The sequence below is a fragment of the Oryctolagus cuniculus genome, chromosome 10 (assembly GCF_964237555.1).
Source record: "Oryctolagus cuniculus chromosome 10, mOryCun1.1, whole genome shotgun sequence".
Classification (NCBI taxonomy): Eukaryota; Metazoa; Chordata; class Mammalia; order Lagomorpha; family Leporidae; genus Oryctolagus; species Oryctolagus cuniculus.
This window is the reverse complement of record NC_091441.1, coordinates 4,500,640-4,788,997: the sequence shown is the minus strand read 5'-3', so window position 1 is coordinate 4,788,997 and position 288,358 is coordinate 4,500,640. Positions and strand designations below refer to the sequence as shown.

At 47.6% G+C, this 288,358-nt stretch overlaps 2 protein-coding genes, 1 non-coding gene and 1 pseudogene across 5 annotated transcripts; 2 read left to right on the top strand and 2 right to left on the bottom strand.

Moving 5' to 3' along the window:
* Positions 1-13,814: 13,814 nt before the first annotated feature.
* LOC127492570 (small nucleolar RNA U13) lies at positions 13,815-13,921 on the bottom strand. Its single transcript, XR_007922080.2, has one exon. It is a non-coding gene; the product is annotated as a small nucleolar RNA U13 (small nucleolar RNA).
* A 92,133-nt stretch (positions 13,922-106,054) lies between these two features.
* FBXO15 (F-box protein 15) lies at positions 106,055-212,869 on the bottom strand. 3 transcript variants are annotated; one of them, XR_007921407.2, is made up of 11 exons: positions 212,553-212,869; positions 208,132-208,239; positions 202,769-202,873; positions 196,634-196,876; positions 195,878-196,087; positions 191,570-191,696; positions 190,029-190,111; positions 189,124-189,266; positions 160,971-161,095; positions 152,858-153,130; positions 106,055-107,774 (listed from the first exon to the last, which is right to left on the bottom strand). XR_007921407.2 is itself a non-coding variant. In XM_051851102.2 (10 exons), the coding sequence occupies exons 1-10, from the start codon at positions 212,867-212,869 to the stop codon at positions 153,119-153,121; spliced, it is 1,473 nt and encodes a 490-aa protein (XP_051707062.2). In that variant the 3' UTR covers positions 152,346-153,118. The 3 variants fall into 3 exon arrangements, 2 of the variants coding, with proteins under 2 accessions (XP_051707062.2, XP_051707061.2); XM_051851102.2 differs by lacking the exon at positions 106,055-107,774 and having other exon boundaries at positions 152,346-153,130; XM_051851101.2 differs by lacking the exons at positions 106,055-107,774; positions 152,858-153,130 and adding an exon at positions 153,708-154,082.
* A 453-nt stretch (positions 212,870-213,322) lies between these two features.
* On the top strand, positions 213,323-225,673 carry TIMM21 (translocase of inner mitochondrial membrane 21). Its single transcript, XM_002713650.5, has 6 exons — positions 213,323-213,839; positions 220,758-220,820; positions 220,916-221,013; positions 224,861-224,934; positions 225,021-225,126; positions 225,233-225,673. The coding sequence occupies exons 1-6, from the start codon at positions 213,539-213,541 to the stop codon at positions 225,335-225,337; spliced, it is 747 nt and encodes a 248-aa protein (XP_002713696.2). The 5' UTR covers positions 213,323-213,538; the 3' UTR covers positions 225,338-225,673.
* A 55,777-nt stretch (positions 225,674-281,450) lies between these two features.
* On the top strand, positions 281,451-282,561 carry LOC100345422 (tropomyosin alpha-3 chain pseudogene; annotated as a pseudogene).
* Positions 282,562-288,358: the final 5,797 nt, after the last annotated feature.

Here is a 288,358-nt window from a genome sequence, read left to right as displayed (position 1 = left end):
CCTTGCAGTTAGAATGAGTTAGATGAAGCCATACCAATTAGAGTGGGCACCAAGCCCAGTGATTACCATCTATAAGGGAAAGGAGAGTGACCTGCAGGGGAGAAGACCCAGTGAAGGGGGAGGCAGCCACATACCAAGGGATGCCTGGTGCTGTCCATGCCACCTGCAGAAGCCAGGAGAAGGCAAGGAGGGTTGTTCCTTGAAAACTTAGGGGGAGTGTCGCCCTTTCACCATCTTGAAATCAGACTTCTGGTCTCTTGAGCTGTGGAAAAAATAGATTTATTTTTTAAAAAAATATTGTTTCCTGGGGCCAGTGTTGTAGCACAATGTGTTAAGGCATGGCTTCTGATCCAGCGCCCTGCTAAAGCACCTAGGAAAGCAGTGGGAAATGGCCCAAGTGCTGGGCCCCTGCCACCCACATGGGAGGCCCAGATGGAGCCCCAGGCTCCTGACTTCAGCCTGGCCCAGGCCTGGCTGTTGTGGCCAGCAGATGAAGCATCTGTGTGTGTATGTGGCTACATTTTGAATAAATCAAATAAAACTTCATTTGAAATTGCCATCTGCCATTCCATTATATACCCAGTGCTCAACTCCCTGCCCCCTCCAATGCATGGCCATCTTCAATTGGCCAGGGTGCTCACTGCTACCAAGAAGCCATAAATAAATCCTTAAGACCCTTTCCAATAATTTGGGGTGTCATCAGTTCAAGCCTAAACGATTGGATGGAGAAGATTGTTTCCATGAAGAACTACTTTCAAAACCCCACAAGTCATCCTAGGAAACACCGAGTTTATGATATACAACGCCAGATCCCCTGTGTCATCTTGAATATGAAAAATGGAGATGGTTATTTCAGGATTTAGAGTATGATTTTGATCTGAAACACGTGCCAGTCACTTCATAGACTGGTAATTTCAAGCAATCCCAAGTTATAATTAAGTGTCTGCACTTCCAGTTCCCGGGGAGAAAAACACATGAGGTTTGGCTTTTGTGGTGGAAGCCAGGGAAACGAAACTCTGGCTTGCAGAAGGCGCTGATCTCCATGCTGCAAGGACAGGAACCCACTCTGGTTCCGCCTCTGTAGCCCCCTGGTCACGAACAGGCCGCTCACCCACTAGTGGCTGAGTTTTCTTGGGTGTAGAAAGGACTATTTTGAGGCCTGCATGTTAAAGAGTGCAGGTGAATGTTTGACCGTAAGGATGGAAGCAGGAAGCAGTGTCATCAATGCCTCATTCTGACTCAGGAAACGAGTTTACGCAACATCTGCAGAGATAACACTGCATCCAATCTTAGCAACCACCAGGGCAGCCCCACCCGTTTCACTTCCCCAGAGAACACAAAAGCTTGGACAAATCGCATCACTTGCCAGAGCCAAACACGCAGTAAGTGGAAGGGAAATCCCAAGTCTAAGTGTGCTGGATTCACAGTTTTCTGACCCCAGTATGCTTTTCATCCCACCAGGCATGCGTCTTGTTCCTTTTGCTAGTCCAGGGAGAGGGCGGCCAGTGCCATGGAGCCGCTGGCCACAGCAGGCGTTCTCCACTGCCAGGCCACAGCTCCGACTCTGTGAACATCACCCTCCAGGACACCAGGTCTGAGCCATCACTGATGAATGTATTGGAAAATTGCCAGGTTAATGGTAACTGATGTGAAATAAGCACTCACCCTGGGAACATGGTGTGGGGACACAGCAGTGACAACCTCACAGGTCCTGACTATCTCAGGGGTCAGCAAGGATTTGTATGACTGAAAACGGTCCAGCTGGCCCCCGTGGCAGCAGCAACCCTCAGATCTCACAGCTCCTTTGGTCTAATTTCCTGCTCGTCACAACCTTCAGATCTGTAATTTGGTCTCTTGAGTGAATTCTGGAAGGGGCCTTGCAAACGTCTGGTCATTTTATCCCTGACTGAAGGCTTCAGCACACCCCCTCTGCCCGGCCCGCCGGGGTGCAGCCCTCTCATGCGGCATTCACAGCTGCTGTGGTGAAGTCCTGCCCTGCTCTGACCCTGGAAATCGGTGCTGTGCACAAGCACTCGCCTTCGCACCACTCTGCACCCCAGGCCCTCACTCTCATTCTTCCCTCTGCCGGGAATCCCTTCCCCACTCTCCTTCCCAACAACTGCCCTCGACTGGAACTCATCTCAATTCCCCCCAAAACTCCTCTGACTGTCCACTCCCCAGGTAGAGGCAAGGTCCTGATGCAGGTTCCTGTGGTGCCAAGATTAACTCTGTCAATCACTCGTATCTCTGTTGATTTGTCCCGCTCGCATCAGGGTATAAGAAACTCAAGGGCAGCGAGGTTGTATTTATCATCCTGTCGATTGCTAACATGGTTTGTCCCATGATGCATGGCAGATACTCTGCAAGTATTTGGTAATGAATGAAGGAAAAGTTCCAGGACCTAAGCCAGACACCACCCCTCTGTTATGAAACAGTCTGAATGCCCAGGTCCCCATCTCTGGTATGATCCAATGTCTGACTTTGCTTAATGTAATGACTGCAATGATTCAATGACTTGAGAGCCTTTTGTAACCTGGCAAGGCTACCATGGCTGAGTGCGTAAGTAAAACTATTGCAACAAGAAGAAAGCAAAAGCACGGAACTCACAGGTATCGGAAGCCACTGGGACCACAGCAGCAAGATCAGATCCAATGTAAAAGAAAAACACTCCAGGGGTGCAGGGAAGTGACCCTAGAATGGACTCACAGCAGTGAGTGGAAGGGGTATTTCACAGGCAATGGCTCCGGCTGCCTTTCTGTGGTCCCATGGTGCCAACATCAGTTTGCCTCTGTGAGAGTCCAGGGGCCCTGTGCTCAGTGAATCCATTGCTGGCTCTCCAGTCTGGGTCTCCTGGAAGAGTGAAAGCAGCCCAGCACTTCAGCATAACTCAGTTCTCGGATTCACAGCACCTTTGGAAGTAATTGCAACATCCTCTACTGAGAAGATTTTTAGAGATGTCAGTAATGGAATAACTGTTTCTTTCTCTATAAGTTGCATTTTTAGGTTGAAACTTTGCTTAATTTAAAAATCTACTACAGCTGAGTTTTTTGCTCAAGTGGCCCCACAAAGGAGGGGAAAAACATAAAACAAGAACTTTCTTATTACTTGCTGCTAATTACTTACTAAAAACTTCCTGAGAAGGGTCATAGCAATTTTGCAGGAGGAAGATGGTAGCAACACTATTAATGCATCCAGTTGCTTACCCTGCTCTAGCACTTGGCAAGGTGCCCTTCAGACTCCTCAAGGACACGGCTTCGTGAGCACCAGGATAACTCCACCTCCAAATGAAGACATAAAATCTGGGGAGGGTAGCCTCTCCCCTCAAGGTCCCAGAGCTGGTGCCCTCTGCTGGCTCTCACCCACGACGTCATGCCAAGGGCCTGCTGAATATGATGGGATCTGCACAGAGGATCTCCTGTCCCCATTTTACCCACGAGGGAGCGGACAGTCCAGGGCTCAGGGGACCTGTGGATGCTCCAGGACCAGCAGGTGGCTGAGGTTGAGCCCCTCAGGACCTTCTCATGCAAAGCTGCAGGATCTTAGTCCACCCGAACAAGAATGGACTGGGTCTGAGGAGAGGTAAGCACGCCGCTCGCCCATTCCCCAGCCTTCGGATCCTTCCGATCCCGGAGACAATCAGACTCAGCGGGGAGTCAAGTCAAGCAAGAACTCATTTATTGCACATGTACCAAAGCCTTTTAAAGCACAAAACTGCAGAGTCATTGGAGCAGGGCATAAGGACCAGCCAATCACTTAAAAGGTCATTTTACGGGGCGATTTTTCATAGGACTAGCCATATGTCTGTACACTCGTCATTAGCTGTTGTCACTTCCCCTGATGCTGTGCGTCCAATCAGCTTTGGTGGTAAACAACTTGGAGTTCGCCCACCTTCCTTCCTCTGGGCGCCATCTCCTGTGCCCCTCTCGCAGGGCCCACTGGAGAAGAGGCCACCGGCATCATCGTCAGCAGCCTGGTCCCTCTCCATCTGGTTCCCAATGGTCCGCTTGCTGGGGGGCTGTGATGGCCACGCGAGCGCTCCAGGATCCACTCCCCCTCCTTGCACACAGCAGTTTGCTCATGGCCAGCTCTGAGAACAGCTGCACCATGGCGGCAGTGCACACGCTCTAGCCCACAGCCCCGCTCCTCCAGCGCCTGCAGGTTGTAGATGAAGTCCTCCTGCAGGCGCTGCAGCCGGCCCTGTGCCTCCTAGAGCCAGGCGTGCTTCATGTTGACCCCTCCCTGGCGCCGCACGGGGCCCCTGTGGTCCGCACCGCCCGGGCCCTTACCAGCGGCCCCAGGGTGGCTCTGGAAGCAGACGCGGGGCCCTAGGCCGCCGCTGCCCGCCATGGCTGCAGCCAGGGCCACGTGCATGTGCGCCAGGCCCCTCCCTGTGGCCCACCTTCTGGCTCCGGGCCGCTGGCTCGGGTTAGTTTGCAGGCTTGGCTCCGCATGGCTGGGGCGGCGGCAGGGGCACCCGGGGGCAGCTGTGCTTGCGGAGCCCCAGGGCCTGGCCTGGCCGTGCCATGGCCGCGCTCAAGCCCCGCACAAAGCCCTCTGGCATCAACAACACTACGCACCCTTGAGCTCTCTGCTCACACACTTTCTAAAGCCTGAAGCCGCCATTCACTCTCCTCCTCCTGCTCTTGGCATCCTGTGCCCATAGAGGCTCAGCCGGGTATCCAGGACGCACAGCTGACTACAGGCAGGTAGCTCTGCCTTCCCCGTGCCCTCCTCCTGCCTCAGAGCAGTGCCTGCGTGGCCTTCACATCAGTCACTCACCCAGAACAAAAGGTCCCACGTCCCTTTCTCATCACCTTGTTCTCTGCAAGGGTATACATAGGCATCCATGTGCGCTTGTGTTTGTGTGGGCGTGACTGTGTGTGCATGTGTGTAACATCTTGTTTAACATGTTGTTATTATTATTTTATAATAGATTTGTAATTCTTATAAATCTATGCACATTTAATTTAATACAGTGTATATATAAATATATACCATTCTAAATTGTTAAATATTGGGTATACTTTAATGAAACTGAGAAATGTAAGTGTATATATATAATTTTATATGATATTTTAGGTTATTTTCATAAAGTGCAGGCCGGAACACAGCACGGAGGGAATCTAGTCCTACTCTGAGCATCTCAAGTTCTGGAAGCCACTTCTCAAGAGGTTCAGGGGGAGCACATACAAACAGGAATACCCACAACTGGCCATCAAGAAGCCGTGTGTCCATAAATTATTAAAAACATGATTGGCCATAGGGGCGATTTGAGGAAATTGGATGTATAGATTCATGAGAAACAAAAGTGTGTTAATGAAAGTTTACCAAATTATCAAAAATTAAGTCTGCTGCAAATAATTTTGAAAAAAACTTCCTGTTTTGAAGGCTTTCCTTCCAACAGGGGCTAATCTGATATAAGACCTTTAAAAAACAGTAACTTCCTGGAATGTTCTGTGTCCAAGTTGTTCTTTGAGGCTAGGACAGCAAAACCATTGATATAAACAACAGACCCACAAAATTACTCACCCCCAAAAGTGCCAGTGCCATACAGAGTGCCTTCAGCTCAAGAACGTGTGTGGGCAACCCAGATGGTGCACAGGAACCCATTAAAAACAAGTAGCTTCCACAAGGACATTTTTTTTTTTTTGACAGGCAGAGTGGATAGTGAGAGAGAGACAGAGAGAAAGGTCTTCCATTTTGCTGTTGGTTCACCCTCCAATGGCCGCCACGGCTGGCGTGCTGCGGCCAGTGCACCACGCCAATCTGAAGGCAGGAGTCAGGTGCCTCTCCTGGTCTCCCACGGGGTGCACCTGGGCCATCCTCCACTGCACTCCCTGGCCACAGCAGAGAGCTGGCCTGGAAGAGGAGCAACCGGGACAGAATCCAGCGTCCCGACCAGGACTAGAACCCTGTGTGCCGGCGCCGCTGGGTGGAGGATTAGCCTATTGAACTGCGGCGCTGGCCTAAGGACATGTCCTTGAGACTATTTGCAGAATTGGAATTAGGATATGACTTGCTTCTTCCCAAACAAGAGTTTTATGGGGTGGAGGCATGTGAGAGAGAGAGACGGACAAAGATGGTGGCAGAGAGCCAGAGACAGAGGGAAAGAGAAACAGAAACAGAATGTCCATAAGGATGATCTGAATCTACCATGTCTTCCTCAAAGACCACTTCCATTCTGTTTTCCATTTCCTGATGAGAAATCTCACCATCTCCTTAATTTTCCTAATCATAAGTCAATGATCATCCTTGGCTATTGACTGTTGGTTATATTGAGGCAGCTTTTTCTTGTCCTCTGAATAAAATGCTGTTGAGAGCTGCTCACCACATCTTCCCTTGCCATTGTTTGAATTCACATTTCTACTCCAAACTTCCCAACCTTGCAGTCCCCTTCACAGGCCAGTTGTTCCTCCCCATTCATTTCTACAACCACAGCACTGCGTCCCCCACATTCACTGCCTCCACATGAGGTCAACAAGTGGCATTGGGGGATTTTTTTCCCATTAGGGGGAGTCACCGTTGGACCCTCTGGTAGGACCTGGAGTGAGCTAAGGCAAAGCACAAATGTCCTATTTTTCTGAACTTGGAATTGCCAACAGTATGTGTCGTGCTTTGCCACCATGGACTTGCTGCGGATCCCCAGCACTGATGGTGCAAGACACACGGCCTGGCTGGACAGCCCCTCACGTGTGTTGTGGAGCTGTGTCTTCCCAAGTCCTCCTTTGGCAGGGCCCTGTGGTTGAGGGTCCTCCCTTCTCTCAACACACATTTTCCCTTTGCTTGTACCTTGCTTCTATCACTCCAATTCCATCCTGGACCACTCCTCATCATCCCTGAAGTGGAGTCCAGGGTCTCGGTCTCAGAACCTGAAGCCTGTTGTCTCCTCTGCTCACCACTGCCCCCGCCTCCCTGCTCACTGTATCCTGAGGTCTGTCTCCCCCTCCTCACCCATCCCTCACATGTCTGTCACCCTTCATGCTTTTTCTCTGGCTTTGTGCTTCCAGATTCTTCTGGCAAGACCCCCTCCCTGGTGTCCCTGGAGAGATTTTCAGCCATGCCACAGCACGACTATTATCCCAGGCTCCCTTCTCCTCCCACAAGATAAATGGTCCCCGCCGGGTGACATCAGGAACTTGAAACCCAGTTTACTTTCACAGATTTTAGATTGAACTCTCAGGGGTTTGTTCTAGAGGTGCCACCAAACTCGCCTGTGGAAACCAGTGTCTCTAAAAACTGCTTTAAATTCAGAGTTTTCTCCAGATTGTTGTTTATTGCCTCAAACTATGTTTCAGCAAAAGCATTTTTCTTACATGAATAAAAATCTCAAACACTTTAATGGCCACATTAAATCTGGCTTCTGGGAGCACAACTCTTTTCTGGCCTTTTCACAAACAACTTGTTTATAGAAATCTGTGAAATAAAAGGGTGTCTTCCCTGCATCATGTGCCTGAGGATGATTTATATTTAATGATTTTGATTCAAGCGGAAAGCATATGAAATTCAGGAATCACTCAAATTTCTCTATCTGTTGTCAGTGTGAATAACACCTGCAAATTTTACTGAAAGCAGCTCTGTAGAGGAGGGGAAGTTCATTAAAATATCATGATTTTTGTATTCTTTCTTTCCTTTGGTTGTGCTTTTAGAGAGTAAAGATTATACTCATTTCCTAGTGGAGTAAAGAGTTCATCATTTTTGCTTTAGAATTTACACTATGCCAAAAATACGAATAGCAATTAATTTAAAGTACTAATAACATCACCTCTGATTCAGGATTAAGAAATAGTCACAGTTACTGGAAGGAAAAATAAAGTCTCCTGGATTTCTTGTGAGAACAGGAAGGATAGGAGGGTTTCCTAAAAGCCCAACCACCCAGTGCTGTGACAAACAAAATAGGTCACACGTCCTCCACTCAGAATCACGAAAGGCAAACTTGGGATCAGGGGGCCATTTAGAAAGCAGCAAGCAAAACTTGGCACAGGCGTCCCAGCTCCCACTTCAGCCTCCTTCAGAATTCCCATTTACACTCCGTTTTCGCCCTCCCTCTCAATCCACCTTTGCCCACCGCTTGCATCTGCTTGATTTCTGCTTCCTCTCCCTGCAGCCAGGACCCCATTGTCTCTGGAGTATGATCTACGGGAGACACAGCCCCGTGTGCAGTCACTGACAATAGTGCCGATGTGGAAGCGCCCCCAGAACATGGACCCTGAACCTACACCTCCAGAACTACAGTCTCAGCAGACCTCAGCAGGTGCTGTGGGCAGATCTTCTGCCATTCGACAGAGAACCAATCACGGAATCGCCACGACGACATTAACTTGGGCCACTGCCTTTTTGATGACCCATGTAAAAATAGTGGGGCTACACTTTTCTACACCATTACATTTAGAGCTGTAAAAGTGGTGAACACATTTTCCTCTCTTCTCCTCTCTTTCTTTGCCATCTCAACATGATGGTTGAAGTAAACCTGTCCACTAAATCTTGATGTGAGGAAAGAATAAATGTGTGTGACTTTTACAGCTGTCAGAATTTAATGCTGCTTGGAAAATGCAGTCTGGGTTTTCAGGTACAGTAGTGACTACAGACAGCCTTAAGATTGTTCCCCCCATTTCCTTTGACAATTGCCACCTCTGTCAGATCTGGTCTTCTTTCTCTGCACCCTGTCTTAGAGCCAGCTATGCAAATGCACACAAGTAAATGAAAGTTTCCATGGTGCCCTGCCAAAAACAATAGTACAGAAGTGCTGCCTCCCCAAACCTGATAATTGTGTGATCCCAGTTGGAGGACAACCTACAAAAAACAAACGCCTGAGCATGGTTATACAGCAAGTCAATAGATGGCAATCATCCTTGCTAAGGAAATTCTTGGAGATTCACTGATTGCCAGGAAAAAGATGCAGGCAGATTATGTCAACATGGGACCCTAATATCTTTTAAATAGGCATTATATCGACATCAGATCCAATACCATCATACTCCATGGCAGATATCGGTGGAGGTTGTTTAATTGATTCTTCATATGCAGTTGTCATGGTTGGCAGTTTTGGGTGACTTGTTCTTGATGTTTGCTGTGACAGAAGAGCCTTATTACTTTCCAGGAGAGCTAAGTCAGTTGTCATGGGGAGAAAGTCAGTACTGATGCTTCTTGCTGTTAAAACCGGTTCCTGGGTGTCAGTTTCACTTTCCCCCAGGAAAGACTGAACCATAAACGTTCCTCACTTCGGGGACCATTTCTTCTGCCCCCTGTAAACTCTCCTTAGGATAAAGTATGCTCCCCCATCTGCAGGGAGCACTTGACAGATGTCATTGACTCAGTTGTGGGCTGCAAGATGACAGCAGGTGGAGATGAAAAAAATGAGGGTAAGGAATACAAAAAGCAGTGGAGTGAGGTGAGCAGAGATGAGGTTTCGAGGCCCCCATTTCCTGGCTCGCTGTTAAATACCATTTTATAAATACCATTTTATAAAGGGCCAGCACTGTGGTACAGTGGGTTAAGCATCTGCCTGCAGTACCAGCATCCCGTGTGGGTGACAGCTCGAGTCCTGGCTGCTCCACTTCTGTTCCAGCTCCCTGCTGATGGCCTGGGAAATCAGTAGATAATGGCCCAAGTGCTTGGGTTCCTGCACCCATGTGGGAGAAGCTGCTGGCTCCTGGCTTCAGAGCAGCCCAGCTCTGACCATTGTGGCCATTTGGGGAGTGAACCAGTGGATGGAAGACCTCTCTGTCTCCCCCTCCCCCCCATAACTCTGCTTCTCAAGCAAATTAATATTTTTTAAATAAATAAATATCATTTTATGGATCACAGCACCACTTGGAGTTGTCTCTCAGACATCTCCTGATTTGTTAATTGTGTAACTTTATTCTGAGGCACATGTGTGTATTATTCCTTGGGAGCTCAGTGTTTAACACTGAGTGTGGAATGTAATTCTTTCTTTCCTGATTCATAGCGTGCAACTGGCAAGTACTTTGTTGCAGGTAACCTTGAGATGTGCAGCCAGAAGATACAAATTCAAGTTCCAGTTGCCCTCTTAGAAACTAAATGACTTTGGACAGTCATAAGCCCTCTCAATGTCTCTTGCTTTTTTGTATAGATGAGCCAGATCCTAATTATCCTAAATCATACCAAAATATTATTATGAGGGCTAAAGTGCACATTTAAATTTGGATACCACAGAACCCAGAATGCTATGACATGTGCAACTTGTTGCAACACTTGCTTTATGCACACACACACATAAGCACACTCAGGCTGCTGGTAATAGAAGTCTGGTGTCACACAGGGGGCATCAACTGAGGCTGAGTCAGGGAGGGAGTCACTGGGAGAGAGGACCGAGCAAAGCCTGTGGTTGGCCTCCGGAATGTGAGCAGGCACATCAGAGTTTCAGGAATGAGCACGTGAAGTTGCAGCCATGGTGGGGAGTGAACTTCAGAATTGTAGATATTTTCGGTACTTCCAAATAGAGGCTGAGATAGTGGCAAATCAGGTGGATGAGGAAAGAAAAACTGATGTAACAAGGAAGACAATATCATCCAGGGCAGGTATGAAAGAAGGAAATAAGAACAGAATGAAGAAGAAGAGGAAGAAGGCGGGATGAAGGGCAAACAATGTTCAATGAGGTCCCCAGAGACAAGAGTAGAGCCTGGAATCCACCAAGATGGTCTCAAGCACCAGGGAAAGATTGAGAGAGAGAGAACTAAAAATCAATTTTAAACACATTGCAGAATGTAGAAAGGACAGCAAAACAAGCACATTGTATATTTTCATTCTTCTGCATAGATTTTGAACGAGTTTTCAATCCGTCATGGATGGAGTCAGCTTTGTCACATCATTGCTCTGATTCTATACAATTTTTTGGAAGCCCACAGGGGACAGGGTGACTTGCTCAAGGTCACATGTCTCCCATGGCCAGCCCAGAGCTTCTTGGAGTCCACAGTGTACTTTATTGCCCACCAACAGTGTTTGGACACAAGGAAAACAGGAGATAAAATATGTTGGCCTTTATCCTGCCCTTTTTTCCAAAACACTTAACTAAAACTTCCAACCACTGCAGGAAAATTGCATTCTTTCTATAACTGAATAAAATTGACACAAGGAGGTAAACATTGAAGGAAAGGGTAAAAAAAAAAAAAAGAGTTACTGCATGAATTTTTGTGTTCATAATGTTTATGCAGTTACGTTTATTTGGAATGATGAATATTATCAACTGTTGGTAAAGCACATTAAATATGCTAAGGGCTTGCAAATGCCTAATAGCTCCAAGTGCTCTGCCAGGTCTCAGACGAGATGTTGAGTAATGATGGCACATCACGCCATGGACCGTCGCTGAAAATAAATCACCGTGCACCGTCTTAATCAGAGGAATGTCATACAAGGCTCGGATAAAACAGTGTTAACTCTCATAATTTGGACGCCATAAATAAACTCACGGCAACACGTCAAAGGTAAGTGCTCATCAACTGAAGATGAGTAGGAAGGTATTTTACATTTCCGTAGGGTTCGCAAAATACATCCATCATATGCTCACCTCTGACTTTTAACCAGCATCGTGGAGTTTTCCCAAAGGGTGAGGGAACAGGGAGTTTGCCTCAGAAAAGAAGCGAGACATTCTGTATAGCTTCCAGAGGCTAAAATGTCTCCCGGTAAGAGAAAACCCATCACTGAGTGCATGCACTATGGTTTTGTGTGTGTGCTTGATCACAGACTTCTCAAGGGTGTCTTCATGAGAACCACGGTGCACGACACTCAGTCGGCCTCAAGTCTTGCATTTTATCCCCAGAGCAAGGTTGCTGGACCAACCTCTATGTGTTACTTACTCTTACTCAAAACGTTAGCCTTAGTGCACAAAGACTAAACAGAAGTGTACTGGTTTGGATTTACAAATACAGTTTCCAAATAAAATCAAGTATTTGTTGCACTACAGGTGACGCTAAAATGAAAGATTCATCTCTGTCCCCAGGACTCCTTGGCTTGTTGAAAGGACATTTAGCTGATAGAAGGTTAAACTATAATACAAGAGTCAAAGAAAAAACGAAATAGGGTGAGAAAAGATAAAGCCATACTGGTAGTAACTGCAATTAGTATGCAGTGGTTATTTTTAGCTTTCCTCTCTCTCTCTTTTCTGCTCTTAGGAATGGCTTCTGAGAGCTACAAGGGTGCAGCATCTGCCACAGGTCTTGCCCACCACAGGCCCTCCTTGAGCAGCAGGCATTTTCAGTAGTACTGTCTTCTTGTTCTAATCCTGGTAATAGCAACTTCTGGCTGGGAGTTGTAAGAACAGCCTCTATATTCTCTCAATTCTAATTTTTGGAGGACACGGATTACTGAAGCACAGGTCTAAAATCTAATTAGATTGCCTTCCACATATCCACAAAGCCATATTCCCTGTGCTCTGGGTCTATGTTATGGACCATCCTTTCCATCTCAGATTATACGTCTTAACCCAGTAGCCAAACACCACTGGGGAAGGTACACACTTACACGAACATCTTGTAAACTGCATTGCCCTTCAAATGTGAGGGATCGTTGTGCTGTGATTACAGAAAATTAACCTGGCACAGCTGGGGTCCCAGGTCTTCCCTGAATGAGCTGTGTGAAAAGGGGAGAAAGACCCCTCTAAGGTCTTCCATTTGCTCATGTATAAAACTGGCCTGATACAGCAGTTGCAAGGATTAAACAGCACAATGTTTGCAAATCATTTAGCATAATGTCTGGCATAAAGTAGATTGCATCTTTTATTTTTTCTCTCCTCTTACAAGCCCCCAGGGTTTAGCTTATTTAGTGTCGATTGTGGCTCTCCAGGATGCACATCATCCTCTCTAACTGTGGCTCTTCTTAAGCTAAATACGGGGACATGTGTGTTCTGCCTTCCTTGGTGTTCAGGCACCCATCCAGTGTGGAAGCTAGAGGCTTCTCTCTCACATTTGACAGGTGGAATTTGCTTACCTGCCTTATCCTGCTCTCTGAATGCTGAATTCTGAGAGTGTACATGAGGACTTGTTAGGTAGCAAGTAGGAAATTGAGCCTGTGTGTGTGTGAGAAGGGCCTGAAGACCAGCACCTACTGTGGAAGCTCCAGAAGCCCAGCATCTTGCACTTCAAAGTCCTGCTCAGACCCTGATAGCTTTCCAGGTGGTCCAGCCCTAACCCCAAGGAAAGCTCCCCCGAGAATTCTCTCTCCTCAGGACCAAAGGGGCTACCTGATAACATGGAGCAATAAAGCCTTCCCTAAGGTTTCTCCCAACAAACCCTTCTGCCAGGACTCTCCATCCTTTGTCCTGGGGAGAAGGGGAGGTGGGTAAACAGACTCCCATACTAACCAAGGGAGTCCAAACAGACTGCGCTCAGCCCTCTGCCTCTCTGCTGAGCCACCCGCCTGGCCTGCCAAGGTGTGTTCTCTGCACTCAGCCATGTAACCTCACTCTCCCCCAGTCCGAGCGACTGGGCATTTCCTCTATGTCCCTTCCATTCTGACAGATGCGCTGTCCCCAATAAAGCCTTAGCACTCTGCCCTCTGTCTCTCTCTTGAATTCTCTCTTGCGTGAAGACAAGAACCCCACAGCTTCCACGGTCTTCCCTCCAGTAATGGATTTACGTGGACATCCATCAGGAGACATCCATCAGGAGAGCCTGTGATGGTCTAGGACCTTCCACTGCATTCCCCGAATGTACTCACCACAACATGCCAAGCGCGCGGAGGAAGAAGACGAAAGTCTCAGATTGTGATCCCCGATGTGAAGCCTCAGAAGTCCCCTCTTCTTAGAACCTGTGTTGGCAAAGGGTGGAGGGGAGGGACTTTAAAAGGTTACAAAAAGAAATAGTGACATGGAAAACCATACCCATTTGTAACAAGGTTTCGAGGGTGGCACATCTCACGCAACTGCGTGAACAACCCAATCATCATGCTTATGAACCACGAAAAGGCTCAGCCATACCCATTTGTATTAACAGCAAGACCATTTGGCCAGTTGAGTGGATGTGAGAGACAGTAGCTCTTCTTTGGGTGATGTAATCAATTAAGAATAGTCCCTAGAGCTCCGAACTCCATCCTGATCTCCATGAACCTGTTGTTATCCCACAACACAGAGCAGCCATGGCTCTGCAGCCTGCCAGCACAGGGGGAAAATTAGACGTTGGTCATCAGTGTGCCAGTAGCCTGAGTGTCCACAGAGGGAAAGGCAGGCTGTCACTCAGGGCTCTGCCCCTCTAACAGAGACTGTCAGTAGGTGTGCTGGTGCTGAGTCGGAGACCTAAAAGATTTTGAAGGGCAATCAAAGATGGCCGGGGAGGATCTGGCACCATCCCTAATTCCTACTTCCCAGATGCAGAAACCTGGCCTTAACTTAATTGGGAAACTTCACTCCTAATTACACACTAAATCAGCTCATCCACTAGAATGTCCAAGTGGTTCACGAAAACACGCATGTCTTGGAAATGTCACACACATTATCGTATGGAATTCAAGATCATACATCTTTATGGACAAGTGCACATTGTGACTACAGAACTGTAGCCTCAAAAAAAGAAACCCAAAATCCTGTTCTGGGAATAAATTCCCTGGGAGTAATTTGCTTGAGGTATAAAATTTTCACCCAGTGTTTAATTTTGTGTTTTGTAATCATGTAACACCCATTTCTCTCTGGATAATTACGACTTCGTTTGTCTCTTATCATCACCAGCAAATTTCTCTTTCTTTAATTGGATATTAGACACATAGTCACAGTCTGTAGAATGCAGAAATGTTTTTCAAAATGCCGGTCAGCTGGAGCCCCAGCATATTAATTTCTGGCACAGCAATTCAGGTTTGATTGAAACTGTAGAGACATTTGTACTTGGTAAATTTGAGGGATTTGCAGGATTGAGGACATTCGAAGTTTGCCTTCAGAAGAGAGCCTTCAGCTCCTTTTCTGAGACAGAAACAGCTACATGTCCTGCTACAGGGACAGTCTGCAGCCCGTCTCAACAATGCAATGCTGTAATTTCTTTCTATGCAAACCAACACTGTGAAAATAGAAGAAAGAAGTAGAACTTGATTTAGAAAAATAAACTTGGACATTCTGTACAATAGCGATAGTAAGTTTATTCTCCAACCTGATTGGAATGTGCTCAGAGAAAGATGCAGATGTGTATGCATGAAGTGGGTATGGGGAGTAACTCTGAGATGGCACTCCTATGAACCAGAAGGAAATTAAACCATTCCTAATTGCCAGGGAGCTCGGCGGATGGTGGAATTCAATGAAGCAAAACCAGCCCCACAGAATTAATGAGGCAGAATGTATCATTTCACAACACAGAGGTCTTCTCACCATGTCAGTCTCCACAGGGACCCAGGAGTGAGATGCACTAGCAAAAATTGCCTCTGGTTGGTACCAGACTGGTGAGATGCGTTGCCCAGAGGAGTCCCAGGGTGATGTAAAAAGCCCTCCCAAGGTGGTGCTAAGAATGAGCTGAGAGAGTGGGAGACAGGAAACACGGTCTGTCTGATTTACTCCTTGTCTCACATGGGGTGCTAGGACTTCTCACATTGCTCACTCTCTGGAAGGCTCTGATTTACTTTTGCACATCTCAAGCCGTGGCTGGACGTATTCTAATGAGAACACACCGGTTGGCTAGGAGCGCATCAGCTTGAAGCCCTGTGGCACTGAGCGCAAGTCCTGCGGGATGATTTCTGTTACTCAGGAATGGACGCTAAGGTTCCATGACCAAAGTTTACGCAAGCAAAGACCTTTTCTGTCTTTCTCACAGCTGCATCCCTAGGTCTGGAAAACTTAACAGATCCTCAATTAAATATCTGTGGAATTAATTATTTAAACTATTAATGAACAAATGCAGAACATGACCAAACAAGTTTCTGTATTTTCCCAGAGCCTATAAATCATCACAGTGTGTGGAAACTCTTCAAGGGGTAAGCCAGAGGGCATATTTCCCAAATGTAATATATGAAACTTTTCTCTCGGATCATCTGATGGAGCTAGTGCTAAACAGAGAACGATACACTAACAGTGTTTAAACTCTGTACGAGGACCTCTCTACCTAAGTGATAGACTCACGCCATCTGTAATTATAACTTCCGCAGTGATGACCAGTTCTAAGACTACATGTTCCTGAAAGCGTATCCTAGAATCATTGCAAGATGCACATCTATGTACATAACCACTACGTTCCAGCACTATATGTGTGTATGTGGACGGACACACACACACACACACACACACAAAACGTATATACACAGAGAGACAGAACTATAAGGGACTCTGTGTGGGTTTATTCACAAACAATCGCTTACATGCACACACATATACAAATACAGTTATCGTGGCCGGCGCTGTGGCTCACTTGGCTAATCCTCCCCCTGTGGCACCGGCACCCTGGGTTCTATTCCCAATTGGGGCACCAGGTACTAGTCCCGGTTGCTCCTCTTCCAGGCCAGCTCTCTGCTGTGGCCCAGGAGGGCAGTGGAGGATGGCCCAGGTGCTTGGGCGCCTGTACCCTCATGGGAGACCGGGAGGAAGCACCTGGCTCCTGGCTTCGGATTGGCGCAGTGCCGGCCGTGGCGGCCATTTGGGGAGTGAACCAACGGAAGGAAGGCCTTTCTCTCTGTCTCTCTCACTGTCTATAACTCTACCTGTCAAATAAAAAAATACTTATTAGAATCAAGGACCTCCAGCCAGAGCGGTGTGGAGGGGGACTTCCAAGAGAGGAAAACCCAAAGGGGACTGGTGGCAGTCGGCTTTAAGTACAGTTTCCAAGGAAAAAAACCTTGACAGTTACCAGGCAGGGACAAAAACCATCAAGGAGCTCATTTACAATTCCCCATCCTGCTGGCCTGCTGAGGCTGGGATAGGTACCTTGCTTCCACAGTAAGCTGTGAGCTCTGGAGGGGCTCCCTTGCTCTTCTCATGGTAAATGTGGAGATTCCCAAGGAAGGAGGGCGGCCTGTGTTCTTGGCTTGGAGAAGGAAGAAAATATTTTACACCCAGATTCCACTGGGACCCCTGACTATCTATTAACTCATCTGACTCCCCACAGAAGGACACCCCAAAAGATCACAGGATGAGGCGCCGTTACCACAGGTGCATGAGCTACATGGTAACAAGCAAGGCTGCAGGAGGAAAACTCAGCAGAGTAGACCCTTAAGTAGCTGCACCAACACCTGAGGTCTGGCGCTTTCTCTCCATAAATAGAAAAAAACCTGTAGCAGCACAACACACTCGTCATAGCAGGTCGGTCTTGCTCACGCTGGGCTCCTCCCGTCCTCTGCCAAGCCACCGGGCTGGACACCCAGTGCTCTGCTGCTGCTGGTGGTCCACTTCTGTCTGCAGCAGGACCCCCGCTGCTCCTAACGCCAGCCAGCCACTGCTCTGTCCACCCGTCTGTCCCCAGCCACTGGACCCTACCTCCTTCTCTCCCCAGACCCTCCCCAGTACCCACTGCTAAACACTATCAAATCTCTCTCCTCAAAGGAGGCAACCCCCAAACAAGCTCAGCACACAACGAGGAGGGGTCAGACACCCATACAAGTCATTAGGAATGTGTATTAGCAACTTCTCTGAAAGAAATAAGCAGTTTGTTGTTTAGGAATTCAAACTTTCTGTGTTAGTGTTCCCAGAACCAAGATCATTTTGAGTAATGTGGCCCGAGGTGGCTTTTAGGAAAGATAGGATTGGTGAGTGGAAAACGCCTTAAAAACTAAAAACCACTGCTACTCCTACTATATTATTATACTACAATATATCCATGATATCATCATTAATGTAGAAAGAATTTCTGGCTTCTTTGTCATCATTTTATCTCATTTCTACATTATAAATGGTGGTAGAGATCAAATGCAAGGCCATAAAATGCAAATTACTAATAAACAAAACTAAATAAATGCAAATTAGAATGAGATGGCATTTTTTAATCAGAATGTGATGAAAAATACATGCCCATACAGAATGTATGTGTTGGTAAAATCATTTTGAAAAGTATAGAGCAACTTGTATCAATGATCTAAAAAGTATTTATCTCCTTTAAAAAACCATTAATTCCATTTTTAGGAATCCTTCTTAAAAGTCAAAGATTATTATTCATAAAATTGAACATTAAAATATATAAACAATTCAAATGGTATGCACAAGAAAATGCTTAAGCAAATTACAGGATAGATTATTATTCTGTAAGTAAAACTTTCTTCGAAGAAAATTTAGATGTCTATAAAATTTTTATAGAACATATAATATGTTCCTAATTATACTCAAATATATACACAGATGAAATATGTTGAGAAGTAAGCTGAAGGAAATACAGTCAAATGTTTTGTGCTTGGTAGGATTTTGAGTGAATTTTTAATCTTTATCTTTGCTTTCTAAGTTTTTCATGAACAGCACAGGTTATCTTAAAAAGCAGAGAAGAATTAATCTCTAAAACCCTCTCTTGATTTCCACTTTTCCTTTCCTTCAAGTGAGAAAACATTTTAAAGATTGCTTCTCTCACATCATTGAAAATGTCTTCATCCAAGGACGGTTGCCAGATTTAGCAAATAAACGACAGAACTACCACTTCAATCTGAATTTCAGATGACGAACAACTTGTTTTTTTGGTTTTTTTTGTTTGTTTGTTTGTTTGTTTTTTAGTGTGTGCTCTATCCATGCAACATTTGGGAGACACTGACCTAAATGCACACACACACCTTCATTGTGCCTCTTAAATTCAAGTTGCGATGGGCATGATGACATTTTACACCCAGCTCACCTGAGACCCCCGCAGCCCAGCCCATGCAATCTGTCCTGTTGGGTGCTCACGCCTCTGCAGGCCAGCGGCTGGGCCCTGGCAGTGGGGCCATCACTGGTCTGCAGGGTGCCCTCCTGCCTTGCGCCCCCTCTCCCTCCCTGGCCTTGCTGAGTCACTGCACACTGCACCCTTCCTCCTCCACTGCTCAGCAGGGTTCTTCAGCTCTCGGCCCTCAAACCCCTATTCATCTACCTGGGATTCTCTCTTGAGAGTTCACTTTGAACATGAGAGCAGCAGTTTGTTTTAATGACTTCAACTTTCTTGTGGCTTCTGTTGATTTCCAAATTCAAATCCACAGCCCCGTTGCCCTGGGTTGAGGCATTTGCAGGGAAATGGAGAGAAGAGGGGAGATTGGTGAGAAAGCAGCAGGTAGAACTAATACAACTTACAGAGATGAGGCTGGGCGCAGGATTCACGTTGGCACTGGCCGGGCTGGCCTGTGGTGCTGTGTGTGCAGGGGGCCAGCCAGGGTGAGGACGCTGGTGCTGTGGGGAGAACTTGAAAAGTTCGAGGTGGCTGAGAGTTATCCCAGGGAAGATGCTAATCAAGAAGCTTATGTGGGGCTTCGAGTTGGCCTGTGTTCTTCTGTTCTTCCTCTCGCTGCTGTCCTCAACACCCTTCCTGCCACCACCATCTCCTTCAACCTCGTCACCACTCCAGGGCTCAGAGCAATGCCACCTGCTGTGGGAAACCTTCTTTAACTCCTCGCCTATCCCTGCTATTTATGTGCCATCCTCTGTGTCCCACAGGGACCTTCCCACCACCGTGCACTGCAGTGCCCTGGCCCCTGTGTGTGCCACACCAGCCCCTGAGATGCCTGCAGCAGGCGGCCCAGCTGATCCAATCACACCCCCAGCGGCTAGGAGCTCACAGCAGTCTATTGAACTGTGTGCAAGCCTGTTGCGTGTAGTTCATGATGCTAAGCTCTGGCTTTGGTGGCGGTGTGCAGCAGAAAGTGCACAGTCTGACCTCCACAAGAGATTCAGAGAGGCTGTGGGACTAGCAGACCTGAGCACGTACTGCCATTTATTTCCTTCTCATAGTCATTCTTAAGAAAACACAAGCTGGCCTGATGCTGGCAGATCCTATGAAAAGTCAATAAGTACAAATTCAGCCTTTTCGTATTGAGAAAAGACTGGCAAACCAGCCTTGGAGGACACATACCTATAATTTGCTGCAATTTTCACTGTGTCAAGCAAGTTCTGATGATGTAGTCAGCACATTTCTCTCGACACCAAACTGAATGGAGCAACCAGAGAAGGATAGCATCCACAAGTTAAAATAATTCCTGGGGGGCCGGCGCTGTGGCTCGCTTGGTTAATCCTCTGCCTGAGGTGCCGGGTTCTAGTCCCAGCTGCTCCTCTTCCAGTGGAGCTCTCTGCTCTGGCCCTGGAGGGCAGTGGAGGATGGCCCAAGTGCTTGGGCCCCTGCACCCGTGTGGGAGACCAGGAGGAAGCACCTGGCTTCCTGGCTTCGGATCTGGGTAGTTCCAGCTGTAGTGGCCACTTGGGGGGTGAACCAACAGAAGGAAGACCTTTCTCTCTGTCTCTCTCTCTCTCACTGTCTAACTCTATCTGTCAAATAAAAAAAAAATAATTCCTGGGGATTCACTTACAAAGATGGGGAGAAGTGACAGTAAACCACAAGGGATCCTACAGGAAGCTGGGACTGCAGAGCTGGGGCTCCCGGGTGAGAGCAAGGCTGACGTCCCAGCAGAGTAAAGCCCCTGGGGGCTGAGATTGACCTGAGCTCACCCAGCAGCTCTCCAAACTCTCAGTCTTAGAGCTCCCTCTGTATTCATAAAAATCACTGAGAATGCCAGTGAGCTTAATTTACCAAACTTAGACCTTTGCCTGCCATATTTACTGTGTTAGAAATCAAGACAGTTCTTAAAATAGCAATAAGCCCCATCCTTGTTAACCATAACCAACATACTTTAGGAATTCAAACTCTTTTCGTAAACATTAGTGCAGAAAGTGTTTGACAGTCTGCAAATCTTTCACGGATGAGCACTGGGCTCTGGACATTCTTCCTCCTGGATGCCCCCTGCACAGCCTTGAGTTAGGGCCAGGGTCAACTATGAACCCCAGGAAATCAGCTGTGACCTTCCAGACCCACCGGAGGGGTCTCAGGACAATGAGGCAATGACCATGGCTAGTGGAGTTGAAGACCTCTGGCAGGGACTGTGTCCAATCCACCTCAGCGCCCCCGGGCCCATGAGGCCCCACAGCAACATCCGAAAATACTTGCTGAATAAATGGGTGGATGACGGCTTAGTAGTTAAAAGAAGTTTGTACAAAAACACGCAAAAGATAGTTTCATCAACTCTTCAAAAATTAGCAGAAAATCGTAACCACAGACTGAAATAGGGATCTTGGGGTGGCTGGTTCATGCCATTGTCCCTAATGAGCCAACCACAAAGTAAGACGTGCCTACTGACGAGGAGCAGGTGGGACTTCAGGATGTCCACTTGTCAGACAGGACCACAGGGTGGGTGCCTGGCGCTGGACCCCAGCCCAGCCCTGCTACAAACCACTGTGTGGTCAGAGACAGCCTCACGCACTGATGTCATTGCCCCATCTGTAAAATGAAGCAGCTGCCCTCCGTGGTGCTGTGGCCCACCCGACCCCCAGCATGCTCCTGTTCTGATCGCCACATGCCATCAAATGGCCTCCTCTGTGGTCAGCTGATGGCCGCCCCCACCACCCTCTGAAGCACCTGCTCTCAGCCACACAATGGATCCGACTCACAGTGAGATTTCCCCTGAACAGAACCCTCGCCTGAGAGAAAAACCTTTGTCTCATTTTCAAGTGACTGCTTGATCTCCTCCAAAAGCATCTATCTGGAGAGAAAAGAGAAACATTTCCTTGTTAGAAAAGATGAATTTCCCAATGCACTGCTATCTCAACAGGACCCTATTTAGGGACCTGGGCAGTATCGGGCTCCTTGCCTGCCATGTTGAAGAGGGAGAAAAGATTACCAACCGAGTTATGAAAGCCTTTTTCTTTTTTGTTACTCATTAAAAGCCACTGGTAAAAAAATTCGGAATACTTTCAGTTCATTCAAATTTACGGTATGTACAATGCTCATATTTAAAATAACAAACTCCAATCACTTTCTATACTTATATTGGTCATTTCACAGACTTACAACGACATCAAAATCAGCTGTGGGAGTCACAGCTGGAGCGCTGGGAGGCTGTGTGGGCCGAGGCATCAGCCCTGGGCACCTGGGTGCCCCTGCCCGCCTGGCTCCAGCCAACCCCTACACGCAGCTTCAAGGCCATTGGCAGAAACGCCCAGGGTTCCATGTAGTCCCAGACTCACACTGCCCATCCCCCACTTGCTCGTGCTCTGCCCTTCTGTGTCTGGCTTTGACCTTGGTGTATGTCTTAATCTGCTTTCTGTAGCTGTAACAGAACACCTGAGACAGGCAATTTATAAAGAGCAGAAGTTGCTTTGGTTCACAGTTCTGGAGGCTTGTGGCGAGCCTTCTGGCAGCATGGTGATACGGGGGAAGCTATCCCGTGGTGCCAGAGGAAGCGTGCTAACTCGGTCTCTCTTCCTCTCATGAAGTCTGCACTGCTGTGGTGCCAGCAGTCTCATGACCTCACCTAACTCCAGTGACCTCTCCAAGGCCCCACCTCCAAATTCCATCAGCTCACGACTGGGGATTGTTTCCAACACGTGAACTCTAGGGGCACACATCCCCATGGGAATCCACCCCTCCACACACAGCGAGACAGACTGCCCTGGCTTCTCCCTCTGCTTTCAGTGCCCTGCCCTGAAGTGTCCAACCTCCAGCCCTAGCTGCAGAGCCAGGGCCCAGCCAGGGCAGCCCTGCTTAATCTCCAGAGGTCAGAAAAGATAAGTTTTCTACCGTCTTCTATCAACCAGCCTGTGATAATCTCTCTGGGCCTTGTGTCACCTGCAAAGTGGGACTAATAATACACACGCTGCAAAGACTAAAATGGTTTATTGCTAAGGTTACTTGCAGTTTGCAGTGCACTATGCGAACTTCAGTTGTTATTTTGTTCATTTGTTCAAAATTACACCCAAAACATAGCTTTCCTCAAACAGCTTGGAAACAGGGTCTTCCACTTGGCTACCCAGCGGTGTGGGTGCTTTCCCTCCTAACCCAGGCCGATGCAAGGACAGAGAACAGCCGGTGCGACTTTGAACGTCAGTACCAGCAGCCTTGGGGAACTGGCATTACAGGTCACCCGAGGCCTTGCACAGAGCCTTCTGGTGAGCAGGGACCCGATGACTGATAAGCTCCCACTCGGGCACGTCGCCGGAGCCGTAGAGGACAAGGCCTGGTAATGAGCCCTTCCTCTCAGCAAAAACCCTGCCAAGTGCCAAGATCAGGCAGCCTGGGAACCGCAGAACCCGAAAGTCCTCAGCCATCAAGAGCTGTGCCCTTGCCTGCGGCCTGCCTGGCTGATTAAGAGGTAGACAATTTTCTCTGCATACGAGAAAGACTGCTTTTCAGTGTAGGAGGAAAATTCCCGGGGAGCCAACAGCTTCCCAATTCCTGCCACTGTTGAGGGCATTTAGAAGCCCCTAATTCTATTTGTCCATACTTCTGGCTGTTGGTTGTCTCTGTGAGATGCAGAAAATTAACCCTTGCCCTGAGTTTTATGGAAAGAGAAAAAGTGGCTCAGTTACATTAAAGGACTGGGACTGTGGCTCTTTAAGTGTCAGAGCCGGTGAGCTCCCACTTGAACGTTGGTGCCCTCAAGGCATTTCTCCTGTGTGCACCGCCTCGTTTTAAGAGACCCCCGTAAGGCAGGTGCCCCACAGTCTTCAAGGCTCTACAAACTCAGATGGCTGAAGTAAGGCCCAATCCTGAAAACAGTCCTCCCTTTGGCCCAGAGGAACCAGCTACTAGAGTTGTGAGAACTGGGAGATGTGCCCTTCTTTGGGGAGGAGGTTACAAGGCCCAAGCGTACAGCATGGTAGCGTCGTTCTCCTTCAAACTTCCCCAAGTCATTTCAATAAAGCTCTAAGACCCAGAAAGCATGAGAAACTACTGTTCTCGTGGCTTTGAATTCTGTGGAGCACCACAGAGCTGACGTCAGCCTGCATGTTCATCATGACCCATGCATTACCAGCTGCTTACGGTTGCCTTTATTCTTCCCTCCTGTAAAACCTACAGTAAGATAGGAGCTCGTTTTGCTCAGTTTGCCAAGGCTTTAATGAATCATCCCCTGGTGAAGTTGCAGAAGATACAGTGAAATGATGAAGGGCTGGTTGCCTACGTTCATACAGTATGGTGACCAATCCTAGAAATGAGTGGTGAAGACAATACGACTGTTACTGTAGCTTGCAGACTACCAAAAATCCATTGGGAGAATGCAACTGGAAGAAGCGGACATTTAGCCAATGGTTAAGACGCCCACATCAGAGCACCTGTGTTCAGCTCCTGGCTCTGGCTCCTGACTCCAGCCTCCTGCTAATGCAGACCCCAGGAGGCAGCAGTGACATTTCAAGGCGTTGAGTTCCTACCACACATACGGGAGACATGGATTGCATTCCTGGGTCCTGGCTCTCATCCCAGCCCAGCCCCAGTCACTGCAGGCCTGTGAGCAGTGAAGTAGCAAAAAAGAGTCTCTCTCCCTCTCCCTCTCTCCCTCCCTGTCTCTCTCTCTCTCCCTCCCTCGCTCCCTCTCTCTCTCTCCCTCCCTCCCTCCCTCTCTCTTTCGCTTTCTCCCTTACTCCCTCCCTCCCTACCTCTCAAGTAAAATGAGGAAAATCTAAAAGGATAAAGCTGAAGTCAAATGTAGAGTTTCCATAGAGGAATGATATCAAGTTAAGCATTATCTATTGTATCATTGCAGCTAATTAAGACAATCTCGTTAACCACGGTGTCACTTGAAGAAAATAGGGGAGGTTTCAGTGTGGACAGCAGAGCCCTAAGTGAGGTTGTAAGTGCTCCCTGTACGTGTTTGCTGTCAACATCCACTCCAACTAAGCGGTCTCGTTGGCACTCTGGGAAACCAAAGCCAGGCCTTCATAGAACACTTGCCCATGTCAGGGCACAGGACTCCGTACTCTAGGGAGTCCAGTGATGGCCAAGACTCAAGCTGTCCCTCAAAGGCATTCTAGACGAGGTAAAGATAGAGAGGGAGGAAGGAAGCAAAGAGCCCATGCACCAGCACTGCATTCTGGGATTCAAGAAATGATTGACTAAATCTGACTCCATTGTGGCCACAAGTTGTTTCAAACAAGGACAGACTTTGCAACAGGCCTCTTAAGGGAGGAAGGAACAACAGAGAGGAATGAAGGGTGCCGTGGCACTCGTGAGAAAGTGGGTGGTGTGTTCAGGAGCTCACATCGCCAACTCGGCTGGCGGAGGGAGGACCGAGCTGAGCCCAGCTTGAACAGGCAAACGGGTTTCTGCAGAATCCTCGGGACCAACGGACTCAGACAAACCCCTGCTGCGTGGACTCTCCTGCTCTTCTGTCTCAATCCCTTTGTCTGTGTCTACTGCTCTGGGGATCAGCCAGCAGTGCACAGTTACGAAGAGGAAAAACATGAACAAGGCAGCGACCAGGTGTGCACAGTAGGAAGCTGCCTGGGCAGCTCCTATTCAGGAAAGCACTCCTCCACCGGGGGTGAGCACATGCCAGGGCTGGGTGGCTTCAGAGGAAACCCCACCGGCCTGTATGCTGTGTGCTGTGTATGACCCTGCTTCTTCTCCCCAGCCCTACACGGCAACAAAAAAGACTCCCAGCAAGCGGTCCCTGTAGCAGTGAAGGAGTGGTCACCAGTCCTCCTCTTGGGATTAGCTGTGTTGGTGGTGATGGGCCAGCACTGTCACTAAGGGCCATCCCCGCTCTGCCTGGACTCGCCTTCTGGGGGCGCCCCTGGGTCAGCCCTGAGCATGAGTCCCGGCTGTCCCACGCTCCAAGGGCAGGGAGGACTCTGGGTTTATGGCCACCAGGGAAGCCTCCCTGCTCTCAGCACTGAAGCACCTTACGCTGGTATTGCTTTTCTTTGATCTTTTCTGGTCTTTTTCTAGGAGAAAGAGGAGGGTTTTACTGTCTGCTCTCATCCACCTGCTGTCGGCAGAAAACAGGCTTCCTATCGCGTAGTTTGATTCTGACCCCAGCCCCAAGCCTCGCGTCCGAGGATTTAGTCAGTGATTTCAGCTGATGGATTGCAAATATTCGGTCCCAAGGGGTTTCTGGCCAGCAGGGCTCCGGATGCTGCCCTCTGAGACTCACCTCGCCTGCATGTGTTGCTGACACGTCAGACGCGGGGCTCCAAAAAGCACCTGAGTTAGTCTCGTAACTGAGACGTGGACGTTCGCTGTCCACACCTGGACATGCCTCACTTAGGGAGAAACCTGGGCAAGAAACCCCACAGCAGCTCAAAGCTCAGGGGGGAAGGCTCAGAGCAAGCCATCGCCTCCCAGCACTCTCTCACAGACACCTGAAAATAAATGCTGACTAATGGCGGGGGGGGGGGGGAGGTATCCTAGGACTGTGAGAGCAAAGGACTCTGTGCAAATAATTCTATGATTTTACCCCAAGATACAAGAAAAGCAAATATTTGTTTTCAGACCTTACAAGGCACTAGGGTATTCAGGAGTTGTCAAAGTGCACGCTGATCCTTCTGCGTGAACCCAGCCGGGAAGAGCAACCTGCCTGTGCCCACAGGAATTCCTCTGCACAGCTTTCCAAGAATAACACACCTTGAGCGCCATAAACCGTGATCTATGGAACCAGCGTGAAACCAGCTCAGCCGCAAACAGGGCTTCTGGAAAAACCACACTTATACTTCAACGGACAACATCAAGAGATTCCTGAATTCTCTGCTTCTCGATTCATAAATGCCGTCTATTCCCCAGCAGATGACCCCTTGGCTGAAATACCCTTCCTAACCAGGCCATCTGATAGCTCTCTTACTGTTTCCTGTTTCAAGGGGAGAATGTCAGGCTCCAGGGCGTCGGCAACGTACAAACCGTGGTGCAGAATACGCAGGTCCATTTACCACGCTGGTCTTCAGTTTTTCCAACACATGGAAGGGAAAGCTAAAAGGAAGTAGATGAGATGGGAATTCAGAAAGAATCCATAAGGCGTGGGTGTAAATTAAGTTGGAAGTAAAGTAGATTAGGTGTACGGCAACATGTCCGGGCAAAAGAATCAATTCTGATTATTAATTTATTTGAAGTTAATCCAAGAGACAAATTTGCTGAAATTCAGGTTCCTAGAACAAGGCTGAGAGGAAGTTAAGAACAAAGACTGTGGAGTTCAGGGAAGAGACTGCAAGACAAGATGGGGAAGCAGGCCCAGGCTCACGGCAGGAGGAGCCCTGAGCTGGGGCGCAGGCTGTGCCCTGCTCTGGTCCTGCTCTTCAGGGGCAGAAGAGAGTCTCCTAATGAGGAAACTTCCAGCTGCTACCTGCGTCCCTCAGTCTTCAGGAAACACGCTGAGCTTGTGCCCAGTCCAATGGGGGAGGCAGCTCCATTGTCGCCACCTTACCAGGCACACAGAGAACCCACTACTGTCACCGGCTTGGAGACCACAAACATCATTACTCTGTAAAACTTCGCTAGCATTTATGTCTAAGTTTTAAAAACTAACTTTTTTAAAGTGATGCACCATGGGATATTATTAGGCACAGCGTGGATGCACCTGGGGACATTAAATGAAATCAGCCAGGCCCTGAAGCACTAACCCTGTGTGCTTCCCCTTGACAGAGGCTCCAAGAGTTGACCGACTCAGAATCCAAGCAGCAGGATGTGGTTGTCAGGGCTGGTGTGAGGTGGGACAGGTACCTGCTCCTCAATGCAGGAGATCTGTTGTACAGTCTTGTCCCTGCACTCAAAAGTAATGTACACATAAAATTACGTTAAGAAGATTCCGTGTCAGGTATCCTTACTGCAAAAAACACAGTGAAAATGCAAAGTGCCAGGTGATACTACATTAGGAAATGAGTTAGCAGAAACTTTGTGGCCAGTGGAGCCTGCAGCCTTACAGCCCTGAGCCTGACAGCAGTCACCCGTCTGCCAGCCGTGCCCTCGTGTGCAGCAGAACACGATCGCTAGTGGTCACCTCTCTAACACTGTTAAGAGCTGGCTCCCTAAGAAGCTAAGTCAGACATAGTTTGCTGACACCGTCCACAGGCTGAAGCGATGCCCACCCCTCCCCTTCCAGGCACAGAGCAGTTAGATCTCCCAGCCGCGTCTCTACGGTTCCCCAGCACTCAGCAAGGTGGTGGGAACAGGGAGGCTGCACAGGTGGGTGACTTGGCTCCAGATACCACATGGCTCTTTTGCATTGTTTGTTCCCTCTTCACTGTTCTTTGTTCTAAATGAATTACCTCTCTGATGGTAAATCATTCAGACTTCTCGAATTCTCCAGCTTTTCCAAGTCACTTTCCATCTCACTGCCCAGAACAGGGCCAGACACACAATGATCAGGCAGTTTACCAATGCAGAGACCGATGGCTTCCACCAGGAAGCACACTTTCCACGGTGGACCGAGCCAGGGTTTTCGTGGGGGAATTTTTACTGTGTGAACAGGAAGTCGGGAAACGGGGAGCCCAGATGGTACAAAGCAGTGCTGCAGATGGAGACACCCAGTTCAGAATGTGTAAATTTCCAAAAAGGAAAAAAAAAAAAAACTGTGCTGAGAATACACCTCATAAAAAAGATGCAAGCCGGGGCTCTCAGGGCGGCATAGTGAGTAAAGCTGCCGCCTGCAACACCGGCATCCCATATTGGTGCCAGTTGGAGTCCTGGCTGCTCCACTTCTGATCCAGCTCGTTGCTAATGCACCTAGGAAAGCAGCAGAAGATGGCACAATGCTTGGGGCCCTACACCTGCGTGGGAGACCCGGAAGAAGCCCCTGTCTCATGGTTTAGGTCTGGCCCAGCTTCAGCTGTTGAGGCCATTTGGGGAGTGAACCATAGGATGGAGGATGTCTCTCCCTCTCTTTCTCTGTAATTATCAGATAAAAAAATAAATAAATCCTTAAAAATGCATCCCCACGTTGACAACTGTGCCTGGACAAATGAATAAATGGCTACACGTTTGTCTGCTTCTACACTGCAGTCTCCGTCAATGACAGTCATTTCATGGTCATCTCCACAATGTCCCGAGTTAGTCTCCTGTGGCCTCTGTTGCAGCCATTTTTGTGAACACAGATTCTCTTGAGCTTCTGGTACATGGAGCACATGTAGTAAACAGGGCCTCTCTAAGCAAGTTGGAACATAAAATGACAAATCTTCTGTAGCCAAAAGCTGCTCATAGTAATCTCTTATAATCATTTTCTAAGATTTATTTATTTATTTGAAATGCAGAGTTACAGAGAGGCAAGGCAGAGAGAGAGAAAAAAATCTTCCATCCGCTGGTTCACTCCCCAAATGGTTGCAACAGCCAGAGTTGGGCCAATCCAAAGCCAGGAGCCAGGAGCTTCTTCTGAGTCTCCCACATGGGTGCAGGGGCCCAAGGACTTGGGCCATCTCCTACTGCTATCCCAGGCCATAGCAGAGAGCTGGATCAGAAGTGGAATAGCCGAGACTCGAACCAGAGCCCATGTAGGATGCCGGCACCACAGGTGGCGGCTTTACCTGCTATGCCAGAGTGCCAGCCCCTCTTATAATTATTTACATTTCTTCTGTTTTTCCTTTCTTTTTATTAAGCTTGTAAAATTTTCATCTTTCTCTTTGGAAGTCTCATGTATTTTATTAGATTTTCAAAAAATGAGACTTTTGTCATTTATATTTAGCACATTTTTTTTCTTATCAATTTCAACTTTCATTTTTATTCATTCTACTTTCCAACATTGTTTGCTAACTGTCCTGTTACAGTTCATGACACAGCAGGAGTATATTGTTCTTCAGTGTGTCCTCTTTATGAATCTGTTATTTAGAATTAATACTTTCACTGCACACTGGACATTTTTGTATGACATCTCTCCTTTTCATTATTTCCTGGATTAATGCATTGACTTCATGTTACATAAGGGTTTCATATTTTTATTATTATTTCACTTCATCATTATCAGTGAATGACTCCTGTTGGTAAAGTATCTCAATTACTTTGATAAGGATTTTCTGTGATCAGTATATGGCCAATTTTTTAATGTTTCCCTATATATGGAAGATAAAACCTTTATTCTAAATCCAAAGATTAAACTGTATGCTCAAAATTATTGTTTAGATTATTTGATGTCTCTCTCTCTCTCTGCCTTATGTCTTACCTACTAAAATTTACACAAATATACACTAAAATCTCCTATGTTACTCAAATTTTCATTGCATTTCTATAAGTTTTCTGCTTATTATTTAATTTTATGTGGACTGGTTTGTATAAATTTATGAAATTACTTTTTTTTAGATACAGGTACTTTTTCACTGTACTATGCTTCCCTTGGTTATATTTCACGCTTTTGTCAATAAAGATCACCTTGTGTAATAATATTGTCACTCCTGCTCTGTTTCTATTGCTTGTCTAGGATTATTTTTTATTTCTAATTTTTTGTTTTATTTTTTCCAATTTATGTCTATTTTACTTTCTAGTTTTCTCTTTTTCCTTTCCTTCTTTTGTTTGGTCAATTAAATATTCTTATTCTAATTCTCTTTTATTAATTTTTAAAGTTCTCCTATCTTTTGCTACTTTCCTATAAGTTATCTCTCCTAAAACTTACCATCAAGTACACACCCTTTAGTATAATATGGAAACCAAACACTAAATATTTCCCTCCACTGAACAGCCAAGCCTCCCTCTTTTTCTTCCCCTTCCCCTGCTGTAGATAAGATACAATCTTTGGAGTATTTTACTTCCTTCTCTCCAAAATGAGAACTTTGAAATACTTTTTATTTCTGCTATCTCATTCGTTCTAATACCATCTTAAGTTTTGGTGATGCAAGTTAGTATGTTAATTTTTTAACTTCATATGTTTAATGCTTTCATTTCTGGACTATGATTAGGTGTTCATTAGAGTGTCCTGCATTCCGGAATCCTCATTTTGCACACTGAGACCCATTAAGATTTTGGCTGGCGCCATGGCTCACTAGGTTAATCCTCCATCTGCAGCGCCGGCACCCCAGGTTCTGGTCCTGGCCAGATTCTGTCTTGGTTGCTCCTCTTCCAGTCCAGCTCTCTGCTGTGGCCCAGGAAGGCAGTGGAGGATGGCCCAAGTGTTTGGGCGCTGCACCCGCATGGGAGACCAGGAGGAAGCACCTGGCTGCTGGCTTTGGATCGGCGCAGCACCAGCCATAGCGGCCATTTGGGGGGTAAAGCAACAGAAGGAAGACCTTTCTCTCTGTCTCTCTCCCTCACTGTCTAACTCTGCCTGTCCAAAAAAAAAAAAAAAAGAAGATTTCAATGACCAGAGGCCACTGCTGCAGATTGCGACTGCCTCTGCTGCTTTGTGTCCTCTTGATCTCCCCCCTTGCTGGGATCTCTGGAGTGACTTAGTTAATGTTCAGAGTCTACTTTTGAGCATTATCTGCAGATGGCGTCTATGACTTATACAACCTCTGAATCCCAAAAGTTAGTAAATTCACTTTTGCTGTTGATATCTTGGCTACGTGGGGGATTCTTGAAACAAGAACTTTTTCTCAGAAATCTACGCATATCATCTGATGAGCTTCCAGAGCTGTAGATGAGCAGTTTCTAGCCTTTCATTTTTCCTTTGTAAAGTAGGCTGTTTATTATGTCTGAAAGTATGAATGCTTTCTCTTTATCCTTGGGCATCAGAAATTTAACTGGAGTATTGCCAGGTTTATGTGCTTTTAGTCTCAGCTGGATCTCAGTAAGGCATTTTACTGTGCAAACTCAAATTATAGCCCAGTTCAGAGAAATAAGCGCTCTGCCATTATGTGTTGAATTATTCCATTGCCTCCGAAAGATACGTCCATAACTAACAGTATCTGTGTGCTATGTTTTCAGACCAGTTCCCTTCAGATCTCTTCATATATCTTCTGTACCCTGAGATATTTCTTCCTGTTAATCATCCCAACAGTAACTCTGTCTTCAACAATGGTTTTCTTTTCAATATCATGTTTTTAGTTCTTTATGTCTTTGGTACTATAACAAATATCCTTATATGCTCTAATTATTTTTGTAATTTCACTTGTCATCTATTATTCTTTTCTCTGCTACTGCTCATTTGTTAGTTTATTTGTTTTTTATTACCTAACGTTAAGATGAGGATGCTAAGTGGAATTAAATAAGAGCAATTACTCCTGTAATCATGTGTGTGTGTGTGTGCGTGTGTGTGTGTAAATCTGCCTGCCCAGTCAGCCTGCAGTGCACCAGCAGGTAAATCTCACGCCCTTGTCTATGGCACCAGCAGGAAGCCCGTCTCCTCTCTGGCCTCCTTCCCAATCTCCAGTCTTGACAAGGTGGGCAGAAGAGGCCCACTGCAGGAACACTGCTACTCTTTCTAGGGATTCTCACACGTGACCACCCCTGACCAGCGGTCTCAGGATCTGCAGATTCTCAGACCGGGGTTTTCTATCTTCCTGCAAGCCTCATTCCACATGGGAATGTCTGGTCCTGATAGAGGCTGAGACTCACTCGTATCTTTTAGGTCACCCCTTATTATGACTCTGGCTCCTCCTCGACTTGGAAAAAGTAGTGGGGCCAGCACTGTGGCACAGCAGGTAAAGCTGCCACCTGCAGTGCTGGCATTCCATATGAGTGCTGGGTTTGAGTCCTGGCTACTCTGCTTCCGATCCAGCTCTCTGCTATGGCCTGGGAAAAGAGTGGAAGATGGCCCAAGTCCTTGGGCCCCTGCACCCACACGGGGGACCCAGAAAAACCTCCTGGCTCCTGGCTTCAGATGGGCCCAGCTTTGGCCGTTGTGGTCATCTGGGGACTGAACCAGTGGATGGAAGACTCTCTCTGTCTCTCTCTCTCTCTCTCTCCCCTCTTTCTCTTCCCCTCTGCCTCTCTGTAACTCTGCCTTTCAAATAAATAAATCTTAAAAAAAAGAAAGAGAATTAGTAAAGTGTGAATGGCTATGAAAGGAAGGCATTAGGGATACATTCAAATCGACATCCGCCAGAATCCTATAGGTATCTGCCAAAGCGTGGTACTCTGCATTTAGAGAAAGGAAGAAGATTTATAGCAAACGCACAATGGGTGGCATACTTTACCAAATAAATGTACTTTTTATTTTAGGTTATTTATTTATTTATTTATTTTAGAGAGATAATTACAGGTAGAAAGAGGGAGATACAAAGAGAAAAGTCTTCCATCCGCTGGTCCACTCCCCAAATGGTTGCAACGGCTGCTGAGCCAATCCAAAGCCAGGAGCCTGGAGCTTCTTCTGGGTCTCCGACATGAGTGCAGGGGCCCAAGCACTTGGGCCAACTTCCACTGCTTTCCCAGGCCATAGCAGAGAGCTAGGTCTGGAAAGGAGCAGCTTGGACTCAAGCCAGAGCCCATATGGTATGCCAGCTCCATAAGTGGAGACTTAGCCTACTATGCCACAGCGCTGGCCCCCACCAAATAAATGTTCAACTGAAGAAGGAATGGTAAAGACAGTAAGGAAAATGATATGCCTTTGTAATTTACACAAATAATCAGGAAAAACATTAAAAATAAATTCTATAGTCTACATTGTTGTCACATTCATTCATTTAGATCTCAATAATTCACTTATGAGTTCTAAATAATAGAGGTAGTTCTTGTATATCATATTTTATTTAGTGCTTCATTCTGTTACAAGTGGTTTCTAATTTAGGCCCACAAGGTCACTTTATTTCATTCAAAACTAAAATTTGTCCTCCAATCTGTAATACAACATTTCTAAATTACCTATTAAGAAGATGGAAAAATAATCATTATCTGAATGCTTGTTTTTGCTGGGAGCCCTCATTTTATCATTTATCTGGAACTGTCTAACACTGTTTGCTTCTCATCAGACTTGAAACAGAAGTCATTTGTCATGAGGAATATTTAGAAATTTAAGTTATTTGAAAATTGTCAGTTTTTTTTTTTTTAATGTTTGAATTGACACTCCTGTGCACCTATGGGGAAAAAATCCTACAGATACACTGCTTGCAAATGATATCTATGACTGTGAATTTATAAAGTTGAGAGGACAATAGGTTGCTAAGTTGGCCTGTCCCCAATAGGTGACAAAAGTGTTCTGTTCCCCATATCCCTTATTATGGTAAAGACTTGGGGAGCTGCCTTTCAGCCCAAGCAATCAAAGGGACAGAAAAGTTTTCTTAGACACTCATTTAAATTTGAAAAAGCTGAGAATATTTTGTTTCCAAAAGAACAGAGGTCCCTTTGGTTAGAAAAGAACTTTATAGGCATTCAGTGGAGAGTGAGGCAGGACAATGCAGGTTCCTGAAGTCCTACTGCAGCCAGTCAGTTGGAGAAGAAAGCGCAGTCAGTCAAGTAAGGAGCTGAGGAGGATGAGGTGGTCACTGTCTCAAAATATCAGTCACTTGACCAGTGTGATGGTCCTGAGCAAGAGGACTTGCAGCACGGACAGGAGCTAAAGTCCAAGAAGGAATGAGAGACTCGGTGCTGGCTGAGTTAGCACCACGGACAGCTCCACCAGGGCTTCCCCTTAGCCTCTCAGGAGGGAGCGAGCGGTGGTTGACAATGATGGCCCTGCTCCTCTTAGAGGGGTCAGTAGACAGTTTGAGTGGCCCGAAGATGATGTCCTCGTCACCCCCGTGTCAGTGCCAGCCATCTCCAAGTCTCAGAGCCTGGATAGGACCCCGTCATGGTCCCCTGCTCTCTGCCCTTGATTTAAACAGCAAAGATGATGGTACAATGAATACACAAGAAATTCTAAGCCAAGAAGGTTTAGAAAATTGACAAAGAACAAAATCATAACAGTACCCAAGAGACAGAAGAAAAAAACATATCAAGTGTGTTTTCTCCTTTAGAACAAGGTCTCTGAGGTCTTGTCATGCCTTACAATCCAGGACCCTCTTCAATATCACATTTTGGTGCACAGAAGCAGCAGGTCTGCAAACTCTGGGAGGGAAGAGGGCATTAGGAAACTGGGGAGGCTGTCAGACGTTGTTTTCCCCATCCTGATCTGCTGACATCTCAAGGCCCTAGAGGCTTTGCTGCATCTAGCACAAGAGACAACACATGAACAAACCCAGAAATACTTAGGAACCTGTCACAAGCCTGCCATTCCTGCCTTAGCCCTTTATTCTGTGTGCTTCCTGAGCATTTATTAGTCCCCAGGTGTTGCCACCATACAAGCGTTCAAAGCCATTACTTCTGTTTCTAAGCTTACCTGGCTGACATTAGCCACTTCCTCCAGGAAGGCTGCCTTGGTAGGTGCCTCTCCTCTATATTCTGTGTTTGAACATAGGATAGTACTTATTAAATACAGTGTACAGATGCTGTTTTAATTGTCAGTCTCCCTCACTAGGTTATAAACCCCTTGGAAGTAAGAATTATGCCTCATTCACTGCTTTTTCCCAAGCACCTTTCATTGTACCTGGCCAATAGTTATTCACATATATTGGAGGAATGGATGGTTCTGTCCAACAGGTGTGGTCTTCACGTGTAATATAATCAGCATTCAGTGATCTTTCATATACCTCCAGTAGTCCACAGAGAGAAAATGCCAATGAATTGTGCTTAAAATTACAGTCAATATGAAGTCTTTAGGAGGAACTTGCTGCTGTTGGATGCCGTTCTAAGCAGGCTTTCTCCCACGACAGCATTTTCTATCGCTGTGAAAATTCTATCCCCAATCCATTTCTTCAGATCACCTTGACCCCCTGGAAGTTTCTCACAAGGTCTTTGGAACTATTGTGTGTTATCTTCAGAAAGCCAGGAAAGCCTTAATAAATTTCTAGATGTAATGGGTCAGTGAGCACACACTGACTTACAAAAGATGAAGTTTTGTTTACTTTTTTTAATTTAAGAAATCCCTTTCTTTTTTGACTTCTTGTTACACAAATTATAGCCCTCAATTGCAGGGCATTTTTTTAACCTGAAGCAGTTACATTGAATGTTTCTGTGACTTTCTCCGTGATGCACTGCACCAGCTCATTCATCCCAGGATTTATTTCTATCTTTAACTCACCTTTAAGTGTCACTAACACTTTTTTGAGAAACTTTGTGGTGCACACATCACAAATCCCCAGTTCATTTGTTATTTGTGTCTTCATCCTCAACGCCATCCTCAGAGTCCAACAAAGTCTCTGGGATTTGTCAACACACAGTTGTTAAACAGAGGAAACCAAATGGCACATTGTGCTTCACTTAACTCTTTACTTCCAAAGTGAAGACACCTAAAATAAAATGAAGAATCAAGACTAGAGTGAAGACACCTTGCCAGTTGTTTTATGCATATTAAATTGACTGAATGGAGATTGTTGCGGACATTACAGGCTTAGGTCAGAGTTAACATCACCATAAAATACAGTAGAAATTGAAGGAATAGTGAAGTTTAACTCATGCTCATATAACCTTGATACTGAAATTTATAAAGCATAAACCACATGGCCCTTTTTCCTCCAATTCTCTGTGAAAAATATTTCATATGAGAGTGCATTTACTGTCTGCAAATGAACTATTTTTATTTATTTGAAAAGTAGAATTAGAGAGAGAGAGAGAGAGAGAGAGAGAGTGAGAGTGATGGGGTGGGGGAGGAGAGAAAGAGAGAATGAATCTTCCATTCACTGGTTCACTTCCGAAATGGCTACAATGATGGGCTGGGCCAGGCTGAAGCCAGCTGCCTGGAGCTTCATCCAGATCTCCTTCATGGGTCCAGGGGCCCAAGCACTGGAGCCATCCTCTGTTGCTTTCCCGGGGACATTAGTAGAGAGCTGGATTGGAACTAGAGAAGCCAAAACTTGAACTGTGCCCACAGGGGAAGCCGGTGTTCTAGGAGACAGCTTAACCCACTACACTGCAATGCTGGCCCCTAAACTGTTTCACTTAAAACAATCATCATCAACTCTTTGATGTTCCTGTAACTTTGAGTCTCATTAAGTAATTACCCCTAGTCTTATCTGAGTCTCCCTATATTCTGCTACTGTTAGACACAAGGGAGAAAAAGAAAAGTGAGGAGGAGGGAGCTACTTTGAATGCACCTTAAATTTCTGGTTTATAAATAACCTTTTAGTGGCTTAAGAATAAAAACCATTTTATTTCTTTTCTCCTAGACTTTTTATCTCTAACTTTTCTTCACATTCAGAGGTGAGACAAAGAAGGTCTCTGGGCCATGACTTGAAGTCACCCCGCCACAGGCTGTGTCAGCCCAGACTGAAAGTGAGAGCATCAGTCAGAAACCAAGGTGGGGAGAGCTGTTTGCAAAGGAGCCATAGACCCTGGGGCCTGCATATGAAATCAAATGTTTTGGCCTGTGTTGGTGTGAGCTGGAGTTTATTGGGACCTTCAAATTTAGCAGACCAGCCTATTGGGAGGCAAAGGCATTGTAACAGAATGCCTTCAGGAAATTTATACTGGAGAGCAGACATCTAAAACAAGTACAGACCAAGTGAAAAAGAATCTGGGAGATGCAAACTCTCCTCAAAGTTGTATTCACTGGAAAGTTCATTCTGTATGGATCCTGTCTGAAGTGCTGACATCAAATGATGCAGGTGCAACACCTAGCCCCACGACGGGTGCACTGTTTGAGAAAGAAAGACACTAATAAGGGGGTGTTTGAGAGGTTGGGGAAACACCCACTCCCCTCCGTGCATGCCCATACATCCACACACACACACACACACACACACACACACACAAGAGCACCCAGGAAATGATCCTGTACAGTCAATGCCAGCAGAAATTCAAGAAAAGCTAAAACCATTGCCTTGCTCGAGTCTAGCTTCTGTTGGTACTTGGGAAGAAGCTGTGCCGTGTTATCTGGAGCCAATTCATCCTGTACAGTGTCAGAGAAACAATGACCAAGCCATACCTCAGAGGGGTCTAAATTCATCGACTGAGGGTCCAGTGTTGTGGCATTAACAGATTAAGCCAATGCCTGTGACAGCAGCATCCTATATGGGTGACAATCCCTGTCCTGACTGCACCACTTTGATCCAGCTCCCTGCTAACGTGCCTGAGAAAGCAGTGGAAGGTGGCCTAGGTGCTCGGGCCCCTAACACCCATGTGGGAGACCAAGATGAAGCTCTTGGGTCCTGGCTTCAGCCTGGCCCAGCCCAGGCCATTACGGTCATTTGGGGAATGAACCAGCAGTTGGAATATCTTGCTCTCTCTCTCTCTTTCTCTCTCTCTGCCTTTCAAATAAATAAATAAATCTTTAAATATATATATATTTAAAATAAATTGGCCAATTGAGCATTGTAGTTGTAGTTGACGATCTGCCTGAGTTGAGAAAAGAACTCAGACTCACTATAGCAAGGCAGGAACGTTTTAAGAGACAGAATTTCTGTAGTCTGTGTAGATAAATAAACAGCCAACAAATACTGAAAATTTGTCATGTGTCATACACTATTCTAAAACTTTTTATAAAATATTTATGCATTTCATTGTATTTATTTGAAAGGCAGATAGCCAGAGAGAAAGAGAGACAGACAGAAAGAGCTCACATATGCTGGTTCACTCACCAAATGCCTCTAATGATCCCAGGCTATGAGCCAAAGCCAAGAGCCAAGAACTCAGTCCAGGCCTCCCACATAGCTGGTATAAATCAAGCCACTTGAGCAATCACCTGCTGTCTCCCAGGGTGTACAATAGCAGGAATCTAGAATTGGGAATGGAGCCAGGACTCAAACCCAGGAATTCTGATATGGGAAGCAGATGTCAACTGCTAGGCCAAACACCTGCCAGTGTTCTAAGAAATTTTGTGCACTAATTTGTTTTCATCACAATAATTCTATATGCTATAAGCTATTTTGTATTAATGTTTATTGGTGAGGAAATTGATTCTACATTATGAATCACTATACCATACATATCACCTCTATGGCTTTCAGAGATGGCTACAAATTGGGTAAGAGCAGTCAATAACCCTGATTGGGAGATTGATCAACAAGGCACAAAAACATCACCTCAAGGTAGAGAAAGAGTTTGGAGAGCCTAGTAGGGGCTGTGGCCAGACTGGTATTGGCTCACTGGGATGACATATTAGGGGATAATTTGTTTCTTAAAGCAGAGCTTCCGGCCGGCACCGCGGCTCACTAGGCTAATCCTCCACCTTGCGGCGCCAGCACACCGGGTTCTAGTCTCGGTCGGGGCGCCAGATTCTGTCCCGGTTGCCCCTCTTCCAGGCCAGCTTTCTGCTGTGGCCAGGGAGTGCAGTGGAGGATGGCCCAGGTGCTTGGGCCCTGCACCCCATGGGAGACCAGGAGAAGCACCTGGCTCCTGCCATCGGATCAGCGCGGTGCGCCGGCCGCGGCGGCCATTGGAGGGTGAACCAACAGCAAAGGAAGACTTTTCTCTCTGTCTCTCTCTCTCACTGTCCATTCTGCCTGTCAAATAAATAAATAAATAAATAAAATAAAAAAAATAAAGCAGAGCTTCCAGGATCCAGAAGGAAAGGCACTTCTCTTCTTCGCTAAGAAGTGCTGAAGACCCACAGGGTGCCCGTGGAGGCCCCATTGCTCATCTTCTATTGATACAGCCATTACAGAAGAAAAGTAGCTTCTCCTGACTTTGTAGAAGATCCAAAGAGGCAGCCCTCTGAGAGGACTGGTCATCTGTACTGACCGTTAACAGGTGCAACAGTCATCAGTTATACTCAGAGTCCAAGCGTCACTGAATACCACACCAGCATGTACTTGTGAGCGTGTAAATCAAGGCAGCTGCCCTCATTCATAGAAATCATCTTGTGGAAGGAGCATCCTACTGCCAGCCTATAGGAAAGTCACTATTTTACTTCCAAATATTGGACACACCCAAATCAGGGGCAGGTATTAGCATACCAGAAAGATGCCCAAGACCAGCACCAGAGTGCCTAGCTCCTGGTCTTGACTCCAGCTTCGTGCCAGTGAAGACCCTCGGAGGCAGCAGATCATGGTCGAAGTAGTTGGGTTCCTAGATTGGGTTCCTATTCCCATCCTTTGTTCTATCCCAGTCCCAGATGTTTCAGGCCTTTGAGGAGTGGACTAGAAGATGCGAGCTCACTTACACGTGCGCTCTTCCTCTTTCTCTGCCCCCCCAACCCAGTCAAATAAATTTTAAAAAAATAATAAAACAGGGGTGACATATGGGATCTGTTTGAGAAGCAGTCTTGCAAAAGTTAATGATAGCCAAAAATGTAAACAAAAGATGCATGAGTAACATCACAGATGGTAGCAACAAGAGAAAACCTAGGCAACAAATTGGGAAATGAAGTTGCACACTGAGAACTCAAAGGTCAGAGCAGGACACCAGAAATAATCTTTTTACCAAACGTGCAAAGAGTTTCCAGAACAAATAATTCTTACCCATAAAATTACATACTGTGTATATACATTTTGTAAGTACAAATTTTATATAGGTATACTTATGCACATTATATAAATTATGTGAATAAACACGTAATTAATTAGATAATAATGCTATGCAACAGTACTTGGCAAATGAGAAATTAATAGTTAAAATCACAGGATAAGTTAGAGTAAGCTGCATTTGAAATAGTGTCACTACAAAAAAGCAGAATGTTTATCATAGCCAAATACACATACACCTATGATCAATAATCAGGGGTTGTTGGGTGGGGGATTCTCTACCACAAGGAGGTATGCAATTCCACATTTACTTGGTTGTTTAATAGTTAGGCAAAGTAGGTAGTGAGTCACTACAACGCACAAATAAGTGAATTTAAATTGTTAGCTGAGCAGTTTTCTCTAGAAGCCCATGTAAATAAAACTTTCAACAATGAAGAATCATAAATAAAATCTTATCATAGCCCTGGACTGTTATCTGAACTCATGTTGGTGTCATTCATTTTTCTCCTAGGTTTTCAGATTATTGTTGAGCGCAATAACTTGTCTTTGGCCATTGAAACTGTCCCTTAAGTGCTTAGAATTCCTGGAAGGAAAAGTTCCCGTCGGAGGCGTCAGTAGGCTTGTCTCATCAATCCAGGCTTGGAATAAAGGACTTCTGAGCAGGGCTTGGGTTGCTTAGGGCAGCACTCACTGCCTCCTCAGCCACTGCCTTTGTCACTACCCTACCGTTCTCTCTGCACACAAGGGACCGTACAAGGAGGGGAATAAACACAGGAGCTGGTGGTGACTATGAGCATCCTAACTCTTGGGCCTCGAGGTAACACGTGGCCTCAGTGCGCCACACCCTCATTCACACCGGATTGTGGGTGAGTTGGGTGCTGTGTCTTCTTTTTTAATGATTTACAAATTTAAAGACCACATGCCTTCTTCCATGCCTTCTTTCATCTTCTTCATGATGAAATTTACCAACAAATAAAAGCTCTGAAAAGTTCTGGAAATTTTCCTCAGGCATGGAGCAAGTAGAAAATATGTGTTCAAGAAACTGACTAAACACCACTAAGAGCCCGAGCCTGCATTTGAGCTACAGCCCAGATCAGCTCGATGCAAACTCTACTCCTGAAGGTGTGGCCATGACCTGAGGCTCCCTCTGACCCCAGCTCCTGGCTGAGGCTACAGTGGGGGGGCCAGGAAAGGGGGTCCCAAAATTCATGAAGCAAAACATGGCAGAATTGGAGAGAGCACTAGAAAATCCAATAGTAGTTGGAGACTTCAACACCCCACCTTGAATCTCAGCAGACCCATAGAATGGCAGATGTCCTAACGGCACTCTGGCCTCAGAATCAGCCCTTAAGGCACGTGGATCTGGCTGAAAAGCCCATGAGAGTATTACAGGCATGGAAAGCCAAAACACTCTGGCAAAAAAAAAAAAAAAAAAAAAAAAAACAAAAAAAAAAACAAAAAAAAAAAAACACCTACATGAAAGATCTCCGCGAGTGAGTTGCCAGTGAAAAGAACAGGTCATCAAAGAAGGAGGTACCTTTCTCTGAAGGGAGGAGAGAACTTCCACTTTGACTATGACCTTGTCTAAATATGATCAGAGTTGGTGAACTCAAAAGGCTTCCATAGCCTTGGCAACTCATGACAAGAGCCTAGGGTGATTACTGATGCCATAAACAAGAGTGTCAATTTGTAAAGTCAACAACAGGAGTCACTGTGCACTTACCCCTAATGTAGGATCTCTGTCCTTAATGTGCTGTACATTGAGATTTAATGCTATAACTAGTGCTCGAACAGTATTTTTCACTTTGTGTTTCTGTGTGGGTGCAAACTGTTGAAATCTTTACTTAATATATGCTAAACTGACCTTCTGTATATAAAGAGAATTGAAAATGAATCTTGATGTGAATGGAAGGGGAGAGGGAGAGGGAAAGGGGAGGGTTGCGGGTGGGAGGGACGTTATGGGGGGGAAGCCATTGTAATCTATAAGCTGTACTTTGGAAATTTATATTCATTAAATAAAAGTTAAAAAAAAAGAATAAAGAATTGACCTAGAATGGCACCATAACCAGCTGGACTTGACTATAAAAGACTCCAGCCAACAGCAGCAGCTCTGGCTTGTCCCACAGACACACGAGCATAAGACTGACATCACACAAACTGTGTTCTCTGACTGTGATGAAATTAGGAATGCATTTTTCAAAATGGGAAATTCATAAGTGTGTGAAAATTACACACTCTGAGGTGATGAAGACATTCAAAAACAAATTGTGATTGTTGTATAATCCTGTGAGGGTGCTAAACTGTACACTTTAAGTGGACTCATTGTGTAATATGTGAACATTACCTGAAAAAACTTGTTTATAATAAAGAATGTTACTTTAAGGTCCACACACACACACCATGTCTAGTGCAATTTAAGTAAAAATGTGAAAAGGGAAATTTTCTAAACTAAAATTTAGAAACATTTATCTATTTAAAAATATTTTTTAAAGATTTTCTTATTTGAAAGTTTACAGAGAGCGAAAGAGAGAGATCTTCCATCCACTGGTTCACTCCCCAAATGTTCACAACAGCTGGAGCTGGGCTGATCCAAAGCCAGGAGTGAGGAGCTTCTTCTGGGTCTCCCATGTGGGTGCAGGGGCCCAAGGGCTTGGTCCATCTTCTACTACTTTCCCAGGCCATAGCAGAGAGCTGGAAAGGAAAAGGAGCAGCTGGGACACGAACCAGCACCCATATAGGATGCTGGCACCACAGGCAGAGGCTTAACCTACTACGTCACAGTGCCTACCCCTCAAAATATTATTTTAGTTATTAGTTATTAGTGTTTATTATTTTTTACTCAGAATGATTCTATTCACATAGTATTTTAGAGAATTTTTCTTACTGTGCACCTGGAACCTTCCAAGACATTGAAATAATATAAAAGCAATTTTGAATAAGATTCTTTTTCCTTTGAGTCAATTCTATTTACCCTCGCAATGACCTCATCTGACAGCAAGGTAACAACAACAACAGAAATACCTGTAGACTTATGTGCAGTTCCGCTGAGGCGCCCCAGTAACTGGGAAAGAATGAAGCTGTTTGTTAAGGTGCACAAGGCGAGACTTTCTGTGTCTGAGAAACTGTTCATCTGTGATCCTGCTACTACCGGTTATGGTAGTACAGCACAGCAGATGAAAGCACCATTTTGCATTTTCTCTGATCAGTGTTTTTAAGATTATAAAAATTTAAGCAGAAATCTATGCAGAAATAAAATCTAAGCGGCAACGTCTAATCACTTGCAGCGAAAGGCTCGATATATACCAAGCTGTTTCCATTTAAAATACCCGTCTCAACAGACAGAACGCTTACAACCACACTAATGCAACAGCTGCTATTTATGAACACGTTCTGCTGGCCCGGCACTGGCTCAGCACTTTTCTTACATTATCTCATTTAATCCTCAGGGCAACTTTACAAAGTATGCATTGCAAACATGCTTTCCAGCTGAAGGTACTCAAAGTCAGCAAGGTAAACCAATTTCTCCAAAGCCAATACTCTAGTCAAGGTCAAACCCAAGTCTTTCTGCAAGACAAGCAGCCAATATTCGCACAGTCACACCAGTTATTAAAATACAGGCATGCTTTGTGCTGGTTGGCCAGAAGCCACTTCCCAGCCCTCCCCAGTGCTCTGTCTCCATAATCTCCCCTCCCCCCTGCACCCACCACCCTGGGCACCTCCCCGCAACCCAGAACTCAGAACTTGAACCCTGCTCACTTCTGCATTCTGACTGGCTGTGCTGTGTTCCTCCCTTACTGGTTCCTAAATAGTGTCATGTCAGCCCCAGTTATTGGCCTCCAAACTGTGTGCACCTGTCCACACTGTCAGCATAGATCTTGGAAAGATACAGTTGGCAACTGAGCCAAGACTGCTATCCAAGTCTGCCATCTCTGGGTATGGTCTTCCTCACTGGTCCCCTGCTTAACTGTCATCATGGCAGGATCCAGGATCTCACTACTGCTCAGCACAACTCAGTGTGCTGTTTGGTACAGTCGCAGCCCTGCACTTGCCCGGGATGAGACAAGACTGGAGACGTCAGAATCAGGGCTTCAGAAAAGTCACTCTGCCTTCTCTAGCTATTGTCACCAGCCAATTACCGCTCTTCCCAGGCCCTTAGAAAGCACCTGACCTACCACAGAGCACAGCACTCAGATGAAATAGATTAACTCACTGTAAAAAAGTGAAAGGCCTGAGTACTGGGCAGGGTGAGGAGCATTTCCACAGCCCTGCGGAAAATCCGAAGACACTTCTCCCGAGAGCACTGTTCAGTTGGGAGATCCCTCTACACTTCTGATTTGGCTCCATCAGGTCATGAAAATATTTGGAAATACTTTGGCTTGATGCAAACCATGAGAGAAGTGGGGAGAATTTCATTTGGCTGATTTAGTTATAATAGTTCTATTGTCTCCGTTACTGTCTCCTAATTAATACATCAAGTGGTATCCAATAAAGACAACTGGGCAGAGTCAGCCTTCCACACCTCTCCTGGGTTCTTTCCACTACACTGCACGGTGTCCTTCTCTTCTGACTTTGGGTTTAAACTCTAAACACCAAGGGTGGATATTTCAGACTCCACAGAGTGTGCCGAGAAACCAGGGTTGACCTCAGTGTTGGCTTCGGGCCCCTCCTCTCCACTGCTCTTGCTTCCCACCTCCCAGGACAGAGGGCCATACACCAGAGCTCTGCGTCTGCCCTGCCATGACACAACGGTCGCCCAGTGTCTGATGTCACTGCTCTACACCACCTGATTCGGGAAGCAGGCAGTGTAGACCGTGCGTGTTGGACCACTGAGGGGGTTTGCGCATTCTGAGTTTATGCAGCAGAGGGGCCAAGGAAGACGTGTTGTCAGCCTTGGTTCTTCATCTCCAAAGGTGTGGGAATGCTAATGCAAACATCTAAGGCAGATACGCAAGTCCAGTAATTTCCAACTTCTGCCCACGACTGTGATTTTTGTAAAGACTGCATCAATCATTTCAACTGACTTCATGTCTGAGATTAACTGGCCTGCCCCTACTCAAATTCTTCAAATCTCTGTTAAAAAAACAAAAACAAAAAAACCCTCTAAGCTGTTTAAACCTTTAAATCAGCGCCGGCTTTTAAATACCTAAAGCTAGAGTAAGCTCCAAGAATTTAGAAAAACCTCTAGCAGCACATAGCTTAGGCTTAGTTTTCATTGAATCTTCTAAGTTTTTCATTAAATTACCAACTTCCTTTCTCTCCAGAGACTTTGTAATACATTTCTGGATAAAAGCCTCAATCTTAAACTCAGATTTATTGAAGCTTGCACACAAATCTCCGACAAGACAGATACACACACAAACACACACAGAAGTCCACAATCATGTTCAATTTCTTACACTGTGGTTTTAATGAAAAATGCTTCAACTGTAGTTACAGACACACATTATGTTGCCCTTAAATGTATGTACAGTAGGATGCACATTCAAGCATGAGCAAAAATATTGCTTTAACTTTTTATTTTATCATCATAATCAAAACACGACTACGAAATAACTTCCAAGAATTTAATTTTTCATTCCTCGATTAATCTCTGGCATACTAGATTGTTTAATGTTATATTTTAATCTTCTTTTATTCCTAGAGATCTGGGTTACAATATTTCTTTGATAACATTGAAATTATCTCATTGTCCTGTGCTCAAAAGCAATACTGCTTTAAGCTTCTTTCTTTATCCAAATGCCTAAAACAGTGCCTGGATTAGAGTAATTGTCCAATAAATAAATGTTTGAAAAATAAGTAAACAATTTTTAAGGAATGGTCATTTTTTGATAAAATGAGCCCTTTAACCAAACCTATATAATATAGCTTCAGTTCACTTTTCTGATGTATGCGATAACTATATCTTCTTAAAAATAAATTTTATTGTGCATATGCATTTTTGAGGCTTACAACATAAGGTTATGGAGTACATTTAGATAATAAGATGGTTACTTTTTAAAGCAGATTAACATAAACTATATATTTTTAAAAATATTTACTTACTGCTGGCAATGCGGCACCGGCACACCGGGTTCTAGTCCCGGTCGGGGCACTGGATTCTGTCCCAGTTGCCCCTCTTCCAGGCCAGCTGTCTGCTGTGGCCAGGGAGTGCAGTGGAGGATGGCCCAAGTACTTGGGCCCTGCACCCCATGGGAGACCAGGATAAGCACCTGGCTCCTGCCATCAGATCAGCGCAGTGCGCCGGCCGCAGCGCGCCAGCCACGGCGGCCATTGGAGGGTGAACCAACGGCAAAGGAAGACCTTTCTCTCTGTCTCTCTCTCTCACTGTCCATTCTGCCTGTCAAAAAAATGTATTTATTTATTTATTTATTTATTTATTTTGAAAAAGTAACAGAGATAGAGGGAGAGACAAGGAGAGAAAGAGAGATCTTCCATCCACTGGTTCACTCTCCGGGTGGCTGCAACAGCCAGTGTTGGGCAAAGCCGAAGCCAGGGTCCAGGAGCTTCCTCCAGGTCTGCTACATGGATGGCAAGGGCCCAAACACTTGGGCATCCTCTGCTGCTTTTCCCAGGCCATTAGCAGGGAGCTGGATCAGAAGTGGAGCAGCAGGGACACAAACCAGTACCCGGTGGGATGCCAGCATTGCAAGTGGCAGCTTTATCTGCTGTGCCAGAACACCGGCCCCGAAACTACATGTTTAATAGAAAAGATGTAGATATGAGACACCTGCCTACTTATCTAGTTTCATACTTTGGTCAATAAGTCTCTGCCTTTAACTTTTCAAACTTTCAAAAAGCTAAAAATACTAAGTAGAGAATAAAAATTTGGAAGCATGTACATGTATTGACTTTGCAGAGTTAGTGAATTTGTGGTAAGGGAAAAGGGGGCTGGATTTTCAGGAATGAAGCTGAATTCCCCAGAAAAGCAATAACATTGCTGACTTTTTCAAAGTAAGGGGCATCTGTACACCATTGGCTTCAGCATTTTAGCTTTTACCCAGTCATAGAGAATTTGCCCACCCTGACGGCTTTTCTTCTGGCCTGGCAAAGTCACACTGGTCTCCTCTATCAGTGGAGACAGACACGGGACTTTGGGGGATGCGGGCCCTGACGCTGACCTCCTTGATGTGACCTTGCTGGAATGAGCAAGTGCACCCTGGAAGCCATGGCACAAATGTGCACTCTGTGGCCCTTAGTTCTGGGTCGCAGGGGGTGAGTGTGCCTTGCAGGATTATTTTCAAAAATGCTATTGACTGCCAATTACGGCATGAAATTGCCGCAGAGCATCTAATTTATCCATTTAAATGTGTGGCTGCTCGATTATCGCCTCCCTTGCCCATCACTGAGCTCAGGCCCTGTAAGGAGTTCTCATTTCACTCTTGAATGATTTCCTGGGCGAGTCGAGAAAGGACAGCAGGCTCCAGAAGGGAGGGCAGCTGGTCCTCTCCAGGACCTCGGCCGGCTAAGTCCACACAGGGCTTCCAGGACTCCACACGCCTGAAGATGCCCCGGCGGTGTGAGACCTAAAGCCCGGATCAAGGTGCAACTATTTTAAATTAGGCCTCCATCTTGTAACTTGGGCCTGACCAGGCCCTGAACCCTGAGCCAGAAGCTCCTAAAAGTAAATAAATGAACTCCCCTTGCGATAAACTCTCCTAGCAACAGCCGATTAGCAGACAACAGAAATACCTAGAGTTCCTGGTGTCTTCTCAGGGCAGATAAGGTGATTGATAGCTTCCCGAGACCCTGCAGTTCAGCACGCACACCCCAGCAGCTCAGACCCTATGCTTTGGCCAATCAATTTAAAAGGCATCAACCCCAAAGCCACCCAACCACCTTTACTAGGTCCGTTCCCGCCGCTGGATGCACTGATCAGTTCTAAGAGATGTCCTTTGAATTTCCCCTGGGATGAGATGATTTGCTAAATGGTACCATGATGTATAGAATGTCTCTGAAAACCCTATAAAAACCCTGTTAACTGAAGGGTCGGGGCTCTCAATTCAGACCCGCTGCGTCGGTGTTGAGAGTCCAGGCCCGGACCTGCAATAAAACTCTCGTGCACTTTACAGCGGTGTAGGCTCCTCGGTGGTCTTTGGGGACAACTGAACTGGGCATAACAGCGGGTCTCCAAGCAGCCTCCCAGTCCTCCACACCTCGAGAAGATACGGAAACAAGCAGATTGTTGAACAACTGCCACACCACTACCCCTCACCGATCCCAGCCACAGCCGTCAGCCTCAGAGCCAGGCGGCCACACCAAGCAGCCAGGCCAGCCCCATGGAAGTCAGCCCTGGCCCCACCTGCTGTCTTACACATGCAGACGGCTACTCAGACCCTGCAGCGTGGTCCCCACAACATGGGACAGGTATGAGCTCTCCACACAGCACCTCCTGTGAAACACTCTCTCTCTCTCTCTCTCTCTCTCTCTCTCTCTCTCTCTCTCTCGCCAAGTGGCACTTGCTCTTCAGCCTTCTACTTCTGATCATCAAGACAAACACTGTATTTGCATTTAAGAAAGTGCATTTCTCCAGTCTTTGAGACACATGCTGACGCTGGTGCTATGCCAGGGAGCAGAGCTGAGGTGCTGACCCCGCAGCCAGAGGAGGAGTGTGGTTGGGTGCGGCCACAGCCAGCAGCGCTCCTCTCTCCTTGGGATCCGAAATCACTCCTGAGAGGCAGACCCGAGGCCGCGGGGTCCTGGGACCCACAGGGGAGCACAGCCACCCTGGAAGATGCAAGGGGTCTCCAGGAAACGGGCAGGAGTTTCTCGCCGTTGCTCTGCACGGTGTCCTGCCCCCGAAGCCCGCCACTCCCCATCAGGGACCCCGAGCTGAGCTGCCCCCGACAGGTCTCTCACGTGACAGCATCTCCCATGTACGGAGCTGCTGGTTCTGTTGCTGGAAATCAGCCCCCTTGGTGATTCAGGCTTGACTCAAAGGCTCTTACAGCTCTGCAAGGAAGGAACTGGCTTACTTTGCCCCGCAGAGCCGTTCCCAGCGGCTCTCACAGTGCCCTTTCAAGCCCCAGCATCCCTCAGAGCTCCTTCAGGAAATGTCTGCACGTGCTATGGTTAGAGCGCTTGGGCTCTTGGGTGGGGACAACTGCTCCCTAAAAGTGAGCGTCCCCCTCAATCCCGAACGTAGGCACCTCACCAAAGTGAGCAGCTCTGTTGCTTGTTGCCGGGAGAAATCAGTCTTACTTTCATTTTATACTGTGATTGTCGCAAAGCTCTCTACATCATCACTACCTGTAAATGACCTTAGTTATTGATGTGTGACCAGATGTTGACATTTAATTAATAAAGCACATGTTGCTGTATCACAACTAATAAACATTTAATTGATGAATGAAAATAGTAATAAATTTATATAAACATTTATTTAATAAAATATTAATAAATTTATATAAAATGTAATTGATTAATAAAGCACATGTTGATATCTCACAACTAATAAACATTTAATTGATTAATGAACATAGTAATACATTTATATGAACATTTAATTAATAAAACATTTAATTTAATTGATATGAACATTTAATTGATTAATATATTAATAAATTCATATAAATTGATTAATAAAGCACATGTTGATATATCACCACTAATCTTTTAAGGCGTACATAGCTACATTTGAATGTAATTGATTTCCTTTGCAAACTTAGTGTTTCATGTACTCGGAAATATTATTCTAACAAGGGGTCCATGGAATTCATCCACAGCCAAAGAAATCAAGCGTCTCTGTGTGACTTCCCTCTGAAGAGCTGGTTTGGCAGGCCAGGTTGATCCTAAAATACTATATTCTTAGCAGTCCAAAGGCTTTGCAGAAGGTGCTCATGGGACATGTAGGTGTGAGTCACTGCACAGAGCTGGGGGCGCCCCATGAGGGAGGCAGCAGGCTGCCACCAGGAGAAGGCCAAGGGACTGCACAGTTCCCATCCCCTGCACTGCCGGGAGCACCCAGCAGCCCCTGCGGCCCAGCAGCAACGGCTGCCGTAGCTACACAGGACAGACAAAGTGCAGAGCAGAGAGAGACAGGAGCCATCCTGAGTGTGCATTTTCTATATGGCTAATTCTGGGTTTAAAAGGACAGTGAAACTCACAGGGCCCACCTGAGAGCAAATGTTGGAAATCCACGATGCATGGTGACACCTGGGAACCTGTGCAATGGCCGAGGCTGCTGGCTGACAGCAAGTGGTGCCCTCTGCGTGTGGGGCAGTGCCAATGCCTGGCATGAGCACAGTCAGATTCCAGTCCCCCTATAGCACTGGCAGAGCTAAGCCTCAGGCTGACTTTCTCACTGACAACGATATTGTCACGAATGAGACCACAAACAGGAAGGAAAGTCAGCAAATGCCATGCTACCACGCAAGCAGGAACAACTGTTGAGACGCAATTATATGCAAATCTTAGGGTGTGCCAGACAGCCTGGGACCCAGCAATAATGCAGTGATTGTTTTAGATTTACTCACCAGGAGAAAGAGCAAAACTGCCTCAGCCCAAAGGAATGCTGACGTTCCTTTTCAAAAACAAAACAAAACCCCAATGTCTAGGGGCCAACACAGAGCAGGTGGACTGGAGTCTCCAGAGGCCAGACTCTGGCTCTTTTGTAGCTTCTGAGGTGATGCTGATGGGCAGCCAGCATCGGGAGTCACATGCGGGATGCACTGTGAACGCGGCCCTCCAACTGTCTCATGAGGACCGGGAAGCCAAATCCCTGCACTGGCACCTCGGTTTAGGTGTTAGCATTTAACACGAAGGACACCTTCCCCAGCAACAGTATCTAAGTCCACGTTTCCCGTCAGAGCCGACCTGCACTTTCTGAACGCCCAGCGACAAGCTGCCGGCCACACTGTTCCCCACCCACTACGCTGTGTGGGCTGGAAACAAGGAAAAGTTCCCCTCGAAGGGGCTTGGAGAGGGAGAGGGCAGGAACCCTGGGGGTCTTGGGGTCCAGGAAGACAAGATCTAAAGTCTGGATTTATTCAGTGCTGAAATGCTTAACTTTTTAGGCACTCTGCTCTTGTATAAACCAGAGATGATGAAAACTACAGTATTGGATATGAGGCTCAGGCGAAAGAATGTGCATAAACTACTGATGTGTGTTACACAAGCGAGTGACGGGGAGCAGGTTCTAGAAGAAGCCCTGCCCCAGCTGTTTTCTTGTCCATTGTAAGTGAAGCCTATTACAATGTGGTAGATACTTGCTGCAACTGGGAAGCTCTCCACCCAAGGCTTTTTAATCATAACATCAGAGACCAACTCCACTACTGCCCAGGAAAAGACACTGAGATTCAGAGAAGGTGTTTAAGACTCACAGCCAGGTTATGGTCCTTAATTCAGCATCACTCATGGGACAGTCCTACATGGACTTCCATCCTGAATACCATTTTTCTAAGTCATCACGGAACTTGAAATATAATATGGCATAGTGCCACACATAACCTCTCATTAAGAAGGGAAAATAGAAATGTTAGTGGCATTTGAAACACCATAATGTTACACTTTGTTTTGTAATGTGTTTCATTTTTCCCTAATTATTTTCACTTACTGACATAGAGCAAAATAATTCCCTTTACAGTCCTTTTCCCCTAATTATCTGTATGCAATGAGAGCAGAAGAGAAACAAACTTCCTCTTCCAATTTATTCTATTATTATCAAGTGCTAATTGATAAAGATATAATTAGCATATTTTAGAAGACGGTTAAACGATTAACTGCTAACTAATGATTATCTACTTTTAAATTTAAAAGCTAAGTAGTGTTAGTAGAAAGGAGAGAGCACAGACTAATCTTTTATTTCTTGTTGTCAGCAAAATAGTTGATGATAAACGAAAGAATAACATGAAGATCACACTTCAGAAACAGGAATGAAAATAGAGCGACAAAGGGTTCCTAAAGTTGGCATGCCCACAGAAGCAAAGACGTTCATGGAAACTATGCCAGTGACTATGCCAGTCAATGAAAGGTGCACAGTACATGATCAATGGCTTGATTGCTTTACCACCAAAGAGAAGTTTGCTCCAGTTGCCTACTGCTGACTGTACACCTTCAGGAAACTTGAGAATTTAAAATAACTACTTATTTTAGTCACCATTCTGTGAATCAGGAATTACGGCAGTGCTCATCTGGGCTGCTCATCTCTGACCCCGTGCTCCACATGGGGGCAATGGAGTGGATGGTCCATTTCCAAGATGGTGCCCAAAGTGTTCCACGCACCTTGCTCTTCCACAGCATGGCAGCCTCAGGGCAATCTCATTTCTTCTTCAGTGGCCATAGCTGAGTACTAGCTCAAGTCCTAGGTACTCCACTTCCAATTCAGCTTCCTGCTAATACACCTGGGAAAGCAGCAGACCATGGCCCTGGTATTTGGGTCCTGGCCATCCATAAGGAAGATTAGCATGGACCTTGACTCCTGGTTTCAGCCTGGTCCAGACCTGGTCCAGACCTGACTGTTGGGGAGTGAACCAGTGAATGGAGATTCCCACTCTCTCTCTCTCTCTTGCTCTCACTCTCACTCTGTCTCTCTTTCTCTGACACCTTACCTAAACTAGTACAGCCATTATGGAAGACAGTATGGAGATTCCTCAGAAATTGGATAATAGATGTGTCCAGCCATCCCACTCAGGAGAATTTACCCAAACAAAATGAAATTAGCATATGAAAGAATTATCTGTACCCCATGTTTATTACAGTTCAATTTACAATAGCTAAGATGTGGAATCAACCCAGATGTCCATCAACTGATGACTGGATAAAGAAAACGTGGTATTCAGCCACAAAAAAATGAAGTCCTGTCTTTCACAACAAAATAGATGCAACTGGAACCATCATGCTTAGTGAAATAAGCCATTCCCAAAAAGACAAACATCATATGTTTTCTCTGATATGTGGCAAGTAACATATAATACAACAATGTATAGGAATAAAGTGGACATCTTGTGATGTGAGTGTTGTTTTAGCCTTTGTTTATGCCCTGAGCTGTGGTCCTCCTACCTTTCACTTGTTGAATACTATTGTTAGGTGCCTCAAACCTGTGTATATGGAGGGGATTGCAATTATGTCTGAAAAAAAGGGAAGGAGGGGGGGGAGTTGAGTAGAGGAGAAAAGGAGGAAGGGATGTATGGTTAGTTTCTTAGCACTGTACCTAAGAAATCTCTTTATACTAATAAAAATAAAAAGTAATAAAAAAGATAATGGGCTTTGGTAAGTAATGAGTTGTATCTACAGTGCATCATTGCTATGACTGCTGAAAATTCTGTAGCAATCAGAAAAAATCTTAAAAAGAAAATGAAGAAAAATTCCTAATTACCGTGTATGGGTTCCGCAGATGCTTTTATGGCGATCAGTGCAGCGAAGCTAAAACATACAATTGGGATTTTCATGGCTCCTTCAACAAGCCAAAATCAAGGCCCACTGCAAGACGTCCATGGATATCCAAGATGCCAATGTCAAGTTGAGTGCTCCACCACAAAAAGATTTTATTGCAAATAAATGTTCATGTTTAGAATTTTAACATCACTAAAGCTAAAGCCACTTTTCTGAGTATTCACTTTCGACCATCTATGGCATAAGTTGATCTCAATGTTTGAGTTATGCATACAAAAAATATCTAATTATTATCTCTAAGGGCATTCTAAAACCACAGGAAAGCAATAGGAACTTCTGTATTTTGTCTTCAAAGAGTATTTGGTCAATTGCTTTTTTTAATTTGAAAAATTCTGCTGCAATTTATTTGTTATGATTTACAGCATCATCTTGAAAATTCAATAGATGTCATGTTGACCCCTTTTCCTTTGCAAAGAGCTTAATAAAAACTAAGTAAAATTCGTATTTTAATGGCAGAATTATCTTAACTTCAGAAAATCATTGTCATTCCAAGTCTGCAAATAATCCATCTGGGTATTTTGGGGCTTTTATTTCTAATTAGATAATATTTGAGAGCCTATTTATCCACTGCCTCAAGAAATCTCAAGCCTTTGTGAAATAATGAAAATGAGTTGTGTGTTGCGTGACTTGGGCCTCCTCTCTGAGTGCCGTGTGGCCTGACAGGCTGTCGGGTGCGGGTGGGGAAATAGGGCTCCGCCATGGCATCCAGTGCTGCCTTCTCCAGGTTCTCGCCCCCTTTCTAGCCTTGTGTCTATTCAGTCTGAAAAATGCAAAAACAATTTCCACCTCCTCCCCGCCTCCTCAGCGTCAACTGGCTACGCAGTCAACAGCAGGAATGGAAACATCTGAACGATGTAGAACTGTCTTTCCATACATGCTCAGTGAACAAATCTGGTTCAAAGAACAATCTCATGTTTACAGAAGGCTTGAGCCCTCGTCAAAGTTGTCCAGGATGTTCGGATTGGGAAAATCAGCATATGAGTCTTTTTAGGCTTAAAGCCACGCCTAAAAACAGGTCATGTTGTCTTGTTTTTTAAGATTTATCTTATTTATTTGAAGGTAAAGGACAGAGAGAGAGAAGGAGAGAGAGAGAGAGAGATTGATCTTCCGTCAGCTGGTTCACTCCCTAGATGGCAGCAGTGGCTTGGACCAGGCCAGGCCAAAACCAGGAGCCAGGAACTCCATCTGGGTCTCCCGGGTGGGTGGCGTCACAGGTGGTGGCTTAACCCACTCTACCACAACATCAGCCCCCATGTCCTCTTTTTTAAATACTATTTGCCCATTGCTCATGACCTTGTGAATGCCGGGGACCCCAACCACACTTCTGAAACCAGGGGACATTACAATGATAGTCCAAAGAGAGCCAAGGAAAATGGCTAAGAAAAAAGCTAAGTTCCTGCAACTGGCAATGAAAGTACCTGTTAAACTGCTAGCAGTAGCTTAAGTTCTAATTCCTCATCTCAAGGAGTTTCCAGTCTTGCCAAACTTATGTAGCTGTACCTGGCGAGGGGAGGAGGGGGGGCAGGATTTACAGTATCTAAACCAGATGGAGCAACACTGCCCATCATTTTCTCACGAGCTCTCCCAGATCCACCAAAATACAAAGAAACCAGATTGATGGCTCTGACAGGCCAAATGGAAGTACCGTAGTCCGACATACATTACCATTTTTGTAAGGAACAATTTTCTGCCAACACACTTTGCTCAACCACATTGAAGAGTAGGTGGGATTGGAACACATACCTTCAGTACTCAGAAGTCAGAAGAGAAACACAAGCTATTTGAGTTTTGATTTACTTTCTTTGTTTACTTTAACATTTTATTATTGCTAAATGCAAATACTGGAAAGAGAGGCTCTCAGAAGAGGACACATTTAGCTCAGAAAACTCGGACTTCAATCCATCATTTGTTGCACCTGAGCAACAAGGAAAAAAACACCTAAACCATTTGAATTCTAATACGCTTTTATGGTCTCTTTATAATCCTCCGAAAGTGCCTTCATACTTCGATAATATAATAAAGTACCCACCTGATTCAAATTCTTTCATTGCCTAGTTAGAGGTGGAATTTGAGCTAGCAGACAAGCTGGCTAGAATAATAGCAGCTGCTATAAATTCAAATGCATTTTTATAAGAAAAGATGCAACCCTCACACTGGTGGTTTATAGCCTGTTTATTGCACTCCTGGGGCCTGGCTTCATTGCCGCCCCTCCTCCCCGGGTCTGAAACAGCCCCAAATGGCCATGAATCAATCTGTGTGCAGGAGACACTTAATTTGTATTTCAGTTGGGGGAGGTTCAGGTATTTGCAAAATTAGTTCAATTCAAATAATGAGCTGAAAGGTTGGCTGAAACAGAGCCATTTCTGAATCAAGCAGAAGCAGTCCCCCTAAAGCAACATAGTTGAAAGTGCTTTGCTTTTCCCACACCACCTGGGAAGCCGTGGTGAGGCAGAGAGGCTGAGTGTGGGAGGCCCACTGAAATCGCCAGAGCTAAACCCAAATGCTAAGTGCAAAAGCTGTGCTTGCTCCGACGATGGAAAGAGTGTTGGAGCGTTTCTTACAGGGATCACAGAAGCACTTCCTGAAAACAATGGAGAGTGATTCTTACGCTTTTCAAGATTATTGTAAGATGTGTTGAAAGCTACAGGTGTGTCCGCTGCGGTTCAAGGACGCTGAAGGCAGCCATGAACCACAGGTTGAACTTCCGCACAAAAAGAAGACGGTCCCCTGTGAGAGAGCTGTGAATGCCCTGTGTCCACCATGTTACAGCTTGCAGTGCAGAGACCCTCGTAAAGGTGGCTACGATGGCCCAGACACGCGTCCTGTATCTTCTGAACCATCCCCACAATAGCGGCAATCACCGCTCTATGCCCAGCTCAGAAGCTGGGGCTGACAGGCTGGTTCCAGGTGTGTCCAGGGACAGGCCCCTGGGGAGGGTAGAAACACCTTCCAGCCCAGCCCTCATGGGCGCAGTACTCACTCCTCCTCATGGGCGCAGTACTCACACTCTGGTTTACGCAGCGAAGGAACATGACTTCTGTGTCGGCAGCGGACACAACAATGGGCCTACACGCAGGGGAGCCCTGGGTCTCTGTGGCTGAGACCGCATTCATGTACAAGCGAGTCAGGTCTTCTCCCAGGAGAACCCACTCAGGTCCTGCACGGCCAATTGGAATGCAATACCACCTGCCAGACCTCATCCACAGCCAACAGTTTGCAGCCTGATTTAGGACCTGTCCTCTGTCTCTGGGGCATGCATTCTATATGGGGGCGGGGTGGGGGAAGGCTTTTGGTGCAGCCGTTAAGACCCTGCTTGGGACACCCGCATTCCAATTCTGAGTTTCTGGGTTCCAGTCCCTGCTCTACTTCCAACCCCAAAATAGAGAACCCGGGTTTAACACCCAGATCCAGCTTCTGACTCCAGCTTCCTGCTAATGCCGACCCTGGAGGGCAGCAGTGATGGCTCAAGGAAATGAGTACCCACCACCCACGTGGGAGACCTGGGCTATGTGTCAGGTTCCCAGCGTCAGCTGCAGCTGGGCATTTGGTGACCCAGCAAACAGGAGCTTTCGCTGCCTCTCTCTTCTCCCTCTCAATTAGTATTTTTTAATATTTAAAATTACAATTTTAAGTGAGGCACACACACACACACACACACTTCACCGCAGTCCAAGAGAGGGAGCGTGGAAGATGGGAGACATCACACAAGTGATCGCTCTTGGATGGCCTGGCGGCTAGACCCAGTGACTCTCTTGCCCGCCTCTGTGCAGCTCATCCTGCTGACCCCTGGCCCTGTCGTCCCACACTGCCCACTGTGGTCACTTGCCTGACTCCCAGAAGCCACACCCCCAACAGGTGGCTGCAGCCACCGCCAGACTTCTCCGTGAGCCCTGGGGTGGCTGCACTATAGCTCCTCCATCCCCAAGGTGCCCTGTGGGTGCCAAGCGGGGGCTCTGCTGTGTCCCAGCTCCCCACCACGAGGCCTGCCCCGTGCCCCAGGCAGTGCTGGTGAGTGAGAGTTTCCCCGCACCTCCCAGGACTTTCTGCCCAGGCTCTGCCCATGCAGGCGTGCTGCAGGCCCTGTTTAATTCTACATTTCCCAGAGCTCTTGCACGGGCTCTTCCCCTCCCAGGGAGAAGTGCACGCTTGGCCCCACAGGAAGCTACGCTCTGTGAGGGACAGCATGGTTCTCCCAGAGCCAGGAAGTCTGCACAGGAAGCCTTGGCCACTGTCTCCATGACATTGAACTGTCCACACATCCTTCCATCCACAGCTGACTGGGCTGTGCCATTGTTGAGCGTCAGGGAAACCAAGACTATGAAGAGCGAAGCACTAAGCACCCTCACTTTCCCAGGACTGTAAGCGCTCATTTATCTCAGGACATGGGGCCACTGCTCTGGGTAACCAGAAAGCCCCTGGCTGGCAGAGTGAAGGTCTCCACTTGTGTGGCTCCTGTTTACCCCAAACCTCGCTCTCTCGGGCCCTCCTGGCATTTGGCATAAGCAGCAGCCCCCACCCAGGAAGCATCATCCTGTAGCTGTTACCCCATTAGTGCTCTCCAATTTGTCTTTCACTGTTGCTATTGATTTTCAGATCCACCCATCACAGAGCCTCTGGGCCCACGCCCAAGACAGACACCTGCTTAATTAGACTCCAAGCAGCCTCGCTCGCCTTCCCACATGCCGTGTCCCTGGGCAATAAATCAGACAAGTGGCAGGACGCTCAGATGGCCCCAGAGCTGTGTGCAGTGAAAGTGACCAAATTCCAACAGGTGCCCCCAACTGTAAAAGTTCCAGTGCCAGTCGTGCCCCTCTGTTGCTTCCAGCACCACAGCAATAAGAGAGCCCACCCCCACTCGCCAGACCGGCAGAGACCCTCCCTCTGGAGCATGTGTGTTCATGCTCTGTGTATTAGCCCCACCCCCAAGGTGCCCTGTGGGTGCCAAGCGGGGGCTCTGCTGTGTCCCAGGTCCCCACGAGGCTATGTTCAGAACCCCCAGGCTGTAGCAGGGGCTCCAGAATCAGTGCTCATCCAGCTCCTCGTGCACCTGCTGACCAAGCCCATCTTCCCACCATGGCACCAGCGCAGGACATCTGTCCACTGCTTCCACGGGTGTGACACCCACTAGCACTTTTGACGAGAGTCCTGGCTCTTGGCTGAGAGACCCTCTGCTCCCCTCAGGAGACACTTGGGCTGTCGCAGCTCAGAGAGGGTGCATCTGGCGGTGAGTGAGAAGCCCCGGGAAGCTTCTGAGGGTCCCGCAGTGCTCAGGACAGCGCCACACCAGAGAGTTCTCCAGCTCAAAATGTCCATACAGCAGCTCGAGGAACCCTGGACTAGAGCATTCTAACCCATGGAAACTTCTAAAGATGACAACAACACACTTCACACATCTCAAGATGACCATTTTAGCCTCTACCTTCAGAGCAATCAGCTTGTCAAGAGAATTAGACTTTCTCTTATCTTTAGGATGTTGAGTCTTGGGGCCAGCAGGTAAAACCACTGCCTGCAATGCCAGCATCCCATGTGGGTGCTGGTTCAAGTCCTGGCTGCTCCACTTCCAATCCAGCCACCTGTTAATGAGTCCCTGCCACCCATGTGGGAGACCCAGATGAAGCTCCAGGCTCCTGGCTTTGCCTGGCAACCATCTGGGGAGTGAAACAGCAGAAGGGAGATCTCTCTCTCTCTCTCTTGCTCCCTCTCTCTCTCTCTCTCTTGCTCTCTCTCGCTCTCTCTTGCTTTATCTTCCTATCCCTATCTCTGACTTTCAAATAAATAAATCTTCAAAAAAGTATGTTGAGTCTCCATTTGCATGCATCCTTTCCCACTTATGTCAGTCTTTGATTAGCATTTGAGCATATGGTCTGTTTACTATTGTACAGAGGTGCAGCCCCAGAGAGTGTGAGGGAGACAGATGTACTTTATGTCCCCACTCAGAGGACAGCCAATCCCGGCCTTAGGAGCATGGAAGCTCACTGGATGTGGAAAATGACAGCTATGGGAGGGCACCTGCACTCAGACACTGCCGATGGTAGGTGCTGTGAGCACCTAGAACCTCTACAGGGTGCAGTGGTCTCAGGTGACTTCCACAGGGGTCAGGCCTGATCTAGCCTTCAAGGAGAAGTTGAGGTTGGAAGGCCGCAGAAGAACAGTGCTGAGACTTCTGCGAGAGCCGAGGCTCCACTAAGTGTGCAGAACGCTGTACCCCGAGCAAGATGAGCCAGGAGCTGGATCGACGTTGGGGAGCCCAGCAACGCAATCTGGAGTTGGCTGAGAATCAGGTGAGGACTTGTGGTGAATGCCAGGTTTAAGCCACAGAAGGTTTTTGAGCGACAGATTTCTCACATCAAAGCAGCATTTCCATAAACCAAATCTGATACTTTGAAGAAACGAGATTAGAGTCTGGGAGGGCAGTTAGGAGACGATGAAATAGCTTAGGAGCCATGAAAAGCATCTTGATTGGACTGAGATTTTGAACTTGAGTGGTGAAACTGTAGTTGTTCTTGTTGCCGTTATAAAAAAATTACAGTTCCCCAATGTGGGCAAGGGAGCAAAGGAGGGGAGGAGTTATTTCAGTTCCCTGGGGGAGGAAGAAGTAGAGAATGTTACCACCGATTTTTTGATCTTCGATAATTTCTCAATGCTATAACATCTGCTTCTTCCAAAACTGCTCCTAGTGTAGAAGTCACAGTAAACTCATAAATTAGCCAGACTAGTTGGCTATTTTGCAACTATTATCTTCCTTGATTGCTCTATGGATTTCTGAGTACTTGATTTTTCATATTTTTAATGCGCATTGTGTAATTGTGTTAAGGCAAATATTCTTAAACGCATTCAGGCAGTGTGCTATGCACAAGTGATCAAACGAACCTCCTCCTTTCCCCTGATAAACTGACAGTCTAGTAGGGAACGGCCGTTGGACTAGTAATTGTGCATAAATGCCTTCTATGCATACCATCTCGCAGAGACATGGAGAAGAGTGAGTGCTCTGAGACGTCGTCTTATGGGCACCTCTCTCCTCGGAGGATAAAGAATAAAACCCCCTGCAGACATGACACTCCTGCCGGGACCTGAAGGTGGAGTAGGGAGGTGGGTGTGATGTGCCCAGAGGCCAAGTGCAAACATGGGGACCAGAGGGGCTTGGCAATTAGAGGAGCTGGAGGAGTTCGGATGTGGCTCCATCCCAGTAGATGAGAGGCCCGGGGTGCGCGGTGGAGGGCAGGGGAAGGGGCTCATTGGCTGGCACACTGCCCCTTCTCCCTGGTGAGGATCCTAAACTGTATCCAGATCAGAACAGGCCACTGAGAGCTGTAAGCAGGAGACAGCACACTTGGCTTTAAAACCATCACTGGGGTGTGTGCTGCAGTGCAACGATTAAGATGTCCACATCCCAAATCAGAGTGCCTGGGTTCAAGTCCCAGCTGCTTCGTTTCCAGCCCCAGCTTCCTGGGAGGCATCAAGTGATGGCTCAAGTGCTTGGGCCCCTGCCACCCACGTAGGAGAGAGACCCAGATGGACCAGGGTCCTGCAGTCGGTGAGGGCTGATGGGAGGAGGCTGTGAGGAAGCCGTGCTGAAGCTGCTGCAGTGTGCGAAGGCAGGGACCCAGGAGTGGGGTTTAGAGCAGGAGGGGGAGCTTCCATCAGTAACGGGGGAGACCTCCAGGTGTCTGCCCTGCATCTCAGCAGGGGACCCTAGGAGGGATGCACAGGGAGAGAGGGAAGCCCGAGAGCTCAGCCTGGATGTGGGAGCTCTGAGCTGCCGGCGACAGCAGCTACCTGCAGACGTGGGAGGATGTGGGTCTCACTCAGGGACTTAGCCTGGGCTAGGAACTGGGGTTCGCTGGCCCTCTGCCGGGTCCTTCCTCCTGCTCCTCTGCCCCGGCTGGCCCCTTCCTCTCTGGGATAACCCGGTGCTGCATCGCACCCCGACACTGACAGCTCCTAAATCTTCTGCGTCCTCAGGAGCCCCCAGCAGTCCAGACCCGCCTCCCACCGCATGGCACTGCTGCCCTGCTGTGCTGAACAAATCCAAACGTGAGCTTAGTGCCTTCCCGAAGAAGGAGAAAGAAAGGCACCTGCTGCTCCATCTCCAAGCTCTGTCAATGGTGTCACCCCCAACCCAGATGCCACGCCCCCACGTGGGATTGCCTGCTTCCCCCCCACCCCGCAGCCCCATCATTTGGGAAGATATACAGACTCCAGCGCAGAACAAGGCCCCTCTCCATCCTGTCTCCTCCCCTGCCCTAGCCCAAGCCCCCCTCCCCACTGTGGCTTCCACCTCCTCTTCCTCTTGCCAGCCTTTCTACCTCCACATAGGTGAGGCGTATTCCTTCGGCAAGTGGTGCTACCACGCTGCCACCCAGCCCCTGTTGCCTAGGGACAAGTGCTGAGTTTGGCACAGGAGCCCTGCACAGCCTGGCCTGTCCTGCTCTGTGCCTGTCCTCTCAACAGGCAACCCCCTTGTCTCACGGAAGCCCCTGCCACTCCCCAAACACAGGCTGACTAGTAACGGTGCCATCACACCTGCTGCTGCCGAACCTAACTACCTCTCTGCTACAAAGTCTGCACCCTAGGCAAATGCCACATCTCCTGGGAGCCCGCCTGCCTCCTCCAGGTGAGCTGGGTGTTTTGCCGCTGGTCTGGTTGCCTACATTAACACAAGTCCCTCCTGCCTTTCTGGACTCCTTTGACACTTGGAATCCTGAGAGCAAGAGATGCCATGATTGAGATGTATTTCATTTTACCTCTCCTAAATCCTGGGTGCCCATCAGAGCCACCTGGGCAGCGTTGAGAGCACTCCCCTGCATGGGCACAGTCAGCAGATTCTGCTTCATTTGGTGGGGAAAGTGTGGTTATGCAGGATCTGATAATGTGGAGCCCTGGCCGAGAGTCGGAGTAGATGGAGAGAACATCACCGGCAGAGCTTCCTATGCTGACAGGTGTGAGAGAGGGAAGAGAGCAGGAAGAGGCGCCCACGGCACGCACGTTGGGGCAACTACCACAGCCCAGGTGACTTGGCAGTGCCACGAGGCAAGCGAAGCGGAGCAGTGTCTGAACGGCCGGGACTCGCCTGCGTATGCCCAGACCAGCTGGAGAAGCTGAGGTGAGCGTCTCTAGCCTGGGGTAGGAGAGGAAAATGAAATATCCTCATTCTCTTTACACTTAACCCTGTCTCCCAGGACCCACGGACAGGAAGGGACAGTGTGCACCCCGCATGCCTGAGCCCAGAACACAGGAGGGAGTGGAGCCCCTCGTGTCTGCCCTCACGGCCTTGCAGGAGAAGCCTGGGCCTGGCAGAGGGAAGGGTGGTTGCAGCATAAACGCCTCTCACCTGCAAGGCTGGCACTAGGCTCCTCTTCTGCAGCCTGAAGAACCTGTGCCGGGCCACGCACCCTCGTTTCCCTCCCTGTCCTGGGAATTGGTTCCTGTGGACTCCTCCCATCTGTGTTTCTAACCAAGCATCACTCATCCTTGTGTGTGCCAACAGCTCACCTGACTTCATGGGATGGAAATGGCTGTGAGCTTCAGTGGAGCCCCCTTGTGGTAGACCCTGACCTACAGGCTGGGGCGCCCCTTCTGGGCCTGGCGGTCCCCAGAGAAGCCAGCCACGGGGACACTGAAATCCTTGCCTGGGGTGGGGGAAACCGTGTGTGTGAGCAGAGGATGGCATTTGGGGAAGAAAAAATAGCACACCATGTAGGAAGTGGTGATCCACTCCCGAAAGCTGGCGGAGCTGCAGACCATCCAGAAAGGGAAAGCGGATGTGAGTGACGGTGACAGCGCTGTCAGGAGCTGGCCCAGCAGGTGCACTGACAGCCTGGTAAGTGAGTGGATAATGGAATCTTCCTGCGAAAATGAGCATGTTGCATAAAAAAAGATCAAATTGGATTTCTTTCCCCAAGTCATAGAACACCTCCTGTTTATGCCCCTTGCAGTCAAATAAACAATTCCATAATCAGCAGAACCCAGCTCTTCTCTTCCGAGACTCACAGTAGACACCTCCTTCTATTCCACCCATCAGATTCCATCTCAACAAACTCCAGGTGGGATGGGCTGCACCTAATTTTTCTTTGAGTGCTGAAATAATGCTACACCTGAAACCAGATGATGCAAAATAAATTCTTTTGTCAACAGCAGATATAGTGAGTGGCCTTCCTTCTCCAACACTGGCTGTCAGGTAGTGAGCCGCTTCTGCCGGCGGAAGCACACCCCAGCCCAGCCCGCCTCGTTTATAAGTGGCACAGCCCCAGGGGAATGAAGAGCATTTGGAGCCGACCACTGTGTAAGGAGTGACCCAGGGCTGCTCATGGGCCTACTGAGTGGGGAGGTGGCCTGGGCAAGTGAGGTGCCGGGGTGCACCTGTCACGTCCTGTGGGTGATGGGCAGGCAGGGATGTGGACACACACACGCTAACCGACTGCCGGCTGCAGGAGCAAGACTCGCCTCCCCATCTTCACCACTTTATAACACAAATCTCTTTCCAAAACCAAAATAGCACTTGTCTCAGCACCCCCACAACAAACAGAGAAGTGCTGTGTCAATAAAATACACAAAAATTATTTGTGACCAGGAGCATGATTTGAAAATCATCAGATTGAAAATAAGAAAATGCTGGAATCAGGGTTTCTAGATCTGTGAAGCCAAGCGTGGCTGCCAGGAGCGCCCTCACTGTGACAGCACTAGACAGCGCGTGCACCACGGGCGGTGGCAGCCTCAACACTTAGGAGGTCATCTCATTTGTGCCGCACGTCTCCGGCTGACAGATGAGTGGCATGTGGTTCATGGAGGTCCCAACACCCAGGCACTAACCACACAGGAGTGGAAGGGGCAGTTCCCACAGTTCCCACAGCCCCTGGCCTGACAGTCACTCCCCTGGTCCCAGTCGCCCAACACCTTCTCCACGAGTCTGAAATTCTCTCCTTCTGGGGACATGTGCACCTCTAAGGAGCCATGATCTTGCATACGTGTATGCACAGACATTGACACACTCACACACATGCACACCTATGTGCAGGGCATGCACAGGCTGACCCTTTCCCACCTCAGAAAGTTTGCTTCTCCCTCCTGAGAAGAGAACATAAAATCTGGGCTTGTCAGGCACGGCTGCTCCGGCAAAGGGCAGACACCATGGGGAGAGAGAGGCCTTTCCTTCTGCTGAGCGCCCTGCACAGCAGTGGTCCGGGGTTGCGGGTAGCTCGGCTTTTTCCTACAAAGGGAAGGATAACGGTTGGACTCTGTGAAAAGACCAAGGGGCCGAGGAGGGCTGGTGGGATGGTGGGTTCTCTCCACTGACTTCCCAACGTCAGCCCCATCCCACGTGTGTCTGCTGTGTGTTGGAGTCTTTGTCACTGTGCTGTGTCACAGCAGCCCTCAGGGGACATCAGGAAGCTGGGGCAGTTGTGGCTCCCTGGACCCTCACAGATGTGGGGTGGGGGGAGCTACAGAGCTAGTGAGCATTTCATCTTCAGGGGAGGGAACCCGCTTGGCTTCTCAGGAAATGCCCACAAGCAGCTGCGAGGCTTTAGGAAGAAGATAAGAATACAAGGGCTCCGACTACAGGCTGAAGAGAACAGGCTGCAGGAGAAGCAGACCCGCACCCGACGCCTTTTCTGCCAGTCTCTGGGGCTCCGGAAGCTTTTGATTCTTCTTCCTCCAGGTCCAGTCCCCACAAAGTATCAGCAGGTGTTAGATATTAAATGTATCCTTTCACCAATAACCGCATCACCAAGCAACACTCCCAACCTAGAAGAGGCCACCCACAGCCAAGGCATCCCTTCAAGGTGGGGGTGGCCCCTCTGGTGCTGCACACACAAGCATGGGAGGTGCTTTGCCTTGGAGACCAGCGGACTGCACTAGCTGAGTCTCCTGCCTCCCCCCACAGTGCCCCCCACCAGTGCTTCTTGTCCAGGCCGGCTTGGAGATCTTGCTAGAGGGCAAAGCCAGCTTTGCTTACAAACCCACGTGGCCCCTTCCCTGTGAGTGAGACTCTGACCTTACAACTTAGTCTCCAGCCCCATCTGTCCACCTGACATTTACCACCACCACCCCAACACACCACAAAGCCCCCCAGTGAGCCCCTCTTCTGCTGGGAGCCCTGCAGAATAGGTTCTTGCTGTCCCTTTAGTGCCCTTTGCCTGTTGCTTCTTTCCTTCAGGTCCAGATGTGGACTCCTCTCCCACGTGTCTCAAAGATCCTTGTGTACTGCCTCTGTCTGCCAGATGGCTGTGATAACGTGATCAGCCTTCTCTCGTACCCCTAACTTGAGTCTGAACGCATGTGCAGACGGATGGATCAATACATGTTGATTAGCATACATTAATAAATGTGTGTCCTCCTCTGGAGAGGAGTTATACCCTCTCCTCAGTCCAACAAGGTGTTGGGCAGTGTCTGGGAAGAGTGGCTCGGCCATGGAGGGTGCAGCACCACAGCTGTCCTCTGCAAAGTGCAGACACAAACAGCGAGGATGAGAGTCTGGGAGGAGCTTTCCTGTCCTTTCCAGGCTGCCCCACCCTGACCGAGAACACAGGTTAGGAGCATGGACCCCCCCTGGGCTGAAACGCTGTCCCACACTTAATGCTGCTGCCCCAGCCTCAGTTTCCTCATCGGAACCATGGGGGCTTCAGCAGCTGCACCCCGCTAGGGTTGTTAGGAGGGTCCAGCAAGCTGGTGCCTGTGTGGCCGTGAGGACAGTGAGCAGCCAGTGCACTATACAGTCCCTGCGACATCACTGACCCTCCCTGCCTGGTGTTTTAGGAATCTGACTTCTCCCCAGGGATTATTTTGACTCCTACTGCAAGCTTGTGAACACTGAGGTCGCTCAGTCCCTCAGAAGGAAGGAAGATAAAAGCCAGAGTCTCTTAAAGGAAGAGAGGTCCTTGGTTTACTTCCCTTCTAAGTCACTGTCCTGGGGAAATGGGAAAAGGGGACAGAGCTGGACTAAGATAGCATTGGCAAGATTGAGCTGCTCAATGCTGCTCTTGACCTTGGTCCTTGCCGTTAACCCCGAGAGTAGCCAATTTGAGAATAGGGATGTTCATCTATTCTAGCAAGTTCATTGAATACAAACTCCACTCACACAATCAGGAGGTACTCCACACCACGCTGTGAACTAGGGCATGAGTGCAGTGTGCACCACGCTATGTTCCAGGCTCTGAGTAACTAGGACAGGCTGTGCTGTGGACCAAACTACATGCACAGACTACACCAGGCCATGAGCACGGAGTGTACACTTGGCCGTCAGCCAAGCCACAGGCAACTACTCTACATCAGGCTGTGCTCCTGGCCAAAGACAAAACTCTGCACCGTGCTGTGGACCAGGCGACGAGCACATGGTGTGTACCATGCTGTGTACCAAGCCGCGAGTAAATAGTCTACACCATGCTGAGAACCAGGCCACGAGCACCTAGTCCACGCTATGCTGAGTACCAACTGGTGTGCTAAGCTTGGAGATACAAAGATAAACCAGATGGCACTGCTGACCTTTAAAAGCTTAGTTGGCTGAGGCACAAAAACCTTCACATTTGTTGTATTAAATTCATAGGAAACGCTCAGAGTAGCGTAAGAGTCTATAGCAGGTTGAGTTAGCCTAGGCTGGAGTCAGAGTTTCCTGCAGACTTGAGAGTGGAGATGCAGTTAGCTACAGCAGGAGGGGAACGAGCTTTCGCTGCAGGGATCAGAGGTAGCACAGGGACTGGAGGTCAGAGAACTCACATGTGAGGCTTGGCCAGTGTGAAGGAAGCAACACACCACAGGCCATGAGGAGCGTTTTCCTAATCCTAAGAACGATGAGACACGACTGGTTTAAGCCAAGCTGTGTCTGTTTCCCTGCACTGAGCAGAAGAAATGGAGGGAAAACTTCCCTTTGTGGCCCCATGGGGAAATGAAGACCAAACTGGAGGCACGTGTTCAACAATGGTGGCCCCCAGAAAGCGGAACCGTTGCATGGGTCACACGGGCAGTGGGAGGCGGCCTAACGAAAGAGCACACTGTCAGGCTCATTGCCCTCTTGGGTTCCCAGGACTCTCTGAAGGTCAGTGTCCCCCGTGATGAGCTGCACTGTGTCCAGTCGAGTCTGACTGCTGTGAGGGACCATTTTTTTCTCCTGGGAGCTTCTCGGTTCAGTTATCACACTCAAATATATCATCACTCACTCACTTCGGAGGCACGCGCTCTCCCTCTGCCAGAATGTCATTAATTACCACTCGCAGAATGTGCGTGAATAGCGCGCACGATGCTGATCATCCTTCACTCAGACACACGATGTCACCATGTTGCTCTGCCTCCTCACGCCGCTGCCTGCTCTCCTGTGAATTAAAGATGATGGCCACCTGCTTATTTGTTTTCTCCATTAGCCACTGGGGAGTAGGCTGAAGGGTGGATGAGCAGAAAAGAAAAACACCGTGTGCACCACTGGGTTTCCATTCTTCTGCCATTTTCCTATCCTCCCTTCACTCATCATGGATTCTGTCTTTCAAAAAGCCCAGGTGTGTTGACGCCACCAGAGAAACCCCCTCAAAACTGCTGTGCATCTCCTAAGACTCCCTCCCCAACACCTACTCTGAAATTACACACCACAAGGCAACCTCCTCTACAGACATTTTCAGAACAAATGAACACACACAGCCTCCTTTTTTTTTTTTTTTTGCATAGATAGAACACAGACCCCTAAATAGAAGTAAGAAAATATATTCACTAAAGAACACTGAAACCAAGACACATGACTTATATGGGGAAACTGGTCACTAAGCTGAGAAGTAATTTTACCATAAGCAGAAATGATGCATATCTCTTCCAATGGAAAGCCCCTGACAGACAGGCTATAAAAATACCATTACTGTTGTTCCATATTTACGCAACCAGAAAAGCATCGATAGATACACATGCAAGAGGCCATATATCATGTACATATGGAGACCATATGTCTCAGGTTTTCTGGGAAAGAAATATTATGTCCTGTGTACCCATATGTACAGTCATCCCAAATGGGCCATGTGTCCCAAATTTTGGTTGAGAAAATATGGCCACTATAGCTTCCATAAACAGTGGCTGAGAAATGCAAGCAATGCAACCAGAGATGTGAGTGGCCGCCATTGCTACTGCAGATGGTTGCAGAGAGAAGCCGTACCAGAAGCAGCTCTGGGTACAGGAACAGAGTCTCCCATAGTTGTTACAGGATGTGAAGAGCAAATGCATCAAACAGTGTAGGAAAGAAACAATTAAAAGCACTGTAGGCATCTTGCAGAAAAATGTTTTGTAGCAAGCATTTGCAGAAACATTTACATTAGAGGAAAGTGTCACCTGGCAATGTAGAATTAGCAATTAAGGAATACAAATAGCTGGAGCATTATAAACAAAGTCAACGCAGATTTCAAAGGCCGAATGCTGAGCGATTGCAGGTCTAGGCAGCCTGGAATCACTCTGATGAACATAGCACACAGCCTGACAATTCTGATGGTCTGTGAAGTGGAGAGTTCTGATCTCAGCCAATCCAACAAGACAAGAATGAGTGTTTCCTGACTACTTCCAGGGGGATGCTGTAGGTTTACCTTCTTGATGGCATGTGTGCTGTGTCTAAATTGACCATTTAGTCAATGTAGATCATTCCTTTGCATTAATACCCATGTGAGAAATCATGGATACCAGTTTAACTGTAAGGTCTAGCACACCTGAAACTCCACATTCTATATGGGCACCAGTTCATGTCTCGGCTGCTCCACTTTCAATACTCCATACTAACAACTTGGGAAAATCAGCTGAAGGTGGGTTGAGTGTTTGGGCCCCAGTAACCCATGTGGGAGATCTGGATGAAGCTCCAGTCTCGGGCTTTCAGCCTGGCCCAGCCCTGGCTATTGAGGTCATCTTGAGAATGAACCAACATATTGAAAATTGATTTCTCTCTCTCTCTCTCTCTCTCTCTCTGTGTGTGTGTGTGTGTGTGTGTGCTGTGTGTGTGCATGAGTGCACCTCCCTCTCTCTAACTTTCACTTTCAAAATAAATAAACAAATCCAAATCTTTTAAAAAGGAGCCATGATAGCAAGGACTGCTAAGGCCTGAAACTCTCCCTGGCTGACATCCTAGTATATTGCAAAAGGACGTGAGCCTGAGAAAATCGTCAGCTCTCTGAGAAGATCTGGGCCCCAGGTCCCCACACCACAGGGCTGAGAGCAATGGAAACAGGTGTCAAAGTGGGTCACTGAGGTGGTGGCATCAGAGATTTGGTGGCTACCCTACAAAAGGCAAGACAAAAGTTTGCTGAGACTGTGAACCATCATGTAGGAATGGAGAGGAAGCTGTAAGGAGACAGAGCTCAAAACACTGAAGCTCCTGCCGAGGAGGGCAGGACGTCTCACTGGACACAGAAAGCATGTGATAGAACACAACATCCTCTTATGATAAAAAGTAAACTTCAAATGTGGGTATAGAAGGAACGTACCTCAACACCATCATGGCAACATACGAGAAGCCGCAGCCATCATAGTATTAAGTGGAGGAAAGCTGGAGGCATTGCCACAAGATCCCTAATCAGAACATGCCCACTCTCACCCTTATTGTTCAATAGAGTTCTGGAACGCTTAGCCGGAGCCATTAGGCGAGAAAAAGAAATCAGAGGGATACAAACTGGAAAGGAGGAAGGCAAATTGCCCATTGGCAGATGACAGGATCCTATATGTGGGGAACCAAAATACTCCACCACCAAGAGACGACTAGGACTCATAAGAGAATTTGGCAAAATTGCAAGATACAAAATCAACATACAAAATCAATAGTGGAGAGGTAGCAAGATGGCAGAATAGGGAGGGAGCTTAGTGCACTAGTCTAGGGGAAGATCAATCTAAAAAGGTGGAGAGGGGTCGGAACTATGGTGTAGTGAGTAAAGCCACCACCTGTAGTACTGGAATCCCCTACGGGCGCCAGTTTGAGTCCCAGCTGTTCCATGTCTGATCCAGCTCTCTGCTATGGCCTGGGAAAGCAGGCCCCTTGGGCCCCTGCAGCCACATGGAAGACCCAGAAGAAGCTCCTGCATCTGGCTTCGGATCAGCTCAGCTCCAGCCACTATGGCCATTCGGGGAGTGAACCAGGGGATGGAAGACTTCTCTCACTCTGTTTCTGCCTCTGCCCCTCCGTAACTCTGTCTTTCAAATAAATAAACAAATCTCTCTAAAAATGGGGGAGGGGGCAGTACTGTGGCGCAGTAGATCAATCTTCCACCTGTCGCACCAGCGTTCCATATGGACGCCGGTTCTATTCCCAGCTGCCCCTCTTCAATCCAATCCTCTGCTATAGCCTGGGAAAGCAGCAGAAGATGGCCCAAGTGCTTGGGCCCCTGCACCCACGTGGGAGACCAGGAAGAAGCACCTGACTCCTGGCTTCGGATCAGCGCAGCTCTGGCTGTTGCAGTCATCCGGGGAGTGAACCAACGGAAGGAAGACCTTTCTCTCTGTCTCTCCCTCTCACTGTCTGTAACTCTACCTCTCAAATAAATAAATAAAATCTTTTAAAAAAAGGTGGAAAGAGTGCAATCTTAGGGAAGAGTCAGGGAGAAAACAGCAGAGGAAGCTCCACACAAATCAGAGGGACACTGTGGATCTACCTGGAGGCTGTGGACGCCCACAACTCAGGACCCAGCAGGCGAGAGCCTCAGCACCAGCTCTGGGGAGTGAGGCGAGACCAGACTGCAACAGCCCAAGCCATTGGCGATAAAGCTGTGGGGAGAGCTTAGCATGAGTCTGGGTGGGAGCCCCGTGTGGGACAGTGTACCTGTCAACCTAGAGGGCAGAAAGAGGGGCACGTTTCTCTCTCCCCGACCACCTGACACCGTCATCCTGTAACAAGCTGAGAGCAGCAAGCTCTTTTGGACATAAGTAACAGCTGTGCCTGCTCACGTCTGCGCGCCCAGCAATCCAGTTGAGAGGAGGTGCCTGAGTCCGGCTGGGAGAATCAGCAGGGGGCTGGGGGCTCATGACTGTGGGAGCCTTGTGTGCTGGGCCTGTGAAAGCACTGTGGCTGTGTGTGAGGGTGCATGGTGGGGCTGGGTCCCTGGGCAGTCACTGTGGGCAGCTCTACACACTCGGGGTTTCCGGCTTCCCCAGTGAGGGTCAGAAGTTGGTAACTCCCAAGATGGAAATTAAACAGGCACGGAGAGCCGGCTGCGTGAGGCAAGGCCACCACGTAGACAGGATGAAGTGCCTGGCCCAGCAGGGGCCCTGCGTAAAGTGGAGAGCCTTCCCTTCCTTCCAACCCTAAAGCAAAGTCATGTAAGACTTTTGAAATCGGCGTTTCTGCATGTTTTGGTACTTCAGGGTCAGTGCTTGGAGTCTCAGTTCCCATTGGGCAGTAGGTACGCAGCGTTACAGGTCAATCAGACGTCTCTAGTTGACGCGTATCTGAATAACAAGTAGTCTCCTTCCTTCCTTCATCCACTTACTCCACAAACAGCACGAGAACCACTGACGTGAGCAACTCCGATTCAGTCCCTGCTGTGGGAGTTTCCCATCGCTGCCGAGACAATCCTCCCAGGTCTGGCAGCTTACAGCACACACACTTGTTACCCTACACTCTGAAGGTTCAGAGTCCAGTGCAGGTCTACTGCGTGACAATGACATGGCTGGCAAAGCGGCTCCCCTTTCTGCAGGCTCTGGAGAGAGCCCAGGGCCCTGTCCTTTCCAGCTCCCGAGGCTGCCAGCCCCCCTGGGCCGGAGCCTCTTCCTCCCTCTTCAAGGCCAGCCATTGCAGGAGGCGCCTTCCCCCAGCGCATCACTGAGTTCCATTTCTGCCTCACGTCCCTGTTTGTCCCAACCCTGGCAGCTACACTGCATTTCCCGAACTGAGGCAGGCAAAACCTCTCACTGGAGATCCTTAACCTAACCCCACACAAAACCCTTTTCTTTTGCTGTGTAAAGCATCCTACTCACAGAGAGGAGGGAGTAGGACCTGGCCATCTCTGAAGGGACCTCATTCTGCCCACCTGCCCTGGTCTTAGAGAGCTTCAGGCAGGAGGGGAATCTGCTACCCGGTACCTGCAGGCCGACAGCACCCAGCCAGGGCCCCTTCAACCCGCAGCTGCAGGGAGAGGCTCCCGCCTTTGTCTTGCTCTGCTTCTGTCACAGAGCTGGGGGAACACTTTGCTTCCTCCCAGGAACCGAAGGGAGAGCAGAGCTGCTTATTTAGCTGATGGAAGCAGCCTCACGTTGATGGTGGAAGAGATGCTGGTAAATTAAACTACAAACCTGCCTCATTACTCTTTATCTACTTGATTCCCCAGCATAAACTGAATTCCATAACCCCAGGATTCTAATGAACATTTATGAATGAACCTCGTGTGGTTAATCCATTACATAAAATATTTACTCCTGGAGGTTCTCTTGTTACTTTAATTGTCATCATGTATAAATTATGTTATTACAGATTTATTAGGAAATCACTCATAGTTCTACAGGTTGAGCCAAAGCAACTGCTGTCAACCTACTCTGTGGCCCCATAGTTACCCACTGAAGTAGTTATTTTGTACAGTGCTTGACTTTCACAGCCAGATCAGATTTCACAATTAACAGGTGAAGTTCTCAGAAGGAAAACAATCATTATTTAACCCCAAATTCAGTAATTGGAATTAGCTTAAAATTTTAATTTTGATTGAAATTCTGCAACCAGAATCAGGAGGAAGACTGAGACAGTAGGTCTCAGCTAAGGCAGAACCCTAGCGGGCTGGAAGAGCTAGGAGCCGCCTTCATTCCTCCGCAGCCCTGGCTACCCCAGTCACAGCCCCTGGTTTATGAAGAACCCAGCTGGCAAGAGCGCAGGAGCTGGGTTTAGAAACCAGAGGTCTGCGCAGCAAGACCTGGGCCTGGGGGAGGAGGGGTGGCACTGCTCTCCCCTTGATTGTCACCTCCTAACACTGACAAGGAACCTGCTCAGTCTCTTCATTCACAAGATAAAGGGGCAGGTTTGGAAGGGCTGTCCAGCTGTCTCTGATCCGGGAGAGGTTGTTTTTCTGTCTCCATCCTCTGCAAGGGGTCCTCACAATCCTGGAGACTGTACCCAAAGGCTCCCTTGGCCAAAGGGTGTGCTAGCTGCCCTCGCTCACTCTGCCCCTTCCATCTCTCCTGTTCTTAGGCCCCAAGATCCAATTTACATCTGAGGAGAGTCCCAGGAAAACCCAGGATTCCATAGCGTCCCCGGATAAATGGAGCCAATTATGTTCTCACAGATTCACTGTGTGTTCTTGCATTTAAACTTCTCTTCCCCTGCACCTTCCGTGATGTCTGAGCCCTCTACTCATCAACCTTCCATTTCTCACCTAAGTTGTTGGCCTGTGAATCTGCTAAGTTTAAATTTTCTTCTTCTCACATGGTTAATCATTTCTTCTTTCTCCAAATCTATTCTTCTTTTTATTTGCAAACAACTCCATTTTCCACACTGACTTCCCAGCATCTTCCAATAGTATTTTACAAAGAAATAAACTTCATTTCCACCTTACTGACTGTACACCCAGAAAAACAAAGCAGGATTCACCAGGCATGTCACTTGGGGAAAACCTGTGGGGGTAGCTTCTAAATGTGTCAGAAGACGCTAGACTCTGCATCAGTGACAGATAAGCCCCAGATCTCAGATATACAACAGAAGTGAGTTTCTCCCTGCACCGAGGACCTCCAGAGCGTCTCTCATGTGGCAGTCTCAACATGTGATTCCCCAGGGCTGCTCCGACAGGGAGCAAGAACTCGGAAAACTCACAGGAGCTCGGAAGCGCCTCGGACCAGAAGTCCTGCCGTGCATGTCTCTTATGTTTCCTTGGCTGGAATTGGCCCCTGGCCCTGCCTGGCCCTGCCTGGCCCTGCCTGGCTGCAGGAGACTAGGAAATGGCATCTTGTCTGGCTAAGGCAATAGAGCAAAGCCGGACCTAGGAGAGCACTGGCCACTACCACCATCATGGTCAAGAAGAAAACTGCTTTTGCTCAGCTAGCAGAGCGTCTTCATTTTTCTCTGTATTTTTTAAGATTTATTTTGAAAGTCAGTGTTACAGAGAGGAAGAGACAGAGAGAGGGGCCCTCACACAGCCAGCTCAGGCCTGGCCCAAGCCAGGAACCAGGAGCTCCATCCAGGTCCCACATAAGTGACAGGGGCCCAAACACTAGGGCTGTCTTCTGCTGCCTTTCCCAGGCCATCAGCAGGGGTCTGGATCAGACGTGGAACAGCCAGGATGCAAATCAGAGCCCATATGAGATGTTGGTGTCATAGGCGGTGGCCTTAGCTGCTTTGCCACAATGGTGATCCCCCCTTCTTCATCCTCATTTTCCCCCAATAACTCACTCCCAAGTGCTTTTGTGGTCATCAGGGGGAGTCTCAAAGCCCAGGACCAAGTTTAGAACACAAGAGCCTGCCAAGGACTCCGAGCAGTGGAAGGGCTGTCGGTGGGCTGGCAGTGACCCCGAGAAGGGGGAGCCGAGGACGCGAGGCAGCAGAGAGGTGACTAGCAGGACAGTAAGACCCTCCACTCCCCCATCACTCTGGGTGGAGAGCACATGCAAACCCCACATCAGGAGAAAGGAGAGTGTTCAGCTTCCTAATACCACCTACTGACTCAACCCTCGCGTTGATCTTGCTCACTCTAACTCTTCGGTAAGCCTGTGAGAATGCCCTGCGTTGCAGTTCCCGGATTCCCTAAGGTGCTGGAAATGGAAGTGCCACACAGGTAAGAACGTGCTTGCTCCAGACCTCGGCCATCAGACCTTGGTGCAGTCTGACCATGACTCTGCTGAGCATCCCAGCAGGGCCCTGGGGAGGCTGCACTGCCCACTGCTTACACAGAGCAAGTGGACACCTTGCCAGTACATGGGAGGCCCGCCCTTCACAGGGTCTCCCTACCCACAAGACGCCCACACTGAGCACACCTCTGGTCTTCTGCCCCAAGAGAGTCTTGCCAGAGGGTGGGGAGGACCTTATTAAGACGGCCAGGGAACAGAGAAGGTCAGAGCAGAGGAGTTCCAAGCAAACACACCACATGGAACTACCCAGCTGTGTCGAAAGCCAGGAGTCCACTGTCTACCCAGGTGTGGAGTAAGTTCGGTTTTCCCATCGGCCACATGGAACTCATGCTTGTAGCACAGCGGCAGGGCCTGAGGGCAGCTGTCTGCACCGTACTGCCTGGCTTGGGTGCCTGAGGATTAGACCACCCGTAGGGCAGGCTTGGCAAACCACAGCAGGGTGCTGGGCACACTTAGGCCAGCCCAGAGATGCTGTCTTGTGGCTCACACAGCTGCCCTGAGGCAAACAGCTGTGTCCACAAGAACAGCTGGGTTTGTCCATGAAACGAAGCAATAACTACAAAAAAAGCAACAAAAAGAAATTGAAGAAATCGGTAGCGACTAAAAACATCATCAGTACGGTGGCTTTGAAGCTCAAGTGCTCAGCTGTGGTCTGCCCATCAGACAGAGAATCCGGAAGTGCACAGAGCAAGGTGCCCTGGAAGGGCAGAGTCCCTGCCCCCGGGGGTTGTGCATCCCTGACTTTGTCAGTGGATCGTTTCCCACTTGTGAGTGAGATGAAATGGTTACAATTCACATCCATCCACCTTACCAAGTGGTAGATCTGCCAACCATCTCCATCTGTGTCAGAAGACATCAAAGTTGTAATTAGTCTCCGGGACTATTTCTCGGAGTCTGTCCTAAGAAAGGATATAGTGCCATTTCTGCTCTTGCTACCTCAACACCCCTCCCTACTCTGTGCACCCATTCTCCAAGGCTGGGATGCATTTCCAACTGTTCCATGACACCCATGCAGACCACCTGAGGGTCTCTTTCTCTGAACTCTAGTAGCACAGACTACTGGGTAATTTACTGGCTACTTTTTCATGTGATTGTACCTTTCCATGCCTACCGGAGTATAAAATCCATAATGGCAAAAAGTGTCCAGTATATCCACCCATATTACCTAGTATATTTTGCCAATTTTGTTCAAAAACTGTTGATTGAACTAAGTCATTGATTTTATTAATTTAGGACCTTTTAGCTACTGTGTGTGATAGTTAGCAGTAATAGGAAAGAGCTGCAGAGACCCAAGTTCAGCCTTAGCCATGGAACTAAACAGCAGAGTGACCTTTGGCAGCTTCCCCCTCCCAACCTCAGCTTCCCTCTCTATCCAAGGGAAATAACGTCTACAAAAATGGTAACGGGTCTATGAAAAGGCATTTAAAGAGCGCACAGACTCTTCCACCTCGAAGATGCCATGATGATTGATGAACCGCTCGGTGTTTATTCTGCCCTTTCTTAACAGCAACATCACAACTCCACCCAGCCTCACGAGATGCTCAGTGAAAGATTCCCACTCGCACTCACCCTGCTGAGGAATAAGCAGAGCCCGCAAACATTCCTGAGTTTGACTTTCATGAAGCCAATGCTTCTTTGTTCCTCTTCCTCCTTGTCCCCTCCCCTCTCTCTTCTCCTTCTTCTGCCTTTTACCCTCATCTTCTTTGTCCTTGTCTTCATCCTCATCTGCTTCCTTTTCCTGCCTGCAATGTGGGAGAGAGAGAGAAGCAGTGCCACCTTTCATGGCAGGGACAGGACAATTACCACTAATTCCACAAACATTACTGAGAACCCATAAGATACCAGGCTTCGCTCTCGGTGTCTTGGGGAACAAAAAGGCAAATACCAGTCGGGAGAGGTAGCAATAGGTGACTTTTTAGATGTTAGGTCCTGATATATACTTGTGGGATTCATAAACAATATAGTAGGTAGACCTCATCAAGAAGGCGGTTTTAGGGCAAAGGCTTGAAGGCGATAAGGAATGTTCTAGAGATGAGCATGTCTCCTTAAGGTACTTGGCCAAGGCTATGTTTCCAGGAAAATCAAGGAGCCCAATGTGGTTAGGGGAGAGGGGAAGGCAATGGGCCTGGAGGAGCCAAGGACTGGCTCTGGTACAGGGCTGGTCCATTGAAATAACATGGGCTTTTGTGCAAAGTGAGCTGAGAAGCCATTGGAGATTCTGAGCAAAACGAGAGTTCCAATTCGTGTTTCTGAAGCTCTGTCCCCTGCCAGGGGGAAGCACAAACACACGAAGAAGCTTCTGCACTATCCAGGAGAAATAACAGTTCCCTGGACTGGGGGAGGCAGTGGAGGAAAGAAGGAGTTCAACACTGCGTGTTTTTCGAAAGTGAAGTCAACAGGATTTCCCGGAGATTGGATGTGGGCTGTGACAGACGGAGGGACATCAGGAATGGTTCTTCCACAGTGACGCCCACAAAGCCACACAGATAGGCAAACTAGGGGAAGCATGTTTTGGTGGGAAATAGCAAAAGTTTTGTTCTAGAAACACTGAGACTTAGTTTCAATTGGAGGGTCCAAGGCACTTAAGTGATGATGGGAATACCATCCAGGGAGTGATTCTGAACAGAAGACCTTGGGGGAAGATGTTGGGGGAAAGAGAGCGGGGAGGCAGAGGAGAGGAACTCCCAGTCCTGCAGCAGAGGAAAACCAGGTGCAGTGCTGGGAATGTGGCAACGTCGGGGTGAGCAACTGTGTTGGTCGTCACCAGGGTGTCAAGCAAGATGAACCTGGGACTTGATCTCTGGACATAGCAATGTAGAGGTCAGCCTTGCTCTTGGAGGAACAGTTCAAGTGGAGTTGTTAGGGGGCAGGTTAGGAGAGAATGGGAGCAGAGGGATTGGCAGCAGTGGGTACAGACAGCTCTTTCAAGATTTTGTTACCAGAGGGTCTTGTAATGGGTCTTCTACCGGTTGGTGAGAAAAGTTGAGTGGCTGCTTGTTACTCTGAGAATGAGAAATAGCATTGTGCTCGTGTGTTGATGGCAACGACCAAATACAAAATGGGAATTTGCCAGTGTCAGAGGACAGAGAGGATATCCGGAGTTCTGCCTTCAGGTAAAGGGAGGGAGGGAACTTCCAGGGGAGGGGGCATGGGCTAAGCTAAGAGCACGATCATACAATCATACATCCATGGAACAGGTGCTCTCCTAGAGTGGAATCACCTGCTGGGCCTGCAGAAACACAGCTTGCTGGCCCCATTTGGAGCTCCTGATTTGTTGGTGCTAGGCCAGGAACTAAAACATCTGGAGAACCTGCATCTGTACACATTTCTAAGTGACGGTGCTGCCGCTGGTCCAGGGACGGCACCTTGTGGAGTCCTGAAGGTGAGAGGTGCGCGGGCAGAGTGCAGGGGTGTGCCCAGACAGACAAGGAAGAGGAAGGATGTGGAGATGATTCTCAAGGCTCCTCACTTTTCCAAGTGAAGAAGAAGCTAAGAGTGAGTAGGGGGTGTGTGTCAGAAGTTTGAGGAGAAAGTAGGAGGTGTGAGAGAAGCCACAGCCACATGCTAAAAACAGCAGCGCAGTCAGGGGACTTGGACGAGATCACAGAGCCTCCACAGCAACATTTAATTGTCACTTCCAGACTTGGAGTTCATGTGAGAAAAGCAAACCCTTCTGTGGTTAAGCCACTCCGTTTTCCACCGCACAGAACCCAACAAAATGCCTACTTTACATTACCGTTAAAGCTGTCGGTTGAGTGATCGTACTTACACACCTAGGACAGGAAGAGCTCAACCAATGTTGTGCCATGGTGGCCTTTAATACTGTTCAGCTCCACTGCCACAGAAACGCAACCTTATAATGGCTCTAACCAAAGGCAAGTTACATCACAAAAATATGAAGGTTCTGAGATTGTACCCTACTTAGAAGCCATCAGTTGACCTGTCACTATGTCATGGGTGATGGTAAGATTCACAAGACTTGAGTCAGAGACAAAAGGCTTCATCACTCAGGCTGGTATCAATAGACAGTTTCATGCTCTCAGTTTTCCCCATGACCCTGGGTCCCAATGGCTGCCTGTAGAGGGTGTGAACTACATACAGGAATGAAGCCCAGGGCCCTGCACTTTCTGAACTAGCAATCCACAGTGTGAAAAGCAACTAACAAACCAGAGACAGCAGTGCGCTGTCTCACCACCCTCCCATGTGTCTGGCTTGAGAAATGTGTCAGGTCAGCCCTGCAGCACACTTAGTGAGAGTGTACAGCAACCTTGGGGATCCAGGGCTGACTGCCACCCTCAACACCTTCTCAAATGTAAATTATTGTAATATTATCACATTATGCATTCTACAAAACTCTTGATAATAGGGCATATCCAGCCAAAACGCAATGCTGGGATTTGTTTGTGGAAATTCAGATGTGCACCGATGCTAAGATATTGGCTAAAGATTTACACATCTTCAAGAGGCTGTCAGAGTTATCGCCAATTATCTTGCTGTTCACTGAAGCTGAGGACCCAACTCTATTCCTGCCTGAATTATCTGTACTGTTCCCCAACTTGTATCCCAGCCAAATGCTTGCCTTTTAGAAAAGGCCAAGGCACTTCTGCTGAGTCAAGACATACTCAATGTGTCATTAGATGCTCATGAGGTTCAACTTGTTCCTGGTTGTTTATTAAGAGTTCTGAGAAAAGTATACAATGCTATAGGATATTACAGCTGGAATAAAATGCCACGAAGGTTTAGAAATAAAACACATAGTCAGCTTTAAGACTTAGATCCAAGCCCAATAGAGCCCATAGTTCAGAATCATAAGAGAAATCCTATGAATATTTCTAATATTTGCCCCACTAAAATATATGGTATTTTGAGAAATATTTTCAAAACCATCTGGAAAATGAAGCATTGTCTGCTATTCTTGAACACATTTGGAACATGAAAATTAAGTTATTTTATAATGAAGACATAATTAATTTATATATAATTTATTTTATAAATTTTACATAAATATGTAAAAGCTTATGGTGACACATGAGATGACAAGAAATAGCATTCAGAGCAAGATTTAAAGAAATACTATCATGGGTGTGCGAGTCAGGGTTTTACTAGAGGATAAAGATCAGTAGGGTAAACATGTATCCATTACACATGAGGCATACGTACACCCTCAGCAAATAGCAGCCCAGCAGTGTGGACTGGCTAGGAATTCACAGGACAGGCAGTCAGGAAGGAAGGACCACACACAGGAGGACCCCTGAGCATGAAATGAAGCCTGCAGTCCTTGGGTGAGTGGTGAGCAGGGACTTCCAGTGCAGGCTGGGACCCCACAGCCCATGTCTGTGATCTCTGGCTGCAGCTGGATCTCTTGTTGAGAGCTTCCACCCTACTAGGCCGGGCCCATCCCGGGCAATCTCCACTTTGATGAAGTCACAACTAACAGAGGAAAGACTTCACCGACATTGGTAAAATCCACTTATAGCAATGGCCAGAACGGAGGTGAAGAAGGTACACGTGTGTGTGTGTGTGCTACAAACACTGCTGTCCCCGTGTTGCCCACACTAATTGGAAACATACTAGAGAGGGGCTCAGCCCAGCCGCATTTGGACACTCATGGCCTCACCACTGCGTGGAGACCAAGGTTCAGATTCCGGCTCTGTGCTGCCTGTGTGAATATAGGAGATACTTGGGTCCTGTCGGTTCATCTGTAAACTGGGAACTGTGTGAGGATTAAAAGTATTCACGTAAAGTACTTAGTATGGTGGCACAGGGAGTGCTCCAGGAGGCATCCCCAATACTCTGTACATGTGTGTATCAGTATGGGCACATCAATGTGTGTGTGTGTTTCCTTTTTTAACTATTTCTCTTTATTTATTTCAGAGGCATCGAGACAGATGACAAAGCACCCATCCACTGACTGACTCCTCCAAATGTCTGCTGCAGCTGAGTCTGGGAAGAAACTAAAGCAAGGAGCCAGGGCCCAACGCAGCTCTCCCACAGGTCTCCCACAGGGATGGCAGAGACCTGATTCCTCCAGCCATCACCTGCTATCTCCCAGGGTGTGCCTCAGCAAGAAGCTGCATCCAGGAACTGAAATCAGAATCCAACCCAGGCACTCCAGTGTGGGCTGTGGGTGTCTTAACTGCTGGCCCAAACACCTGTCCCTGTGTTTCCGAACAAGCATCCTCCTTTTCTCGCCTCTCCCTTGGCTTGCCCAGAGCACATTTTAAAGATACTTGAACATAAACAGGAGCAGTCTTCCCTGATACATGGCCAGCATTTTAGTTAGCTTGTGTTACTCTCTAGTCGCAACCTGACCCTCTGCATAGAGTTCCCTTCTCTTAGCTTTGCTGAAACTTTTCCCTCTATTCAGCCACTCCAAAGAGAAATTTGGCTTTTGTAGCCTTCTGATTACATGTTCCAGGTAGAAAATTACAGGCAAATCACTGAGTCCTTCTAAGATTCATCTTCCAATCAAAATATGTTTATCTGAGTAAATGACTTCCTATAACATGATGTCTCCACTCACCACTTCCTTTGCAGCTTTTCTGAAAAACGATTCTCAACACATGTGCCATATAGTTACAGAAATTGTATTTTCTGAACAAAAATCTACATCCATAATTGGACAAGAATTTGTTATTCTTTTTGTACTTATTTGTCAAGTATATATAATTAAATCATGAGTACTTGAAAATACAATAAAACGAAATCAGTAACTTAAAACCTTAGTACTTCACAGCCTCTCTAAGATATTTAATACTTGAGAAGCAGAGAGAGAGGCAGAGACAGACAGACAGTCACAGAGCTCACATCAGATGGCTCACTCCCCAAAACACCCACAGCAGCCAGGACTGAGGAAGACCAAAGCCAGGGAGCAAGAATTCAATCCAAGTCTTCCATGTGGGTGTCGGGGAACCAAGTACTCAAGCCATCCCCTGCTGCCTCTGAGGGTGCACCTAGCAGGAAGCTGGAATTGGGAATGGAGCGAGGACTGGCACACAGGCACTCCTGGGAGTGGATGTCAACCAGCACATCAACTTCCAGGCCAAAGGCCCGCCCACATGGGCCGGTTTCCCCAGAGCGTTCTACATGTATTTAGATGGAAATTGGTTTGTAGCTTGAATACACAAATTATATGAAGTATGACAAAGAAGGGAATCCAGTGACTATTTATAAAAATCCAATGTGCTACAGAAAACTACAGGACATAATCTTGAACGTCAAGGGAATTAATATGATACACATACACATAAAACAGTTAAGTTACTAGAGAACTGGTCACAATGTGGGTTGAGTCACCCCAGTTCCAGAACTTTCTCTCCCTGTTCTTTGGAAATCCTTTCTCACAAGAGAGTTTATAAGGACAACAGAAATTTTAGCAAAGAGAAAAATGTCACCATAGAATTAATAACACTACTTGCTAGTGGTTGGCTTTAGCCCAAACACACACAGCAAAGCAGGACAAATGTATAACCCTGGAGGTCAGCGCGACCTGGATTGACTATTAGCCCTGCCTCGCTGTGTGATGTAGCCCTTCTAAATCTCAACAGAGCATACTCATAAACCTACCCCACCGCGTGGCTGGTGGTTTCACCGCAACGCTGCAGTGAGTCCAAGTGCACTTAGCAGGTGAGCGGCCGCTCCAGGGGCCGGGGGAGCAGGAGCAGCACGGGAGTGAGGAGAGCCATCCTTCCTGCAGCAGGGTGGAAGCCACACAGACTCAGTGTTATTCTCGAGCTTCCTGGAGCCACAGCGCTGTGGAAGACAGAACCAGCTGGTGGGAGCGCCTCCAGAACGGCCCTAGTGAGGCTTGGAGAATCTGCTGAGGTCTTCAGTCCCTGCTCCCTGACCTCCGGCTGTAGCCCTGCTGGCCTACGTCCCCCAAGTCTTCCCACGCGTGTGCGAAACAGGCTCCTGGGTTAAAGGCATGTATGATAGCAGGCTCCGTTCTCAGACTGACGTGGCATGCATTTGCAGGACGAAAGCCCACCACCCCTCCACCCTGCCTTTCTGCGGAGTGTCGGCCAAGCTCTCTGCCAAGAACTGCGAGGATCGGATCTGCCCCAGCCTTCCTCTGGTCGTCTGCTTCACCGTTTTATCAGGCACCGGTCTGTCGCCTCAGTTTTCCAAGCTGCCCCGTGTGTGTCCATCCCAGGTCGTTGCTGGAAGCAGGGTGTTCGTTGTAGCAAGGTGTCCCTTGGGAATCGCTCTGAGTGTGCCACTTTCACTGCACGCCTCCTCCATCAGTTGACTAAGATCACTCCCGTGGGTCCTCCTGCTCTGCACTATATCAGTCTTTTCTCCTGGTCGCTTTTAGTATAAATGCTTGCAGTGCAGGAAGTGGAGGAGAAAGCTTGGAAAATATTTCTCAAGAGTGGCTCCGTGCATTTTCCCTTAGGTTATCTTAGTAAACTCGTGTCAACCTGTGAAATGGGTATTTCTGCTCCACTTCACAGGTGAGAAAATGGAAACACCAGGAGGCTAAGTGACTCACCAATGACAGTGCGAGGATGTGAGCCCATTCCTCCTCCTGACAGCGTGGAGTCCAGCGGAGCTTCCACAGCATGCAGGATGCTGGACTTGTTACTAGAATGGGTCTGCAACTAAGGGCTACTCCCTCGGTATCAGCCTGGGAAAGAGAAAAGCACATAAATAAATGGGTCCATCTGATGGATTTCAGCTGTTCCCTGGTAGGAAGCACTTTGGGCAATGCAAGAGGATACAGAAGCTAATGCCTCAGTCCTTAGGACCTGCTAACCTCAACATCAGACACAGACCAAGTCAGGGCCGAGGGAAACCCTCCATGAAGCAGGTGCACTGTTGGTTCTGACTGGCAAGGCCCACGGCTGCCCTAAGAAAATAAATCAAGCTTTCTCTGCGCTAAAAGCACAAGACGGCATCCCCTGGGTAGAACTTGGTGAAGTTGCTTGGTGAAGACATGACAGGGAAACCCAAACACACCAAAAGGAATGATCTTGAGAGTATAAAAAGGTACATATGTAAAGTTTTATCAGAGGAAATTGAAATTTCTATTGCCAAAAACAAGCACACACACACACACACACACACCCCTTGGCATCCAGGCAGAAGGGCCCATAAACAGAAACGATAAGCGTAGAATCTTGCACACAATGAGTGGCACAGGCAGCATTGCAAGGAAACCCGGGCTTCCCAGGAATATTATAAAGGATAATCAACTCATTACTTTAAGGGGAAAAAGATTTGCCAGCAAAATGCCCTCTCTGGAGCGGGTCAGAGAAGAAGTCACGTCCACCTACGTGTGCGCCGGCCAAGGTGACCTTCCTATCACAGCAGACGCTCCAGGCACGTGGGTTACATCCCCCATCTTCACTAAGGCTTGGATATCTTTTGGTTTTGTTTTGTGATTTTTTCTGATGGCCATTCAAGAGAACTCCTGTCACACAAAAGAAAAGACTTTACTTCATAAAAGTCTGATTCTTCAGTGTTTCTTTGATCAAAAATACCTTGTTGTGTTTTTGTTTTGTTTTGTTTTGTTTTTTGCCTTTTTCAAGGAGAAGGAGAGGAGCACAGTATGCCTTCAGGGTCATGTGCACGTGGACATCGGCGGCTCGGGGACTTCTCGGGGGAAGCCAGCAGCCCTGCCTAGCCGCTCCTCGCAGCTGAGCACCCAGGCTGCACCTCCCTGCGCCTCCTTCCTCGCTCTGTGGGGACCTCACCAGCAAGCCGGCCCCCTCCAGAGGTGAGCCCTTGCACCAGCCCTCCAGGAGAAGGCTGTTTCGGCTCCACCACCCAGCAATGTCACAGACACCTCGTGATGGAGAAGACATTTCATGTTTCTCAACGAACTTCCCCGTGTGTAGCTTCTCTTTCTCATGGGTCCTTGGTGTTCCATAAAACGAGGCAGGAGTCGTGAGCAGCCTTATCTTCCCGCAAACCCATCCCTACCCAAAGCATGGGTAGCACCTACATTGTAGCATTTATGTGACTGCCTTTCTGCTATTTCTCAGATGGTGACACTTAGCTGTGTTTTTTTTAAATGTTGTATCCAACATAAAAACTAAAAATGTAAAGCCTTCAGAGCAGAGGAGAGTATCTTTGTAATCTCAGGACCGGCAAAGAGTTCTTCAGACCCAAAAAGCACTGACGGCAGAAGAAAAAAAAAGTGATTAAGTGACTTAATTAAAGCTTTTAAATTCCACTGTTCAAAAGACATCCCTAAGAAAACTAAATGGACAAGACCCAGAATGGGATAAATATTTGCCACACACAGAGGTGGGAAAGGGTTTCTATTGCAAAAAAACTGCAACAGCCTGTAGCACCAGCATCCCATATGGTTGCCGGTTCGTGTCCCGGCTGCTCCACTTCTGATCCAGCTCTCTGCTATGGCCTGGGAAAGCAGCGGATGACGTCCCGAGTCCTTGGGCCCCTGAACCCATCTGGGAGACCCAGAAGATAACTCTTGGCTCCTGGCTTCAGATTGGCCCAGTTCTGTTCACTGCAGCCATTTGGGGAGTGAACCAATGGATAGAAAACCTTTCTCTATCTTTAACTCTATCTGTTTGTAACTAAATATACCTCTCAAATAAGTAAATATAAATAAAATTTTTAAAAAACACTGCAATAGTTCAATTAGAAAAGAAAAACAATCCCAATTTTTTTAACTTTTATTTAGTAAATATAAATTTCCAAAGTACAGTTCATGGATTACAATGGCTTTTCCCCCCCATAACTTCCCTCCCACCCACAACCCTCCCATCTCCCGCTCCCTCTCCTATTCCATTCACATCAAGATTCATTTTCAATTATCTTTATATACAGAAGATCAATTTAGTAAACATTAAGTAAGGATTTCATCAGTTTGCACCCACACAGAACATAAAGTGTAAAATACTGTTTCAGTATTAGTTATAGCATTAATTCACATTGGACAACACATTAAGGACAGATCCCACATGAGAGATAAGTACACAGTGACTCCTGTTGTTGACTTAACAATTTGACACTCTTGTTTATGGTGTCAGTAATCTTCCTAGGCTCTAGTCATGAGTTGCCAAGGCTATGGAAGCCTTTTGGGTTCACCAACTTCAATCTTATTCCGACAGTGTCATAGTCAAAGTGGAAGTTCTCTCCTCCCTTCAGAGAAAGGTACCTCCTTCTTTGATGGCCCCATTCTTTCCACTGGGATCTCACTCGCAGAGAGCATTTATTTAGGTCTTCTTTTTTTTTTCTCCCAGAGTGTCTTGGCTTTCCATGCCTAAAATACTCTCATGGGTGCTTCAGCCAGATCTGAATGCCTTAAGGGCTGATTCTGAGGCCAGAGTGCTGTTTAGGGCATCTGCCACTCTATGAGTCTGCTGTGTATCCCACTTCCCATGTTGGATCGTTCTCTCCCTTTTTTATTCTACCAGTTAGTATTAGCAGACACTAGTGTTGTTTGTGTGATCCCTTTAACTCTTAGACCTATCAGTGTGATCAATTGTGACCTGAAATTGATCACTTGGACTAGTGAGATGGCATTGGTACATGCCACCTTGATGGGATTGTATTGGAATCCCCTGGCAGATTTCTTTTTTTTATCTTTTATTTAATGAATATAAATTTCCAAAGTACGACTCATGGGTTACAATGGCTTCCCCCCCCCATACCGTCCCTCCCACCCACAACCCTCCCCTTTCCCACTCCCTCTCCCCTTCCATTCACATCAAGATTCATTTTCGATTATCTTAATATACAGAAGATCAGCTTAGTATACCTTAAGTAGGGATTTCAACAGTTTGCTCCCACACAGAAACATAAAGTGAAAAATAATAGATGATTTTTTTTAAATGATGATGAAATCAGATCAGACCTATTGTCATGTTTAATCCCAGTGAGAGTCAAGTTGGGAATTGATAATTTCTTTTTTTTTTTTAACAGAAGATCAGTTTAGTGTACATTAAGTAAAGATTTCAATCGTTTGCACCCCCATAGAAACAAAAGTGAAATATACTGTTTGAGTACTCGTTATAGCATTAAGCCTCAATGTACAGCACATTAAGGACAGAGATCCTACATGAGGAGTAAGTGCACAGTGACTCCTGTTGTTGACTTTACAAATTGACACTCCTGTTTATGGCATCAGTAATCTCCCTATGCACCAGTCATGAGTTTCCAAGGCTATGGAAGCCCCTTGAGTTCTCCGACTCTTATCTTGTTTAGACACGGTCATAGTCAAAGTGGAGGTTCTCTCCTCCCTTCAGAGAAAGGCACCTCCCTCTTTGAAGACCTGTTCTTTCCACTGGGATCTCACTCACAGAGATCTTTTTGCCAGAGTGTCTTGGCTTTCCATGCCTGAAATACTCTCATGGGCTTTTCAGCCAGATCCGAGTGCCTTTAGGGCTGATTCTGAGGCCAGAGTGCTATTTAGGACATCCGCCATTCTATGAGTCTGCTGAGTATCTCACTTCCCATGTTGGATCACTCTCCCCTTTATTTATTCTATTTGGGGAAAGTCCGATTGAGCATGTCCCAAATTGTACATCTCCTCCCTCTTTTATTCCACTCTTATATTTAACAGGGATCACTTTTCCATTAAAATTTAAACACCTAAGAATAATTGTGTGTTAATCACAGAGTTCAACCAATAGTACTAGAACAAAAAAAAATGCTAAAAGGGATAAAGTATTACATTTTATACCAACAGTCAGAACAAGGGTTGATCAAGTCACTGTTTCTCATACTGTCCATTTCACTTCAACAGGTTTCCCCTTTGGTGCTCAGTTACTTGTCGCTGATCAGGGAGAACATATGATATTTGTCCCTTTGGGACTGGCTTAATTCACTCAGCATATGTTTTCCAGATTCCTCCATCTTGTTGCAAATGACCGGATTTCATTGTTTTTTAATGCTGTATAGTATTCTATAGAGTACATGTCCCATAATTTCTTTATCAAGTCTACTGTTGATGGGCATTTGGGTTGGTTCCAGGTCTTAGCTATTGTGAATTGAGCTGCAATAAACATTAATGTGCAGACAGCTTTTTTGTTTGCCAATTTAATTTCCTTTGGGTAAATTCCAAGGAGTGGGATGGCTGGGTTGAATGGTAGGGTTATATTCAGGTTTCTGAGGAATCTCTAGACTGACTTCCATAGTGGCTTTACCAGTTTGCATTCCCACCAACAGTGGGTTAGTATCCCTTTTTCCCCACATCCTCGCCAGCATCTGTTGTTGGTAAATTTCTGAATGTGAGCCATTCTAACTGGGGTGAGGTGAAACCTCATTGTGGTTTTGATTTGCATTTCCCTGACTGCTAGTGATCTTGAACATTTTTTCATGTTTCTGTTGGCCATTTGGATTTCCTCTTTTGAAAAATGTCTATTGAGGTCCTTGGCCCATCTCTTAAATGGGTTGTTTGTTTTGATATTGTGGAGTTTCTTGATTTCTTTGTAGATTCTGGTTATCAACCATTTATCTGTTGCATAGTTTGCAAATATTTTTTCCCATTCTGTCGGTTGCCTCTTCACTTTCCTGACTGTTTCTTTTGAAGTACAGAAACTTCTCAATTTGATGCAGTCCCAAATGTTAATTTTGGCTTCTATTGCCTGTGCTTCTGGGGTCTTTTCCAAGTACAAGTCTTTGCCGGTACCTATATCTTGCAGGGTTTCTCCAATGTTCTCTAATATGAACATTATGATGGTGTTGGGTCGTAGATTTAAGTCTTTAATCCATGTTGAGTGAATTTTTGTGTAAGGTGTAAGGTAGGGGTCTTGCTTCATGCTTCTGCACGTGGAAATCCAATTTTCCCAGCACCATTTATTGAATAGACTGTCCTTACTCCAGGAATTGGTTTTGGATCCTTCATCAAATATAAGTTGTCTGTAGATGTTTGGATTGATTTCTGGTGTTTCAATTCTGTTCCATTGGTCTGTCCATCTGTTTCTGTACCAGTACCATGCTGTTTTGATTACAACTGCCCTGTAGTATGTCCTGAAAACTGGTATTGTGATGCCTTTGGCTTTGTTTTTGTTGTACAAGATTGCTTTAGCTATTTGAGGTCTCCTGTGTCTCCATTTAAATTTCAGCATCATTTTTTCCCAGATCTGAGAAGAATATCTTCGGTATTTTGATTGGTATAGCATTGAATCTATAAATTGCTTTTGGGAGAATGAACATTTTGATGATATTGATTCTTCCAATCCATGAGCATGGAAGATTTTTCCATTTTTTGGTATCCTCTTCTATTTCTTTCTTTAAGGTTTTGTAATTTTCATCGTAGAGATCTTTAACGTCCTTGGTTAAGTTTATTCCAAGGTATTTGATTGTTTTTGTAGCTATTGTGAATGGCATTGATCTTAGAAGTTCTTCCTCAGCCGTGGCATTGCCTGTGTATACAAAGGCTGTTGATTTTTGTGCATTGATTTTATATCCTTCTACTTTGCCAAACTCTTCTATGAGTTCCAATAGTCTCTTAGTAGAGTTCTTTGGATCCCCTAAATAAAGAATCATATCATCTGCAAAGAGGGATAGTTTGAGTTCTTCCTTCCCAATTTGTATCCCTTTAATTTCTTTTTCTTACCTAATGGCTCTGGCTAAAACTTCCAGAACTATATTGAATAGCAGTGGTGAGAGTGGACATCCCTGTCTGGTACCAGATCTCAGTGGAAAGGCTTCCAACTTTTCCCCATTCAATAGGATGCTGGCCATGGTTTTTTCATAAATTGCTTTGATTATATTGAGGAATGTTCCTTCCATACCCAGTTTGCTTAGAGTTTTCATCATGAAAGGGTGTTGAATTTTATCAAATGCTTTCTCAGCGTCTATTGAGATAATCATATGTGTTTTCTTCTGCAGTCTGTTAATGTGGTGTATCACATTGATTGTTTTGCACACATTGAACCATCCCTGAATACCAGGGATAAATCCCACTTGGTCTGGGTGGATGATCTTTCTGATGTGTTGTTGCATTCTATTGGCCAGAATTTTATTGAGGATTTTTGCATCTATGTTCATCAAGGATATTGGTCTGTAATTCTCTTTCAATGCTGCATCTTTTTCAGGCTTAGGAATTAAGGTGATGCTGGCTTCACAAAAAGAATTTGGGAGGAATCCCTCTTTTTCGATTGTTCTGAATAGTTTGAGAAGAATTGGAGTTAGTTCTTCTTTAAATGTCTGGTAGAATTCAGTAGTGAATCCATCTGGTCCTGGGCTTTTCTTAGTCGGGTGGGCCTTTATTACTGTTTCAATTTCTGTCTCAGTTATGGGTCTGTTTAGGTTTTCTATTTCTTCCTGGTTCAATTTATGTAGGCTGCATGTGTCCGGAATCTATCCATTTCTGATAGATTTCCCTGTTTGCTGGCATACAAGTCCTTGTAGTAATTTCTGATGATTCTTCTTATTTCTGTGGTGTCTGTTGTTGCGTTTCCTTTTTCATCTCTGATTTTTATTGATTTGGGTCTTTTCTCTTCTTTTTTTAGTTAGTTGGGCCAATGGGGTGCCAAATTTGTTTATTTTTTCAAAAAACCAGCTCCTCATTTGACTGATTTTTTGTAATATTTTTTTGGATTCAATCCTGTTGATTTCTTCTCTGATTTTAATTATTTCTCTTCTTCTACTAGATTTGGGTCTGGTTTGCTGCAGATTTTCTAGATCTTTGAGATGAATTGAAAGCTCATCTATTTGGTGCCTTTCCAATTTCTTGATGTAGGCACCTATTGATATAAATTTCCTCTTAACACTGCTTTTGCTGTATCCTGTAAGTTTTGGTATGTTGTGCTGTTATCCTCATTTACTTCCAGAAAATTTTTGATTTCTCTTTTAATTTCTTCTATGACCCAGTGTTCATTCAGGAGCATGTTGTTCAGTCTCCATGTGTTTGCATATGCTCTAGGGATTCATGAGTTGCTAATTTCCAACTTGATTCCACTGAGGTCTGAGAAGCTGCATCGTATGATTCTAATTCTTTTGAATTTGCTGAGACTTGCTTTATGGCCTAGTATGTGGTCAATCCTAGAGAAGATTCCATGTACTGCTGAGAAAAATGTAAATTCTTTATGTGTAGGATGAAAAGTTCTGTAGATATCTGTTAGATCTATTTGGGCTATAGTGTCATTTAAATCTACTGTCTCCTTGTTGATCTTCTGTCCTGTTGATTTGTCTATTTCTGAGAGTGGAGTATTGAAGTCCCCCAGTACTACTGTATTGGAGTCTCAGTTTCCCTTTAAGTCCCTTACAAATCATTTAAATAAACCGGTGCCCTATAATTAAGTGCATATACATTTATAATAGTTACATCTTCCTGTTGAATTGAACCCTTAATCATTATATAGTGCCCCTCTTTGTCTCTCTTAACAGTTTTTGTGTTGAAGTTTATGTTGTCCGATATTAAGATGGCAACACCTGCTCTTTTTTCATTTCTGTTGGCATGGTATATCTTTTTCCAGCCTTTCACTTTTAGTCTGTATGCATCTTTGTTGGAAAGATGTGTTTCTTGTTAGCAGCAAATAGATGGGTTTTGTTCCTTAACCCAACCAGCCAATCTGTGTCTTTTAACTGGACAGTTAAGGACATTAACGTTCAATGTGACTATTGATAAGTAGTAACTTTGCCCTGCCATTTGCCAAAGATATCTTCTAATATATGCTCTGAACTTCCTGTGATCTTTTGCTGTGAGGTTTCCTTCCTTTACCTTCTTTCATATTGATGTCCATGTTTCTGTGTTTCTGTAACACATCTTTAAGCATATTTTGCAGGGCTGGACGAGTGTCGACAAATTCTTTCAATTTCTGTTTGCTATGAAAGGTCTTTATTTCACCTTCATTCACAAATGATAGCTTTGCAAGATATAATATTCTGGGCTGGCAATTTTTCTCTCTTAGCACCTGGGCTATGTCTCGCCATTCCCTTCTAGCTTGTAGGGTTTCTGTTGAGAATTCTGCTGTGAGTCTAATTGGAGATCCTCTGAGAGTCATCTGACATTTCTCTCTTGCACATTTTAGACTATTTTCTCTCTGTTTCACTGTGGTGAGTTTGATTACAATGTGTCGTGGCGAGGATCTCTTTTGGTCATGTTTACTAGGGGTTCTATGAGCTTCCTGTACTAGGATGTCTCTGTCCTTCTCCAAACCCGGGAAGTTCTCTGCAAGTATCTCACTAAAAAGGCCTTCTAATCCTTTCTCTCTCTCCACACCTTCAGGAACTCTTAGAACCCGAATGTTGGGTTTTTTAATAGTGTCCTGTAGATTCCCAACAATATTTTTTAGATTTCTAATTTCCTCTTCTTTTCTTTGGTTTGACTGTATACTTTCCTGTGCTCTGTCTTCTAAGTCAGATATTCTCTCTTCTGTTTCACTGACTCTGTTTTTAAGGCTCTCTAATGTGTTTGTCATTTGATCTATTGAGTTCTTCATTTCATTTTGATTTCTCTTCACTATCACACTTTCATGTTCTACTAGTTTCTGCATTTCATTTTGATTCCTCCTTAAGATTTCATTTTCTCAAAGGAGATTTTCTATCCTGTCCAGTAAGCATTGCTGCAGCTCAAGCATTTGTTTTTGAAAACTTCTGATTGTTCTTATCATAAATTTTTTTTAAATCGGTATCTTGCATTTCTTCCATCTCATCATCTTCATAATCTTGGCTTTGGGTGTCTTGTTCATTTGGGGTGTCATAATGTCTTCCTTGTTCTTGTTTCCTCAGTTTCTGTGTTTCTTGCTTGGCATTGTGGAGATATGCTTTGGATTCATCTTTCCTCACTGGGGTGTTTTTTCTTGTTATACTATGACTCTAGATTAAGTGGACTGTCTGCTTTTGATGGAGCCTTAGAGGCTTGAGATGGCTGTGGCCTGAGAGCTCTGTTTGGTTCCTCAGGGTTAAGGGTGTGCCAAAGGTGACACTCCCAGGTTAGGTGTGGTAAAACTCTCTCTCTCTCTCTCTCTCTCTCTCTCTCTCTCTCTTTTTGATTCAAAAGGGAAGTAATTCCACACAGCTGAGCAGAATTGAAGGTAGTTAGCAGGCAAATGATATACCCACAGGAGCCAGAGATCGGAAGCTCTTTCCCAAGGACCACACAGGGAATCTGTTCTGCCCTCAGTGTGGGGCAAATTCTCCTGCAGTCTCCCACTGGGTTGCCAAGGTTACCAAATTGTAGCATCTCTGGAGAGTACTCACGTGAATTCCGTGAGTTCTCTCCCCTACCGTCTCTTTTTTCACAGCCTTAGTTCATTAGCACCACACATTCACTAGGTCCTAATCTCCTGTTATTTCACTCACCCAGAGTCAGGTTTTTCTGCCTGGCTGAGGGCGGGTGCAGACCTGAATTCGCCCGGCTTATGACGTATGTCCAAAATGGCATCTGCTCTTTGTCTTGATCGCCTTTGAGAGGTGAGCGGAGAGAGAAAAACTCGTGTCTGTATCGGTAACTTTTTTTTTCTCCTCTCTCTTCTAGTTAGCCTGGTGAACTTTTCCCCACAGGGTTTCAAGCCTCGTTCCCTCTAGTCTCCTCTTTCCGCTTGGCTGCCAGTGTCTCGAGCTATTGAGGTTCGGCTCACCTCATGTTCCAGCGCTGGTGTGTTGATTCTGCTGCTGGTGTCCCGAACCGTGGTCTCCCATGCCCTCCACGAATGTCCACTGTGAATCACTAGTTCTTGAAGAGTTTTCTTTGCTGTTTCTTCCCCTACTCTTCCTTGAACCTGCAGTATCTCCACTTTTATTAAACTGTCCCTTCCCGGACAATCAGTATGCTCCCTTCTTATTCCTCCATCTTGCTGCTCTCTTGACTTAACAATTTGACACTCTTGTTTATGGTGTCAGTAATCTCCCCAGGCTCTAGTCATGAGTTGCCAAGGCTATGGAAGCCTTTTGGGTTCGCCGACTTCAATCTTATTCCGACAGGGTCACAGTCAAAGTGGAAGTTTGCTCCTCCCTTCAGAGAAAGGTACCTCCTTCTTTGATGGCCCCGTTCTTTCCACTGGGATCTCACTCACAGAGATCTTTCATTTAAGTTGGTTTTTTGTTTTTGTGTTTTTGTTTTTGTTTTTGTTTTTGCCAGAGTGTCTTGGCTTTCCATTCCTAAAATACTCTCATGGGCACTTCAGCCAGATCTGAATGCCTTAAAGGCTGATTCTGAGGCCAGAGTGCTGTTTAGGACATCTGCCATTCTATGCGTCTGCTGTGTATCCCACTTCCCATGTTGGATCGTTCTCTCCCTTTTTTATTCTACCAGTTAGTATTAGCAGACACTAGTGTTGTTTGTGTGATCCCTTTAACTCTTAGACCTATCAGTGTGATCAATTGTGACCTGAAATTGATCACTTGGACTAGTGAGGTGGCATTGGTACATGCCACCTTGATGGGATTGAATTGGATTCCCCTGGCACATTTCTAACTCTACCATTTGGGGAAGTCCGATTGAGCATGTCCCAAATTGTACATCTCCTCCCTCTCTTATTCCCACTCTTATATTTAACAGACATCACTTTTCAGTTAAACACCTAAGAATAATTGTGTGCTAATTACAGAATTCAACCAATAGTATTAAGTAGAACAAAAAAAAATACTGAAAGAGATAAAGTATTAAGTTGTACATCAACAGTCAGGCAAGGGCTGATCAAGTCACTGTTGCTCATAGTGTCCATTTCACTTCACCAGGTTTCCTTTTGGGTGCTCAGTTAGTTGTCACTGATCGGGGAGAACATAGGATATTTGTCCCTTTGGGACTGGCTTAATTCACTCAGCATGATGCTTTCCAGATTCCTCCATTTTGTTGCAAATGACCGGATTTCATTGTTTTTTACTGCTGTATAATATTCTTTTTTAAATATTTTTTATTTATTTAGTAAATATAAATTTCCAAAGTACAGTTTATGGATTACAATGACTGACTTCGATAGTGGCTTAACCAGTTTGCATTTCCACCAACAGTGGGTTAGTGTACCTTTTTCCCCACATCCTCCCCAGTATCTGTTGTTGGTAGATTTCTGAATGTTAGCCATTCTTATCGGGGTGATGTGAAACCTCATTGTGGTTTTGATTTGCATTTCCCTGATGGCTAGTGATCCTGAAAATCTTTTCATGTGTCTGGAGGATACCAAAAAATGGAAAATCTTCCATGCTCATGGATTGGAAGAATCAATATCATCAAAATGTTCATTCTCCCAAAAGCAATTTATAGATTCAATGCTATACCAATCAAAATACCGAAGATATTCTTCTCAGATCTGGGAAAAAATGATGCTGAAATTCATATGGAGACACAGGAGACCTCAAATAGCTAAAGCAATCTTGTACAACAAAAACAAAGCCAAAGGCATCACAATACCAGTTTTCAGGACATACTACAGGGCAGTTGTAATCAAAACAGCATGGTACTGGTACAGAAACAGATGGACAGACCAATGGAACAGAATTGAAACACCAGAAATCAATCCAAACATCTACAGACAACTTATATTTGATGAAGGATCCAAAACCAATTCCTGGAGTAAGGACAGTCTATTCAATAAATGGTGCTGGGAAAATTGGATTTCCACGTGCAGAAGCATGAAGCAAGACCCCTACCTTACACCTTACACAAAAATCCACTCAACATGGATTAAAGACCTAAATCTACAACCCGACTCCATCAAATTATTAGAGAACATTGGAGAAACCCTGCAAGATATAGGTACTGGCAAAGACTTCTTGGAAAAGACCCCAGAAGCATAGGCAATAGAAGCCAAAATTAACATTTGGGACTGCATCAAATTGAGAAGTTTCTGTACTGCAAAAGAAACAGGAAAGTGAAGAGGCAACCAACAGAATGGCAAAAAAATATTTGCAAACTATACAACAGATAAAGGGTTAATAACCAGAATCTACCAAGAGATCAAGAAACTCCACAACAACAAAACAAACAACCCATTTTAGAGATTGGCCAAGGACCTCAATAGACATTTTTCAAAAGAGGAAATCCAAATGGCCAACAGACACATGAAAAAATGTTCAGGATCACTAGCAATCAGGGAAATGCAAATCAATTTTTTAAATGGTGAAGACTTAACAGACATTCTACCAAAAAAATGAAGTGATCTGAACAGCCAAGATACGAAAAAACATCCAGTCATTATCCAGGAGGTGCGAAGTAAAAGCATGACAAGATGTCCCTGCTATATACGGTAATAAACAAAATGTTAAAGACTGGCATTGGCAAGTGCTGGCCCTGAGCAGAGCAGACCTCCTCCCTTGCCCTGTTGGTGGCGTAGACAACAGTGCAACCACTTTGGAAAACCACTTGCTGGTTTCTTCAACGCACATTCCCCACATGGACCCAGCAATCCCACTTCCAAGTATTTACTCGGAAGAAAGGAAAAGCATGTGTCCACACAAGACAGGTGTATGATTGTTCAGAGCAAGCCCAAATACCCCCCAACCAGAGAACAGATAAACACATGGTATTTTCACATAATGGCATTTGACCGTGATCAACGGGAAGAATAGGTTACTAACACAGAAGACAGCGCGGAGGAAAATCGCAGACATGTTGACCAAGTCATACACAAAAGAGTACAAACTACATGATTCCACTTATATGAAGCTCTAAAATTAGATGATGAAGCCATGATCATAAAAATCTAAGCATGCCTTGGGGTGGGACATAAATTGGCTGGGCGTCAGAGGTGTTATGGTTGGCCTGGGTGCTCCCCCCAAAAGCTCCAAGTTTTATGTGAATAGTTAATAGATTAAGGATGGAGCTCACCCAACTGTGGTGTCTCAAGGGAGAGCCTTTGGGATCAACAGCCTGGGGTGCAGCCCTAGTGACCAAGTCACGGCGGCTTCATAAATACAGACACAAGGACCTGTAGGACAGGTTCACCCCTGTCACTCCGCCTCTCAGCTCCCCATGTGATTCTCCCTGCACACACATTCCACCACGCACCCCTGGGCAGATGCCAGGCTGATGGGGCTGCCCCCTCTGGAACTGTGAACCTCCAAACCGTGAGTGGAGATGAGCCTTCTTCCCTCCCGAGTGGCTCTGCACAGGCGCTCATTATAGTGACAAAAAGCTGATTAATACAGGAGGGACACAGCTTGTATGTTTATTAGGTGCTGTCGCAGCTCCTCAAACCTACGCTTAGCATCTGCTCAATTTATTACATACAAAGGATACTTTTAGTAGAAATAAAAAATGCCGTGTCTTTCTTAGATTTTGAATGGTTGGTTAATGATCTTTAACTTGCCCTTAACTTAGAAATTAAAAATCACACAGAAAATATTCACAAGCCCACAAATAATGACCTTATTGATATTTATAGATTCCTTTCTCATCCTGCTAATGGCATTATTTTTTTGCTCTGGCTGCTATTCACAGAAGTAGGAAAATTTATTAATGTCAAATTATATGGAGCCTGAGTCTATATTAATATGGTGCATCAATTATTTATAGAGCATGTACTATATACAGTGTGGTGATATAAAATTTCTTCTAATAAATTGATGATGCTATTAACCCACTGTCCACAGGACATGCTGCCTAGATCATAACTTGAATTATTTCCTTTAATTTATGTAAAGTTGTGAGTGGACAATCACACTGCATGCATAGCAATAAGATCACAGTCCACACAGCACACAACACAGGTGACAATGCACTGACTCTTCCTTCAGCCAGGGAGGAATGATTTAATCAATAATAAATTCAGTGATGATGTACATTCGTGCCTATGTAGTTACGTTCTTACTCTTACGCTTTTAGTTTCTCAGAATATAATTTGCATCTACAGAACCTATTTTTACCAACAACTGTGTCTCTCGGATGTGCACACAAAGATGAACATGTCACTCACACACATGGGAAGGCTTCAAACCTCACCCACACACATCAGTAGATTCCTTTGCACTTGCTAAATGCCAGTAAGTGGAAGACAATTGTATTTTTTCTACACCTATTCGTATTAATGTGTTGCATTCACACTGGGTACTCGGGATAGTGTATTATTTCAAGGTGCGTTGTATTTGCTCATCGCTCGTCTTAGAATCGCGTACTTGTTTGGGAAACACAGAACTCTCCGCATCTGGAATGACTCAGCCCCAACCTTCACTCTACAAGATGAAAGATGACCAGACTCTAGCAAGACCTCTGGCAGCACAGAGCCATGTCCCTGGCATGACCCAGGCACCCTTAGGAACACAGCCTGAGACAACGCGTAGTTGTTGTAGTGAGGTGGATGGCTTGCTCCAGCCAACACCTGAGCATAGGCCCGACCTCCCTCACTTAGAGCATTTGCTGAGGAGAGCTTACGATTGTGAACATGTGTCTCCTGTAGCCGAGAAGTGCCTCTTTCAAGGACCCGAGAGCCCTTGCACTGTCACTGTCGTGAAGCGTGGTGCCTGTCCCCAGGCTGTGTGAGCAGAGAATGCGAGCTGAGGTGGCATCTCCGTGGCATTGTCACCAGCGCTTTGCAGCTTCTCAGGTCTCTGTTCTCTGAGCCCCTGCTCCCTTCTCCAGTAATGGCTCCAAGTCCCCACCGCGCAAGCTCTTTCCCCTACAGCGAATCTTTACTGCGTAAAATCTGTCTTCACTGCTTTAGCCGCTGTCTGGCTGTCTCACTTGCACAGTTTCTAACGTCTGTTTCCTTTAGTGAGGTGCTAGGAGCGGTGGTTTGGTGCAGTGGGTAAGACACTGCTCGAGGGCCCACGTTCCGTGTCGGAGTGCCGGGATTTGAGTTCTGGCTCTGCGTCTGATTCCAGCCTCCTGCTCACGCACACTCTGAGAGGCAGCAGACGATGACTGAAGCAGCTGGGTCCCTGCTCCCCAGAGGGAAGCTTGCATTGGTTCCAGACTCCCGGCTCCAGCCTGGCCCAGCCCTGGCTATGGTGGGCATTTGGGGAGTGAGCCGGTGGGTGGAAGATCTCTCTGTCTCTATCTCTATATCTCTCTGCCTTTCAAGTAAACAAAAACAAATAAATAACAATTTATTTATTTAAAATAAATAAAAAAAATTTCTCAGTGTTTTTCCTGATTATGCTTCAAGGCTTCGATTCTAAGACCCCTGAATTGCCCCAAGCCTCCTCCTCCGAGGGTAACCGTCAGCAGTATCCTAATGGATGTTGGACCATTGGCTCTATCAACACAGTGGTGCCCCCTGGATCTGCCTGGTGTTTCTGGGGACGCTCAGCAGAGCTCTTGACAGCTCTCTGCTCAGGGGGCCTCATGAGGATGACCCCGGGAAGCCCGCTTTGGGGGGCCTTGGAGGAAGAGTGCAGTTGAAAGCGGCTGAAGCTCTGAGCTCCAAAGAGGCAGGAAGCGCCCGCCTGCCGCACTGAAGAGCTGAGGCTGGGGAAGGAACGCGGCCGCCTGGAAGCCCCAAAGCCAGACGCGAGGTCCCCTGACGGGGCCACAGCCTCTGCACGCTGCCTTAAATGCACCACAGAAGGAAACGTTCACCCGGGGCCTCTAGGAATCCTGGCGCCTTGATGCCAAGGCTGCGTGACAGGCTCTACCACCGTCTGTCCTGCTTTGCTCCCACCAGGTGCCTTGTCATTCTACAGGGAGCCCAGGGCTACGTCAGCCATCGGACTTGCTCTGTCTCGTTCCTTCCTGTTGTGGGCATGTGGGCATCCTGCACACCGGGCAGGGAACCTACAATAGTTAACATTACAAAGTTCATCAGTTTATATGAGTCTCGGTGAAGCATTTAATAATGTGAATTCTCAAATATCCCTCAATTTTTATTTGTTTGTGGTATCAGACAAATAAACCACAGACTAGCAAAACATCAATGGATGCACCAGGAAGCACCATCCATGGGAGGATTTGGGGACCAGCACACGGCCCTCATGCGTCTTCTCTACACTCACTTCTCCAGGGACAAGTGGTCCCTTCCTCCCACTCCACCCTGCAGTCTGTACCACTACCATCGTTCTGACATGCTCTGGCCACATCCACGGCTTCTGATCCTGCCGGGCTTCTCCGCTTGGGGGCAGCTCCTGTGTCTGAACGCTATCTGTGGGACATTTGCCGTCCATGTTTCCTCTCACAGCATGGCCTCAAAATACCAAGTGCAGTCCTTGCATCCCCCAAACAGGAAAGACTTTTGTCACCATCTCAACCAGTAGAGCAAAGAAAAGTCACAGCGTGACTTCCCAGAAGAGAGGTGGCCCTGGACAGGGCCACACAGGCCTCTCTCTCTGCAAGACAAAAAGGACTGCTCAGGTCTAGGGCACGGCAAGGAGGCAGGCAGAGGGCAAGGGGGCAGATGGTACCTCTGGACTCTGTCCTTTTTCCTGCCATGTCCACAACTGCTCCACAAGCCACACAGCAAGGTGTGTAATGCCACTGTGGGTTCAACAACACTGAGTGTCTCATGAATGGACGTGGCCTGCACCCTCAGAGCCAGGGGAGGGGGAGAGCGTGTCACCCAATGCTTCTGCTTTCACTGAGTGAGAGTGCCAGGTCCCCGAGGCCACGACCACGGGTGACGAAAAGAGCAGGCTGGGGGTGGCGACTAAGATGGAGGAATTGAACTGGAGATTTTTCTATCATTCTATTGGGGACAACCAAGCAGGAACTGAACATAAAGGCTCAAGTAAGCAGTCTGGGAGAAAGGAGGCACAGTAACAGGGTGACCATACAGCAGGATGGCAAAACAGGAGGGCGACAGTGCACCGTGGTGACACTGCGCTGCAGCAACACCATAGCATGGTGACAGAACAGTGTGGCGACAGCATAGTGACAGCCAGCGTGCTGACACTACACCATGAGAGTCAGTGTGTGGCTACCAGCACGGTAGCAGCACGGTGTAGCTGCCGGAGAGGCTGGTGACAGTAGAGTGCGTTGGCTAAGCGTCCACACACTGGGGTCAGACTGAACTGAGTTCAGATTTACCTCTCTTGTCTTAGAGTCCTCATCTATAAAATGAGGATTATTACAGAAACGACCTCAAATAGTTTCTGCACGAATAAAATAATAGTGGGCGCTGTTTTCTTCTGGAGCAAGGCATGCTGTTTATCATTATTTATGTGATGATTTCAAAACAGTCTCCAGGTTTAGCTTCCGTGTCTCCCTTACCTTGGGCACCCCTCATCCCTAAGCGGGTTGCATCATCTAACCTGCTCCACTTCCTGTTGGCTGCTGGGAGGGTGAGTTAGCTCAGCTCTCAGTCCGGGTAAGCAGACACAGCACATTACACGGGTACTGTCACGCTCCCTCTATTTTCCATTTCACCTTAATCTATTTTGAGGAGTTACCTGAAACATCACTTTGTACCAATTGCCTCCGATTCTTTAGTGGAAGAAAATGCCATATGAATACGAAGCAGGAAAGTAACTTTGTGATCTTTATAAAATATACAAAGGGTTTCTGCAGTGCCCGTGTGAACCCAAACCGAGCCCGTCCTCTGAAAGCAGCACTCCAGCTGCCGGCACAGGGGCGCTGCTCCCAGCTCCCAAGTGCACACCCCCTGCCCCTTCCCTCACAGGCTCCCCTGTCTCCCACCTCCGGAAGCTTCCCTTGCTCTTCTCTATCTAAATGCGCTTCCTCGTGACATCATCCTGTCCCATGGCTTTAAATACCATTTGCACGATCGGGAAACTCAAATCTGAGTCACCAAGCTCCCTCTCTGACATCCAGATTCTTACTTCCGTCTGCATCCTTGACATCTCCACTTGAGCAGATAGTAATTATTTAAACTCACTGTGGCTGAAACGGAACTACCGGTTCCCACCTTGCTGCCGCCCACTACCCCATCACACTTGCCCCTTCCTCCCACCCCACCTTCCACAGCCTGCTTGGGCTGCTGTCAGCTCTTCCCCGGATGACAGCCCCAGGATCCTGCTGAACACCAGGCTCAGAGCACGCCCTGCTAAGTGCTCTTCTCCCAGATAACGCAGCATCTAAACCTGTGACGGTTTTCACCATAACCAGGCAAAGTCTAAGCCTCTTGGTCCGGTTCACATAGAGACCCCAGCCCCTCCTCCTTCCTTACACTCCACCAGCTTTCCCTCCTGGGTCTCCTCCTCTCCCAGGCGGCTCTTTCTGGACATTTCGGTTGGAAATGTGATGATCTCAAAATGATCTCCAGGTTTAGCTTCTGTGTCTCCCTCACCTTGGGCACCCCTCATCCCAGAAACTGGTTGCAGCGAGCTCACCTTTCCATCTCCTCTCTGTCACTTGGATCTCAGCTCAAAGTTTACCCACTCACTCAGAGAGGCCCCCCATGGCCCACCAAGCCCCTGCCAGTGACTGCCATCCCTAGCAGCCCAGGCTCCAAACACAGAGCCTCTGGAGGCTGAGGGCCCGGGGAAGGAAGCATTCTGTCTCCTGCCCACCGGGAGCTGGAGCATCAGCAGGTGCCTGAGGCATAGCCAGTGCTGCCTTCCAGGATCCCAGCTCCCAAGGGGCAGCCCCCAAATTCCAGGTCAGGAGGCCATGGGGCCAGATGGAGAGAGTGGCACCAGGCTCCCAGCCCCTGCGGTGGTGCTACAGCGGGCACCTTGGATGCTCCCGCAGCATGCCTCTCCCTGCCCCTGACTAAGTCTCACCAGCTTCCAAAACTCCGCACTGTCTAACCGGGCTGGAGCTCCAGGGTGCGCTGTTTGCTAGTCAGGCCTCCAGCGGGCTCCCACACACCGCTATCAGAGACCATCGTACGCGTGCATTTATTTACTATCTTTTCTAATAGGTCAGCTTCTTGGGGACAGAAAATCCATCTCACCATGTAATGCGGTAAATGTAGGTTCTTAATCTATACTGGCACACTGATGGGGTAAAATGAGTGAACGGCCACTACAAAGAGAAATACCTTTCATTTTCAGTACCCTCTCCCAGCACATAAAATGGTTATGTCAAATTTTTTAAAGGCACCAATTTATATTTAAATTCTGAAGAAAAAAAAAACTTTTGAGATGGTAAAGAAACTCATGCCAAGACCTAAAGCTATATATCTCTGATTCATGCATTTGAATTCCGGCCAGAAGTACCTGAAGTGAACTCCGAATCTGGTGGCTGGGAGTTATCTAATGTTTTGCCAGCACCCACCTCTCAGCAGTCACGTTCCTGTGACACGCTCTGCAAGGCTTCCAGGTCAAGGCGCTGCCTGCAGCGCTCACAGCTGCATCAAAGAGCGAATCCCATTATAGCGAGCCTCCCGTGGACTCTCGCTCCCTGTTGCTGTCACACAGCGAGTGGCGTCCCCTTCCTTCCCAGGGACAAGGGCGGGCGTGGGAGTGAGCGTGAGGCCCCCAGGAGTCTGTTGGTGGACGGGCCCAAGCCCAAGGACAGCTGGGCTCCTCCCTGCAGGTCTCCAGTGGTTGTTATGCTGGGCTCCCCCAGAGGACGGCCGATTTGGACCTGCACCCTTGTCTGTGATGCACTAACTGGTCAGGGGAGCCATGGTTCCCGGATCTGACATAATACCCTACTCATCTACCAGAAAATCCAGTCCACCCAACACAGGGTCAGTGCTTGACAGAAAGTGCCCTTGAACACAAGAGGGAAAGACTGGAGCTTGCCTGCCTCTCCCTGCGTGGGGGTGGCCTGAAGTTTAGAAAACTGCTGGCGCCGCGGCTCACTAGGCTAATCCTCCACCTTGCAGCGCCGGCACACCGGGTTCTAGTCCCGGTCGGGGCGCCAGATTCTGTCCCGGTTGCCCCTCTTCCAGGCCAGCTCTCTGCTGGCAGCGCGCTGGCCGCGGTGGCCATTGGAGGGTGAACCAACGGCAGAGGAAGACCTTTCTCTCTGTCTCTCTCTCTCTCACTCTCCACTCTGCCTGTCAAAAAAAAAAAGAAAGAAAACTCCTGAGAATGTCCAGTTATTTGGCTTCTATCTATAGTGATAAATACTCTCTTCACTAAATTATACCCTTCTTGTCATGAATCCTATGTTATGTGATATTAATATCCCTGTTTTCAAGAAAAATAGTATATATTTGCATGTATATAATATCTACATATGAAGTGAATATGGCAAGATGTTAAAAATTGTTAAATCTGGGGCTGGTATTGTGGCATAATGGGGTAAGCCGCCACCTGCAATGCCAGCATCCCATATGGGCACTGGTTCAAGTCCCAGCTGATCCACTTCTAATCCAGCTCCCTGCTAATGCTCCTGGGAGAGCAATGCAAGATGGTCCAAGTGTGTGGCCCCTTGCCACCCAGGTAGGAGCTCTGGAAGAAACTCCTGGTTTCTGGCTTCAGCCTGGCCCAGCCCTGGCCATTGCAGCAATTTGAGGAATGAACCAGTAGATGGGAGATCTCTGTATCTCTACCTCTCTCTCTTTCTCTCTCTCTCTGCCTTTAAAATAAATAATTTTTTTAAAAAGTTGTTAAACCTTAAAATGAGTTTCTAAAATGCTTCTACAAGCACAATGAAAAAAATAAATGTCACACTGTACATAACTATGTGTAATTATCATTAAAATATTTTTAATTAAAATAAAGAAAGTGGCTAAAGTCATGAGATCCTCTGAGGGCACAAGTGAATGCCCTTCCTCTGAGACGTGCATGGCTGGGAACATCCACGACTCTGTCACTCACCCAGGTGCTGTCTGGTACGTCTGAAGCCAATTCCTAAGACCCTTCAGCCCACTTTTTGGAAGAAAGCGCAGGAGGAAGCAGTGGAGGAGGGGTGGGTGTGAAGCAGGTGTGCTAGGCACTGATGACCAACCAGTTTGAGTCCAGGGAATCCAAACAGCCACACACACAGCAGGTCATGGGGGTTTGTACCTGTGGACAAGCAGCAAGGGACAAGACTCCTGAGCTCATCTCCAGCTGGTCCCAGACTCGGGAAAGCGGCAAGGGTGCGTGGAGCCTCATCCGCATGTGCCCCACTGGTACTGCCCTGGTGCTGCCTATCCTGAGTCCCTGGGCTAACACACTGAAGGACTTCCTGCCCTGGGGGCACCGACACAGGGCCCAGGTTGTGCTGGACGGTCTGTCACAGCCTCCAATGCTGCACTCCCAACACACTGTACATTTGTCCTTGAGAACCAGGAGCAGGAAGTGGAGTGGATGGGGTGTCCTGGGACAGGACCGTCCACAGCCTGGGAAGTGAAGTAGCAAGAACCCAAGTGGCATCACCTCCAGTGTGACCAGGCACCGGCCACTTTGACTTTTGAGAGAAACTGGTCGTTGACACATGGATGGATGGTTCTAAGACTCCTTCCAGCCCTGAAATTCAATGACATTCTACTCGCAAAGTCTTCATCAAAACTTTTCCCTTGTCAACTCATTATCAAGCTGACAAAGTTCTCTAGGAACAACAACAAAAAAAAAGTTGCTAAAGTCTTTCACCCTTTAGGGAAAAAAATAACATTTCCAAAAATAAGAGGTTCCCCCAGATAGTTATCTGGCTCGGAACGTGGCTGGGCTGTGAGAGAGCCAATCAGGAGGCTTTCTCGGACTCCCACGCCCCTGCCTCCCACCAGCCTGTGAAGCGCTCGCGATGGCAGTGAGCAGGGACGTCAGAGTCTGCGCAGCAAAGGCAGAGCCGCCAATGTGCTCAGCAATCTAACAACAAGTCCTGGCCTAAAGGATCCCACCTTGCCGGCGCCGGGGCTCACTAGGCTAATCCTCCACCTTGCAGCGCCAGCACACCAGGTTCTAGTCCCGGTCGGGGCGCCAGATTCTGTCCCGGTTGCCCCTCTTCCAGGCCAGCTCTCTGCTGTGGCCCGGGAGTGCAGTGGAGGATGGCCCAGGTGCTTGGGCCCTGCACCCCATGGGAGACCAGGAGAAGCACCTGGCTCCTGCCATCAGATCAGTGCGGTGCGCCGGCCGCAGCATGCTGGCAGTGGTGGCCATTGGAGGGTGAACCAACAGCAAAAAGGAAGACCTTTCTCTCTGTCTCTCTCTCTCACTGTCCACTCTGCCTGTCAAAAAATTTTTAAAAAATTTAAAAAAAGGATCCCACCTTGCTTTAGAAATTACACCTAAGCTGACACACGAAGTTCATGGGAAGGGCGCAAGGGCTCAGGTCCCACACTGACAAGGTCCAGGGAACACCAGCGCTGACTCACACTTGTGGTTTCCGCCTATCCCGGGGGACGAGTGTCCCACGGTTATCGGTACCCACGGACATGTCCACAGTGTTGGCTTCAGGCAGTGAGAGCTGAGTGGTTGGTTGCTCCGTTCCATAATATAGATTCAGCAGCCAGGACTCAGCCTGTGCTGGGACTCAAACCTCGGAAACAAACTCCCTGCTTCACCCTGGTGGAAAGATCTAGATGATGGAGGCACGAGCAAATCGAGGAGCGAGATGCCATCAGCTACTGAGCAGAGGAACCAAGTGGAAGGACCGTCGCCGTGTCTCAGGTGGGTGGAGGGCGTGGAATTGTCTCTTCTGAGGGCCCAGGCCCCAGCCCCACAGACCAGCTGTTAGTGCCAGGATGCAGAAGTCAGCCAGATGCTCACGCGTCTCTCACCTCCACTCCCCGAAATACAGCCTGGAGAAGCAGGGGTGAATGAGTGCCGCCTCAAACCACACCCACCCTGCCCTTGGCCTCAGGAGCAGAGGGGCCTGGCTCAGGCTTGTTGTCTCAGGGCCATGTTTACACGGCTCCCGCCGACACCACCAGCCTCACGACAGGCAGATTGGCGTGGTAATGGTCGCTCTGCCCCTTCCTCTCATCTCCGTCTGCCTCCAGGATGTTGCCTGAGAAGGGATTTCACAGCCCACTCACACAAGGTCTCGCCGCCATGCTAACCACCCCAGATAGCCACCTAGCAGAGGGAGGGGTGGCTTTTGCCCCAGGGCTGAGGAGGGATTCTCCCACAGTGCCTCGTCAGGACTGCACTGGGCGTGCAGCGTCCGGGTGCTCCTCACCACTCCCCGCGAGGGCACGTCTTCTGCCGGAAGCTCAGGCTCACTGGTTGGAGATTTGTCCCTGCTCAGAGACGACTCCACGCGGATGGCTTCTTAGAGGGAAGTTGTTTGAAGCTCAGTTCACAATATTTATCGACTGCTCACTCTGATGTAGACTCCAGGAGGCAGTTTTTGACATGTGGAGCAAGTATGGCATCCACCAGACTTCATTATTCCGAAGTACAGTGAGACTCCACAAAGCACCCAGGTTCTGCGAGTGAAACGTGCTCCAGACAACGAAAAGCACCCAAATAACTTATTTCTCGTTCTCCTATGAGCAATTAAGAGGAAGCAACACAAGTTAGAAAGCGGAGGCCGTGAATCCAGAGGTAATTTATTCAGACTTCCTACTCTCCAAGGATAATAAAAAGTAGTAAATCCTGAACTAAACAGAGTCAGCAGCAGGCAGCCTTTCCAAATGTATTCTGTTCTGGGCTAGCGATGATTAAATCAGACAGTGATTCACTTTAAACTACAATGATGTTCGGTGCTGCATATGTTTAAAACATTAGCCTTCTCTGCAGCTTGATACAAAGGCTATGATTCCTTCATGTTTTTCCTGCAATAATTCTTAGATTTTTTTTTCTTCTTCACAGCCGAGAGGGAGTTTTCACAACCAGATCCCTAGCATGAGTCAGTTCCTGTTGATGAGAACACACATGATTTTGCAAAACAGGAACCTTCCACTCATTGAACAAGGGCACTGTTTCTTAGAGTCTCCTGCAAATGGAAAATGGAGAGACCAGTTAATAAATCTGGGGAAAACGGAAGAGGCTTTGTAACCCTTGCCTCCACATCCCCAAATCAATGGCTTCCATTTTCAGGAATCATAATCCATGATAAGAAATACATTTTACCCTGGTGGCATGTATACGTCTTACTGGGTGCCAAGCACACAAACACACAAATGCACACATGTTAAGTTTTTACTGAAACCATTCTTCATTCTCTAAGAGATGCTCTCTGATAGTTTTAATTCTATGTCATTAATTCTATGTGCTGGTCGTGATAGAAGCATTGTCCTCATGACCCATCAATGAGTCACAATTTAAGAACCTGCTGTTCCCCAGGTAAGAGTGAGCAGCCAAGAGGAGAACTCAGGCGCACAGAGGTAAGTGCACAAGGCAAACAAGCTCGCATCACACAGTGCATGTCCACAGAGGAGCAGTGTGCACTGGCTGCCCTCATGCAGCCCTGAGTTAAAGCATAGCCACCGCTTTTGCAAGCATCCAACCTGACGGTTTTGAAAAGAAGCCCTAAACAGCCCGTCAGGTAGAAGCTCAAATGTCCAGGATTCATATTTCCATAATTTAGGGATTTTTTAAAAAATGTATTTATTTATTTGAAATTCAGAGTTACACAGCGAGAGAAGGAGAGGCAGAGAGAGAGAGAGGTCTTCCATCCACTGGTTCACTCCCCTAGTTGGCCCCAACGGCCAGAGCTGGGCCGATCTGAAGTCAGGAGCCAGGAGCTTCTTCCAGGTCTCCCACACGGGTACAGGGGCCCAAGAACTTGGACCATCTTCTACTGCTTTCCTAGGCCATAGCAGAGAGCTGGATCGAAGTGGAGCAGCCGGGACTCGAACCAGCGCACACATGAGATGCTGGCATGGCAGGCGGTGGCTTTACCTTCTATGCCACAGCACTGGCCCCAAAGATTTTTTTTTTAAATAGTGGGATAAGACTTATAATCCATTAATTGGAAGTGAAAATGTACCACTTTCTCTTTAGTTCTCTCTTTCTGACCTAAACAGCTGATCTCTGAAATTCCTTGCACGGCAAGGGATAAAGTTTGGAGCAATGTCCTGATATCAGTGTAGACAGCCTGGGACAGAGACGATCCCACCCAAACTCCCCGTCTCCCCTGCCTGTCCTGGAGCTGTGTCGCGGACGAGGCTGCCGGATGGGCCCACTGCCCTCTGTCGTCACAGCCTCCAGTGCAGGAGTTTATCCAAGTGCTGGTCACCGAAATGCGAGGGGGAGAAACCTGCCACTCCTAGACCTGCGCTGGCAGAAGTCCACTCCCTCCTCCTGTGCAGGCTGGAAGCAGAGCTCTCGGGGAAGTGGGGAGGAACCTGGACCCACATGGACAAACGATGACCAGCAGCACGCACACGGGCTTACAGGGAGACCAGGAAATAAAGGCCTGTGGTGTTCACTGTCTGACATGGGAGTGTTGATTTGGTACAGTTTCTAGTACCACATGAACCATCTCGGCACCTCAAACCTCGCTGGTATGTATAGTGCACCTGCTTCCGGCTCATCCTAGTCTTAGGTGAAAACTCTCAGCTTTCAGGTTTTCTCCATCCTCCTCCTTCTCCTGGTAGTTTTCCCATGGTAAGGGGTGTCTGTTGTCAGCGAGACAGAAGCCCACCTCCACCAGACCTCCACCGGCCTCTCTGGGGAACTAGCTCACCCCACCTGACCCTGGGCACTGCACTGACTTCTAAGCTGGAAAACTCAAGGGCTGCCGGTTCACAGTCATTGGGAAGACCCTGATGAAGCCCCGTTGTCCTCCAGTGGCACCACCAATGTGCTGATTCCTGCAGAACCAAGCACCAGCCATGGCTGGTGGGGGGATCTCTACTCTCTGCCCCCTAACTGTTCCCCCAGGGAGGATGCAGGCGTTCTGGGTGCATTCACAGGACATGTAGACCAAGGGAGAGGTCAGCGCAATCTCCAGCCCCCTCCTCACTTTCCCAGCCGTCTGTACCTCTGCAGCCACCCCACGTGGTATGGTGCATCTCAGGGGGCCCTATGTCCAGTGGGAATAGTCAAAAGCCACTCTGCTTCTAGTTTCCAGGTCTCTGTCTTGTTTTTCTGTCTTTTTGCCTTTATTTCCTGTATTGGTGGCGCTAAGCTCAAAAAAGCAGGAACAGGAGGACTCATTTCTCTACCCCCCACCTCACCCCCTCCCTAAATTATTCTTTGCTCCCAAGGACACACACAGTTCTCCTTTGCGAGCCCATGGGGACTCTTGGTCCGTTGTTATCTTGCTCCTTTCTGACCCTACAGACTGTCCTGTTGTGAGCAATCCCTGGCCTCTTTTTCTGCACTTAACCTTAACGGCAGACGGAGCAAGCGGAGAAGCTGGCTTCCGCACGCCTCAGCAGGCACCTGAAATCGATTTCTGTGATGCACTCGACCTGGTGCATGCAGAGCTGGGGGGCAGGGGCGCGGGAGACGAGTTGGCGCGAGCTTCTGATGTCCAGCAGAGGCGGACGCACAGCGGCAGTTCAGGTCTTGCGATAGGTGCTACCCCCCAGCACACGACACGGGCTCTCGGGGAGAGGCGTTGCTATGGAAACCAAGCTGGTGGAACTGGAATTAGCCACTGTGACACAGTACCCATCCCAGCCTCCTCTTTTGTCAAGGATGAGAATCCCCATGACATACACAGCCCAGTGATAGACACCTGTCTCCACACCTTGCTCACCACAGCATACCTGCTCTGCCTCTAAAACAGTATCCCAACTATTTTTTGAGATTATATTTAAAAAATATATATATATATATATATATATATATATCTAAAACTGATTCTGTGGCCCAAGGATTGCATCCCCAAAGGCTGCCGGCTGTGGGGACATTTACTGTCACTAGGTAGAGCCTGTGTTCAGCATCTTGCCCAGGCATGGGCAGTGTCTGAGTGATGGGGACAGCGGATGCAGCCAGACGGGAGCAGCACTGCCTTCACCCTCTGGTTAAGCAGTCTCATTACATCATTAATGAGCTGGAAATGAAGTTTATATAAGAATCCCATGAAATCGTGATAGCATTTTTAATATGTTTAAATTAATAGAGCATACGTTATAGATATTTCTTATTCCAGATTGAGTTTAGTCATTCCCGATAACCTTTCCTGTCCTCTTTCCTCTAAAGTCCTACTGTAAAATCCCAGTCTCCGTGCTGCTGGCTTGCAGGTGCCTGAGCCACAGGCACCTCCCGGGCCATGATGGTGCAGACTCACTCAGCAGGGTTTTCCCTCGGGGTTGCCTCTTATTGTGGCTGCAAACTGTGGCTCTGAAGACACAGCCTTGCAAGGGGAATTTGGGAAGAAGTTTGTGGACCTTATAATTTCCCTCACTTTGCCTGAAACATTTCTGGTGTCCAGAAGCACGCAGTAAAGCAAGCATGCTAGGTCTACCAGAAGGGACATCTTGTGGGAAGTTGGGCAATTATGTGTCTAAAGTGGTTTAAACACAATCATTCTTCAAGACAGGAAGGTGAACTCAATGAGGTCGTAAAAATAACTGCCCAGGCCGGTGCCGCGGCTCACAAGGCTAATCCTCCGCCTAGCGGCGCCGGCACACCGGGTTCTAGTCACGGTCGGGGCGCCGGATTCTGTCCCTGTTGCCCCTCTTCCAGGCCAGCTCTCTGCTGTGGCCAGGGAGTGCAGTGGAGGATGGCCCAGGTGCTTGGGCCCTGCACCCCATGGGAGACCAGGAAAAGCACCTGGCTCCTGCCATCGGATCAGCGCGGTGCGTCGGCCGCAGCAGCCATTGGAGGGTGAACCAATGGCAAAGGAAGACCTTTCTCTCTGTCTCTCTCTCTCTCACTGTCCACTCTGCCTGTCAAAAAAAAAAAAAAATAACTGCCCACAGTAGCATACATACACCACTCCAGGCAGGAGTGCCCTGTGTTGTCAACACCCTATAAGCAAGAGGCTACACGCCCCCTTACAAGCTGCTGCACATTTAACCACTCTTCTTTCCACCCACCAGGGAACCTGAGCCCTTCCAGAGGTCACAGGTGATGCTGGGAATCGCCACGGACACCCTCCCAGGCAAGGCGGACTGGTGCGCACACACATACATTTTGATTAAAGAAGTACAAATCAATGTTCACAGTAGCTTCATTATGAAATATTGAGAAGGAATGACGGTGGTGGGTTGAATTGTGCCCCCCATAATTCCTATGTTGAAGTCCTGTCCCTCACAGTGTGACCTTATTTGGAAATGGGGTCAATGCAGATGTCATTAGCTAAGTAAAGCTGAGGTCACAGAGGAGGCGAGGGGGCCTCTGACCTAACCTGACTGCTGTTGTTACGGGAAGGGAACATATGGAGACAGACATGCAGGAAGGAGAAGCCAGAAGACAAAGTGGAGACCGGGGTGATATGTTTAAAAGCCGAGGGTTGTCAGAAACTTCAAGCACCCACTGGAAGCTGGGAGAGAGACCTGGACTGGATTCTACCTCCAGCCTGAGAAAATTCAACAGCATGGTTCAGACTCCCAGCCTGCAGAGCTTCGAGGCAACACACTCCTGTTGACACTGCCTGGTTTGTGGCCGCTTGTCAGGGGAGCCTCAGCGAACAAACACAACAGTTGTGTGAGGGTCCTGGGGTTGATCTATAACCCAACAGCTCATCGCCACTGTTACCGAATTCACCAAAACTCACTTGTCCATTCTGCTGCTGGCGGGTTGTTCCCTAGCTCTGCAGCACGGCCTGCAGCTGCCGCTGGGTTGCAGATACACCTGCCTCCTGATACATCCGTGCCGAGTCCCCTCCAGTGCCCAGCACTTGAGCTGCTGGAAAAAAATGCATGTTTATTCCATGCAAATTGTTTAAAAAGTGGATCTACCAGTTTATATGGCCACCATACAAACAGTTCTCATGTCCCTCACACTTGCCAAAGCTTGGTGTCAGCAGAATTTTTTTTTTACCACTCTGCTTGATATAAAAGTTTATCTTGGCCAGCACTGTGGCATAGTGAGTAAAGCCGCTGCCTGCAATGCCAGCATTCCATGTGGGCACCAGTTCAAGTCCCAGCTGCTCCACTTCCAATCCAGCTCTCTGCTATGGCCTGGGATAGCAGTAGAAGATGGCCCAAGTCCTTGGGCCCCTGCACTCACGTGGGAGACCCTGAAGAAGCTCCTGGACCCTGGCTTCAGATCAGCACAGCTCTGGCCGTTGTGGCCATCTGGAGAGTGAACCATCGGACGGAAGACCTCTTTCTCTGCCTCTCCTCTCTCTGTGTAACTCTGACTTTCAAATAAATAAATAAATCTTTAAAAAATGTATATCTCATTAGATCGCAGAGATAGATTCATTGATTGACTTCTATTTGATATTAACATCATTATGTATGTCTTTTTATTGATTGATTTTTCAACTTCTAATTTAAAAACATTTTAAATGCAGGCAACATGACTTGATGTCCGAACTCAAAAGGCTTCCATAGCCTTGGCAACTCATGACTAGAGCCTAGGGAGAATACTGATGCCATAAACAAGAGTCTCAAATTGTTAAGTCAACAACAGGAGTCACTGTGTACTCACTCCTCATGTGGGATCTGTCCTTAGTGTGTTGTCCAATGTGAAGTAATGCTATAACTAGTACTGAAACAGTATTTTACACTTTGTGTTTCTGTGTGGGTGCAAACTGATGAAATCTTTACCTAATATATACTGAATTGATCTTCTGTATATAAAGATCATTGAAAATGAATCTTGATGTGAATGGAATGGGAGAGGGAGCGGGAGATGGGAGGGGTGTGAGTGGGAGGGAAATTATGGGGGGGGGAGCCATTGCAATCCATTAATTGTACTTTGAAAATTTATATTTACTAAATAAATAATTAAAAAAATCTTCTCTCTCAGAAGTCGTCAGCTTACGGAAAGGGCAGAGATGCTGATCAGAGGACTTGTCAGCAGCCTTCCCAGCACCGTCTACTCCCAATAACCCACAGACTGTGTCTGTGCACAACCGTACACTCAGAGCGGCGGTCACCAACACAAAGTGCGCATCAGAGGCCGAGGTTTCCTGAGAACAAACACTAGGTCACATATTTCCAGCTCGACAGCGACTGTTGACTCAGGTTTGTGTCTGTAGTTTTCCTAGACATTCTTCATTAATAGTGAGACAATGTCATACGGTCACTATAAGTCTCATCTTTTCTGGAGAATGTCACTCTTTGGATACAGTAACCCCATCACAACCTCTTCAGGTAAGAACAAAATTGCTCTGAGCTCCTCAAGGGAGCTGAAGCATAGATAGAATTTGATTTCCCACAGGTCAACCGGTCGGTCAACGTTGATATTAAAACTAGAAGCCAAGTGTCCAAAGCCCGCCACTGCCTATCCACAAGATGACACCAGTTTCCCTGGTAAGCATCAGCCTTTTGAGGCTCCTGCCAAAGCAGCGGAGCTGTTAGACGCTTCCTCTAGCCTTCCTGACCTGCACACACGCTTGTGGAATCGCCCCAGGCACTTTAGAAATCACCTGTCTGATACTTCTCCTCACAGATATTTCAGGGACAAGGCACGGAAAATGGCATTCTGAAAACTACACAGCGATTTGGCCTCAGACTCACAGCAGGAAGCTGAGTCTCCCAAGCCCCAGCCCTGGGTTGGTTCACGGGGACCACCTAGAAGATTCTCACACACCCAGAGCCCAGCAGCTAACACCTGTAAGTGGAAACGTTGGTTCTCTGGACCTGAGCAAATAGTGCTTAGTGGTGCAAACTGGAACATTTTTAAAGCAGCTCTCTTTGGGGAAAGGTAGCTGCCATCTCGCATGACCCCAGACACCCAAGCTGGCCACACAGAGGGAACTGCGGGAAAGACAGAAGCCACACACCTCTGAGTGATGCCTCCTTGCACCTTCCAGTCCAGTCCCACCCCAGGGTGGGCACAGTGCAGTGGGAGACCCCAGCCCAACCTGGAGCGGAGGGACCTCACTCCCACCCAGTCAGGTTACAGAACCATAGACATAACCAACTGGCCTGTTACACAGCAATAGCTAGTGAGACTTCCCCTTCATAGAGCTCTGCCTGCATATGCTCACATGCGTATTCAAACATTGCTCTGTGCTCCGATTCCTTGGCTTCCATTAAATGTGCACGCTCTTCTGAAATGTGGCCTTCCGAGGGCCATAAGATATTTCCCCCAGGGAGACTCCAGAGTTCATGTAGAGATCTTCATACTGTGGGGCAGCTAAGGGACTTCCACGTTTTCACAGTCTCACGTGACACCTGTAGTGAGCATTCTTGGACCCAAAGCTGTGCACAAGTATCTCACTGCATCATTCGGATGGACGCTGGCCATATGATGAGCACCTCAAAATGTCAAACATCTGCATGGTTCAGGCCAAGTCACCTTCGACAAAAACTGTCCCAATTACACTCCCAGCAGCTGTGAGCGAGGACCCTTCACACGTGACCAAACAACACCAGGTCCTTTTTTTATTGTTTTCTTCCAAGTTGGCAGATGAAAAACGGTCTTGCATCTCCGTTGCTTTAATTTTCCTTCCACTAACAAGGGTGAGTGCTTTCTTCATGGGTGTGAGATGCTCATGCTGCCACCATACCCCTGCAGCCAAGGGGGCAGGCTAATCTCATACATGACGTTGTACGACAGTCAGGGTTCAAGCGACAAGGCTACTATAAAAACTACATGGTAGAAAGAGCATTTTTAATACGTGGATGACAGGAATAATTTTACAATAGGGCCTAAGGAGTCATAATCAATTTCTTCCTGACAGAAGAATTTCACAATCCATTGATTTAAAATCACACAGATGGATGATGACATTTCTAGACCATTTGTACCTGCCACTCGTATCTGTTACCTGTGCTTATAGGAACTGTAAATCATCTTTTGAGCAAACCATTAATTGTGAAAATAAATTTCAACCTCATTAAACTCCTAAAGAGATTATTTTAGGCAATAAAATGTAGTGATAGGAACTAATTTTCAGATTCCTCTTCCATACAAGTTAATTTTTAATTAAATAAATTATGCCTGGTGTTCATCATGTATTATAGGTGAAAAGTTACTCTTGGCATTAAAGGTAAGCAAATATCATCAGATAAAGGTAGGTATGAGCAAACATCATTTATGTCGGGATATATTATAAATATATAGAGCTCAGGCATTCGACCCCGGGGTTAGGCTGTCTGCTGGGATTCCCACATCCCATATCAGACTGCCTGGGTTCAGGGGCTCACCTCCGGCTCCTGTCTCCAGCTTCCTGCTAGCAGAGACCCTGAAAGGCAGAGTAGTGGTTCAAGTGATTGGGTTACTGCCGCCTGCATGGGAGATCTGGATTAAATTCCTAGCTCATGAATAAACTTAAATATTTTTTAGAAGACACAAATATACAGACGTCTTAAAATCACAACTTTATGAAAAATATTTCTTTAGTTTTGCTCGCTTGAAATATAATAACAGGGAATAACAAAATGACTTGGAAGTTTAAAATACTTGAATTCCACTCAGTTATTATTTAAGAGAATGTCACAAATAAGACTTTGTGATTCAGTTGCACTTTCTCCATTATTGTTAAGAGGAAAACCAGTTCCTCTTTGCTGGATTTCCTCCCACTTTCACTTGTTTTTTGTGTTCTCCCCAGACCACTCATCAAGCATTTTCCCAGCTCCTGCTGCCTTCCTCTCCTCTGGCTGCTACCATTCCGCCTTCTGCGGGAGGCGTGGGGCGAAGCTCCTTGTGGACATCAGTCACTACAGACACAGAATAGCCACAAGGGCCTGAGATGGATATGATCACCCCCAGCTGGCAAACCAGGAACTGAGACCAAAAGCAGTTAATGCCTTGCCCCAGTCACCAACCAGTCCCTCTCCGACTGCCTCCAAACGCTCACCAGCTAATTCATGCACAATGCCAGAGACCTCCCAAATCTTCATATTCAGTCTCGAATCTCTGTGTGTTGCAGACCCAGGTATCAAACCCATGATAGACTTCGCCACTTGGATGGCTCACAGGCACTGCCATCAAAGGGACAGGGCTCTCGGCCAGGATCTCTCCTCACGCACCTGCTGTGCCTTGCCCACGGGCTGTGCCATTTGGTGTTGGGAGTCACATAGTAACCCACGCTCCCACCTCATCTGCAGCACTTTGTGGTGCAGGCTGGAGAGTAAGTATCAACTTAAGCAGATGTCAATTGCTTAGGGATTCATCATAACTTAGGAGAAGAGGTGGAGGAATGTTCTAGAAGGCAGAAGCTGGATTTTGGAATTGGAGAGCCTGAGTGTGCCTCTGTCCTTGTGCGAACTTCCCTGGCTCATCTGTGACAATGAGAAGGGCTCAGCTATTCTCGGTGCTGCGGTGAGGAGAAACTGAGGCAGCTGCGAGGCAGCCACACACCTGCACACCTGGTGATCTCTCTGCTATTCCACCAAGCCCTACAACCGGCAATAAGAACCCAGCCTTCTAAAGTTGCACAGTCATTCTGGAAAGCAAGTTGTTGCAAAGTCTTCAAAAAGAACAAAGGGGCAATTTTTGACTCCCACACAATTTGAAACAGATTGGAAGAAAGGGACTAGGCACATTTTCAAAAGCATCGAGTGTGTCAGAAACGGGAGAAAACATTGACTTGTCGAGATTGTAGGCTGCAATGCAGCCTCTAATTGTTCTAATAACTCACTTTTCTGGGACAATCAAGCTATCGCCAAAGGAAATGATACCCTGATAATGTCTTATTAATAACAATTACATTCTTCAGAAATTGACACATAAGACAGAATTCAACCGGCTCAAAAAGATACAACTACAACTGCATCATTTGGCTGGAAGTGTTCTGGTCACAAAATGTCCATAATTACTGCAATTCTGTGCCTTGTTTGAGCCCGAAATTACGCTGCTGACAGCCTTTAGTGACAAAAGCACTTTCAACAGCCACACAAATTTTAGATGGGGCTGGTAGGTGTCTCCTGTTGGAAGTCCGATGGCAGCTGCAGCATTTCCGAGTCGAGCTGTGTCCGTGTGCTCTCATTCTGGCTGGAACACTTACTTCAGCTCTGTTGTTTTGATTGCAATATTGTCCAGCAGGCTGAGCTGATGATTAATTCCCATTATTAAGATGACTCAGGCTCCTTTCAGCTGGTCATTGGAAATCCACACCAAGGACAGCCTTGAAAGTGATCTGACTGCAGATTTGGGAAGTGGAGATTAGGTGCCTGCTCCTTCTATAACTCAGCAATGTTTAGGCCGCATGCACTTACTATCCAAAGATGGCTGTGGCTTCTTAGAACCCTGAGAGTGGTGGGGATAAAAGTCACAATTTCTGTGTCCCTGGGGGTCACGTAATGAATGGCTTGATGAAATTAGTCAGCAATGAGATAAGCAAGGGGGAGACCCAGAGAGGAGTCAGAGGGGGCACTTTTGTAGGAAACACACTTGGGAGCCTAAACATGTGTCCTCCTTTATTTTTTAAAATATTTATTTGTATTTATTTGAAAGAAAGAGTTGAGAGAGAAAGAGAGAGAGAGAGAGTTTGTTCTTCCATCACTCCCCAAATGGCCATAATGGCCAGAGCTGGGCCACCCCAAATCCAGGCTAGGAGCTTCTTCTGGCTGTCCTATATGGGTGCAGAGGCCCAAGCACTTGGGTCATCTTCTGATGCTTTCCCAGGCACACTAGCAGGAAGCTGGATCAGAAGTGGTTCATCCAGGTCTCCAAGCTGCACACATATAGGATGGTGCCATCGTGGGTGGTGGCCTTACCCACTATGCCACAGTACTGGCCCCTGTGTCCTCCTTAAGAATACATTCCAGCATTCCTTGTTTATGGGGGGATGACCAGAAGTTTACCAGAGTAGACCCTTGACCCAAGGAAACTTACAGGATTTCCTCTTCTAAAAACATTATTATCTCCCACATCAGTGCAGAGGCCCAAACACTTGGGCCATCTTCCACTGCTCTCCCAGGCCATTAGTGGAGAGCTGGATCAGAAGAGGAGCAGCTGGAACTCAAGCTGGCCACTACATGAGATGCCTGAGTCACAGGCGGCAACTTAACCCAGTACACCACAATGCTGCCCCAGCTTTTCCTTTTTAGCTCCAAGTAATACATGTGTTAGTTAGATTGATTTAGCCATCTCACAGTGGATGCGTACTTCAAAAAAGCATGTTGTATACCATGATAATATATAATTTTTTGTCATTCAAAAATAAATAATTTATTAACAATTTTGAGTTAGGAATATGTACAAGAGGGCCATGGTACAGACTGTAGTTAGGAATATTGTGTACTTGAACCTCATCAGGGTGACTCCTCCTGATTGCCTTCAGGCTGTGACCTCTGCAGCCCAGTTGTATGTGTGTGTGTGTGTCACATATACATACACGTGTATACACACACATGCATACACGCAATATATATGCACATACACACGCACATATTCATACACATACATACTCATACACAAACACACATATACGTGCACATGCACATATGTGTACACACATACACGCCTACACAAGCACACCCACATATGCACACACCACACTCCTAACACTTCCGGAGAGCCCCAGCCAGCACAGCTGCACTGTCTGGCCGCCTGCGAGCAGGGGCGACTCCAGGTCCCACGGTCTCCCCACGTAGGAGAGCACACCTTTGTGTTTGTTTTGCCTTTTTTTGCCCTGGTGTCATCTCAGCTCATTTTAATTTCCCTTAACCTAGGAAGGAGCTTTGAGGAAACTCAGAACTCACCCAGCTTAATTTTCCTAATACATAAATTATAGCACATTGTTCTCTTTCTGAAAGTCCACATAATTTATTGGTATCCAAGGCCCTTCCCAGCTGGGCCTGGAGCTGCCACAGTTACCCTTGGACATGGCTGCCCACTCTGCTTCACTTGGCCCCGGCTGGTTCTCTTCCTCCCTTCCGCTAACCTTGTGGCCTCCCTCCCATCAGCACAGGTTCCGTCTCCCAGCCTCGGACAGCACAGCTGTCGGGTCTGTGTCCCCTCCTTCCTGCTGCAGGGAAGCACTGGCTCCTGCGGTTCTCAGAGCTCTGGGTCCAGGACCCCCGCACAGCACGGATCCGGCTCTGCCTCGTGGTGTCGTTTCTTGGGAACAAGTCACATTTTCCATCTGGATGATTGCTTTTCCTTGGGAGGACAAATTGTTTTGCTCCACTGTTTTTCCTATAGTCCAGTACAAAAGCGTGTTCAGTAGCTGTTTGCTGAATAAACAAATGACCCAGCCAGGAAAGCTGAAGCAGCTCAGACTTGTTCACCTTCTACTTCAGCTACTAATGCCGTATTTCTGGTAAATCTTAGGTACATGCATCCATCACTCCTCCTGGGGTTTGGTAATAAACAGTCACAGCAGAGCAGAGAGCAAGGGTGATTTCTTCTTACTGAGAGCGATCATTTTGGTGACAACTCAGAAAAGTATGTGCTGGGGATAACTATGAGCTGTGCCTGACAACCACAATAATAAGTAACTTTGAAATTCTCTTTCACAGAAGCATCTGAATTTTTGACTCTGGTGGTCCCACTACATAATTTACTAAAATACTTCCTGGCACTGGGACCCCCAAGGCTCTAGGTGTAGCAGGAGGGGCCCAGGTCTTTCCAAGGCTCTGGCATCTTGGAGAAGCCTTGGGATGCGGTGGAGATGCCAGCACTGGCGACCCTGAGAAGCACACCTCTGACCATTCCTCTTGTCCTTCTGCTCATCGCAGGGACACAAGCCAAGAAATCACTCACATCGATGTTGTATCTCACCACATAATAAAGATGGCATTCTCTGTAACACAACACGGGTGCAGGCTACATGTCACTTAAAATCAGATGTGAAATGTCTCAAGTGGTATGGAAGTCCAGAAGCTTCTAAGTTATGTCAAGAGTCTCGTCGCCTTTTTCCCCTCACAAGGGTATCATTCAGATGGAGAATTACTCATCTATAGGTCCCAGACCCTCGTCTTTATGGCCCAGCCTGCTTGGCTTAGCATCACTGTACTGACAATGGAGTTGGCCATGGCCCCAGCTGACATAATTACTGATCAGCAGTGTTTCTGCAAATATGTTATAAATATAGACTTGTCTACAGCTAAAGGTACAAGTTGTTATGCTACTGGTACAAAATGACCAAGAAGTTAAGGATACTGTGTGATAACTTTTTAAATGAATGGGTGTGTTACAACTTAACCAACATGTTCTGAGCACCAGCTAAGTACAAGGTGTCAAGGCAGATACCCAGGGAAAATTACAGATGATTGAGTCCCGGTCTCTACCAACAGGGGGCGTCTCATAGCTCAGGAGAGCTAGCCACACACTACCACTAACTCAGGTAGACTGGACAGGCGAGGCCCAAGAGGAATGAGGCACTCTGGGAGCACAGGTGAAAGAGGTGTCTCCTTCAGCCAGGGGACAGTGCATTTGCTGTGGTCCTGGGAGACCTAGCAGGATGTTGGTGGCTGGAGAGAAAGCTCGCAGGACAGCAAATGGGGAGAGTCAGCTTGCAAGAGCCTGCTCTCACCTGCATAGGAAGTAGAAGTAGCAGGGAGCTGAAGGAGGGCAGGTTGGACGTGAAAATTCTAGGCAGATGTTTCAAAATTATATATGCTGTGCTAAGAAATGAGGACTCTGCTCTCCAGGCTGTGAGAAACCAAGAAGAATGTGGTGGCCTTTGTCACGCCCCCTCTAGAAGCAACCTCTGGGGGGATTTGAGCAGGTGGCCTGGAAAGCAGGTAAAGCTGTCAGAAGGATCAATGGCCCAAAGTGGAAGTGGAGGAGGAGGGCTTGGGTGACAACAGCGGTCTCTGTGATAAGGAATAAGTTGCTTGCCCAAAGCTGCCAGCAGGTTTCTCCTGTTGCTGAAGGTAGAGTCTGGTATTGAAACCAAGGATGCTAGAAGGCTCCAGTGTCACTGTTCGTGGACGGATGCTGTGTAAGGAACCGAGCAGGTGTCAGCTCAAGGCAGGGATATGCAGGAGTCGGGCAGGTGCAGGTCTGGAGGCCCAGTTGTCTCCAAAGTTTGATAAAGGAATAAAACTGGAGATATCTGGCTTGGTGAAAAAGTGGCACGGGGTTAATTTGTGGGTTTGCTTCTTTCAACTCCAGAGTGGCCTGCAGCCCACAGAAAGCCCTCTACTACTGCTAGGACACACTGACTTCCAGAGTTGAAAGCCTGCACTCACCAGAGGTTCGTTGGTACAGAAGTTCTCATTTGCTAACTCAGATGAGTGCAAAAGGACAGCAGTTGTTTCTGAAAACCTGAGTGCTTAGAAAAACTCACTAAATTTGAGTTGCTAAAAATATTGTCAAATTGGGCATTATGATATGGCTACGAAAGATAAAGGGAAATAATAATAATAATCTAAAAAGATCTAGCAAATAATTAAAGAATTTTGCTGCAGCATGTCTTGGGGTTTACTATAAAATCCTTTCAACATTTCTGTAAGCTTGAATATTTCCATAATAAAACGATGAGGAAAATGTGTCTAAAATTCTACAGGGATGATTCTGAGTTGCTGCCAGGATGGTAAGTTAGCGTGAAGGGCTGGTCTCTCGCTCTGGTCCAGCGCTACAGAGCCCACAGAGCAGCAAGGTCTAGGACCTAGAAAACACAGAGAAGATCACGCAGGTGCAAAAGTCTCCATGCCACATATTCTGACTGCACATTGCATTGTGCTTTGTTTTCTTAAATATTGCAAGGTTTCTTTTATTTATTTTATTATTTTATTTTACTTTATTTTGTCTCCTACACAGCCCATCAGCGTCTTAACTATTAGAACTCCCGTGTACAGCCAAAAAAATCTACAACTGCAAGTGAAAGGAATCCCAGAAAAATAAGAAGTTGAAAATGCTGCCTCTGTCCCTTCAGCTGAAGAACCACAGACATCACCACATGTTACGAAGCTGCCCTTGGAAAATCACTTCCGGCACAGAAACCCTGCAGGACTCACAGATTCCGGCTCCGGTGCTGTGTGCCTTGCCTGTTACTTCGAGTCTCTCAAGAGCCTGTAACTCTACGGGTATCACACTTAAAGTCTGCAGTCTTGGAAATAGCATTCAGTTTTCGTTTCTTTCTCTTTTTTTAACTTAAAGGCATAAATTCTTGTAAGCTTTCTTTGTAAACCAGAAAGTATTAGTTATTTTGCTGATGTAGATAGTTTGTATGAAATAAGTCAAAAATTGTTTTCTTTCACTTTAATCATTTTTATTTAAACTCCTGAGGAGAAGGAAGCCAGAGAGGTGTGGGGAGCAGGTGGGGGCCAGGGCATGAGTGGGTGGGAAGGCACTGGTGGGAGGTCTCAGTGTCACGCCCTCTGGACAGGCACTGATTGGCCCTTGTCACTCCCCACCAATGAAAAACACCAGTTCTGGCTAGCTCTTGTGAGTTGAAATCTGTCTCACCAAAAGATGTGCTCAAGTCTTCATCCCAAGAATCTCACAAGACGACTGTCTTTGGAAACAAGGGGTCTGTGCAGAAGTAACCAAGGTAAGGCAAGGTTATAACAGGAACAAGGTCAGCCCTAACCCACTATTATTGTGTACTCAGAAAAAGGAGAAACACAGCCCTGCACACAGGGAGAACACCATGGAAAGATGAAGCCAAGGATAAGGGTGATATCTCTATACCCAAGGGCACTCAAGATGGCCAGCAGCCACTGGGATCAGGGGAGAGACTCACGATGCAGTCTCCCTGAGAGCCTCTACCAGGAACAACTGGGTCAGCACCTAGACTTTGGACTTCTGGCCTCAGAACTCTAAGAGGACCAGAGCCTGTGTGTCACCTCCAGAGCTGTGAGAAGAACAGTTCCTGTGATGTCACCCCCAGAGCTGTGACAGGACCAATACCTGTGTGTCACCCCCAGAGCTGTGACAGGTAGAATACCTGTGGTATCACCCCCAGAGCTGTGACAGGAACAGTACCTGGTGTCACCCCCAGAGATGTGACAGAAGAGTACCTGTGGTGTCACCCTCAGAGCTGTGACAGGGACAGTACCTGTGGTGTCACCTCAGAGCTGTGACAGGGACAGTGCCTGGGTATCACCCCCAGAGCTGTGACAGGGACAGTACCTGTGGTGTCACCTCAGAGCTGTGACAGGGACAGTACCTGGTGTCACCCCCAGAGCTGTGACAGGAACAGTACCTGTAGTGTCACCCCCAGAGCTGTGAGAAGAACAGTTCCTGTGGTGTCACTCCCAGAGATGTGACAGGACCAATACCTGTGTGTCACCCCCAGAGCTGTGACAGAAGAGTACCTGGGTGTCACCTCAGAGCTGTGACAGGGACAGTACCTGTGTGTCACCCCCAGAGCTGTGACAGGGACAGTACCTGTAGTGTCACCTGCAGAGCTGTGACAGGGACAGTACCTGGTGTCACCCCCAGAGCTGTGACAGGGACAGTACCTGTGTGTCACCCCCAGAGCTGTGACAGGGACAGCACCTGGTGTCACCCCCAGAGCTGTGACAGGGACAGTACCTGTGGTGTCACCCCCAGGGCTGTGACAGGAACAGTACCTGGTGTCACCCCCAAGCTGTGACAGGGACAGTACCTGTGTGTCACCCCCAGAGCTGTGACAGGAACAGCACCTGGTGTCACCCCCAGAGCTGTGACAGGGACAGTACCTGTGGTGTCACCCCCAGAGCTGTGACAGGTAGAATACCTGTGGTGTCACCCCCAGGGCTGTGACAAGGACAGTACCTGAGTGTCACCTCCAGATCTGTGACAGGAACAGCACCTGTGTGTCACCCCCAGAGCTGTGACAGGGACAGTACCTGTGATGTCACCCCCAGAGCTGTGACAGGGACAGTACCTGTGATGTCACCCCCAGAGCTGTGACAGGGACAGTACCTGTGGTGTCACCCCCAGAGCTGTGACAGGGACAGTACCTGGTGTCACCCCCAGAGCTGTGACAGGGACAGTACCTGGTGTCACCCCCAGAGCTGTGACAGGGACAGTACCTGGTGTCACCTCCAGGGCTGGAGAAGACCCATGCCTGTGGTTTCAGTTCACCCAGTTTGTGGGACTTCACCAAGCAGAGAGACTACACTTGATGACCCATGCAGGCTCTGGCCTACTAACTGGTGTCCTGACCACAGGGTGAAATCTGGGCCCTGATCCACAGGGCAGACACCACAGACTGGAGGCACACGACGCTTCTGTGAGCCATCGGAGAGCAAGGGTTTCCAGGAGCCACCAGGGGCTAGGACAGGCGAGTCCTCCCCGGAGCCTTCAGAGTCGGCATGGCCCTACTTACTCCTTGATTTTGGGAATCCAGCCTCCAGCCCGTGAGGAAAACTACTTCTGTTGTAGGAAAACCAGTCCCCTTTCTGCAACAGCCTTGGGAGAGGATTACAGCCCTGGGGCCATAGAGGCTGCAGCTGGGGTGAGGATGACTGGTGACAAGCACAGGCACAGGGCTCCGCCCCACCCCTCCTGCTCCCACGCTGAACACCAGGCTTCTATGGCCAAGGGAGAAACATCCGCAGAGATAAATGACAAGCAGCCTGGAAACCAGAAATGAGCACACAGATTGACAAAAAGATAAGAGAAGATATCAGTGACATAAATCAAGAATAGGTGATTGACTAATAAGAGTAAGCATTGAGTATAAAAAAAAACACTTTGTAGATTAAATTAATAAAATGGAAAGAGAAAACTTGAGTGCTGAACAGTCAGATAGAGAAACTCACTAAAAGCTATAGAAAATAAATATAAAATATAAAAGAAAATGCAAAAATGTGGAACAGAGTACATGTGTACGTACTAACAATAGAAATATAAAAGGAAAAGAAAAATTAATGGAAAGGAATGTTAGAAAAAGTAATTTCTGATAATGTCCTTTTTTTTTAAAGTGCAGGATATCAGGTCGAAAGCATCTGTGGGGTGACAACATTGGTAAGGAAGAAAGAAAATTCACAGTTAGATATGGGATAATAAAGTTCAAAGACTTTATCTACAATGATATCAACATTGGATACAAATAACCTCCAACAACAGAGAGAATATCCACAAAATACACATATGATTGAAATTAAACAACACTTTTCTAAATAATCCATGGGTCCAAGAATAAATCATCAGGGAGATTATAACACATTATGAAATGAATAAAAGTTTTAGAAATATCAACTTTATAGGATGGAGGTAAACAAGTAGTGGGAAATTTACATACACCTACAGCAGAGAAATAAAAAGTTCACAAATAAACAGTTATTTCCTTGGGAGTTTCCTAAGGAACTAGGAGAAGAAAAGAAAACTATATAAACAAGGCAGTGAATTAGAGAAGATGTAAATGAGACAGAAAACAGAAATACCATACGAGAACTATCAATGAAACTAATGATAAATAAGCAACCAACTTTTCGCCAGCTCGGGGAAAAACAGAAACAACAGAAATTAGCAAAATTAGAGATGAAAGCAGGTGGTGAGCATTTGGTGCGGCAGTTAAGGTGCTGCCTGGGATTCCTACATCCCACGTTGACGCCCCTGGGTTCATATCCCGCTTCACTTCTGATCAGCTTCCTGCTAACGCACACCCTGGGAAACAGCAAATAATGGTTCAAGGACTTGAGTCCCTGCCACCCATGTGGGAGACCTGAATTGCCTTGGCCTGGCCCAGACATGGCTGTTACAAGCATATGGGAGAGTTTCTCTCTCTCTCTCACTCTCTCTCTCTCTCTCTTTCTTCCTTCCTCTTCCCCTCCCTATCTCAAAATAAATAAACAATTTTAAAAGTGAAAGAGGAACATCACTAACAAGCATAGAGAAATTGAAAGGATTATAAGGGAATGTTACAAATCACGATATGCTAACAAATGAGGTAAATTAGACAAATTGGACAAATTCCAGAAACAAAAACTACCAAATCTTATCCAAGAAGAAAGAAAATTTAATAGAGCTATAGCAAGAAAAGAATTTAAATTAACAACAAAAATCTATTTTTTATTTTGATAGGTAGAGTTATAGACAGTGAGAGAGAGAGACAGAGAAAGGTCTTCCTTCCGCTGGTTCACTCCCCTAATGGCCGCAACGGCTGGAGCTGTGCCGATCGGAAACCAGGAGCCAGGCACCTCCTCCTGGTCTCCCATGAGGGTGCAGGGGCCCAAGCACTTGGGCCATCCTCCACTGCCTTCCCGGGGCCACAGCAGAGAGCTGGACTGGAAGAGGAGCAACCAGGACTAGAAACAGCACCCATATGGGATGCCGGTGCCACAGGCGGAGGATTAACCAAGTGAGCCATGGTGCCGGCCCCAACAACAAAAATCTTAGCACAAAGAAAAGTCAAGCCCCAGATGACTTCACTGGTGAATTGTATTAAATAATTACAGGACAATGGCAGTCCTTCACAATCTCATAAGATAGGGACTTCTCGAATCATTCAATGTAATTAGTATACTACCATTACCATTAACTTTATATTTGGATACAGGCATCCCAAGACAAGAAAACTGCAGATCAGCCTCATAACATAGATATTTAAAACCTAAATATAAACACAGACACAAAATATAGACATAGACATAAAAATCCTAAATAACATATTAACAAACTAAAATCAGAGACATACAAAAAGGGTTATACATTTTGATTGAGTGATATTTCCTAAAAATGCAAGGTTGGTTTAATATCTGAAAATTAATTACTATGATAAATCATTTTATTAAAACAAAAGACAGAAGATACGTACTCAACATAATAAATCCAGGAAAGCACTTAAGGAGATCCAAAGTTTCCTCGTGACAAAAACTCAACAAAGTAGGAATAGAAGGGAATGTCCTCAGGCAGGTAAGCAGCATGTGTGAAAAACCAACAGCTAACAACAAACTAACTGGTGCAGGTTAAATGTCTCACAAATTCGGGAAGAGCATCAGGAACTTACAGGAACTGAATGGTTCTGCGATGCAATAAGACCAGGGAAGCATGAAAAGAAGGAGGAAAAAGAGGAGGGAGAATGGAAGAAGAAGGGTGAGGAGGAGGTGGAGAAGATAAGGAGGAAAGCTGATGGGCAAAAACAAGTGGAAAGAAAAATTAAAGTCATCTTTTTTGGAGATGAAGAAATAAAATCTCTATGATCTTGCATGTAGAAAATCCCAAAGACATCTCTCACACATACATGCAAATACACACATACTTTCAAAAATTACTAGAACAATAAGTGAGTTTATTACAGTAACAAAACACAAAATCATACACAAAAAGCAATTATGTGAAAATGAATTCTAGAAAAATATTCTAGTCAAAATAGCATTAAAAAATCAAGTAGGAATAAGTTTAACAAAGTACTTGTAAGAATTGTTTTGAATACTAAAAACTACAAATCAGTGCTGACAGAAATTAAAGTAGAATGAAAATTAAATTAAAGTAGAATGAAGGTATACCAGTGCTGTGGCATAGTGGGTAAAAGCCGCCACCTACAGTGCCAGCATCCCATATGGATGCCAGTTCAAGTCCCAACTGCTCCACTTCCAATCCAGCTCTTTCCTATGGCCTGGGAAAGCAACAGAAGATGGCCCAAGTCCTGGGCCCCTGCATTTGAGTGGAAGACCCAGAAGAAGCTCCTGGCTCCTGGTTTTGGATCAGCAAAGCTCCAGCCGCAGCGGCCAATTGGGGAGTGAACCAGCAGATGGAAGACCTCTCTCTCTCCCTCTCTCTCTCTCTCTCTCTACCTCTCCTTCTCTCTGTAACTCTGACTTACAAATAAATAAATAAATCTTTTTGAAAAAAAAAAGTAGAATTCCATGTTCCAGTGTTGAAAGATTGAATATATTCAAAATGGCAATTTTCTCCAAATTGATCTATAAATTTACATCAATCACTGTTGCAATCCCAATAGGTATTTTGTAGAAATATACAAGCTGATCCTAAAATTTACATGGAAAAGCAAAGGACCTAAAATAGCCCAAACAATCTTGACAAAGAATAATGTTGGAGAACTTACACTTTCTGATTTCAGAACTCACCATAAAACTACATTAATCAAGACTGTGGCATTGGCACAGGATAGGCATATAAATCAATGGAATAGGGCTGAGTCCAGAAATAAACCCTTATGTAATGGTTGGTTTAATTTTGACAAAGGAGACAGTCTTTTAAAACAATTGGTGCTGGGATAATTAGATAGCAGTATGCCAAAAAAAAGCGCTCAGACCCTTACCATACACTACTCTCAAAATGGCTCAGGGGACCAAATGTAAGAGCCCAAACAATAAACATTCTAGACTAAAATGCAGAAAATCCTTTGACCTTGGGTTGGGCAAAAAATTCTTGGCAATGGAGCCAAAAGCCTGATCCACTGAATATGTACTGCTTTAGCAATAGGAGAAAAGAGAAAGCTTTGAAATGATCATTTAACTAAAATAAATGTAAGTGGGAGGAACAATCAAAAATGTAAGGGCAAAATCAACGACAGAAAGAACAGAAAACAATAAAAAGGATTATCCAAATCAAGACATATTTACTTAAAAATGTAGAAAAGCCCCTACTAAATTAATGTGTTCTGAAAAGAGAAGATAAAAATAAATGAAATATAGCCTCAGGGAGAATAAACACTGTCTGTATAATACATTACAAGAGCATCATGAACAATCTTATATTACAATTTGATAACTGAGAAAAAATGGATACATGTTTGTTTACTAACATATCCAATAACAAAACTGATTCATGGTGCAGCTGAATAGGTTAATGTGTATTTGGAAGTCCATTAAAATTGATCCACAAAGCAAGGAATTTAGGGGTCATGGATTTAATTAGTGCTTCCATTTCTCTTATGTTTTCTTACAATTACCATTTTTCTTTTCTTATTATGGGCTTGTGGAATGTTTGCTTGCTACAAAATACCCTATAAATTCAATATAATCCCCTTTCAATGCCAAAAGGTTTTTGAAGAATTTCTAAAATTCATATTATAATACACAGAAAATAATAAAGGTCCCTAAATGGCTTTTAAAAAAGTTATACAAAGAAGAGAAAACAGAGAAGTCTCTTTCCACCAGATAGTAAAACACACCAGAAATTCATGTAACAAGTCAGTACTGCGTTGGTACAAGATTGAACAAATTTTCCAGGAAATGGAAGGGAGCCTGCAAATCTGCCTGTGATTTTATATAGGAAATTGATAAGGGACTTTTTAAAGCAATTATTGACAGGAAAACATGAAACACTCTTTGAGGTAAAAAATTTCTGGGATCCTGTTTTTTACCACACACAAATTAAAGACTCATTTGCAAAGTTGAAAACTAAAAGGCTAATAGAGGCAAATGTACCGGAATAATTTTTATAGCCTAGCTAAAAAGAGGCAAAACTCCCTCAAAAGTACAAAACAAAACCAGGGTGGAAAAAGCTAACAGATGAGAGACTGTAAAACAAGCCTAAAATCCACAGATAACTCCTGCAAATCACTAATCAAGAGTGAACATCATAGATGGGCGACCCTATGGACACGCAATTCAGAGAGGAGCCAAACCGGCTTGTGGGTGTACGAAGAGTAACTCAACTTCATTTGATAATCGGTGTGTCTGTTTGAACCAGCCAAATGGTAAATGTCTAGTAAGACAGACAATTCAGATACTAGTGAGAAAGAAGAAAGGTAGAAACCTTTCATACAATAGACAGAAAGCAAACCAGTACTGTAGCTCCAGAATGAGAAATGGTGCAATTTAGTGAGAGAAAGAAAATACATGTACATGCAATCCCACTCTCCTAATTATATTACAAAAAAAAAGAACTCAAACGGATCTGTAAGGCCCATGTAGAAGGACACCCGACTATGTGGGTAGCCAGACCTTACAGATCACCCCAGTGTCTTTGCTAGGTCATTACAGCAGTGGACCCCAGTGACTCATGGCTCCCAGCTTCCAACTGTTCTGTTGTTCACATCCTCATGCGCCCTCAGATTGGTCACTTGAATTGCTCTGGTGATCAAATGTGATCCAAGCAGAGACTTGAAAGGTTCTTGCACACAGATTTAGAAAGGAGCCCAGGCCACTGTGGTAGATGCTGGCAATGTGTAGCCAGGTTGAGTGGAACCTGCCACAAGGCATAGTAATAAGGCTACCAGATGTCTGAAGCCACAGAATATATATGTGAAATATGGCGCTTCTCATGTCTTAAATTTACCTAACTATAAATCTCATTCTAATTCCTGCTCCTTTTTTCTCCTCCCTGTTACTAGTGACCTGTCCCTACTGCTCACGTATAGCGTGCTAGTCTCTTTTAACTACAGTACCACAGTCCACGGTATGCATTTCCCACACTGTTTCTTACTCATTTCCCTAGTGATAGCACACCAATTGTTCCTTGCCACATGAAAAACATCTCAAAAGTCTGTGCCTTCAGACAGCTCACTTGCTCATGACTTGTTGGGACAAGAGTTCAAGAGCTGAGCAGTTTTGGTCTGGCCAAGGTAAATTTAAGACATGAGAAGCGCCATATTTCACAAATATATACGACCGTTCCTGAGTAACAACAAGAATGGAAATCTACAGGAAAAGGCAATAGGGATCAGGCAGATGATGAAGGGTGAAAAAAATCTCAAAATACAACACACTATGACAGAATACAGCCCACCATCAGAGAAAACAACGCATCACGACACAATGACAGCTACCATATAACATCCCATGCAGAACACAGCACAGCATGACAGAGCACCACAACAGAATTCCACAGGCCATGTCATGACATAACATCACACATGATGCAATACAACATCCCATGCAGAACACAGCCCAGCATGACAGAGCACCACAACAGAATTCCACAGGCCATGTCATGACATAACATCACACATGATGCAATACAACATCCCATGCAGAACACAGCACAGCATGACAGAGCACCACAACAGAATTCCACAGGTCATGTCATGACATAACATCACGCATGATGCAATACAACATCCCATCCAGAACACAGCACAGCATGACATAACATACCACATGATGACAAAACACAACATGCCATGACAGAATAAAACACAGCCTAGGGGCCAGTGCTGTGGCATAGTAGGCTAAGTCTCCGCCTGCGGCACTTGCATCCCATATGGGTGCCAATTTGAGTCCCGGCTGCTCCACTTCTGATCCAGCACCCTGCTAATGTGCCTGGAAAAGTGGCTGAGGATGGCCCGGGTCCTTGGGCCTCTGCACCTACATGGAAGACCCAGAAGAAGCTCCTGGCTCCTGGCTTCGGATAGCTCAGCTCTGGCCATTGCAGCCATTTGGGGAGTAAACCAGCAAATGGAAGACTTCTCTCTCTCTCTCTGTCTCTATCTCTTTCTATAACTCTTTCAAATAAATAAAATTAAATCTAAAAAAAACACAGCCTGACAATACATCGTGACAAACCACAAGATGCTATGAGCACACTGAGACACTATACAACATAACACAAATCAAAACAACATGGCATGATCCAACATGCCATGACACAGTACAACATGACAGATACAACATGACCAAATCAACATACCATGAGAGAATGCAACTTGCATTACAGACTATAACCCCGTGATAAGTGTTACCAGGAGGGCCCCTCCCATGGACTCAGGGCAAACTTGATACAACCAAGAACAAGGTTAGTCAAACTCTCTGCAACTAATAAAAATGTGTATTGTTTTTGAAGGATTCTAAAGTCAAATATTCCTTTGTGAGTTTAATTCCTTAAATTTAATTTAATTCCTTAAATTTTTACTCCATTTTAATTACAAAAGTGAGACTCAGAGAATTAAATCACCTATACAAAGTGACTCAATTAATGACCAACAGGACCCAGAACAGAAACTAAGATACCAGATGTCAAAATCAATGCTGTTAACCATTAAAATAGCGTGATCCACTCTGAAGGCCAATTATAAATAAATGAAAACCAGATTTGAAAGACTATTGCTGATTTCTCTCAAAATAAACACTTTCTAAGTTTTTCAAATTCTCTGATCCCTATCACAGTTTTTTCTTCCTTCTGGTCTGTTTAAATTACTATATCAAAACCTCAAAATAGCAGCTATCTTAAAAATAATAATTAATAAAACATTTCCAAAAACTTAGGAAGAAAATATTTATGGAGACCAAACAACCTTTCCCATTGTATTGTGCCATCTTTCCTCTGAAAAAATTTATATATTCTCTTCTCCAAAGGTTCAATGCATTTTCGGTTAAGCACCCTCCCATCTCTCTCTCTCTCACACACACACACACACACACACAAACACACACACGCAGAGCTATCCTTACAACTTCTCCATATCTTCATTTTTTTTTATCTTGTCTCCTAAAAAGAAACAAGAGTCCTACACCAAATTAGGACAGGCAGACCACTCTAAACACCACCATATAAATAGCAGTTATAAAATTTATTTTAAGACATGCAGTCTCATGGAAATACGCCTCTGAAACGGTCAGTACCGCCTGCAGAGCTCAGCTTGCCGAGGCAGTTCTGTGGCTGGTGGCATCACAGCAGGGTCAGCTCCTCCTCCCTGGAGCCTGGGATGGGCAAGCATCCCCCTTCCTTCCTGCACCCCAAAGGCACAAGCAGACTGGTCACCTCCATGGTGCACACAGAGACAGAACTGGAAGTCCAGAGCACATGATCAAAACACAGCGGCTTCGCTGCCGTTGTGATAGAACTGGGACAACTTAAAGGCAAAGGCTAAAAGGTACACTTGCACAGTTGTAACACAGACGCAGAGACACCGACCTCATGGGAGTATGAAGCTGCCGGCCGGACCCCGGCGGTCAGCCTCTCTCCAGACACCTTCATTCCCCGCTTTACGCTGCTTTTCTGGCCTCACTTCCCTTCGGACTTCCGAGATTCCACCAGGAAAATGTAAGGAATGAGTGGAGAACAGAAACCTCCCAGGGGCGGGCTCGGGGCAGGTGCCTTCCCCACGTTGCCTCCGCTGTAACTGTGCACTACTGCGGGGAGGACCCACAAACCAGAGATCAGAGAAATGACGACAGTGCCCCAATGCACATTCCAGTAAGCGTCGTGGCCTGGAACGCGTCTGGATTGGTCCAACTTCAAAGTGCTGACTTTCCGCTCCACCCTCCCACTCGAGCCTGTGCACAAAGTCCAGTTTCTCTAAGAGACTGACATTTTTAAGGTGACTTTGTTTCAATATATCCAACAGACACAGCCAAAGTGTGAAGGTGGGGGCAAAGACCATTTCCTGGGGGTCTAAAGCTCTTTAACTAGTACCTTTTCATCAGAATCCCAGCTGGCCAGGTCCTCCTCAGACCCAGCTCCCACTTGGCTTCTCTCCGAGCCTGTTCCCAGCAGAATCACCCCTCTTCTACACGGCACCCCCATCTTGTGGGTCCTGGCGGCCACAATGAAGGATGTTGATCCTTCTCCTCCTGCCCCACGACTCTTACTAAAATATGTGACCCAACTTACAAGGCAAATCCTACATCGAAAACATGTTTTTATTGTCCTCAAAGCACCTGCTCACTAGAGATGTCATTTTATTTATTCGTTCCAGGTTCTGATTCACACTGAGAACTTAATGGGTAGAAACAAAAGGACAAGTCAAAGGATAAGACAGGGACACAGGAAGATAAGGCTATAACTGAGAGCCCTCCAGACCTCCCCTGCTACCCAAGACATCTATTCACTTTTCAGATATTAAATAGCAATTGTCTGCTCTAACCACACATAGTCGAAGAGTGCAGAGGAATTTGCCAAGCCTAGTGAAACAGACAGGGGTGTGTTCAGAAATAAAAAAGCCATTAAACAAATTGGGTTACTGGGCAAACCAATAACAGATTTCATTCGTTTGTTCATTAAGTAGATTAGATTTTTGGGGAGTGCTTATTGGGAGCCATATGCTGTGGGCGCCAGGGTCCCAGGAGAACAAGAACCCTGAGTGTCTTGTCTACCTCCACCATTCAGCACCTCCTCTCATCCAGCAGTTGGGACAGTAGAGTTAGAGTACATATTTCCTAAAATTTCCATCTTTTCTTTCAGGCTCTCTTTATTTTGCGAGCCCAACGTGGATGCTGCTGTCCTTGGTGTGCCGTGATCACAACAGAGCAGTGGGAAGTCGAGTGTGGGGTGGCACTGAGAACGCACCCACCTGACTTTTCCCTTCCCTAAACACCTGTGAAAACTGATGCACAACAACTGATCCAGAGTGACTTGAGAGCAGGAACTGCTTTAGTTGGTGTCTGCACTGAAAGTCTGTGTTCCCCCAAAATCTGCACTGATGAAGTGCTGACCCCCAGTGCCGCTGCATTGGGCATAAGGACATGGCTAAGATCTGCACAGGGAAAGAGCCCGCAAGGTGGCGTTGGATGAAGCCCAGAGGTAGCCACCTCTACCTGCATTTACTCCTTTTTAAACAATGTTATTGAGAATTGTCAATTAATGTAGTAAGTGAGATTGTAGCGTAGGTATATTTACACATCACATATTTGGGTTTACTTAAATATGTTGGTTTCTAAAATGTAAATAAACCTAAACTTTTCATGCATGCTCAACTACAACCATAAGATCACTATTTCATCTGTGCATAAAAAAAGCCCTCATTAAGCAGACTACCTAGATGTTGAGATCTAATGAAGATGACTGCCCACATCAGCAATGGTTTTCAGCCCTATCTGAGATATTTCAAGTTTTCCAGCCTTCTCAGTTCCTTCACAGTTGTCAAATTGACCGAATCACTCCATAAAGACTATTCTCAACCCAATTTCTCTGCTTCCTTGTCTCCTCCCTACTCACCTGAATTGGTATCTGTCATCCCCATTCATATTTTAATGATTTAGCTATCAACACACATTTCCACAAAAACATTGAGAATTGCTTCTGGGGGTCTTAAAATCTTAAATACATTAAACCATGGTGTTAGATTTATCCATATTTACACACGTATCTCTGGTTCATTCACTTTTCTGTATTAACTCTTGAGGAACGCTTCTCACAATTTATTTATGCACTTTCCTGTGGACAGACAGGATATTTCCAATTTCTTGCTGCTGCAAACAGTGTCTTTATAAACATTATACATCTCTCCTTTGCTCCCAGGCACAAGGCTCCCACTGGTCTGCACTCAAATGTAGAGTTGCTTAATTATAGATAACGCACAATTCCACTTTATTAGCAAATCAAAACTGTTTTATGGAGTGATTGCACCAAATCATACGCCCATCAGCAGAGCATACACATCTCTGTCCCACATCCTGATCAACACTTGGAATTGGCAGATTTCTGCATATTTTGCCACTTGAAGAGCATATAGCCATGTCTTACTTGGGTTTTTGCTGGAATTTCTCTGATCATCTGCATGCAACTGGTGCCCAGCCACAGTTCCTCTGCAACTCTGTCCACACCTTTGATCCTCTTCCTATTGAGTTCCTGGTCTTTAGCTTTTTCCTTTGAAGGAGTTTTGAGTTTTAATATCCACTGCTTATCAGCTACGTGTTCTACAAGCATCTCTCCACCTGCGGTTTGTTTTATGCATGGAGCTTTAGTTTTAAAGATAGCTGACTTGATCCACATCGTGACCTGTGTTCTTCGTGTTTTTATTTAAAATCTGCCCCTATCCTGAGATTAGATATTCTCCAATATCTTCATCTCAAATTCAAAGTGTTGATTATGTCTTTAGTCCACCTGGAATGTGTTTCCGGGTATGGAGTGGTGTGAGTAGGACAAGGGTCTTATCTTAACATTTTGTATACGGGTATCCAACTGCCCCAGCACTGTTTACTGAGTAGCCCATCAGTTCTGTGTGGTTGATGATGGCATCCTGCCACAACTTACTTCTATTACGCATGATTTTCTTTCTGGGTTCTCAGTTCTGTTTGCTCAGCAATCAGGGCTTTACTCTTGAGCTAACTTCACACTGTCTAAATTACTGCAACTACAAAAGAAGTCTTGAAAGTATTTCCCACACCTTCTTCAGAATTATCTTCTCTATTCTTAGTCCTGTAGTTTTCCCTGGTGTTAAAAGCTTAGTAGGTGAAACTCTGTTTGCAGTTTGATTGCAATGTTATTGAACTTGAGGACTAATTTAGTCAGGGCTGATATCGTCATATAAAGACTTTCCATCTATGAAAATGGTAATGCTCTTCATTTATTTACATTTTTGTTCGTGTCTTTTGAGAAAGTTTTAAGTTTTATCTATAAAGGTTTGACATAACTTTGTTTAAATTTATTCCCAAGTACCATAGTTACATGGCTTTTTTTTGGGGGGGGGGTAAGCTTTTTGATAATTATAAATAATACAATATTTCATTAACCTTTCTGATTGTTGGTTTTTAAAAGGAATTAAATTGATCTTATGCATAGACATTTTATCTAGAAGTTTTGGCAAACTTTCTTATTTTAAAATTTGCCAATAGGTTAGTATAGAAAATCATATCACCCGCATATAGCAATCTGGTCACTTTCTTCTAACTCTTATTCATTTTTATGTCAATTTTAGTGCATCACCCAAGACCTCCATTCAGTTCATTTGTTTAAACTGAATTTCACAGACAAAACTAACACATTTAGGAAAGCAAATGATGGGCCGGCGCTGTGGCACAGCAGGTTAACACCCTGGCCTGAAGCACCTGCATCCCAGATGGGTGCCGGTTCTAGTACCGGCCGCTCCTCTTCCAATCCAGCTCTCTGCTATGGCCTGGGATAGCAGTAGAAGATGGCCCAAGTGCTTGGGCCCCTGCACCCCTGTGGGAGACCTGGAAGAAGCTCCTGGCTCCTGGCTTTGGATCGGCTCAGCTCCGGCCATTGCAGCCATATGGGGAGTGAACCATCGGATGGAAGACCTCTCTCTCTCTCTCTGCCTCTCCTCTCTCTGTGTAACTCTTTCAAATAAATAAATAAATAAATAAATCTTTAAAAAAAAAAAAAAGCAAGCAAGCAAACGAGGATTGTGGGAGGGTGAAGAAAAGTGAGCATGAGTGTCCCCGCAGTCCGGATGGAGGTCGACCTCAGGGGAAGGAGTGTGGGCCATGACCTGGAGAGGAAAGCGGGGGTGCAGGCCATGACCGGGAGAGGACAGCGAGGGTGTGGGCCATGACTGGGAGAGGACAGCGGGGGTGCAGGCCACGACCGGGAAAGGACGGGGCCGGGGGGCTGTGGCACCGAGTAGGAGCCACACAGTCTCTGAATTCCAGTGACTCGGCCATCCCTACAGTTGGGCCGCATGCACTTTTTCTGTATGGGTTATAATCTATAATGTAAGTTTTTAAAACTGGTTAACATGAATTGGGGAGTATTCTTTTTTAATTTTTTTATTTTTTTTTTTTTGACAGGCAGAGTTAGACAGTGAGAGAGAGACAGAGAGAAAGGTCTTCCTTCCGTTGGTTCACCCCCAAAGTGGCCGCTACAGCCGGCGCACTGTGCTGATCCGAAGCCAGGAGCCAGGTGTTTCTCCTGGTCTCCCATGCAGGTGCAGGGCCCAAGGACTTGGGCCATCCTCCATGCACTCCCAGGCCACAGCAGAGAGCTGGACTGGAAGAGGAGCAACTGGGACAGAATCCTGCGCCCTGACCGGGACTACAACCCGGGGTGCTGGCGTCGCAGGCGGAGGATTAGCCTAGTGAGCCACGGCGCTGGCCAATTAGGGAGTATTCTGTATTTTCATATGCACTAGAGAAGTCTGCAAAATACTGATATTGTCTGGTGCTTGAAAGAAGGTAAAAGAAGTCAGCTTAAAACTCTTCAAAGTTGGTGTGGTTTTTATTGATTGAATCTCCTTAGTGGCTATATTTCATTCACTGATTCCATTTCATACTGAATGAGTTTTGCTAAGTTATATTTTTCTGAATAAATAATGTTTTCTTTATGCTTTCCTTTGGAACAGATCTGTTCATAGTATTGTAGGATTTCAAGTCTCCATGTCAGTACTTGTGTCCATTGTTCCATGACTGATGCTGGTGTACCCCTCACTGCAAGGTGGTTTTCTCTTTGTACTTTGTTTTGAAATTTTTGAACTTCATGCAAAGAACCTGTATTGCTTTTATAGTTGATAAAATGCTAAGAGATCTACCTCAAGTTTTGGAGGTTGGAGAAAATGGCCCCAGAGAATTCTTTCAATAATATGAAGAAGAACCTGATTGGGAAAAAAATAAATAAATAAAGTCCCCTAATGTATTTATTGATTAGCCTAACATTTCCCAGGTCAAGTTTGGCAACTACTGGTGTACGTGAAAATACAGTTAAAGAGCAATGCACATAGAGGAAGCAGCTTCACTTTCAGCGATGCACCTCTCCCTACAGAAGCTCTGAGCTGCCTGCACCTGCTCTCTGCTCTCCTGAGTGCAAAGCGCCACACCAATTCCACTACTGCTACAGGGATCACTTCAGTATTGGAATGGAACTCAGGGTAACATTCTACAAAGTCACTCCCCCCAATGGAAAGAAAGTAGGTTAAGCCATTTTCACCAAACCCTAATATTTCATGAGAGACTGTAAGACTGCAATGTATCAGCAAAATGATTTCATCAGTTTTTTGAGCAGGTGTCGTTTCTCAATGTTTGACTTTATGTCTGCTGCACTTCTTAGTTGCATGTTTGTAAGTGGTGATACCCGATGGTCTCAGCCCTCCTTTGTCTCGTATTTTAAACCACACAGCAAACACAAGTGAAAAAGTCATCCTCACAGGCCACTAGACAGCCAGCAGTTTCACTGTTCCAACCAAATATGTGTATGTAGATCCAGAAACTGAGATTCAACAAGACTCTGACTTGCCCAAGGGACTATTGGCTGCTAGGGGGTAAACAAAGCCATCTCTGCTTTTATTGAGCAGCGGGGATAGGCTGTGAATTGCTAGCACTTTTCCCAGTATGGAGAAGCTCTCCAACCAAGATCTTCTTCCCTATTCTACACTGTCCCTAGAGCTGTTAGAATGGAAGGTAATTCTGCAGATGACAGGTGTGGTGGCTTATTGTTTGTAGGGCTCGCAGGTTGGTGAAGGAGGATTCATACCAATGTGTCTCAGGTGCCTCTTATCCTGGTTCTATAGATCTTTCAGGGCTGGTTGTGGCTACGTACCCAGAACTAAGCTGTTAACTTCCCTGGACACACAGAGCCATACAATGTTTTGTGGGCAGAGCCTGAGGCACAATTTCTGGTGTTTGTTTGCCTTTGAAAACAACTTGCCCAGCCAAAAAACAAAGAACTGCTTTTCTAATAGATATTAGTTGCTTAATTATTTGGGTCGAGTAAGGGAAGGAGTTGTAATTGCATTCACTTGAGCAAGTTCGCTCAGATTCAGCACTTCCTGATGGTCCACCTTGGGAAGAGGGATGTCAGCTCATTAGTGCAATCCCTCTCCGAGGGCAAGCTTTAATGAGGGATGGAGCTGCGTCCATTCAACACGACCTTGTAGAGGGCTTCCTAGAGAAGGCTGACTTGGTCAGCAGGGTTGTCTTCTGACTGCGTGAAGGTCACGGTGAAAGCCGCCCGCAACGTCAGAACCAGGACATGAGGTTCTCTGCTGCCTCTCAAGGGACACGGTAACCTCTCTGCCGTCACAACGCTCTCAACTTGCCCAAACGGAGCGTTTTCAGCTGCCTGCCCTCCTCATCACACGTCCAACATCCTCCAGCCACGCTCCGGCGTAGCTGCCACAGAGGAGGGAGAGACTTACTCTGCAGCGTTCAGTGCCGTCTGCAGCTGCTGGTTATAGATACATCAGATTTCGGATCCCAGGATGGGCATAACCGACTTCCTTTCCTAGGGGGCATCTTCCCTAAGACTCCAGCACAGCGACTGAAAGACGGAGGTAGGAACCCGTTTCTAACGCGTGGAGAAGGTCAATTTCCTCACCCAAGGCTGCCCAGGAACTTGAATGGTGGCTCTGGACATTTAGGCACAACTTCAAGTTAAATAGACGTTGATGGTTGATGACAAGGAAAATTACTGCTGAGTCACAGACCAATTTTACTGCAGAGTGTGATGGCATAGATGTAAAGCGGCAGGTCATGATTTATACCCGCTCTATACTCGGCAAATATTTGCCGAACTGGATTTAATAACTGAATGAAAGCGGCTCTTCCCACTCGCCCATAGCTGTGGCTTCTTCCATATTTTCTGTGTCTCTGTCCCCAGCCAGATGTCCTAGGCACACACCTGAGCTACCCAGCAGATTTCTGCTCTCACTGCCACGTGGTTTTGTTCACGCGTCTACCTCAGGGTGAATTCCTGCTGCCTTGATTCATGATTTGGAAGTCTTAGGGAATACTTTCCCAGAAAATTAACCCTGCCAATGTTGCCAGAGGAATGAGAGGCGAGAGGGAGGGTGCAGGCGCCATCGATCTCTGAGCACGACGAGTGTGATTATGCGTTTGTCATCGCAAGCTACTAAATCCACTGCCGACTGCCTCTCTGCCTGCAAAGCGTGTACAGGGATGACCTCTACTGTGGTGCAGCCGCACAGCCCTGGGCAGGCTCCTTCACCTCCATCACCCACTGATTCTTCAGGGAGCCCCATTCGGGGTTGCACACGGCGTGAGCATTCTCACAGCGCTGGCCTGCCCACACAGCAGCGCCCGTTGTTAGCACGGAAGGACGGGATGTGCCACACCCAGCTCTTGGCATGAGCACTCAGGGTGTCCGTGTCCAGCCCCATCCCCACAAGTGAGCAGCATGCCCCATGTCCAGGGCAGGCTGGGCCCCGACTGGCAGCACGGGCTGCTGCACACGACAGCTACGGGGTCATGGACTCCTGGGCTGAGCGGTGAGATCCCCTCCCCACGCTGAGATCACAGCTCTCGGAGGCACCGGGCCAGGCTGTGCATGTCTTGAAGGCAAGGGGCAGGAGTGTCTTAGGACACCCCCAGGTATATAAGCAATGCCTCCCATGTCATAGACGCTTCTCGAGAGTGGGTGAATGAATGAATGCACGCAGACCTCCAGGACGGTTCTGCTCTGCAGCTCCCTCTGTGCGGGAGACGTGGGCAGATACCAGAAGGCACACTCTCCCTGCCCCACTGAGCATCCGTCACAACCCTGGAGTCTGGCCTCAAGTCCTGACTTTCGAAAGGGACACAGGTATGAGTTTATTCCAGATCTTTCTCTGTCAGGCCTCTGAGAAGGGGGCCAAGAGTGAGGACGCCAGGGAGCTGAGACCCCTGCCCTGCACAGCAGCTGCCCCCGTCCCCCCAGCCCCTGAGGACAGGGTCATGCTGGGCTCCCCACTGCGCCCCTCACCCCTGATCAGGCCGTGACCCACTTGCCCTAGCACCCGACACCTGTGCCTGTCCCTACCTCCCCTCTGCTTTCATCCCCGAAGCTCTGGTCACTTCTGAGAAGCAGGAGGAGCTGGCAGTAGCTGACTGCAATTTATCCAGGGGTCCTCAGAGCGGGGGCCCCAGGAGCGGCAGCCTGGCCCCCTCAGGCCCCAGAAGTTGTGACTCGGAGGCCTGGAGGCAGGGCCAGGCACCTGTGCTGGTAAACTCCCACGTGGCGTGAGCGGGACATCTGGGGCCTCTGCCCTAACTGACCACTGCTTCTGTCCCGGTAACTCCCGAGGCCCTGGGCAGGGGGTACAATGCTGGCTACAAAGGGCCACCCGGGGTGGGGCAGGCCACTGAGGGGAGGGCGCCAGAGCCACTGGGACAGTGGGTGAGCACCGAGCAGCACAGGGAGTAAGAAAGGGTGGGTGTGGGGCCGTGCAGGTGGAGGGCATGGGACCCGCGGTGTCCCAGGGAAGCAGATGGAAGGGGACAGTGCCGGCACTGGGCTGGCGTGTCTTCAGCCTGCAGGGGTGCGGCCAACACTGCCCTCTGGGGTGGGATGGGTCCTCCTGGAAGCCTCCGTCTTTGTTCCTAAGTCCCTCAAGTGATGCAAGGCCGCCCCTGTGCTTGGTGCCACCTGCCTGCAGGTGTGAGCTCCTGCACCCAGGGTAGCGTCTGATCCCACCCCTCAGGGTCTGGCCACGCACACAGATGTCCACGTGGAGCACTGTGCTGGGGGCTGCAGTTTCCAGGAGACCCAAGTCCTTAGCTATTGGCCACAGGAATCTGGCAAAGGCCCTCACGGAAATGGAGCATCTCACCATGGAGAACACAGGGCTAGAAGTCAGCACCAGGTAAGCCCAGTGTTCCACCTGGGCTCTGTCAGCTTGGGCTGCTGACCCACAGTGCCACAGACTTGGGGCTTAACCCACACATGTGCACCTTTCACAGGTCTCACAGGTCTGGGGCTGCTGTTCCCAGATCACAGTGCCAGCTGAGACAGAGAGAGAGAAAAAAAATGCAGAGACAGAAGAGAGAGAGGCAGCAGGTAAGAAATGGGGCAGCCCCTGGCCACCAGTCTCCAGTCCACTGGGCCCCGCCCCAGGCAAGTGGTCCCAGAAGTTCCTGGGCAGCTGGCAGTGGCCTCAGGCCCCTCAACAAGTGCTCACCTCACTGTGTCCGGCCCACGTCAAAAGCACAGCCACATCCTGCTTGCTCCATCCACGCCCCACCTGCCGAGTCTGTGCCATCACTTGTCCATCCCATCAGCACACAAGGGACAATGGCAGTCACAGACAAGATGTCGCCTTCACGCAGCAAGCCCCGTGGGCCAGGACTCTGCGCTGTCTTTGGAACGGTTGTGAAGGCGCCCAGGCAGAGCCGCCCTCAGCCTCAGCTGCAGCACATTTCTCCCACCTGACCACTCACCTGCAGAAGCAGAACCAGAACCGGTCATCGGGCAGACTCGCACTTTACTCCAGAACAGCGACCACCGGAATCTTCTCACACGGAGGGTGTCGTGCTCTGGGAGGCTGGGTGGACGGGGTGTATACACCTGCAGCCAGGCCGACACCACTTGGCAGTTCTCACTTCAGCCAAAATCAGTGTGCACTGGAAAAGCAGCAGACCGGGGGGCAACCAAGGACTGGGGTGTAGGTTGCGTGTAAACAAGAGGCCAGATAACTGCTGTGCAGGCTCCAGTTACATCCAAATTTGACAGCAGAGTTAATGTAACCGTGAACTACATTGCTGATGTTTAAATATGTTATTACATTATGGCAGCATTAACAGGATTACCAACAAAATGTACTCATAATCCCATGACGTCAGCCAATCAGATTGCATTTATTTGGTCATTAATCCCTCCGATCTCTGTTATAAAAGCATCTAAGTTTTCCTTAAGTTAAAGCACACTGCGGTCATGAAGCACTCGACATTTAAATGGGTGCAGAACGTTCAGAATGTTTTAGCCCCGCCACTTTGACCTTGAGGATGCTCACATCCTATTTATCAATAAAAACATGGTCCTCGGGATTACAGTCGCGTTCAGTGCCGTTAAACAACACGCTCCTTGACCACACGCCTTGCACGAGTAGCCTCTCGCACACTTTCATTCTCCCTGGGACCGATTCTTGCCCATGTAAATCTCACAACACAAATTTGATTCACTGAACTTTCAAATCTCACCAATTAACGTTTTGTCTGCTCCTTTAAGGGACCCTTATTTTCTATACTCCTTGTGAAGTTTCTGCTATTATCAGTTCTGTTTCAGGTTTCTTGTTTCCAGCAAATCTGCATTTTACCACTGATGTGAACCACAAACGTGGTGGCTGAAATCGTGCAGTCAAAATATCCTGCTTTGGCTATACATATGTCACATAGTAAGACTTCATTTCCACGGGACTAGTCGCAGATGATCAGCGTTTACCAAAACCCAGCTTCTTCAGTCCGTGCCTGAGACCTGCCTCCACTTCCCTCTTTTTTTTTTTTTTTTTTTTTTTTGGCAGAGTGGATAGTGAGAGAGAGAGACAGAAACAAAGGTCTTCCTTTTACCGTTGGTTCACCCTGCAATGGCCACCACGGCTGGCGTGCTGCGGCCGGCGCACCGCACTGATCTGATGGCAGGAGCCAGGTGCTTCTCCTGGTCTCCCATGGGGTGCAGGGCCCAAGCACCTGGGCCATCCTCCACTGCACTCCCTGGCCACAGCAGAGAGCTGGCCTGGAAGAGGGGCAACCAGGACAGAATCCGGCATCCCGACCGGGACTAGAACCCGGTGTGCCAGCGCCGCAAGGCAGAGGATTATCCTAGTGAGCCACGGCGCCGGCTACTATCAACTTCCCCTTTTAAATCAGCTTGGGGAGCCAGATGGGATTCGACTCAACTGTTCCCGTCTCCGGTGAGACGGAAGAGTCATGTTTTTTTGACAGCTACTTAGAGGCTGGCAGGTGTTGCCTCTATGTTGGTATGACATTGAGAATAATATTCCAGCAAACATGATCAAGAGAGAACGCATTTCCTGAGACAGCTGCAGGTCCCATTCGTAAAAACCCACATGGGACGCCAGAGCCCTAGGCAGCAGCTTTACCCACTGTGCCACAGCGCCAGCCCCATCTTGTCACTGCACACCCAGTATTGCTAACTACAGTCCAATGCTGTACACCTGAGCTCTGGAACTCACCCGTGTGGTGTGACTAAAACTTCACACCTTCTCAGGAGCAACTTTGTGAACCCCTCCACCCCACCACGCTGTTTCCATGGCTTTAACTATTTTATATTCCAAGTCTATGACCATGTGGCATTTGCCTTTTTGTGTCTGGCTATGTCACTCAGCACGATGTTGTTCAGGTTCATTCATGCTGCCGAAAACCACAAGATGCCCTTTTTCCCCAGGCCCAGCACTATTTGTGTATTTATACCACATTTTCTTTGTCCACCAGTGGACACTTGGGCTGGTTCTCCAGCGTGGCTGCAGTGAACATGGCAGGACAGGTTATCCCTTCAAGATCCTGATTTTAATTCTTTGGATGCAGACCCAGTCGTGGGATTGCTGGGTTATATGCTAATTCTATTTTTAAGATTTTTAGGAGCCTCCATAGAAGCTGTACCACTTTACATTCCCACCAACAGTGTGCTACGGTTGCACCTGCTCCACATGGCTGTCTGGTTCTTTGGATAACTCTCATCCTAACAGGTGTGAGGTGACATCCCACTGAGGTTTTGATTTGCATTTCCCCGATGATCAGTAACGTTGAACATCTTTCCATAGCCCTGTTGGCCATACTTATGTCTCTCTGGGAACCTCTCTATTCAAGTCCTCTGTCCCTTTTGTAATCAGGTTGTTTGTCTCTTTGTTACTGACTTGGGGGAAGCCCTGTTGTTTTCCAGATGCTTCCAGACTTTGCTTTTCACATGGAGCCCTGTAACCTGCCTGGAATGCGTTTCTGGGCATGGAGTGAAGCTAAGTCCACTCTTCTTTCTCACAAGTGGCTGTGCGGCCCTCCCAGCATGCAAGCCCATCCCCTACCCCCTGCTCTGCAAGGCCATCCTGTGACAACACGATTATCTACCCATGCCTGACTCTGAGCTCTGTTCTGTATTCTGCTCCATTTGTCTGTTGGCTCTTGTCCTGCACCAAAGGGCTCTGTTTCATTCCTGTGGCCCTGTAGGAGGGCAAAGCTTGGCACCTGCGCGTCTTCAAAATGACTAGGTGATTCTCGGTCCGGGTGAGTAGGTGCCTGTGTCCCTGCTTTCAAACACAATTCTTTGAAACGGTTTTACCTCTGTTGGGCAGAACTTGCCTCATTGCATGTGTCTGTTCATGCTCTTCCAAACACCTGCATGATCACGTTTTCTTGGGCGTTGCATGTCTGCGATGTGTCCTCTGCCTCCCAGCACCACAGCAGACATGGAGGCAAAGAGCCCACAGCTCAGCACAGCTTTGGAATCAGGCCCCTCCCAGCGTTGCCTTTTACCACATGTGCCCCCCGCCCCGGGTTATTTCACTTCTCTGAGCTCAGCTCCTCATTGCAGAATGTCATTATCATGCCATCTACCCACAGAGTTTTCAAAGGGTCTTATAAGATGTAGGGAGAGCTTTTTTGCATAGTGCCTGACACACAGCCCCCATGTTTAAAAATCAGTGCTACTGTTATCATTTCATGGTGAGCGTTTGTTTTCCCTAACCAAAACTGTGTCACTGATAAACCACACTTGCTTCTCCTTCAGACCACGGGCACCTTTATGAACTAGAAAGACAAAGACCAGTGAGTATTTCACAAGCACCTCACCCCGACCCAAGCACTTGGCTCCGTACCAGCCAGTAAACACACATTTGCCTTGAGGCCATTCGCAGAGTTCATTTTCATAATTAGCAGGAAGCCAGAAGGTGACACGAGGGGGTTGGCAAAGGCCAGCTGTCCAGCGGAGTCAGTGGAGAGAGCTGAGGGCCTGTCGCCCGCCGCTTGGTAAGGCTCTAAAATCTCACCATACGCAGGCAAATCCCCACCTTCTACACATTTCTGCGAGCGTCTGCCCATCTCTGTACCTCCTTCCAGTGGCCACACTGCTGTGTGCAGCTGACGTGCTGGGTTCCTGCTGGAGTACTCTGTGGCTCTTCCATGGGGCCGAAGGCAGGGCGGTGCTGTTTATGGCCCTGCTTCTAACCCAGTTTGCCCCCGCCCCCCAGCAGCCTTTTCTCCTCAGAGCGCCCCCTGCAGCCGGGTGGACGTCAGCAGTGCCCATGCAGCCTCTCGGACTCCCCCAGCAGCTCCTTCCTGTTGTCTGTGTTTAATCCTTCAGAGCTGTGGCACCGAGCGAGCCTCTGAAGCCCAGAGATTCTGCAGCTTGCGACTTGCCCTACAGTGACCTGGTCCACGCTGACGGTGGCTCACAGGAAGTCTAGGAGCTACATCTTGAAGCCACAGGAGACCACAAACTACTCTCCCAGGCTGACGGTGAATTCTGTATTATTCCATATATAAAATGTGCCCCCATGCCTTAAGACCAACATTTTGTTAGAGGCACAGTTTTTGTTAAATGTACAACTTATTTCGGTTACAAGAATTGGGAAGACATTTTACAGACTTTTCTATACGACTATTATCTTTCTGAAGCAGCTATAATCATGAGACTTATGTTAATGGAAAAAAAAGAGACTGCTATGAAGTTACATATAAAGATCATCTTTGCAAACAGAAGCTGCTCCAATCTTTGACTTGATTTTAAATCAGACACAATGCTCCATCTGAAGTATACTTGCAATGAAAATATGCCCCTCTATTCCACCCTAGTGGCAGATATGTTTTTTATGTGTGTAGCTCAAACTTGTTTGCTCTGCCAACTGCATAATTAAGAGTTTGCACCTGTTACTCTTCCCAAGTTGATTCAACTCAATGAGCTATGCTTCATAATTCTCTTTGGACTTAAGATGCTCCAGCGTAATCATTCCTCTTGCTTTTTCCCTGACAAAGGAGAATGATTAGTAAATGCTTTCATCCCATGTGTCTGATGACTTAATTTCAATACATAATTAGGATGGCCAGACTTATTATCATATTGGGCATAACCTGTAAACACTGATGACACACTGAACTAACACCATGTTAGTATTTATTGTCCTTGAGGGGGAAAAATATCCCTTCTTGCCACTAAATCCATGAAGTGGGAAAGAGCAAGGCAGCACCCAGGTGGAGGAGGTGGCATGAGAGACTGGAAATGCCCACAGGGATCCATCACACAGGGAAATGACCCAGCTGGGTGGGCATGGAGCCACCAAGAAGCAAAAGGAGCAAAGAAGAATGACATCGCCACGCTGTCTTCGAAGTTACTGAGTGAAGGCAGGCTTTTCAATACATAAACAGATAGAAAACACTGCACTCAGGAGGACCTGGGAGTATGACACCCCACAGGAACAAGCATGCCCAGATCCCGGTCTTTGTTCCTAACTATTCACCAGTGGGAACGAGGGCTTCTGGAAGAAATGGCTGGGGCAGGGAAGTCAAGAGGATCCTGGAGTATCTTCTCCCAGGAGGTAAGAAGGTGCTCTATTGGAGCACTCCACCCTGGACGTGGCCACCAGCCCCTGGGGACACATTGCCAGCCAACTGCTCACAGGCGCTCTGGCGAAACCAGGGGAGGGGAGGTTTAAAGAGTGCCGGGCAGACTGCTGCTGAGTTACCTTCAGAAATGGAAACAAAGGCTGGCCTGGCTTAGGCTCACCCGCCCTGGGGCTGTAACCACCAGGACAAAGCCCTCTCCACTCCTTTCCCACCACATGCTCTTGTACAGTCCCGGAGAATTCTCCTGTGGAGAAAGCGGCAGGTCCAGAGAAGAGCCTTCCCGACGCTCGCATGAACTCCTGACACCGAAGGCTGCACGCTGAGCCTAGCCTGTCGGTCCACAGGCGAGTCCCAGGCCTTCTCAGGGCTGCACTGGTCAGCTTCCGTCACTGCAGAGAAATGCTTGGGACAAGCCATTTGTGAGGGGAACACAGGATGCTGCTGGTTCGTGGGTCTGGAGTTTTGCAGTCCTAGCTGCAGCAGCCTCACTGGTGTGGCCCCTGAGAATGGCATTCCTGCCCGGCCCCAAGGCAGCACAGCGTCCCGTGGCAAGAGGAGGTATGTGCCTGTCTGTGCCTATGGGGTCTGTCATAAAAGCCACCGAGCTTTAGCACCAGGAGCCCTACCCGAAGGGTCCAGCCTGACCCAGTCATTTCCTGAGGGCCCACCTTCAGAACAGCACACAATCTGATCATGCTGCCTCCCTCTTAGAACCATTAACTCAAGACTTTTGGGACACTCAGCATCCAAACTCATATAGGGGCCTGAGTCTTAACTATGAGGGCTGGCAAAGGCTCAACAGGAAATCAAGCAACCAAGGCAAATAGTTAACTTCCCATTTAAAAAGAATTTAGTATTTACAAAAAGACTTGCAAAAATGAGACAAAGATTCCCCGTATGCCCTTCATTCAGGGTCCCTAAATGCTAACACACCACATTTCAATATCAAAATAAGGAAATCAGCACTGATACAAGATTGCTGTCTAATCCATCGCCCTCTTCAAACATCACTGATGGTCCCATTAGCACAATTTCTGGCCAAGGGTCCAAGCTGAGATCAACACCTCTGACTGTTCTGTCCCACTCCCTAGACTCCTCCAGCCCAGTAGCCACCCTTCACCTCTACACACTCTTGCAGGGGATGGAGAAAACAAGCGCAGGACACCCTGCAGTGGTGTGGGTCTCCCTGTGTGCAATCCAAGTCATGCATCGTTGGTGAAATGCACAAAAGCAACGTTGTGCCTCTCTCACGGGGTCATCAGGGGCAGTACACTGGCCCGTTTCTGATGCCCTCAGCTTTATCGTTGCTTAAGGCGCTGCCTTTTTAAGTTCCTTCATTCCCTTTGTGATGAAGTATCAACACATGACATGAAGCTTTCAGACTCCGTCAGTATCTCATTGCTAATCATTCCTTCACTCACGAATTTCAGAATCCATTGATGATTCTTGCCCAAAATGATTATTACTCTGGTTCTTCCAGATCACTAAGATGAAAACAATCAAAAAGTAAAACCAATGGCTTAAGACACCTTCATGCAGGAGTTGGCAAGCTACAACCTGAAAGCCAAATTCAACCTGTTTTTAATAAGTAAGTTTTTTTGTTTTTTTTTTTTTAAGCAGAAACACGCCTATTCATTTGTGTGTCATCTACGGTTGATTTCACATTCAATGGCCTGGTTGGATAGTTCCAACACACATAATATGGCTCACAAAGCCTGAACTATTATATGGACCTTCATAGAAATTTTCCAACCTTTGTTGCAGAGGAAATAGTACATTCATAAAATGGGTACAGATGTTCTAGAAAACCAAATACTAGAAAACAAAAAAAGAGTTCTTATGAAGTAAAACCAGCTCATCAAAATAGCACATTCAACAGAAGGACTGGAGGACAAAGTTGAGGCAGTGTTCCAGAAGGTGGAACAAATGACACATAGAAAAACTGAGACGGAAAAATAAGAGACTTGAGAGGATCAATCCAGGAAGAATCGCAGCTCATTAAGAAACACGATAGAAAACGACAACAGAGAAAGTACTTCTAGACTACAACAGAATTGAGGCACACAATTTTTAGACTAAAATGACCCATAATGAGGTGGGCACCTGGAGCAATGGTTAAGACTCCACTTGGGACACTCACGTCCCATATGGGAATTTGAGTGCCAACGCTGCCTCCGATTCCAGCTCCCTGCTAATGCATATCTTGTGGGATGGGAGGTGATGGCTCAAGTGGTTGGGTCCCTGCCACCCACACAGGAGGCTGGATTGAGTTCCCGGCTCCCAGTTTTGGCCTGGCTGCACCTGATGAAGGCATCAAGGGGAGTGAGCTGATGAATGGGAGCTCTTTCTCCCTGCCTCTCAAACCATTAAGATAAATAAATTTTTTTTATAAAATGACCAGTAATGAATTCAAAGACCAACTTCAAGATACATCATCTTTAAATTTCAAAATACCTGAAAATTCTAAAAGCTTCCAAGGCAGTCCACACGGAGCCTGGGTGGGGAGACTTTTTCCTGCTAAGGGCCATCTGGATTTAAAACATCATTTGTGGGGCTTACAGAATTATCAGCTTAAAAATTAGCCTGCTATAGGTTTTCTGATTTTCAAGCTCTGCCTCTGGTTGCCTTGGCAGAGCCAGACCACATGGCTTCATGGGCCTTGAACAGCCCACCAGCCCACGGCAGAACGCTCCCCACCCTGACACAGAAGCCGCAAGAGCACACTGGCATTATGTGCACTGACAACAACGCTAGCAGAGCAGATGCTAACTTCTAAAAAGTCTTCAGTGTTCCAAGAGAAAATACCTTTCTTCCTATCATTTGGCACCCCAATTAAACTATCATCAGACATTTTCAGAAATTCGTGGGTTCAAATGCATTTCCTGTGCCACCTTCCTTAGAAAGTCATGGAGAATGTGTACCAATGAAAAAAGGATATCAATCAAGGAAAAAGAAGCCAGGATTCCAAAAACAAACAAAAAAGCGCAGAAGATGGACCAGGGCCACTCCGGGATGAGGTGGGAGCCAGAGTTTAAAAGCAGGGGGAGAGTTTCAAGAACCAAATATCCTGGAAGGGGAGAAGGTAGAATGCACAGACCCATTGATGTGTTTCGACATCTTCAGGAATATGGGGGTAAACATGAGAAAACCACTTTGGGAAGCTATTATCCAGACACAGAAAAGGGTGTGTGGGGGCAGGCAGGGGTGTGCCGGCGCCACTCGGCTGTGTGAGGTGCACACTGGCATTGATGAGATGCTGAGAATCACCCTGGCCTTATGACCTGTTTCCCTCCACCACCTGGACAAGTTCTCTCCAAAGGTGAGCTCAGACACTACGTGCCATGTGCCTGGCTCCCACACTCCCCTGCCTCTGCCACTCTCCCAGAGCAGCAGGGATAGTCCTTGTACCAGCTGCCACCGGTTCAACAAGCGGCTGATGAGTGTTGATACTGGGCCTGGTGTCCTGTTGGGTGCTGGGGAGTATGCAGCGAGCAAGAATCAGTCCCTGCTCTTCCGAATAGCAGGCTCCAGGAGCGGCAGCTGTGAGGCACAGACTGGACTCCAGGACTGACACGTGTCATCGCAAAAGCTTTCCCACTGCACTGCCATCGCGGAAGCGCCTTCTGCCCAGTTCCATCAGGACTAGTGTCTGCCTCCAGCGTTCTCGGGATATGAGTCCCTGGACAACGTAACCTGGAGAGCCCAGAAGCTCTAGACACACTGTCTTGTAAGCAACACCCGGCTCCACCGGGCCTTCTGCCTCTCACAGGTGCATGGCTTCACCCAGTGCCACCTCTGCACGGGCAGGGTGGGCACGCGATATCCGCTCTCGGGAGATACTGGGAAACAACACGGCCCTGTGCTTGCAGTGTCTCATCCAGATTTCAAACGTCTGTCTTCCCAAGGGCTCTGGCCCAGTGTGGAGAGGTCGCGAGGGCTGCATGACGATGTCAGCAGCAAGAATTCTGTTTACTCGCCGAATTCTGAGGGCGAGAAGCTAGCACTGGATCCAGATTGCTACTGCTGCCCTCAAGGTCTTTCTCCTACACTCTCACACACTCACTCACTGTCGTACACACATCTCAAAAGAGAAACCCGGCCAGCAGCTCCACAGGAGGAGAAAGATCCAGAGAGGAGGGAGGTCTGCTCACACGCGCCTGGGCAGGAGACACAGGAATGACGCTGACAGTCTCCTGAGAATAACTTTTTAAGTGGAAGAAAAAATACTTAAGGTGAACATACCAATATGTTTAGATACATGCCATCCTGATATGAATGCCAGACATGTGCCAATTTTTACAAACATTTCCACAGAGGAAGTATTCAGTAATCTGTCTACCCCCACCCGCTAATGTACGCGGGGTCTTACTTGTATTGCACTGTGCCTCGCTCTTTTAAGTTGCAGTAATTTCTTCAGATGATTTCCTTGAGAGCCAGGCCACTTCTCTACTCCACGCTGCTTCGTTAGACAGTAACGTAGCTGCTGAATGCTGAGAACACACGCTGTGTAATCCCAAGTTCACATGTGAAGTTCATATGCAAGAATGTCTTCTCTCTGGGCTCCTCACCAATCAGGGAAGAGAGAGCCTGGCCTGCACAGCACCACACAGAGATCGCGCTGACGGCATGCTCAGGAGACTGACTGAGGGCAGAAAAGAAATATTTTTTTCCTTTTCGTCTCATATAAATTTTTATTAGAATGTGCTGTTTTCTTTTTTTTTCTTTTTTTTTTTTTTGTTTTTTTGTTTTTTTGACGGGCAGAGTAGACAGTGAGAGAGAGAGAGACAGAGAGAAAGGTCTTCCTTTTGCCGTTGGTTCACCCTCCAATGGCTGCGTGGCTGGCGCGCTGCGGCCGGTGCATCGCGCTGATCCGATGGCAGGAGCCAGGTGCTTCTCCTGGTCTCCCATGGGGTGCAGGGCCCAAGCACTTGGGCCATCCTCCACTGCACTCCCTGGCCACAGCAGAGAGCTGGCCTGGAAGAGGGGCAACCCTGGCCACAGCAGAGAGCTGGCCTGGAAGAGGGGCAACCGGGACAGAATCCGGCATCCCGACCAGGACTAGAACCTGGTGTGCTGGCTCCGCAAGGCGGAGGATTAGCCTAGTGAGCTGTGGAGCCGGCCATGTTTTCCTCTTTTTAAACTTAATCCCCTAAACACTAATTTTAAAGTGACCCATAAATCATAATTTCTAATGTGAAATAGGAAGGCACCAAAAAGACTACTACGGAAAGGCTTTATTTGAACTTCCAACCCCAAGAACAAAGCGAGTAAGTCAAAAAGAAACAGCTAACTAGCAACACTTCTTTGCCAACGACTATTCACATTCAGTACTTCGTCCCAAACCAGTGGTTCACTTTCGCCACGGTGAGCTGAAGGACCAGGCTGACGAGGAAGTACTCCTCGGTCTCCTGCATCCACACCAGCTCCGCGTGCACTGCTCCCTCCACGTCCGCGTAGTCCACGTAGAATGTCTGGCCCAAGAAGTTGGGGCCATCCGAGAGGCTGGCGGCAGATCGCACGCAGACGGGGGAACTCAAGCACCAGAAAGGCTTCCCGTATTCGTCTAGAAGAGTCACGTCCATTATAGAGCAGCTCTGCGAGACAAGCAAAGATTTGTCAGTGTGATGCCGCACAGACCCGATCGCCACAGAAACTGGCTGCACGTGCTGTGCGCGTCACCGAATCCGGAACACTGTCACGGTCGTGTGTGGTCGACAACCAGCATTTACCGTCCCATGGTCAACAGTCACACTCGAACACACGTGAGGCCTGTGGCACGCTCAGCATGGCACAGCACTTGGTGCTGGAGCCTCGGAGAAATGGAAATTTCAGTCCACAGGCAGCTGACGCTACGTCTGTCACACAAAGGACAGCACGTGCTGCCTGCAAACGGGACACGTCACACTGCCCTGGAAAGCCACGCTGCTGCCACAGATACCTCCCACCCTCTGTGGCGCTGACTTTCCACCTCTCCCACCCCTGCTCCTCCCCGGGTTCCTCACACACCAGCAGCTTGCTCAGTCCCCCTCGTTCCAAGATCAACCAAGCCCACTGTCTGTCTCTCTCTGTCTCTCCCGTTTGCTCCCTCACTCCCATGTCTCTCCGTCATCGTGAGTGAGCAGATACTTTGGGTACCCAGGGGAGCGATCAATGCCCTTGGCCCCTCAATCCTAGGCTGTGCAGCCCTGAGATCCCCTCTCCAACTTCAGCTCAGTCACTCGCTCCCACAGCTAGTCCTCCACACGTCACCTCCCATCAACGCTCTGCTTGCAAAATCAACACCAGAAGCATCGCTTTCTAAACACATCTCATCTTCCAGCTTCATTCTCTACTCCCTCTGCAACTGCACTGCCACCAAATCCCAGTGCTGCCGGAGCAAAGCCACAACCTCTGAGTGCATCCTGACCTAAATTCCATGGGGCATAACCTTACGACAAAATGTGACAGAACCAGACAAAACAGAACACAATCCCCATGCACCGCACACTGTGTGCATAAACAGAGTCCTGGGAACTTTGGTGTGAACTACACGTGGGTCTGTCCGTTCACACGCATGGATCTGCAGTGGGAAGCATGGACAGGTCTGACCAGCACTGACCACGCACCCACGCCCACCAGCCTGCCCTGCAAGCATCCTGGCTGAGGCCGCTTCCCACCCGCTCTGGACTCCCTCGTCCTTCACTGCACTGATACCCTCGCCAGGGCACAGACCCCCTGGCCCCTCCCTCAGAACCCCAGCCCTGACGCAGCCATCATTTCCCACCTCCTCCTGCACAGAGCTCTCGTGCACTGCTGGAGAATCCCACACAGCTGCCAGCTCTGCCAAGAGTCCCCAGTCATCCCCAGTGTCACCTGTTGGTCCTGTTTTACTTGTGGGGGGCCCACCCGGGGGGGCCCACCCTCCTCCCCAGCGAACCAGTCTCCCAAACCCTGACCCCTCCCTTGACCCTCTGCATCCTTCCCATGGGCTGCCCTGGGCGATGGTGCCACCTGTCACAGAGAAAGGTGAAAAGGCACTTCCTCATCTCCCCAGTGCCAGATGCCACGCAGTCTGCTCCAGGTACTCGGACGGGTACACTGCTCTCAGCCACTTTAACCAGTCCTCGGGTCCAGCCCAGCAGCCTGCGCTGTGGCTCATCTAGATGTGCCCTTCTCTCTCTCCCTCAAGTGGATACCGCCCGCTCCCATCAGCTAGTAACCCACAAACACGTCCAAGGAACTCGCATCCTGTAGAGACAGAGGGAAATAACCTCCGCGGACCCCGCGGCGGCTTTGCTCTCCCCCGCCTCCCCACACAGAGCTCTCCAGCCGGCTGCCTCCACCTGACCTGTCCACTTCCGGAACTCCCACTCACTCCCCGGTCCATTCCAATCTATCATTCACCCACACCATCTCAGCACAGAGCCACGACGTCGAGGGGACATCTGAGTCTCCACCCCAGCAGCATTCTGAACTATGTACGATTCTGGTCTTGGAACGCTCTCTCTGCACATGACTCCAGATCCACCTCTCCGCAGCTTCCCACCAATCCCCAGTGCAGGGCTTCTCACAGCTCGGGCCCAAGCCCTATTTCCCCTATGCATAATCTCTCTCTAAAATGGAATTCATCTACAACCACAGTTAAAGAGACAACCAACACAGGGCCAGCACTGTGGCACAGCAGGTTAAGCCACCACCTGCAGTGCCAGCATCCTACACAGCACCGCGTCAAGTCCCGGCTGCTCCACTTCTGATCCAGCTACCTGTTAATGCACCTGGGAATTAACAGGAGTGGAGGATGGCCCAAGTGCTTGGACCCCTGCACCCACATGGGGGACCCAGAGGAGGCTCCTTGTTCCTGGTTTTAGATTGGCCCAGCTCCAGCCATTACGGCCATTTGGGGAGTGAACCAGCAGATGGAAGATCTCAAAATAAATAAATAACCAACATGGCTGTGATTTTCAAAAGTACATCTCCGCATCTCCAAGCAGAACCTTTTTCTAAGCCCCAGATCTCTCAAATTCAGCACAACTGTATGCAAACCTGTGATCATCCAAGAATTCTCCCAGTGCTCATCTCAGGGAGGGAACCATCACTGACAGGCCAGCTGGGCAAGCCTGAAGCCTGGACACCACCCTAGACATCGCCTACCTGACCCTCTACACCCAATCTGTCACCAAATCCTGCTGGCGTCTAACCTCCCAACTGCCCTCAAATAGTCTCACCCTCCCCACCTCCAAGTCACTCCCTCGCAGCTCCACGGTCCGAATGTCTGTCCACACCTAAGTTCATGGGTTTATCCTCATGCCCAGCGTGATGTAGTAGGAGGCTGGGCTCTGGGAGATCAGGTTGGGAAGACCAGGCCCACAGGACCGGGATCACTGCCCTTACAAGAGAGGCCCCAGGGAGCTGCCTCGCCCCTTCTGCATGTGAGAAAAGTGCCACCTACAAAGCAGGCAGAGGGCCCTCACCAGACCCTGCATCCGCTGGTGCCTTGCTCGGGGACTTCCCAGCCTGCAGAACCCTGAGAAATAAACCTGTTTTCTAAGAGTGGCCCAGCCTACAGCATTTGTATACGAAGACACAAAGTTACCATTCTTTTCTTTAAGGAATCACAACAGCAGCCTCCAAGTCTCCCCTCATTCATTCTCATTCATTCTCCACATTCCAAAGATGAGTCATGACAAAATGCAAGTCATCCCAGGTGAAAACCCAGTGAGGGCTTCAACAAAAGGACCCAATTCCCTCCTTGCCTTTAAGGCTTGGCCAGGCCCCGCCCACCTGTCCACTCCAACTCATGCTGCTCCTGGTGCCAGCAGTGCTCCAGCCACATGGGCCTTCCTCCCACTCCCTGAACTTACCACACAGCCTCGTGACAATGGGCTGTCCAGATACCTTGTGTCCAAGAGCTCTCCTCTGCCCACCCTCTCCTGTCTACACTGGCATGCAGAACCCAGTGCAGATATCAGCTCCACAGGGGCGTTTTCCTGGCGCTCCCATCTCAACCCACCACACATCCCAGGGGTGATGCACCTGCGTGTGTGGTGGCTTGGCTGGAAGCACCTCACATGCTCCAGTCCCAGAGCTCAGTCCAGCGCTGATGAATAAGCAAACAATGATAAGTGAAGCCGTATCGTAAAGGATGAACAAGAGTTAATGAAGACATGAGGAGGGAAGGGAACAGCATGTGGCCAATGCCAGGAGCCCTGCAGTCCACAGTACCCAACCCAGCCAGGGCAGGGAGGCCGAAGCAGGCTCAGGTCAGGGCTGCTCATTAAGACTTGCTCCAGGCACAGGATGCAATGCCAGGGAGAGAGGAGAACCTGCATATGTGGGGACGTCCTACTCTCTCCAAGACATTTGTGTTTGTGGAACTGTCGGCCTTAATCACTCCTCCCGAGTGGCTGCAGCACCTTTCTCGGGGGCACAGCCACCCACAATGCGTTGATCTCATGATACGCCCGCAGCAGAGTCTACTGAACTCTACTCATATTGCATAAAACACACCCAGAGCTCTACTAAAACATCCAGTCTAAATTAAAACTGATGCCAAACTGTACAGAGATTTAGAAATAACATTAAAATAGCATCACAAATGGTGAGGTCTGAAAGAATAAAGTAAAAGGAAGACAGAAGGAAAGCCTTACCAACAGAAAATCCATCATCAGAAATTCTGATAGGAACTGGGAGAAGACAGGTCGTGAGAGCATTTTATTTAGAATTACACTGAAGATGGCTGCAGGGCTGCCTTCCCGGGGAGCCTGGCTATTGACAATGGGCTCTGCAGTTTAACAGGGGCTGGCAACCACTGTGGAGCGACCGTCCTGCGTGGCTCCCTTACCAGCATTCAGCCACTGCAAGTGTCTTTAAAACACAGTAAATGGCAAAACCTTAAAAAAGATAAAGAAAAAGCCGACGTGCTTAGAATGTGACTATTTCTATCACGGCTGAATAAGCTGCCACACAAGCTTGGAAGCCGGTGAGGTCCTTCTCCAGGAACCTGAGCTACTGATACCTTGCACCGGAACCGCCTGCATCCCAGTCAGTGTGGGGGTCACTTTTCCTTCCAGGTATGGGGGAGGAGAGGTTGTTAAGGGAGCACTAAGGTCCAAAGGACATCAGAGACCCCCATCCTGACCATAGGTGGCTTCCAACAAAGCAGTGTGACAAGGCGGCATTCTCTGGCACCACCACTGTTTCAAGCTCTGTCCGTGTGAGCAGAAGGGTCAGGCTTGGTGGCTCCGTCTAGCCCTCACTGCAGGGGCACTTTGAGACAGGCCATCAGCATGCTCCTCACCAGGCTTCTCTCCACAGTTCCTAGGAGAGGCAGGGTTTTTATTTTATTTTGCTTAAACAAATACATGGACTTGAGAAACTTTTTTTCTACCATCTGCCCCTGCCTCAAAAAAGTTCACTCCTTTAAGATAACCTTTTACAATCCCTTTTATCACATCACCGTGGTCGGAGTGATCAGAGGGCTGGAGGGAAGTTTGCGATCTGCGGGAACACGGCTTCACTCCCTGACTGCTGTCCCTGGGAACTGTAACGACAGGTCAGTCTTCCCACTGAACCAACAGTGTAAAGGGAAAATGCAAACTGACCACTCACCCCTCTAGGCCCCAGAGAGAGGGCAAGGCTTTGGATCAGCTCTCTGTCTTCTCCCCAAGCTGAGGGAAGGAATTTACATGCAAAACTGTCCAGGACTACACAAGCTACTCCCGAATCTAAGGACAGAAAACCTTGTCCTCGCAGTATGCTAGTTTGCCAGAAGCCTGTGTATCTGAGTCGTCTGGCTTGGCAATCTCCAGAATCGCAGCGTGCAACGTGTGTGAAGGCCCAGTCTGAAAACCATACCCTCAGCTTCTGTGAGAACTGCTCTAGGAAACCTGTTAGCTCACCTCCGGCTAAAACATGGAGTAAGGGGCCAGCGCTGTGGCACAGTGTGCTAAGCCTCCACCTGCAGCACCAGCATCCCAAACGGACACCGGTTCAAGTCCCAGCTGCTCTTCTGATCCAGCTCTCTGCTGTGGCCTGGGAAAGCAGTAGAAGATGGCCCAAGTGCTTGGGCTCCTGCACCCGCGTGGGAGACCCAGAAGAAGCTCCTGGCTCCTGGCTTCAGATGGCCCAGCTCCAGCTGTTGCAGCCATTTGGGGAGTGAACCGGCAGATGGAAGATTTTCCTCTATGTCTGTCTTTAACTCTCTCTGTAACTTTACCTCTCAAATAAATAAATATTAAAAAAACAAACACGGTCTAGGATTATCCCTTTAGTAGCTTAGTCGGTCTTACATAAAATTCCATTTTGTTTTTCCATAAAATTTTAACAAAATTCTGTTTTGTATTTAATAATCAGCTGGGATGAAGCATTGTCTCACAGTGAAATGACTCTACTTCCATTTTCTTCCCCAGTGAGAACTAAATGACTGCTTTTATCTTGCTCTAAGCTATCAGGAAACACAACAAATTATTATTTTTTAATTATGTTGACCCTTTTTAAGCTTGTACTCTACCTTAAGGTCAACTTTTATTTTAATGTTTTGTATCTATTTTTACTATAGGTTTCTAAATATATCAAAAATAAAGAAGTTAAATCTGTATTCTTAAAGACATGACACAATATTCTTTCGTGTGTGATAAACTTGATGTTTACCAAAGTTTAAACATTTACATAACAATATCGGTACTGGCCAATATTTATTTTATCAAATATCACACTGTTCAAAAGATAATGTTCTGTGAAAATACTGGTCTCAGTCTCAGTCACCATGAGTAAGAGTTCTAACAAAGGTCACCACCTCAGTCACCAGGAGTAACAGTTCTACTAAAGGGACCCACACACACAGGGCAAAATGAAGCCATGGTACAGGAGGCCCTCCAGAGGCACAGGGCATCAACTCCTGGCCCCTGTGCCTGACCGTCCTGCTCATCCTACAGAACAAAGATGGAGAGTGAGGACAGCCAGGGTAAGCCGGGCACAAGACTCTCAGAAGAAAGCAACACGAGGAGAGAGCACTTCTCCTCCTCCTCTTTCCGTCCTGCCCATTCCTAGCCCACTGCAGCTCTCCTATCCACGTGGCTAACTCTTAACTGTTCAAGGAAATAGCTGCATCCCGAAACCAGAACTTCTAACTCAATACAGTTAGAAGTGGTGTACAGTGGATGTTTTGAGGAAATGCTACTTGCCTAGTCCAACATTCAGCTCCACTCTGTCCAGAAAAACAGAGGGGGCTTTGAGGGAACACAGACTGCAGTGAACACATTCCAGACACTTCCTTAGAGACCACCCACCCCTCCTATTTCACCTCCCTCAGTGAAAAACAAAAGGTAAGCACCTGATGAATAAATCAGCTGAATGTGCACAAATCTTCAGAAACCAGAATAAGAAATCCAAGACTTTATAGGAGGCACCATATATATATATATATAAACACACACACACACACCCCTCACACAGCCTTCTTTTGTTACATAGAAACTTGAAAGAAAGAAAATAACTTTTCTCACCTTTATAAAGCCATAAAATATATTAGTTCTCCAAGTAAGGCCAATTTTTCCAATAAGAGGTAGGTGTTCTCTGTTATTTGTAACATTTATAACAATGAGCTTGATGTGTCCATTTTCAATGTGTTCTGAAAAGATTTAAGATTAAGCTCTGTTAATGACCACACACCATGAAGAACAACACAACACACAACAATCTTCAGCGTGGCTGTACCACAAAGGGGGTCTAATCCTGCTGAGGTCAGAGAATAACACGGGCAACAGCTCATCTCGGCCTCCTGCTCAAGGCCAGAGTGGTCTCTCCGTGACAGAAAAAGAGGGGGTATTCCCGCAAAGCGATGTCAAAGGTGAGTAAGCTGGCCAGAGTGAACTGGACACCTACTCTCTCACTAATGGTAAGACCATGAGAAAACACAAGTTCCTCTGACTGGGGTAAGCCAACAGCAGTAGAAATGGAATATCAGAACTAAGGACCTAAGAAAGCACACGCAGAAATGTCAACAAAAGGAAATCAGGCATCAGAGAGCAACGAGAGAGCTGAGAAACCGGGGACTGGAGAGCAGGTGCACAGGAGGAGGTAAGGGAAAAAGCCCAAACTGAACACCTTGCCTGTGCTTACAGATGGGTAAAAGAGGGGTCCACACTGTGGCACAGCGGGTCAAGCTGCTGCCTGCAATGCCAGCATCCCCTATGTGTGCCAGTTGGAGTCCCGGCTGCTCCACTTCTGATCCAGCTCCTTGCTAATATGCCTGAGAAAGCCGCGGAAGATGGCCCAAGTGCTTGGGCCCCTGCACCCACATGGGAGACCTGGAGGAAGTTCCTGGCTCCTGGCTTCAGTCTGGCCCTGCCCTGGATATTGTGGCCATTTGGGGAATGAAACAGCAGATAGAAGATATTCTCTCTCTCCCTCTCCCTCTCCCTCTCCTCTCCCTCTCCCTCCCTCTCTCCCTCTCTAACTCTGCCTTTCAAATAATTAAGAATAAATCTTTTAAAAAAAGGAATGAGTAAAGATCTTGCAATGCCTGTCAAACTCAAGGCCTAACCCTCATTTCACTGGTTCAGTGCTGGCTACTTGGCGCCTCACACTCTGAGAAGCCTGCACCACCCAAGCAGCCCACACCAGGGTAGCCACGATAGCCGTATGAAACACATGCTTCTCTTCCTCTTACACTCTGATAAACGAAGCTAACTACTGGGCTTGTGACTAGGTGAGGTGTCTGTTCAAACATAAATAACGTCTGCTTGTGAATTCCAGAAACTGGCCTTGGGAGTCAGCTGAAGCTGCAAAGGACGCTAGCCCTCCCCTGTCAGCATGACCAGAGGACAGAATTTATTGTAAGGGAAGGCAGAGGGGTGTGAACGACTAAGGGCACAACACGGACTCCAGGCCGCGGGGCCTCATTCTGGTTAATGAGACTCTTCCCGCAGGACTCCACCTCTTTCAGATTCCAGACAAGGAATGTTTGTAGCTGCTTAGTTACGCAGAACCTCCCGCTATGCTCTCCCATGATAAAGTCAAACCATCCAGCAAATTCCTCAGTGAATTCTGTTGACATCTCAGATTGATAAAATGCCGTTATCAGTTTCGGCACCTATCTACTCCTGACACGCCATTAGTCATGTCCCCAGCACACCTCAACCTCCCTTTCGCATTCCTTAAAAGCTCTGGCCACCCTCACCGGCCAGGACTGCAGCTTTGGAGACTCCAGTCTGGTACCTTCCTCAGGGACCACTGGATTAAACTTCCTCTTTCCTTTATCCTTAAACCTGTCCTTGTCATTTTGATGTGGCACCGCTGACAAGGACCAGACGTTCGGTAATGCCGTAAGCTTTACAGATCCCCGCTAACATGCCAGGGACAGTGACCGCCAAGGCATATCACACGCATGTAAGATTTCTTCAGAGACAGACACTTGAATAAAGGCAAGATCTAAGTCACAGGACAAGGCAGATGGGGAAAAGGGAGAACAGCAACTGTTCTCTCACCCCAGGTTGTCATATTTTCTAGGACAAAATAAAATCAAAGCTAAGTTGCCGTGGGAGACAAAGCCCTGTTCCAGACATTTTATATGGTATTCTTCAGCCTAAGCGTAGCCAACAGGTTAAAGATGATGCTTCATAAGGGGCCTCTTCGGTGATAAAATAGCGTGCGTGTAATACAGTAATTTGGTTTAAGTAAAAGACGCTCTCAGAGGCAGGCATTCGGAGCCCTGCAGGAGGGCGCGCTCAGCCTCAGTGGCTACATTTTCCAAGTCTTCCTTTTGTTCCAAGGACAGATGCAGCCCACACTCTCCTCTCTGCTGCGGAGCAATTAGCCAAAACTGTGCCGGGTCTCTCCACGCTCCCTGGGTGTAGGGATGAATGCCAAACGACACTGACCCTTCCCAGACGAGGGCCCTACTACCACCTCGGCAGGGCCCGACAAAGCAGGGAGGAAGTCTGAAAAGCAAGGCCTCCGTGGAGACTGAGTAATGACATTCTAAACAGACCAGATGTGGCTCCGCTCGGCTCTCCACTACTGCACAGCCATGTGCAAAATCAAGAGAGAACTCCATCTGGCACGGCAACGGCAGGCGTGCCTGCTGGCAGCCAACAGTGCCGCACAGAAAATTCGGAGCCCATTTTCCACACGGCCTATCTTCAGGACAGCGCTGAAAATGAACTCCAAAGTACAACAACCAGCAACATCTCAACGGCAAGTGTCTGAGCTAATGAACACGACCTTCCCACAGGAAGCAAGGACAGCCCCCCGCTTCACAAGTGTGACGCTTACAACTCAGAAGGCCAGACAGCTCTTGCCACCAACCTTCGGAACCACTGCTATCTGTAGGACACAGAAAGGCTACCTCTTCCTCCATTCACGATCTGCACATGGATTCTATGGGTGGAGGCAAGTGTGTGTATATACAACAGGCAATATTTGTGAATAAGCAGTTTAAGTGAATACTTTAAAACAGCTGGGAACAGCAGTGTGGTGTAGTGGGTAAAGCTGCTGCCTGCAGTGCCAGCATCCCATATAGGTGCCAGTTCAAGTCCCAGCTGCTCCACTTCCGATCCAGCTCTGCTTTGGCCTCGGAAATCAGTAGAAAATGCCCCAAGTCCTTGGGCCCCTGCTTCTAGCTCCTGGCTTCAGATCAGCACAGCTACGGCCATTGCAGCCATCTGGGGAGTGAACAAGCAGATGGAAGACCTCTCTCTTTCTCTCTCACTCTCTCTGCCTCTGCCTCTTCCTCTCTCTAATGCTGCCTTTCAAATAAATAAATAAAGCTTTAAGAAAAAAACCATAGCTTAGAATTAATATTTTTTAGGATTTATTTATTTATTTGAAAGTCGGAGTTACAGGGAGAGAGGGAAGTGGGGCAAGAAGGGGGGGGGGGAGAGAGAAAGAGAAAGAGAGAGAGAGAGAGAGAGAGAGAGATCTTCCACCTGGTGGTTTCTCCCCAAATGGCCACAACGGCCAGGGATGTGCAGGCTGAAGCCAGGAGCCCAGAACTCCATCTCCATCTCCCATGTGAGTGGCAGAGGCCCAAGCACGTGGGCCATCCTCTGCTGCTTTCACAGGCACATTAGCAGGGAGCTGGATTGGAAGTGGGGCAGCTGGGGCTCAAACCAACACTTACATGGATGCCAGCACTAAAGGCAGTGGCTTAACCCACAGTGCCACAATAACAGCTCCCCCAGAATAATATGATTAATCAGGTCTAAGAGTTTCCTGATGCACAGGGAGGTTGGTGGTAACTCACCCTAGGTCCCACACTGGAAAGTGGCAGAAATGTGAGGAAACTGTGTTCTGAGGCATGGCCCGTGCTGTAGGGGGTTAAAACACATAGAAGGGGGCAGGAAGTAAGCTCATCTGCCAGTCTGTATCCTAGCTGAGAATTTACAATGTGGATTCAAATTCTCAGGAAGCATTTTCATTTTTCTGCCAGCAGGGAAAACTCTATCTACATCAGCAGAAAAGATACACTGGGGAAGCACTTACAGCTCCCCAAGACCTGGGGGACGTCCTAATCTCGGAGTCCCAAGCTCACTCTCACCCATCCCTGATCTTCCTCTTAAGCAGCTCACGAGTGACCCAGGTTCCCTCAGTGCGACAAACAGCCCTGCAATCAAAGTGAACAGTGGGGAGGGAACAGAGTAGGGAAAGCCATCTCCTGACACATGCAGCGGCAGAGGGCCCAGGCCCTTGTGCTCATGGGGCAGAACTCCCAAGTCCCCTCTTGGGCACTAGAACGGTGCTGTTTCCACAGGAGGAGCCACAAAACGTGCCTGTGCACGCACATATGAATCCTCAGCCCGGCTCTCCTGCAGCCTGTGAGCTAGCACAGCCTCTATGCAAGTCCTGTGTTCCTTCCACCATTCAGAATAATTCTGTTGGTGGAGACTCAAATCTCAACTACCATTACACACTGCCATCCCCACAGTGAGGCCAAACACTATTCAAGGTGCACCTCTTTGGCTTCCAATGACACCGCACTTATAAGAATGTTCTACAGGGGCCAGCGTTGTGGTGTAGTGGATAAAGCTGCCACCTGCGCCACTGACATCTCATATGGGTGCTGGTTTGAGATCTGACTGCTCCACTTCTGATGCAGCTCCCTGCCATGTGCCTGGGAAAGCACCAGAAGGTGATCCAAGTGCTTGGGCCCCTGCACCCATGTGGGAGACCCAGAAGACGCTCTTGGCTCCTGGCTTCGGCCTGGCTCAGCCGTGGCCATCACGCCCATTGGGGGAGTGAATCATCGATGGAAGATCAATCTCTCCCTGTGTAGCTCTTTCAAATAAATAACTAAATCTTAAAAAAAAAAAAAAAGAACGGTCTACAGAGTCAGAAAGACCCCCATTCCAACACTACCCCCCATTTTATTTACTAGCTGTGTAACCATGGTCAAGTTCCAAGGACACTAATAGAAAGCACTTTCTGAGACTGTGAGGATTAACAGCATTAGTACCTATATTAACACTACAGGGTAGCTCATTTATGCCAGACTAGGAGCGCTACCACCTTATGTGCATTTTCTCAATATTAATAGTGTATCCAAAGATAGAGAACTAAGTCCACTGCCAAGCAGAAAGTAGAAAGGTGTCAGGTTCATGGCTTGGAAGAACCAATAACGACAGGAGGTCCATTTACTCAAGTCTATCTATAGATTAAATGCAGTTACAATCATAATCTCAGCATGCATTTTAACAAATAGTCTGTAAATAATTAATATTTAGAAAAATTAACAAAATATTCTAAACTTCATATGGAAGTACAAAGCACCTAAAATAGTCTAAATGACCTTGAAAAGAGGGGAAAAATTGGCTTCACGATCTTCTGTAGGAAACAAAAGAGATCCAATCAGCTACAGCAATCTTACACAATAAAAACAAAGCTGGAGGCATCACAATACCAGTTTTCAAGACACACTGCAGTGCACTTACAATCAAAACAGCCTGGTATTGGCACAAGAACAGACATGCGGCTCAGACAAGTTAAAAACCCAGAAATTGATCTACGCATCTACAACCAACTAATCTTTGACAAACAAGCTAAAATTACCCCCTGGAAGAAGGACAGTTTCTTCAACATATTGCTAGAAAACTAGATCACCACGTGCAGACATATGAAACAAAACCCCTACCTTACACCATATATAAAAGTCAACTCAAAATGAATCATGGATCTAAACTTAAGACCTGAAACCGTCAATCACTAGAAGAAAATCTGGCATAGGAAAAGACTTAGATAAGACCCCAGAAGCACAGGCAATAAAAGCAAAAATAGACAGGTTGGATTACATCCAGCTAAGAGAAACATTCAACAGAGTGAAGAGGTAACTGACAGAATGGGATAAAATATTTGCAAACTATAGATTTTATAAACTATTAATATTCAAATTGTACATATTCAAATTGTACATATTCAAATTGTACAATTTGGGACATGCTCAATCTGACTTGCCCCCAATGGTGGAGTTAGAAATGTGCCAGGGGATTCCAATACAATCCCATCAAGGTGGCATGTACCAATGCCATCTCACTAGTCCAAGTGATCAATTTCAGTTCACAATTGATCATAATGAAAGGACTAAGAGTCAAAGGGATCACATAAACAAGACTAGTGTCAGCAAATACTAGCTGATAGAATAAAAAAGGGAGAGAACGATCCAACATGGGAAGTGAGATACAGAGCAGACCCATAGAATGGCAGCTGTCCTAAACAGCACTCTGGCCTCAGAATCAGTCCTTTAGGCATTCAGATCTGGCTGAAGAGCCCATGAGAGTATTTTAGGCATGGAAAGCCAAGAAACTCTGGCAAAAAAAAAAAAAAAAAAAAAAGAAGGACCTAAATGAAAGATCTCTGTGAGTGAGATCCCAGTGGAAAGAACGGGTCATCAAAGAAGGAGGTACCTTTCTCTGAAGGGAGGAGAGAACTTCCACTTTGACTATGACCTTGTCTAAATAAGATCGAAGTTGGTGAACTCAAAAGGCTTCCATAGCCTTGGCAACTCATGACTAGAGCCTAGGGAGATTACTGACACCATATACAAGAGTGTCAAATTGTTAAGTCAACAACAGGAGTCACTGTGTACTTACTCCTCATGCAGGATCTCTGTCCTTAATGTGTTGTCCAATGTGAATTAATGCTATAACTAGTACTGAAACAGTATCTTACACTTTATGTTCTGTGTGGGTGCAAACTGATGAAATCTTTACGTAATTTATACTAAATCGATCTTCTGTATATAAAGAGAATTGAAAATGAATCTTGATGTGAATGGAATGGGAGAGGGAGCGGGAGATGGGAGGGGTGTGGGTGGGAGGGAAGGGGAAGCCATTGTAATCCATAAACTGTACTTTGGAAATTTACATTTACTAAATAAAAGTTCAAAAAAGAAAAAAACTTAATATTCAAAACATATAAAGAACTCAAGACACTCAACAACAACAAAAAAATCTAGTTAAGAAATAGGCTAGGGGCTAGCACTGTGGCGTAATGGGTAAAGCCACCACCTGCAGTGCTGACATCTCATATGGGTGCCAGTTTGAGTCCTGGCTGTTCCACTTCCTGTCCAGCTCTCTGCCATGGCCTAGGAAACCAGCAGAAGATGGACTAAGTCCTTGGTCCCCTGCAACCTCATGGGAGAGCTGGAAGAAGCTCCAGGCTCCTGGCTTCAGATTGGCCCAGCTCCAGCCATTGTAGCCATTTGGGGAGTGAACCAGTAGATGGAAGATCTCACTGTCTCTCTCTGCCTCTGCTTCTCTGTAACTCTGCCTTTCAAATAAATAAATAAATATTTAAAAACAAAAAAGAAATGGGCTAAGGATGTGAACCGGCATTTTTCAAAGGACGAAATACAAATGGCTAACAGTGACGTGAAAAGATAGGTATCAGAGATCACTAAGTATCACCAGGTATCAGAGAAATACAAATAAAAATCACAATGAGGTTGTACCTCACCCCAGTTAAAATGACTATCAAGCAAAAATCAAAAATTAACAAATGTATGTGAGGATGTGGAGAAAAGGTTACCTGAATACACTGTTAATGGAATGTACAGTCATTACAGAAGACAGTATGGAGATTCCTCAGAAATCTGAAAACTGACCTACCATATGACCCAGCCATCCCATTCCTGAGAATTTACTCAAAGGAAATGAAATCAGCATATGAAAGAATTTTCAGTACCCCCATATTTATAGCAGCTCAATTCACAATAGCTAAAATATGGAATCAACCCAGATGTCTATCAGTTGATGACAGAATAAAGAAAATATGGCATGTGTGTGTGTGTGAGTGTGTGTGTGTATGATGGAATATTATTCAGTCATAAAAAAGAATGAAATCCTGTCTTTTGCACCAAAATGGATGCAACTGGAGACCATTATGATTAGTGAAGTCAATCAGTTCCCAAAAGACAAATATTATATATTTTCTTTAATACATGGAAGCTAACATATGGAGTACAAAAAATGTAATGTATATGAATAAACTTGACATGTTGAGATTTGATTATTGCTTATAGCCTTGGTCTATACTCCTGAGAAACAGTGGTCTTTCTGTTTTCTACTTGTTAAATTATTTATTTAGTGGACAGTTAAGCTTGTAATTATAAAGTAACTTCAAAGTTTATTATCACAAAAATTTAAAGTAAAACAAGAAAGGAAGGATAAGGAAGGGAGGGAGTGGGGAGAGTACCACTATGTTTTTGTTTTTGTTTTTGTTTTTGTTTTTGTTTTGACAGGCAGAGTGGATAGTGAGAGAGAGAGAGACAGAGAGAAAGGTCTTCCTTTTGCCGTTGGTTCACCCTCCAGTGGCCGCCACGGCCGGCGCACTGCGCTGATCTGATGGCAGGAGCCAGGTACTTATCCTGGTCTCCCATGGGGTGCAGGGCCCAAGCACTTGGGCCATCCTCCACTTCCTTCCCGGGCCACAGCAGAGAGCTGGCCTGGAAGAGGGGCAACCGGGAAAGAATCCGGCACCCCGACCGGGACTAGAACCCAGTGTGCCGGCGCCGCAAGGTGGAGGATTAGCCTAGTGAGCCACGGCGCCGGCCCCTACTACGTTCTTAAAACTGTTCTGTGGAATACATGAAATCTGTGTTCCTTATATAAATAAATAAATGAATGTATATAAAAAGGACTTTCTGTAGAGCTACAGCAATCAAGACAATGTGGTGTAGCTCATACAGTCATACAAATGGTCAACAGAATAGATGGGTCCAGATATAGACCTACACTTTTATAAACAATTGATTTTTCTCAAAGACATCAAAATAATTCAATGAGAAAAGAAAGTCTTTCCAAAAATGTACAAAAAATCTGGATACTCATAGGAGAAAAAAATGTTGAAGGCTTACCCCAGATTCTTCATAAAATTAACAAGAGGAGAAGGATAACCAATCTAAACACAAAAGCCAAACCATGAAGTTTTTAGAAAATAAAATGGAGAATATCTTTGTAAATGAAGGTAAAAAGATTTTATGACAGGAGAAAGAAAGCAGTAACTATTACAAATGATAAATTAGATTTTATCACAGGACATACAGTGATCCTCAAAAGACAGCATTAAGAAAACGAACACAAGACTGGGACTAAATACTTGCAAAGCATGTGCCTGACAAAGCACTGGTATCTAGAACATATAAAGAACTCCTACAGTTCTGGAATTGAAGAGCATGGCTAAAATCTAAGACTATACTCAAGAATGGCTAAAATGCAAGACTACCAACACCAAATGTTGGCTAGCATATGGAGCGACCAGAACTTTCACACTCTACCACTGGAACAATGAAAGGGTTAGCCACTCAAAGGTCTGGCAATTACATATGAGTAAACATTCCTTCCACATGAAGATTTTTTGCAATTTGTTACTCAACAATGCAGTCCTAGGTGTTTAGTCAAGAAAAATGAAACATGGTCAGCAAAAAAAGATTTTCACTAGAATTCTACAGCAGCTCTCTTCACAAAAGTCCACAACAGGAAATAATCAAGCTTCCTGTCCAGTAAGAGAAAATGGATGAACACATTGTGTCATATCCACCCAACAGAATACCAATGAACAGGAATGAGTGATTAATACTTGGCAATAGTACCGCATCATGCTAAACAGAAGAATCTGGACACCAAAGAGGGGGGTAAAAGACCCCAGAGATAACACACTTACTCCATGATCCCACTTATACGAAATGGAACTAAACCATTGTGAAAAAAATATACACATAGACAGACAGATATATCTATCTGTATATATATATATATATATATATATGTGTGTGTGTATATATATATATATATCTGTGCATACACACACACACACACACACACAAAGAGCCATTGTACTATTCGTACATTTTTTCCATGTTGGAAATTATATCGAAATAAAAAGTTACAGAAAAAGGAAGCACTCAATAAACATTGTGAACAGCTGCCTCAGCCCTCCCTCCTCTGAAGAGTCCTCTTGCCACTTCTTTCCTGTCCAAATCTGGGTGTGGCCCATATCCACTTCTTTCCTATCCAAATCTGGGTGTGGCCCATATCTCTGTCCTCAGATCTTCCACCTCACCTACTCCTCCTGAGAATTTCCTCCCTCGGCATGTCAACATTATTTCATTATACAGAAGAGTTTCTGCTCTTCAGAAAAAACCTACAATCTTTGCAAGCAAACAAACTTTCCTCTACAGCATGTCAATGGTACCAAGAACATTTCTAACTTCTCAGCTAGATTAGAGTTCATTTTTGCCTCATAAATAAACATAGAAAAGGAAGAAGTAAAGAGTACAAGGAGAAGAGATTGAGTGACTGATCTTCCTAGAACAAACTGAAAGATGAGGAAAATGGTTAAATGAATTAGAATTGCCTGAGGCATAAACAACCACAACTAAAAGGACAAGCCCAGTGAGGAGAAACTGAATGAGACAGTACCCCAGACCACCCTCCAGAAGACCAACTTAGTAACATGACTAGACAGAGTGGACATCACTAAGCCTCTCTTGAGTGTCTATGTCGAGTTTCAGTACAGAGAGAGACGCTGTATAAACTGAAAACTGACTGCCAAATAGTGTTAGCCAGTATTAATCAGTATTAATTAGGCCACAAATATCTGATGTTACAAAGGAGTAATTAATAACAGGGTGATGCAATCATTGGAGTCTAATGATCAAACGGAATCAGCACTAATTCTTGGGGAGAGAAAATCTTTAGTAGACTCCCATTCCCTATTAGATATCTAACGTAAATATCCCAGAGCATACACATGGCTTTTCCAGTTATCTCAGCTAATTATTTTTAAATACTGCTGGTATTTTCTAAATCCCAAATACAGGTGAAGTTTAAGTACCTAATTTCAGGCATAGATCTTGAATATCAAAAGAGATAAAATCTGCGGACACGGTAGGACTCAGAACGCTCTTTGGTTACATAGGTTGCAAAAGTAAAAAGAACTGCAGCAGTAGTTGTGGGAGATTAAAAAAACATAATTTCAGGGCTGCGTTGTGGCACAGCAGGTAAAGCTGCCACCTGTGACACTGGTATCCCTGGTGCCATGCGTGTCCTGGCTCCTCCACTTCTGATCCAAATCCTTGCTAAAGGCCTACCTCTCTCTGTGTAACTCAGAATAAATAAATAAATCTTTAAAAGATGTAACTTCCAAATCTTTAGAGCAGTTTCCCTCCCCATTCCAGGCTTTCATAGCATGTTAGATATGACAACTTCAACAAAATCTCCTCTAATCTTTTGAACCCCTGACTGCCTACATTTTTCACATTAGCTGGGACCCAATAGGCTATGTATACTGGTGGTATCACTCATGATATTGGTGACAATTAATTCGAGTTTAAAGAGAATAAAGTATATAGTTGGACTCTTTAAAACTCCACTGCTGGTTAATTCATTAGAGTTAGAAGCAGCTTTTCCTATTGCTATCACAGGTTCAAACTGGTACAAGACTCAGCTCCGTCCCCCATGCCTTCAGACCAGTTTCATACCTGTCCAGTTCATCTGAGTGTAATGTGTTTTTTCTACAGTAGTTCTTCTAAAGCATTTTATTTTTTTTTATTTTATTTTTGACAGGCAGAGTGGACAGTGAGAGAGAGAGAGAGAGACAGAGAGAAAGGTCTTCCTTTACCATTGGTTCACCCTCCAATGGCCGCCACGGCTGGCGCACCGCACTGATCCGAAGCCAGGAGCCAGGTGCTTCTCCTGGTCTCCCATGGGGTGCAGGGCCCAAGCACTTGGGCCACCCTCCACTGCACTCCCTGGCCATAGCAGAGAGCTGGACTGGAAGAGGGGCAACCGGGACAGAATCCAGCACCCCAACTGGGACTAGAACCCGGTGTGCTGGCGCCGCAGACAGAGGATTAGCCTATTGAGCCGCAGCGCCGGCCCAGTTCTTCTAAAGCGTTTTAAAGGAAAAGCATATGGACACTTGTTTGGGGCTCTAATACATGTTCTATTTCTCTTGTGGGGTATATTCTGGAATTCCTCAGAGCAACAAACTCAGGGAAGGCCACGAGCCTGAGACAGCAGAAGCCAGGCTCACATAGAAACAACCTGCTCACCTGGCACATGGCTGACTCAGGGACGACCTCACAACGGCCCAGAGCCAAGCAGAGGCAGGGAGACTCTTGGGAAGAGAGAGCTGGAAAGGAGACTCGCAGGTGTGAAACGTGCTATCTACAGCTGGTTAGCATCACCTCGTAAGTGGAAGGCCAATAAAGGATCCAGAGAATCAAGAATCAGAATGGGACAGAAAAGAGACAGTCTGTACAGACAACATCCAGTCCCACGACAGGCAAACTACCTGAAAAAAGCCCTCCCTCTGCATTTTTCAACAACATAAATCCATTTTGCTAAGCCTGTTTGAGTTAGGTTGGGTTTTCTATAGCTTTCAATCACAAAAAACAATTATACAGAATTTTTTCCCCCAAAGCAATCTGATATAAAAAACATGAACATACATACCTGCATAAAGATTTATATATGACTATGTTTATTATGTTTTTGACATGCAGGCAGAGAGTGAGACAGAGAGAGAAGAAAGAGTACTCTCCATCTACTGGTTCACTCCCAAAATGCTGGGGGTGGGGACAAAGCTGGGAGCCAAGAGTGCAATTCAGGTCTCCAACACGGATGGCAGAGACCCACCTACTTATTGCCTCCGAGAAGTCCACATCGGCAGGCAGCTAGGAGCAGGAGTTAGAGTCAGGGGCCAAACCCAGGGCAGGCATCCTAACAAATGTCTTAAGCACTAAGCCACATGCTTACTCCATGAATGTTATTTTTAAGTAGAAGACTTCATGGGAAAACATATTTGAAATGATGGAGAAATAAGAGACAAACAGCCAAATAAAGGTACCAGGGCAAGCAAGAGCAGATAGATTTAGGCATAGAACTTGCACTGAAAGAGAGCAAGAATCCGACTGTGATAACGGGGCCGGTGCTGTAGCGCAGCAGGTAAGGCCACCGCCTGCAGTGCCGGCGTCTCACATGGGCACCAGTTGGAGTCCCGGCTGCTCCACTTCTGATCCAGCTCTCTGCTGCGGCCTGAGAAAGCAGCAGAAGATGAAGCAAGTCCTTGGGCCCCTGCACCCATGTGGAAGACCTAGAGGAAGCTCCTGGCTTCGGATCGGCACAGCTCCGGCCATTGCGGCCATCTGGGAAGTGAACCAGCGGATGGAAGACCTCTCTCTCTCTCTCTGTTTCTCTGCCTCTGCAACTCTGCCTTTCAAATAAATATAATAAAATCTTTAAAAAAAGAGACTGTGACACAGTGAATATGTCACTGAACAAAGGAAGACCAGGAAGCATCAGAGGCTGAGAGTCTTTCTTAGCACAGTATGCACTGAGCCCAAGAACAAGGACTGCAGGAGGAAGACACTGTGATGGCTTTAAAAGGCCTGTACGTGAAAGCTGAAGGAGAATTAACAGGAGCTGAATAACATATCTGAGTAGCAAGAAGGGATGAGAAATAGCGACCCTGGCTGCTCAGGTTCAGCTGCTGAAGAACTGAACTGTACAAAGCAAGGCCGTCTCTAAGGTCCAGAACTTCTTTTATCCCCTAAGCATTTTCTACTGTGTCTCAGAGTATGCATGGACTGTTTATTACCTAATCAGTACTTTAATGAAAAGCATATTGCAAAAATTCTACAGGATATAGAGCAAATCTAACAAACAGGAAGTGGGAACACAATCCAAAAGAATTCATTCACAATGATGATATGAAAGTATTAGTAAATTGAGAAGGATGTAGGAGCTATATAAAGAATTTTTTTCCTAAGGGTAGTAAAGGAAAACTTAAATAGGAATACAGACCGAAACATAGTTAAAATACATCAATTCCTTCCAAATTAAAGTACATGTTTAATATGAATATCAAAACGCAAATAAGATATTTTAAAATCTGGCCAAAAGAAAATAATCAAAAAATATTTGATGAGAGCTCATTAGAAAGATATTTTATATGAAGGCAGAGGACACATATTTTCATAACAAAATGAACAAGTAATATATGAAATATCTTCTGCCTGGAGATGGTACACTAAGTATCAACGAAGAAAAACAATCCTACAGGAAAAGGCATGGCAATCTGTAGATGGTGTACAATGGTTATGCTAATCAACAGGTGAAACAAGAGAAATAAATATCTAAAAGAAATCCACATGAGACTGACACTTCCTATATTAAAGGGAGAGGGGGACATTAAAAATAACATTTATATACAAAAAACTTAGAAAGCTCAAAACAAAATATACAAAACATATACAAAATTAAATGACAAGGCAGAAGACAGATGGGCAAAATGCAACAAATACATATAAATTTTGTAGGGGTGGCCATTAGGTGTAGCAGTTAAGACACCACTTAGGTTGCTGACATCCAAAACTGGAGTGTCTGTGTTTGAGTCCCAACACCACTCTCAATTCCAGCTTCCTGCTAATGTGCACCCTGGAAGGCAGCAAGCGATGGCTCAAGTACTTGGGTCCCTACTACCCACATGGGAGACCCAAACTGAGTTCCATGCTCCTGGCTTGTGGCCTGGCCCAGCCCCCTGCTCTTGCAGGCATTTAAGGAATGAATCAGTAGATGGGAGCATAGAACCAACCAAACATAAGCAAAAACATTCAATTAGAAAATAGACAATATCAGCAACATAGCATCAAGCAATTTGAAGCACTCTATTGTGGGGAGCAACTCGGACTAGACTAAGTTACTGGAATTAAGACTTATTCTATGCATCTGCTCTCCCACAATATGGCGCTGGGAGAGGAGAAAACAGCTTCTACCCAGCTGCCTCCAGTTCAGCCAATAAACTGTAGGACCTGCTCCTGATTGGAGGAGAGCAGCGTACTCGGCGTGTGGGCAGCCGAGCACGGATTGGCGGAGGAGGACTATAAAGGAGGAGAGAGACGGCATGCACCAGGAACATCTAAGGGGAACATCTGAGGGAACACCTGTGCAGCCCCCAAGAGAGCCGGCCGGCGGTGTGCCGCTCCCCCGCGGAAGTGGGGAATGTGGCAGGGGGAACCGCCCTTCCACGGAGGTGGAAGGGACGGTAGCCAACCCGGGAAGAACCAGCAGCAAACCCGGGGAGGGCCGAGCAGACGAAAGAACAGCGCAGGGTCCTGTGTCGTTCCTCCACGAAGACGGGGAGCGACATAATGGTGCCGTGACTCGGATAGGAAGCCTAGGCAGGATTTAGTGTCGTTCCTCCACGAAGAGGGGGAGCGACACTCTATTACCTCACTTTAATCCTTGCAGTGCCTTAGAAGGTAGGCTGTGATGTGCTCATTTTGCAAGCAAGGACACTATGGTAAGTAAGCAAGATCACAGAAATAGTAAGAGATGGTACTGAATACAATCCCAAGAGGATTATCTCTAGCCTGTAGTATGGTCTCCACAATAATCATAAACCTGACAGTCAATAATTTTCTAAATAGCCAACATAATATTCAGAGACATATATAAATTTTAAACAGTCAGGTATCATTTTCTCCTCTCGATTCATTGGGTACTTTTCAAAATAAATAATGTTCATGATAACAGTAATTATGAAAAATGGAGACCTAAATGTTCAACCTTAGGAGTGAGTCACCATATCATGGCAAAGCTAAGCAATGGAATGTCACGCAACTCTTCAAAATCAAATTTGCAAAAACTACTTATGACATAGAGATGCTCACAGTGAACACTCTGTTCACATAATGCTGTCCCTAGATATAAACAGGGTGATTCACTTGAAAACAATCAAAACATGAAGAACAGCTGTCCTTGGGGAATTTTTATTTGGTTCTCTATAAACTTCTACATATTTAGAATTTTCAGCTTTCATAATACAAATGACAATAGTTTTTAAATGTAAATTTACAGCAACACAAATAAAAAGTCAAATGGAACTTGTGGTTTCCAGTCCAGCCTCAAAAGAAGCCTGGAAGGCACCACTGCATCCTAACAACAGGTGAAATGCTGAACACACTGAAAACTCCACAACTCCATGAGCACTACAGGAGAAGTGAAGTCACAGGGCAAACCTCTGCCCACCAACTAGACACTCGGGAGAAATCAACAGAAAATAAAAGACAAAGAAAACATGCTGAAAGAAGCAAGGGTAAACAAAGACCTCGCTCATAAAGAGTTAGGGTAAGAATTACATCCGACTTTTTCCCAGACACTATGCAAGCAAGAAGTGAGTGAGTGAAATATTTAAAGTGGTAAATATTCAAAGAAAAAAAAGTTCACTAACCTAACATTTCTCTTTGTGTATATGCAAATGTTCCAATATCTGGAAAAATCAAAAAACCTGAAATCTAAAATACCACTGGTCCCAAGCATTTTGGATGAGGATAGATGGCCTTTAAACATAGTTTTGATAGCTATGTCATATTTCACTGTGCACATTTATCAAAATAACAATTGTTAGGCAAATTCTTTATCCAGTGAAATTATCCTTCAGAACAGTAGGATAAAGAAAGCCTATCTCAGACAGTAATTGAGCATAATTTTTTGCAACAGATGGGTCTCACATAAAATATTAAAGGAAAAAATTTAGGGGAAAATAATAAAAGTCAAAAACACGGATCTACATATAGAAATGAAGAGCATCAAAAAGGAACAAGCGAAGGTAAAACAAAACCTTTCACTATTTATTCACAATTATTCTAACCAATAAATTTGTTCAAAATAATAGCAAAATTATACCAAATATGTACATGTGTATATATATATATATAGTCAGATATGCTTATAAATAAGTGAAATGAATGACAGTAATAATACAAGTGACAGCTGGGAGGAATCAGGATTATTTTGTTATTATAAGGAATTTGACATTACCTGTGAAAAACTACAGTTATTTGAAAGTGGACTTGGGTTACAAATTCTAGGCTAACAACCAAAAAATAGTTTTAAAGAAAGAAGTATACCTGATATGCTAAGAAAGGAAAGAAAATGAAATCATATAATACTCAGTTAAAATCACAAAAGATAGAAAAAGAGTGGGAGACATGAATAGGAACAGAGAACAAGGGTAACAATGAAAACAGTAACAAATATGATTGATATTAACTCAACTACATCATTCATCACTTTAAACATTATTGTTCTAAGTATACCAATTTAGAGACCAAGATTGTCACAGTGCACACAAAAATGAAACCCAACTATGAGCTGTCTATAAGAAACCTAATTCAACTTTAAAGACACATATAAATTAAAACAAATATATGTAAAAAATATACCATGTTAACAACTATCAAATAAAGTGAGAGTCACTGCATTAATTTCATAGACAACAGATGTTAGAGCAAAGAAAGTTATCAGGGATAGAGAAGGGCATTAGATAATGATAAATGGGTCAATTCTCGAAGAAGATACAGCAATCTTTAATGTTTATGTATCTAATAAGACAGCATCCAAATGTATGAGGCAGAAACTGATAGAAGTAGAAGGTGAAATAAATGAATCCGCTACCAAAGTTGGAGACATGAACATCCTCTATCAGAAATGGACACATCCAGGAGGCAGAAAGTCAGTAAGGACATAGTGGAACTCCACAACACCATCAATCAACTGGATATAACGGGCATCTTAGACTATAACTTTAACAACAGCAGAATACACATTCTTCTTAAGTTCACATAGGACAGCCACAAAGAGAGAGAAAATTCTGAGCCATGAAACCACAAAATACACCTCAACAAATTTAAAAGAACAGAAACCATACAATGTCTGCTTTTAAACCACGATTGAATTAAACTAGAAATCAATAACAAAGTCATCAGGAAAATTCCAAAATACATGGAGAGTAAGCAGCCTACTCTAAATCACACATGAGTCACAGGCGAAATCTCAAGAGAAATTTAAAAAATATTTTCATCTAAATGACAATGAAAATACAATTTATCAAAATATGTGATACAAATGAAAGCCATATTTAGTCAGAAATGCATAGCACTGAATACCTATATTAGAAAAGAAGAACTGAATAAACAATCTCAGCTTCCATACCTTAAGAAACTAGAAAAAAAGAGCAAATTAAATCCAAACTAAACAGAAGAAAAGAGATAATAAAATTCAGAGTAGAGTCTGTGAATTTAAAAGTAGGACATGAATAGAGAAAATCTATTAAACCAAAGGCTGGTTCTTTGAAAAGATCAATAAAATTGTTAAGTGTCTAGCTAAGCAAATTAAGAAAAACAAGAGGACACAAATTACTAATATCAGAAATGAAAGAGGGGACCATCAGTATAGAACTCACAGATATCAAAAGGACAATAAAAGAATACTAGGAACAATGCTAGGCCCACAAATTTAATAACTTAGATGAAAATGACCAATTCCTTCAAAGATACAATCTGACAAAATTGACACAAGAAGAAACAATCTAAATCAGTCTACATATATTAAAGAAATTCAGCAAATAATCATCAATCTTCCAAAATGGAAAGCATTAGGCTCACATGAGTTCACTGGAAAATTCTACCAAACATTTAAGGGAAAAATTCTCTATCATCTCTTCTAAAAACTAGAAGCAGAGGGAATCCTTCCTAGCTCATTCTATGAGACAGGCATTATCCTAATTTTGAAACAAGACACTACAAGAAAAGAAAATTATAAAATATCAGTATCTCTTACGAATACAGCTGCAAACATCTTCAACATATTAATAAATCAAATCAACAATGCTTTAAAAGAGTTGTACACTATGACCAAGTAGGCTTTATCCTAAGTATGCAAAACTGGTACCTTTGAAAAGCTACTCATTTAACCTATTGCAACAACAGGCCAACCTGGTCATAGCTATAGACAGAGAAAAGACAAAACCTACCACCCATTTGTGATAAAAACAAAGACAAAACCCACCACCCACTTGTGACAAAAACAGTCAGTCAACTAGCAATAGAGGAACCACCTCAACTTGATAAAGAATATCTACAAAAAAAATCTACAGCTAACATCTAACTTTGCGGTGAGAAACCTGAAATTCCTGCTAAGATCAGGAACAAGCCTCTGCTGCTTCTCAACATCACACTGGAAGCCTTAGCTGACGCAATAATACAAGAAAAGGAAGTAAAAGATATCCTCATCAGGGAGGTGAGGAAAAATAAAACCATCTTGTTCACAGATGACATGATCATCTATGGAGAAAATCCAGAACATTCCAACAGCATGGCCAAAAGCCAGAACAGTGACAACACCAAACGTTGGTAGGGACGTGGAGCAACAGAAACTGCAAAGCAGACACTCCGGAAGATGAGCTGGCCATTTCTTACAAAACTAAACATATTCTCACCGTACCATCAATAATCATACTCCTTGATACCTACCTAAAGGAACTGAAAACTTACATCCATACAAAACCTTGCACAACGATGTATACAGCAGCTTTTTTATAATTGCCAAAACTTCGACACAAGCAGGAAGATGCCCTTCAATAAGTGAATGGATGGAAAAAACGATGGTACATCTGAACAATGGAATAACACTCAATGAAAAGAAATGAGCTATTGAACCACAAGAGGACAGGGAGAGACAGTCAATGTGTAGGACTAACTGACAGACACAGCAGCCTGAAAGCCCACATGCTATGTGAGTCCAACTGTCTGACACTCAGGAAAAGGCAAAGCTATGAAGACAGTAAAAGATCAGTGCCTTCCAGGGATTAGGGGAGAAGGGTAGATGAATACATGAAGCATGGAGCATTGGTAGGGTAGTGATGTTACTATAGGAAACTACAATGGGGGATAGACACCACTAAATTTGCTGAAATCCATGAAACATACAATTCCAAGAGGGAGCCCTACTGTGGGTGATACAGTGCATCAGTGTGGGTTCTTCAGTTGTAACAATGTTCCACTCTGGTAGGAAGTACTAAGAATAGAGGAGGCTAACGCATTTGTGGGGAGGGGATGTGGGCAATCTCTGCACTTTCCTCTCGGTTTTGCTGGGAAACTAAAACTGCTCTGAGAAAGTATTTTTTAAGTCAAATGACAAAGGTAACATACTTGTTATTGAAAGACGATTTCCCTTTGTTTCTTTACTATTATTCCCCCTCTGACCCTGAGAAAAAAGACTACAGTGTTGTACTGTGTAAAACCTTTTCCCTTCAGCCTCTGAAAATTGGTAATAATTAGCTTGATACAAAGATCAAATAAACATACATTCCTTCAAACTCTGCATTGCTGATCAGGCCCTTCGGGCAAGCTCTATTTACACTTCAAAGACACAACTGGGCTCTTTCCTGCCTTCCCTTTCGCTAGGCTGCACTGTAATCTCATCCCAGGGTTCATGGACAGTTCTGCAGAAAACAGTCAATACGGCCGGCCTGAGACTGTGGCTTCTTAGAAGAATCTGCTTAAAAGGCTGACCACTGGACATGGTCTACAAACTTGGATTTCAGGAGTGTGCCTGCCCACCACTCTAACCAACAGGGTGGCTCACTGTACCTAATCCGTATAAACCATGCAGGCTATGGGGACTGCTCCTGTTCTTTCAGGGAATCTGAAATGTTGGTGGTAGTAGGTCAAGAGGTCCTACGAGGTCAGCCCCCAGGAAGAACCTCAGGTGCTGAGTCTCCAGAGTCTAGGCAGAGTTTCACACGTGTGGGCACGGTTACTCCTGGAGGAACATCTTGTGGGGCTTCACAGACAAGCTTGCTCACATGCTGGTCTCCGCACTTCACCCCGGCACCTTTTCTCTTCGCTGATTTTGCTCCGAATCCTTGCACTGTAAAAAATCTAAGACTAAACTTGGGGTTAGTGCTGGGGACCCAAGCCCAACAAATCATTTACATTTCAAAAAACAGAAAAAGAAAACATAAATAGTAAAACCCATAAGGTTCTTTCCTAAGTTCACCTCAAGCGTTCATCTACAGATTACTCTTACCCGTTATGCATTTCATTCACTGTTGATCCCTCTCTCCCTCCTACCCTTCACAAACACAGAGTGACAAAATATTTTTTCACCTAAACTTCCTTTTAGCTCAATTTTAGTGGCAACAAGAAGTAGCAAATATGCATAGATGGTTGGGGCATCATAATTTTTCTTTGAAGAGATTAAATATATCCTTAAAAAAAAAAAAAAAAAAAAAAAAAACCTCTCAGAATAGCCATGATTTGTCAAAGTGGCAGAAAACATAAACATACCAAGAAAGAAAAGTCCCCAGTTCTAGGAGGAGTGTGACAAAGTTCCAAGGAGAAGCAGTTAAACAAACCTACAAGGGAAGGACAGACGCAGCCCTTGCTGGTCGCGCTGAGAAGAGCAGCGAGGTAGGTAGCCCGCCCACCCCTAGACACTGCTTCTCAGAGAGAGAGAAGGTCTGGAAGCCGCAGGAACACCTCACTGGGGGGCTCCAGCTAGAAGATGCTCTGACCCCAAAGGGCGACGGGAGAGAGGTAAAGCAGGACTTGGTGCCCTCGGGCTGGGAGCTGAGCCTGCTGGAGACATGCTGGCGCCCACTACAGCCCTTACCAGGCGAGGACAGCTCTCGGAGCTCAGGGATCTGCTGGTCTCAGACAAGGGACTGCTTTATCCCTGCACGTTTCCTGAGTCACCTCGGACCTGATTCTCCTCCTCTTGACCCAGGAAACTAACCCCAGGCACCAAGAGTCCACAAGGGTCTTCTGGTTTGTTCTCAGTAACATGTACTGGGTGGGGGGGGGGGGAGGTTGGTTTCAAAGAGCTTTAAGAACATTAAAATGCGTGAGACAGAGTTAAGCAAAGGGAAGGGAGGAAGGGGGGACAATTAAGAAAGCATACACAACAATGGCTCCTCTAGCAGAAAGGAACACTCAGCTGGCTTCAAGTTCACGGTGACTGTTTCTTACACTGTGTGGCAGCTAAACTGTTTATTTATTCTTTTATTTTATTGTATATTGCCAAAAGGATAGCAAACTCAACTATGCAAGTTTCATAATAAATTCCCACTGGGAATTTTTCAATAGAATTGCCATGGATCTGTAGACTACATCGGTACACCCACATGATCCTGACTCAAAGATGGAATGCTGGACGTGGCCCTGCCAAATAACCAAAATCAGCTCTGTAGAGAAATTACGTAAAAGAGTTTTCTCCTTTCTGCTGCTGTGTGATTCTCCCGCCTCTCCCCACCAAGCTGCCTGCATGCGGCAACTACTTGCTACCCCTCTCAGCACAGGTCTGCGCCCTACCCGCCAAGCTTCTCTGCACCTAAACTCTTGGTGGCATGAACTGGGTCTGCCCCCGTGCCTGGCACAATCCCTGAATTCAATAACTGCTAATGATTAAACCAAACACACAGAGCAGCCAGTCCCTTTGCTTCCTGCAGCTCCCTAGAGATGGCCTTATTAGCACCAGCCCAGGTTTCTTGGATCTCACTGAGATGAACAGAGAGTACAGAGCCACCTATATTTCAGGGACATGATGATAAAACACCTACCCTTGACAGGGACAAAGTGTTCAAAAACTAGGGGCCAACTGCTGTCTTTTCCACTGCAGTGGCAGCACTGGAGTTTGCGGAATAGACCACATGGTACCACGAGAGACTTTCTCAAAAACGGTGAAGGACATTCTCTTTGTACTTTTTAAAAATTAAGAGAGACTCTTGAGGGCAACAGCACCCTCTGCTGGATCTCAGTAGCAGAACCACTGCAGAGGAATCATTTGACTGCACTTACATTGGAGGCCTTCCTGTTATGGAAAATCTTATAATGAAAAAAAAAAAAAAACAGATAAAAATCACATGATTCTCCCCTCAGTGTCCCAATATCCTTCATTTATCTTAGCCTCTTACATACTGGGACAGTCACAGCCTTCAGAGAACATGCTGAGAACAGCATGAACGGAGTTGACTCAAAGGCTACACAGCGAGGCAGCAGAGAAGCACCCTATCCTGACCACACGCATGATGCCAACGCTGTGGAAACAGAGGTGCAGTCACCCACACACAGAGATTCTCTGAAAGCACACCATGAAAAAGCAAACCTGCCCAGGAAGTGCTCCAGACCCTCTGCTCTGCAGTCACGTGGGCCTGAGAGCAGTCAGAATGGCCGCGTGCAAGCTCACCGGCGCTCGGCTGCGGGCTCCTCGTCAGCAATGCAGGGATAGGAGGGGCCTCGCCCGTGTGCAGTGAGAACCACATGAAGTACTAACCGCCAATGGGAAACAGCAGGAAGCTAGCGTGAGTGCTCCCAGGTGTCCCCATCACCATCCTCTTCGCCGTCAGGAAGGGCCACCCTAGGGGTAGGGGTGCACTACGAAACGCAATCAGAGTGCACTGCATTCGTTCCGAACCAGGGAGTCAGAGCTGCCTCCTCTGCACCCCGAGGGGCTGTGCACAGCACGGATCCCGCACTAACAGACTTAACCTCCCGAGAAAGAAAGGCAGAAGGCTGAGTCCACATACGCACGTATATGGACACAAACACGTACACGCAGAAGGCGAACACAACAAATACAGCCAAAAAGAGTTACAAATTGGTGAATTCTGTGTAATGGCTATGCAAGAGTCCTTTGCATTTGGTACACCATGAAACTATTTCAAAGTAGCAATTCAATCTGGCGAGTATCTTTGAAACGAATTTCACAAATTCCTAAATCCGTATCTTACAGATAATGTTGGACAAGAAACAGCAAAAGTTGCTGATGCTTGCTGTGTGAGTGGATGAGCTGGACACTTAGTGGCTGTGTTCAGATTCTGAAGAACTCCGATGGGTGTACAAGTAACCAGCCACAGGGACACAGACACAAAGGACTACAAGCGGCATCGGCCAGGCCTCTCTCCAGACAGACACGAGGAAGTACTGGGGAAGGGGATCTCTGAGATGATCCTGCGTTCTAAGAAGGAAACGAGCTAGCAGGGGGTGCCAGCAGCAGCAATGAACTGCCTGCGCACCAGGCCCCAAGCAGCCCTGAGCGGCCAGGTGGGGGCAGGATTTCACTCTCCACCATGGAGAGGCTTGGCTGCTGGCCCTGCCCTTGCGCTGGCCCAGCATGAAGGCCTCTCAGCCTGTGGCCCTGTTCTGCAGCATTTGAGGCTGGGCGGCCTCCTCCCCAGGCAACAGAGGACCACCACAGCTTTACCAACACGGTCCTGGCCACTGCTGCCGACAAAGCCTCAGCTGAAGAACGGGGAAGAGCAATAGGATAAGAGGCCCAGGACAAGCTATCGCAGGGGCTTCTGACCGTGTAACCATGTAACCTTTGAGGGCACGCAGCCCTCCACCACTCGCAGTGTGACAGCCATGTGCACGCCCGCTGTGTGCCAGATGTGGGCTGACATTCTGAGGGACAGTCTCGAACAACACAGACAAACATGCTGCCTTGTAGAGCTTAATTTCTTAAATGTAAATGAATTAAACAAGCACAATTGTGTAGTGCAAAACTCAAGCCAGGCAGGAGGCAGGGGTGGGGGGTGGGGGGCAAGCAGGAGCCTCCAGGTGTGGCGTGGCAGGGAAAGATTCCCCCGAGGCTGTCAGTGAGCTGGGAGCAGAGAGGTGGCCCTGCTGAGATCTGGGAGGCAGCATGGCAAGGCGGGGGGAGCAGGCCAAGGGTCCCAGGGCACAACAGGCCTGGCACAACCAAGCAACAGGGAAGAGGCCAGAGAGCTGACTCAGAGCCAGAACAGGGCAGAAGATGGAAGGGGTGAGGCCACGGAGGGGCGGCGGGCGGGGTGGGGGGGCTCCACAGCCCCATGCACGGCTCACAGTGTTCATGGGGAAGGGCAGTCAGAGGAGCTGCTCCACCCAGCTCACCTGGTCACAGAGAATCACGTCTCCTTCACCCATTACCGAGGCCAGCTTCTCACCCTGGTGAGACCCGGACAGGCGGGTGCCCAACTCAAGGCTCAGTGGAGAGGGGACACCAGAGGATGAGGGTTGCAGCCACAGAGGAAAAGACTACGTTTTCAGCTAACACAGCACAGAGGCACAAGCACTTGCATGTCAGAGTATGAGCACAAGAGGTGGATTTCCATCTGCAGGGCCCCTGGTGACAGGACAAAGGTGTACAGATTGGGTGGAGAAATCAGCTGGGCTCAATGAAAGGCCACCTGTTTGGCAAAGCAGCAAAGATGATGGAAAGAATGCCCATACCCACCTCTGAGTGTCTGGGTTCAATTCCTGTCCTGGCTCCCAACTCCAGTTTCCTGCTAATGCCCAGCATGGGAAGCAGCAGGTGACAGCTCAAGTAGGTGACTTCCTACCACCCAGGAGGGAGACCTGGATTGAGCTCCAAGCTCCCAATGCCTAGCTTTGGCCTGACCCAGCCCCAGCCACTATGGACATCTGGGGAGAGAAACAGCAGATGGGATCTCTGGCTATCTATCTGTCTGCCTCTGTAGCTTGCTCACTCTCTCACTCTCTCTCTGCCTTGCAAATAAAATAATTTTTTTGACAGGCAGAGTTAGACAGTGAAAGAGAGAGACAGAGAGAAAGGTCTTCCTTCCATTGGTTCACCCCCCAAATGGCTGCCATGGCCAGCGCGCAACACCGATCCGAAACCAGGAGCCAGGTGCTTCCTCCTGGTCTCCATGCAGGTGCAGGGCCCAAGCACTTGGGCCATCCTCCACTGCCTTCCCAGGCCACAGCAGAGAGCTGGACTGGAAGAGGAGCAGCCGGGACAGAACCAGCGCCCCAACCCGGACTATAACCCGGAGTGCCAGCACCACAGACGGAGGATTAGCCTAGTGAGCCACGGTGCCGGCCAATAAAATAATTTTTAAAATAAGATCTTTAACTTAAATGAATACACGATTTATTTACTTACCTTATAAATTCCACAACTTAACTCTGCCTACTTGAAACACTCAAGCAATGAAAACCCAGGAGCAACGTGCATCCCTGGGATCCAGAATACGGTCTCTGAGTACCATTTCCACTAAAAAGAGTCTTTTATTTCCTACTTAAATACTCCTATATCCATCAAAGAAATTGCAATTGTTGCTAAAAATCATCTCACAAAGAGAGAAAATTCTGCCAAATAATTAAGGAAGAAATACTGCCAATTCTACGCAAAAATCCCACAAAAAATTCACCAGGAAGGAACACTTCTCCATTCATTCTGAGATCAGCAGTGTTGTGAGAACGAAATCACACAGTGATGTTACAGAATGGCTAGAAGATATAGTGTAAGAGATGTGACAAGCATTAAATGCTAAATAGTTTAACAAGAAATGCACAAAACTAGCAAGACGACTCAAAAAAGTATTTTTGAACAAAGTAAAAGCATTACACATTCTTGGATGGCACATGTCAACAACAAACATTTATAAAAACATTTGGTGCAGAAAACAACAAATCTTTCTGAGCCAAAGAGTAAAGAATGTTCAGGCACTAAGAGAGGGATATCAAAAGGGCAGAGAGGCTAGCTTGAAACAAACCACACTGGCTAAACTAGGAAAGCATTTAGCTTCAAAAAGAATAATTTCTGGGGCCAGTACTGTGGCATATTGTGTAAAGCCTCCACCTGCAGTGCCGGCATCCCATATGGGCGTCAGTTCTAGTCCTGGCTGCTCCACTTCTGAGCCAGCTCTCTGCTGTGGCCTGGGAAAGCAGTAGAGGATGGCCCAAGTCCTTGGGCCCCTGCACCCACATGGGAGACCCGGAAGAAGCTCCAGGCTCCTGGCTTTAGATTGGCTCAACTCCAGCCATTGCAGCCATTTGGGAAATGAACTAGCAGTTAGAAGACCTCTCTCTCTCTCTGCCTCTCCTTCTCTCTCTGTGTAAATATGCCTTTCAAATAAATAAATAAATCTTTAAAAAATAATTTCTGTAACTGATTATAAATTACTAAATAAATAAAAAGATAAAAGAGTCTAAAGTGACATTTAAAAAGCAAGAAAGAAAGGAGCACCAGCACTGTGGCACAGTTGGTTAAAGCCCCAGCCTGAAGCACCGGCATACCAAATGGGCGCTGGTTCTAGTTCTGGCTGCCCTTCTTCTGATCCAGCTCTCTGCTATGGCCTGGGAAAGCAGTAGAAGATGGCCCAAGTCCTTGGGCCCCTGCACCTGCATGGGAGACCCAGAAGAGGCTCCTGGCTCCTGACTTTGGATCAGCTCAGCTCTAGCCATTATGGCCATTTGTGGAATGAACCAGTGGATGGAAGACCTCTCTCTCTCTCTCTTTCTATCTCTCTCTCTCCTTCTCTTCCTCTCTCCCTCTCTCCCTCTCCCTCTCTGCCTCTACCTCTCTCTGTAACTCTGATTTTTAAATAAGTAAAAACTAAATCTTTAAAAAGAGAGAAAGGGTGGGAAAAAAAGAGAGTTCAAAATCATTTCTACCACAAAGATAACTAATGTATCAATTTCATAATCTGAAACTTGGTGGTTAAAAGGCGAAGAGTTAAGTATTCACACTGCCTTTACAGGAGTTAGACTCTCAACCTGTATAATTATGTGTTCATTTTAGTGGGTATCCAGCCCATTAGGTAAATGACTTGAGGAGTAGTCTATCTAGAAAAGAGTATCTTTAAAATTACGAGATCCCATGGTCACCATCTGAATCAAATAATGAAGCTTGGCATTGCTAACAATGGGGCAATCTAATATTATGTATGTACCTCTTCATATGATACAAAATGAAGTATGTAATTTCTCCCACAAAAATACCCTTACTAAAAAGGCTAAAGTGAATCTACCCTAAACTCCAATATAACAAGATACAGAATAACCAACCAAGAAGAAACAGTCAGACAAACTGGAATGGGCACCTCCATTCCTTCTTCTTGGCTTGGTTTACACACCTCCTGTCCTTTCATCCCAGCCTCTGTCCCAGCTGCAGTCAGTTCAATGAACACTGAGACAGTGCAGACAGTAGAAAGGCCAGGTTCTCTTTATTCTCATCTTGGACAGCTGCTATACTGGCCCGCCTGGCAACCTGGCCAAATTCCTTTGAGGAAGAATGTTGGGAGGGAGGTACATAGAAAAACACTAAGGAATTATCAGCAGAAAAGATGGGTAGAGACCATATCGAGATGGTAACATAGAGCAGACAGAGCAGACAGGGCCAGCAGCTAGAGATTCGGTGTAATCAAGATATTTCACAAGTCCTAGAATGATATGGGGGTTGAGAAGATAGATGTGCTGACAGATTATCAAGTAGTCAATGAAGACAACAATTCTTAACTCAAATATAAAAACTGTTTCCCTGTTCTCTACAACCTTTTAATTTGATGATGAAATAAAAATTCAGTTGACTTCACCTCGCTTGGTGAAGAGATTACGAAATGTACCACACAGGTAGGAAACTCCACCACTGTGCAGGTCCACGTGGAGCTGGTAGCCATGTAGTCCATACTCTGGGTTGTCATCCAAAACGGGACTATGAGGAGGCAACTCATAAGGACTGAAAAGCAAAACAAAACAAAAACAAAAATTCATCAACACCAGAGGAAAAAATACCTGGATTGAAAACAATTTTTCAAAAATTAACATTCATTTACATACTTCTCAATAATTTTCAATACCAAGAGCTCAAAACAACAGCTCCATGTCCCTTTTATCAACTTCTATAAAAACAGGGAAAGATATGAACTCTTGGGCATCCACAAGACCACCACAGCTTTCTGATATCCTCCCTAGGGCTGCAGCTCCACATTGCTCTGTGTCTCCTCTGTCTCCAGAGGGCAGAAGTACTTCAGTAGGCAAATGTACAAAACAGGTCCAGTGGTTAGTAAACTGGGCAGAAGACCCAAGCCGAGATGGACACTGCTTTTATCAATAAGTAAAACCTTACTACACAAAGGAGCTTTTTAGGTAAACAAAAACTGAGTAAGAAGGAGTCTAAGCACACAGGGGAAGGATGGGCAGGAGCTGTAGAGCCATGAGTCTGTGCACCTTGCAAGATTCACAAGTCCACGTAAGTGCAGGAACTTGAGAGACAGCAGCAGCACCTTGCAGCAATGAAGCCATCCTGCTCCTATAAATAATATTCTACTCAGAATAAAGCCAATGTGTACTCAGGGACAATCTAATTATTTTAATTTCTGTCTAATGATTCAAAACAGGGTTTCCTTGTAGTTGTTCTCAGGATATTAAGATGGCATCAACTTCTAATCCTCTACATTGACTGTACAAAAACTGAATTCACCCTTGTACAGATACATACACGGTGGCCGAGCCTAAAGTGCTCCTCTCCACAAGGTGATGGAAATGAAGATTTGCCATCACAAAAGCCAGCTCTTCCTCCTTCTGAAAAGTTAATTAGAAAGAATACATTTTTCAGCTGAAGCATTTCAATTTTTCACAAGGTCATCGTGAAGGTCACAGCACATTCATCTTGTAGATAGATGCAGTTTCTTACAACTATGAGAACCACCACAGTGCTAATGCATTATTACTGCTAGTATATTACCACTATGTAATGACTTAGATATCATACTGACAACATAACCACAATTCACCCAAAAATGCAGAGCATGTACTGCCACATAATTAGCATCCTAGTACTTGTGAAATATCATATTATAGTATATAAGATGATTACAAAAAATACAAATTGTTAGTTCCCGACTGTTTTGAACTCTTTTCAAAGATAAAGACAACACTGGTAAGACAGACACCAGATTAATTCCCCAAATACTGAACATTACTGGCATCATGTTCCTATCTCAACTGCCTGCTTGATTCAGAAGTTAGCCAGATTCAGCTTCTTCACGTATCCATCAGGCTGGACAGCAGAAAATGGGACTGTTCCGGAGCTGATATCCATGTCTCCCTAGATTCACCACTGACAGTTCCTGGCGCAGGCAGCCCCACGTTCTCCAGTGGCCAGGCAGATGGCAAGATCGACCAGAGCATCCTGGTAACTGCAGGCCAGTGTAGACTGATGAATTTAAGTCATGCAGTACACGGCAAGCAAACTGATGCCTTACTCACAAGTCACCCTCACACAGAATGGAAGGAGGGAGGGAGAAATGGACTCCCAGGGTTAAGTTGAGAAACGAAGAAGGTACAAGAGGACCAGGCTATATGAAGCGGTGGATTTCGATTCTGCAGAGTCATCTCACAGAGATGCAGACCGCTGTTCTCAGCCTCGAGTCTGTGAACTATTCTCTTAAAACAACCAGAGGCCAAGGCCACAGATGTAAAATAATCTGGGTATACAGAGGGACATCAAACTGCTCTGCTCTTCTGTGCAGTGATTGGCCAGAAAATGAACCCCAGAGAAGCCTGCCCTGGTAAATCGAGAAACTCTGCATGGAGGGAAAGGGCAACTTCTTAGATCCTTTCTCCTGGAAGGCGGATTACACACAATGCCGCACCTTCAGCATTAGCAATGTGCCTGGGAGATACTGTGTTGAGTGCACAGGAAGACAGGCTTTGGCAGAGAAAGGACATGAAAGGGACAGAAGCAGGAGCATGAAATGATTGGAAGGGGAAAGGAGGAAGGTCTCGCAACACTCAGGGAATAACATGGACCACACAGAAAGGCAGGAAGAGGTGCTCGTCCCCTCTGACAGCGGACTAGCAGAGCAAGCTCAGTGGAACAGGGGGTCACACGGAAACACAAAGGTGGCAGCACAGGAGATGGAAAGGGACTCAGCGGTCTCCGGGGATTGCACGTGCGGTGTCACACCGCATGGAGACAGACGTGGGGGTGTGAGGGAGAAACGACACAGGACAGACACACACAGGGCTTGGTCTTACCTTCCACAGCCCCACCAGGAGGCCAGGGTTTAGGCAGAAGATCCGAATGAGTCTGTCACAGCCAATCAGCGTGCACTCAGTTAAATGACTGAGGTCATACTTTGCAATTAAAGAATACCAACGAGGTCTTTGAGCAGCCATGCCAAAGAGAGGGGAGACAGAAATGAGCTTTTCTATCTGCAGCATTGTCAGCTAGCTCACCAGTGCATCTCAAAGTGCTTTTGGAGAGCATTTCTAGATGAACAACTGTGTTCAGACTAAATGGCATGTCTGTATGGTACGGACACAAAACACTTATATAAATAAAAGGCAAAATGGACATTCCAATGTCTTATATCCAACTGTGTTTTCCTTTGCTCCCTCTCACTCTTACTGTCAACTCAATGGCTTAGCCAGAAGAAAGCTGAAAAAGTGGGAAAACCATCTTCTGTTTCTCCCCACACTCCGATGCCCAAACCCAGCACAATGCTTCACTCAAAAGCAGACTCTCAGTGTGTACCCCTAACCAAGTGAGTGAAACAACACGCAAGCAGAGATGCAATGCTTTACACGACACAAAGGCAGGAGGTCTCAGGGGTCTGAAAGTAGATGTGCCTTTTACAGTCATTACCCAAGATAACTCAGAGATGGTGAAAACTGAAATACTGAAAAATAACTCTAAGCTAAAAATCATGACAATTTTCATGAAGAAAATGCTATAAACTCTTAGTCTTAGTATCTAAGAGTAAACATTGAGATGTGTAAAAAAGGAATGACTCAGCTATTCTTCCTAAGACTTGAGACAATCCAGAGGGAAGCATCTGCATCTCTACTCTCCCTGGAGACACAGAGCTCTGTCCCTCCCGGGGACCTGGGGGCGGACCAGGAGATTACACAGCAGATGGGACCTCACAGTCAATCAACAGCAGAGTATTGCACCAAAGTCCTGAAGGAGTGGGGGGCCACACGGTTTTCCAGAGTTCACGTCCAGCACCCAACACACAAGCCAGAGGCAACAGGTATTCAGAAGTTCATCAAGTGCAGTAATTAAAGAGGAGGTCAACAGTGCACTGATTCAAAGCAGGGGTGGGGGCTGTGTGGCATCAAAACCAATGCAGCTACCTACTACTCCAGTCCTGCATGTAACTTCTGCAGATAATCGTCTGTGCCGACAACCGGGTAAGGAGAGGGGGGCACTGAGCATGCGTGCTCTGTATGAGCCACAGAGCTGCTCAGCATCGGCAGAAGGCACCTGGAAGAGCCTGAGCTCAGGGCAGGAACCTGAGTGTGGACTAGCGACACCAGAGGTAAACCCCAGCTGCAGCTCCGCACAGACGGGTTCCTGTGTTGCAGGACGTCGCCAGCCGCCTCAGAGGGCAGGATGCAGATTGAATGAGACAGTAGAAAGAGAGCACAGACACACAACAGGTGCTCACTCAGTGGTAGTCACTGCTGTTATCCCACACAATGTGGATGAAGGAGGCTGGGTGGGGATGGGACAAATCCTCTCTGCCCACTCTTCAGGGTGCCCAACGCTGGACAACACTCGTAAGTCAGCCTCTTGAAGCCTTTAAGCAGACTGTGAACACACACTCAGCCCTCACCTGCCTTGGCCTTACAAACACAGAAGCCAAGGCCAACATTCACCCAACAGTTCTCATCAGCCTGGGGAGGAGCGGCACAAACTGCAAGATGGGAAATGCTGGCAAGAAAGTGAATTTAGAGTCGACTAGAAAGGCATAAAAATCACAGGGAAACTCAAATTGCAAACTGTATCAATGTGGCTTTCGCTCTGCTTGAAGAAGTTCTCATAGAGGAAGCAAGAAAAACCCAAACACAAATCCCTTGTTGGCTGTAGGCGTGCACAACGATCTAGCGTCCTGCATGATGAAAGCAGTGGCTTATAAAATGGCAAAAAGAGAGAGAGAGAGAGAGAGAGAGAGAGAGAGAGCGCTGTTTGAAACAGATTCTTGAAAAACACTTTTTGTTTGGTTTACCTCAGTTTACCAAAGACTGGATGAAGTCCACTGAGTTTTACTAAAGATAAATTGCACTAAATGAACTTTCCCAATGAATTTTAGCATTTGTCACTATGTCATTTCTAGTATTTCTGACCCTAATGGCAATTTTCAGGAACACATATTTCAGTAAGCTTTACAATTCGATATAATCAATTTAGGGTTCTTTTTTTAAGATCCTTCTAAATAATGTTAACAATTTTTTCCTAATACTTTCCAATAACATTTCACAACATTCCCACTAATACACCTGTTCAGTCAAACCAGTGGAGGTGTGTAGACTCATATCCAAACATAATTTCACAGTACATAAAATCAAAGTTTTTTTAAGATTTATTTATTTATTTGAAAGTCAGAGTTACGAAAAGAAAGAAGGAAAGGCAGAGAGAGAAAGGTCTTCCATCTGCTGGTTCACTCCCCAGTTGGCTGCAGTGGCCTGAGCTGCACCGATCCGAAGCCAGGAGCCAGGAGCTTCTTCAGGGTCTCCCACACGGGTACAGGGGCCCAAGGACTTGGGCCATCTTCTACTGCTTTCCCAGGCCATAGCAGAGAGCTTGATTGGAAGTGGAACAGCTGGGTCTCAAACCAGCGCCCATATGGGATGCCAGCACTGCAGGTTTTGGCTTTACCTGCTACGCCACAGCACCAGCCCCAAATCAAAGTTTTACACTAGAAAAATCTGGTGTAAATCATGATACTATAAGAAATTGCAGAGATTTTCCCAAATAAAAATACTATTTAAAAAAGTAAACTGTGTTTCCAAAATATTTTCAGTTAACACCATGAGGGATAATAATTTACATTTATTTTTTCATCACAGCACTAGGGGAATTTTTAGATTTACCAGCACCAACAGGTCCAAAGAATGGGACACTCAGGGCCCAGAGGAAGCTCAGTGATCGCTGAGACAGTCACAAAGAGCCAGCACCATGGAGAGCAGCCAAAACCAAGCTTCTCCGTTACAGAGGCGCAGAAAGCAATTCCACGTCCGGAGAAACTGAAAGAACGCTGTCCCTCCAGAGAGACGGCAGGCACCAATACCAGCTACTGTGACACCGGTCACAGCTACGGCAGATAAGAAGAGGAACTGAAAGAAGAAATTCGGCAAGCAAAGAAGGTAAGCAAAATGGTGTGGTCAGTGCCATGGGAAAACCAAAGGGCGCTGAGACTGCGAGGGAGGTGGAGAGAGGCAAGACGCCAGCACTGGAGAAGGCAGACGCTACCTCTGCATTTGCCGTCAGTTTTACATTAAGGATGTCAGCTTGCTCAGGAGAGGAGGATGCTACACAGGCCACAGTCTGTCTCACTCAGAAAACGACCGATGCCAAGAAATTGAATGTGATGGATTTGCTGGGAAAGGCAGATATAAGCCTCATAATGAGGATGGACTCAGTGCAAAGCCCCCTAACGGAATAATGAGAAGTGCTCAAAACGCATCAGCAACGTGATACGAGTATTTTATAGGATTTGTGATCCTTTTCACAGCAGCCACACACGCTAACTGCTACATCGGCGCATCATCACTCAGGTGCAGAACGAGGAAGCGACTTCCATTGTTACGTATCCAGTAAGTCAGGAGACAGGCACACAAATAACTAACAAGTATGACTTTACAACCGCATACTAAGACTATGATTAATGTGCTGTTGATTGAAGGGGAAATAACGGGGGCTGGCATTGTGGCGCAGCAGGTGATGTCGCTGCCTGCAACACCAGCCTCCACGTGGGTGCAGGTTCGAGATCTGGCTGCTTCACTCTGATCCAGCTCCCTGATAATGTGCCTGGGAAAGTAGTGGAAGATGGTCGGAGTCCCTGGGCCCTGCACCCAGGTGGGAGACTCGAATGAAGCTCCTGGATCCTGGCTTTGAATGGGACCAGCTCCAGCTGTTGTAGTCATCTGGGGAGTGAACCAGCAGATGAAAGATTCTTTCTCTCTCTCTCTCTCTCTCTCCGTGAACTCTGCCTTTCAAATAAATAAATAAATCTTAAAAAGAGGGAAAATAGTTTTATATATATTTCTGTTAAGATAGTTAAAGCTAAAAACTTCAAGAGGCTAACCATCAATCCACTCAGGAAATTTTGTTAACTAGGTTATCATTCTCTACTATTGTAACATAAATTTAGATATAACAATAAATGAGAGGAATGCATCACTTTGCTTAGTCTATAGTGACACAAAATGACAGAAAAGTTTTTAAGATGTAATTAAATTATAAATTATTGGTGGTATTTTTGAATTACAAAAGTAAGGCCACCTAATATTTACATACAAGATGTTCTCACCCAACAATTCTGCTGAGTTAGTACTTACCCATTTTTGGTGGAGAGTTTATACCGGTCCATAAAAACTGGTGTCACACCACACAAATCTAAGGTTGACAACGAGGCTAAACATGGCCAGTTTTTGTCATACCACACCACAGTAACTGATGTATCATTTAAGGAAAGATCAACATGGTCCATGATATATTCTTTTCCACTTTTCTCTTTCAATATAATTGCCCAGCTTAAACCAGATATTCTGGAAAAAGAAAAAAAGCTACAAATGTATACTTCATTGCAAAAAAAAAAAATGCTAAAGGCAGTTTTACATGATATCATATTTAAAACACCTTGTTTCTTAGAAGCCGAAGTCAACATGCTCAATATAATGTTCACCTCAGCAGCAGTTTTCAGATCTCTCTCCTCTCCTAACATGCACTCTCTGGACACCTGTGATGTCCCAGAGACTGGCAGGACATGACACGCATGATGAAGGCTCTGCCCACCAGGAAGGACTCCTCCAGTACTCCTGCTTTACCAGAGAGATCGCTAGGCTATTTCTGTTCTTCACAAAAACTTTGGGCCATAGGAATGGAACAAGAAATGCTGTGTTCTTTATAGATGTACAAAACACAAAAACACATCAGAGATGGTTGCCTACAATCTAAACTGTACCAACTTCTTACATATACAAATGCTTGCAGCCACTACGGTCACTCCTTTCTAAAGTGGTTATGAATGGGAACACTTAACCGTGCTGTCCAGTACCCCGGTGGCCACTGTGAGGCCAGAACACGCTGTGTACCTGAGGGCCTCTTTGGTTTTCACTGGCAGGCCTGTGTAGGGGTTGACAGGTCTCAGGACCTGAGCGAGTGCCCCCTGCACGGATGCCATCTGCTTTGTAATATATTCCTTCTTCCAGTATCCGGCTTCTTTTTCCCCAGAGGATAGTACGCTGGTCTCCTCAGCTGCCCCTTCCACTGCATCGACTTTCCAATTGGATCTTCTAGGTGGAAAGGCAGCCGAGTAAACTCTGATCCAAATAAAACTAGAGGGAAAAATGAGGAAATGTGTTAGCTGACAGACACTGTCATGTACCTGCAGTAGCAATACACTAAGTTAGAGACACATAATAATTTTAAGTAGTCCAATCCGTGAATAAGTCAAGCTGAACATTTATGGTTGTTGATACGTCGAAGTGAATTGTATTCTGAGATAAGGGTTCACCAGCCCTAAAAAATGCATAAAGGAGTCAAAGCCTATTTCCCAGGGTCAAGTTTAAAGTGAGCAATCTCATGTTATTTGGAATCATCCAAAACTGTGTATTCCTAGGAGACAGAAGCAAGTATATACAGTGTGATTCTTACTTTGTTTTTAAAAATATATATGTTTTTTAAAAGACCAGAAAGGATACATACACATATATATGCAAACAAATCAATAGTGAATAACTGAATTGTGTATTATTTTTGCTTTCTACTTTTTAATTATTTCAAGAATGAACCTGCATTGCTTTCACAAGCACAAAAAAGTAGAGATCATTTAAAAATAACTAATAGTGGAAGTTAATATAAATTTTTGTGAGCACATTTAAGAACTTCATACAGGTTAACACACTCAATCCTCACAATAAACCAATGAGGTGGCTCCAACTACTGTCCTCATGGAGTAGTGGATGTAACTGAGGCCCAGATGCAAAGTGATTTGATCCAGGTGCAGACAGAACCAGGTGGTGGCACAGGATCTGAACCCACGCAGCCTCAACCAGAGCTCGCACTCTTACCCCCTGCGCGTCACTGCTTCTTCAACAGCATAAAGAAAATGAATAAGCTGCCCAAAGAAGCGAAGGAACCACGAGGCTGGAATTCAAATTCAGCTGTGAGACAACATCTCAGAGCCCTGAGAAGTCACTGCGCAGGGCAGCTCCAGTGCGCCTAGAGCTGACCCGAGAGCTGTGCTCCCTGGGCCACAGCACTCCACCAGGGAGAGAGGCAGCACTTCGGGAAAACCGAGAGGGGAAAACCCGCTTCCTAATCTGAAAGGCAAATTTCACATGAATATGATGTAAGTATTTGCTAACTGATGCCTCCACTTTCCCATCTAGAGCAGTATAGGACAAAACGGTCAGTGGGCAAGAGGGAATCGCTGGGAGAAAGCAATCCCCCCACAGAAGGGGCTGGCCCTGAGTGGCAGGAGGTCCACTGGAGACACCCAGGGACCCTCTGCAGAGAGGAGTGGCTACCGCACTGCCCGCAGCAGAGTCGGGATCTTACGCCACAGCACATCTCGCTTCCGACACTCTGCAGACAGCCCGACACTCAGTCACTCACTCACACCTAACAGATCCCTGCTGACATCTCTTTCCACACAGATTCTCAGGTCATTCCTTACCCCACAAAACCATTTAAAGCCAAGCCCTTATATTAAACTATTTTATGTCAGAACAGAAATTTCTGGATTTTCATATGTAAGCTAATAGACACAAAATGATTTAGTTGAGTACATCTAGGTAAATCTCAAAGCATTCTACCAAAATATCTGGATTTGACACTTTTAAACACTCACTATGCATAAAAGCTTGCTCTTGTTAAATTCAAATTTATTTGACATATCATCTCGCTCTACATAGGCTTTCCTTTGCTTTATCAAGATCTTTATGGATGCCAAATTTCTCACATCAGTACTATGTAATCTACTGTTGCTACCATTTTTTACTCGCTCTGGCACTCACAAACCACAAAACATGCACCACTGTGGAGACAGGAATCAGAGCATAAACACCACAGCCACCCAGAGACAAGAACTACACCTCGTACTCGCAGGACCAACTACATTCACACATTACCTTATCTCAGTTGTGCATTACAGAATTAAAACATCGTAGTAAATTCCCCTTGACTAATTGTAAAATATGTTAAAGTGCTTTAAACAGTTTCCAAAACCCAAACACTTTCTTTTCTTTTTTTAATTATTTGAAAGGCATAGTTACAGAGAGAAAGAAAGAGAGAGAAACAGAGAGAGAGAGGGAGGGAGAGGGAGAGGGGGTGGGGGGAGAGAGAGAGAGAAAGAGAGAGAGAGAGATCGATCCTCCATCCATAGGTTCATTCCCCAAATGGCCGCAATGGCTGGAGTTGGACCAGGCCAAAGTCAGGAGCCAGGAACTCCATTCTGATCTCCTACATGGGTGCAGTGGCCCAGGTATGCCATCTTCCAGTGTTTTCCCAGGCACATTAGCAAGGAGCAGGACCAGAAGTTGAGCACCCAGGACTCAAACAGGTGCCCATATGGGATGTGGGCACTGCAGGCATCAGCTTAACCCACTACACAACAGTGCTGGCCCCAACACTCTACTTCTTGATCCCCAAATTCTCCATCCTGTTACAAAGCTAAGACACATTTGAGGACAAAAGTATATTTATCAAATGACAGTCAACCAGGCTCAGAAAAATGTCAAACAAGTTGCTTGTAAAATGCAGCTTCCCAGAGCACATTGCAAATAAAACTGGCTCATGGTGACCCAGAGGCCACCTACTGCTCACCTCCCTGTCCCCACGCAGAGACTCAGGAGGCCAGACTCAGGAGGCCTCCCCACTGATGGACTGGAATGGGGGGGGGGGCCCCGCGGGGCACAGGGATCACCACTGTTCAAGGTGTTTCTCTTTAAGTCAACAGTGCAAGGTATGTTCCTGTTCTCTCTTGAGAAGCAATGCTTGGAAGGTATTTTTAACTTTTCACAAGTGTTTATTGGTTATCCATTCAATGGTTATACATCCTCACATGAAGTCTCAGTATAAACTCAGACTGTGACAAACAGCACAATTCAACTGACACGATCGAGATGTATCCTTTGAAAAGAAATAGGTGTTAATTTTCATCCAAACCTTGGATTCTTAAAGGAAAACTTCCAAGAAAGTGGGGTGGGCACACAACAACAAAGGCATGAAAAGAACAGCCCTGGAGTCCTGGCCCCAAATATGCCTGGAGGCCTGCTTCCTGCACCACCTTCACTCCTCACGGTGAAGTGGAGAGAGGTGATACTGGAGAAACGAAGAAACGTTTACCTGTATCAGCTTCCTGATTCTGACTCGATCCTGGAAGTGCTACAGTTTTCAACACACGGTTGACTCCCTTCTCAAAAATTACCTTGGTGGCCGGCGCCGCGGCTCACTAGGCTAATCCTCCGCCTAGCAGCGCCGGCACACCGGGTTCTAGTCCCGGTCGGGGCGCCGGATTCTGTCCCGGTTGCCCCTCTTCCAGGCCAGCTCTCTGCTGTGGCCAGGGAGTGCAGTGGAGGATGGCCCAAGTGCTTGGGCCCTGCACCCCATGGGAGACCAGGAAAAAGCACCTGGCTCCTGGCTCCTGCCATCAGATCAGCGCGGTGCGCCGGCCGCAGCGCGCCAGCCGTGGCGACCATTGGAGGGTGAACCAACGGCAAAGGAAGACCTTTCTCTCTGTCTCTCTCTCTCACTGTCCACTCTGCCTGTCAAAAAACAAAACAAAACAAAACAAAACAAAATTACCTTGGTGCATTTTGCTTTTGAAAACACCTTCTTAGCCGGCGCCGTGGCTCAATAGGCTAATCCTCCACCTTGCGGCGCCGGCACACCGGGTTCTAGTCCCGGTCGGGGCGCCGGATTCTGTCCCGGTTGCCCCTCTTCCAGGCCAGCTCTCTGCTATGGCCAGGGAGTGCAGTGGAGGATGGCCCAGGTGCTTGGGCCCTGCACCCCATGGGAGACCAGGAAAAGCACCTGGCTCCTGGCTCCTGCCAGGATCAGCGCGGTGCGCCGGCTGCAGCGGCGGCCATTGGAGGGTGAACCAACGGCAAAGGAAGACCTCTCTCTCTCTCTCTCACTGTCCACTCTGCCTGTCAAAAAAAAAAAAAAAAAAAAAAAAAAAAAAAAAAAAAAAGAAAAGAAAACACCTTCTTAATTGTTTGGGCAATTAGGAAAGAGACACACAAAAACCGCTCTACAATCACTCAAAAGCTACATTCAAGAACATGACCCAGCATTTCATCAATCTGTGCAGGCACACACTGACACAGATACATTAATGAAGATGGACACACTAGCAGATTTTTTCCCATATGAGAAACTTCTTTTAAATTAAAGCATAAGGGGCAGGCATTTGGCACAGCAGTGAAGACACCATCTTGGACTTCCCAGGGTTAGAGCCCCAGCTCCACTTCTGATCCAGTTTCCTACAAATGTGCACCCTGGGACACAGGGATGCACAGCTCAAGTGCTTGGCTCCCTGCCACCCATGTGGGAGACCTGAGTTCTGAGCTCCTGGCTTTGGCCTAGCCAAGTCCCAGCTGCTGTGGGCATTTGGGGCACAAACCAGTACATGAAAGATTCCCTCTCTTCAATTAACAAAAAATAAATAAATAAATTGCAAATAATAAAGCGCCTCCCCAACCAGGTAATGGCGCATGTCCCCTTCTGAGAACGACAGCAGCTGAGGACATCTTCAGTGTGATCTGAAGGCATATTCTGGGCTTCTCACTTAAGCGGTAAACACCCAACATCAAAGCTACACTAGACTGGTCAGTTCAGACTCCAGAGCAAGGGATTACAATCTTCAAAAATGCAGACTAGGGAATCCAGATTTCTTACACCTTCCCAGCTGGATCTGATGCCATCTTCTATGAACTGGCACACACCAGATAACATGTCCTGCCCATCGAGTCCCACGATTAAATAATAGCCCAGCCCTCTTTCCACCATGCTCCATCTCCTTGTTTATTTGACAAAACCACCCTGTCTTCCCTCTTACCTTGATATTCCCTGGTTGATATGTTAGTTCTACGCACGATCAAGGTTAATCTGATCTTCTGATGTTGAATGGGAGGGGGCCAAAAAAGCCAGCACTTTCAGTTGCAGGCCACAAAGTGTTCACTGGGAGTGAGGAAGATTACAACCTCTCTCAACCCAACATAAACTTGTGAGTTGTAGGCAAAGATCACAGTGACCAAACAGAAGCAGAGTCTTCTCTGCTTTCCTCATGGCTCATTTCCTCATGTGAGCCTAGGTGACGGGAGTGACCCTCCGCCCCTGTGAGCCTGGGTGACAGGAGTGACCCTCCACCCCTGTGAGCCTGGGTGACGGGGAGTGACCCTCCACCCCTCTGCCTCCTGGGTCACTCTCTCCCCCACACCCCCTCTCTTCAGAAGTCTGAAAGGAGATGCTAAACACAAGTTCCCGAGCCCCATTCTGCTCCTTGTCTAGGATCTGTGTGCCTGCCTGCAGAGGGCATGCACCGCTCTGCAACCAGGCGCTGGAGTTCTAGAAGAGGGGCCCTGCAGTGCTGCTGAGACCAGGCGGGTGAGTCTGCCCAATTCTGCACGACGCAGCCAAGCTTCCTGGCTAACACACCAAAGTTGCCCCCTCCAACGGCTATGCCAATTTACAGGCTTGATCTTCTCATTATATGCAAAAAACATTCCTTCCTTTAAGCAAATAAATGCAGATATTTGAAGTATCATGTGATTACATGAAGCATTAGATACATCTCTTTATGTCCAAAATATTCTCAAAATTAATTATCTTAAATTTTTAAAAATGGCTAAGAAATTCTCCAGGTTTCACGACTTCTATCAGTCTGTCGTCAAAACACAAAAGAGAGGGTCCAGCAAGGAGGCACGGCAGATTAAGCCTCTGCCTGCAATGCCAGCAGCCCCTGTGGGCACTGGTTCAAATTCCACTTCTGATCCACCTCCCTACAATGTGCCTGGGAAAGCATAGGAAGATGGCCCAAGTCTTTGGGCCCCTGCAACCACATGGGAGTGAACAAGTGGATGGAAGATCGATCGATCTCTCTCAACTCTGCCTTTCAAATAAATAAATGAATCTTTAAAAAAGAAAGAGAAAGAAAGAGAGAGAGAAGAAGAGGGAGAGGGAGGAAGGGAGGGAGGGCAGGACCACACAACAGAGAGGCTTACTTGTCATTGGCCAGATGATAAAAGCGCCTGCTTACACATCCAATGCACAGCAAACTTACAGCATCCAGGTAGGAAAGTATCTTCAACAAGATTTCTGAAGGCATTCTGAGAGAGGGGAGAGAAGCAGCAACATTAACAAGTGCATACTCTACAAATGACCCAGAAAACCACTGGCTGCAGGCCCTCCTGCACAGAAGGCAAGCTGTGCCCTCGTCTTCAATTATTTTCTTCATTGATAGCTTCTGGTATCACAATTCTTGTGACTGAAACCAATAAAGACACCCGAGAGTAAAAGAGCTAACTCCCCTCGCGTCTAAGTCACGCGCACACAGCCTGATCAGCAGCAGGACCTCACTGCCGTCTCATAGAAGTGTGGGCTCTCCTCTGGTGAGATAAAGACAGACACAACCACTCTTAGCTGTGACAGAAACACAGGACCACCCCTCACCACCAGCAGCAAACGAAAGAGTAAGTGGGGTGGGAAGTGGGATTATCGCCCCACCACGCCCCCTCTTGGATGCCCTCACACTTTTGGTCATTTGCTTCTTCTAGGGGCTCATGGAGACACTAAACCCACAAAGTTTCCTGAAGTGTCTTTTGCATTCATGTGATTAAGTAAATATGATGCTGAGATGTGTCCTCAATATTTCATCTATTGCAATGATCTTAAAATTCTGTAAAATAGGGGCCGGTGCTGTGGCACAGTGGGCAAAGCTGCCCCTGCAGTACCAGGATCCCAGATGGACACCAATTCGAGTCCCGGCTGCTCCACTTCCAATCCAGCTCTCTGCTATGGCCTGGGAAAGCAGTGGAGGATCGCCCAAGAGCTTGGAGCCATGTACCCGCGTGGGAGACCTGGAGGAGGCTCCTGGCTCCTGGCTTCAGATTGGCCCAGCTCTGGCCACTGAGTCCAACTGGGGAGTGAACCAGTGGATCAAAGTCCTTCCTTGCTCTCTACCTCTGCCTCCCTGTAACTCTGCCTTTCAAATAAATAAAGAAAAAAGAAAAAAATTCTGTAAAATATACTAAAAATCTGAAAGTGCCCGTAAAGCACTACTAATGTTGTTAGTCAGAAGGGGCATTTATGCACCTTGATGAGCTCCAGCAAAAGGGAGAAGGAAGAGGAAGCCCCCCAAGACTGGAGCAAGAGTTGAGGGGAAGGGGTCCAGGGAGAAAGGCCTGAGGGGAAAATCCTTTTATCAATTTAAAATGGCTTGCCCATTCTCTACTTGTGATTTTAATGATTTTTTTTGTTTATGATGCGAATCAGATTATCAACATGTCATACAGAAATAACCAGTTACGAGTTTTGAGAATATTAATAATGACCTGAGTCATCACAAAAAGGATGATCAACGTCATACCTATTTGTGATATGCCACTACCAAGTGCCACAACTGACCAAAACTGAGATATTTGGCCGAGACCTGCAGACAGTCTAAACAAGCAGCTCTGCTTGGGTATTAGTTAAATGTCTCTCCCCAGATGAACTCTCTTATGGTCAGAGTCAATCAATTAGATGCTTTGAATAAGAAACAGTCCCCGATACTAAAGACAGCAAAGTTAAAAAAAAAAAAAAAAAAAAAAAAAAAAAACAAAAAAAAACAGGTTTTTGGGGATTATTTGTACTATGCACTGCATACCGTTTTTCTCTTTTAACTATTTCACAAGCATTGTTTTTTAAATTATATATATATATATTTATATATTTGACAGATGGAGTTAGACAGTGAGAGAGAGAGACAGAAAGAAAGGTCTGCCACGCGGGTGCAGGGGCCCAAGCACTTGGGCCATCCTCCACTGCCTTCCTGGGCCACAGCAAAGAGCTGAACTGAAAGAGGACCAACCAGGACTAGAACCCGGCCCCCATATGGGATGCTGGCGCCACAGGTGGAGGATTAACAAGTGAGCCACGGCGCCAGCCCCCATAATTTTTTTTTAATCAGTGTAATTAAAGAAAACTTAAGAGTTAAGACTTAAAGGCAACATTTCAGAAAGGTATGCAGCAACTAGAAGAAATATGTAACTGGAAAAATCCTACTGAAGACAGGCATTAGACAGGATTTTTTACCTCCCTAGCCACCAGACTAAGACAATAAAAAGGCTTCACTTTCTGCGACTTTAGCTATAGAGAAAATTTCTAAAGTCAAAACAACTGTTTGCTATGTTTTCAAAGACATTCTCTCCTTTCGTTTGAAAGGCAAAGAGAGCAACAGAGAGAGAGCTCCCATCTGTTAGTTCTCTCTTTAAATGCTCACAACAGCTGAGTATGGAAGGGCCAAAGCTGTGAGTCTGGAACGCAATCCAGGTCTTGCACATAAGTGGCAGGAGCCCACCCATCTGGGCCACCACTGTTGCCTCCAACGGTCTGCACTGGCAGGAAGCTGGAGTCAGGGGTCAGGGCCAGGAGCTAAACCCCAGCTTAAGAATGCCAACATCTTAACCCCTAGGCCAAATACCTACCCCTTCAAGACTGTTTTAAGTTATTATTCCTGGATCTGGCACTGTGGCATAGCAGGTAAAGCGTCTGCCTGCAGAGCCAGCATCCCTTATGGGCGCTGGTTTGAGACTCAGCTGCTCTACTTCCTATACAGCTCTCTTCTGTGGCCGGGGAAAGCAGTAGAAGATGGCCCAAGTTCTTGAGCCCCTGCACTCATATGGGAGGCCCAGAAGAAGCTCCTGGCTCCTGGCTTCAGCCATTGTGGCCATCTGGGGAGTGAAACAGCAGATGGAAGACCTCTCTCTCTGCCTCTGCCTGTCTGTAACTCTGCCTTTCAAACAAAATAAATAAATAAATAAATCTTTTTATAAAAAAGTTATTGTTCTTAAGGGTTCCTTGAAGTTGGTATAATCAACACTTATGCCATGCTGGGTTACCTTCTGTTGCACTGTATTATTCCCAATTTCACATAATTATTGGGGTAAGGACAGGAAATGACGGTGAGGAAAGGAACAAGGGAAAGTGAGAGGCTGAACAGTCATAGACTTAGAATGTCAGAGCAAGGAAAACTGTTTCAGGCCAGCAGGCTTCCCTGTTGTTAAAGTTAAAGTGGTTGGTACACATTCGTTCTCAGTAGTATGTGAAATCACAGATGAACACGACCTTGTCCCTGTTTCATGTCGTGGGTCCGTGCCAACCTGCGTGCACTTACTGTCCTACCCCGCCCCACTTCCAGGACAGAACAACCACTTCCTCCCGTCACACCAGCTGTGCCTTGGTCCCCAGTGTCCCCAGGCTCTTCAGCCTCCATTCGCACATCACCCTCGGCATCATTCACATCAGCCCCAGAACACCGCATGCTAACACTGTCCTCTCCCCTTGGTCTTGCCACCCCAATCGCTCCAGCTACCACACAGCTTCTACGCTCCCTTCGCTGCCATACCTCTGGGAAAAGAAAAAAAAAAACTTAACTCCACCCACTGCCTCCACATCCGTGCCTGCTACTGTCTGCTTTTCACATTTCAGTGTGAAATATCACACACACAGAGCTACAAACATAAGCACCCAGTCCATTCCAGTCTATGGTCTGAACAGCTCTGAGGTTGCCCCATCTTCCCGGCCGCCAAGCCCTCCACTGCCTCCTGCCACTCGCCCTCTCTAGGCAGCAGGGGACTGACCACCCCGGTCCATGCAGCAGCTGTCTCTCATGGCTCACACAACGGCCCCTCTTCTTGATTTCTTCCAGCTCATGGGTGTTCCCTGGCTCCTCGGTCGCTTCTCAATGACCTCATTCCCCCAGCTTGCTCCTGAGCCTCCGCTGGTCTCGATGCTACCTGCTGTCCACCCCAGCCACCTCCCTGAGTGCTCACTCCCGTCAGAACCCGCCCCAGACTAGACTAGATGCATCCTTCTTTGCACACGTCCCAGCCATCTCAGCAGTCACAAGTCCAAAGCCATTATTGTGACCCTCTCCTCTGCCCCTACCCCAACTGCTCTCCATCCCCAGCTGCATCCCCACGTGCACATCTGCTCACGCCAACAGTTGGGAATTTCTACCCCATGTCTGTTTTCTCCTCCCACCTCCATCTTACTCATGAATGAGTGGTGTCAGCCACACTCCCCACACACATCTCAAATCTGCCCATGTCTCTCCTTCTCCCTTCCTTCTACAGATGAGTGCCAGGTAAACAAGCTAACTTTAGAAATCAAATTACATCACACCATGATATAATAAAGCCCAAACTCCACCCCGTGGTCCGGCAGTCCCTCTCCCACCATGCCCTGTCTGCCCAGTGGCCCTGCCCTACGGCCTTGGAGCTCCCGACTCGCCCTCTGCTGTCCCCTCTCTGGTACGCTCCTCCCCACCAAGCTCCTCAATCTCAGTTGTCTGCTCATCTTACATGTCTCCTCCTCAGAGAGAAGTCCTTCCTCACCAGCCTACCACACTACCATGGAATATGGAATCCACTGTTTTCCTGACACTATGTATTCCAATTAAGAATCAGCTATTTTTTTAATCTGCCCCTCCACGAGACCACTAGCTTTATGAAACCACATGTGAGTGGTGGTTATAGCACCAAGCACAGGAGGGATGAATGAAATGAACACATATCTGCTCTACTTCTCATATGGCACTATTGCACGACCTTCTATTTGCAAAGTGTAGTTTTTTAAGCTTAAATGAATATTCTTATTTTTCAGCTTCTTTCTAAAGCACGCTAAAATATGTACATAGTCATGCATACACTGTTAGTGCAGCTAGTGATGATCTCTTGCTCAATGCCCCACGCTTGAAAGAGGCAACTTATGTTTGTATTTCTCTTCTATCAGCTATGGGGGAGCCTCCCTAGAGTAACAGCGACTTTCCAGAGCTCCACTTGACGCTTAGAATACAGTCGGTGTGCCCTGCTACCACAGCACACATCTCCGGGCGTCTCAGCATCAATTTCAAACAATAATTTTTGAAAGAAAAAGAAACAGCTCCACAGGTCTAGGTGCTGGGGGCCGCAGTATGAAATCTTGCCATGGAAAAACGGGTCCTCAAAATACAGAAAGTTAGAAACCAAGAGGGCTCTTGAGCTTTTAAGAAAACACATTTTAATCTTCTTTCTTCTTTCTCAAGTGTCTTCAGCAATTGAAAAGTGAGTAATTCTGAAGAACATTTTAATAAAAGGACAATTCAATTTACTTGTCACAGAAGTTTAGCTTCATAAAACTACTCTAATAAGAACAGTGACAGGCTCATGACTCACTTCAAACTTTCCGTGTTATGCATTCAGCCCACGCACGCCTATTCTTGGAGAGCTCAGAACAGCATTATGTACAAAGCATTATTAACTTTCTCTGATAACCCCATGCCTGGAGCGCACACACCTCCACCCAGCCCGGCTCCACCCAGAGTGAGGCTGCCTCTGCTACTTACCTCGCCAGGGACACAGGGCAGCCAGAGGACCTCTCACAGTGCTGTGTGTGCCTGGCACAGGGTCTTCCAGCAGCGCGGCCCACAGCGAATCTGACCCCTGGTCCCTTTCTGAAAGTAAATGTGAGAAACTGAAATCACACAATCAGTCAATGAGGTGAATTATCTGTTCCCCTCTACAAAATCCTAAGGGATTCATAAACGCCAAAGATTTCGCAAAACTTCACCTATGCAAAGCAAGCAGGCATGGAGAAGAAGGAAGGAGTGGGTTGTAAACTAGTGTTTGGAGGAAGCAAACCTGAAGACTGGGCTTACTCCGATGTGTTCTCAACCTAAGGTAAATACCTACTCTCACTGTGGGCTGGCAGTAGGTCAACCAGGTGCTGTAAAATACATTTACGGGAACAAAAAGGACAACTGGTAAACCATAGTGATTGGCCAGCTTGATAATACAACAGAGGCCTGGAAGACTGCACTGATGGAATTCCTCTAACCTGCAGATTTGCGAACTAGAACTGTCAACAACTGACAGCCACAGCTCTGCTGCCTTAGAGGGGCAAGGGCCAGCTCCTACTCAGGCTTTGGCAGCCAGAGCCACAGGAGCACCAAATATTCACCCACAGTTTTCTCACCGTCTAATACCTCACTCTCGATGGAGTCTACGTACACTGACCATCATCTTATTTGGCCATGTGTAAAGCAATAGTACGCCTTACAGACTAACAGCCTTTCAGATTCAGTGCAATAGGGTATGATACTGTTTGCAGTTAGTCCTTTTCAGTTTCAGAAAATAAACTTCTGTTGAGGCCGACCCTCAAGTGCAGGGATGCTCAACGGTGGTCTGGAGGGGATCTGGAGACACAGAAAGTCACGTGGCCACAGCCTCTCACTCCTGCGCAGTAACCCCCGGGGACAGCACCCCGCGGCTGTGCCCTGTGGAAAGCTTGCTAGTTGCTTCTTTAAGCACTGTCCAAAACACAGGTATCAGTTATTGATCCACCTGCCACGCTGCATGGTGTCTGAGAAACTCCAAACCACAGTTTCCATCACCCACACACTGGGTTCCCCAGCACCACTGCTAGGATTATGTAATTTGCTCACCAAAAGTCTCTCCACCTTTGGCTTTCCTGCCAGGCTGATCCCCAGATGCATTTAATCTAACACTCAAAAAGGATGTAGACAACAACCAGGGGCCACAGAACTCTGACGGTGAGGTAAGTAACTCTCTGGGAGTTGATGCACGAAATTCACACAGAATAGATCTTAACGGAAGCTGGCCCTTAGTGCCAAGAAAAACACAACCTGCTGGTACAAGGCACAGACACTGAAAGGGGAGCCCTTGCGCAAGGCCTCAGCTGACCACACAACAGCCTGGCCTAACACCTACTGCCCACATGGTGCACTGAGATACATATACACCAATAAGCACCAAGTCACCCAGCAGTGCCCATCTGTCATTCTCAGCAACAATCCCCCGTGTGCTTGTAAGCAAGTGGAAAATGGATTTCTCTTTCCTTGGTAGATTTTTCCTCTCTTTGGAACAAGAATGGCTGACGCACAATAACCCCTCCATAAACATTAGTGATCATCTGAGTAAGACTCAGTAAGGTAAACTTTTCCAGATCCTGAGGGGAGGAAAAATGCTGGCCACACATGCGTGCCTTGCATAAAGTACTGGATTTTTTTTTATTTTTTTTTGGTCTCATCTGACTCTCTAGCCAACGTTTTCAAGTTAGGCAAGACCAATGTGCTCTGCAGAACAGGACGGAACAGAGAAGACAGGAAGAGACGCAAACGTGGAGCTGTGCAGTGCTGCCCCTACAGCAGTCTACCTGTCACGTATTCACGCACGGCTTTCTAAACAAAGATTTCCACAGCAGAAAAGCTCCTCCGTTGGCCCTCACAAAAAGCAATCAGAAGGAAAACAGAATTCCCAAACTGGATTGCTTCCGAGGCTGCCTTAGCAAGTACCATGAACCAGTGGCTTAGAACAGAAACTAATCGCCTCCTGCAGTCCCAACACATGAAGGAGGATGAGGCCGGTGTTAAAGCACTTACCGCATTGCCTTATTTTCCCGCAATCAACACAGATCTCCTAAGTAACTGGCACTCAGCCTCACACGGGGCACTCATGTGCCACATCACAATGTCTGGCTTCAATCCCCGGCTCCAGTTTCAGATGTTAGCTACCCAACAACACAGCCCAGAGAGGCAGGGGAGGGGGGGTCCCTGACACCCACGTGGAAGGCCTAGGTTAAATCCCCAGCTCCAGGCTTCAGACGCCAGCTTCCCACGGACACAGCCCTGAGAGGCGGGGGGGCCGGGGGAGGTTGAGGGGGTGTCACCCACGTGGAAGGCCTAGGTTAAAACCCCAGCTCCAGGCTTCAGACGCCAGCTTCCCACGGACACAGCCCTGAGAGGCAGGGGGTGGGGGGAGGTTGAGGGGGTGTCACCCACGTGGAAGGCCTAGGTTAAAACCCCAGCTCCAGGCTTCAGACGCCAGCTTCCCACGGACACAGCCCTGAGAGGCGGGGGGTGGGGCGAGGTTTGGGGGGTGTCACCCACGTAGAAGGCCTAGGTTAAAACCCCAGCTCCAGCTTCCCAGGGACACAGCCCAGAGAGGCAGGGCGGGTAGGTCCCTGACACCCACATGGAAGGGCTAGGTTAAATTCCCAGCTCTGGGCTTCACTTCTGGCCTTTGTGACCATTTGGGGAGTGAACCAGCAGATGGTAGAGAGCACTCATGCTCATTCTCTCTCCCTCTCTCTGCCTCTCAAATGAATTTTTAAATGAAAATTAGTTACAGTAGGTCACAGAGTCCCTCATTTCACAGGTTCGAAGACTAAGGCTCCAATTCGACAAATTAAAAGGACCTGCTTAAGAGACCCAAGACAGAGGCAGCCAGCCCCCAAGACCTCCACTCCTACTCATGCCACCATGATAAGATCATGAATCTTATCAACATAACTTTCAGCATTACTGAAATCCTATCTTTAATGCCTCTATAAAGTAAACCAGCTACACACTTCCGAGGGCCACACACTCAGCACATCAGGAAGTCCCATGCCCAGCCTCTGGCACACTTGTGTCTACAGAACACACACTGATAGACTAAAATAACACTGAGCTTGAAAACCCCTTTTTAAGGGTCAAATCTTCACCTAATAGTTTTAAATAAGTCCAGTAGTTTAAAAATGTTAACTTCTGTGCCTTATTTTAATCTCACAACGAAAATAAATTAGACCAAGTTCAATTTAAGCTGATATGCTTTTTGCTATACTTAGCTTGTGATATTTATATCACGTTATGTAAAAAAGGAACCACTGACTCCTTATTAACATGTAATGTTGCAGAGATATTAAAAATAACCGCCTTTTAAACCACAGTCGAGCATCCTAATTGGGGCAGCTGATTTTTCTTTGCCAGAAGGAAATGTACACAGCCCTGAGTCACAGGTCGAAATGCAGGCTTCCATGACAGGCCTCTGTCAGGGCTCCCTAAATCCACTATCCCACCAGGAAGTGCACCGGCTTACTGAGGAAAAAGAGACTCATCACTCCAGAGCCCCATGTAAAGACCAGTTTTAGTAACACTGGCAAACTGATTTAAAGTTCAAGTGCCCTATTTAAATTCCAATCTTTCTCTCCTACCTAATTCTACATAATAGAACTTTTGCTAGTACTGTTACCGCCTTGTCACAGGCTGGTGGCACGCCTGGCGTTACAGCTCTTCCATCAAGAACGATGAGGAACAGGGTTGTGACCTGCAAACACGGTTCCTGGGGACACTGAGCCTGGAGGCCACGGAACCCGGCCCTGGAGACTGGGGTGGGGGCTTGAGTAGCTCGGCCAGGACCAATCCTTGTCTACACTTCGACGTTTGGCTATCAGAAGGCAGAATGCGCCGCGCTCCTGTATCTATCAAGTAGGGGAGCCTGGGGAGACCATCACCGCCGGCCCTGGGCAGGGGCGGGGGACGGGAACAGCTCGGGGAAGAGGCCGGAGGCAGACGCGGCATCCAGCCCCCGGCCCCTACCCCACCCCGGGGAGTCCAGGCCCAAGAGACCCCAGGAACACAGACCAGAGGACGAGCCTGCCGTCGGCCGGACGGGCTGCCCCGTGCACGAGGCGGGATGCGCCCTCGGAACCCCAGGGCCCTGAAAAGACGAGACTTCGGGGCGGGGGTCCCAAGATGTGGGCGGGGGCCAACCGCGTCCCGGGACGCACGACACCAGGACCTGACCCCGGACACTGCACTGCTTGTCCACAACCTGGAGCGCCCGCAAGTCCAGGACAAAGCGGCTGTCCCGCGTGAAACAGCCCGGGGAATAAAAACACGCGTGGGAGAGCGCGGGGCGGGGCCAGGGACACTCGAAGGCTTCCCGAGCCGCGGAGCCCCCACCCGCGGTTCCCCCCGACCGTCACCTAAGCCCCGAAGCCCCTGGGCACCGCGCGGCCTCCCCAGGGTTCTCGCAAGCCGACCCCCGGCCGCGCAGGGGCCAGTACAGAGCCTGGAGGCCAAGCCAGTGCTGCTGCAGGAGCCGACCGCGTCCGGTCGCCATGGAGACCCGGAGTCCCGCCCCGGGCGCGTGCGCAGAGCGTAGAGAGGCGGCGCGTGCGCAGTCCCCGGACACGCCCCCTTGGGGCGCCACCGCTTCCGGTGCGGCGTTCTGGGCGCTTCCGCGTCCCGCTCTTTCCCACGCCCCCGACGTTCCGACGCCGAGGACGCCCCTCAGGAGCATGCTCCGTGAGCTCCACTTGCTGTGTACTGTGTGGCAAACTCTTAAGAAAAAACTGAATTCTGGAGATGCGGGAACTACAGCCTCGGCCTGTACGGGCCCGCAACGCCACAGTCGGACGGATGTCCCAGTGTTCAGTCCTGTCTAGAAGAGTCAGGAAAACGCGAGTTGTAGGTTCCTCTTTTTAAACTTCGGGTTGGACCGTGCAGAGACCGAAGCAGGAATTCCTCACTAGCGCGGCCCCGCCCTCCTGTACTTGAAGGACGAGCGGCGCATGCGTCCCGCGCAGAGCGTCTGGGAGCCTTGAGAAGGCCGACGCGCCCGAGCGCCTTGCATTGTGGGAGTTGTAGTCCTTTTCTCGCCTTCCGCGCCCTGCGGCTGCGTTAGGAGCAGGGCTCGGCACTGCAGTTCCCAGGATGCTCTCGAGCTTCCCGGGTTACCTTGCGAAGGCGCCGCGGTGCGGTGTGAATGGCAGCGTAGAAGGGGGTCAGGTTTTAGGAGAAGGGAAAGCGAGCATAAACTTTTCTGGGGCGATGTTCCGTCGTAGGAGACGCCTCCCAGCACTGTGCGTGACGCGGGCCTAGGCACGTGTCCGGCTGGCTGCGTGGCGGACTGTGAGGCTCTGCTGGTTGCACTTGGCATCGGCCCCCGACGGGACAGCTTGCGGCGAGCATGATCGGTAACTTGCTCCGGGCTGCGCGGTGTGCGGAGAAGCTGCACAGGTGTTCGGGCAAGCGCTGGTTTTCGCCACACGTGGTGCTTCACAGATCGTGCCTGAAGCCCGGGCCCCGTTTGACATGGGGGCGGCAAGAGCCGCGGAGAACCCCGCGGCCCGAACCTGGCCTCGGCGCCGGCCAGAAGGCCCTTTGGACCGGGTGCCCGAGCCCCCGGAAGGCCGAGGAGGACAGCAGCAAGCAGGTGTCCGTGCACGGAGCTCAGGGAAGGGACCCGGCCGTCTCAGCCTCACAGAAAGGTAACAGAACCCGCGGTGATGGGAGCGCGGCCGCTGCCGACGATGCAGACGTGGCTGGCGGGTTGAACCAGCAGTGACAGCTGGGGTGGACGCCCACGGCGGCCTGCACGGACGCGGTGCTGGTCATGAATGTCACGTTGCATGTCACGTCATGTGACATGTCACGTCCGCACGGTGTCTAGGAAGCTTCTCTCGGCTTGAGTGAGCCCTGGTCCATGTAACAGAGTAGTTGGCTAAGCAGAAGAGAAAGCTGATCCGTTCATAGTAGGGAGAACTCTATGCAGGTCGACCCACGTGCACTTGTGTTGAGTAACTGCTGCTGTGCCGAGGCCCTGAGTTAGCCCCCGTAGACCACAGAATTAAAGGTGTCCGCAACACCCCTGGCCTGCGATGTTACATGCAGTCATGAGACGTACAAAACAGGAGGAAATGTGACTTGTAAGGGAAAACCAGAATAGTTTCACAGGTATTTTAAGTTTTCGTTTCTTCGTTTCAAAAGTAATTGAGGGGAGAGAAGCAAAGAAAGCAGTGTAGACCCCTGCCTATACCATGCAGAGATAAGGTGTATGTCCTTTCGATACAGATACATTTCCTAGTAAATTGTTTCCAAGTCTCAGGTCCTGCCAGATGTCTTGTACTCTACTAATGGGTCAGAACCAATCTGATTTTCATTCGTGATGGCGATTCGGCATGAAAGGCGCAGCTGCACGCGGACAGGAGTGGGAGTGGCAGACGGCCCGTGTGTCGGTCACCTGTTTTATGACAGGCTGGGCTCTTCGGAGTCCTTTCCCGACATGGACCCCGTTCAGAGGTGACAGACTTCCCGTCACTCAGTCGGTGGGAGCAGTATTCCCGGATGTGGAAGACGCTGGCTCCAGAATCCAAGGAGGCCTAACAGGTGTTGTGGTGGGAAGGGTAGGATGCGATTTCCCCTTTACTTGGGGTGGAACACCCTAGCACATCTCAGACCAGGGCCCTCTACAAGGCTGGGTGATGTGGTCGGCGAGGGGGCCGCTGCATCTCCACAGGCACGCCTTTCCCTCTTGGGGCCCTCGTCTTACCCAGCCTTCCAGTGCACTGCCCCTTACTACTTCTGGACTCTAAGACGATGGCGTCCATACTCTGCCAGCTGTCCAGAGCAGCGTTGTCCAGATGCGTGCTCTACAGTGATGGGAATGTTCTGTCTGCGTTGTCCAGCCTGGTAGGCACACGCAGCTGCTGGGCACTTGAATTTTCCAGCGAACTGAGTTTATCTTATTTATTTAAATGCATCTAAAACTACTCACAGCCATGGGTGGCCAGTGCCGATTGTGGCGGCCCAGGTTCAGAAGGCTCCAGTCCCTCAGGACTGTATATGATGAGATGGGAGAACTCGCAGTCCTAAGCAAGACCACAGATACACGCTGGTGTCTGCTCCTTCTCAGTGCTCTCCGGCTCGATCCCAGCGCGTGAGGCCGTGTTACTGTGCTCCCGGGAAGTCGCAGCATCTGGTTTTGCACCTGGGTTGCAGCTACTGCTGGGTTGAGTTCCCACTGAAGTACAGTCATTCTCTGGCCTCTTCCTGGGGTTTCTGTCAGTGGAAGACTGGTGATTGACGTGAGAATACGGTGGGTACTACAGCCCTCCGAGAGTCGCAGTGTCTCTGGCATGCCCCGGAGAAGCGATGCATTTTGATTTGCTGTCTTGGTTGGGTTGGAGGTGGTAGTTTCAGAGGCTTCTGTTAGACTTTCCCACTGTGATAGCTCTTCACCCGCCTCCAGAGAAACTCGAGTTACTGAATACTCCATTCCAGTCACACATTCGGAAATCAGGGAACTGACTACTGGGCAAGTCCCTGAGCTCAGCTGTGAACACTTTACAAGCCAGATGCTGTGCCGTGGCCCCCTACACTCCTAAGAGGGGAGCCCTGCGGCCTGGGTCCTTGGGTGCCATTGTGACTGCAGGTCCTTTAGTGGAGGACCGGTGAGTCATCGTATGCACTTGTCCAAGTGCCTCAGAGGGAGGTGGCCGTGGCAAGTGGGCTCCAGGTCTCAGTGACTCTGGTCTAGAAACTGGGGCAGTGATCGAACGACTGCCTGCAGCCACCGAATCACCCATAAATAATTTCTAATGATTATACAACTGAGCATCGTCCTTGTCAGCTGCCGTCAGTCTTCACGTGGCAGCACCATGTTCCCATGGACTGTTCATCTCAGCCGCTCTCTGTAGGTCTGGCACTGCCGCTGTAGCCTGGCCGTTCAGTGCGGTAGGTGCACTGATCCGTTACACGCTCCCTTTGTCCCTAGCACTGTCGGGGGACCCTACTCTTGAGTGATGTGACTGTGTGGCTCTTTACGGCTTTGGTAAACAGTGTTCTCTGGCCTCTGGTACTCACGTCCACTCCAGCATGCCCGTCCTCTGAGCGTGCTGAGCCTTCCCTCCAGTGTTGTTCTGTCCAGGGCCATTCTGTTATTTCCAGGAGCCTGGGACTCCATCCAGTCCTACTGTGTAGGCACCAGGGACCCACGTACTTGGACCATGTTTCACAGCTTTAGCAGGCACATTAGCAAGGAGCTGGATAGGAAATGGAGCAGCCAGGACTCAACTGGTGCCCGTATGGGATGCCAGTGTCACAGGCAGTGGCTTATCCCACTGCACCACAATGTTGGCCTCAGATGTGAATTTTAATGTGTAGAACATGAGTAACACTCAGCACAGGGCTTTAACAGAGTAGGTGTGCAGGAGCTGCCTAGAGAGAAATGATTAAATAGCAAGGCAAGCTGAATGTTGGGAGAGGATCAACAGTCCAGGGTGTTGGGGCCAGTGGCCTGTTGGGTAATAGGCACAAATACGCTGCTTAGTCACATGATTGTGCTCTCAACTGGGGCTTGTCGCTCCCCCTCTTCGTGGAGGAACGACACAGGACCCTGCGCTGTTCTTTCGTCTGCTCGGCCCTCCCCGGGTTTGCTGCTGGTTCTTCCCGGGTTGGCTACTATCCCTTCCACCTCCGTGGAAGGGCAGTTCCCCCTGGCCACATTCCCCACTTCTGCAGGGGAGCGGCACACCGCCGGCCGGCTTTCTCGGGGGCTGCACGGGTTCCCTTAGATGTTCCCCATAGATGTTCCCGGTGCATGCCGTCTCTCTCCTCCTTTATAGTCCTCCTCCGCCAATCCTAACTCGGCTGCCCACACGCCGAGTACGCTGCTCTCCTCCAATCAGGAGCAAGTCCTACAGTTTATTGGCTGAACTGGAGGCACCTGTGTAGAAGCTGTTTACTTCTCTCCCAACGCCACATTGTGGGAGAGCAGATGCATAGAATAAGTCCTAATTCGAGTAACTTAGTCTAGTCCGGATTGCTCCCCACAAAGTAACTTAGTCTAGTCCGGATTGCTCCCCACAGATCCCCCTTTCTTTTTATTTTTTAGCGTTGATACGCGCCTGTCTTCGGTGTCCCGCGGCACACACTCTGCTCTACTTGCTAGAGTTGCCACAGGCTCTTACAAGTCCTATCAGGCAAACCGAATCCGGGTCCTCTCTTCGCCATGTTGTGAGGAGGTTTTTAGGTGCTGATGCGTGCCTGTGTTCGGTGCCCTGCAGCGCATGCTCTGCTCTGCTAGAACTGCCTGCAGGTGTTTACAAAACCTATCAGGCAAACCGAATCCAAGCCTTCTCATTGCCGTATTGTGGGGGAGACTTATTAGTGTTGGTTTGTGCCTATCTTCGGTGACCTGCAGCTCATACTCTGGTCGAGCTGCTTGCTGGCGCTTACCGCCTTAATTAGGCAGACCGAATCCAAGCCTCCTAATGGTTGTATTGTGGGGAAGCCTTACTGATGTTAATTCGTGCCTGTCTTCGGTGACCTGCGGCGCATAAGCTGCTAGCCGCCCAGGTGCTCATCGCCTCACTTAATCAGGCAGGCCGAATCCAAGCTTTCTCATTGCCATGTTGAGGGGAGGCCTTATTTTTCTCTATTTCTCTATCTCCGGGCATTCCTATTTCTCCCATTTTACTTCTGTCTGCCAACATTCCTATTTCTCTCACTTTACTTCTAAACTTCTGTTTCTCTTATCCCTGCGGCTTTCCGGCACCTCGCCCCGCCGGCGGGTTCCCGGCTCTGCGCCGCTTCAGCCCGCGCGCCTCTCTCATCTGCGCAGCTTCCCGGCTTTGCGCGGCTCGGCTTCGCGCGCTCCGCGGTCTCCACGCTTAACCCTTTCGCGTCTGAACCACAGCCTCGCGCCAGCCCCGTTCCCTATCTATTCACGCCCCGTGCTCTCTGCACGCGGCGGCTTCCGCGAGTAACACAGCGTAGCTTACGTGTCCGCCACTAGCATTCAATCTAAGTTCCCCGGGCTAGCCTGGCGAATTCAACCCAGCGTACGTCTCCGCCCCACGGTTTGGCTTCCCGTCCTTTGCTCCCCGGGCTAATCAGACGGATCCCAACCAGGCTCACGTTTCAGCTTCTGGTTTCAACTTTTCGCCCCCCATTCCCGGGCTAACTTGAGAATCCCAAAGTGGCTTTCGTGTCCGCCTTGGCCTGCCCCCCACGGCTTCAATTTCCCTAACATTTTTCTCTACCCGGTATGTTTCCCCAAACTTTCCTCCAACGATATTCCTCCCTCATTTCTCCTGGCCTCTCCCCACAGTCCGCGTCCGAGTCTGTTTGTTCTAGCTTTCACTTTCGCTTTCGACCTTAGAGATTTCTCCCAGCTTCCCCCCGTAGTCCGTATCTGAGTCTATGCCTAGGCTTTCAATAGCTTCTTCCGGCACCCTTTTCGTCCGGCTTTTCCCTAGGCTGTTTGCTAGTCTCTCTCTCCGGTAATTTCCCAGTTCTTCCCGTTTCTTCCCTCCTAAGTTTCCTATCCGTCCTAGGTTTCCTATCCGAGTCACGGCACCATTATGTCGCTCCCCCTCTTCATGGAGGAACGACACTAAGCCCTGCCTAGGCTTCATATCCGAGTCACGGCACCATTATGTCGCTCCCCCTCTTCGTGGAGGAACGACACAGGACCCTGCGCTGTTCTTTCGTCTGCTCGGCCCTCCCCGGGTTTGCTGCTGGTTCTTCCCGGGTTGGCTACTATCCCTTCCACCTCCGTGGAAGGGCAGTTCCCCCTGGCCACATTGCCCACTTCTGCAGGGGAGCGGCACACCGCCGGCCGGCTTTCTCGGGGGCTGCACGGGTTCCCTTAGATGTTCCCCATAGATGTTCCCAGTGCATGCCGTCTCTCTCCTCCTTTATAGTCCTCCTCCGCCAATCCTAACTCGGCTGCCCACACGCCGAGTACGCTGCTCTCCTCCAATCAGGAGCAAGTCCTACAGTTTATTGGCTGAACTGGAGGCACCTGTGTAGAAGCTGTTTACTTCTCTCCCAACGCCACATTGTGGGAGAGCAGATGCATAGAATAAGTCCTAATTCGAGTAACTTAGTCTAGTCCGGATTGCTCCCCACAAAGTAACTTAGTCTAGTCCGGATTGCTCCCCACAGGGCTTGTTAGTATATGTGGAAGAGTATTTTGTGACATTAATAGAGAATGGAGTGAGACGCTGTCACATGTAGCCCTTCCCAACTCCTGAACCTTGCTAAGGAGATTGGGTCTGTGGTGGTAGGTACTCTCTAGATCAGTCCCCTCAATTACACAGGTTTTTTTTTTTTTTTTTTTTTTAACAGATACTATCTTTATTTTGAATTGCATCTCTTAAATTAAGTACCTGTACTGAAAACCTGGACTACTTGTTTATGTTATGAAAGCATTAGGAGCTTGTTGTACAAAAGTGAAAAATGGGGGGCAAAAATAACAGTGTTAAAATTTTGCTGGTTTTCTGGAAAAAAAATTGTAAGAGATTTGTATTTAAGAAGTCTAGATTCCTAGCGTGGTGAATAAATTATAAGTACAATATTAGGAAGTGTTTCACTTCTTCAGCATCAATAAAAAGCTGTAGTTGTAATAATAATGTTGAAGCTCTTTGTGAATATATGAAGATATATACTGACAGCTGTCAGTATACACACTGTGTCCCTTAACAATGCACTGATGGAATTTCTTTAGTTACCAGTTCTTCTCTGCTTGACCCATATGCACACATTAGTTTGTGGGAAAAAAAATACAGACATTCCCTGATTTAGAGTGGTTCAGTTCACCATTTTTCCACGTTAGGATGGTGCAAAAGCCATACACATTCAGCAGAAACCATACTTTAAATTGTGGACTTGGATCTTCTCCCAGACCGTGAGAGGATCTCTCAGCCCTGGGCGAGGGAGTGAGCACAGCTGCCAGGCAGCTCTGGGTTCACGACGGGGAGGGAAACAGCCAACGCCCTGCAGTGTGCTGTGTTGCTAAGCTGTGTTTTGTGCCCCTCCAGTGTACAGTACACTCTGCAGTTCATGGTGTTTTAATCAGGACGTAACCCCATTGTAAGTTGAGGAGCACCTGTGCGATCTGTGCAGGTTCTTCATGTTCTGAGTTACTTGAATCACATATTTCTGGCCAACCAAATTCACATTCTGTGTTTTCATTTTATGCACCAGTCTGGTGGAGTTCGGTTGGGGAAGAGGTGGCATTTGGGAAAGCTACTGTCCGTTGAGAGTTGACACTGATTTTGGTCTCCTTGACCCTGTGGTTGGCAAAGCTGTCACTGTATCTGGGTGGCAGACCTGTGTCCAGGGTTGTTTTCACTCCAAGGGACCGGAGGGGGATTTTAGAAAGTAAGAGGCTATTAGAATTGTAACACTGTGTTAAACAAAATAAAACAGATGCTGGGCCTGCTCGGAGCACCCTCCAAGTTTCAGGTACACGGAAAGATTGAAGGGCAGCTGCTGCAGAGCACACCCAACGCACTCACTTCGGTCCTGAGCCTGTGTCTTGGCTTCTGGACACACCCAGGTGGCAAGCAGGTGGGTGACGGCTGGCACATGTGTAACTCATCGACCTTTTCTCTTTACAGTGAAAGAAGCTGGAAGAGACTTTTCCTACTTGCTAGTGGTGCTTATTGGAATCGGCATCACAGGTTGAAAAAACAGCAAGTATAACTCCCCTGAGTATCTGTGTGACTCACCATTTCATCTGGCCCTGCTTTGCTTCACCTTTTTCTGTGATTTACAGGTGGCTTGTTTTACACGATTTTCAAAGAACTTTTTTCTGCATCCAGTCCTCATAAGATATATGGGAAAGCATTAGAAAAATGCAGATCACACCCTGAGGTTAGTTCTCAAAACTGGATCACACAGATTCCAGTGATGGGGGAAAGGTGTGACACAGTGGAAGCAGGCTGAACTCCGGCACCAGTTCTGAAACTTGTGAGGTTTCTGTATAGTACGTGGTAGTTGGATTGTGCTTTTGTTCTGTACTTAAAACAGTTTGATTTTGAGCATTCAGGGTATGGATGTTTTCATTCTAAATGTGTGGAAAGTTTCAGTGGGTGGTCATCAATATTCAATGCTTAGGATACACCACAGTATCTCACATGATGAGTTTTTAGTCTTTTTATTTAAAAAAAGAAAGAAAACTTGACTCGTGGCTTCATGATCGTAATAGTAATTGACAGCACAAGTGCAGTAAGTGCCAGCATTATGCTTCGTGTCCCAGTGCGGCGTCTTGACTGTCTCGTGAAATCCACCTGCAGTAGGTACCAACGTTGTCTCCACTTTGCAGAAGGGAAATTGAGTGACTAAACCACCATCACCCATCTGGTGCGTGGGAGAGCCAGAACCTGGATACAAATCCGGTTCTTTTTTTAAAAAAAAGATTTATGTATTTATTTGAAAGTCAGAGTTACACAGAGAGAGAAGGACAGGCGGGCGGGGGGTCTTCCATCCACTGGTTCACTCCCCAGTCAGCCGCAACGGCCAAAGCTGCACTGATCTGAAGCCAGGAGCTTCTTCCAGGTCTCCCACGTGGGTGCAAGGGCCCAAGGACTTGGATCATCTTCTGCTTTCCCAGGCCAAGCAGAGAGCTGGATCGGAAGTGGGGCAGCCGGGACTTGAACCAGCACCCATATGGGATGCCAGCACTGCAGGCGACGGCTTTACCCGCTACTCCACAGCGCCGGCCCCACAAGTCCCATTCTTAAGCACAGCCTGCCTCAGCCATTCCTGGGAGGAATGGGTATGTGGAAAAGCTGCTGGTTATTTAAAGGACCCTGTCCAGAAGGAAGGCTTCATGGGATGGCTTTCCCGTGACCGGCGGCCAGCCAGTGTGGCCTGAGTCCTGCCAGGTTTCTTCCCTAGGTGGGGAGCTGCAGCATTGGAAGTCTTGCATCATAAATGCCAGGGCTGTTCCTCACACAGACCAAGGAGTGCTGTCTGAGAAGTAGACTGCCGTCCCCAGCCCAGGGCGAGAGGCAGGTGCACAGACCGCTGTCCGCACGGACGCCTGCCCTGGTTTTCCCAGGCACTGGCTCTGGATGCCCCCTCTGTCGGTTTCTCTGGTGGTCTTGGCATCTCTCTTTTCTTTAACTAGACTCTGCATAGCCTGGGAACCGTGGAGACAGAGGCAGGGTAGGAAAAGTGTCCCCAGGAGAGTTGAAAATCTGCAGGAAGTAAGGAAGAGGTCCGCGTAGTTACTGAGAACCCAAATTCTGTCTAACAAGAAACACTCTCTCCAGACTACAAAGCAGATGTGGGCGGCGACCCAATTAAAGATGGAGAGTGGCTGTGTCATGCACCAATAGCCTTTCATAGGTTTTTCAGCATTTTAAACAGAACTCCACAGAATAAACACAGAGAGTGAGATATTATTGAAATCATAACTTGTGGGCAGGGTCGGCGCTGTGGCACAGTGGGTTAATTCCCTGGTCTGAAGTGCTGGCATCCCATATGGGCGCTGGTTCAAGACCCAGCTACTCCTCTTCTGATCCAGCTCTCTGATATGGCCTGAGGAAGCAGTGGAGGATGGCCCAAGTCCTTGGCCCCCTGCACCTGCATGGGAGACCAGGAAGAAGCTCCTGGCTCCTGGCTTCGGATCAGCGCAGCTCCAGTTGTTGCGGCCAACTGGGGAGTGAACCATCGGGTGAAAGATCTCTCACTCTCTCTCTCTCTCTGCCTCTCCTCTCTCTGTGTAACTCTGACTTTCAAATAAATAAATATTTAAAAAAATAAAATCATAACTAATTGTGCTTCCACAAAGAACTCTATGGATAATAAACTTTACAATTCAATTTTGCCGGGCCGGCGCCGTGGCTCACTAGGTTAAATCCTCCGCCTGCGGTGTCGGCATCCCATATGGGTGCCGGTTTTAGTCCCAGTGGCTCCTCTTCCAGTCCAGCTCTCTGCTGTGGCCCGGGAAGGCAGTGGAGGATGGCCCAAGTGCTTGGGCCCCTGCACCCACATGGGAGACCAGGAGGAGGCACCTGGCACCTGGCTCCTGGCTTGGGATCGGTGCAGCGCTGGCTGTGGTAGCCATTTGGAGAGTGAACCAACGGAAGGAAGACCTTTCTCTCTGTCTCTCTCTCTCTCACTGTCTATGACTTTACCTGTCAAATAAATTTTTTTTAAAAAGTAAAAAACAAAAATTCAATTTTTTCAAATTTTTGAAGGGCACCTTGCCTGCCTAAAACAACAGAAAGTTCTAACATTCAGATGCTGATGTGTTTAGTCTGCCCAGGTAAATTATTATGACAGTTGTTACAGTTGTCTCAGCTGTATAGAATTAAATTTATCTGTCATCTTACATATTGTTTCTTTGTATGCCTGGAAAATCTGACACTGAAGACACAGATGAAATAAGAAAAATGTTACAAAGTCAACAGCCAAGTTTTTTGTGTGACATCAAATTTGTTTTTTTTTAAAAGAGAGAGTACCAAAGTATTTGCATTTTAACTTAACAAAAATTTATGTTTCCACTGTGTGTGAATTTTCCCAGTATGAAAAATTGGCTCACACCTGTAAATCTGAATTATTTCAAATATGTTGTTTCTACTGAGGGTTTTTCTTTTCCTCCCTGTGTGTAGTGACTTCACAAGTCATTTAGGGGTGGTGCTTGGCCTAGCAGGTAAAGTCTCTACCTGCAATACCAGCATCCACATAGGCTCTGCACCAGCTTGAGTCTTAGCTGCTCCAGTTCCAGTCCAGCTCCCTGCTGATGGCCTAAGAAAAGCAGCAAACGTTGGGCCAGGTGCTTGGTCCCCTGCTAACCATGTGGGAGACCCGGAGGAAGCTCCTGGCTCCTGGCTTCGGCCTGGACCAGCCCTGGCCATTGGGACTATCTGGAGAGTGAGCTAGCAGATGGAAGATTTATCTCTCGTCTCTCCCTCCCTCTGTGTAGTTCTTTCAAACAAATATAATAGGGAAAAAAAGTCCTTTTGATCTCATAGTTTTTAGTATTAGACCCCATTAATTAATTCTGCTTTAAAATGTTAGTGTACTTTATATATATATATATATATATATATATATATATATATATATATTGACAGGCAGAGTGGACAGTGAGAGAGAGAGACAGAGAGAAAGGTCTTCCTTTGCCGTTGGTTCACCCCTCAATGGCTGCCGCGGCCGGCGCATCATGCTGATCTGAAGCCAGGAGCCAGGTACTTCTCCTGGTCTCCCATGGGGTGCAGGGCCCAAGCACTTGGGCCATCCTCCACTGCACTCCCGGGTCACAGCAGAGAGCTGGACTGGAAGAGGAGCAACCGGGACAGAATCCGGCGCCCCGACCAGGACTAGAACCTGGTGTGCTGGTGCCGCAGGCGGAGGATTAGCCTGTTGAGCCATGGCATCAGCCTGTACTTTATATTTAAACCATAAGATTTTGGTAGAGAAATACATGTGTTCATTTTTTGTCCCGGGAAATAAGAACAGCTTCACTCCAGCCTACATTGTTTTAGAACTAAAGTAACACTGTATCACTGCCTGTGGCACTCTGCATGAAGCAGTTGTCACTAGATTGTTGTTACACAGTGACTTACTTTCTCAGGATTCTCATCATTGGAGTGGTCACTTTTTAAAGGATCCTGCTTCACTGATTTTTTTTTTTACCCAAATAAATCACTAAGTTTGTCAGATCATACTTTCCTAGGACACTAAATAAAGTATTGTCTTTGTTTGGCAGGTGATCGGTGTCTTTGGTGAGCCTGTCAAAGGCTATGGTGAGATGACGAGACGTGGCCGAAGGCAGCATGTCAGGTACCCCAGTCTGCTGAATTCAGGAAGCTTAGGGCTAATTTTTAAATGAAAGGAAATTAGACTTCTGTACTTACTTTTCTTGGCAGTTTTATTGAATATGTAAAAGATGGGCTGAAATACATGCGTGTGAAATTCTACATCGAGGGCTCCGAGCCAGGGAAGCAAGGAACAGTGCACGTGGAAGTGAAAGAGGTGCAAACCAGGGGTTGGAGGACGGGGGAGATGGTTCTGAGCCCAGAAAAGAAAGCAGCACCTGGAAATACTTGGTGTTTTTTGTTTTTGTTTTTGTTTTTTTCAGAACCCAAAGACTGGCGAGTGTGATTTTCGATATATATTTGTAGAAGTTGGATCTTATCCTGGAAGAACTATTGTCATTGAGGATAATCGATTTCAAGAGAATTAAAAGAAACCCTGCAAGCCTGCAGTTTCTGGAGGCATGGTGAATGGTGCAAGTGGTCTCACAGGACTTCCAGGGTCCGTTCAGAACAGACAGGGAAGGGTGTGGCTCACAGAAGCGAGTCAGACAGGCAGAACAGCACGCCACAGGGCATGTTCTAGTTGTCCCACTGATTGTCGGTCAGGGACAGTAGTTCTGCTGTACTTCAACACCTTTGTGATGAGAATTTCTTACTGAAAATTTCACACTATGTTAATAAAAACAGATTTCAATATTTTGTGCTTTTTAAAATACTGGATAACTATATAAAGCCTGCACAATAAAAATTAAAACTAATGAAAATATGTCTGAAGCAGCTTCCCTCCACATACTGGGAAAACTGACTTGAGGAGAAATAAACTGTGTGAACTGGATGATAAAACATTGTTCAGTTATCACTGGAAGGTTGTATACACTGTATGACTGGGGGAGTCTATCTCCTGTCCTCCCCCCGCCCACACACACACACACACACAGTGGATTGAGAGCATGCTGAGTAGTGGAAAAGCTGCGTGCTCCAAAGTCGGTGGACCTGGGTTCTCCTCTCACCTTTCTAGCATGTGTGTGTGTTCCTGTGCAGATGCCTTAACCCTGTCAACCCTACTGTTCTGGGATTTGCTCAGGTGACTTGAGGTGAAAGGTGTAAGTACCTGGACCATAGAAGGCACCCACATAGGGTTCCCTTCCCCTCATACTGCTGGAAGAGGCCTGGAGACCAACAAGAGCCATTAGAGTGTGCACAGAGCCTTTTTTTCCTTAATGTGAGCACTGTTTTATTTGAAGTAGTTAGGGGTCTTTCACCTATGAGAACCTGACCTCATGTCTGTAAGGTGTTAGTGTACTAGGGGAGGTGTAGGAGTACCTCTCTCTGTGGTGGCCTTGGGGTGAAATGTCCCCTGCCGGGTATCCCTTCCTTCTCACTCAGAACTCAGAACTGAGTGTGTTCTTGAAAGTGTAGGGTGTTCAGGGCCCCCAGACGGTCATCTCCCCTTTTAAGTTAGTCTCCATGCTTGTAAGTTGGTGGGTCTTTTTTTCTTGGTTTAACTACTTTTAAATGTTTCCTATTTTATTTATAAAAATGTCACACATCTAGGAAGTACAGGAGCTAACAGCAGAATCCTTGGCTCCCTGATGTGACACACTAGGTGGGTGAGCTCTTACTGTGTGTGGCTCTGTCTCCTGACCATTTCTTGCTGGCCTTCCCAGTAGATGTCCAATGTCAGTAGTCTTTTCCTTCACTGAAACTTTAGCACTTGACAACCTGAGAGGTTCTGCTTGCTTATCCTGCACTCAGAGAAGCAGCCCTGCTCTCCACAGGACTGGCTTAGGTGTGGCCTCCCTCCCCCAGACTGTTCCATAGTGTAAGACTGCTGTGTACCTCCCATTTTATGATAAGCCATATCCCTTGAAGATCTGAGCTTATCAAGCTCCTTTTACATTAGAATAAAACTGAATTTTCAAAAGGGAAAATATCCCTTCAGGATTCTGAGTAACCATAGGAAAATGCAGAGCATAATTATTTAGATGCCTCTGTTTTCTTATGATTTAACTTGATTATGTCAAAATTTCATTTTCCTAAAAAGCTTCCTTCATCATCATCAACTCTGGCTTCTCTGTCCATGGGCTTAGTCCCATCTTTTCTCTGAAATCAGTTCTAAAATCAGGAGTACATACCTCACTGCTCAGTATCCTCTTTTTTCATTTTTATGAAATTGATATTGTCATTTTTATGAAAATGATATTGTCGTTTTTTAAAAAAAAAAATTTGTTTGAGGTACACAAACCATGCATTTCATACAAATTTAGGAACATAGTGATTTTTCCATGATAGTCGCACTCCCACCTTTGTTCCTCCTCCCTCTCCTATTCCCATTCTTATTTTTTACAAACATCTATTTTCAGTTAACTATTTTTTAAAGAGAAGATTTTGAATTAGTTCTTCATTAAGTATCTGGTAGAATTCAGTAGTGAAGCCATCCATCCAGTCATGGGCTTTTCTTTGTTGGGAGGGTCCTTATTACTGATTCACTGCAGGGCTGCAAGGCCTGGTATTTCCATGCTTGTGTCTGATTTGAGCAGCATCCTTCACTGCTCCCACCTGGTTACAGCCAATCAGGCCAGGCCCTGCCTTGCACTGAGACATCATCCCAGCTCTGCCTCCATATCTCCTGTGGCTTAAATAGCCTCCCACTCCAGCTTCCCTGGACCCCACCCTGCATGGTCTCTTACCCAGAATCCACCTGCACCTGGCCAGTGTGGCTCTGGGACCCTGCTTGCAAACCCACCTGACTGACCTGGACCCCCTTGGTTCTCCATCTTTAGTCACTTAGCAACGTGATTGATGAAACCTTCCCGAGAGGCCACTGGGTCACCTGAACTCTCCCAGGCCTTGGTAGCAGGAGCACTGCCTGAGCTCTCCTCCCCTTTGCTGCTGGCTGAGAAAGAAAATAAAGTCTCCTAGGTCATCTTCTTTAAAAAATATTTATTTATTTATTTATTTATTTGAGAGGCAGAGTTAGGGGAGAGAGGGAGATTTTCCATCTGCTGGTTCACTCCCCAAATGGCTGCAACAGGCAGGCTGGGCCAGGCCAAAGCCAGAAGCCAAGAGCTTCTTCCAGGTCTCCCATGTGGGTGTGGGTGCCTAAGCACTTGGCCATCTTCCCCTGCTTTTCTGGACACATTAGTGGAGACGTGGATCAGAAGTGGAGCAGCCAGGACTCAAACCAGAGCCCATATGAGATGCCAGCACTGAAGATAGCGGCTTAACCTGCTGAGCCACAGAGCAGGCCCCTCCATGGTCATCTTAAACTAATCAAACTTTGCCTCTGAGCTGGGGTGGCACGAACTCCCTGGGGAAAGGTCCCCTAATCAGCTCTGGACCTGTCAACAGTGAAGCTGCAGGGAGCAAGGAATAAAGAGACGTCCATTTCCTTCGGCTGCTGTACCCCAAGTGTTACAAACCTGGGGCTTTACACAACACAAGTGAGCTCTCGCAGCTCTGGAGGGGGTTAAGGCCAAGCGCAAGGCGTCATGGGGTCCTGCTCCCTGTGGACACTAGAGAAGAATCCTTCCTGTGCCCTTCGGCTTCCAATGGCTCCAGATGTCCTTGGCTTGTGGCTGTGTCACTCCAGTCTTTGCCTCCTCTTCAGTGTGTCTGACTTACACGGAGGCGTGTGATTGAAGGTAGGGCACACTCATATAACCCAAGATAAACACATGCCGGCAAGACCCTCATCACCTCTTTTGCCACACAGATTAATATCCACAGGATCCAGGGATTGTATGTGGATGGACATTGGTGGGGGTGGCACCAGTAAAGCAGCAAGTGGCCCAGGGTCATCTATTTGTATGACCTTGGTGCCAGCCCTATCCAATTGCAGACCCATGTTTAGGCATGACCCAGTGTTGCCTTTCTTGTTTCTCTACCTCTCTACGTTTAAATTTCTTCAGTTTTCAAATAAGGACACCAATACCTACCTCAGAGATTTTACAAAGTTTACCTGAGATCCTATGGCAGGTGCTTCAGCTATGGCTGGCACAAAGTCAGCTGTGAAGTGTGTCTCTTATCTTCCATTAGATTGTATGTAGAGAAGGCATCATTTTAACTTTTGTTATCCAGTTATTATAGCATTTAGAAGACAGGCTCTCAGAAACACCATTAAGTAGAAACCTTGGAACTGCCTCTAGTTTTCATACCAAAGAAGTACATTACTCAAAAGTGACTAAGAAAGCTGCTGGTTTCTGGTGTGCCAGCTCTGAGACATAGAAGATTGCAAAAATTATGGAGTACTCCTGTCATCCCTAGAAATGATTATGCATTAAGTAAAAGAAGCTAACAACCCAAACAAAATAAATCAAATGGATCTAGAAGATTAAAATACCACCAGGAGCAGGACTGATGGGAGGAAAACATACACCGTACTGGGTGTGGGAATAAAGCAGCAGAAGAGTTGATGGAACAACCACGTTGGAAAACCACCCACTTTATAATGTGAGAAAGCAAGAATGCAAAGAATATTCTGACAAATAGTTACTAGAACCACCAAAACTGCTTTGGTTCTATCAATTTGACCCTAGAGATGTTTTTCACATTTAGAAAACAAATGGTTTCATAGTAAAACATTTCTGTAACTACAGGGAAAGTGTTGTAACCATTTACTTGAAAAACTCCAGCATCGCTAGCTCAGAATAGCCATTTGCATTAATCGGCTGCATCAGTATTCAGCAATGACTGTCCAGAGTGCCATCTTAGTCACTGCTTGCTGTTCATTGTGTGGTAAATGGTGCTTCCCACAGTTAAATGTCTATGAGACACATATGAGAAAGGCACTTTCCAAATTACCCTGACAACCAGGAAACTTACAGAGGCACTCTGGCCCTCTTTCTACCAAAATCCTATTTCCAGTTTCCTCACCCTAAATAAGAAAAAATTGGCCAGCTGAGATTCTACGTTTTACATCATAATACACACATCTGGACAAATTATAAAACCTCTCTCTCCTCTTTCTGTTCTTTTTCCTCTGGAATTTGCAATGAAAATTTGTTAAAAACATTTAACAGAAATACGAACACATCATTGGATGTTAACATGCCAATTTCATTCATTTCTTTGAGATCTGAGGGGTTTTTTAAAAGTCAAAGAAAGCACACCAAAGCGAAAGCTTACTGGAAAAGGCCAAGGTCACCAATAGAGAACCTGGCTTTGTAGCTTGTGGTGGGCACCAACAGCTGCCTTTGTTGCTCAGTTTCCAGTGCATGTTGAAAACATCAGCTCACAGGAGGGAGGCACGGCCACCAAAGAGGAAGGACCAGCACGACGTTGGTGGATCATGGCGCCCTAGGCCAACGGAGACACATTTGTAAGAAAGCGTCATTCACTGCACTTACTGCTCCCACCACATGAGCTGTGGAAACAGGGATGTTCATCTATTTAACTGTCAGCTCCATTTTAGAAGTAAACGCTGTGGCCGTCAATATGAAAGAAGGTGAAGGAAGAAAACCTCCCAATAAAAGATCACAGGAAGTTCAAAGCATATATTAGAAATATCTTCGGGAAAATGGCAGGGCAAAGTTACTACTTACCAATAGTCACATGAATGTTAATGGCCTCAACTATCCAGTTAAAAGACAGACTGGCTGAATGGATTAAGGATCGAAACCCATCTATTTGCTGCTTACAAGAAACACATCTTTCCAACAAGGATGCATGCAGACTGAAAGTGAAAGGTTGGAAAAAGATATACCAAGCCAACAGAAACCAAGAAAGAGCTGGTGTAGCCATCTTAATACCAGACAAAATAAACTTTAACACAAAAACTGTTAAGAGAGACAAAGAGGGGCACTATATAATGATTAAGGGATCAATTCAATACAGGAAGATGTAACTATTATAATGTACATGCACCTAATTACAGGGCACCGGTTTATTTAAAATATATGTTAAGGGAATTAAAGGGAGATTTAGACTCCAATACAATAGTATTGGGGGACTTCAATATTCCACTTTCACCAATAGACAGATCAACAGGACAGAAGATCAACAAGGAAACAGCAGATTTAATCAACACTATAGCCCAAATGGACCTAACAGATATCTACAGAACTTTTCATCCTACACATAAAGCATTTACATTCTTCTCAGCAGTACATGGAACCTTCTCTAGGATTGACCACATACTAGGCCATAAAGCAAGTCTCAGCAAATTCAAAAGAATTAGAATCATACAATGCAGCTTCTCAGACCATAAAGGAATGAAGTTGGAAATTAGCAACTCAGGAATCCCTAGAGCATATGCAAACACATGGAGATTGAACAACATGCTCCTGAATCAACACTGGGTCATAGAAGAAATCAAAACAGAAATCAAAAATTTTATGGAAGTAAATGAGGATAACAGCACAACATATCAAAACTTATGAGATATAGAAAAAGCAGTGTTGAGAGGAAAGTTTATACCAATAGGTGCCTACATCAAGAAATTGGAAAGGCACCAAACAAATGAGCTTTCAGTTCATCTCAAGGATCTAGAAAAACTGCAGCAAACCAGACCCAAATCTAGTAGGAGAAGAGAAATAATTAAAATCAGAGAAGAAATCAACAGAATTGAATCCAAAAAAAATTACAAAAGATCAACCAAACTTAGTAATTTTTTGAAAAAAAAAATTGACACACCATTGGCCCAACTAACTAAAAAAAGAAGAAAAAAGACCCAAATCAATAAAATCAGAGATGAAAAAGGGAATGTAACAACAGACAGCACAGAAATAAAAAGAATCATCAGAAATAACTACAAAGAGTTGTATGCCAGCAAACAGGGAAACCTATCAGAAATGGATAGATTCATGGACACATGCAACCTACCTAAATTGAACCAGGAAGACATAGAAAACCTAAACAGACCCATAACTGAGACAGAAATTGAATCAGTGATAAAGTCCCTCCCAACAAAGAAAAGCCCAGGACCGGATGGATTCACTGCTGAATTCTATCAGACATTTAAAGAATAACTAACTCCAATTCTTCTCAAACTATTCAGAACAATCGAAAAAGAGGGAATCCTCCCAAATTCTTTCTATGAAGCCAGCATCACAGCAGACTCATAGAATGACAAATATCCTCAACAACACTCTGGCCTCAGAATCAGCCCTTAAGGTATTAGGATCTGGCTGAAGAGCCCATGAGACTATTTTAGGCATGGAAAGCCAAGACACTGTGGCAAAAAAAAAAAACCTAAATGAAAGATCTCTGCGAGTGAGGAGTGAGATCTCAGTGGAAAGAATGGGCCATCAAAAAAGGAGGTACCTTTCTCTGAAAGGAGGAGAGAACTTCCACTTTGACTATGACCTTGTCTAAATAAGATCAGAGTTGGTGAACTCAAAAGGCTTCCATAGCCTTGGCAGCTCATGACAAGAGCCTCGGGTGATTACTGACGCCATAAACAAGAGTGTCAAATGTTAAGTCAACAACAGGAGTCACTGTGCACTTACTCCCCATGTAGGATCTCTGTCCTTAATGTGTTGTACAATGTGAATTAATGCTATAACTAGTACTCAAACAGTACTTTACACTTTGTGTTTCTATGGGGGTGCAAACTGTTGAAATCTTTAGTTAATATATACTAAACTGATCTTCTGTATATAAAGAGAATTGAAAATGAATCTTGATGTGAATGGAATGGGAGAGGGAGTGGGAGATGGGAGGGTTGCGGGTGGGAGGGAAGTTATCGGGGGGAAAAAGCCACTGTAATCCCAAAGCTGTACTTTGGAAATTTATATTTATTAAATAAATGTTAAAAAGAAGAAGTAAGCACTGTGAGTGAATCAGCGCTGAGTGAGCCCCGGGCTTCCTGCCTTGAGGAGGCTCTGAGGGTCCTCGTTAATCTCGGCATGAGCCCGGCAGGACTGTTGTCTGGCACAGACGATGAAAATCAGCCACGTTTTCCCTGGAAGCCACTGGCTGCTGTGTGGGGCAGGCTGCCCGTAATGCGGTCACTTTTATTTAGGGATAATTCAGATGAAAGTCAGAAATGTATTTAGCTGAATACCACAGCCATTGATATCAATTTACATGAAACGGGAAAATACAGAAAAATAATATTATGTCATTTCAAGTAGCTTCAAATTATATAATCGGCTCTCAATGGGCTGATTATTTTTCACATCAAAGAGCTATAAAAATGTTCATTTTTGTTTCCAATGTGATGGCATCATTATTTGTTATTATTAAGATTTATGTTATTTCCAACACCGACGCTCTGCTAAGAACTGTGCTGACGTTTCTTGTGAATGATCGACACCAGCAGCTCCAGATCTTCAGCGCGCCCTGGGGGTGGGGCTCCTTGGACGGGAACGCGTTGACCCAAGATTGCATCCGATCTTTGAACCAAGTGCTCACCTGGCTCCTGTGGCGCCTGTGGTTGCAACCTTTTCAGAAAGGCAGCTTGCTGTCCTCCCACACACAGGGCACTGCAGACTTCTCAGGTCCAGGGAGAGACGCGGGGCTTCAGTGTCCAGAGCCCAGACAACAGATGAATGGGGCCAACGCGTCAGCATCCAGGTGACTTCACACCTAAGCCCATGGCTCAGGAAACAGCAGGCTGCAGCCTCTGAGGACAAAAGCTCCCCACCTCGCCCCCATGTTTCTCTCCTTTCCTGTGCCTCCTTCCCTCGTCCCTCACCACTCTGATTCTCCACCTCTCTCCTCTCTCGAGTGTCTCTGTTTTCCCATCTTCTACCTACTCTCTCCTCAATACGCTATAATAAAGACCCATGCCTCTGAGAATTCCTGGTCCAGCCTGACATTTATAGTCCTTTCTGTTGACTCAAGATCGAGCCAGGCAAATCTTTAGGTCTCACCAGTTCAGGGAAGGTGAGGCTGACTTCACAGGGGAACAAGCGTAGAACTAGAAATGTGCCACCTTGTAGAGGCCACCCAGCTACCAGGTAACCGCAGTGGCCTTTCTCATTCTCTGACCAATCCTCATAGCCTCATTTTATTATTCACAGTGAACAAGTCCAGGAACTTGGCCCACTTTTCTTAAGAGAAGCAATACAGCTCAGGACTCCCACGGTTTTACCTGGATTCAAGACCGAGTTCTACCACTGTGATAGGTTATTTCTTTTCTTCTCTGAGAACGGCCTAGCATTTTCCTCATATGTAAAATGGGATAATAGTGTCTCCTGTTGCATGGACTATCCCAGGAATTAATTGCATGTAAAATTCTTAGGAGAGAAAACACCAACGTACAAACTTGCAAAGAAGCAAGAACTTTGGAAAGAGCAATTCAGCATTCCAGGAAGGGACAGAGAGGGGGAAAGGGGACTTGGAGAAGGGAAAAGGTGTACTCTATCATGAGAGGGAAATAATCAACCTCTGAGGATAGGTACTCCCTCCACCCTCAATAAGTGAGAGAAGCATCGGGAACAAGAATGGGACTGCACACGGCAAACCCTAACCATCACATGGCCCCATAAGGAGCTCCAAACAAGCAGAGACAAGAGTGTAGACTCAGTGCCAAGAAACCAGGCAGAGTGATTATTTCAAGCACAAGAAGGCGCTTCCCGCAGAGCGGAAGGAGGAACCGTTTCTTACTGGGGAGACTTCAACCACATCCATGAGAGCAGCGCTGGGAAGGAGCCCTCTGCCATTATGGGGTGAGGCTGTACAGTCCAGGGAGGGAAGAGGCTAAAGACGGGGTTGGGGGTGTCGGGCCTGACCTGACAAGAGGGTCAGGAGCTACACAGAGGATGCCCAGCAAGGCCAGCACACATCCTCCTCACCAGGTGCTGCTCCTGGTCCATTCCCAGACTTCCCACAGCCCCTCCCTTACCAGTCCCTCCAGCTGTACTCACTGCACACACTGCTCGACTTACAATGGAGTCACACCCTGACGAACCTGCACGGTCCGACTGACTCCAGTCTCAACACCTGTGAGAGAATAAACTTCTGTTAGGCTAAGCCCAGTCTGTGACAGCCACATAAGTCAACATGGAAACCAAGCCAGGAGTGACCTTGGGGAGTGAAGGAGCAGCAGAGGCCTAGCTGCAGGTGTCAGACAGACAAGAGGAACCTTGCTGGGGAGCTCCATGGAGGTCTTCAGTGGGGCAGAGGGAGTTACAGTAAGGGGTGGAGGCAGGAAGCTCAAATCTGCCGGGCAAGGCTCCATTTCTGACAAATTAGCAACAGAAAGGAGCAAGAACAATGGACACAGAAATGGGTAGGAGAGTCCAAAAGGGATTTTAATGTAGAAAAGCACTTGCCACCCTCAAAGGCAATACGTATGGTGAGATAAGAAATCTGTGTGGTTAAGAATTGAGTAATCATAGAACAGGTGCTTAAGCTGACCCAATCAGTGAGCAAAGATGGGTTTTCACTGTAACATAAATTGTTTCATGAAGCTAAGAATTCAGAGTTATGTGCTGGCTGTTGACATCTCAGACAAGCTGGAGTGACATTCTATTAAATGATTAATTGTAAGCTTCAACAGTATCCAGCTCCTGAGTGTCAAGGAAAAAAATAGCAAACTTAGAAACTGTTCCAGACTGAAAGAGGCTGAAAAGACACGCAGCCAAATGCTGAGCAGGGTTGTTTCAGAATAACAGACCATATGGGGACAATGGGCAAAACCTGGGGGGTTCCTGAGGATGGGATGTAAGGAATCAGTGTGAGCACTTTGCTCTAACAGGTGCACCCACTCGCTAGGGCTGCTACAACAAACCACCCCAGGCCAGGCGGCTTTAACCACACAGATTTCTCATCTCACCCTTTTGGAGAACAGAATTCCAAGATGGATGTACCAGCAGGGTTGATTCCTTCTAAGACTTCCTGTAAGGACAACCTCACATCGGATTAGGGTCCACCCTAAAGAACTCTCACTTTCGTGAGCTATTTAAGATCCTATCTCCCAGTGTGGCCATATTCTGATGAACTGGAGGTGGAGACTTCAACAAATGAATATCTGAGCTTGCAAAGGGCATCCTTTTGTGGGCAGGGTGGTTAACCATGGGGACCACAGTCTGGGTGCTGGGTTTGCATCTACAGATATCATAGGTACTCTTATTAGGCCACTTTTCCTGATGAAATTGTAGAAGACGTTCTCTCTTAAGGTCCTCATGTTAGTTAAAGATTAATTTACTTAGAATTTATTAGAGTCAAAATTAATTTACTTTAGCACTTTAATTACATTTTCTAATTTTTAAAATTTCTATTTTACTTCCTCTGAAAGCTGTTTCAATTTTTAAACATCTCTTCAAAACTCTAAGTATATCTCCTGCTCTTACTAAGCTCCACATTACTTATTTGCCACCACTGTTTGGTCTGTTTATTGAATAGTCCCATGTGAGAAGCCCACAGCTTTTTATCTGGCTAATTGAAATCTTAAACCAAAGCCCTGGATCTTAGACAACGGCATACAAGGCACAGTTGTGCCTGTGGGCAGGGATGTTGGGTCAGGGGTTTCCTTACTCATTCTGCCATGGGGATTCACATGCCTGCCCCTCCCCACACACACACTGTGAGAACAACTACAAGGTATTTTCCATTTACAGAAACTTGGCAAAGCAAACTTCATGTCTGTGGTTTCTAGAAGGCCAAGCCTCACCATGCATGTTCTTGATGAAGGGAAGAAGCTTTGAACTTGTATAAGCCCTTAGCAATGATAGGGGTGCCATTCCACTAGGGGTAAGTGGAAGGCTCTTTTTCAGTTTGCCTCATTACTCTTTTTATTTTATTTTTACTTGAAAGTCAGAGTTACACAGAGAGAGAAGGAGAGGCAGAGAGAGAGGGACAGAGGTCTTCCATCCGCTGGTTCACTCCCCAGTTGGCCGCAACAGCCGGAGCTGCGCCAATCCAAAGCCAGGAGCCAGGAGCTTCCTCCTGGTTTCCTATGTGGGCGCAGGGGCCCAAGGACCTGGGCCATCTTCCACTGCTTTCCCAGGCCATAGCAGAGAACTGGTCTGGAAGAGGAGCAGCCGGGACTAAAACCGGCGTCCATATGGGATGCCAGCACTGCAGGCGGTGGCTTTACCCATCATGCCACAGCGCCGGCACTGCCTATTACTCTTTAGCACACACCTGTAAATCAGTGAGCCTTGATTCTTAGGAGAACAGGAAGCAAACACCGTGCTTGGCAGACTTGAAAGGGTAAGTGTGCCTTATTTCATTGACCTCTTATTTACTGTTCTATGCAGCTGTTCCCTGCAGGGAGAGGAGACTGACAACACACAGGGATTCCATCTTAATTTCTTTTAAAAGACAAGGCCCAGGGCTGATGCTGTGGTGTAGTAGGCTTAAGCTAAGCCTCTGCCTGTGGCACCGGAATCCCACACGGGCGCCAGCTTGTGTCCCTGCTGCTCCTCTTCCAATCCAGCTCTCTGCTTAAGGCCTGGGAAAGCAGTAGAAGATGGCCCAAGTCCTTAGGCTTCTATACCCAGATGGGAAACCCGGAAGAAGCTCCTGGCTTCCAGCTTTGGATCAGCACAGCTCCTGACATTGTGGCCATATGGGGAGTGAACCTGTGGATGGATGACCTTTCTCTCTGTTTCTCCCTCTCTGTGCCTGTAACTCTACCTCTCAAATAAGTTTTTCAAACATCTTTTTAAAAAAGTTTGTAGAAAAACGGAATCAAACAATATGTTGAATAAGGTGCAAAAAAAATGCTGAAACCTACACATAGTTGTCGCTCCCCCTCTTCGTGGAGGAACGACACAGGACCCTGCGCTGTTCTTTCGTCTGCTCGGCCCTCCCCGGGTTTGCTGCTGGTTCTTCCCGGGTTGGCTGCCGTCCCTCCACCTCCGTGGAAGGGCGGTTCCCCCTGGCCACTTTCCCCACTTCCGCAGGGGAGCGGCACACCGCCGGCCGGCTCTCTCGGGGGCTGCACAGGTGTTCCCCTTAGATGTTCCTGGTGCATGCCATCTCTCTCCTCCTTTATAGTCCTCCTCTGCCAATCCGTGCTCTGCTACCCACACGCCGAGTATGCTGCTCTCCTCCAATCAGGAGCAGGTCCTGCTGTTTATTGGTTGAACTGGAGGCAGCTGGGTAGAAGCTGTTTTCTCCTCTCCCAGCGCCATATTGTGGGAGAGCAGATGCATAGAGTAAGTCTTAATTCCAGTAACTTAGTCCAGTCCGAGTTGCTCCCCACAATAGTATTTTTTTTTAAAGACAAGGCCCTTGACTACATTTGGTGTGACTTACAGATCACCGAATAATGACAGTAATCTTACAGAGGTGTCGCATTAATGTAGAGGTCTAACAACACAAAATGTTAGAAAAGTGAGATTTGACTTCTTCCCTTAAGAGTGGCATCCTAGGTGATGCAGCGAGTGACTGGGGTGTCACCTTTGTCAGATGCATTGGAAATTCTAGGACCTGGGGGACTGAGGCTTAGGGAATCACCATCCACCCTGTTTGTACCTTGGATCTAACTTTTCAAGAGGCCTGGCCCAGCCCCGGCCATTGCGGCCATCTGGGGAGTGAACCAGCAGATACATACTCTCTCTCTCTCTCTCTCTCTCTCATTCAGATTTTCAAATAAATCAATAAACCTTACAAAAATCTGATCATCAAAAGAAGTTATTGCAAAACAGGATCTACAACAAACTGCTTCTAAACAAGAACTATTCTAGCTGATGTGCTGGTCAGCAAACATTTAAAATCCAAAGGAAACTTCTGTTGGCATTAGATCACAGGACAAACGTAACGTCTCACACGGTGCCTTGTGTGAGTGCTCACTGTACTGGAACGCTGCTGCAGAGTCGCCAGCCTGGGCCTCCGTCATCCTCATTGCGACGACTGACATTGCTGTGCAGTGATGCACTCCTGCGCCATAAAAACCCACGGGCTACAACTCCAGGGTTTAACCTGCTGTATATTACACAATAATGCACTAAGATGGCAAACTGTTCATTTATGGGGTTTTCCTCAGGATAATTAAACGCTGCTAAAATTTAGAAGCTCCTTGTCTATTTTCATAACATCACCGTTTCGAAGACAAAATGCATTCCAGATGCCAGCAAATAAAAACTCAGGATGGGAAGATGACAAAGTAAAAGCTACTAGAGAAAAAAAAATGTGCCATCGGCTCAGTTCTTGGAGATAAATGCCAGGGAAGGGGACCGACTTTGGAGCTAGGACTTCCGAGAATGCTGCATGGTGGCGCCCTCAACAGACACGGAGGTGACTCTACAGGTCTATTTGCCTGCTGTGATAAATTTCATACAATGTTGGAAAAGTAGGCAGACAAGAATACCGTTAGCGGCCTGCACCGTGGCTCACTTGGCTAATCCTCCACCTGTGGTGCCAGCACCCCGGGTTCTAGTCCCGGTTGGGGCGCCGGTTCTGTCCCGGATGCTCCTCTTCCAGTCTAGCTCTCTGCTGTGGCCCGGGAGTGCAGTGGAGGATGGCCCAGGTCCTTGGGCCCTGCACCTGCATGGGAGACCAGGAAAAAAGCACCCAGCTCCTGGCTTCGGATCAATGCAGCGCACCGGCAGTAGCGGCCATTTGGGGGGTGAACCAATGGAAGGAAGACCTTTCTCTCTGTCTCTCTCTCTCTGTCTAACTCTGCCTGTCAAAAAAAAAAAAAAAAAAAGAATACAGTTAGCAAATTACCATATCCTGGTGACTCTGAGTTCCTAATTATTTTATATGTGTTTTGTCCACTGGGTTCAGTAATTTGATATAAGTTGTATAACATATAATTTGATATAACTTGTGTAAGTTACATACAATGGTTTTGTATTTTTTGCTATTGATGAGAAAAATAGCATACCAAGTTATTTTTTTTTTTACATGGTGGGGAAAATGCCTTTTTCTACTTCTCGTGAAGCTGTCCTAGGGGCTGAGGTGGCGTGGATGGAACCAGGAATGCAGGAGCCATGGGACTGAACACACAAAGGGGGCTCTGTGCTAGCACTGCACAGTCCCGCCTGCACCTGCTACTGCGAAGTCCACTTAGCAAGCTCAGGAATAGATGGGAGCCTTGCTTCTCTCTCTTTACTCAAAAAGAAAAACTATGCTAACACTTGAGGATAGCAAAAGACAAGGCAACAGCTGTCCACTAAATAATACTTAATTTAATAATACTTAAATTCTATTTAAGTATTACCTAGTCACAGAAAGCAGTGCTCTATGCCAAGTCGCATGTAATAAAAACAAAGAAAAAGTAAAGGCGCATTGAGAGAGCTTACTTTTGCAGCAACTTTGAATCTCCTGTGCCTTAGTTGTCATGAAAAGCGTCCAGGAGAACTAGAGCAAAAGTTCTCCTGTTGGGCTCAGGGACGGGGCTGGCAATGGTGTGGCCAACGCCATGAACACGCAGAGGTTACAGGCAGACGCACAGTGAGGAGAAGGCTCGCGCTCACGACCCCCCGATCCCTCATGGGACGGTCACCCCAGCATTCCTCCTCAACCTTCACGAGGTGTTCTCCCTGCCCCAGACACAAAGGCTAAAGTCAACATGAAACCACTGAGCGTTGCAAGGTGTCTGGTGCCTAACAAATCTTCCCAGCCAGATGAATCAATTCATTCACAAACTTTTATTGGGATTCCTCTCCCGGGCGAGGTTCGCCTGTCCCAACAGAGCGGGGGCGGGGAAGTCACGTGTCAGAGGTGGGGAGGGCTCCTTTTGTAGATACAGGGCGTGGGGGTTAGAGGTGGAGGCGGGTCTGATCCTCGTTGGTTGACCTTTAGGCACCCGCGGGGACCTTGACAAGGACTTTTCCTTCCCGGAAGTGCGGGTAGGGACTCTGCATTCCCGGAAGTGTGGGCCTCTCTCCCGCGGATCCCAAAGCCACCAAGCATGACTGGGCGCGCCCTTCAGTACCGACTGCTTGTCGTTTGGGCCAATCAAGCAAGAAGTGGAGCTCACCAGTCCATCAGCTGACCTGTTTCACCTGCCACTGAACCCCTTGGCGGCCTGGACCAGAAATCCACAGGTTGTGATTCACGGGTGAATCTTGAAATCACACCTAGCTGATTTCCAGAGTGGTGGATATGTTTGATCACCGGGTCCATGTCCCTGCCTACTTTGTAGGTGTGTGCACTTGTGTGTTTGCACATGTGTGTGTGTTCGCATGTGCGTGTGCTTGCACTCTGTGGGTCCAGGGCATGGCAGCCACTGGTGGTACCCACCCATACCGCTTCAATACTTAGGAGCACCAAGTCGGTGTGCGTCACGTGACACCAACGGCCAGCACCTGGGCTGCCTCCTGTGCTGTCTACGAGCGAGCAGAACTGTGGCCCCTGCCCCACGGCAGTCAGAGAGGGTGGGGATGCAGCATCGACGCCCCCGCTCCGTCACCCATCAAGAGGCCCCTCACCAGCCCACGAGGTCGCTCAGGCGCCCGCTCGCAGGGCTTCCTCGGCGAGATCAGGCTCCAGGGCACCAAAGGGCGGCTGGCTTTCAAACACGGGCTCCTGCTGTCTTCCCTGCCCTGCTGCTACGGCCTACTCCGCCGCACCTTGCTCACTGGCCGACTCTGCAAGGGTTGGCACCGAGCGCCTTCAGCACGGCGGGTCGGCGCGCTCCCTCGGGACAGCGAGCGCCTAGCTTCCTCTCGGAACCGAACCAAAGCGGCCTTTACCAGCTACAGGGTTGGACATTTGCTGGGTCTCCCCGTCGCCTCCCGCCCTGGGCCTCGCGTTTCCCGACGAGAGCGGCCGCTGTGCCCGGCGTGCCCACCAGGGGGCGTCCGACACCGCAGGAAGGGTTCGGCTCCATCCCTGCACTTGAGGCATCTGGTTTTTTCCTTTTTTTAAATTAGTTTTTAACAGATTCAATATAGTTCATACACACAATTTTTAAATTCTATTTAAGTTATATATACAAGTTTTATGTATTTCATACATACAGATTCAGGAACTTAGTGATACTTCCCTGTCTATCCCCCCTCCCACCCACGCTCCAACTCTTCTTCCTCCTCCCTCCCCCATTCCCACTCCTAATTTTTACAAAGATCTACTTTCAGTTACTTAATGATCGCAAAGTTAACCCTACACTAAGGAAGAGTTCAACCAGTAACATTGTACATACAATTCTAAGAAGATAATGGCACTCCCTCCTCCTTCACCCTCCCTCTCCCTTTTTGTAGTTTTTGAGATAACATCCTTTAGATTTGCATCACAACAAAAGGCTTTATGCTTCACCAAGGAAGAAGTTTCACAAGTAAGAATCAGAAAGTAGTTGACTGTGGCGCAGCGGCTTAACGCCTTGGCCTGAAGTGCTGGGATCCCATATGGGCACTGGTTCGAGACTCGGCTGCTCCACTTCCAATCCAGCTCTCTGCTGTGGCCTGGGAAAGCAGTGGAAGATGGCCCAAGTCCTTGGGCCCCTGCACCCACGTGGGAGACCCAGAAGAAGCTCCTGGCTCCTGGCTTCGGATCTGCGCAGCTCAGGCCATTGCGGCCATCTGGGGTGAACCAGTGGATGAAAGACCTCTCTCTCCCTCTCTCCACCTCTCCTTCTCTCTGTGTAACTCTGACTTTCATATAAATAAATAAATCTTTAAAAAAAAGAATCAAAAAGACCTTAATTTAGTGGGAATAGAGGCAGCAGCTATGAACAATCATTGAATGAAAAAATGACCATTCCACCCCACACAGTAAATTTTGAAGTAATCATAGATCATGAAAGTTTTTCCTTTAAAGCAAAAGTTTCTTCAGAATCTTCTTCTAAAGACATGCGTTTCCTTAAGATTCATTTTGTATAGTATGCATTTAAATGTCAAGGTTCTCTGGTAAACCCCTGACATTTGAAGTGAAGAAATGGTTGGCACTGGCTCCATGTGTCCAGCGGACATTCAAAGACCGCAGCCCAGAGTCTCTGCCTCCACTAGGCCGTGAGAAAGCGTCAGCCCCGTCTTCAGGAGCACACTCAGGAGAAGTGCACAGAGCACCTGCAGCTTTGTGTGCACCTGTGCCGCGCAGGGGAGGGAGGAGCGAGCTGCAGGGGGGTGGAGGTCAGGTCGTACCTGGGATGCAGCCTCTGAGCATTCTCCATGTTCATCACTTGAAAGGTAGGGAGTCTGAAGTCTCCCATGCTCTCCTGGAGGGCGTACTGTGTTCAGAGCAGAAAGCCATAAATAGATAGATAGATACATAGATAGATGATAGATACATAGATATACTGATAGATACATAGACATATAGATACATACATGGATACATAGATGACAGATATATAGATACAGAGATAGATGAAAGATACATAGATAGATACATAGATGATAGGTATATAGACAGATACATACATAGACACATAGATAGATGATAGACACATATATACATAGATAAATACATAGATATATATACATATAGATACATAGATGATAGACATATATACATAGACAGATACATAGATAGGTGATATATATACATACATAGATACAAAGATAGATACACAGATACATAGATAGATGTATACATGGATAGATATAGAGAATAGATAGATGACAGATACATACATGGATAGATAATAGATACATAGATAGATAAAAGGCCAGGAAAGGGAATGCCTAAGATCTGCCTGCATCAGAAACTTGAAGAGGGGCCAGGTGCTGTGTTGCAGTGATTAACTCCCTGCTGCTCCACTTCCCATCCAGCTCCCTGCTGATGCACATGGGAAAGCTGTGGAAGATGGCCCAAGTGCTCGGGAGATGAGGATGCAATTATTGGAACCAAGCTGATTCAGCCTGACCCAGCCATGGCCATAGTGGGTGAACCAACAGATGAAAGATCTCTCTCTCTCTCTCTAACTCTGCCTTCCAGATAAGTAAATAAGTAAATCCTTAAAATAAAATCTGAAAGGACCCTTGGGACTCCTTCGTGATATTTCTCCCCCATAAGAAACTCAATTTTTGGATATGTTGAAATTGAAGAACTTGTTGTTTTAATGTATCTTCCACACGTGGAGATGGTTAACATTTGAGGAGTCGGCAGTGCTGACTACGCTGTTGTGATCATCGGACACTGTGAATCACACATGGCTGGATTGTCTGCACGAATACTGAGTGTGGGCCACTTAGGGCTGGTCCTCCCTTCCTGTGTGGAAAAGCGGGGCAGCTTGCCACGGCCCGGGGTGCGGGATTGGATTTGCACAGCAGGGAGCCAAAGGGTCAGGAGGGTTCATGAAGACAGAACATGAACCAGGAAACTCCTGCCAGTCCAAAGATCCAAACGCTTCCCTTTGTGCCACTCGCCTCTGCCCTGGGCATTGAGCCCAGCTAAAAAATTAACCCGGCTCGGTTAGAGAAGCTCAGGGACTTATCCCGAGCCCTGGGAGGCCTTGGCTCAGCCTTCTGTGCCCTCAGGAGCTGCCCAAGATGATAGACCAGGGCACAAGTCACTGGACAGCGTGGTGACCCTTAGCCAAGCTTTGTTCTCCACGGTCAAAGCCAATGGCTGAGGTGGAGCAACCAAGGCGTCCACACTCCAGCAGGGTGGCCCATGACCAGCATGTTGCCACCGGAGGAATGGCTCTTTGGAGCTCCAGAGCTAACGGCTAAGTCCTGCTATGAATTCATCTCCGGTCGGAGTTTGCAAGATGGAGTAATACTGACGATGAGGCCAGGGGTGGCCACGGGGCCCCACATCGTCGATATTAACTGCAGTTCCTATAAATCTTAATCGTGTTTGCATGAGAATAGCTACAATCATTAGTGTCAGGAGACTTAGAGACGACTAAGATAAGTGACTTTAAGGTTGGCACAAACAGAGCTTGCTACAATTATTCCTCACAAAGATAACTTAAGAAATGGGCAGCTGTTATGTTCTGCTAGTGAGTTTAAAATTATAGCAACGTATATTCTAGCAGACTCCTAACGTGAGCGATACAGTTGCAAGGACTACAGAACCAGGAACTGTGGCTTCCACACCGGCTTTTGCTAATCAGAGGTGGGGAGGCCAAAGACGGTATTTTTGCTGTGGATGCAATTGTGCATGCAAATTTTGGGTGGCTATAATCGGGGATGTGGTGGTGTTTGGATTCATTAGTAGGATATTAAAAAGTTTAATGAGCTTGTGGAGTCTGGGATTTAGATTAATGCTGGGAAGAGAAGTAATGAGCCATCAGTGTGCAGAATGGGAAGTGCTCAATTTTTCTGTTTGTTCTCTTCTTCAGGCAATAATAGATGTGGGATTGGTGTTGCTTCAGAGATTATAGAACGAAATTAGTTCCATGGCGGTAAATACCATGACAGAAAGTATTTGTAGAAAACTGAATGTTCGTAATGTTAATTAATCAGAAGTCTTCCCCAAGAGAAGAGGTGCTGGAAGGGGGAATTGCCACCCACGTGATTTGATGTCTGAGTGACAGGAGCGTTGAGGTCAAAGCAGATCTACCAGGATACCTGCAAAGTGTTTACCTTGGATAATGAGGGACAGGTGGTCACAAAAAGACCTCGGTTCGGAAAATACTGCATGCCAGGGGTTCAGAAACAAGGAAGCAAAAAGTACTGAAATGCCTGAAAAATGTTTCTCTCAAATGTACATCAAACATAACTGCTGTCAATCAGGAACAACACTAAATGAGGCTGCTGGGGCCGGCGCCGTGGCTCAGTAGGTTAATCCTCCGCCTTCAGCAGCGGCATCCCATATGGGCGCCAGTTTTAGTCCCGGCTGCTCCTCTTCCAGTCCAGCTCTCTGCTATTGCCCGGGAAAGCAGTGAAGGATGGCCCAGGTCCTTGGGCCCCTGCACCTGCATGGGAGACTAGGAGGAAGCTCCTGGCTCCTGGCTTCGAATCTGCGCGGCTCCGGCCATTGCGGCCACTTGGGGAGTGAACCAACGGAAGGAAGACCTTTCTCTCTGTCTCTCTGTCTCTCTCTCTCTTACTGTCCGTAACTCTACCTGTCAAATAAATAAACAAAACAAAATAAAACAAAAAAAAAAAAAAAATGAGGCTGCTCTCCCAGGGAGCCCTGGGGGCTGAGAACTAGCACACACTGCACATGGGTCAGCGATGCATCAGTTATAAATGAGGCTGGTCACACACTCAGGCACACTGAAACCTTAGCTGTGTTCCGTCCACCTCGACAGCTGCTTCTGGATTGCACTTGCACCTAAATCTGTGCTGTGGACGAAGAGGGAGCTTCCTAAACAGAGCTGGGTCTTGGCTCTCGCACGTTTGAACCAGTTCATGAGCAGATTTGCAGCCTCCTAATTCGACAGGCATCTTCAGAAAAGAAAAAAGAAACACCTGGCACCACCAAAGAATAAAGCTGTGGGGGCTGGTGCTGTGGCACGGCGGGTTAACGCCGTGGCCTTAAGCACCAGCATCCCATATGGACGCCGGTTCGAGAGCTGGCTGCTCCACTTCTGATCCAGCTCTCTGCTATGGCCTGGGATAGCGGCAGAAGATGGCCCAAGTCCCTGGGCCCCTGCACCCGTGTGGGAGACCTGGAAGAAGCTTCTGGCTCCTGGCTTCGGATTGGCGCAGCTCAGGCCATTGTGGCCAGTTGGGGAGTGAACCACAGGATGGAAGACCTCTCTCTCTCTCTGCCTCTCCTCTCTCTGTGTAACTCTTAAAAAAAAAAAAAAAAGGAAGAAAGCTATGGTCCCTTACAACTAGAGATCAGAGAGATGAAAGAGAGTTTTCAGATTCTACAGCCCAAGGTCAAAACTGTGTGCACCCGGAGGCTGAGGGCCTTTCCCGCAGGTCTCACCAGGACGGTACAGCGAGCGAGCGCACACTCGGCACTCGGAACACACCTCGCACAAGGAACAGATCGGCAACAGTTGTTGGATCACCCTCACCCCGGGGAAGGCGTGAGAGTCACACCAGCTGTGTGTTGGGTGTCACTGACGAAAGACTGTGTGTTGGGTGTCACTGACGAACGACGGCCGTGAGCGGCATAAGCTGACAAGAGAGGAATCATGCTTCCGCGTCACGGTCTCCTCTGGCCACTGCGAGGTGTGAGCCCCAGCACCTCCGCTCCCTCACTGCACCATGAGGAAAGCCAGCTTCCGGGGCGCAGGGCAGCGAACTGCAGAACTGACGCTAACAGGGCACTCGGCCAGCCGCCACCTCTGGCTCTTGGCCCAGCGACTTCTTAGCCTGCGTGGGTCACCAGCCACTTCCTCCTCTGGAGAAGGGCTGAGGCTCAGAGGCTTGGGCAGGCCTTCGGCCCCAGAAGTCAAGGATGCTTCCTTTGACTTTGAATTTTGTCTTCTTGTCCGTTTTGATGCAAGTAAGACCCAAGAAGAGGCACAGCCCCCAACGATGTGAATGAGGGCTTGATCAGGGAGTGGGTTTTTGTTGCTGTTGATTTCTCAACAATGTTGCAGTGGATTCGTTTCTGAGAGGAGCAGTGTGGTGGGGGCAAGAGGCGCGGAGTCACCACACAGACCCCGGGAGTCGGGTGAAAGCAGGCTTGAGGCGAGCAGCCCACAGACTCATTTATTACAGTTGGAACTACATCTTATATAGCCAAGACCAGCCAATCTGGTCAAGGGGGGTCTATGCCCCAACCAATCACAGCCTGTTGCCAGGCAGGCTCCGTTGCCAGGTGGGTTCCAAAGCCATTCCTGAGTAACACACTCACTTGCCAGTGGCTACCTTGGCATGGCCATCTCATTCCACCACAGGTTTTCAGTGTGTTGGCATCCAGGACATTTGCATACAGCCTTACGGGCAGGTCTGGCTCTGAGCTGGTGCCCAGAAGTCCTGCTGGGCCCGGACCCTGGCCAGCATGGCTTCAGGACATCTGGGCAGAGCGGAAGGTGCCACCTCCTGACAGCCACCCGCCAGGCCTCCAGTTTCTGGTCTGTGTGTCCAAACGCCCAGGACCTCTGTGACTTTATTTGGAAATAGAGTCTTTGAAGAGAGGAGTCGTTAGGGTGGGCCTGGTGTCCTCACAAGAAAACACAGACACACACGTAGGGAGACCACCTCGGGAAGAAGCTGCCACAAGACACTGACGCCAAAGGTCACCATCACCCCCCACCAAGGCCTGGAGCAGGGTGTCCCCTGCAGGCTCAGAGCCCACCCTACCCACACCAGGACCCCAGCTGGAGTCTCCAAGGGCTGGGAGGGAAGAAGCTCCCGCGGAAAGTGCCTTCCCCACCCACATCTGTGGTCTTGGCAATGGCAGCCTAGGAAAAGACCACAGCATAGGCCGGCGCCGCGGCTCACTAGGCTAATCCTCCGCCTAGCGGCGCCGGCACACCGGGTTCTAGTCCCGGTCAGGGCGCCAGATTCTGTCCTGGTTGCCCCTCTTCCAGGTCAGCCCTCTGCTGTGGCCAGGGAGTACAGTGGAGGATGGCCCAAGTGCTTGGGCCCTGCACCCCATGGGAGACCAGGAAAAGCACCTGGCTCCTGGCTCCTGCCACCGGATCAGCGCCGTGCGCCGGCCGCAGCGCACCGGCTGCAGGCGGCCATTGGAGGGTGAACCAACGGCAAAAGGAAGACCTTTCTCTCTGTCTCTCTTTCTCACTGTCCACTCTGCCTATCAAAAAAGAAAAAAAAAAAAAGACCACAGCACCATGGCAGCACAGTGGGCACTGAAGACACAGCACGAGGCCCCCCGCCGGCCCTTCCCGCTGCAGCCAGCAGAAGCCGCGTTCTGCAGACCAGGACCGCATGTGGGCCGGTGACCTTTGCTCCGCACGTGCGCATGGAAGGGACCAGGCGTGGGGGTGACTTCTCCGGCAAGTCCAGCAGAGCCACCCCTGGGTGGGCTGCAGTGCAGCCATCAGCAACAAGGGAAGGAATCGGAAGAGAGAACCAGAGCTGCAGAGACCTGGAGAAACTGGCTGGGCTCAGACCCAGGCTCTGCACACGCTGGACACGGATGTGTAACCCAGGCGGTGCCCTGCTCCCGAGAGGCAGGACGGGTGCAAATCCCCACCACGGTGCCCTGCACTTGCTACTGGGGCTTCGGAAAGTTCGTGGAAAATGTGCATTCCCCAGAAATTCCATTCTGTCATGAGCGAACTGAAGGCCTCGGGCAAAGGGCCATGGCAGATGCTTTTACAGTCAATGCTGTGAGAGACTCAGGACCAGAGAGGCCTCGTGTGGAGAATCATGTGAGGTGGGGGCCTGGAACCTGAGTGAGGTGGGGAAGGGCTGGAGGAAACAGGGAGGTACGTGTCAGAGAGGCTGTGAGACCCCCCAGCGGCTGTGGCCTGGGAAGGGGCAGGGGCTCCCTGTGGGCACCCGGCCCAGGGTCTTGGTCCTGAGGCTCCCTCTTTGTGTCCCTGCCTCTGCGTGAACTTGAGTTGAGCAATCCCAGAACGTTCTAGAGAGGCACCCACACTGCCCTCCACTTCCAAAGGGGAATTGCCCAACTTGTTTGAAATGTGTAGCTCATCTAAGGATCCGGGACCAGTGTGAACACACACCAGCCCGTCAGGGGAAACTGTAGCCTGCGGAAGTTGAGCGGCTAAATAACACACAGTAAAGTGCTCCTCGAAGGGAAACTTCTCTCCTGAGTAAGAGCGAGGCACCCACTGCTCTGTCGCCGAGCCTCAGGACAACAGGTGTCGTCCCAAGCAGGTGCTTCATGGATTCTGCACATTGCTGAGAAAGTTCTTAACTCAGGTTTCCGCAAAGGAATAAAGACACAGCTACAGCAGTTGGAGCTCTAGATCCCCTTAAGCTCTGACCGGGTTTCACTGACACGTGGAGTGTCAGAGCCAGCCTGACTCCGCATACTTGGACAAAGATCAACGACATTCTGCAGGGAGGAGAGAACTTCCACTTTGACTATGGCCCTGTCTAAATATGTCAGAGTTTGTGGACTCAAGAAGCTTCCATAGCCTGGGCAGCTCATGACAAGAGCCTCAGGTGATCACTGGCATCATAAACAAGAGTGTCAATTGTTAAATCAACAGTGGGAGTCACTATGCACCTGCTCCCCATGTAGGACCTCTGTCCTTAATATGTTGCACTAGGAGAATTAATGGTGAAACTAGTCTTCAAACAGTACTTTATACTTTGTGTGTCTGTGTGGGTGCAAGCTGTTGAAATTTTTACTTGTATAGAGTTGATCTTCTGTATATAAAGATAATTAAAAATGAATCTTAATGAAGAATGGGATGGGAGAGGGAGTAGGAGATAGGATGGTTTGGGGGTGGGAGGGTGGTTATGCAGGTAAGAACTGCTAAAATTCAAAAGTTGTACTTTGGAAATTTATATTTATTAAACAAAAGTTTTGTATTAAAAGGGCATTCTGAGAACATTTCTCCAAGTCAGCTATCTAGGAAAGATAAGCTGACCATCTCCCCACACGTGCGGGCTCACACAGCAACCCAGTCACCTCCAGATGGATGCGTGCAGGTCTCACAGCTCTGAGAGATGTGATTGCACTGAGACCTGTGCATGGTGGGTGAGAGGTTGCCTAGGAGGTGAGAACTGGGCTGGCGTGGAGTGCACACTGGTAGGGGTGTACGTGGGTCATAGGGTTTGGGGGACAGTCGTTACAAGACGCACCGTGGGAGCAGACAGAGCTGACCCCTTCAGAGCCCAGACCCCTTCCCGCTGACATCTCACTTCCCAAGCACTGAGGCCGCCAGCAGATGCGGGGTCTGGGTGCAAGTCGGGAATCATCAGCATGGACCTAACAAAGTGGCCTTGTGAGAGGCGGGCTTTTGTGGCTTCAAGTGTCAGAAACCCAACTCAAGCGAGCTTAAGTATAAAAGAAATTTAGGTATACATATAAATGTACCAGATCCTGGGATCCGCAAAAAAGAGGGGTGAACAGTCGAGAGCAGGGGCACCCTGGCTTCAACTGGAGCGGCCTTGACACGGCCAGGAGCCTTCTGTCTGCGTGGGCTCCCTCCACCCTCAGCACAGCCGGGCGTCCCTGCTGGCCAGACACAAGGCCACACAGCCCATGGAGTTGGGGCCTGGGGCCTGCACAGTTCCACCTCAGAGAGTCCTGGCAGATTCCAGCCAGCTGTGGTCCGGGTGATGGGGTCAGGGATAGCCACGTGGTTAGGACGCAGAGCAGGGCAGGGTCTGGAAATAGGCAGAAACTTCCCAGAATTAATGGCAGGTTGGTGGGTGGGGGACAGAGAGGAAGGGGTGTCCCTGGCAAGCAAGGCCACCGATTTCTCTGAGGCTGAGGGCCGGGTGGCTGAGGCCAGGTTTCGAGGGGACAGGCCTTGAGCAGCAGTATTCAGACTCTGGATGGTGACAAAACAGCCCGGGATCAACGCCACAGCAACACGCCCATCTGGAAACACCGTCTGCCCTGCCTGCCACGTTCTCACCAAGACGCACTGCGTTCCCCCAGTTCCCCTCAGCACCACAAGCATGAGAAGCACATTGCTATTCAGCACCCAAATGACAAGCAAGCAAGCAGGCCTGGGGTGCCTGAACTGATTAAGCCAGCTAGTGATAACTCAGAAGGATCAGGCCCTCTGAATAATGAGGCCCGATAGTAACAGCAGGGCAAGACAAACTAAGCCCTTGGGAATGAGCTGAAGAGGAATTTTTAAGTGTTTTGAATAGTTTCAGGGTTTTATGAGAACAACGTCACGCCTAAGAAAACAGTTGAGGTAAAACGAGGTGAACTCTCACCTTATGGCTACACTTTTACTTTGCAGTCAAAACTTAATAAGAAGTAATTGTTCATGCACCTCGGGTTTTATGAGCCCTTCCAGGTTTCCTGGAGATTAGCAGCTGCCACACATGGGTGGCCCAAGGCTATTATTGAGATGGATTTGTTCTGAGAAGCGCGGTAGGGGCAAGAGGCGTGGAGTCACCACGCAGACCCTGGGAGTCAGGTGAAATCGGGCCAGAGGCGAGCAGCCCACAGAATCGTTTATTTCAGTTGGTACAGCAGCTTATATAGCCAAGGCAGCCAATCTGGTCAAGGGGAGGTTTATGCCCTAACCAATCACAGCCTGTTGCTAGGCAGTTTCCAAAGCCATCCATTCACGGTGGGAGTCACTCCTGCCAAAGCAGCAGGAGATGGGCGCTCACACTGGGTGACGACAATGCCAGGTGCTGGATGATGACTGTACTCACCCCCTGGTATACACTCATCAGGAGTGAAATGATTTCACTATGCTACACACACAGCTTCATTCGAGAGGCTTACGTCAAGATAACAGAATTATTCCAAAATGTTTAATGTAAGCTAGTGCCTGCTGTGTAACTCCTATTACTTTAGCAAATGCAATTATACATCAAAACACCCAGACATAGTTCTAACTGTGGGAAATTTTGCATTAAAGAAACCCTATTCTTAGACTTGCATGTCCAGTAGTGGTCTTTTTATTTCCATCTTAGTCAGAAGTCCAGATTTAGAACATTTTCCACTCACCAAATAAAGCACGTGTTAGTATGTGAACTGCATCTCAATGTAACTCTTTTTTTAATTGATAAAATAGGTTTCATTGATTTTTTTTTTTAAACTGCTCTTCAAAGTCACTGCTTAAAGAATGTAAAGATAGGGGCCGGCCCCGTGGCATAGCCGGTAAAGCTGCCACCTGCAGTGCCAGCATCCCATATGGGCACCAGTTCTAGCCCCGGCTGTTCCACCTCTGATACAGCTCCCTGCTGCGGCTTGGGAAAGCAGTAGAAGATGGCCCAAGTGTTTGGACCCCTGCACTGCATGGGAGACCAGGAGGAAGCTCCTGGCTCCTGGCTTCAGATTGGCACAGCAGATTGGGGAGTGAACCAGCAGTTGGTAGACCTCTCTCTCTCTGCCTCTCCTTCTCTGTGTGTAACTCTGACTTTCAAATAAATAAATAAATATTTTTTTTAAAAAAAGAATGTAAAGCTAAACCACAGGCTAAGAGAAGATAAGCTTATCTTTTAATTCAGTTTTCCATAAACTTTTTGAAGTTCCCTTGTAAATGCTATATATGAACACACAAACAGATTTATGGATTTTTGTGTGAGAGAGACAAATATTTTGAAAAAGGCTGGATTGTAAACATATGTTTTCATATTCATCAACATTACCTATTGAAAGAATTTTTGAGGATGAACAAAGAATAAATTACAAATACACCAGGAATTCTTCCTGCATTTATAAATTGATGCATTATTGTGCTCTAACATGGTGGGTTAGTCTCTAAGGGGTCTTCCTGGCTCCAACACTGACTCCAGGAAGCTGGGATGATTTTTCGTACAGAATGTGCATGTCTTTGTGCATATGCAAGTGTGATTAGAGCAGTCAGTTCAAGTTTTAAGTTTATCCTCAACTTCAGATTTTGCTTGCACCTTTAGTCAGTATCATGAACACGTCCTGGGGAGCCAGAGCTGGTTTCCAATCCTTTCCCTGACACATGAACTGTGCACTCTTGGGAGTCAGGTAATCTAATCACGACTAGTTGTTTCTCCTTGAGAAAGTGGGGCTTGTAGTGAGACCACCTGCAAGGCTATTTATGGACTATGAATGTGTAAATAAGTTCCATTGTGAGGTGTCTGAAAGTTTATCTAAATTCATACCAACTCAGAGCAAGCCATTCTTAAAAACCCCATCATGTAATGAAGCTCTTTTTACAAACGGGGAACACGTCCAGTCCCAAGGAAAGAAAACATACCCCCAGAGAGCGCCCCAGACTCCGGATCCTAATTTCTGTTCTTCCAATCTAAGCATGTTAAAACCCTGGCCCAGGTCAGGCACCCACAAAGCCGCCTTTCCACCACAACTCTGGTGTGTATTAAACATTTAGTGAGCACCGTGAAATGCTCTACACACTTCTCATTTCATTCTCCAGTGACCGGCGAAGCAGCCCGGGTCACTTTCTCTACCCTAAGAAAGAGGGCACGAGGACGCAGAACTTCCGTATTGTCAGCAGCCACACGGGGGTGAGGGACACCGCCAGGACCGGAGCTTGGGCGGGGAAAACAGCTCTGGCGAGGGGCAGATCTGGATGGGCACAGCCCTGAGACCCAGAGGTCACCCACAGAGCCCTCCTGAGGGCCTCTGGCTGGGCCTCAGGCCACATCCCTACACCACCGAGCGCCCTTTCAGCATTCAACATAGGCACGAGCTAGAAGTCAGAATGGGGCACCCTCTGATAAGACAGCTGGAAACGGGGCTTGACGGCATGACCCTGATGCATCTCCCAGCCCTGCGGATGCCTTGTGCACACAGCAGAGTCCCCTCTAGGGCTTGAATTTGGACAAAGGACTCCAGGGCCAACATGAAGTGCCGCCATGGCCAGGCTGGCTCCCCCAGCCCCAGCTGCCTCCTGCCAACCCCGGAGGTGGGAGCCACCCCTGGCCTCTTGGCTGGCCCGTGGGGAGTGTGGCCATGCTGCAAGACGCTGAGAAGTTTATAAACTGGGCTCTGGGGAGTCACATTCGCCCAAAGAAGCTGCCCAGCCAGACCCCAAGGGCACGTGAGCCCCACAGGCAGAGGGACCCCAAGTGGCACTGTGCCTGCCTCCAAATCAGAAAGAAAACAGCAGGAAGCCACGGGAGCATCACGGCACTCGCTCCAGCGCAGAACTCCCCGATGCTGCCGGGTTACTGCTCCCATGCGCCCGCGCTCTCCCATTTAAACAGTTGCCTGCTAAGATTTATGAACGGTTTACCCAATTCCGACCTTCCGCTGCCACATGATCAAAGCCAGCCAAGCTTCTCAGATGTCAGAGATAAGCGCCCTTGCAGTGCTACTTAGTAAAAGGTCAAGAGAGCAATGAGATTGAGCTTCCAACTCGCAGTTTTGTGACACACTAAATGCTCCTGTAATCTTATCTCTCCCCACAGAAACTACTTCATTGCCAGTTTCTAAGGCCTTGAGTGCCACAAGGGCGGAACACACAGCCAGCTCCAAGACAGCAGCCTCCAGCCGGACATGTGGTTATGCCACTCTGCCACTTCTGCGGGCACGAACTGAGAAAGGGGGCAGTGTTGAGGCCTAATGGGTTGAGTTGCCACTTGCAACCCTGGCATCCCATCACCGGTTCATATCCCCGCTGCTCTACTTCCAAGCCAGCTCCCTGCTAGTGGCCTAGGCAAAGCAATGGAAGATGGCCCCAGTGTTTGGGCCCCTGCTACCCAAGTAGGAGACCTGGATGAAGCTCCTGGCTCCTGGCTTCAGCCTGGCCCAGTGCTGGCCACCCAGCCATCTGGGAAGTGAACCAGTGGATGGAAGATCTCCCTCTCTCTCTGTCTTTCCCTCTCTCTGTATAACTCTTTCAAAATAAATAAATTTTTTTAAAAAAGCCTCTTTTCTTATGGAAAAGATGATGCAATTTGGAAATAACTGATTTACAAATACTTCTTGGACATTAAATTGGTAGCCAGTGTTTCTTCTTCTGAAGACTTATTCATTTATTTATTTATTTGAAAGGCAGTTATATAGAGAGAGGGAGAAGCAGAGAGAGAGAGAGACAGAGAAATCCTCTATCAGATGGCCACAACCGCTGGAGCTGGGCCAGCCTGAAGCCAGGAGCTTTATCCAAGTCTCCCACGTGGGTTCAGGGACCCAAGCACTTGGGCCATCTTCTGCTGCTTTCCCAGGCACATCAGCAGGGAACTGGATTAGAAGTGGAGCAGCCAGGACTCCAGTATCCCAGGCAGTGGCTTAACCCCCTGTGCCCACTGCCAGCCCCTCCAATTTTCTTAACCAAAGAGTGAGCAAAAAGAAATAAGAGAAAAACTTCAAACACATATCATGATTCTTATCAGCCAGTCTGGCCAATGAAAAAATAGTAATTTTTTAAAAGCATAAATAATTTGGAATGCTTTTTGTTTGATTAAATTAGGGACAAGCTACAGGAGATTCAGTATAATTTGAATGTCAGGTAAATAACATTAATATTTCCAAAATATTTTATATGATATTGTGTTGTGCATTATATCAGGTATACTAAAAAAGTATTTGTTGTTTATCTGACATTCAACTTTAACTGGAAATTCTGTATTTTAATGCACTATATCTGTAACTGTAGGTTGTTTCTGTATTTGGTCAGCATTTTTGAAGTTAAAAAAAAATAATAACCCTGAGAGCCTCAGAACTGACAGCCAGCACCGATGGGATCAGAATCCTTTGTTCTGGGCTCAGAGGAGACTGACAAGCAAGTGAGGCTCCGCGCAGGTTAGAGGTGGGCGTTAACCCTGCAAATGTTGCCCACCCTACCTGGTAGGTGGGGGGTGGTTTACCACGGGGGCAAATTTAGTGACTAAAAGCAGAATCTGTACTTTGTATTAGGTTTTTTTTTTTTTTTTTTAATCTTGATTGCTGGTTTTGAGGAGGGCCAGGCTTCGGTCGCAGGAAGCCCGTGAGCCTCAGACGTGAGAGGGCTGGGAGGGAAGCCCCTGGCCGCAAGGGCTCTGGACTGAAAGCTCGCCACCCCCTTCTGCTGCTGCATCTGGCTTCAAGCCCACCTTGGTCCTGCAAAGGCACAGCAGCGCCATGCACAGTCCTCATCGTCGTGACTCTCAGGAGGAGCGAGGGAGGAAGTGGCTCTTTCTTTCTTTCTTTCTTTTGTTTGACAGGCAGAGTTAGACAATGAAAGAGAGAGACAGAGAGAAAGGTCTTCCTTCCGATGGTTCACTCCCAAAATGGCCACCACGGCCGGTGCACTGCGCTGATCCGAAGCCAGAAGCCAGGTGCCCCCTCCTGGTCTCCCATGGGGTGCAGGGCCCAACGACCTGGGCCATCCTCCACTGCACTCCCAGGCCACAGCAGAGAGCTGGACTGGAAAAGGGGCAACCGGGACAGAATCCGGTGCCCCAACCGGGACTAGAACCTGGGGTGCCGGCGCCGCAGGTGGAGTACTAGCTTAGTGAGCTGTGGCGCCGGCCCACTTTTTCCTTCCTTTCCTTCCTTTCCTTCCTTTCCTTTCCTTTCCTTCCTTTCCTTCCTTCCTTCCTTCCTTCCTTCCTTCCTTCCTTCCTTCCTTTCTCTTCCTTCCTTCCTTCCTTCCTTCCTTCCTTCCTTCCTTCCTTCCTTCCTTCCTTTCTTTCTTTCTTTCTTTCTTTCTTTCTTTCTTTCTTTCTTTCTTTCTTGATTTACTTATTTGAAAGGCCGAGTCACAGAGAGGCAGAGGCAGACAGAGTCAGAGGGAGAGAGAGAGAGAAAAAGGGAAGGCTTCCATCCACTGGTCCACTCCCCAAATAGCCTCAACAGCCAGAGCTGGGCTGATCCAGACAGGAGCTTCTTCTGGGTCTCCCATGTGGGTACAGGTGCCCAGAGACTTGAGCCATCTTCTACTGCATTCCTAGGTCATAGCAGAGAGCTGGATCAGAAGTAGAGCAGCCGGGACTCAAACCAGCACCCATATGGAATGCCAGCACTGCAGGCAGCAGCTTTACCCACTATACCACAGCGCCAGCCCTGGGAGTGGCACTTTCATAGGAGGAGTGGAAGACAGAGAGGATGGGGAAGAGACTTGTGCATTGGACAAGGAAGAGAGGACGAGGGGGCATAAATGTGCTCTGCGTGTCCAGAGGAGAGGGGACTGGGAGGGAGGCTGTCCTTTCATTGGAGACCAGAGGGTAGGACCACACTGGACAGTGGCTGCTGAGGGGAGGGCCCTGCCCCAGCGTGGAGAACTGGATGGGACAAGAGCAACAGCTCAGTTCCAACCTCTGGACGTGCTTTGGCTTCCTCGCCACATTTAGTCCATGGTCCTTGACCACATTCCAGAGTTAGCCCCTACTAACAAAGGGCAGCCAGCATGCAACAGCTTCCTAAGTAATTTGCTGTCTGCGTTTCTCTCCATTTGACTTTTTTAATGCTGTGTGTCTGATCAATTCACTTGAAGTTCTAATGTTATGGAGTAAGGTGAGCAGCAAACGGTTCCGTTTTATTGGACCGGAAGGTGGTCTGGCCTGCAGGACGTCCCTGGTCTTGGTTTGATCTTTGCTGGGCCCTGATTGGCTCCGTGATCTCCATCCTCATTTGCTCAACTATAGAAAAGTTAGAGCCCGTGTGTCAACCTGGGTTGGGTCAGGGAGGCAGAAGCCATGCTAAGTACTAAAGACAAAGCAATTTCAGGAATTCAATACAGGTGGACGTGTCGAGCAGACGATGGAAGGACCAACAGCCACGCAGGGACCAGGAGAGTAGTAACCTAACTTCATCTCTAAACTATTTGATAATGGGGTTAATCAACCCAGCTGTTAGAGGTCTGGAGGCAACGGTCACAGATCTGGCAGGTGGTGAGAACAGGTCTGGAGGGTAGCAGAGACTTTACATGGGGAATCATGTTCCCCTGGGTCAGGAAGAATCTAGGTGGGAAGACAGGCACAGAGCAAGGGTTGGGGATGGAGGCGCACGGCTCTCGACACAGGTGAGTCTACTCAAAGGCTGCCGTTCCCTAATGCATGATGTTAATAGGGGGGTTTAGCAATGCTGTCCTTTTCATAGCCCGCACAAGGAGAGGTCTCCAGCCACACTTGCTTTGCAGCTACAAGAGACAGACCATTTCCTTAAGGTTGATCTCGGGATACATTTGTGCTTTGAACTGAGACTTCCAACTCCGAACTTTTTTTTTTCTGAAAGCTCTCCAAGATCATCAGACACTCGCAGTCCTTGTGACTGTCCCTGTTGGCACATCAGTCCAGAGCAGCTTCTGTTTAATCTCCATAGCCTTGAACTCAAGCAGCACCTCAACCCAGGCGATGCCAAGTGATAATCCGGGCAGTCATGATGCAACTCCAGTCACGGGTGACCAGTGGCCTACGTTCCATCTGCACCCAAACAGGGGAGCAGCTCCGTCCCAGAATCTCGTCTCACAGATCTGATTCTGCTACCACGAACTTTACTACTCAAGGTCCAAACTGACCATTCCAGTATTTAAAACAGAGCATCTAATTGGTCATATATGTGACAGAAGAGCAGAGAAGCTAAATCAAGCACACATGCAGAGATTGGCAATACAAGAAGACACCAGCATCCTGGGCTGGAGGACAGAGGGGAGCCCAGGCCCCAGGGTCACCTGGCAGAGTGTGGCCTGCAGCAGCCCTTGCAGATGGAGGTCTGTCCCAAAGAGGAAACGTGGCCACTGCCTGAGACACCACTCAGAACCAAGCAGGGGAAACCCTGACTCCCCTCACCCCAGTCTCTCCAGCCTCCTGGCCGAATTCCAGTCAATCAGGAAGCCCCACTGGCTAAATCAGTTATTCTGAGTGTGGGACATGAAGCCTGCAAGTCACCCCCAAATGTTAGGGAGCCAAGCAGAGCTCAGAGGAGGAAGAGATCTGGGAGGGAGACTGCCCAGAACAGGGTCAGGGTGGTGAGAGTCCATGCACAAAACAGACTGTGCTCAAATCATTGGCCCCGATGTGTGCAGGTAGTTGTGGCTGTGTTGGTTAGGGTGAACTCTTGTGACTTGTCAATAGAACGACCGAACAGGGACAAACAACAGAGGAAAGGAAAATACAGTGTATGAGATATCGAACAAGCAAATAGCTACGTCAGACAGGGAGTACATGGACCCCTGCGTGCTCTTCTGAACACAGCGGCCCCTTTAATGTACAAAGCAGATGACTGTGGGTGTACTCTGTTCGAGTGGAAGTGGGGGCTGTCAGTGCTGCCCACCAGCCCTGAGCACCAGCGGGCATCTCGAGATCTCTTGTCACCCTGTACTTGTCGTCTTGCAGGCACATCAAGTGTCCTGATGGGTGTCAAGTTAAACCCTAGCTACCACATGAAGGTGATCCAGTGGGACCAGCTGACGAAGCTGGAAGATGCCTTAGACGGCGCTGTCTGTTACGGAGCCATCCGAATGCACACTGATTTCAGGGGCAGGAGAGCACAGATACTGATTCACAGCAGGTTCAGTATTGCAATTCCTAATTTGAAAGTTTCCATTTCTCCCCCCCCCCCCTTTTTTTTTAAGGAGAAAAGCTCCAACTCTGTTTTCTTAAACTGGCTCTTGAGCAACAAAACCTCGCTTATCACTGATCCATTACTTTACAATGGAAGAAGTTGAGACCCAAAGAAGTTACATGACTTCCTGCCAAGGTCACAAAATAAGGTAAAGGAGAAATCTTAAACTGGAGACCTGCTTCCCAGCTCCTAATTCGGAGCTCCTTCCGTCTGAACAAGTGATGGTTGACGAGGACCACCTGTAACCCAGCAGGTTGAGCTGAGGCAATAGCACCATTGACTTCCAAAATGAGGTCAGTCCTGCAGGATTGTACCAGTCAAACTTCTGTTGCAAGGTGGCTTCAAATATCGGCTGAAATGATAACAGGCTGGACTTAGCAGTAAAAGCTTGCCTGAGAAGAGGTCTGATTTGGTCAACTCTGGCTCTTGTGGGGAAAGGAACCTGTGGCATTTCAAAGACTTCACATGCACCGACCCTATCTTTGCTCAGGCCTCCCACCCCGGGCTTGCCTAGAATTCACTGCAAACCTCTTCCTGGTGTGCGCACCTGGGTTCCTTTCCTTCCTGCACAGCCTCCCACCTGGCCCAGGTGACCACAGTTCCGTGTCTCTAGCCCTTAACAGATTCCCACACTGAGTAGCACCTGATTAATGTTTGTGCCATAAACTAAGATATGAATGAGCAAAACTGAATGACCAATAATCACACCTGCTAGATTCCTATGAATCATGTCGCAGATTTCTGTGAGGCAGTCAGATTAGATCAGTAGTCCCTAACATAGATGTCTAATAAACTAAGAGCGGAAAAGTGGAATTCCTAAAATACTTATTTGAAGAATAATTATTTTTATTATCATAAATATTATATAGCATTGTGGCCTGGGAGTGCAGTGGAGGATGGCCCAAGAACTTGGGCCCTGCACCCCATGGGAGACCAGGATAAGTACCTGGCTCCTGCCTTCGGATCAGCACGGTGCGCTGGCCGCAGCACCCCGGCCGCGGCGGCCATTGGAGGGTGAACCAACGGCAAAGGAAGACCTTTCTCTCTGTCTCTCTCTCTCTCAATGTCCACTCTGCCTGTCAAAAATAAATAAATAAATAAAAATAAATTAAAAAATTATATAGCATTGTCCATTAGCACCACAAAAAGTGTTAATATGAAAAATATTGCTTTTAATTATAAAATGTTTCTTAAGTGTGTTAAGATGAATTTTGATCTTTGTAATTATTGTGTGAGCTATTTAGAAAATTATTTCTAAGTAGAAAAATGAAAAGGTGAATTCTAATTAGAGCACTGGCACTGACACTGACATGAGAGAGGCAGGGACGCTGTCGCAGGGAACTGAAGTTCCATCCAAGCGGGACTTTGGAGAGGGCCTGGGGCTCACCACAGCTCCGCCCACCCACTCCTCACTCCTAGGGCATCACCTGTGCCTGCCCCACTAGTGCCGCCAGAGAAAGCCCTCAGGGAAAGGCACAGGAAGCCAGCAGCTCGAAGGTGAAGGACCCCAGGCGGCTCCCTGGTGAGGGAGGACCCATGCCCACCTGGGAAGGCTGCAGCCTCTGCCCATGCTCCCAGGGCACAGCAGGCCACTGTGCTGGCCTGTTCTCCCCTAGTGCCCCAGAGGGCGCACGCTCCACTGAATGGCCTGGCCGCCCAAAAGCAGAGACGCCCTCTTAAAACACAAAGCAGGCAAGCTGTTGATCACGCACTAAAATATCGCCAACTGTGCTCAAACAAGCATCTCTGCGCTCACCACCAGGTGGGAGGGAGCTGGGCAGGAAAGTGCCCCCTCCAGGCTGCTCCAGGAAACACACCCCCAGCAACACTGAACCCAGTCCTGTCCTGGACAGGGGCTCACAGGTCACCCGCCAAGGTGGTGAGGACAGAATGCCAGCCCCTTCCCTCGCCCCCTGGTGAGCAGGGTCTCGAGTGGGGGCAAAGCAAGCTGTGCTGAGTTGGACCCATCCCACGCAGCTGTTGTCAGACCCTCAGGATACAGGTGTTCCCACGAGCATCCATTGCAGCACTCACCTGGACACGTGCACTCGTGACCATGAACGGCTTTTAACTTTGCGGTGGCCAGCACGCCCGTCGAGGGTCAGCTTCCCTCCTCGCAGCACCAGGCAGTCCTTCTTCCCTGTGCTGACGCCTGAGGCCCCAACCCCTCCCTGGGCTCTGCCCTCTCCTCTACTAGCTGCACCATGGAAGTTAGACCCAAGACGCCCTTTCGAGAGCCCCAACAGGATCACGTGGTATTCCGGGGTCTTCTTCCCACCCAGGACCCCATGTGAAACCCACCCCTCCTAGGGTTACTTCAGTTCAGGTCTCCAGCCGGCTGGCTACTTGCCAGGGTCAGCTGGGCGTCTGGTGCTGTCTCTCCCACTCCCCTTTCTAGAGAAGACCACAGCCCATCTCAGTCCTCTGCAACTGCACTCCCAAACACGACCAGAGGATTCTCGGGGCCTCTACGGGAAGAGTGCACATGGACTCCATGCAGACAGCAAAGCCTAGGGGACGTTACGGACTTAGGGAAATGTTTAGGCAAAGGAAGACGGCGAGATTTGGGCTTTCTTTCCCTTCTTCCTCTTAGCATAAGCCTCTGTTGGCCCTGGACAGGAAGGCTCTTCTCAGCCCCAGGGGACAGCCTGGGCAGCTCCTCCATCGTGTTAGGAAGCACTTCTCAGAGATCAGGGCTCATCTGCACCTGGCTGTATGACCGCCTAAGAATCTTGGTTATCTTACACATTTCAAACCTTTGTTTAGGGCAGCAGGATGAATCCTGGTGAGAAGCAGGACGCGTGGGACAAACTCCACCCTCCCCGCGTTCTGAATGCAGCACCTTCACTGAGCGCAATATTTCCCGCATTCTCCACAGTCAGGGGCTCATCTGTGAAGCAGGGCCTCTGCTTCCCCAATCTGCTGACCACACTGGCCATGACACTGACCTCCAGCAAGGCTGGGAAACTCAAGCCAACCATAGACACAACCTCTATGTGCACACACACACACACACACGCACTGAAATTTAGGTTATTGACTACAGCTACCTCTGTGGGTCATCTTTGTCCAACAGCAAGAATGATAGCATAATACATTAGATGTCTGATACTTTTTAACTTTTTATTTGGAAATAATTTCAAAGTTACAGAAACACTGCATGGAGAATGCCTGCTCAGGAAGCACCCTCTCCTTTCTCTCCCCATGACCTGGGTTTCCTGTCATCCCATTGCATTCCCTGGCATTATCATTCGCTGTCACTGTTACGTGATCTTTCTGAGCTGTCTGAGAGCAGGTTGCACACGTAATGGGCCCCTGAGGGCTGTTCACCAAGACCAGGAGGTCCTCTTACATAACCAGCACAGCTGTCAATCCACTGCATTTAACACTAACGCATCCTTATCCCCCAGTTCCGCCAGTTGTCTCACTGATGTTCTTACAGCACTTGCCCCACCTCAGGCCAGGAATCTTCCTAGATCTGGCGCTGCACTTGTTTGTCGTCTCTTAGCTTAGTCTGGAACGTCCCCACAGCCTTTCTTTACCTTCTGGGAGTTGCGTTTCTGCCTTCACTTGGGGTCTGCCTCGTACTCTCCTGGCCAGGGAACTTCGTGCATGATACTGCATTGTTCTCAGGAGACATCAGCCCCTGCGTGGTGATGCCAGTGTTTAGCACAAGGCAAGGCAACGCTCTACTGTGTAGCTACTGTTGTTTCTTGTGGCGAACTGTTATTTCTTGTGGCGAGTAAGTGGCCCATGGAGAGACACAGAAGACCAGGCACAGATCGTGACCTTGGAGTTAGCCTCCCCCACGGCTCTTGTCTGAACGTGTCCTCACTTAGGTGGCTGCAGATGGCGTCTCCCGCTCTCCTCCGCGTCTTCCATCCTGTGTGCCAGAGCCTTCTGTCGTCTCTGTAGTTATCCTTCTGTTATGAGTACGGAGTCAGAGGTCCCTAGTTTCCCAGTGGTTTCTAAGTCATCACTGGGCTTCATTGCTTGTGCTACACTTGGCCAATGGGAACCCCCCAAGTCGGCATCCAGTGTCCTTTTATTTTAAAACTTATGTATTATCTATTTGTCTATCTAATCTATTTTAAAGGCAGAATGCTGGAGAGATCTTCCATCTGCTGATTCACTCCCCAAATGCTTGCAACCACCAGGGCCGGGCCAAGCTGAAAGCCAGGAGCCTTCAGGAACTCTATTCCCGGTCTCCCAAGTGCGTAGCAGAGATCCAGGTACTTGAACCATCATTTGCTGCCACCCAGTGTGCACATTAGCAGGGAGCTAGACTGAAGGCAGAGGCAGGACTGGAAACTCAGCTCTCTGATGTGGAATGTGGGGATCCCAAGTGGTGGCTTAATCTGCTGAGCCACTATGCCCATCTTTATCCCCATCCTATTAATCGGCCCAGTTTTTCAAATGCCTCCCTACCGTGGAATACTAGGGTGCCCCATACTCATGCTGTACCCACACTGTGCAGACATTCTCTGTGGAGGACTGGCTTCCTCTCGGGGAGCACAGTACTGGAGACCCTGACCTGGGCACCACTGTGCTCCTGGCTCCTGGGCATACCTGCCTCAGAGTCTTTCGGTGGACACTATGCCCGGCCAACCTTTGAATGAGTGAACAAACAAGTGTGTTTCTACCATGGAGAGGCCCTATCCAAGGGTCAATTTTATCTGGAAATCTGCATCATAAACCAAGATTCCAAGTTCTGTCTCTGGAACAAAGGAGCACTAGAGTTCAGGCTAAGGGGAGAAAATCAATGCAGATAAAGGGCTGTGGCGTGCTGTGCAAAAGGGCACTGATAGGAGCCTCTCCACTTGAAGGAAGCCATCCTCAGTGCCCAGGCAGAGTGAGGCTGCAGAACCTGGTCTCGGCGCTACCTACTTGCTTTTCCTGTCCCTCATGGTTATGTGAAGAAAGCAACAGCCCTTCCTGGGACCCCAAGGCCTCCTCGAATGCTTCCCTCGTCTCTGCTGACATCAGGTGTCGTGAGCCCATGATAGCAGCGGAGGGGGAACTTCCTGCCTCTTCCAGGCCCTGGCGCCACTGTCCCCCCTCGGTGTTCCTGGGCAGCTGCACCCCTTCAGTCTTTGCCCTCCTTGTCCTGTGGCTGCTCTCTGTCTGCACATGGGCACCTTCTTGGAAGGACACCAGTCATATGTGATTAGGAACCCACCCTACTGTAGTACCATCTCATCTTAACAAGTTGCACCTGCAGCAACCCTGTTTCCAGATGAGGTCCCATTACTGGGTACTGGAGGTCTGCACTAGAATGCACCTTTTTGGGAGATTCCTAATCCACACCACTCTCCTTTCATAAAGGAGTTCAAACACCTTAGCTTGCACATGTAGCTCCAAATGCAGTACAGACTACTGGCCTTGCCTCTCAATGTGGGCATAGGAATGTGTTTGCCTGCTCAGGCCGACTCTGAACTCCTGCAGGCTACCCGCATCTTGCAGGATCATCTGATGCCACGCTCCCAGAAGGTAGCACACCAGCATTCAGTGCCGACCTGCACAGTACAAAAGGGCTTGAGGGGAGGCTGTCAAAACCAGGAAGCTGTGGGGCACCCTGGAGCTTGCACGTCAGGAATGAGGTGACAAGCACAGACGTAAGAAGTAGAGGCACCTGAGCCAACACACCACCGCCTACTACTGAGTCGCCTTCAGCAAGCTGTTTTCTTGTCTGTAAAAATGAGGTGGCCACAGCAGTGTGGCAGAGTTATTGTGAGGATTAAAGTAGGCAGTGGGTTAGGATACTTGCCTGTTGTGCTGTGCTCAGGAAATAGTAGGGAGCGTTGCCTACTCGTCAGTCTCAGAAAGACACTGAAGAAAGGGTGGGACTCATCCACGCGCTACGTGCTTCCTGAAGGAACATCCAGGCTCCATGTACTCCCAGGATTTGGGGGGTGCACTGGAGCCGTGAGTGCATTGGAGAGATAGGCTCAGCAGGGACGCTATGTCTGCAGGTAGACCAAGACGATGAGCAGGAGAGCAGCCTTGCTCAGCCAGCTACAGGTGAGCTACAGGTAGCCCAGAGAAGCCATCATGACGTAGGTTGGTGTGAGCTGAAGGCCAATGTGTGGGAACTTGGACAGACCCAGTGCCTCAGTCAGGTGTTCATGGAGTAAAGTTTGAATGTAAGTTCGCTCTGTGGACAGCTATGGACAAAACTCAGCTGAGCAGCGTCTGTGGGAAAGGTGAGATCATCTACGAGTGTGTGTGTAAGATATTCCTGAAAGGCAAGGGGCCTCGTCACTGAAAAAGGAAGGCAGAGGAGGAGTGTTTAGAAATACTTCCCAAGGGGCAGGCTTAGTGGTATAACAGGTTAAGCCACCGTGCGAGACACCCACATCCCCTACTGGAGAATGGTCTGAGCCCCAGCTAATCCTCATTTCCCATACAGCTCCCTGGTAATGGCTTGGGAAGGCAGTGGATGATGGCCCAAGAACTTAGGTCCCTGCCACCCATATGGGAGACCCAGATGGAGTTCCGGTCTCCTGGCTTCAGCCTGGCCAGCCCTGGCTGTTGCAGGCATTTGGGTGAGTAAACCACTGGATGGAAAAAAATCTCTCTCTCTCTTTCAAATAAAGCAAGTAAGCCGAAAGAAAGAAAGGAGAGAGAGAGAGAGAGAGAGAAGGGAGGGAGGGAGAGCGAGAGAGAGAGAGAGAACCGCAAGCCTGCCCATGCTGTGAGGAAATATGGACAAGGAGGCCGTCCGTCAGTGCACACAGACAGATGTTGCTCTCCACGTGTCTGGGTGCCGAGACGCAGGACTTGGTAGAATAATGGCCCTGGGTGCAGCCAAGGGCAAGGAGGTGATAAGGATCAGAAAGGTCAGAAGGGCAGCAGCACAGGACCTTGACTCCTGTCCCGGACACTCCAGCGGCTGTTCCCCAGCTTAACAGATTGCACCCAGGGTGAACTGGAGTTGACAGAACGCCTGACAAGCCACATGTCCAAAGTCTAAATTACAGAGCAGGTTCAGAGGCAAATAAACAGCCACCACACTGGTAAGAAGTGGCAAGAAGCCAGTCGTTATCAAACACTTTCTCTCGGCGTAGACACGCACTTAACCCAGGCTGACTCTTGCACAGCGGCTCAGCAGGGCTCAGGCTGCAGGCGGCACTGGCACTTACAGGCTCACTATGGATCCTCGTGAGAGCCTCTCCAAACACCTAGAGGTTTTTTTTATTTTTTTATTTTTTTATTTTGACAGGCAGAGTGGACAGTGAGAGAGACAGAGAGAAAGGTCTTCCTTTTGCCATTGGTTCACCCTCCAATGGCCGCCGTGGCCAGCATGCTGTGGCCAGCACACCACGCTGATCCGATGGCAGGAGCCAGGTGCTTTTCCTAGTCTCCCGTGGGGTGCAGGGCCCAAGCACCTGGGCCATCCTCCACTGCACTCCCTGGCCACAGCAGAGGGCTGGCCTGGAAGAGGGGCAACCTGGACAGAATCCAGCGCCCCGACCGGGACTAGAACCCGGTGTGCCAGCACCGCAAGGCGGAGGATTAGCCTAGTGAGCTGCGGCGCTGGCCCAAACAGCTAGAGGTTTTTAACATGCTTGCAGCCAACACCAGAAACATCAAAGATGTCATCATTCTTTAGAATAGTCCCACATAACAGAAAGGGCCTTCACAGGACCTCCTGGGGTCTATTAGATCCCACACTCACCCTTCTTTTTTAAAAGATTTATTTATTTATTTGAAAGCCAGAGTTACAGGGACACACACACACACACATACACACTCATACTCATGGTGGGTGGAGAGGAGAAAGAGAGAGAGAGGGAGGGAGAAAGAGATCTTCCATTCACTAGTTCACTCCCCCAGTTGGCTCCCGAGGGTTGGGCCAGGCCTAAGCCAAGACCCAGGAGCTTCATCCAGATCTCCAACGTGGGTGGTAGGGGCCCAAGCATTTGGGCCATCTTCCACTGCTTTCCCAGGCCATTAGCAGGGAGCTGGATTGGAAGCGGAGCAGCCGGGAAACAACTGGTGCCCACATGGGACGCTGGTGTCACAGGCGGCACCTGCTATGCCACAATGCCAGCCCTCATGCTCACCATTTTAAAGCTAACATTTTGTAATTTCACCTTAACCTTAAATGAGACTCAGAGATGATGTAACTAATACACATTTTTCAAAAGAATTAGCATAATAACAAATGCAAAAGAAAAATAAAATGAAAGTAATTTAGAATTAAATAATACAATTTATTTCACATGTAAACGCTAGGGAACAGTTACACCAGAAGACAAAGAGGGCCCGGCACATTTCCAAGATACCCCTGGAAGGCAGCACTCCCTGCTGAGAGGTCAGCTGTCCCTCAGGCAGTATCCTGGGGGCTGGGCCCTGTGGCCAGATCTCCATCGCCCTTGGAGATCGCCTAACCAGGAGCCACATGTGCCAGAGGCAGAGAAGACTCCAATAATTAGCAGAAGGCCGAAAAGGACCAGCAGCTCCCGGCACCTGTGAAGCACAAGGGCCCAGCAGGAGTCAAGAGAGGAAAACGAAGCCAGAACACAGGGAAGAAAGCACAGCAGAGCCACAGGGAGAGACGCCTTGCTAGAGTCCAGACCTGCTGGCTCCAAGTCTAGCTCCGTACTGTGCCACGGGGCACTCCCTCGCCTCTATTTAGGATGTTGTGGGGCAGCATCATGGCACAGTGGGTAGAGCCACCACCTGCGATGCCGGTATCCCAAATGGGCACAGGTTTGTGTCCTGGCTGCTCCACTTCTGATCCAGCTTCCTGTAATGACATGGGAAAAGCAGCCGGAGATGGCCCAAGGCCTTGGGCCCCTGCCACTCACATGGGTGACCCAGATGAAGCTCCTGGCTTCAGCCTGGTCCAGCCATGGCCTTTTTGGCCACTGGGGGAATGAACCATCAGTTGGAAGATCTTTCTGTCTATCTCTCTCTGTAACTCCAACTCTCAAATAGCTAAAAAAAACTTTAAAAAAACACAAAGAACATTCTGACCCAGATTCCACACCTTAAAGTCAGCACGGCCGACACTTGGACGTGAAGAGGACCTTTTGGGGCAGTTTGTCTCTTAGATGCTTACAGAGTGTGCCCCTGGCTGTGGGAGGAGTGAGTTAACAGGGAGGCGAGCACAAGCTGTGGGGAACTGTAGCTCTTAATTCTTTGTCACTGCAAACTCAAACCAGACGTTAAGGCAAAATCACACAACATTCCCCACATTAAAAATGCCCCTTCCCCATTCAGCCTGAGGACCTGTGTGTGACTTTCAGAGATGGAGCAGGGTGCTGGCCGCCTGCATGTACCTGCTGCAAAGATGGGCCCAAGTCAGCCTGGCTTCACGCACCCACTAGCCATGCTCCACCCCTGCCCACTGCTGAACACCCTGCATAGGGATGGCCAAGTGGGAGGCACAGCCCAGGCTGGGTGAGGCGAACGATCTAACCACGTCCAAGGCTGGGGATCTTGTTCAGGGCTCCGTTCTGCCAGCTCTGGTGCTTTCCATCTGGGAAATGTGCACATTACCCCACTGCAGTGAGGTCCGGCTTCTCTCGCTTCCCCTGCACCTGCATGCTCTCCGTGCACCTGTTATTCTGAGAACAAAGCAGGCACTCGGGGAGGCCAAGGAGCTCGGCGGCCCAGACCCCTGCCCTCAGGCGGCTCCATCTCCTGCACCCCTGGTGGAGGTCGTGCAGGGCCACAAGTGACAGCAACACTCACAAGCACGGTGAGCGTCTAAGGCACGGCTCCTTCCTATTGCTCCCCTCCCCTCTCTGAGCTGTCAACCCAATTTCTGCTTCAAATCTGAATTTTAAAATGTGCCCTGAGACACATTCCCCCCAAATATTTGGTCTGATATTAGGTTTGCCCACCTCGAAATTCACATGCCCAGGTCCTAACCCCCAGTATGTGAACCCGAGACCTGGTTTGAAAACAGGGCCATTGCAGATGGAATCAGTTAAGACTAAGTCAAGCTGGACAGGGCAGCCCTGACTCACCAAGACTGGTGTTTGTCCTCATAAAAAAGGGAAATGCAGACACAGACATGTCCGGTGAGACGAAGGTGGTGCTCAGGCAAGGCTTCTACAAGCCATGGTCCTCTGAGGATTGGCAGCAGCCACCAGAAGTGGGGTGGCTTGGAACGGAGCCAGACCTGCCAACACCTCCATCTCAGATTCAGAGACCCCGGAGCTGGGAGAGAACAAGTTCCCACTGTGAATCCACCCAGTCCACAGTGCTTTGTGCCAGCAGCCCTCTCAAATGAATACTCATTTAGATAGATTTTTAATTTAAATATTAGCCCCCTAAAAGTCATAACAAATCAGTAGTAGTTCACATATGAAACCCATAATGAGAGCCATTTCTCATCACAATATGTAACAGTCTGAACTTAAAAGGTGCACCTGTAGACCTACTACTCATCACCAACTCCTCTAGAGATCCCCCGGGCACCCCCAAATGCCCTGGAAACAAAGCCCTGCCACAGGGGCCCCTGGAGCCAACGGGCAGAGCTACTGCCATGCAACTGCACGGTGTGCACGCCTCCCTCTCTCTTGTCCTCTGTCCCTAGACGTCTCTGGAAAGCAGATGGTGACAGTGACCCTCACGTCCATCCCCCAACACCTAACCAAATGCACTTGGCACACAGCACAGGCTTTGTTAATTATTAGCTATTTCCTATCAGACTTTATTACCCTGGTGACTAATGGTTGTTAAAAAATTAGGCTCCAGGTTGACATTGGAGCTGGCACAATTTTCACAAGCAGTTTCCAGAAGAGCTTTCTAGATCATTTCCCTCAAAAAAGAGCTCAATTCTTTCTTGATTGCAACAGGTAAAAAACTTAAGCCATGGGAAATCATACTACTATCTTGGGGGTCACATGTGCAAAATTATAATATAAATATCTTGCGTATCAGGTAAACTCTGCCTCCACTTAAGACCAACTCTTCAAGGCAGGCACGTGGGGGCCAATGGCATCAAAGAGATCATCTCTCTTCTCACACATGCACATGAATCAGAAGTAAGCAGTGCTGGGCAAGGTGACATCTGGCCTTGAACCTCCAAGCAGTTGCCAGGAGAATCATTTCTTCCTCTGAATTTTTTTTTTTTTTTTGACAGGCAGAGTGAACAATGAGAGAGAGAGAGACAGAGAGAAAAGTCTTCCTTTGCCGTTGGTTCACCCTCCAATGGCCGCCACAGCACACCACGCTGATCCGAAGGCAGGAGCCAGGTGCTTTTCCTGGTCTCCCATGGGGTGCAGGGCCCAAGGACTTGGGCCATCCTCCACTGCACTCCCAGGCCACAGCAGAGAGCTGGTCTGGAAGAGGGGCAACCGGGACAGAATCCAGCGCCCCGACCGGGACTAGAACCCGGTGTGCCGGTGCCGCAAGGCGGAGGATCTTCCTCTAAATTTCAAACAGGGTTATCATGAGAGGCATCAATTGCCACATTAGAAAAGCAAGTGGGGGTGCCCAGAATACGACTGTCACAGTACAACCACATGCAATTCATGTTGAGCCCTGAGGAAATGGCTGCAGAATCTGTAACAGCTACTTGAACTTCAGCTCAGGCAATGAAAGTGATTGCCCAACAGCATGCATGGATCAATAAGTTAGGCTTTCCTTTATATATTTTGGCTGAGGAAGGAACATGTAAGCTCTTTTCTGGGGACGGAGTTTGGAAATAGACAAACCCGTGGTGCGGACGGAAGGATGATTGTGCATAACTAACGAACTGAGCTCACCTGAGCTCCCTGAGCCTTCCTGCCCGGAGAGCAGCACCACAGAAAGCCCTTTGGTTTGAAAGGATCTGGGCTCTGAGAACCTGTGAGCCAGGGATGTTGCCAGATCGCTGTGCTCAAGTCATTCCTGGATGGTTGGGAAAGCCAGAGGCACCAGTGGCCTCCACCAACTCTTGTCCCACTGGAGGAAGCCACAGCTTGGTCTCCAATGGCTGGAGAGGCAGGCCACGGGCAGCAGGATGCAGCTCCCACCCACCCAGGAAGTCCTGCGGGCTGTGGGATGCCAGGCGGCAGACGGAGGCAGCACAAGTGGATGACAAGTGACTCCAGAACTCACAAGGTTTCTCTTCGGGGCCACACAGCCAAAGCCAGTTCCCCGATGAACATGATGCGCTAATTCACTTAACTGTGGCTTCCAGCTCAGTCTGCAGTTTATTTAGAGAAAAGGAGACCAGTTGAGCAGCAGGAGCAGGGAAAATGAACGGTTGAAATCTTGTGTATCCTAACGCAGTAAAACCTCCCACAGCCCAACAACACTGGCATTGTTCTGACTTCATCACACCCTAACTCCTTCTAGCCATTCCCAACACCAATTTACAGGTAGAACAAATTCAAGTATCTGCTTGCAATATAAGGTCCCTTCTGCCCGCTCTAAAAATAATAATAATTATTTTTAATTTGAAAGGCAGAGAGACAGAGATTTTCTATCTACTGGTTCACTCTCCAAACACCCACAATAGCCAAAGCCAAGCCAGGCCAAAGCCAGGAGCCTGGAACTTAATCTGGGTTTCCACATGGTGGACAGCAGGAGCTAAGAACTTGAGCCATCACCTGATGCCTCCCAGGGTGTCCTTTAGCTGGAGGCTGGATCAGAAGCAGAGGAGCTGGGACTTGAACCAGACACTCAGACACAGAATGTGGATGGCGACTTAGTCAATGTGCCCAATGCGCATCCCATTCTCTCTAACACATTTACAATAAGGCGTTGATTTCAGTCCACACTGATGTGTGAGATGAGGAAACCCAGCTGCTGAGGCTGTTGTCAGCTCCCATGCAAAGTGGGGCTGCCAGTGCACTCAGCCCCACACCCAGCTGAGCAGGGTTCTGCTCAGAATCAACTCGCCTGCAGGACTGCCAAGGCCACTTCAGTTGGGAACCGGAAGCCAGTTCCTTGGACCCCACCCGTGGGCATCTGTGGGGAGCAGGGTCTGTCTCCCGCAACATGGCGGGGTGCCCGGGAGACAAATAAGTACTGAGACTGTGGACTGAAACTAACTCTAGGCGTCTGATCTCCCACAACATGGCGCTGAGAGGGAGTAAACAAATCTTACACAGCTGCTTCGTCAATTAGCTGATTCCTGACCCAACCCCTGTTTGGAAGAAAGCAGCGTGCTCAGCACTCGGGCAGCGGAGCACGGATTGGTGGGAGAGGACTATAAAAGGGGGAGAGAGACAACATGCGGGGCCCCCTGAGAGAGTTGGTCGGAGAGCTCGTTGGTGCCGCTCCTCCACGAAAGCAGGGAAGCGGCAGCAAATCCGGGAAGGACCGGGGAAAGAAAACGGCGTCTGGTGTCGTTCCTCCGCAAGTGGGGGAGCGACAGGCATCGATGGCCCCGGAGCCAGGGGTGGTCCCAGCAGCAGCAGCACGTTTTACTGCCTTTGTGTGGCCCTGGTTTCTGCTGCAAGAGGAGCCAAGGGCGGCGGCAGCATGGAGAGAGGCTCTGGAGCCACCAGCCCTGGGACTCAGGACACACTTTGTCCGCCTGGGGAGAATTCTAAGCTCCAGGCTGTATGAGCCACAAGTCTTCGAGCTGCAAGTGATAAAAAAAGAAAAACCCACCTAAGGAATTTGCAAGTTTCAACCGTCAAGTTTTATAAAAAGAACCTGCCATTCTTGCAGGTCAGCACCTGTCAGATTATCAGGAATATCTGATGTTTCCAACATCATAAAAGCCCCCCCACCCTTACCCTGCGCAGATCTGGCTTCAAGAAAGGCTCACTCCAGCAGTTCAGCCAGTTTCTCCAGGAACTCAGAGTTTCCCAGTCTTTCTAACCTTCCTGCCACAGACAAGCTCAGCCACAATCTCCTAGAATCCCCATCTCAGAGAGACTCCCAAGATGCCTCATGATACCAAAATGGCTGCGGCAGTTCCAGATGTGCATGTTCATGTCCCCTGATCCAGTCCTCTGACAGCACAGACAGAAGGAAGCAGGTTCACTTTCCCAAGAGCACTGGCAAACACCTCTGCTGCCTCCTCGGTTCTGACGGAGCAGAATAACTTCCCACTATGGCCAGGAGACAGGCTGCTTTTGCCCAAGCCAATCTTAACTCATCCTGGAATTAGGAGTGAGGTAAATCCCACACATAACACAGGCTGAGCATGAGGGAAACAGGTCTCCGGAAAGCTTAATCTGGGTGCTGTTACCAGAAAGGGAACACAGGTTTGCTGGCAAGAAAGAGATGCTCACCGCCAACAGCCAGTGCTGAGATGCGTGCAAACAGAACAAGCCCCTCACGACTTTACCTAAACCACCTGAGAAGCTACTTAGCAAGGAAGGCTTACGTTGGCAGTGATTTCAGAGGTTCAAAGATCGAGTGATCCCATGGTCTGCTGTCTATGAGAATGCATGGGGGAGTGTTCCACGGTGAGCCAGGAAGCAGAGGGCCACTGTGACCCGGCTATGGAGCTCCGCCCCAGCAACCTCCCGCAGGCACACCTTCAGCCTCCACCGCGGTACCCAGCGCCCACCATCAATCCAGGACTCTGGGATTTAAACATCTACATGAGTCTTTGGGAACTAAACCCTGTCCACACCACAGGAAGCTCCAAGGGACAAGGGCACCTGACTCCCTTAATGGGGCACATGGAGGCTTAAACTGGTGCTCGCACAGACCCTGTGTAATGCTGCCCGTACCCAGGCTGCACTTGAGCTCAGACCACGTACAATGATCTCTGACGGAGCTAGCCCTCGGTACTACCCACGTCCTTCCACAGGTCAGCAACGCTCCACTCCCTTCTTGCCGGCAGGTGCTAGGACTGCCTTCTCCCTCCACCACTTCACTGCTGGTGGCGGCCTCAGCGGTAGAACACAGCAGGCATGGCTTTTCCATTCCTCTCGCTCCGTCCCCTGCCCACTCCCAACGCCGTTGACGCCTCGCCTCCTTGGCCCTTCCACAGTGGATGGCTCTTCTCCCAGGGCCGAGCCCAACGTGCTCAGGTGTCACCAGCCCATTCGTGTCCCTCCTCTCTCCAGGGACCCCAGCTCTCAGCCCCTTCCTCCACAGCCCCAGCCTCACCACCCATACACAACTCTCCAAGCACTGAGACCCACCTTCATATCTTCTGCCTTTAAAATTAAAGTAGGGGTGAGCTTTTGGCATAGCAGTTAAGACACGTTCACCCCTTACCAGACTGCCTGGGTTTGACACCTGGCTGTGTTTATGACTCCAGCTTCCTGCTGGTGCAGACCATGGGAGGCAACTGTATGGCTCAAGTGATTGGGCTCCTGTCACCCAATGGGAGGCAAGAACCCAATCACTTGTGGAAACCTGGTCTGGGCACCTGGCTCCCAGTTTTGGCACCAGCTGGGGGCTGTTGTGGGAATCTGGAAGAAGATGGATAGAAGGAAGGAAAGATGGATGATGGATAGATGAATGTCTAGATAGATGGATGATCTCATCGAACAGATTCCAAATAAAGATATCAAGACACAGATTGTGGGGAGCAACTGAGACTAGACTAAATTACTGGAACTAGGACTAATTCTATGCATCTGATCTCCCACAATATGGCGCTGAGAGAGCAAACTTCTAGGCAGCTGCCTCTCGCCAATTTGACTGATAAGCCGCAGGAGCTGATCCTGCTCCTCATTGGAGGAGAGCAGCGTGCTCGGCATGTGGGTAGCAGAGTTGGGATTGGTGGAAGAGGACTATAAAGGAGGAGAGAAACAACATGCACCAGGAATATCCGGATAACATCTGAGCAACCCCTGAGAGAGCCAGCCGGTGGTATGCCGCTCCTCCGCGGAAGCGGGGAAAGTGGTGGGGGGTGCTGCCCCTCCACCTCCGTGGAGGGGCCGGCAGCTAACCCGGGACGGCGTCATTCCTCTGTGAGTGAGGGAACGGCAAATAACCCGGGAAGAGCCGAGCAGACAAAAGAACAGTGCAGGGTCTGGTGTCGTTCCTCCACGAATGGGGGAGCGACAACAGATGATACTCCAAGTCATTAAAACAGTTGATTTTGGCCAAGCAGGGTAAATAGAGAGATTGGCATCAAACAACACGACAGAGCCTCAGGTAACAGGCCCTTCGTGGGTAGAAGACTCTGCTGGCTGCAATGAGGCCAGTGCTTCTCCAACCACAGGGACTCCAAGATTGGACATCCCTAAATCTCACTGGTGAGGCAGCTGCAGGTCCACAGAACACATTTAGGGTATGCTAATTTCCTTCAAAAAAGAATATATATATATATACTTTATCAAAATATAATGGTAATATTGGACTCCATTTAAGAATAATATAATTTTAGATTCAGAGATCATTCTTTCCCCAAGACTATTGACTTCTTTAAATAAACCCTTCCTCTTACCAATAGTAGTAATAGTAGTAAGATAGCTCTTTGTTGATAAGGACAGATGTCTGTAATATATTACCAAGTGAAAAGGCTTTCCAATATGGTTTCATTTTCTGGAGAAATAGAAAGTCATTCTGGAAGGGACAGACATTAAAATGCTAGCTGTCGTTATTTTTAAGTGGCCCCCATATAATTGCTATCAACTAAATTTCTTCTTAAACATTACTGATTTGTGGGTTGGGCATTTAGGGCAGTAGTTAAGATACTGCTTGGTACACCTGCACCCACACTGGAGTACCTGGATTCTAGTCCTCGCTCTGTCCCTACTCCAGCTTCCTGCCGATGTGCACCCTAACAGGCTGCAGATGATGGCTGAAACAACTGGGTCCCTGCCTCCCACATCGGAGAACTGGACTGAGTTCCTGGCTCCTGGCTTCGGCCTTGGTTGCCTGGCTGTTGCTGGTATTTGGGGAGTGAACCAGTAGATGGGAGATCTCTGTCTGTCTGTCTGCCCCTACCCCCATCTGCCTTTCAAATAAATAAAACATATAAACATTTAAAACATTTCTGGCTTTTACTTCTTTTCTAAGTATATTTATAAAAAGTAATAATTCTACAATAGAAAATTTTGATTTTTAAAATCTAAACACACAAAAAAGGAAGTCCTACCTAAGTGCACACTTTTAGTCCCAGGCTCAGGAGATGCTACCCATAGTGTCCCTGCGCCTGCTCTGGCCACCCAGAGTCTGTAATCTCCAGAGGGGTCCTCCAGATGTGAACCAGATGTGTCTGCAGAAACCAGGCCGGCCTTCTTGACAACGCCAGGCACAGTGCTGCCCCCGAGCCTCTGAGCGTGAAGTCTCCTTTCCCAGGGCCATTTCCATCAGCTTTGTTCATGGCTCATTATTACTCAGTTCCCTACCCAGGCGTCCCCATTCACGGAGGATGTCCTGACCCCACTGATGACAATCGCACTCTTCCTGCCAGCCCCAAATAAATAAATCTTAAAAAAAAATCCAACTTCCACTCCTAAAAAAAAGGGGGGGGGGGATTCAAGAAAGGTTGTTAAAATTCTTCTCAGGAGAAAGCACAGATAAGTGAAATAGTTCATATGCTTTCTGGGGATGGAAGGCTGCCCTGGATGAGCTCTGAAGCTGAGACAGGTGTCTCTATTCCCGGTGCCGCTCGTGACAGCCTGCCGGCTAGCCAGCCAGGCCAGGGGCTCCCATCATTTCTTGAGGGTTCCCTCTCCGAGAGATGGGCAGTGACTGCTCTCGTGGAACAGCCGTCATTCACAGGGACGACACACAGCACCAAGCGTCATCCGTGGAAACGTGAGCCTGAGATCAGCCAGGACAAAGCAGGCGCGGGGTCTGGATTCAGCGGCACACACTACAGGAGCAGCTCCGTCAGCGCTTGTCAGTCCACCTTCCGGACGGACTGCCTCTCTCCCTGTCGTCTGAAATACAAAGAGCCACTGCCCATGACCTGCTGACACGCACAACTACGGCTGCACACATTCCCACACCTGCTAGTCTGCTCAGTAGTGTGCTTGTCACCCATCAGCTCACGTTAGCTGCACGTGTAACAGCAATTATGCCACCGAATTGAATATTATGTAACTTGCAAATGCAAATATGGGCGATGTTCCCGTAAAGATCATAAAGACAAAGTCAGACGCTTGTGAAAGCTTTAATTAAGAGGTTGTTGCGATAGCTGATTAGATGCAAGGGAATTATAAGAGGCCAGTAGAAAATTCTAGGAACACTGCAGTACAGAGACAGCTTTGGGAACTTCTTCATTCCACCAGTAAGGAAAGGACAAGGGAATCCTAACAGACGGGTTGTGAATGCTGAGCTCCAATCAGGGGCTTCATTCTTGCCCAGTGAATAAACTCAATGAACATCAAGTGATTGTGATTTTCCATTTTACATGACTTGGACAATCACCCACCCGACCTTACATTCTACCACATTCTAGAAACAGGGAGAGAGGACAGCCAACCCGCAGTCACAAAGGTGAGCAGGGACATCCACGAACACCGTTGGATTTACTGTTATAAAGCTCTAAGGCCCTCAGGCCTCCCGCCACTTATTTTCTGGCAAAGCCGTGGCTCAGGAGACTGACAGCATCTGGGTCTTCTGGGAGCCTCAAGGAAGAGGTTTACGACTGAAGAGGAACAGCCGAGAGAGCTGGCCGTGAGCTCCACGCTCGCTCTGGCGGGAAGAGGTTCGGGAGAGAACTGAAAGGGACCAGAATCCAGTTTGGACTTGAAAAGCACAGGGAGGGAGCCAGAAGGGGTACAGCTCTCAGTGGGATGATTCTGCAAGACGGTAGCAGGCGACAAGGAGCGCCAGGGGAGAGAAGGGCGGAGATCCGCTCTGCGAGGGCCCTAATAGCAGAAAACTTCAACCCAACACATCCCCGCCCTCAGCTGCATCTCCTGGGCCATCTGCAAGTGACTCAGTGTCCAGGGGCCAGAGAGAGGAGGATGGCGGTGGCCAGTCCTGAATGCTGAGACACTAGTAGTTCCCAGGAGGAGGGTGTCCCCTGGGGGCCCCTGAGCACTACAGGTTTTAGTGAAAGGCAGGCGAGGCGGGGGAGTGCTGTGCACACCTCACCAGCACAGAAGAGCCTTGGCCTGATGCGCTGAGATACTGCAGCTCTGCAGAGATAAGGAGTAACTTAGCACAAGTTAGCGCAGGCTATCAAACTCCGGGCGGGGAGCGCAGAACTTCCCCGACCTCCGATACCTCGCGTCCCCGCCCCCGCCTCGTGCTCGGTGCTGATAACCTGGCACGCTCAGTGGCCCCCGAGCTCCTGGACACACTGACAGATCTACACTAGTGCAGCCGTCCACAGTGCTTCTCCAGGCACTGGATCTGCGTGCTGGGCAGGTCGGGGCTGTGTCAGGTAACGTCACTCTCCACCTCCTGCCGGGCTGAGCGAATGAATGGGCTCCACTTGTCTGGGCTCCACAATACCAACCGGCTGTCAGCATCGCTGGCCTGCAGTTCTCAAAGGGCCATGCAGCCTGCGTCAGGGCCTCCTTGGCTGGGGCCGTCTCCAAGGCTTCTGGCATCAGTGATAGCAAGCTGATGTCTACTAAGAATAATCTGATGATGATGGGAACATGAGACAGGGCCAGGTACTAGAGACAGGAAACTGTTAGGGGACTTCAGCCACTGCCATTGTTCAAACACAGGCTGGGATGATCTAACTGGACCAGGCTCTGCAGATACAGAAACAACGGCCTGGGCGGCCCCAGGAGAGACTGTTAGTGAGCACTGATGTTACCATTCCGAAGAGATGGGCTGGAGGCCTGGACCACAACACAGCACTTGGAGGGGAGAGAGAAGATGGAAATGAGAGAGGCAGACCACCCGGCCATCTATAGACAAATACTACATATAAACAACGAATTTAGCAACAGCAAAGGTCACAGATTTCATTCAAACCACATATACATGGTCAGAATAGGAGACACAAGAGTCCCCCCGCCCCCCGGCATCGCATCTTACACCATGAAGGCCACGTCATAAACAGGTGATTGAAGGGGAAGGGGGCTTCTGGCATGAACTGGAAGATACGCCCACAATAGGACAGCTGGACTGGGCTATTTCCTGGGCACAGTGGAGGACTTTGCCTTGACCACACTGAATTTCTTCTCTATTTTAAAGACAGAGACATAGACAGATACAGACAGAGATCTCCCATCTGCTGGTTCATTCCCCCAAATGCCTGCAACAGCCAGGGCTTGGCCAGGTCAAATCCAGGAGGCAGGAACTCAATTAGGGTCTCCCACATGGGTGGCAGGGACCCAGGTACTCGAGCCATCATCTGCTGCCTCCATCTGTGCACTGGCAAGGAGCAGAGGAGCAAAGGAGCTGGGCCTCGAATCGGCACTCAAACACAGGACGCGGGCATCCCAAGCAGCATCTTAACTGCTGCACCAAATGCTGCCCCCGACTTTTCAAAGAACAGCTTTGCTGAAATAGAATTCCTGGGCCCAGTGCTGTGGTACAGTGGCGAAGCTGCGCTCGCAATGCCGGCATCCCATATCAAAGCACCTGGTCAAGTCCTGGCACTCCACTTCCTATCTAGCTTCTTGCTAATGTGCCTGGGAAAGCAGCAGAAGCTAGCCCACGTGACAGGGGCCCAGAAACTGGCCCAGGTGATGGGAGCCCTGAAACCCATGTGGGAGTCCCTGAGGGAGCTCCCGCTCCTGGCTCCAGCCTAGCCCGTCCCTAGTCATTGCAGCCACAGATGGAAGATCTCTTTCTCTTTGTATCTCTCCCTCTCTTTATTGTCAAACAAGACCTCTGTTGAGTATAATGAAGTGGATTATCTGTTATCTATTGAACATCTGAGTTGTTTCCACTTTTTGGATGGTATGATCATCATGTAACAGCTTTTGTCTGAATATCTCTTTCTCCTTTAGGTATATTCCTAGTAGTGGGATTGTTAGGTTGCCAAGGATGGTAACTCTGTAGTTAATTTTTTAATGAGCTGGGATACTGTTTTCCACAGAGGATGCGTCATTTTACATTCCCACCAGTGATGCACATGGATTCTGGTTTCTGTACATTTTGTCAAAACCTGCTAGCATTGCCTTACTTATAGTTCTCCTGGTGGGTGTCCAGTGCTCTCTCTGTGTGACTTTGATTTGCTTCTCTGTGTGAGGTGTGCTAATGATGCCCACCAGTCAATTCTGTATTTTTATGCAGAAGTACGATGCAGATATTTTCCCGCTTTAAAATGTGGTTATTTGTCTTTTATTGAGTTCTTTATTCTAGATTCAAGTCCCTCAGATGGATGGCTTATAAGTATTTTCTCTCATTCTGCTGTCTTTTCACTTAGCTGATGGTGTCTTTTGAAACACTGTATTTTTTTTTAATCTCTTTTTTTTTTTTTTTTGACAGGCAGAGTGGACAGTGAGAGGGAGAGAGACAGAGAGAAAGGTCTTCCTTTGCCGTTGGTTCACCTTCCAATGGCCACCGTGGCCAGCGCGCTGCGGCCAGCACATCGCGCTGATCCGAAGCCAGGAGCCAAGTGCTTTTCCTGGTCTCCCATGCGGGTGTAGGGCCCAAGGACTTGGGCCATCCTCCACTGCACTCCCTGGCCACAGCAGAGAGCTGGCCTGAAAGAGGGGCAACAGGGACAGAATCTGGTGCCCCGACCAGGACTAGAACCTGGTGTGCCGGCGCCGCAGGTGGAGGATTAGCCTAGTGAGCCGCAGCGCTGGCTAAAACACTGTATTTTTAAAATTTTGAAAATCAGTTTCTCTGTTTCTTCTTCTGTTGATTGTGGTTTTGATGTTATTATTTAAGAAACCACTGTCTGATCCAAAATCATGAAGATTTATTCCAAGATAATTACACATTTTTTCTTGTGTTCTTAAACTTAATAGCTGATAAAATTTAAATGTGAAGGTGATATTACTCTGCTATATAACACAACGTTAAATGTTTCCATCTGAAAATTCTCAAATGAGCTCTCCCTAAACAACTACTGACTTACAAAACATGGCAATCATAATTATGTATTACTCCCAAATTCAGTTTAGCAATAGAATACTGGGGAACTGAAGCGTGACGTTTCAAAGGAGGTGAGGGGTCTCCACAAGAACAAATGTCACTTACAATTATCAGTGAATTTCAAATCTTTTCTATTAGAACTTCTGACTGTTCCCTTGTTTAGAGAACTTGGGCCAGCGCGGTGGCACAGCATGTCAACAAAGTATGAAGGCATGATGCCGACGGGCACATGAAGAGCGCACAGGCTTTTATTGAAAGTGAAAGGGTGAGCAGAGGAGGCAGGAGCCCGGGCACGAGAAGCAGCCGGGTGGGCACCATGGCTGGGATCACCGCCATCAAGGCGGTGAAGTCCCAAGATCCAGGTTCGGCAGCAGCAGGCGGCTGATGGCAGAGGAGAGAGCCGGGCGCCTTCAGCAGGATGTGGAGGGAGAAAGGCGGGCCCGAGAGCAGGCTGAGGCTGGGGCGGCCGCGTTGAACCGTAGGATCCAGTCGGAGGAAGAGGAGCTGGACCGAGCTCAGGAGCACCTGGCCACTGTCCGGCAAAAGCTGCGGAAGCAGACAAAGCTGCTGCTGAGAGTGAGAGAGGCGTGAACACTGGGCCTTCAAAGATGAACAAAAGATGAACTCCAGGAAATGCAACTCGGAGAAGCTAAGCACGTTGCAGAAGAGGCAGACAGAAGTATGAAGAGGTGGCTCCTGAAGCGGCGATTACTGAAGGAGATTAGAAGGCACAGAGGAAGAGGCTGGGCTGCCAGTCCCGCTGCTGAGAGACGATGGGCAGATCAGACTAGTGGACCAGAGCCTTAAACGTCTGAATAAAAATATTCTCAAAAAGAGGACAAATACGAGGAAGAAGTAGACATTCTCAGCGATAATCTCAAGGAGGCAGAGTCCGTGCTGAATCTGCTGCGAGATCCGGAGCCCAGCTGGAAAAGACACCGATGACCTGGAAGATAAACAAACGCACAGAGGAGCACCTCCGTACACAAAGATGCTGGGCCAGACTCTGCGTGAGCTGAATGAGAGGAAGCACACCCCAGTCCCGCCCTGCCGCTGTTCCTCCCCGACTCCGGCCCCACCTGAGGCCGGCCTGCCCAGAGCTGACCTCTACACTGAGGGCTGATCTTTTTTTCCGAAGCAATTTTTTAATGGAAAGCTTTTATTCAGTAAATATAAATTTCATAAGTACAACTCTTGGATTATAGCAGTTCTTCCCCCCATACCTGCCCTCCCACCCCCAAACCATCCCATCTCCTATTCCCTCTCCCATCCCATCTTCATTAAGATTCATTTTAACTATCTTTATATACAGAGATCAACTCTATACTAAGTAAAGATTTCAACAGTTTGCACCCACACAGACACACAAAGTATAAAGTACTGTTTGAAGACTAGTTTCACTGTTAATTCTCATAGTACAACTCATTAAGGACAGAGATCTTACATGGGGAGCAAGCACACAATGACTCCTGTTGTTGATTTAACAACTGACATTCTTATTTATGACATCAGTGATCACCCAAGGCTCTTGTCAGGAGCTGCCAAGGCTACAGAAGCCTCCTGAGTCCACAAACTCTGACATTATTTAGACAGGGCCATAGTTAAAGTGGAATGTGGGGAGCAACTCGGACTGGACTAAGTTACTGGAATTAAGACTTATTCTATGCATCTGCTCTCCCACAATATGGCGCTGAGAAGGGAGAAACAGCTTCTACACAGCTGCCTCCAGTTCAACCAATAAACTGTAGGACCTGCTCCTGATTGGAGGAGAGCAGCGTACTCGGCGTGTGGGTAGCAGAGTTGGGATTGGTGGAAGAGGACTATAAAGGAGGAGAGAGACAACATGCACCAGGAACATCTAAGGGGAACATCTAGCTGAAGGAACACCTGTGCAGCCCCCAAGAGAGCCGGCCGGCGGTGTGCCGCTCCCCCGCGGAAGTGGGGAAAGTGGCAGGGGGAACCGCCCTTCCACGGAGGTGGAAGGATGGTAGCCAACCCGGGAAGAACCAGCAGCAAACCCGGGGAGGGCCGAGCAGACGAAAGAACAGCGCAGGGTCCTGTGTCGTTCCTCCACAAAGACGGGGAGCGACATAATGGTGCCGTGACTCGGATATGAAGCCTAGGCAGGGTTCAGTGTCGCTCCTCCACGAAGAGGGGGAGCGACAGTGGAAGTTCTCTCCTTCAGAGAAAGGTACCTCCTTCTTTGATGGTCCCTTCTTTCCACCAGGACCTCAATCACAGAGATCGTTCATGTAGGTCATTTTTTGCCACAGTGTCTTGGCTTTCCATGCCTGAAACACTCTCATGGGCTTTTTAGCCAGATCTGAATGCCTTAAGGACTGATTCTGAGGCCAGAGTGCTGTTCAGGGTATTTGTCATTCTATGAGTCTGCTGTGTGGCTGAGGGCTGATCTTTAACTGGAAGAAGGCCATTTTCTCCTTTTGCCACCCACCTCTTCTATTCTTAAACCCCTCCCCAACGTCTTTTTCACCAAACTGTCTCTGCCTCTTCCCAGGGATTCCAATGGGACTAGAGGGTGAGCACTTTTGGGAACAGCATTCAAGGGCATGTGAGCACAATGCAAAGTGTCTTTACATGCATGCTGTGATGTGCACATTTTGTAATGACTTTTTGTTGTAGGGAGCATTCTGTAAAACACTCCAAGTAAGTCCACCCTCTGAAGGAGCAATCTAATTCTTCTCTTACTTTTTGAAGGTAACTTCTCAGCTTAATGCAGAGTGTGCTGTCCATAGAGCAGGGGAAAATGTGTGGGCCTGCCTTACTGGGAGCCAGACAGAGCCCAGGGAAGACTCCTCCATGGGAACCTAATTGCTCTGTACAAAGTATCAGCCAAACCAAAGAGGTGATTCTGGGAGGGGTTGGCCAAAAACAAAGGAAAACCCCTTGCTGCTCAGGTTTGCAGCTTTAAGGCATCTTTGTGGACCTTTTTTCCCCCATCAGAAATGACCAAGTTAAGATGGTGAGACCTCTGAGACTAATTTTTGTCCCACCTCTGCCCCTTCCCAACAGCTTGCAGAATGGATCATGCGCCTCTAGGTTGAGGTGATCACTTCACTGCTTTTCCTGCCTCCTTGAAGGAAAGAAAACTGTTTTTGCCACTGATTTAGCCACATAAAACTCATCTCACCACCCTTGGCTGGGTCTGAGGCTGCTGCTTCTAAAAGTGCCATCTCACTGTGCTTTGTATCAGTCAGCGCTGGAGAAATCTTGACTAGCTTCTGCACAAAACTTCTAAATTTTTATATTATTTTGAAACTTTGCATCTCGGGCCAGCCCTTCTGGCTGAGAGCGCTCCTCAGTCTGGGCTGGCAGTGAGCTACTCTTCCCAAGTTTCTTTCCCGACCCCGGTCCCACTTTTAGTGAGGTTTCTGTGAGGTCTGTTAAGGGTATATCCTACAGCTTATTGGCTTAAAATGTACTCTCCTTTGGTGTGCTCTCTTTGGGGCCTGTTGGGAGAAAGAAAAACCAAGTGTAACTGCTTCGATATGATGATTGATAATAAGTGCCTTTTTGAAAGAAAGAACCAGTCCCTCCAAAAAAAAAGTGAAAGAGGGAGACAGGGCAGAGCTCCCCCAGCAGAGGGGCTCCGCAGGAGGGATCCCCGCTGGGAGAGGTCACAGAAAGGCTGTAGTTAATGGTCACCCAGCTGTTCGTGTAAGGCTGGCTCCCTGCACAGGGTCAGTTTGCCTATATGCAAAGCTTGCCTTCAGGGCTTGCAACTTCCAGTATTAGAGACCATTCTCCCCACCATGTAGCTGCCTTTTAAAGATTTATTTATTTGAAAGACAGAGTTACAGAGGGAGGGAGGGAGGGAGGGAAGAGAGAGAGGGAGGGAGGGAGGGAGGAAAGAGAGAGAGAAATGAGAGAGAGATGAGAGAGAGGGACAGGGAGGGAGGAAGGGGAGAGAGATGAGAGAGAGAGAGAGAGATGAGAGAGACAGAGGGAGGGAGGGAGGGAGGAGAGAGAGAGATGAGAGAGACAGAGACGGAGGGAGGGAGGGAGGGAGGGAGAGAGAGAGAGAGAGAAAGATTTCTTCCATCTGCTGGTTCACTCCCCATGTGGCCCTAACAGTGCTGGCTGGGCCAGGCCAAAGCCAGGAGTCAGGAAACAGGAGCTTCCTCCAGGTCTCCCATGTGGGTGGCAGGGACCCAAGTACTTGGCCATCTCCAGCTGCATTCCCAAGTGTGTAAGCAGGGAGCTGGTTTGGAAGTGGAGCTGCCAGGACTTGAACCAGTGCCCCTATGGGATGCCGGCCTCACAGGCAATAGCTTTAGCTACTGTGCCACAAGGCCAGCTCCTGCCTGCACATTCTACCTAAGTTTAACCTAACCCAACCTAACCTAACCTAACCAGCTTTTCTCCATCTACATCACTCCCTTGACACCATCTGCATCCAAACACACGGCTCCTTCCAACAACACGTGAAGAAAAACAGGACAGCCAAGGCAGCCAGTTGTTGAGTCAGTGCTAAAAACGTCCAAGTTCAACTGCTCATCATGGTTCTTTAATAAGCAGACACTGGGGCGTTGCATGCAGTGCGACACTGGGACGCTTGCAACTCATCCTGGAGGGCCTGAGCTCACAGCCCAGCTCTGCTTCCAATTCTGGCTTCCGACAGATACGCACCCTGGGAGGCCACCACTCACCTGGGAGACCGAGTTCCCAGCTCCTGGCTTCAGCCTGGCCCAGCCCCAGCTGTTGTAGGCATTTGGGGAGGGAACCAGTGGGTAAAGGCCCTCTTTGTCTCTCCAAGTTTCAAAATGAATAACTTTTAAAACTGCAATATAAAGGGGCCGGCACTGTGGCACTGTGGGTTAAAGCCCCAGCCTGCTGCGCCGGCATCCCATATGGGTACTGGTTCAAGTGCCAGCCGTCCCACTTCCGATCCAGCTCTCTGCTACAGCCTGGGAAAACAGAAGATGGCCCAAGTTCTTGGGCCCCTACACCGCATGGGAGGCTGGGAAGAAGCTCCCAGCTCCTGGCTTCAGATCAGCTTAGCTCTGACTGTTACAGTCATTTAGGAGAGTGAACCAGCAGATGGAAGACCTCTCTCTCTCTCTCTCTCTCTCTCTCTCTCTCTCTCTCTCTGTGGCTCTTTCAAATAAATAAAAGAAATCTTTAAAAAAAAAAAAAAGAATAAAAAAGCAGATGTTGCTGTGTTTGGATGTGGTGTGTGTCGCTGGCGCTTTGAGTGCTGGAAGCCACAGCCACAGTGTGGCAGTGTTGAGAGGTAATGTGGTTTTATGAGGCAGAGCCTGGTACAGGTGATTTTGTCACTGGTGATGACAGTACTGATGAAGTTCTCAAGTGTGCACTTTAGCAAACTAAACCAGCTTTACAACCAGACATTCTCCAGATATAAATAAATGATAAACTTACCCAAAAAACTCTAACTGGGTGTAATTTAACAATCATAAATAACTGCTGAGGAGCTACCCCCGAGCTCCCTCAGCAGCTCCGTGCCCCACCTGGTGACACGGCACTGAGAGCCCCGGGAGCCAACACAGATCCTTGCCCCAGTGCCCGTGGTACCCTGCGTGCTTCCCAGGCACACCTCTCCTGGGTGCTGAAGGACACAGCGTGAGCACCTGCTCCCAAGCCTAGAGGGCAGACGAGGAACTTTACACGGACAGCCTCCAGAGGAAGCAGCAGGGCAGCATGAAGAAGTACCTCTGCTCGGCCGCTGGCCTATCCATGACCACACGGTGGGGGCAGGCCGGGTCAGGGCCTACTGACCGCCTCTGCAGGATGACTTCCCTGCAGTGCAGCCACCCTTCCCCACCTGCACCTGACACTGCCTTCCACTTCAACTCTGCGTGACAACAAAGGCCAAGAGGCCACAAGCCACTGATCACTACAACCCATGCTGTGTCGTAACAACACAATCTCTCTCCACGGGGCTCGGTTATTGCAGAAGAACCCCACTGCTCACCCATGCCTTCAGGATACGTATGAACATAGCCAGCTGCCCTTAGAAAGGCACCATCATAGCTCCCATGCCCACGGGACAGGCGTGGTCACAGCCAGAAGTGTACACAGGACATGTGTGATCACAGCCAGTGCACCATGGGACAGGTGTGATCACAGCCAGTGCACCATAGGACATGCGTGATCACAGCCAGTGCACCACAGGACATGTGTGATCACAGCCAGTGCACCACGGGACATGCATGATCACAGCCAGTGCACCATGGGACATGCGTGATCACAGCCAGTGCACCATGGAACACACATGATCACAGCCAGTGCACCATGGGACACACGTGATCACAGCCAGTGCATCCATGGAACATGCATGATCACAGCTAGTGCATCCATGGGACATGCGTGATCACAGCCAGTGCACCACGGGACATGCGTGATCACAGCAAGTGCATCCATGGAACATGCATGATCACAGCTAGTGCATCCATGGGACATGCGTGATCACAGCCAGTGCACCACAGGACATGCGTGATCACAGCCAGTGCACCACAGGACATGCGTGATCACAGCCAGTGCACCATGGGACATGCGTGATCACAGCCAGTGCACCATGGGACATGTGTGATCACAGCCAGTGCACCATGGGACACACATGATCACAGCCAGTGCACCATGGGACAGGTGTGATCACAGCCAGTGCACCATGGGACATGCGTGATCACAGCCAGTGCACCATGGGACATGTGTGATCATAGCCAGTGTACCATGGGACATGTGTGATCACAGCCAGTGCACCATGGGACATGTGTGATCACAGCCAGTGTATCCATGGAACACATATGATCACAGCCAGAGTGTGAATCTTAAAACAGAGACAGCCCTCTGGAATGGTACTCGCATGCTGAGGAAATGGACAGCGGTCATGTCCTCACACAGGTCATGGGTTTTCACGTATGCTGCCGGTGTTCTTCAGA

Excerpts from the sequence above, each read along its gene's own strand:
- FBXO15 (XM_051851101.2), bottom strand. The coding sequence starts at position 212,869 with ATGCTCCTGAGGGGCGTCCTCGGCGTCGGAACGTCGGGGGCGTGGGAA. Across the intron at positions 208,240-212,552 it reads CCAGGGGCTTCGGGGCTTAG|AAAGGGACCAGGGGTCAGAT; the intron begins GTGACGGTCGGG and ends ATTTACTTTCAG. Across the intron at positions 196,877-202,768 it reads TATCATCTGGCCAATGACAA|TTTTATTTGGATCAGAGTTT; the intron begins GTAAGCCTCTCT and ends TTTTCCCTCTAG.
- TIMM21 (XM_002713650.5), top strand. The coding sequence starts at position 213,539 with ATGATCGGTAACTTGCTCCGGGCTGCGCGGTGTGCGGAGAAGCTGCAC. Across the intron at positions 213,840-220,757 it reads CGTCTCAGCCTCACAGAAAG|TGAAAGAAGCTGGAAGAGAC; the intron begins GTAACAGAACCC and ends TTCTCTTTACAG. Across the intron at positions 221,014-224,860 it reads AATGCAGATCACACCCTGAG|GTGATCGGTGTCTTTGGTGA; the intron begins GTTAGTTCTCAA and ends TTTGTTTGGCAG.